Below are 288,358 nucleotides of genomic sequence, written 5' to 3' on the forward strand. Positions count from 1 at the left end.
TGTTTTGTTTCTATAACGTTTTTCTTTTAATCAAAGTTGCCCGGAGGTCACGTGTTCTACTTATAGCAGTACACTCCTAACAACATAACCATTATGAAACTTCCATTCGATCAAATAAACCTCACATACAACAAATAAGCCATTACATGTTTTTGTTGACCAAATTCGACACTTCTGTTGACCTCCATACAAAAACTCCTCGCTTGGTGAGTGGGAAAAAAATCGAAACTCCCCCACCTGCCGGAGAAAACGTATTATTGGTCCAGTTGTCCATGTAGCTTCGCCTCTATTTTCAATGAGTGCTAGCTTTGTAGCTTTGTGACTAAACTCGCTGGATAGGAACATTTATGTATAGTGCATACTGTTATTATCTTATTCAATGATTCATCATTTGTTTGACAACAGTTTCCAAAAATAAAGACTGAACGTCAATTATATGTTTACATACTGGATCCAATGTGTACATCCGGCGTGTTGCTGCCTCTACCGCGCAGACTCGTCTCTGTGTTTCCGTGTTAGCTAGGCTGGCTAACAGTAGCCTAGCTAGCTGGCTGCCGTCAGCGGAGCTTTACAATCGACTCCGACTGGATACATGCAATATCGATGGATACAAATAGATTTTCGACAAGAATTCATTAATGTGCATATGCTTAAACTGTGTACACGTGAATTGTACTGTTGAGAGTGCAGTGACCACACAATCCGTAACATGCGAGCGAGATTAAGAACAAGATATTAGCCAAGTTTGCGTCTTTAACTTAACATCTAGCTAGGAAGTGCACTATCCAATGTATGGTGGCTTTGTTGATCCATTTAGTGTGTTTCGTCCTCGTCTGTATTGAGGGAAAATGAAGAAGTTCAATATTAGAAAAGTGCTGGACGGCTTGGCTGCTTCTTCATTTTCCTCTACATCTCCACAACCGGGAACTAGTCAAAACGATGTGATCCAAGAGACACTACAGTCGGAGCATTTTCAGCTCTGCAAGGTGGGCTACTAACTAGCTAGCTGTTTTTGCTGGGAATCATTGAAGTTTACCAGCGAGCGAGTTAGCAGGAGCTGTGTTGACACATTGACAGCGAGTGATTTGTAAATCATTAGTGTCTTAAGTTATTTGTGTCTATGCTGACATTGCATTGATGCGGTTCTTGTAACTAGCTAGTATAGGGGGTTGCCAGCTATATAATTATAGAATTGCTAGTTGTCAAGATAATCAACTGACTGCCTCTCACAGTCCCAATGTCTGGCATTGCCATTGGCCAAAGCATCAACCCACCAGCTAACTAACGTTAACAAGCAAGGTTATGTCATATGTCTTTAATGTCCTCAACCAACCAGCCATAAATTAAATCTGAATAATCCTCTGGATTATGTCATTAAGTAGCGGACTAAACTGCACTCAAGGAATTTTCTGATTTAATTTCAGTGGAGTTTAGCCTGCTATAATTAAAGTGATAATGTCATCCAGTGTTGGCTAGCTAGCAAGCTACAGCAGCTATCCAATGATCTGACTGTGACAGGGAACACCTGGCTTGTCAAACGGGATAGCTACTTTCCTAGAAATATTTAGCTTTTTTCTTCTGTGGGAAAGAGACTCGTCTAGATATGGATTTAAACTGATCATACATCTTTTGTATTTAGACGAAAACAATTGCCTCTGAAATGTCACACAGTTTCCTGGATACAACAAAACATAACATTACTTGATTGAATGTCTGTAAATTGTTTATCTGGAGGTGATCTAACAGCTAATGCAGAATGTGTTCTTTGGCTCCTTCAGACTGTGCGCCATGGCTTCCCTTACCAACCCTCCTCCATGGCCTTTGACCCTGTGCAGAAGATTCTGGCTGTCGGGACTCAGAGCGGAGCTGTGAGACTGTATCTTTTTTTGTCTTTAAATAGGGAACTCAACAAACAGTATTAGCAATCCCAGTGCAATTAGACCTATCTCTGACATTATTCATTTATGGCCAGTTTCCCAGACAGGGTTAAGCCTTGTCCAGGATTAAAAAGCATGCTCAATGGAGATTCTCTGTTGATAGTTATATGGGACATTATATTGGCTTCAGTGTAAGATCCTCAAGTTCAGCAAATGAGGAAATTGTGGTTATAGAGGATTACCCAGTAGTAGCACATGTTTCTCTGAGTAGCAGAGTCAGGTTCACTATATAGGGAATAGGATGCAGTTTGGGACGCACCCTCAGACTCATTAGTAATATCTCTACCGTGACATGAGCTGTTCGGCTCTGCTCTGCTGCCATATCCTGGGGAGCCAACCTGGCCCAAGTTCCTCCACTGTGCTGCCTGGTGGATGCCGGCCCAGTTCCACCTCGTGGCCTAGGCTATGTGCTTTGAACATCTGGTCCTGCTGTGCATGTCTGTCAGACCGTGTGAGAGCGCACACAGCCAAGCTGCTGGCTACATGCTGCAGGCCAGGCAGGGTCCCGGTCCTCATTGGTGAAACATAAGCCTGGAGAATAAAATAGCTGTTGGATTTGTACAACTCCCTAAAGGCTCAGTCAGTTAAGCTCGGCTTGGGTAAACGTGTTGCTTTGAAGGTCATTCAATGGCATGGCATCAGTTTATATTGTTCTCAGACAGTCTTTTTTTGGCATCATGTCATGCTCTAGTTTAGAAAATGTTCGCTTTGCACAACGCAAAGTAACACAGTCTACTGTATGTCATCAGGAGCATCTCATTGCTCCTTGGGTAGGTCGTTATTGTAAAAGATCATGTGTTCTCAATGACCTTAACTGATTTAAACAAAGCCAATATATGAGCAGCCATTTACCATATGTTTGTTATTTATAGGGATGGGTTGCTCTATTCCTTTGTCAGTCCCAGTCTGTATCCTAGGACCATTGTTTGGTTATAATCCACCTCCTAAAGAACATAAACACACACTCCTCCATGTCTTAGTGGTCTAAAATGGTCTACGTTTGATAGATCTGTCTATACTACCACAGTGTTTTCCTCTATATTTCATGGACATTCCCACTACTTATCTAATAGCTTTATTTCTATGACTCTTGGAGACAGGTAGCCTAGAGGTTAGAGTGTTGGGCCAGCAACCAGAAAGGTTGCGGGTGTCAGTACCCAAACCGACAAGGTGAAAAATCTGTCGACGTGTCCTTGAGCAAGACACTTCACCCTAATTTGCTCCAGGGGAACCTTTACTACTGTGTGTGTATGGAACCTGCAGTAGAAGTCTAATTAAGAAATAAGGCCCAAGGTGGTGTGATACAGTGCATTCAGAAAGTATTCAGATGCCCTTGACTTTTTCCACATTTTGTTACGTTAGCCTTATATTAAAATAGTTTTCCCCCTTTAATCTACACACAGTACCCCATAATGACAAAGCAAAAACAGGTTTATTTATTTTTTGCTAATGTATTACAAATAAAAAAGAAACATTTACATAATTATTCAGACCCTTTACTCAGTACTTTGTTGAAACACCTTTGCCAGTGATTACAGCCTCGAGTCTTCTTGGATATGACGCTACAATCTTGGCACACCTGTATTTGGGGAGTTTCTCCCATTCTTATCTGCAGATCCTCTCAAGCTCTGCCAGGTTGGATGGGAAGCGTTGCTGCACAGCTATTTTCAGGTCTCTCCAGAGATGTTTGATCGGGTTCAAGTCCGGGCTCTGGCTGGGCCACTCAAGGACATTCAGAGACTCGTCCCAAGCCACTCTTGCGTTGTCTTGACTGTGTGCTTAGGGTTGTTGTCCTGTTGGAAGGTGAACCTTCGCCCCAGTCTGAGGTCCTGAGCGCTGTTGCAGGTGCAGGTTTTCATCAAGTATCTCCTCTATTTTGCTCCATTCATCTTTCCCTCTGTTCTGAATCCTCTCCCAGTCCCTGCTGCTGAAATACATTCCCACAGCACGATGCTGCCACCACCATGCTTCACCGTAGGGATGGTGCCAGGTTTCCTCCAGATGTCATACCTGGCATTCAGGCCAAAGAGTTCAATCTTTTTTTTCTCCTGGTCTGAGAGTCCTTTAGGTGCCATTTGGCAAACTCCAAGTGGGCTTTCATGTGCCTTTTACTGAGGAGTGGGTTCTGTCTGGCCACTCTACCATACATGCCTGATTGGTGAAGTGCTGCAGAGATAGCTGTCCTTCTGGAAGGTTCTCCCATCTCCACAGAGGAACTCTGGAGCTCTGTCAGAGTGACCATCGGGTTCTTGGTCACCTGCCTGACCATGGCCCTTCACCCCTGATTGTTCAGTTTGGCCAGCTGGCCAGCTCTAGGAAGAGTCTTGGTGGTTCCAAGCTTCTTCAATTTAAGACTGATCGAGGCCACTGTGTTCTTTGGGACCTTCAATGCTGCAGACATTTTTTAGTCCCCGTCCCCAGATCTGTGCCTCGACACAATCCTGTCTCGGACCTCTACGGACAATTCCTTCCACCTCCTGGCTTGGATTTTTCTCTGACGTGCACTGTCAACTGTGGGACCTTATATCGACAGGTGTGTGCCTTTCCAAATCATGTCCAATCAATTGAATTTACCACAGGTGGACTCCAATCAAGTTGTAGAAACATCTCAAGGATGATCAATGGAAACAGGACGCACCTGATCTCAATTTTAAATCTCATAGGAAAGGGTCTGAATACTTATTTAAATAAGGTATTCGTGAGGTGCTTTATTGCTATTATAAACTGGTTACCAACCTAAATGAAGCACAAAACAGTAATGTTTTGTTATATCCATTATCAGGCAATCAGCATTCAGGGCTCAAACCACCCATTTTATAACACTGTTACCGGTTACAGATTCTGTGGCGTTTGACACTAGTTCCTACTTCACAAATGTCAAATAGCAGAAGAGCAAGTTTTTTGCGTGTTGTGTTCTATTGTAAGCTGTTTGGTTTTCTATTGAAACACATTATTGTTTGTACATTTCCATGTGATTGAGATATGCAGGCTCTTGTCTTATGATTGTCATCATGTTGTCATCTGATATACCCTCTTGATGTTGTGAAATGCTGCAAGGCGAACCACTGTGGTTTACCAATGAGGAAGTGTCTCTTTATCTGTCAGTTGGTGGAATAGCCTTTCTCTCTCTGTGGTGTAGCATGCCTGGGTTAAAATATACTGAACAAAAATATAAACACAACATGTAAAGTGTTGGTTTCATGAGCTGAAAAAAAAAAATCCAAGAAATGTTCCACATGCACAAAAAGCTTCTTTCAAATGTGATGCACAAATGTGTGCCTGACGGGTGTGGCATATCAATAAGCTGACTAAACAGTGCAGTTTTTTCACAGAACACAATGCCACAGATGTCTTAAGTTTGAGGGAGTGTGCAATTAGCATTCTGACTGCAGGAATGTCCACCAGAGCTGTTGCCAGAGAATTTAATGTTTAATGTTAATTTCTCTACCATAAGTTGTCGAATTTGTCAGTACTTCCAAATGGCTTCAACCATGCCAGCTCAGGACCTCCACATCTGGCTTTTTCACCTGGAAAACGGATGAAACTGTGGAAACCGTCTCAGGGAAGCTCATTTGCATGCTCATCGTCCTCACCAGGGTCTTGACCTGACTGCAGTTTGGCGTCGTAACTGAATTCAGTGGGCAAATGCTCACCTTTGCTGGCATGCTGGAGAAGTGTGATCTTCACGGATTAACTCCGTTTTCAACTGTACAGTGACAGTGAGTATGGCGTCGTGTGGGCTAGCGGTTTGCTAATGTCAACGTTGTGAACAGAGTGCGGTGGTGGCGGTGGGGTTATGGTATGGGCAGGCATAAGCTACGGACAACGAACACTATTGTATTTTATTGATGGCAATTTGAATGCACAGAGATACCGTGACGAGATCCTGAGGCCTATTGTTGTGACATTTATCCGCCCCCATCACCTCATGTTTCAGCATGAAAATGCACGGCCCCATGTCGCAAGGATCTGTACACAATTCCTGGAAGCTGAAAGTTCTTCCATGGCCTGCATACTCACTGCCCATTGTGCATATTTGGGATGCTCTGAATCAACGTGTATATCCGCGTGTTCCAGTTCCTGCCAATATCCAGCAACTTTGCACAGCCATTGAAGAGGATTGTGGCATGTTGTCTCACACAACAGCCTGATCAACTCTATACGAAGGAGATGTGCCGTGCTGCATGATGCTGATGGTGGTCACACCAGGTACTGACTGGTTTTCTGTTCTACGCCCTTACCTTTTTTTTGTAAGGTGTCTGACCAACAGATGCATATCTATATTCCCAGTCAAGTGAAATCCATAGATTAGGGCCGAATGAATTTATTTCAATTGACAGATTTCCTTATTTGAACTGTAACTCAGTAAAATCGTAGAAATTGTTCCACGTTGCGTTTTTATATTTTTGTTCAGTGTGCTATTTGAAATGTTAAAAATGCTTTGAGAGCTTGTTCTAGCCTACCTGAAGTGTCAGATGGGTGGGATTTACAGTTTTGGGTCTATGCTATTGGTCTAATTAAGCCAGGCAGACAATTACAGATCAAGTATTTCAACTGTTATCAAATAGTATTGGAACCCAAGTCTGCTACAAAGAACAGTGCCTCTCAACTAGAAAGGAGATGCTGATGCTGTCATAGGAACCACATGTGTCTACTTCACTGCCATTGCACTCATCATCAAGTGACTTTATAGCCCTCTGATCAGATGCTATTGTGATGCCTACAGTGGAGGCTGCCTGGTTAATGGCACTCTGTTGGGCTGTAGTGTAACCCCACCTTAGTTTGTTCAAGGCATTCAGAGGTTGTTTGATTATAGCTGTTGTTAATCCTGTTCAAACAGACATTATTTCAGTGTGTCTGTCCAGATCCAAGCTAACGACACAGTTGCAAGTACAGCGAGTGTACAAAACATTAGGAACATCATCCTTATGCTGCGTTGCACTCCCTTTTGCACGCAGAACAGCCTCAATTCGTTGGTGTTGAAAGCATTCCTCAGGGATGCTGGCCCATGTTGACAGCAATGCTTCCCGTAGTTGTGTCAAGTTGAACTGTTAGTGGAATTGGGGTATTATCATATTGAAAATATCAATTTTGGATGCACATGATTGGCAATGATGTCCTGTGGCACTCAAAACGTTGCTCCACTTTTTATCAAGGGGCCCAATGTCTGCCCTGAAAACAGACCCCACAACACCACCAGCCTGCAATGTTGACACGCACCATGTTGGATGTATGTACTCATGGTTTTCTCCATACCCGAGTCCTCCCATGGGCGTGAAACAGCAGGAACCGGGATTCATGAGACCAGGCAATGTTTTTCCACTTCAGTGTTTTAGTTCCTTAGCCCACCGCAACCACAGTTTCTTTTTTTCTTTTTTTTTCTGAAATAAATGGAACTCTAAGGTCGTCGACTGCCATACCACATTCATGTCAAGGTACGATGAGTTGTGCATTGGGTCTTTGGACACCAATGTTGTGCTGGACTGTCAGTTGACTGACTGGCACTTAAATCCTTTGTCTTGCCCATTCACCCTCCGAATGGCACACGTACACAATCTATTTCTTAATTGTCTCAAGGCTTGGAAATGGTTATTTAACCTGTCTTCCTCCGCTGCATCAACACTGATTTAACAGGTGACATCAATAAGGGATCATCGCTTTCATCTGGATTCACCTGGTCAGTCTATCATACACTCAGTGTATACTGTTCTGTTCTGCCTGCGGCTCTGGAATCCTGACCTGTTCACCGGACGTGCTACCTGTCCCAGACCTGCTGTTTTCAACTCTCTAGAGACAGCAGGAGTGGTAGAGATACTCTTCATGATCGGCTATGAAAAGCCAACTGACATTTACTCCTGAGGTGCTGACTTGCTGCACTCTCGACAACTACTGTGATTATTATTATTTGACCATGCTGGTCATTTATGAACATTTGAACATCTTGGCCATGTTCTGTTATAATCTCCACCTGGCACAGCCAGAAGAGGACTGGCCACCCCTCATAGCCTGGTTCCTCTCTAGGTTTCTTCCTAGGATTTGGCCTTTCTAGGGAGTTTTTCCTAGCCACCGTGCTTCTACACCTGCATTGCTTGCTGTTTGGGGTTTTAGGCTGGGTTTCTGTACAGCACTTTGAGATATCAGCTGATGTACGAAGGGCTATATAAATACATTTTATTTGATATACAGTACCGCAGGCCTTATCTCTGAGCATGTCTGTCGTCTGGTGCTCTTTTCATTTTCACGACCAGGTACATTAAGGAGGCTTTATAACTTATAAATGCCGCCCTAGCTTAGTTAAACATTCTAACCCCATTAGAAACCAACATATAAGCTTGTTTTATCCTTTTGTTTGTAGACAATGTAATTGTAAACAAACTACAGATTGGCCCTTTAAGTATTTTTAAGCCTGACCTAATTTAATCTACAGTCATTTTGAGACTGCTATTGGCTCAATTCCACAGTGAATTATTTCTCACAGGACTGTTCCCATGGTTGCTTGGCAGTTATGTACAGTATATCAGTGGACTTGGGGTCATACGTAGTTTCACAGTGTCAGCAGACAGGAAACATCTGACTTGAATGACCCTACAGCTTGCATCCCAAATGGCACCCTATTCCCTATATAGTGTACTACTTTTGACCAGAGCCCTAGTCACAGGTAGTGCACTAGGGAAGAGTGTGCCATTTGGGACACACGCAGAGAGAGTGAGAGAGCTGAGACGCCATAGTAGCCCTGTGCTGCCTGTCTAATTGGCTTCCATACTGATTGATGCATAGAGTTATGAATAAGTAACACTGTCATGGTCTACTGGTTTTTATTTATAACTCCCTCACTTGTATTTAGTCAGTCATATGAACATATATAGTTGTTGTGTGGAGCGGAGTCAGTCACTGTTGTTTTAAAAGCTAAGGGAGGGAAGCAGCGAGTCTTGACTTTCTCATTCAACTGCTCTTGGGCTCAGGGAAAATGCATCATACAGACCCATTGCTGGAGTTGAATGCAACATGGTCTAAGCATATGAGGATCCCCATGTGCCAGTCGGATACAGTACTACCATGCCTCCCTTTTTAATTACTATATATCTGTATTGTTTTCATCATTGTTTCCTTGAACCCTGCCAGAATGGGTATTTACAGAAAATATTTACACGATGGCTGGTTTGGTATGTGTCTTGCTGGTGACAAATCTAATTTCCCCTGGGGATGTCTATAAACCCAGATGCTGATGATGAATACATGTCCATCTCTCCTGTATGGTCTGTCCCTTGACTGAGCTGTTTAGTTTTGGCCGTGCGGGTGTGGAGTGTTACTGTCAACATGAGAGTGGTGCAGCTGTCATTCAGCTCCAGTTCCTGGTCAACGAGGTGAGTCCTGCTCATAGAGTTGGGTACAGGGCACATCTTTGCCATTTTTGTTCCCCCTCTATCCAACTCGATTGTCCCGCTCCCCGGCAGCACTCCCCAGGGCTCTGTCTCAACAGTGTTTCCTCAATTCCTTGTGTCCTCTCTGCTCTCACCTTCTCAAAACGCATTTGAGAAGGAGGTCCGAGGGACAGAACCTCCCAATGCGTTTTGAGAAGGAATTCGAGGAGAAAGGACATTATGCAATTGAGGAAATGCTACTGATAAAGTCCTGGATTGAATCATTGCCTTATCCCTTCAATCCTAGTTAGTCATCCCTTCAGCCCCATTCCTCTCCCATTATAATCTGTTTTTATCCTGCTCATTAGCATGCACTACAGTCAGTCAGACAGTATGTAACTCGCCTAGTGGTTCTTACCCAATGTTTAAAGGGTAGGTAGCATAAACGTAACCACATTTAACACATGGATTGGTGTCAAAAGTCCCAATGCAAAGTTACAGCTCACTTTTCTATTTTGGGATTTATTACATAAAACCGATCAAAATGTCGGAAAATATTTTTCCAGGTGATTTCAAATAATGTAAACTCCAACAGAAAATAACCAAATGTATCACTTCAAGTTAAACCAAACCGTTTGCGCTCATGACTACCGGTTTCAATTAAATGTTCGGCCAATTTACAAACCAATACTCTTTGAATGTATTGTTACAAATCGACTTCTAAGCTTTCTAGCCAACTAGCCTACTAACGTTAGCCCTAGCAGCCTGCTAACGTTACATTAGCACTGAATGAGTCAGCTAGTTGCTATGAACACCTAGCACACAGCTACATTAAAGTAACAATCATTGGAAATAACGCCTTCTAACCAAATGTTTAAAAATGCTAGCTATATGCAGTTATCTTAGACGGCAAGCCAGCCAGCTAAAAGGAGAACAGATGAGGTACCACCGTTAAACAATTAGAGCAAGCCGGTATGATTTTCTCTTTCGTTTTGAGCCCACGGCAAGAAGGCACGGGTGCCTGCAGTGCTAACAGGTTCCCACTAGATAACACAGCCACAAAGTCTGTGAAGAGCATGAGTTGTGGCTTGCGTTAGCCTGATTGAGTTAGCTGCGGTGCTAGTATACGAACTCGGTAGCACAGAGTAGATCCTCCATATGACGTTGAGAAATAGTGCATTGTGGGTAGTGCCAGAAATAAGTTAATAAATGTCAAAACCCCAAAACATAACTATGTTTGTAGTTATAGGTAACCAGACCGTGACTACAGTTAAGTTACTAAATCTTTGACTACACTGTGTTGTTACTTTGAGTAAAAACGTGTGCTTCCTACCCTTTAATGGACCATGGATCTTTACTAGTGAACACATTGAGTAAACAGTAATGTAGGCTTTGTGGAGGCAAAACTCTGTAATGGGTTCTTTATTGTATGGACATGATATTATCTGACTCAGCCCTACCTCTGACTCAGCCCTGTCCTGTTAGCATGTTTACTGAAGTTGTGTTCAGTAGGCAGGCAAAAACGAAAGAAAATGTCCAAAATGGAGTGAAACGTATACTTGTCGAATAAGAAATACACATTTTTGTCAAACTTTTTGCAACCATGTGCCATTATTGAACATGACCCTGTTGGTTCTTTATTAGATGTGTGGAGGTATTATAACCCCTTCATAACCACTATCAACAGGGGGCGCTAGTCAGTGCCTTAGCTGATGACAGCGTTCATCTGTGGAACCTGAGGCAGAAGCAGCCAGCTATCCTGCACACTCTCAAATTCAACAGGGAGAGGTATGTAGGTATAACATGAACAGTGGTCATATTTGAATAGAGCTAAAGCTGTAGCTACATTCAAGTTGGCTAACTTAGACCCATGAGTCAACATATGAAATATAAATATAAATAGTATTTTCTCTTGTCTTGATTCACCCTCTCTGCGGTTGTGGTTACGTCCAAAATGGCACCCTATTCCCAATATAGTGCACTACGTTTGACCAAGGCCCATCAAAAGTCGTGTGCAATCTAGGGAATAGGGTGCAAAGCTGGGACATACCGTGTGTCCAAAATGACTCCTGCTGCTTGTTGAATCTCTCCCGCTTCTCTGTCTGGCCAATAGCCCCTGAACCTGCTTGATACTATAGTAACCAATTTCCGTCTGCTTTTAGTGATGTCATGTTTTGTTCTAATGAAAGACTTCGCAAGGCCCAGTGTCTGAAATGGCACCGTCTTCATTTTATAGTGCACTACTTTTGACCAAGGCCCATAGGGCAATAGTGTATCATTTCGGACACAGCCAGTCAGTTTCTTGCTACCAAATAGGAATTCATGCTGCTGTCTCTGTATGCAAATATTACTCTGTGTATTTATTATGGACCCTTTTTGTCACATGAAAGTGGTAGGTTCACCTGTCAAGTTCTGTAGATTATTTGATATGTCCCTCGCTAAGATAGGTTATTAGGTCCCCCTTTTTTAATGTGTATATTTTATTGCTTCAGAGAAAGCTATCAGATTGACAGTATTTGACAGGTGAACCGACACATGATGTAGTTATGTTTGTTGAAGTAACTAAGAAATAATATCCTCTTTCTCATTCACCTTTTTACATTATTCCCTTCCATTTTGACAGGATCATGATCAAATAATCATAATTTCTGCATCCCGAAATGGCACCCAATTCCATATATAGTGCACTACTTTTGGCCAGAACATTATGGGCCCTGTTCAAAAGTAGTACACTATATATGGAATAGCATGCCATTTGCGATTCACCTCTTGATTAGTTTTGCCTTTGCCCCTCCAGGATCACGTTTTGTCACCTGCCCTTCCAGAGTAAATGGCTGTACATTGGCACAGAGAAAGGAAACATCCACATTGTCAACGTTGAGTCCTTCACACTCTCAGGCTACGTTATCATGTGGAACAAAGCCATCGAACTGTGAGTTTGTCTGTCTGTATTATGCTGTTATCTGCTTAGGTTTCTATGTCCCAAATGACATCCTATTCCCTATGGGCTCTAATCAAAAATAGTACACTATATAGGAAATATTGGTGCCATTTGGGACACAGCCTGTGTGTTAGTTAGAAGTCTGTCAAAGACTGTGTTTATTCTTTTGCGCCATTTCTGCCGTGTTATTTTAACTTAGACCAAGGGTTTTAAACCAAGGGTCCATGGGCCCTAGGGGCCTTTGGAGGTACTAATATATATATGTGTGTTTCTTTCTAATGATGTCAACTTTATTTTTCAACTCCTAATATTGAGCAAATTACACTCATTGGAGCCAATTACACTCACTGGAGTATCTGACATATGTTTGAAAAAGTACCCGCAAATACTGTAGGCTACCAGTGCGGCAAGTGCTGCTGGTAAGCTTTTTTGACTTGGACATACTTTTTTGCCAACACATGACTAACCTTTGTTTAACCAACAAAACAGATTCTCTTGGAGAAAATGTGCTTGTAGTTACCTTTCTAGCGCATAGGCTGAGTTAAGAGTTTACACGTACTCTTTCAAAATAATGAAAAAAGATCTACCAAATCTCCAAAAGGACTAATTCGAGGCAGAAATTAGTTGGAGCACTCAACAAAAAAATCAGAGAGTAATAACTTTGTTCAGGATGAGTACAGTTGACTGACATTTCGACATCAAGCTGACGTGTTCTTTAGTGTCAAAGTCAGTCACCTGTACTCATCCTGAACAATGGATTAAAGTGAGTTAAAATGTATTATTCTCTGCCTTTTTTCTTGAGTGCTCCAACTCTTTTCTGCCTCAAATAAGTCATTTTGGAAGTTTTTCTTGGTAAACCCTTTTCGTGACTTTTGTCATTGTTGTCGAGCACCCCTCCTTTCCTTTGTTTGGTGAGGTGTGAAAGCCCACCTGAACTCTTATCTCCCAAATCTATTCATTTTAATATGTTGATTGCACCCCTCCTTGCCTTTATCATTCACCTGATGATAAGACACGACATGGTATTTCTTCCCCCCCACTAAAGTACAATGGGGGTCCCTGGGTTTGCCTGGGAGGGGGTTGAAGACCCCTGCCTTAGACTATTAATTTCCTTGACAGCTGGGGAAGTTTGAATGTAAACCCAGAAGAAGAATTTAGTGAGATAAGAATCTTACATTCATTGTTTGAATGAAACGGTCAGTAGAAGCCAAGCATGTTAGGAGTGAGCCTGTTCCCTCCATCTCCCCCTGTTCCTCCTTAGGTCCTCCAAGTCACACCCTGGGCCTGTGGTCCACATCAGTGATAACCCTATGGACGAGGGAAAGGTAGGAACTTTCCAAAGAACATTAATTTATTCATTCCAGAGCTTCACAACATTACTGATGATTTACAACATGCTACTAAAAATCCAATTTTCAAAATGTTTTGTTATTTTGGCAGATTTTGATTGGATTTGAATGTGGGACTGTTGTGTTGTGGGACCTGAAATGCAAAAAAGCTGACTACCGCTACAGTTATGATGAGGTAAGGCATTTTTCTGTGGCTGTTGGTTCCTGTGGGGACTGACTGGGGAGAGGGGGAGTTCCATTTAAATATGAAATGCACAGTGAACAATGTTGTTCATGATTTGTCGTACTACATTATTGATCTTCATTGCTTAAGTTTGTATTGGGGCTTGATGTTGATGCTCAATTCAACGTAATTATTGGAAAGTACCAATGGATATGTAAGACATGTATATTTTTGTGGTTTCTGACTGATTATGTAACAATAGTTTGGAAAAAATAAGATGTTAGAAGATAGCCTTTTCTAAAAGTCATGAGTCATCCACACCACAACATGCTGTTATTATTTCCCTCAAAGTTAATGTACACTAATGAAGCAGCCACTCTGTGTGTTTTCCTCTCTGTGTGTTTTCCTCTCTGTGTGTTTTCCTCTCTGTGTTTATTCCTCTCTGTGTTTATTCCTCTCTCTGTTTATTCCTCTCTCTGTGTTTTCTCTTCTCCTCCAGGCTATCCACTCGGTAGCCTGGCACCACGAGGGCAAACAGTTCACCTGCAGCCACTCAGATGGAACTCTGACTACATGGAACGTACGCGTCCCTGCCAAGCCTACAATCACCATCACACCACACGGTATGTTCTGTTGTACACACAGACATACCACCAAGGGTCTCAATGCACCTTAGGGGGAAACAAAGATGGATGGAAACAGCACAACATAGGGAAGCCGATGTGCGTTAGACCTTTAAACATCCCAGAAACCCTGGACCCACTCTTATTTGCATAGCTCCCCAACAGATCCACAGTTGACACAATCTCTATTGCACTTTTACAATGCACTTTTCCACCTGGACAAATGGAACATCTACGTGAGAATGCTGTTCGTTGACTACAGCTCAGCATTCAACACCATAGTACTCTCCAAGCTCATCACTAAGCTAAGGACCCCGGGACTGAACATTTCCCGCTCAACTGGATCCTGGACTTCCTGACAGGCACTCCCCAGGTGGTGAGGGTAGGCAACAACATATCCGCCACTCTGACCCTCAAAACAGGGGCCCCTCGGGGCTGCGTGCTTAGTTCCCTCCTGTACTCCCTGTTCATCCACGACTGTGTGGCCATGCACGACTCCAACGCCATCATTAAATTTGCCGACGACACAACGGCGGTAGGCCTGATCACCAAAGACAATGAGACTGCCTATAGGGAGGATGTCAGAGACCTGACAGTGTGGTGCCATGACAACAACCTCTCCCTCAACGTGAGCAAGAAAAAGGAGCTGATAGTGGACTACAGGAACAGGAGGGCCGAGCACACTCCCATTCACATCGACGGAGCTGTAGTGGAGCGGGTCAAGAGCTTTAAGTTCCTTGGTGTCCACATCACTAGGGACCTATCATGGTCCAAACTAGAGGTCGACCGATTCTGATTTTTCAACGCTGATACAGATACCGTTTATTGGAGGACCAAAAAAAGCCGATACCGATTAATCGGACAATTTTATTTTTTTTTTTTTTTTGTAATAATGACAATTACAACAATACTGAATGAACACTTATTTTAACTTAATATAATACATAATTAAAAATCAATTTAGCCTCATAAATAAGGAAACATGTTCAATTTGGTTTAAATAATGCAAAAACAAAGTGTTGGAGAAGTAAAAGTGCAATATTTGCCATGTAAAAAAGCTAACGTTTGAGTTCCTTTGCTCAGAACATGAGAACATATGAAAATTGGTGGTTCCTTTCCTATTCCAAGGTAAGAGGTTTTAGGTTGTAGTTAATATAGTATTTATAGGACTATTTCTCTCTATACCATTTGTATTTAATATACCTTTATTTATTGGATGTTCTCATAGGCACTATAGTATTGCCAGTGTAACAGTATAGCTTCCGTCCCTCTCCTCGCCTTAACCTGGGCTCGAACCAGGAACATATCGACAACAGCCACACTCGAAGATGCATTACCCATCGCTCCACAAAAGCCGCGGCCCTTGCAGAGAAAGGGGAATAACTACTCCAAGTCTCAGAGCGAGTGATGTTTGAAACGCTATTAGTGCGCACCCCGCTAACTAGCTAGCCATTTCACAGCGGTTACACCAGCCATTAGGCTGATAGGCTTGAAGTCATAAACAGCGCTGTGCTTGCGAAGAGCTGCTGGCAAAACGCACTAAAGTGCTGTTTGAATGAATGCTTACGAGCCTGCTGCTCCCCATCGCTCATAGTCAGACTGCTTTATCAAATCATAGACTTAGTTATAACACACAAATACGAGCCTTTGGTCATTAATATGGTCAAATCCGGAAACTATCATTTCGAAAACAAAACATTTATTATTTCAGTGAAATACGGAACAATTTGGTGTTTTATCGAACGGGTGGCATCCCTAAGTCTAAATATTCTTGTTACATTGCACAACCTTCAATATTATGTCATAATTACGTAAAATTCTGGCAAATTAGTTCGCAACGAGCCAGGCTGCCCAAACTGTTGCATATACCCTGACTCTGCGTGCAATGAACACAAGAAAAGTGACACAATTTCACCTGGTTAATATTGCCTGCTAACCTAATTTATTTTAGCTAAATATGCAGGTTTAAAAATATATACTTCTGTGTATTGATTTTAAGAAAGGCATTGGTGTTTATGGTTAGGTACAGTCATCCAACGATTGAGCTTTTTTCGCAAATGCGCTTTTGTTAAATCATCCCCCAGCGTTGCATCGATTATATGCAACGCAGGACACGCTAGATAAACTAGTAATATCATCAACCATGTGTAGTTATAACTAGTGATTATGATTGATTGTTTTTTATAAGATTAGTTTAATGCTAGCTAGCATCTTAACTTGGCTTCTACTGCATTCGCGTAACAGGTAGTCTCCTTATGGAGTGCAACGAGAGGCATGTGGTTATAGCGTTGGACTAGTTAACTGTACGGTTGCAAGATTGGATCCCCCGAGCTGACAAGGTGAAAATCTGTTGTTCTGCCCCTGAACTAGCAGGTTACCCCACCATTCCTAGGCCGTCATTGAAAATAAGAATGTGTTCTTAACTGAATTGCCTAGTTAAATAAAGGTATAAAAAATAAACATTTTTTTATTTTTAAATCGGCAAAATCGGCGCCCCAAAAATACAGATTTCCGATTGTTATGAAAACTTGAAACCGGCCCTAATTAATCGGCCATTCCGATTAATCGGTCGACCTCTAGTCCAAACACACCAACACAGTTGTGAAGAGGGCATGATAACGCATATTCCCCCTCAGGAGACTGAAAAGATTTGGCATGGAACGTCAGATCCTCAAAAAGCTCTACAGCTGCACCATCGAGAGTATCCGGCTTCTGATCGCAAGGCCCTATAGAGAGTAGTGTGTATGGCCCAGTACATCACTGGGACCGAGCTTCCTTCCATCCAGGACCTCTATACCAGGCGGTGTCAGAAGGGCCTAAAAAATGTTGACTCGAGCTACCCAAGTCGATGACATGGCAAGTGGTACTGGAGCACCTTATCTGGGACCAAAAGGCTCATTAACAGCTTTTACCCCCAAGCCATAAGACTGCTGAACAGTTAATCAAATGGACTATTTACATTGACCCCCTTATTTTATTCTTATTTGTTGTTATTATTTGCGCTGACTCTCTTGCACAGGCTTGATGTACACTCACTGGACTCTAACCACACTCACACACACACATACACGGACACACACAAAACACACACACATGCATATTGACGCTACACACACACACACACACACACACACACACACATTTACATTCTGTTTATTATCTATGCATAGTCACTTTATTCCTACCTACATGTACATATTACTTCAATTTCCTCGACTAACCCGAACCCCTGCGCATTGACTCGGTACCGGTACTCCTTGTATATAGCCTTGTTAAAATTATTTTGTGTTACTATTTTTCCTTTAGTTTATTTAGGAACTTTTAAAAAATGTTTTAATCTTTGCAATGTTCGTTAAGGGCTTGTAAGTAAGTATTTCACTGTGAGGTCTACACCTGTTGTATTCAGCGCAAGTGACAAATACATTTTTCAGCGCATGTGATGAATACAATTTCATTTGAGCATGCCTAAATTAGTTATGATAGACTACATGTTTATGTGGGCATTGAAATACATGTTTACAAGTTCTATAAATCAGTCTACAGAAAGTAATTTTTTTTGTGTGTGCAAAATGACATCTCAGGTAAGCAGCCCAAGGATGGAAAGAAGCCAGAACCATGTAAACCTATCCTTAAAGTGGAGTACAAAACGACAAGAGCTGGGTGAGTGATTGGTTGTCCTAATAAACAATAATAAATAAAGGCTAGTCCAGGGACCCACACGTTGTCCTGTGACACACTTGAGCATATGATAGGTCTTGTATTATTTATTTAATGTACTTGTTTCTTATCTAGGGACGCCTTTGTGGTCATGTCTGGAGGCCTGTCCTATGACACAGGGTGCAGGAGAGCCTGTCTGACGGTGATGCATGGGAAGAGTACTTCCCTCCTGGAGATGAACTATCCCATCGTAGACTTCCTCACGCTCTGCGAAACACCATATCCAAATGGTGAGTTAGAGTTTTATACTATGGAAGTATATAGCTGTAAAAAAAAAAAATCCTTTTGAAATTGGATAATGATACTTTTTGAGAGCCACCTTATTCCCCATTTTGTTGTGTTACAGCCAGAATTCAAAATGGATTAGATTTTCTTCTCTCACCCATGTACACACAATACCCCATAATGACAAAGGGAAAACTTGTTTTTTTGAAATTTATTGAAATATCTCATTTACTTAAATATTTGCACCCCTGAGACCATACTTTATAGATTACAGCTGTGAGTTTCTAAGAGCTTTCCACACCTGGATTGTGCAACATTTGCCAATTATTTTCCAAATTCTTCAAGCTCTGTCAATTGGTTGTTGATCATTGCTAGACAACCATTTTCAGGTCTTGCCATATATTTTCAAGTAAAATTAAGTCAAAGCTGTAATTCGGCCACTCCGGAACATTCACTTTCTTCTTGGTAAGCAACTCCAGTGTAGATTTGGCCTTGTGTTTTAGGTAATTTTCCTGCTGAAAGGTGAATTCATCTCCCAGTGTCTGGTGGAAAGCTAGTATTTTTCCGTTGCTTAGCTCCATTTTGTTTATTTGTTTTATCCTGAAAAACTCCCCAGTCCTTAACGATTACCCATAACATGATGCAGCCACCACTATGCTTGAAAATATAAGGAGAGGTAATCAGTAACGTGTTGTATTAGATTTGCCCCAAACATAACACTTTTTGTTCAGGACTAAAAGTGAATTGCTTTGCCACTTTTTTCAGTATTACTTTAGTGCCTTGCTGAAAAAAGGAGGCATGTTTTGGAATATTTTTATTCTGTACATGCTTCCTTCTTTTCACTCTGTCAATTAGGTTAGTATTGTGGAGTAACTTCAATGTTGTTGATCCAGCTTCAGTTTTCTCCTATCACAGCCATTAAACTCTGTAACTGTTTTAAAGTCACCATTGGCCTCATGGTGAATTCCCTTCCTCTCCGGCCACTGAGTTATGAAGGATGCCTGTATCTTTGTAGTAACTTCACCATGCTCAAAGGGATATTCATTTTTTTTTACCCATCTACAAATAGGTGCCCATCTTTGTGAGGCATTGATAAACCTCCCTGGTCTTTGTTATTGAATTTGTATTTGAAATTCACTGCTCGACTAAGGGACCTTACAGATAATTGTATGTGTGGGGTGCAAGGATGAGGTAGTCATTCATAAATAATGTTAAACACTATTATTGCGCACACAGTCCATTCAACTTATGTGACTTGTTAAGTGCATTTTTACTCCTAAACTTATTTAGGTTTGCAGTAATAAAGGGGTTAAATACTTATTGACTCGATACATTTCAGCTTTTCATTTTTCATTAATTTGTAAAAAAAAATATATATATTTTAAACATAATTCCACTTTGACATTATGGGGTATTGTGTGTAGGTAGACTTGTGACAAAAAATCTGACATGCCATAACTTGGTATATTTGGAAAGAAGAAATCTGGGAGATTGAGGAAATAACCAGAAGATAGATAGGCGTTACATAGTTCAGAATACACAAGATCAAGCACACACAAAATAACATTTTGTTTTGTTTTTTTATTTTGAAAGTTGTCTTTCATTGACAAGCTATGAGTGAATTATTGATTCCCAGAGCTGGAAACACATCAGATGGCTTCCACAACATGTGAAAAATATACAAAAAAATGGGATTGATAGACCCAACAACTAGAAATGGGCAGATATTTTAGTAAGTGGTGTCAGGTGTGGTCACGGGACGTTTCCAAGTGTCCCTAAACCTCTCCAAAGTGGCATGTCTGTAAGTTAGATAATTCCAGTGCTATTACATATTTGCAATCCCTAAATGCTATTTGTTCAGTATGAAAACACAATTCATACCATATCAACCTCACTCAAACATTGTGGTGGTGTTATGGGGTATCCAGGGTACATTCAAGTGTCCTTTCCACCTCTCCAAAGTGTCCGAATGTGGTAATTGCACTGTTTTTGCACACTGGACGTGCCTAAAAGTTATTGTTCACTATAAAAACTAAATTTCTACAACACCAACTTCTCTCGAACATTGTGGTGGTGTCAGGGTACATACATACAGGGGATATCCAAGTGTTTTTTTTCAACCTCTCCAAAGTGCCTGAACTTTTAGCCTAGGCATATCCAATGTATTGGTCCCACATACAAAACAATATAAAAGCAACAGATATATATATAAAAATGTGTTCTCAAACATATAAACTTGTTTAGACATGTGTCCTTCACTAAAAAAGGTGCAAAAATAGAAATAAGCTGAAGCTATTTACAAATGGGATTCGTGTTGGATTTACATCCCAGGTGTAGGTGATTAGATTTCACTTTCACCGTAGCTTGTGCATGTCGTGATAGTCTTTGAAGCAGTCCCTCTCTGCCAGGAAACAAAAAGCGAACTGCCATTTCAGACAGAAGATCTGGCATCCCCCCTTTTCCCCCTTTTGTGTTTTGTACAATGCTTGCAGTTCTTCCTTTTGTCTTTTGGCATGCGTGTTGGATAGTGGCGTTCACCTTGAGTGGGGGTCTTGTGATGGTTGTGATGTTGCTTTGGGCCCCCAATTCGGCCATTTCCAACACCAGCTGCTCTCGAAGGCCAACTGGGAGAGAGGGCTTTGGCCATCTGCTTGTGGAGAATGAAACCATTTACTGTAGCCAACCCCTCTTATCAGAGGTGTGGACACGAGTCACATGACTTGCAACTCGACTTTGACTTTAATACCAATGACTCGTGACTTGCCTTGGACTTGAGCCTTTTGACTCGACCTGACTTGATACCCTCCCCAAGCCCAAATAGTAAAAATTATCCTATTAAAAAGTGTGCAGTGCATCAACTCTTCATTTAATGGATTACAGTTTGAATCGGACAGCAACCAATCAAATTGTGCCAGCTGAGAAAAAGTTGTGCGTGGCAGTGCAGAGGAACGTCGGCGGGTGAATTCAGATGGAGCCCTTGGAAAGATGATACCTAAAATTATTATTTTCGGATATAAAGATGACGCTGTATCAACAAAAAACAGATTGCAACTTGCAAAACACGCGGGAAGAAAATTAGACTGAGGCGCAACAATTTCCAACTTTGTTCGACATTTGAAGCTGCTCAAAGAACGATAAGTTGTGGCTAATATAGCCGACAGCTATATAATTTCTAACTTTACTAGTGTAGCACGTAGGCTAATGTAACGTTAAATCAATGAGCCTCCACACAGTCACTCAATGCGGGAACGTGATCATTGCACCCAAGATTGAGCTACAACTGGCTAGGCAGTTGGCAGCCTAAATCCTGCCTGCTGTTCCTAAAACCATTGACATATGTTAGCCTACTGTAACCACACAGAGAGTGTGTGTGTAAGGTTGGGAGATTGTGTACAAGCCTACATCGACCCATAGCAATCCTTGATAGTCGATCACTATTGGGGGGGTAAATGTAATATACTAACTATTACTCTTATTAAAAATATTAAATGCTATTACATTTGGTGAAGAGCACATTGTGACTTGTTTAGGACTCGAAACTCAAAGTTTAGGGCTTGAGACTTGACTTGATACTTGACAGTCTTGACTTGAGTGCTAAGACTTGAGACTTACTTGTGACTTGTAAAACAATGACTTGGTCCCACCTCTGCCTCTTATACCACTTCCTGGTCTTGTGGAGGACCTGGTAGTAGCCTATCAGAGCATCAGTTAGATCGACACCCCCCATGCTGGCATTGTAGCCCTTCACAGGAATGGGGACATTCTTCCCTTTTAACCCTCCTTGAGACAAAGTTGTTATTGAATGCCTTATGCTGTGTGGTGAGCATGGTTACTTCCCTAGTGTCCTTCCATTTCACAAAAAGCACCTTGTTCCAATCAAATTCTATTGGTCACATACACGTATTTAGCAGATGTTATTGGGGGTGTAGCGAAATGCATGTGTTTCTAGCTCCAACAGTGTGCCCATATAAGTGGATCCAATCCTTCTAGAAAGCAATTTTTGTCGGCTGAGTTGAAATCCTCGCTGTCCATATCGCTCCCCTGATCCGAGTCTGACTAGTATTTTATTAAAAGCTTCTATGTTGGTATGCTTATTCATAGCTGCCTTCTTTTTAGCTTCCTGTTCGATATTCTTAGTTTCTTTCCCCCTTAAGAAGCCATCTTTTATGCTAAACGATAAAATCTGTTTTACAATGTAATGTAGCGTGCTTAGTGCGGCTTGTCTCTGGGCCAGGTAGCAATAGTTTGCATTATACATAAAAGGTTCTCGGCCTTGCTTTCTCTCACCCAGGTCAACTGCATATCCCTAGAAAATATATCTCATTGGCTACAAGACTATCAAGGTGCCATAGTAGCCAATCCCCTGTGTAATGGATGCCTACGGCGCATAAGCAGCCTGATGTCATGTTTTTAATGAGCAAAAATATGGTCACTCAGTGGACATTCACATTGCCATTAAGTCATACATCATCAGATAACCTGGCAATAGGCTAGATTTGTTCCTACCAACCTAAGGATTAATTTCATACCCGCCATGTATCTATAACGCAAACACAGACCAAATTGAAGCTTACCTTGTAAGATGTTTGGTGAAAGTGTTGTGTAAAATAAACATTTTGACTCTCGGGGCTGGTGGTCAATAACGGTAGGTCACAGACAGCCAAATAAGACATCCTAGTTTTATTTTTTTATTCAACCTTTATAGGCAAGACAATCAAATTCTTATTTTACAAAGACGGCTTACCCCGGCCAAATCCTCTCCTAACCCGGACGACACTGGGCCAATTGTGCGCCGCAATATGGGACTCCCGATCACGGCCGGTTGTAATACAGCCCGGGATCGAACCAGGGTCTGTAGTGACGCCTCTAGCACTGAGATGCAGTGCCTTAGACCGCTGTGCCACTCAGGAGTCCCGGATTTCAGTGTGTATCGACGTATTCTGTGTTTATTTATTTTATGCTTCACAACGCTAACCGGAATGGAGGTAGCAGCCATCTTGAAATGAGGTCTTCGTCTCAGCCTGCCCTTGTACATTCGTATGCCCATATATGATAGTAAGCCACACCAAATATTTTAAGGCACAGATCAATAGCCAAGATATTCAGCATTCCACTGACACCCTGCTTTTGCAGATAAGGGCTTCTGTTCTCATACCAGACTGAACTGAATAAAAACATCTTTACATTTAAGAGGTTAAACAACAAAATGTGGAAAAAGTCAAGGGGTGTGAATAATGTATGTATATTAAACTTCAATATCTAACACTGTGATTAGGATTTCTTTATCAAGACTTTTCTGTCTTTTTCCCCATGGTTTAACTCTTCTTAACATGTTTGAACTTTTTTTTCTGCATCACAGATTTCCAGGATCCTTATGCCGTAGTTGTCCTTTTGGAAAAGGATTTAGTTGTCATCGACCTTAGACAAATTGGGTGAGTTTTGCTGTTACAGTAGGCTACTTGTGTGCTTACTTGCATGTTTACTTATGGTGGCACGATACATGAAACGATGGCCTACTGTTTGCAGACTTGACATATAGTAGGGGGGAGGGGTTAGAATGTAAAGTAATGAAGTAATATTCTTCTTCTAAGTCTTAGTGTCTTACAACCACAGCCTTTTCCCTTTTGATTGACAGATACCCAATATTTGAGAACCCGTACTCTTTGTCGATCCACAAGTCTCCAGTGACGTGTGTAGAATATTTTGCTGACTGCCCTCCTGAACTCATACCTGCACTTTACTCTGTTGGCTCCTGGCAAAAGAGACCGGGTTATAGTAAGAAGGTAATGTATCCCACTTGAAAAGAACATTTGAGAAAATAGGCTTTATCCCACTTAAGAAATGTGTTATGTGCTTACAATTTGTTTTAAATATTGGAATAGGGCTCTCTAGGCTAGGTGGGACGCTACCGCTTCTATCTCAAGGCCATCAGACTGTTAAACAGCCACCACTAACATTGAGTGGCTGCTGCCAACACACTGACTCAACTCCAGCCACTTTAATAATGGGAATTGATGGGAAATGATGTAAAATATATCACTAGCCACTTTAAACAATGCTACCTAATATAATGTTTACATACCCTACATTATTCATCTCATATGTATACGTATATACTGTACTCTATATCATCTACTGCATCCTTATGTAATACATGTATCACTAGCCACTTTAACTATGCCACTTTGTTTACATACTCATCTCATGTGTATATACTGCACTCAATACCATCTACTGTATCTTGCCTATGCCGCTCTGTACCATCACTCATTCATATATCTTTATGTACATATTCTTTATTCCCTTACACTTGTGTCTATAAGGTAGTAGTTTTGGAATTGTTAGCTAGATTACTTGTTGGTTATTACTGCATTGTCGGAACTAGAAGCACAAGCATTTTGCTACACTCGCATTAACATCTGCTAACCATGTGTATGTGACAAATACATTTTATTTGATTTTGACCAACATCCAGTGGAAGTGCAGGGCGCCAAATTCAAACAACAGAAATCTCATAATTAAAATTCCTCGAACATTCAAGTATTATACACCATTTTAAAGATAAACTTCTTGTTAATCCAACCACAGTTTCCGATTCTAAAAAGGCTTTACGCCGAAAGCATACCATGCGATTATGTTAGGTCAGCGCCTAGTCACAAAAAAACATACAGCCATTTTTCAGCCAAAGAGAGGAGTCACAAAAAGCAGAAATAGAGATAAAATGAATCACTAACCTTTGATGATCTTCATCAGATGGCACTCATAGGACTTCATGTTACATAATAAATGTATGTTTTGTTCGATAAAGTTCATATTTTTATCCAAAAATCTCAGTTTACATCGGCGCGTTTATGTTCAGTAATGTTTTGCCTCCAAAACATCTGGTGATTTTGCAGAGAGCCAAATCAATTTACAGAAATACTCATCATAAACATACAAGTGTTACACATAGGATTAAAGATATACTTATCCTTAATGCAACCGCTGTGTCAGATTTCAAAAAAGCTTTACGGCGAAAGCACACCATGCGATAATCTGAGTGCAGCGCTCAGCCACCCAAAACAAGCCATACACATACCCGCCATGTTGTGGAGTCAACAAAACTCAGAAATAGCGTTATTAATATTCACTTACCTTTGATCTTCATCGGAATGCACTCCCAGGAATCCCAGTTCCACAATAAATGTTTGTTTTGTTCGATAAAGTCCACCTTTATATCCAGATACCTCCTTTTTGTTTGCGTGTTTAGTTCACTAATCCAAATGCACAAAGCGCGGGCACTAAGTTCAGACAAAAAGTTTTAAAAAGTTCCATTGAAGTTCGTAGAAACATGTCAAACGATGTTTATAATCTTTTGGATGTTTTTATCATAAATCTTCAATAATATTCCAAAGGAAAGGGAACGGAGCTCGCGCAATAAACAACTCAGCTTTCAGCTGAGCCACTTACTGTGAGTGGTCTTATTTTCTCCCCTTTCACAATAGAAGCCTGAAACAACTTTCTAAAGACTGTTGACATCTAGTGGAAGCATTAGGAAGTGCAATCTGACCCCATTTACACTGTATATTGGATCGGCAATCACTTGAAAAACTACAAACCTCAGATTTCCCACTTCCTGGTTGGATTTTTCTCAGGTTTTCACCTGCTATATGAGTTCTGTTATACTCACAGACATCATTCAAACAGTTTTAGAAACTTCAGAGTGTTTTTCTATCCAAATCTACTAATAATATGCATATCCTAGCTTCTGGGCCTGAGTAGCAGGCATTTTACTCTGGGTACGCTTTTCATCCGGATATGAAAATACTGCCCCCTATCCCAAAGAAGTTAAGAAACGTGTTATGTGCTTACAATTTGTTTTAAATATTGGAATAGGGCTTACATAATTATTTTATATTGGAATAGGGCTTTGACTGTATCTATGTGGTCACAAGGTTATATTTGTGTAGTAAAATGCCTTTTTTGTATTTCCAGGAATGGCCCATAAGTGGTGGTAACTGGGGCCAAGGCACACTAAGCTACCCTGAGATCATCGTCACTGGGTGAGTACCTACCGAACACCTGAAGGCTGAGACAGAAACACAACCATAGAGATCCTATAATTCCCCTCTAAGTAATTCTTTATACGTCTATGTGCACAACACTTACCTAACATAAACTGGATTTCGATTATGTATTTACGGTATCCATTTACAAACAAAACTGTTCTCATTTTCCTTCTTTGCAATGAACAGACATGCTGATGGCTCAATCAAGTTTTGGGATGCTTCTGCAAGTGAGTGGCGTTTCATTTGATTCCTTTGATTATATAATTGGTTGAAATAAGAATACCACAATGGTTTGTCCCTTTTGTAAAAGCAATGGAATACATTTGTGTGTAGTATGTAGGTCATTGCTAATAGTTCAGTACAATATCCCCCTTCCTTTGTTCTAGTAATGCTCCAAGTACTGTACAAGCTGAAGACTGCCAAGGTGTTTGAGAAGGCTCTAAAGGATGGTAAGGAGGAGAAGCCGAGCACGGAGATAGTGGATGAGGATCCCTACGCCATCCAGACCTTGTCGTGGTGCCCAGAGAGCAGGATGCTGTGTGTGGCTGGAGTCTCTGCCCACGTCATCATCTATAGGTTCAGCAAACAGGAAATAACCACTGAGGTGGTGCAGGTAACTGTAGCAACCAGTTTCTCAATATCATACCAATGCAGCGTTTTGAATATAAAGTTGAAGTCGGAAGTTTACATACACTGTCGCCAAATACATTTAAACTCAGTTTTTTCACAATTCCTGACATTTAATCCTAGTAAAAATTCCCTGTCTTAGGTCAGTTGGGATCACCACTTTTATTGTAAGAATGTGAAATGTCTGAATAATAGTAGAGAGAAGGATTTATTTCAGCTTTTCTTTCTTTCATCACATTCCCAGTGGGTCTGAAGTTTACGTACACTCAATTAATATTTGGTAGCATTGCCTTAAATTGTTTAACTTGGGTCAAATGTTTTGGGTAGCCTTCCACAAGCTTCCCACAATAAGTTGGGGGAATTTTGGCCCATTCCTCTTGCTCGCACACGCTTTTTCAGTTCTGCCCACACATTTTCTATAGGATTGAGGTCAGGGCGTTGTGCTGGCCACTCCAATACCTTGACTTTGTTGTCCTTAAGCCTTTTTAAATAAAGCTTTTTTTTTAATCAAACTTTCCCCTTTTCTTTTTTGTATCAGATGGTCCAGCACCATCCTCAATTGCTTTCATTTTTTTGTTCAATTCTCATTTTTAATGGTTAAACTCTAGGTGATGTGATATGATACTACAAAACGCAGGGCCCTCATTATGACTGTAAATAGCTCTGGATAAGAGTGTCTGCTAAATTCCTCAAATACAAAAAAAAGTAACATTTATTAACTCTCAGCTGTTGGAGGTGCGTATGCAGTGTGAGCTGGATGATGTGGATTCTCCAGACACCGCAGGAGAGCATCCTCTCACCCCATCTACCCCAGTGCACTCCTCCTGCCCAACCCAGGAGGGAGAACCCCCTGAGACCCAGCCCTCCACAACTGATGATGGGCCCCGGGATAATGTACCATGCCTCAAGTACGAACCAAACAGTTCATGTTCTTTTCCTGCTTAGCATTGACATTTTCAATTGTAGAATCTCCAATATAGTGTTTTATTACAAAAAGTGCCATCTGTGAAGATAAAATGATAATATGTAGGCTATTTCTATATAAGATTAATGCAGATACAAATGCATGTGAACAATAGGTGGTAGTGTAGATGTGTATCTAGGTACACTACAGTATGCACTTTTAACACCACAAGTCACCTAATCCTGTTGTGATGTTTCCCAGCAGGGTCCGGAGCTCCCCTCTGAAGCAGTCTCCTGGTTACCAGGTGGAGCTGGTCATTCAGCTGGTCTGGGTTAGTGGGGAGCCGCCTCAGCAGATCACCAGCCTGGCTGTCAACTCCTCATACGGACTGTAAGTCTACGTCTGTCTGTCTGTCTGTCTGTGTCAGCACGAACCACTGCACTCTTGATGGTCAAAGTGTACAATAGACACATCCCCTGCAGTTGTATTCATGCAGAGATCATACACAAAGGGAATATACTGTAACTGCATCAAAGGCTTTATTGGTTGCCTTAGGGCACACGTGTCAAACTCATTCCATGAAGGGCTGAGTGTCTGCAGGTTTTCGCTCCTCCCTTTTACTTGATTGATGAATTAAGGTCACTAATTAGTAAGGAACTCCCCACACCTGGTTGCCTGTTTTAATTGAAAAAAAAAAAAAAAAAACTACAATCTGCAGACACTAGGCCCTCCATGGAATGAGTTTGACACCCCTGCCTTAGGGGCTGAAAACCTTTTTGTGTTGTTTATAAAACTGCAGATGACATCAGTTAAATTATCGCATTCTCTTTTCCCTCAGTGTGGTGTTCGGCAACAGCAATGGTCTGGCTGTAGTGGACTACCTTCAGAAGACCCTCGTCCTGAACATGGGCACGTCAGAGCTGTACAGTCCCTCAGACCTCTACCAGAGAAAGCCTCGGTCGCCTCGCAAGAAACCACAGCCGTCTGGAGGTGAGGGGCTCCCTGAATGTTGAGTAGGCTAAGGCATGTTGTATGTTCCCAGAAATGAGACATGGGAGTATATTCAGACAGAAAGTAGAATCAGAAAGACTGCAATATCTTCCTTTTGCGATTTAGTTTTTCATGCAGCAGCAGGGGATAGTAACTTAAGTATGTTCCCTAGAGCCCCCACCTGACGGTGTCATGAAAGGGATTAGTATAGTGATGTCAAGTGAGTTGTTGTCCAGACTGAAAGGTATTGATAGTCAAAGCCAGGGGATCAAATGAGAACACAAGTACTGTATATTCAGTGAGGTCCAAAAGGATTTGGACCGTGGCAATTTCTGTTGTTGTTTTGGCTCTCTACTCCAGCACTTTGAAATAACACAATGGCTGAGGTTAAAGGCCCAGTGCAATCAAAAATTGGTTTTCCTGTGATTTAAATATATTTCCACTCCTATAAGGTTAGAATAATATTGTGGAAATGATAATGCCCTTTTAGTGTAAGAGCTTTTTGAAAAGACTTCCTGAAATTTCAGCCTTTTTTGGTGGGATGGAGTTTTGGCCTGCCTTGTGACATCACCAGGTACATTTGTTTTATAGACCAATAAGAAAGAGTTCCAAACCTCTCTGCCAATAACAGCTAGTTTTCAGTTTTCCCCTCCCCACTCAGGCCCCTCCCAGACATTCCTAGCAGAATCCCTGCTTGAGAAATTGCTCTTTTGTTTGTTTTTGACCATTTTAATTGAAAACAATCACAGTTAGGTACTTACTTGTTACATAAAAATGGCTACATTGGGCCTTTAAAATGTAGACTGTCATATTTTAATTTGAGGTTATTTTCCTCCATATCGGGTGAACCATTTAGAAATTACAGCACTTTCTGTATATAGTCTTTTCATTTTAGAGGACCAAAAGTATTGGGCCAATTTACTTGTGTATTAACTTACTGTAGTGAAAAGTTTAGTATTTGGTCCTATATTCCTAGCACGCAATGACTACATCAAGCTTGTGACTCTACAAACTTGTTGGATGCAATTTGCAGTTTGTTTTGATTGTGCTTCCGATTATTTGGTGCCCAATAGAAATTAATGGTTAATTGTTGTGTAATTTGAGTCACTTTTATTGTAAATAAGAATAGAATTTGTTTTTTAACACTTATATATTAATGTGGATGCTAGTTTGTAGCCAGAAGTTTGATGTAGTCATTGCATGCTAGGAATATCGGACCAAATACTAAACTTCTGACTACTTTAATACACATAATTGAATTTGTACAAATACTTTTGGTTCCCTAAAATGGGCTGGCTATGTAGAAAAAGTGCTGTAACTTCTAAACGGTTCACCCGATATGGATGAAAATAGCCTCAAATTAAAACGACAGTCTGCACTTTAACCTCGTAGTCATTGTATCATTTAAATTCCAAAGTGCTGCAGTACAGAATCAAATCAACAAAACATGTCACTGTTCAAATACTTTTGGGCTTGTCTGTCTATGACTCTTAAAGCCAGTCACTGAGCTGGCTAGAGGTGCAGGCCTCACACTCTTGGCAGCCAGTTTGGCTTCACACCCTAAGTGCTCCATCCCCTGAAGTAGCCATCTCTCTGTCATCACTGGTGGACTGTCCATCTGTTCAGTGGCTCAGTAGAAACTCATAGAAATATGCTCATCATGAGTGGGATCTGTCTGTGCCGCGAAGGTACTGCAGGGGGTCTGCGGAGAGATTAAAAAAAAAAAAAAAAAAAAAAAAAAAAAAATATATATTATATATATACAGTGGGGCAAAAAAGTATTTAGTCAGCCACCAATTGTGCAAGTTCTCCCACTTAAAAAGATGAGAGAGGCCTGTAATTTTCATCATAGGTACACTTCAACTATGACAGACAAAATGAGAAAAAAAAATCCAGAAAATCACATTGTAGGATTTTTAATGAATTTATTTGCAAATTATGGTGGAAAATAAGTATTTGGCAAATAACAAAAGTTTCTCAATACTTTGTTATATACCCTTTGTTGGCAATGACAGAGGTCAAACGTTTTCTGTTAGTCTTCACAAGGTTTTCACACACTGTTGCTGGTATTTTGCCCATTCCTCCATGCAGATCTCCTCTAGAGCAGTGATGTTTTGGGGCTGTTGCTGGGCAACACGGACTTTCAACTCCCTCTAAAGATTTTCTATGGGGTTGAGATCTGGAGACTGGCTAGGCCACTCCAGGACCTTGAAATGCTTCTTACGAAGCCACTCCTTCGTTGCCCCGGCGGTGTGTTTGGGATCATTGTCATGCTGAAAGACCCAGCCACGTTTCATCTTCAATGCCCTTGCTGATGGAAGGAGATTTTCACTCAAAATCTCACGATACATGGCCCCATTCATTCTTTCCTTTACACGGATCAGACGTCCTGGTCCCTTTGCAGAAAAACAGCCCCAAAGCATGATGTTTCCACCCCCATGCTTCACAGTAGGTATGGTGTTCTTTGGATGCAACTCAGCATTCTTTGTCCTCCAAACACAACAAGTTGAGTTTTTACCAAAAAGTTATATTTTGGTTTCATCTGACCATATGACATTCTCCCAATCTTCTTCTGGATCATCCAAATGCTCTCTAGCAAACTTCAGACGGGCCTGGACATGTACTAGCTTAAGCAGGGGGACACGTCTGGCACTGCAGGATTTGAGTCCCTGGCGGCGTAGTGTGTTACTGATGGTAGGCTTTGTTACTTTGGTCCCAGCTCTCTGCAGGTCATTCACTCGGTCCCCCCGTGTGGTTCTGGGATTTTTGCTCACCGTTCTTGTGATCATTTTGACCCCACGGGGTGAGATCTTGGGTGGAGCCCCAGATTGAGGGAGATTGTCAGTGGTCTTGTATGTCTTCCATTTCCTAATAATTGCTACCACAGTTGATTTCTTCAAACCAAGCTGCTTACCTATTGCAGATTCAGTCTTCCCAGCCTGGTGCAGGTCTACAATTTTGTTTCTGGTGTCCTTTGACAGCTCTTTGGTCTTGGTCATAGTGGAGTTTGTAGTGTGACTGTTTGAGGTTGTGGACAGGTGTCTTTTATACTGATAACAAGTTCAAACAGGTGCCATTAATACAGGTAACGAGTGGAGGACAGAGGAGCCTCTTAAAGAAGTTGTTACAGGTCTGTGAGAGCCAGAAATCTTGCTTATTTGTAGGTGACCAAATACTTATTTTCCACCATAATTTTGCAAATAAATTCATAAAAATCCTACAATATGATTTTCTGGGGGGTTTTTCTCTCATTTTTGTCTGTCATAGTTGAAGTGTACCTGTGATGAAAATTACAGGCCTCTCTCATCTTTTTAAGTGGGAGAACTTGCACAATTGGTGGCTGACTAAATACTCTTTTGCCCCACTGTATATATACATCTCTATTTTCTTGTTTTATTACTAACAACAACAGATTCAACAAAGTTTGGCCAAGGGATCCGTGGAATAAGTTTAAAACTTCTAATGCAATAATATTAAAGGTGCTGTATGTCATATTTTTCCATTGTAATTTCAGAAAAATGTATTTTTAAAATATCTACAATAATAGTGTAATGCTAGTGTTTAACAATATTCTTTTCCCCCAAAATGTTTTATTGTGCACACACAAAATTGCATTTAATGGTGCAGCCCTCTTATTGGTCTACAAAAGACACACCATCTCTGTTCCACACCGCCATGAAAGCCATGAGAAAACGAGTGATCAGATGTGGAAATAAAAGTGCAGAAAACAACTTGGCTTCCTATTTAAAAAGAAGATGAATAAAGCTATGAAAGAAAAATACTGTTACTACGCAGTTACTAGTGCAAAAACTAATTGTCAAAATGACATATCCTAAAAAATAATATCCCTATGTAAATATTATTTAAAATAAATTGTATCACTATTTTACGTGTGATAAGGCCACACAGAAGGTCCGAGATAATTACAGACCGTTGTAAAAATCTGAAAGATCCAAAAGGGCCACTAGATGTCTTGTGTTACTAACATTTTAAGATACCAAAATTCTGGTATTGTAGTTTACTCGTGAACTGATAAAGTTTCCAGTAATATACACTCTCTTTGCAACCCTAGTCCTGTCATTCCTCCACTCATGTTCTCTTGCTTTCTCTCTCTCCTCTCCGTTGGTCTCTGTCCTCCTTCCACTCGTGCTCTTCTATATACGTTCATTCATCTTCTGCTCAGTTCGGCTTCAAAGGTTCAGCACTGGATTCAATACTCTGTATTACACATTTATTGACTACAGTCGGATGTAACTTTCAACTTCATTCACAAATCTATTCTAACATCTTGATTGGATTCATATAAAAAATACAATTTACAAATCTATAAATGGTGCCATTGTTTGAAAACAGTCAATTTAATTAGGGATTGCAGATGGGTCATTCCACGAAAAGAGTGCCTTTTGCGTCCCTTTGATATTTTAAGTAGACATTGTGCACCAATATAGCATTTTAAAAGCCTGTTATATTTAACGAAGTGCCCTTCAATATAGACCACATCGTGAATTCAATAAATCTGCAAAATTCTGCGTTTTGATATGTCCCTCTGTGCACTTCTGACTTCTAGGAAGATTTTAACCCACTTAACCCCCATATTTCTCCAAGTTTTATCATCGTTGTAAAGCCCTAGTAATTTTGTTGCTTCGACAAATTCGTTTCTTAAGATTATTATTTATTTAGTGCAATTAGTGATTAATTTACGTCTCTCCCTCACTTTGAGGTCAACCCTGTTACGTGAGGTGAACTCTTGTTTTAATATGGTGAAACTATTCCTTGTTTAAATATTTTCTTCAAAAGAAACATTGAACATCTAATGGCCAAATCACATTGTAAAAGCAGGTGAGCTGGTTCTACACTTGTTTGCCATGTTCTCTTTTGTGGTGAAATACTGAGCGGGTTAAGCATAGCGCGTCAACCCTGTTACCCATAGATAAACAGGCTAGACATATTTTAACAATTTACATTTTGCTGGGGAAGCTTTCATTCAATTGCCACTCGCTGTTGCACATAAGCTTCAATTCCCCCTGTCAAAAAGGGGATTCATGGCTGATTTGAGATGAAATCGTCAACCCTGTTACTTTTTATTTGGCACTTAATAGACACTTACTATAGTATATTTTATTTACTTAACCTCTTGATAGGAAAACATGTTTTTTTGGAAATTGAACATGTGCTACTTATGATTTTTTTTTAAAGAGAGAATGAGGTGAAATCAAACGTTTTGGGACCAAGTTACACTTGGAGCACCAAATTGGTGGATGACCCAGTTGCTAGCCTCTGAGTTCCTTGGATTCTTTCTATTCTTATGTTTTTTTATCAATGTTTTGTCTTAACTTTCTTTACTGTTGTTCTCCCTCTGTTGCTCTCTCTCTCTCTGTCTCTCTGTCTCTCTCTCTCTCTCTCTCTCTCTCTGTCTCTGTCTCTCTCTCTCTCTCTCTCTCTCTCTGTCTCTGTCTCTGTCTCTCTCTCTGTCTCTGTCTCTCTCTCTCTGCTCTCTCTCTCTCTCTCTGTTTCTCTCTCTCTGTTTTCTCTCTCTCTGTTGCTCTCTCTCTCTGTTGCTCTCTCTCTCTGTTGCTCTCTCTCTCTGTTGCTCTCTCTCTCTGTTGCTCTCTTGCTCTCTGTTGCTCTCTCTCTCTGTTGCTCTCTCTTGCTCTCTCTCTCTCTTGCTCTCTCTCTCTCTTGCTCTCTCTCTCGCGCTCTCTCTCTCTTGCTCTCTCTCTCTTGCTCTCTCTCTCTCTCTCTGTCTCTTTCTCTTTCTGTCTCTGTCTCTCTCTCTCTCTGTTGCTCTCTCTGTTGCTCTCTCTGTTGCTCTCTCTGTCTCGCTCTCTCTCTCTGTCTCGCTCTCTCTCTCTGTTGCTCTCTCTCTCTCTGTTGCTCTCTCTCTCTGTTGCTCTCTCTCTGTTGCTCTCTCTCTGTTGCTCTCTCTCTCTCTGTTGCTCTCTCTCTCTCTGTTGCTCTCTCTGTTGCTCTCTCTCTCTGTTGCTCTCTCTCTCTCTTTGGCCTTGTAAAGACAAAGACATTCCACCTGTGACGTCTTGCATGGCCCGCCTTTCTATCTTTTATAAGTCTGTGAAACAGACTTATCGTTCTTCGAACGCCCGTAAGTCATCTCATGTTTATCATACTCGGTTGTCTTCTCCATTTTTTTTCTCTCCGTCTCTCTTTTTCTCTTTGATCTGTTTCAATCGCCTTTTTCAATCACATTTGTTTTCATGCATTCAGACAACTTATTTTAGCTGACACTTATTTAAGTGTATGAATAAGTAGCTTAACTGGACAGCGAATATGATTTTCATACAATAGTCACATGGAGGAATGGGGAAGATATACTGCAATTACTGACAGCCTTAGTCTTAATATCTGTGAGCTCAGTTAAAACTTGCTCCTACCAAAGTTATTTGCCTCAGATATTTCCAAACTATGAACATCTTAAGCTCACTTTGAAGCTAGTTGATGGTCAGCAACAGTCTTCACTGTAGAGAACACGTTGGTCTAAGATATGTCCGTTCTCCACAGCTCAGTGATAACAACACATTGGTCTAAGACATGTCTGTTCTCCACAGCTCAGTGATAACAACACATTGGTCTTTATCATATCTGTTCTCCACAGCTCTCAGTGATAACAACACGTTGGTCTAAGACATGTCTGTTCTCCACAGCTCAGTGAAAACAACACGTTGGTCTAAGACATGTCTATTCTCCACAGCTCTCAGTGATAACAACACGTTGGTCTAACACATGTCTGTTCTCCACAGCTCTGCTGGTCAAAGACATGTCTGTTCTCCACAGCTCTCAGTGATAACAACACGTTGGTCTAAGACATGTCTGTTCTCCACAGATCTCAGTGATAACAACACGTTGGTCTAAGACATGTCTGTTCTCCACAGCTCTCAGTGATAACAACACGTTGGTCTAAGACATGTCTGTTCTCCACAGCTCTGTTGGTCTTAGACATGTCCGTTATCCACAGCTCTCAGTGGTAACAACACGTTGGTCTTAGACATGTCTGTTCTCCACAGCTCAGTGATAACAACACGTTGGTCTTTGTCATTTCTGTTCTCCACAGCTCTCAATGATAACAGCATGTTAGTCTAAGACATGTCTGTTCTCCATAGTTCTCAGTGATAACAACACATTGGTCTTTGACATATCTGTTCTCCACAGCTCTCAATGATAACAACATGTTAGTCTAAGACATGTCTGTTCTCCACAGTTCTCAGTGATAACAACACATTGGTCTAAGACATGTCTGTTCTCCACAGCTCTCAGTGATAACAACACGTTGGTCTTAGACATGTCTGTTCTCCACACCTCTGTTGGTCTAAGACATGTCTGTTCTCCACAGCTCTGTTGGTCTAAGACATGTCTGTTCTCCACAGCTCTCAGTGATAACAACACATGTTGGTCTTAGACATGTCTGTTCTCCACACCTCTGTTGGTCTAAGACATGTCTGTTCTCCACAGCTCTCAGTGATAACAACACGTTGGTCTTAGACATGTCTGTTCTCCACACCTCTGTTGGTCTAAGACATGTCTGTTCTCCACAGCTCTCAGTGATAACAACAATGGAAACAACGCTTTAGAAGAGAAAAGCAACAAATCACCAACGTCAGGTAAAATGTCATTCTCCATTACTGTATAATACAAAACACAATCTATCTTTTACTTGAAGAAGTACAAATGACACATGTTTGACATATCTATTTACTAGCTGCTTTTGGGTATCGACTCAGTTAAGGAGTGTTGAAAGGGTTGATGTCCACTGAAGTGTTGTTGTCGCCGTATACAGTAGGCTCTACGTCACCCACCAATTCAGACGATGAACACAAACAGGAAAGGTTCATACAGAAGGGTACTGTATTACATTGATGAATCAACCACATCTACTGAGCTTCATTCTTCCCGTATGTTCTGGCCACCGGCAATGCAATTTTACATTTGTCTTTTTAAAACACATTTGCAGTGAAGTCCAAAAGCAGACGGTTTTCCAAGACGGTTGCCAATGACTTTGGTAGTGTATGATCCCTGTGTTATAAACTCTACTGCTTTCTCTCTCACCAACTTCGCTGGGCTTCTAACCAAGGCTGTGCCTTAATCCAACGTGCTGATGATGATGATGATGATGATGATGTAGACGATACATGCACTCAATCTGTGGGTTGTTGCCGTCAATCACAAGGTGGCTGATTGTCTGTCGAAGTAATCCGCCGCACTTTGTCAAATGCATGACAGATAAGAGGGGCCTCCACGTTTCTCTCTTAGGATGAAATTGACTCTGCTTTTTGCACTAGAGTAAAATCATTGTAGCACATATTCTCTCTGAAGAGAATAGAATGTCAAATAAAGATCAAACTTTTTACAGAATCACTCAAATCTAAAAGCGATGCAATTTTTCACTGGTTCAAATAAAAGTAGTAATTCTGACTATTAATCTCTTACACATTTTGAACTAATTTGAGGTATTGGGAATGTTCATCAATAACATAATGTAAGTTTTGGTTTGACAAAAATATATAAATATTTATATTACAGGACCTTGGTACTCGATTATTCCCTTGAATGATTTTTCCTCTCTCTCCTTTCCAGTCTTCCTTCCATTGTAACAATAACCAGAATTCAATCTCTTTTTCTTGTCTACCTCTTGCTTTTTTTGACGTTACAGGCTGTGTGTGTGTGTGTGTGTGTGTGTGTGTGTGTAATAATGCTGGGCTCGCGTTGACTGTATAAGAGAGGGTACTTCTCCTCCTAGCCTGGCTGTTCGGCATGATGCACTCAATAACCAGCTGCCTCTGAGGATCAATGCTAATTCTACATTCTCCTCTCACGCTTTTTTGCCAATGAATGGCGGATGACAAATTTGCTGAGAGTGAACAAAACAAGCGTAATTTTATATGGCCAGTTAAAAAAAAAATCCCTTGTAAAGAGGGTATGTTTTTTATTTTATTTATACATTTCTTTTCTTGCAGCCAAGATGTCAAGGAAAATTTGCTCGCCTACAGAGCAAAAGACAGACCTGGGTAAGCCCTTACAACTCTGTGTTGTTTACATTCCCTCGTTGCCTTTTTACTTTTCAGGTGCTGTTTCCATTCCCACTCCTTAAGTACCCCAAACTTTCCTTACATTTTCCATGTTCATAAATGTTGTTTTGTGAGAGTGTAGCCCTAGCCTGGTGGATCCAGCTTCGTTGATAGCTTCGTTTACCATTACAACAGAATCGTGTGCTATCGCACGATCAGGCTTTGGTTCCACCAGGCTAAGCTTAGCCTGACCTGTAAGAAAGACACTACTGTGCAACATTCAAATGCTGTTATCTTGTAAACTGAGACACGTACTCTCTGTTTGCCCTCGTCCTCTCTGTGAGCAGAGAAGAGGGTGCGACGCCAGCGCTCTCTCCCGTATAAGAAGCGCTTTTGTTGTGTGAAGGAGGGCAAGGAGCCCAGGAAGTCTCTCTCCCAACAAAGGACTCTCTCAGTCCCTTACCTCAGTGAGTGGACCAGGCATGTGGTCTGCGTCTGAAATGGCACCCTATTCCCTATATAGTGCACTACTTTTGAGCAGGGCCCACATAGGGCTCAGGTCAAACGTAGTGCACTGTATAGGGAATAGGGTGCCATTGACTTGGGCTGCAGTGGGATAACTGGTACTGGTACTAACCCCCACCTCTTCTGCTAAGGCCTACTGTTAGCTGGTTCTGAACTTTAACACTAACTCTCTCACTGACTGACTTGTTGGTTCCCTTGTTTTGTTTTTGAGGACGTTCTTCAGTTACTGTCTGCATTGTGTTGAAAATCCTTCGTTTCTTGTTTACTTCTCTGAAACACGTGTGTTGAATGCAGCAATGTTTGACACAGAGATGGATAGTGATCACTACTTGGAAATAACCTGTTTTTGCATGGACATTGCCATTGAGGGCTTTCACCATTTTGAAGCAGTCAACTGGGTGAGACTTCCTACGGGTTAAGGAAGGATCACATAATTCCATCCAGGTCACCAGAATGGATGAGCCATTCTACTCTTGAGCAAACATTCTATAACCAGCACGTGGCAGTAAATCACCAACCTTGGCTTCATGTCTGTTTAAACAAGACATTCCAGGTGGCACAGTATGCCACCTGTCAGCCAGCCAGACAGCCAGTTTGTTTACCAACTCCTAGAAGTAGTAGAAGAAAATGGACTACTTCGAGATGGAGATGGCCTCAATGGGGCTGCCCCTGCTCTCACAGGCACCATCATGGTACAGACACAAAGATGAGTCATCTATGTTTTCCCCATGCTATTCAAACTGCCACTCATATTGTAGTAAAGTAATCCCCTTGTCTCCTCAAGTGTGGTACTGCATAAGGTAGTTTTTTGGGGGGGGAACGTTCCACATTGAGAATAGGCTTTCTTTAGGGAAATGGCCAGGGTGTTACTGTAGGTCAATTAGGCACTGAACTTATTTGTCAACATTTTTTGGAAAACACAATAACACGATCTCCGGTAATCTCTCGGTGATGAAAGGCCATGTGGTTTCTCTGGAATTTCCTTTATTTTGTGCTACTGTCGTTGGGTGGGTGTTTCATGTGCTGCTCCTTGTGTGCATTGTGAAGAAATGTGATGTTTTTTTTCTCATTCTCTCTAGCTTGTATGTACCTCTGTGTCCCTGGGTTAATAACCACTCCTATTTTCCTTTTCCTATTCCTACTAAATCAAAGTATCCACTTTCATATTATCCCTCACTTCCCCTCTCTCTCTATTTGTCCTCTGTGGGCCACCATCCAGATGCCAAGGACAGTTTGTTCAGCCGCTCGAGGAGCTCCAGTGTGACCAGTATAGAGCTGGAGTCCCGCGAGGCCATCTCCTCCTTCCACTTCAGTGAGAGTTTCCCCAGGAAGACAGACAGCAGTGGCAGTCCCAGCCTGTGGGTGGGCACTACCCAGGGCACTATTCTGGTTCTGTCCCTAAGCCTGCCACCCACAGGGGACCTGAGGCTTCAGCAACCTGTCAGAGTATCATCTTGTGGTTAGTGTGTTTGCACCCTATTCCATGTAGTGCACTACTTTTGACCGTGGCCCATATGGCAGTCATGGTAAGTTTTAATGACAAGACAATGAATGCTACTCAGGGTCGCCAGTCCAACTTTTCAGGTCTCAGAGAAGGTTAATTAGTCACACGAGCCGGTTTACTGAACCATCTCTGTGGCAGAAGCATTACCACCACCGTCATTGTGGTGGCCGAATCTGGATGTAACCAGAAGGAATAGCTTGCGACCACAAATGTTTCTTTGCGTTAAAGCAGTGGTTCCCATACTGTGGTTTGGGGACAACTAGTGGTGTACAAGGTTACTGCAGATTGTCAGCAAACTATATATATTAACACAAATATATACAGTGCATTTGGAAAGTATTCAGACCCCTTCTTCCACATTTTGTTACATTACGGCCTTATTCCAAAATGGATTCAATTAAACATTTTCCTCGTCAATCTACACACAATACCCATAATGACAAAGGGAAAAAAGGTTTTTTAGAAAGGTTTGCAAATGTATTAAAATAAAAACATACCTTTTATTTACGTAAATGTTCATACTCCTTGCTATGAGACTAGAAACTGAGCTCAGGTGCAACCTGTTTCCATTGATCATCCTTGAGATGATTCTACAACTTTGATTGGAGTCCACCTGTGGTAAATTCAATTGATTGGACATGATTTGGAAAGGCACACACCTGTCTATAAGGTCCCATAGTTGACAGTGCATGTCAGAGCAAAACCCAAGCCATGAGAACGAAGGAATTTTTCGTAGAGCTCCGAGACAGGATTGTGTCGAGTTACAGATCTGGGGAAGGGTACCAAAAAATGTCTGCAGCATTGAAGGTCCCCAAGAACACAGTGGCCTCCGTAATTATTAAATGGAAGAAATCTGGAATCACCAAGACTCTTCCTAGAGCTGGCCGCCCGGCCAAACTGAGCAATCGAGGGAGAAGGGCCTTGGTCAGGAAGGTGACCAAGAACCCGATGGTCACTCTGACAGAGCTCCAGAGTTCCTCTGTGGAGATGCAGCACCCCACCATTCAGGGTCTTTATGGTAGAGTGGCCAGCCCCATTGGAGTTTGACAAAAGGCACCTAAAGAACTCTCAGACCATGAGAAACAAGATTCTCTGTTTTTCAGCGGCAGGGACTGGGAGACTAGTCAGGATCGAGGGAAAGTTGAACGGAGCAAAGTGCCGAGAGATCCTTGATGAAAACCTGCTCCAGAGCGTTCAGGATCTCAGACTGGGTCGACGGTTAACTTTCCAACAGCATACAGCCAAGACAATGCAGGAGTGGCTTCAGGACAAGTCTCTGAATGTCCTCGAGTGGCCCAGCCAGAACCCGGACTTGAACCCGACCGAACATCTCTGGAGAGACCTGAAAATAGCTGTGCAGTGACGCTCCCCTTCCAACCTGACAGAGCTTGAGAGGATCTGCAGGGAAGAATGGGGGAAACTCCCCAAATACAGGTGTGCCAAGCTTGTAGCGTCATACCCAAGAAGACTCGAGGCTGTAATCGCTCCCAACTGTGCTTCAACAAAGTACTGAGTAAAGGGTCTGAATACTTATTTAAATGTGTTTTAATTTTTTTAAATGAATTTATTTAAAAAAAAAACGTTTTTGCATTGTCATTATGGGGTATTGTGTGTAGATTGAGCGGGGGGAAATGTAATACATTTTAGAATAAGGCTGTAACGTAACAAAATATGTAAGAAGTCAAGGGGTCTGAATACTGTACTTTTGGAATATACTGGAATATATTTTTTGCATTTGTTTGTTTGCATTAGAGAAGGAGGGAGAAAATTCCTCAGAGGTCTAACTTGTTTCTGTTTTCCAGGTACTCTGATCAGACTATGGTGCAGCATAGCTCATAAAGCATTATAAATGTGCTTGTAATGCATTATGAATGGAAATATATAACTTGCCTCTCTATCCCAGGTACTCTGGTCAGACTTAAAGGAGGTATCCAGACCATGGCTTTCCTTGACTCCCTTGGGGCGGTCCTCCCCCCTTCCTACGAGCCGTGGTCGGAGCCCAACCCTCCGGACGACGAGGAGGAGAAGGAGAAGGCGAGGCGGCGCAGGCTGGCCTCTCCACCCACCACCCAGGAGGGTCAGGACAGCCAGTATGCTGTGGTGTGTTCAGAGAAACAGGCCAAAGTGGTGGGCCTACCCTCCCAGTCCTGCTTCTTCAAACACAACATCACAGAGAGCTCCTTTGTGCTGAGAGCTGATGTGGTGCAGATGGCTGCTGGACTCTGCCTCGCCTGCTTCTGTGCTAATGGACACATCATGGCTCTGAGGTACTCCTAAAGGCCCAGTCTGTGGCACTGTATGTACTCTGAGGTACTCTTACTGTAACACAGACCTCTGGTGCTGCCTATGACTGATTGTGGCAGATGTTCTGTACTACAATGCCTACTTCAGTGCATTCATACTGTTTGTGTCTCTTGTTCAATCTTTGCCTCTCTCCTTGTCTTTCTCGCTCCTTCTCTTCCTTCCAGTCTACCCAGTCTCAGACCACTCCTGGATGTGAACTACCTTCCCTGACAGACATGAGGATAGCCCGGACCTTCTGCTTCTCCAACCTGGGCCAGGCCATGTACCTCACCTCCCCCACCGAGATACAGAGAATCACATATAGCCAGGAGACCTGCGACAATCTACAGGTACGTGTGTGTGTGTGTGTGTGAGTGACGGAGAGATATCACGTTTTGTGTTTATGGGTATGATAAATACTTTAGTTCTCTTTGACACGTACTGTTACATCGGCATCTTCTCTAGGAAATGATGGGAGAGTTGTTTACACCGATAGAGACACCGGAGGCTCCTAACAGAGGTTTCTTCAAGGGCCTGTTTGGGGGAGGGGCTCAGTCCCTGGATAGAGAAGACCTGTGTGAGTATCATCCCCACAGTACACCTCACCGTTAATATAAAACTGGCTTCTCATTTAACTGTGACTGACATTCTAGAGCATTTTGAGGGCACATCGGATTGATTTGGACATAGATTATGCTGTACAATATGTTTGGCATGTGTTTATTAATGGCACATTCTTATTGGACGTAGAGTTAATGGCATTGCAATGATGAAGCCTGTTTTGTTGGCACACTGGCTCTCTCCTTTTCTCCTCATCAGTTGGTGAGACGGCGGCGGGAAAGGCGTCTCGTAGCCTGGCGCAGCACATTCCTGGGCCCCAGGGCATGGAAGGCATGAAGGGGGCAGCCTCGGGAGTGGTGGGGGACCTGGCCCGTGCCCGGATAGCCCTGGACGAGAGGGGGCAGAAACTGGGCGAGCTGGAGGACAGAACCGCAGCCATGATGGCCAGCGCTGACTCCTTCTCTAAACACGCTCATGATGTAGGGAATATCCACCTGTTCGTCTGTGAGGTGCAAACCTGGTGTCAACTAGTATTTGTTATCTTTCAAATACTTTGAGCGTTTGATTCTGCCTGGAGTGCACGATGGACAGGGTTTTCACTTTCGAGAAACAATGAAGCTCAGCTAAAGTATTTGAAAGAAAATGAATACTACCCGAACCCAGGTTTGATGAGACGCCTGCCAGCGTTGTCAATATATATATATATATATTTAACCTTTTATTTTATGAGTCTCGTACTCTCATCCTCTTCCTTTTTCTCTCTCAGATGATGCTGAAGTACAAAGATAAGAAGTGGTATCAGCTTTGATTGCAGCGAGAGGAGACAGTGGGCCTCAGTTCTCTGCTCACACCTCTTCATCTACAGGAGATGCAGCTCCTCCTCTTCTTCATCTCTCTGCAGGAGGAAGTGTTATCTAACAGACTGATGCCTTCCTCCTAGCAGCACAATAAAACATTCTGCATTACCTCAGTCACCTGGTTACCAATGAAGAGGAGTAGACTAACAGACAGACAGACTTAGAAGGAACAGAGGAGGAAAGTTATTCTGGATGTTTCTATGTCATCTGAAAGAGATTATGTTCATTTCCTTAACACACCACAGGGGAGCCTACATGTATGGGTGCTGCTCCTGTGTTTTATCAGTCATGTTCTCAGCTGCTTTGTTGTCCACGAGGTAAGACAATTCTACTCAAAATGAGCACCGTTAGGTTGCCTGTGATTACCTGTGCAGTGTCCAGGTGAGGTGATGCCTGCTCTTCAGTGTCAACCAATCGCAATGGACCTCTAAGGGGAGTCTCCTGTGTGTGGAGGAAGCTCCATGGAAACCACAGTCAGTGGCGCAAGCTCTCTGCTCTTGAAGTCTCAATATCTATAGCAATGTTGATGAAAGGATGAATCAGTGATTGATTCACCCCCTCTGTGTTTCGTCTCAAGTCATTCCTTTTTTTCCTACTGATTTGTGTTGTCTTTCATGCGAGTCATTATTTGAGACAGTTTATGTTTTTCAGGAGTCCATCCACTCACTTAATTAACCATGAGTTCATTGATAGGTTATATTGATGGTGTGATAGGTTCTTATCTTTTCTCCTACTTACAGTAGGCCTGGTTATACTTAGTATCAGGGTTTGTTTTCCTATCAGATTTGTTTTGAAGCAGGAAGTCATACTATACAGTTCCCATGTTTGTTTACTGAAAGGTAAAAGGTTATGGAGAGTGAGTTATCAGCTGTTGCGTGTGCTGAGTGAAAATATTACAGGCTCTTACTGAACCCACTAGACAAAATTAAGTCTACATTAATATGACCAAAACGTGAAGGATTAGTATGTTGAAAACACTTTGCAGTTCTATCGTACTAATAGAGGTATGGCCTTAGAATGCCGTCAGTACCAGCTTTGTATTTTTGCTCTGGACTCTTGATTGGCTGAGAGATAAGAGTTATGTACAACGGAATAGGGTGAAGTTGCCCCCTAGATGCTGATCTTGGGTCAGTTTAGCGTTTTCCTCACTAATGGTTAGGGGATAGGATTGTGGGAGGGGATTCTAGCTAATCCTAAATCTGTACCTAGGGGATACCGAAAGGCCTACAACTCTTCCTCAACATACTACACAATGTAGTAATATTGCGGTACTGCATACAGGTTGGAGTCTTCTCACAATCCTTTGCGATACTGATTCTAATCGGACAATTTGATTCATACCACTCATGGCTTATTCATTTTAAATCGTTTTTAATGTCTGTTCCATCACAAGGATACAGATATAAGCTAGCTGTCTTTGTATTCGTAGCGTCAGTAGAAGATGTGACCAGGTGTCACTTGATGTGCGGTAAAACATTCTTTGGTCATTATTCTCTGAATCGACCGCTATTTTACAGACAACTCTCTTCCGCCTTTGCTTATCATGACGCGTATATGCTAACCTCTACCTATGTATGTGTATATCTGTGTGTTTGTGAACGTACATATATTCAGATATGTGTATGGGCACATATTTATACTTACAGTATATATTTTTCCTTAATGGTGTTTTTCAGTGTGATTTTCTTTTTAGCCCCGTGCAAGGAGATGCTGCCATTTGAGTTGAGGTAGACGCGTTTATTTTATGTTCTTGATTCCAAATAAGAGACTACAGATTGTTTTCACACCCTCCAAAAGCTGTAAATAAATGAGTAGTGCGACAAGACAACTGGAGACAAATCTGATAGTGTTGGTTCGGGGAAAATGACAGAGTCTGTCCCAAATGGCACCCTATTCAAAAGTAGTGCACTACATAGGGAAAAGGGTTGCCATTTGGGACTCAGTGAGACTGTCTGTCCCAAATTGCACCTTATTCAAAAGTAGTGCACTACATAGGGATAAGGGTTGCCATTTGGGACTCAAGACAGGTCAGCAGCCATTTTATTTTCTGACACCAAAGAGTTGCTTAATTATACACTGTTGTCTGTCCAAACTCCCAACAGTCTGTCTGGATGTGATAACTATAGACCATACTGTTTGGAACATGGTGGAACAGCTTCTCCATGCTTGTCACTCCCTAACCTTGTAACTTGCCACATTACATCATGTACCTGTGTGCAGAAGACCCAGGAAAATAAGATTTTCTTTTGACCGGATGTGTTATTTCTCGTACTACTGAGCTACATATATTGTGGGTGTGTTGTTGTGTGGTTTTGCACTGTTTCGCACCTTGAACCACTTGTTTTGTTTATACTTTTTCTTGTTCAATTCTCTGAGGGACCAAAACATGATGGAAACGTTAACTGTGCCATTTCCCAGTAATATACAGACTTGCTTCACTTTCGGATTTGTTTTCATTGCCAGTTAATGATGTTCTAATAGATTTATATATTTGAAAAAATATTTTAATTTCAATATATTCCATATGAATACTTTTCATATAATTTAAGAAGAATAGAATGGTGCATTTTAAGACGACACATTTTTCTCCAAAACAATGGTTGTACATATTGCCCAATATTCAAACATGAAAATAAACATTTCTGGAGATCTATTAAATGTGTGCATCTCAGAATCTGATAGATCCAGTTTTTGGAAGATTGTCTGTTGAGGGTGATTTCTCTGGATGGGTTCCCAGTATATTTACATCCACTAGAAGCCATTCAGTCAACTGTGTTCTCTTGCACAGGAGGATGCATGAACTTTTAATGTTTACAGACTTGAAAGAACCATGTATTCGATCTACGGTCTATTGCAACCTATCTTGATTGACCACAAATTCATGAAGTTTCTTGTTATCAGAAATATTCATCAGTTGAGCTGAGTGTGGTAAATGTTTGTTTTTCCTCTGGAGTGTGAAAGACTATTTATTTGCTCCTTGAATCTGTGATCCTTGGGACATCCCTACCCCATTTGAAGTTGACATTTTAAAATGGTTGGGTTTAGGGTAGGGATGTCCCAATGATTCCAGATAGCAATAACCATATTTATTTGATGAGATCCATGATTTTGTTTTCCTGTGTTCCCCATACTCCCTTTTCTTACCTAACGGATCAATTGCAACTGAAGAAAATACTGTACACAAACTGCAACCAGGATAGGCCAAAAGGTGTCTCAACCAACCAACTGCCATACTTGTATGGGATAAATAGCTGTGTAGTTACAATTTATTGTACAGTTTTATAAAGCTGTAATTTCACATGGATGGATGTTTGAGTCTGAATTAATCTGCTGCCACAAACGATGTAGCAAGTATGTAGCTATATAGATACTTTTGGCCGTGTAGTGTATGTGGACACCCCTTCAAATTTCAGCCACCGAGACATGCAATCTCCATAGACAAACATTGTCAGTAGAATGGCCCATACTGAAGAGTTCCGTGACTTTCAACGTGGCACTGTCATAGGATACCACCTTTCCAACAAGTTAGTTTGTCTAATTTCTGCACTGCTAGAGATGCCCTGGGCAACTGTAAGTGCTGTTTTTGTGAAGTGGAAACGTCTACGAGCAACAACGGCTCAGACGCAAAGTGGTAGACAACACAAGCTCACAGAATGGGACCGCTGAAGCATGTAAAAATCATCTGTCCTCGGTTGCAACACTCACTACCAAGTTCGAAACTGCCTCCGGAAGAAACATCAGCACAAGAACTGTTCGTCAGGAGCTTCATGAGATGGGTTTCCATCGCCAAGCAGCCGCACACAAGCCTAAGATCACCATGCGCAATGCCAAGTGTTGGCTGGAGCGATGTAAAGCTCACCGCCATTGGAGTTGAATCACCCTTCCAACATCTGGCAGTCCGATTGACGAATCTGGGTTTGGCAGATGCCAGGAAAACGCTACTTTCCCCAATGCATAGTGCCAAAAGTAAAGTTTGGAGGAGGAGGATTAATGGTCTGGGGCTGTTTATCATGGTTCGGGCTAAGCCCCTTAGTTCCAGTGAAGGGAAATCTTAATGCTACAGCATACAATGACATTCTAGATGATTCTGTGCTTCCAACTTTGTGGTAATAGTTTGGGGAAGGCCATTTCCTGTTTCAACATGACAATACCCCCCTGCACAAACAGAGTTCCACACAGAAATGGTTTGTTGAAATCTGTGTGGAAGAACTTGACTGGCCTGCTCAGAGCCCTGACCTCAACCCCATCGAAAACCTTTGGGATGACTTGGAACGCCGACTGCAATCCAGGCCTATTCTCCCAAAATCATTGCTCGACCTCATTAATGCTCTTGTGGCTGAATGAAAGCAAGTCCCCCAGCAAAGTTTCAACATATAGTGGATATTCTTCCCAGAAGAGTAGAGGCTGTTACAGCAGCAAAGGGGGAACCAACTCTATATTAATGCCCATTATTTTGGAATGAGATGTTTGATGAGCCACACACTTTTGGCCATGTAGTGTATTATTGTGTAATTGGAAAACAAATCCTATGAACTCATGTCTCAAGTGGTCTTTGTGGCTGTTAACTGATTGAAAATAAATGCCAAATATTTATGAAAGTTGGAATCAAGTGTTAAACAACATGCACGGCTATAATTGTTGGGTAAGGTAAATCAAAACAAATTATCTATAAGTTGGTTTCAATCAGGTGTGTCATCAGAGCAGGGCTGGAGCGAATGCCTGCACCCATATGCTCATTAAACGTTCTGTGTTTTAAGGGAAGATAAAACGTCTCTTGACAGGAATCATAAATCAGGCGTGGTACAACTCATTAAAAAAAATATATATATTTGTAGCCTACTGATTCACTTCACTCGACAATTATTGCCTTAATGTTGTATAATTGATCCCAACATGCATACAGTACTGCTTGGCAATGATTTACTTATTTTCAATCAGTCAACTACGGTGTGTCGGACAGGGGCCGCTAGAGTACAGATAATTCTCACTGGTCATAAAACCACACAGGCAGGCGCAAAGCGAATGCGTTTTGATTGAATGGAACATTAGAGTCGAAAGCATACTAGACCGAAGAGAAAGTTAAATCGGGAGAGAGAGGATGCATTGAACCATGTGCTACAACACATGTGTTAGTAGCTGTTGATAAGAAGCAGAGCTAAATGAAAACCTTTTTAGCTCACGTGTAGGTTACCGTCTCGGGTCCTCCTGAAGTTTGTAACTATATCGCGACTGAAAACTGCTGCAACGAAACGAACATAAGGTTGAGGAATAGAAACCGACTGATATTCAGCCTGTGTAGACTTACACCTATTGCACAATTCCTTTATTTGTCTTTTGAAACGCATCGTGTTTTGCTTGGATATCATGCCACGCGTTCTCGCCTGCTTGGATTGATTGATAACCACATGCACCTGCTTGGTTGGATTTTTGGAACTTCCACAACATGCAGGCCTATGAAACATTTAGGCAAAAAAAAAATATATATTCTGAATCGTGAATGCACACGTCTTGGTCATTATTGAACACTAGTTGACTTGATTCCTTGGATCTTTCATAACTGGAATCATCTTTGCATGAGCCTGGAACGTTGGACCACTGAAGGCGATGACATAGCGACCGCGGCATATGTTATGTCACAAGGATACCGCGCGCCCCTGAAGTTTACGTTTTGGAGAGAATACTATTTCTAACAGCATATGCATGGCATACATTGCTCATCATATCGGATATCAAAATGATGCGCACGGCCCAAGCCTTGTCTACGAGTGGCTACAGACTATTCAGGTGCCCCAATACTTGGAGGCGTTTGTGGACAATGGCTACGATGATTTGGAAGTTTGTAAACAAATTGGGGACCCCGATCTTGACGCCATAGGGGTACACGCACGGCACCACCGACAAAAAGTACTCAACGCGGTGAAGAAGTTAAGAGAGGAGGACAAGAAAAAAGCTCCCGGTCTTTACTTCACCCTCGAGCCTCTGAACCTCTCTCCCCTGAGCCCCTTGTTGGGCACCAGCACCACGCTCATCACAGATTGCGAGAATGACTTCCAGTGGTCAAGGTCATGGACAGAATCCAATCAGGAGGAGGTTGGAAATGGAGGTCACCAACAATCATCTTGTCCAACAAACCACAATCTAAGTTTAACTGATGATTGTAAAGAGTTGGTGGCCAATCCCAAACTGAAGGTCTTGATCAGGGATAAACTTGTGAAAGATGGAGTCAACCACAATGAGCCGCCATACACCTATAAGGTAGGCTCCTATTTGTCATTCACGATGTTGATTACTATAAGGATTTGTTCAGAGACTGTCACATACAATTACACACTCTTCCCTCTGGGCTTGCTGTGATGAATAGTATGGCCAATTTCTTTGATGGTGCTGTCTACCATCAATTCTGCTCATTCTTCCAGTCAGGATGACTCTCACTTGTTTGAAGTCTGTGACAGGCAGTCGGGGGACTTAAATATGCATATATTTAGAAAATATATTTACTCAAATTATTTTGGTCCTATACGTCTGACTGGACACCTGCTAAAGCAATCTTCCATTGTCCGAGGTAATTTCATTTAAGTCCTACGTTAAAACGTTATGGCCCTGGCTGGGGTAATAAGCTCATATCCTTCAGACTCGGGACAGCTGTCAATGTTACCTAACAGTATTTTACTGTGGGTGGAACTAATGGCTTCCATTGTGGAGGAGTCTGACTCCATAGAGAAATACAATGCCTTCAGGCTTTTTCCACATTTTGTTGTTACAGCCTGAATTTAAAATGGAATAAATAATAAAATCGACATGTTTTTCACTGACCTGCACACAATAACCCAGAATGTCGAAGTGGAATTGTTTTTGAAATGTATACAAATGATTTAACTGAAATGTCTTAAGTCAATAAGTATTCAACCCCTTTGTTATGGCAAGCCTAAATAAGTTCAGGAGTAAAAATGTGCTTAACAAGACACATAAGTAGCATGGGACTCACTCTGTGTGCAATAATAGCGTTTACCATTATTTTTGAATGACTACCTCATCTCTGTACCCCACACATACAATTATCTGTAAGGTCCCTCTGTCGAGCAGTGAATTTCAAATGGATTCAACCACAAAGACCAGGGAGGTTTTCCAATGCCTCGCAAAGAAGGGCACCTATTGGTAGATAGGTAAAAAAATAAAATAGCAGACATTTTATATTTCCATTTGAGAATGGGGAAGTTATTAATTACTCTTTGAATGGTATATCAATAGACCCAGTCACTACAAAGATACAGGTGTCCTTCCTAACTCAGTTGCCGGAGAGCAAGGAACCCTCTCAGGGATTTTACCATGAGGCCAATGGTGACTTTAAAACAGTTACTGAGTTTAATGGCTGTGATAGAAAACTGAGGATGTATCAACGTTGTATTTGCTCCACAATCATAATGTAATTGACAGAGTAAAAAGGAAGCCTGTTCAGAATAAAAAATATTTCAAAACATGCATCCTGTTTGCAATGAGGCACTGAAGTAAAACTGCAAAAAATATATAATAATAAGTGTGATTTCCTGGATCGGTGAGCCAGGCACAGCTGTCCAAAATGTCTCTTCTCCTCCAAAAAGTCGTATTGGAGCTGAGCTGTGTCACAACAGATTAAGAAGGCATGCTTAGACTACAGTCTCAGGCAGCATTCTATAGAATATCGAGAGAACACAGCGCATCAGCTACTTTGTCTTTGTCTTTATCTCCTCTCTGAAAAGATGATATTTGATTTTTTTTAAATATATATATATTTGTTTTTTACTATGGCTCAGAGTTTTCACATTGCAATCTGTATTATGTAACATGTTATAATGCCACCACACGCAAGTAAAATTAAACTCCTTCTAAATCCGACTTGGATAATCAGTATTTTCCAAACTACAGTGCCACTAATAATAACTTGATTATTATCCATATGCATGCAGAACTGTGTAGCTGCTCTGCACGCATTTTAAGACTATGTTGTACTTTTGTGCTCCGGTTCTCTGCTACATGCCCATAATGTTCATGAAAGATTCAGGGGCTACAAACTGCTAAGTGCAGAGAGGCACTTTGTGACTCACTACTGACCTTTTGTATGGAAGCACAGGCAAACAGATTCAGGTTTATCTGACTGAAAATATACTGAACAAAAAATATAAATGCAACATGTGAAGTGTTGGTCCCATGATTCTTGAGCTGAAATGAAAGATCCCAGAAATGTTCTATACGCACAAAAAGCTTATTTCTCAACTTTTGCACACATTTGTTTGCATCCCTGTTCATGATAATTTCCCCTTCCCCACCAGACAGGTGTGGCATATCAAGAAACGGATTAAACGGCATGATCATTACACAGGTGCACCTTGTGCTGGGGACAATAAAAGGCCACTCTAAAATGTGCAGTTTTGTCACAACACAATACCGCAATTGGCACACTGACTGCAGGAATGTCTACCTGAGCTGTTGCCAGAGAATTAAATGTTAATTTCTCTACCATAAGCCATCTGAATGTCGTTTTAGAGAATTTGGCAGTATGTCCAACCGGCCTCACAACCGCAGACCACTTGTGACCAGATCAGGACCTCCACATCCCTTTTGTGGGGAATAACTCATTCTGATTGGCTGGGCCTGGCTCCCCAGTGGCTGGGCCTATGGCCTCCCAGGTCCACCCATGTCTGCGTGCCTGCACAGTCATGTGAAATCCATAGATTAGGGCCTAATGAATTTACTGAACTGTAACTCAGTAAAATTGTTGCATGTTGCGTTTTATATTTTTGTTCAAAACAGTTATTTTTGGTCTATTAGTTGTTTCAAAGCAGCACAGACAGTTTAGTTAGACTAATCATTGGCTGACCTGATCAATTCCGCAGAGGGTTTTATATCAATACATTAAAAGGGAACAAACAGGAAAATAGTGGAGAAATGGAAGGGGCAGAGATGATAGGAACCAGAGGCTATGGCAAAAATATGTTTTCCATTTCTGCCATAATCACAGCATCTGTGGGAATTTGATTATGATACCCTAATTGATTAGATTGAACAGTGGTGTGCTATACGATGTTTGTTTTGACCTACAGTATTTACATTGTTGATATAACCGTTAACTCTGGCATTGTTTGCTCTTTCATATATCTGCTGATGTCAAACTGGCATTTGGAAAAGGACAACCACAGCCAGAGCTTGATCCATGGGCTGTTGATAGTTTTTTGGAATCGAGTCCTTTCAGGTCAGCAGTTTAATTCCATTAAGTTGGATGATGCAGATATAGGCTACAGGCCAGGTAGAATGATCCATGCTTTCTACAACCGGAGGAACCGTAGAATCATTGGAATTGTAGAATTAGGGGCTGAATTCTATGTAAGGGGCTGTATTGGGGATAAAGGGATCAATCAGAACTGTTTTACCAGAGTAATAATTCATGTGATTAGTGTTATTATAGTTATGCATGGTAATAGCGATGTTATTACACAGTGAGAATGGATCTTATTACAAGCCGATCTGACGGCATTATCAAGTATATGCTGCTGGTTTGGAGACTGTCCTAATTTGATCATTGAAAAATGGGTCTGTATGCTGTAATTGCCTAAAACCATGGCCTTGTTTCGATATGTGTTCCATAGCAGCACGGCACGATCAATCCTAACTAACTGAGCCCTTCAGTGTTTTGCCTGCCTGGCTACGTTCGAAATGGCACCCTATTCCCTTTTCTAGTGCACAAATTTTGACCAACGGGGATGGGGGGACGACAATTAATACAATTAGGCCCTCATAAACGACTTAACTACTGCCTGGGGCCTGGAATAGACATTGTGTCTTATAGAAAATGACAAGCATTAGAGGCTATTTAAAGTATAGCTGTAATCTATGTCCACATAATACGATTGCAGCCTCCGGCTCGACTTTCTCACAGTGAAGTTAATCTATGCTGGAATTCTTAGCTACTGTCGGTGTTTCTCTCTTTACTATATTGACAAAGACAATATTTAGAGAAATAAGAACTCATGAGTCATGAAATGTAGCTTGCACAGTTGAGGTTTTAGCAGAACTATATAATGTGGCCTAGTTGGTTGTCTGTTTTTAACTGATTTTTCTTCTTTGTTTCGGCTGGTGTTTTACAAGGATCCAACAAAGTACATCATGAGATTTCTCTGAATTCACGTAGAAAAATGTGCCTTTTGTCATTCTAATGTGAGGCAGCATATGTTAAGTTTTGTCCCACCAGACTCCTGGTGGGACGTGCATATTCCCCCTTTCTCTCTGTTACAACAATGGGGCACATTACCCAAGAACCCCTCTGCTCCACTGGACTGGCAGTCTGACACATTCTTAGAACAGAGTGGCTAACAACAGTTCCACTACCATAGAATTAGAATGAGTTCTATAACTTCTAAAGCCCTGCTCCGGAAGGGTTGGCCTGGTTTGCCCTTCGAGGCTCGCAAGACAAGCAGAACCAGCAGGCTCTTTTGGACAGTCTGGCCCAAGATAAAGCCAAGCTGAATAGGAGCTCAAACGGACAAAGCTCTATAGAAACAGACAGATGTCTCTGTCTTTGTTACAAAAAAATACAGTATTAAATGAACTGTTTGTCTTTCATGCATTCCTTAAAACAATTGACTACTTGTCTATACTATGGTATATGTGAGAGTTAGGCGGTATCCAGATTTCCACAACTTCATACTGTGCCTGCTCCATCCCAGGCTATACACTGGGGTCACTTAGAAATGTCCTTGTTTTTTAAATAAAAGCTTCTTTTTTTTGTCGATTTAAAATAACATCAAATTGATCAGAAATACAGTGTAGACATTGCTAATGTTGTAAATGACTATTGTAGCTTGAAACGGCTGATATTAATAGAATATCTTCAGAGGCGTACAGAGACTTGTTATCAGCAACCATCACTCCTGTGTTCCAATGGAACATTGTGTTAGCTAATCCAAGTTTATAATTTTAAAAGGCTAATTGGTCATTAGACAACCCTTTTGCAATTTTGTTAGCACAGCTGAAAATGGTTGTTCTGATTTAAAGAAGCAATAAAACTGGCCTTTAGATTAGTTGAGTATCTGGTGCATCAGCATTTGTGGGTTCGATTACAGGCTCCAAATGGCCAGAAACAAAGAGCTTTCTTCTGAAACCCTTCAGTCTAGTTTTGTTCTGAGAAATTAAGGCTATTCCATGCGAGAAATTGCCTCTTCACTGCTGATGTTGAGCCTGGTGTTTTGCGGGTACTATTTAATGAAGCTGCCAGTTGAGGACTTGTGAGGCATCTGTTTCTCAAACTAGACACACTAATGTAGTTGTCCTCTTGCTCAGCTGTGCACCGAGGCCTCCCACTCCTCTTTCTATTCTGGTTAGAAACAGTTTGCGCTGTTCTGCGACGGGAGTAGTACACAGCATTGTACCTGAGCTGTTATGGTTACATGTGGTCTGCGGTTGTGAGGCCGGTTGGACGTACTGCCAAATTCCCTACAACGACGTTGGAAGTGGCTTATGGTAGAGAAATTCTGGCAACAGCTCAGGTGGACAATCCTGCAGTCAGCATTTCAATTGCATGCTCCCTCAACTTGAAACGGTGTGGCATTGTGTTGTGTGACAAAACAGCACATTGCAGTGGTCTTTTATTGTCCCCAACACAAGGTGCATCTGTGTAATGATTATGCTGTTGATGTATGGGTTATTTTGGCAAAGGAGAAATGCTCACTAACAGGGATGTAAACATTCATTAACAGAATTTGAGAGAAATACATTTTTTGTACGTATGGAACATTTCTGGAATCTTTTTCAGCTCATGAAACATGGGAGCCACACTTTACATGTTGCATTTATATTTTTGTTCATAGTTTACAATTGTCTGGAAAATTATCTGTCTGTGTGCAGGTCATTAATCTGCATTGATTTGAATCACAGACTAGGACTATTGTAAAACCTGGAAGTGGGTCTTGTGGTCTACAGCACAATAAGCTTCCTGCTGGGTCTCTAATGCAGTAATGTTAAGGAAATGTATAAATAAAGACTTCATCTGTTAAGGCCACGGATACATACATACATTGGTCCCTTCCCTCTGTAAGTAATGTTTTGAATGACAGCGTATGTGTTTTTAAAAGCCCAAATACTTTAAGATCTGTACATTCATGTCTGCTTCAATCCTCTAGAGTGGTTGTCTGGTCAGTCTGTAATCCTCTAGAGTGGTCGTCTGGTCAGTCTGTAACATTGCCTCACTACCCTGCAGACACATCAGTGCAATAAATCTTGATCTTAATGGCCTTGCAGCACAGTGACTGACTGGTATTTAGTATCTCTAGTAGTACTTCACTATCCCTTTACTGACATTAACAGCTATAAATAGACCTACTGTATATAGATTAATGCATATTTCTGTCAGACTAGAGTACACTGAAGGTCAGGTCAACTATATAATGTAGGTCATAGTCAGTGCCCTATGGAAGTCGGGTGAGGTTGTTCAATAGACTACTATCTCAGTCTAAATATAACTTAGCTCAGTCTTGTTAATTGCAATCCACTTTTCTGAATCAGTAGTGAACAATTGAGGGATTAGGGTGCCATTTGAGATGCAGTCCTTGTTTTCTGTTAGTTGTATATTCCTGCTGGCTGCTAAGTCTACCCATAGTTGGCAACTTATTGGCCACCAGCTGTTTAGTCCCAAGGAGCTCTCCCCCTGTCTTCACATCCCCTCCTCCTATAGTTGAGGGTTATAGCCAGGGTGGTCCCAAGGAGCTAGACCCTCCCCTCTTCACATCCTTCTCTTATAGGTGAGGGTCATAGCTAGCCACCCTCTTCACATCCCTCTCTATAGTCTAGTCTCCAAGGCCCAGTCTACAACCAGCTGCCAGCCCCAGTGTGGTTCCAGTGATGGAGCTCTCCTTCTCCCTCTATAGTGAAGGATCACAGCCAGGCCACCGCTGTAATAGTGCATTTGAAGCCTGCTACAATGACCTTGCTTGAGTTCCACAACTGACTTAACTCAAAAAAAAAAAGGGGGGAAAGTGTAAGAGTTCATTATTAATTTATTTAATCATGGAGTCACCATTGAGACCAGTGTCTCTCTTACGAAGGAGCCCTGCATAAACAATTTAATAAAATACATTTAAAAAACAAATACAATATAACACAAGTCAAATACAGCACAACACACATAAATGTACACAAAACAGTCAACAAAAGTGAATATAGTAATATAGAGGGAATTACGTTTTTTTTTTTTCAGTCAGTGGAGCAGAGGGGAACAGCCTCTACTACAGCCTAGAGTCCATACTGCAGATCAAGTACCATTGCTCTTGTGCAGACTGCACTCATTCATTTCCACACATTAGTCTCGTTTTCATTTATTTTATAAGGTATTACATTATTGGTGAGTTTAATATTGGAGTGCATTTTGTTTTATAATGTATAAGAAAAATAGGTGTTTAAGTGGTTAGATGAGTCACGGAAATGTATATGTAGGAAGTAACAAATGTAAATGTTTTACTTGAATTTACATGACACTTCACCCTTTCTATTTGAACCTTATCCAGTGGTCTCTCATCTGTTTCTGTTCAAGCCCCTGGGAAGATGGTGATTTCCAATGTGCAAATTTAATTTGCAGTTCTAAATGAACTTCTGAGTTGTCTTTGCATGCATCCTTCTATGCTTCTCGTTACCCACCCAAGGTGAAATGGAATTATGCTGTTACCGTGTGTGTACTATATTGGTGGAAAAGAAAATTGGGTAAGTAGGAAGTAACCCTGTCACACACAAGACAAGATAATCCGTACCTATGTTTCCTTCCAATTGGCTACATATTCTCATGCGAATATTCTATCATCCGCATAAAGAAGATATGCGAATATTCCCAACAGTGGTGTTTCCGCCAAACTCACTTAGGATAAAAATCAGTGCGTGATGAAATAGTATGGGCAAAATGTACTTTTTTAAATGTAGATGTAAATGTAGTTTTCATTTACTGAATAAATGGGTTTCCAGCGCTTTTTCAACTCTACGGATAGTTTTGTTACATACTGTTACGTTAATAAATAGCAAATGTGCACACTTTGGTCTTAGCACGCGCGCTCTAACCAACAGTTTGCAGATACAGTAGGCTGTGCGGGTATACACGTCTCAAATATTATGGGTGAGAGCGAGAATATTTGTCAAACTGCAGTCAAACGTCGATCATCATAGCAGCAGATTCAGACCCTCGATTTCTATTCGAAAGGAGCATCAAGCTCATCGCCATGCACTTTCACCACCATGTGAAATTCGTTACCCCTTTCATCTGTAGTTTAAAACTGCGTGATTTCCAGAGTCGTAGTGGGAGGACCACACACCATATCATCGTGTGAATCAAAGTTTACTTCAATATGATGGTTATGATAGGCGATCAATATTTGCACATTAAAGGCGTTTCCAGCTACATTTTTTTCCCACGTAATTTTAGGCACAAAAAGATCCCACCGTGTCGAACTAACAAATTATCTGTCGGCATTTCTAAAGTTGTACCGAAACGTACTTTTTCCATCACAGCTGTAGTGAATAATTTTTTGTTGTTGCCAAAAAACACATTGGGGGTATAGGATGTGTCTTACTTTCACGATTCATTCAGGTATATCTGCATGTCTTTGGGTTATGATATTTGTGCGTCTAACTTTCTCACTCATTACTCACAGTATCATCTGTAATCATGGTAACATCCACATAGTGTAGAATGGATTAGAAACACATTACATTCTTATTTACAATAAAAGTGACTCAAATGACACTACATTATTTACCATTCATTTCTATTGGGCACAAAATAATAAAACGTAACAAAACAAACAGCAAATGCATCCAACAATTTTGAAGTTCGCAAGCTTGATCTAGTCATTGCGTGCTATGAATATGAGACAAATACTTAACTTTGTATTACTTTAATACACAAGTCAATTTATCCCAATACTTTTTGTCCCCTAAAATGTGTGTGTGTGTGGGGGGGGAGGCTATTAACAAAGTGGTGTAATTTCTAAATGGTTCACCTGATATGGATGAAAATACCCTCAAATTAAAATGAGTCTGCATTTCAACTTCAGTCATTGTGTCATTTCAAACCCAAAGTGCTGGATTTGAGGTCTTCCTCGACTATTTATTTTTTATTGCCTCTTCACTGTATAACAGGGACAATCCATATTTATGAACAGAACACAAATATTTTTCTGAGGTTTGCCATAGTACATTATATTGAAAACGTGTTTTAATGACTAGATTACTAATCTACTACCTTCCCGGAAAATCCCACCCACAATAAGTAATTGACCCTACCAACTCTGACAAATTTGATTTAATATTAACAGAACAGCACTGCATACATAATGTAATTGTGTTTTGTTCTCAACCACACATTCTGAAAAATCAGGTAGCCTACCTTGACAATCTTGCTTTTAAGATCAGAGAAAATAAAAGTGTTTTACATTTAAGAAATCTGTAGCCTGCAGGATACTATTATTGATTATTTCCCCCCTTTTTATTTAATTTTACCCCCCTTTTCTCCCCAATTTCATGGTATCCAATTGTTAGTATCTATCTTGTCTCATCGCTACAACTCCCGTACGGACTCCGGAGAGACGAAGCTCAAAAGCCATGCGTCCCCCGAAACGCAACCCAACCAAGCCGCACTGCTTCTTAACACAGTGCGCGCATCCAACCCGGAAGCCAACCGCACCAATGTGTCGGAGGAAACACCGTGCACCTGACGACCTTGGTTAGCGTGCACTGCGCCCGGCCCGCCACAGGAGTCGCTGGTGCGCGATGAGACAAGGATATCCCTACCGGCCAAGCCCTCCCTAACCCGGACGATGCTAGGCCAATTGTGCGTCGCCCCACGGACCTCCTGGTCACGGCCGGCTGCGACAGAGCCTGGGCGCGAACCCAGGGTCTCTGGCAGTGCCCTAGACCACTGCGCCACCCGGGAGGCCCTTATTTCACCCTTTTTTTTAATTGCCATTCCGTTTTTAATAGTGGAATTTTGAACAGCCACGTTGAGTAAGCTATATCTGACAGCTAATGGTGAAGAACAAGAATGTTGTTTTATCGAGATACAAATATCCTGGGCTTTTTCATTTGGCGCATACAGACCACTGCATAAAAAGGCACATTTACGGCTTCAACACACTAGTGCACAATTCCAAAAATGTACTGTTTCTGGGAAATTTGTGGGCACGTGTTCGGGCCTTCGTGTCCTATAAATCTCAGATAACGGACCACCTTTGTGTATGGACGTGTAAAATGTCCGGAAACGGTTCAGTAAATCCTGAGAAAGGACCACACGCATCCACCCACTTACCAGAACCCATCTTGAAATTCCAGTGCTTGCCTTTGACGTCAGTTGCAATACATCTCCGTCCATGTCTCTCCCGTAAATGGCTGTGTACTTGCCCAAGGTTGGGCGTACTTATTCGCCTTATTGAATGCTAATGCATGCCTTGGTGGCTGTCACTGGTGTATTGAAAACACAATTATTAAAAGACGGAGTTATAGTGAATTAATGAATTACTTTTAATTATTATCTTCACACCAGGATTCCTTCACCTTTTCAGAAATGTAATTCATGCACCACTATGGTTTTTCCAGCACCTCACAACATCGCTATACTAAAACAATACAAACAATACACTTCTTGAAGGATGACTTTCATTAGAGCAAGAGAAAGTGGGTAATTGCATCTGCATTTAAGCTGAGCAGAGCCTGAAACTAAAGCAACTCCTGCCAGTACTCTGTTGATTCTTTTGAAAACGCTTTAATCTTTTGAATTTTGAATGTTGTGCTTACCTGCTTAAATGTCTTAAAGGGGGGTGGGTGTTCTACCTCATGGAGGAATATGAACAGGCCTATTCAAAGATCAACTAAAGTATTTTCAAAAGACTCCAGCACAATACTGACAGTAGCCATCCAGCTTGGCCCAGAGCGAGTCTCCATTTGGGGTGCTATAGTGTTGGGTTGAAGGGTCCATGGGATACAGGTTTGCCTTGATCGAACCTCCCCAGACATGATCCGTGTGGTGTGGCTCGCAAAGTCGCGTTGGTCCCTCTCCAAGCAGCGCTGTAGTTCTTAAATAAGGGCAATGAGGGAGGACCACACTCCGGAAGTAGGGACGTGACGAACCACACTGATTGACGGTTTTGCAGACCATTATTTTCATCACTCATCAGGTCCACATTAACTGCTCACCAAATGTCTCTCTCATCGTCTGCAAGCACTCTTCATCGTGCATCTAGAACCAATAGAACACAGTAAACAAAGGCATCAGTCTCAAGTAATATATCTTTATCCCACCCACCTCAGATTGAGAGACAGTAAAGGGGAATTCCAACCTTTTGACATTTATCACTTACCTTGATTGTACTTCCCCAAACAGTTTTTCTTATATCTTGTGAAGATTATTGGACTATTGTGAAAACAACATTCAACGACTGTTTTCATTCTACTCTTCTAGACTAAAATGCAGCACCAGTCCAAAGTTTGGACACACCCCTACTCATTCAAGGGTTTTTCTTTCTTTTTACTATTTTCTACATTGCCGAATAATAGTGAAGATATCAAAACTATGAAATAACACCTATGGAATCATGTAGTAGCCAAAAGAGTTAAACAAATCAACATGCATGCTATATTTGAGATTCGTCAAAGTATCCACCCTTGATGACTGCTTTGCACAGTCTTGGTATTCTCTCAACCAGCTTCATGAGGAATGCTTTTCCAACCGTCTTGAAGGAGATCCCACATATTCTGGGCACTTGTTGGCTGGTTTTCCTTCACTCTGCAGTCTAACTCATCCCAAACCATCTCAATTGGGTTGAGGTCGGTGATTGTGGAAACCAGGTCATCTGATGCAGCACTCATTACTCTCCTTCTTGGTCAAATAGCCCTTACACAGCCTGGATGTGTGAGTCATTGTCCTGTTGAAAAACAAATGATAGCCCCACTAAGCGCAACCCATCCTGGTTAAGTGTGCCTTGAAATCTAAATAAATCACTGACAGTGTCACCAGCAAATCACCCCCTACACCATCACACCCCCACCACGATGCTTCAAGGTGGGAACTACACATACAGAGGTCATCTGTTTACCTACTCTGCATCTCATGAAGACATGGCGGTTGGAAACAAAAATCTCACATTTTGACTCATCAGACCAAAGGACAGATTTCCACCGGTCTAATATCCATTGCTTATGTTTCTTCGACCAAGCAAGTCTCCTCTTCTTATTGGTGTCCTTTAGTAGTGGTTTCTTTAAAACAATTCGACTATGAAGGCTTGATTCACACAGTCTCCTCTGAACAGTTGATGTTGATGTCTGTTACTTGAACTCTGAAGCGCTTATTTGGGTTGGAATCTTAGGTGCAGTTAACTCTATCTTATCCTCTGCATCAGAGGTAAGCAACACTGAAGCATGCATGAGAGCACCAGCTGTTCTGGATGACTGTGTGAACGCTCTCAGTAACCGATGTGTGCAAGACCTTGAAACAGGTCAACATTCACAAAGCCGCAGGGCCAGATGGATCACCAGGACGTGTACTCAAAGCATGCGCGGACCAACTGGCAAGTGTCTTCACTGACATTTTCAAACTCTCCCTGACTGAGTCTGTAATACCTACATGTTTCAAGCAGACCACCATAGTCCCTGTGCCCAAGAACACTAAGGTAACCTGCCTAAATGACTACTGACTCGTAGCACTCACGTCTGTAGCCATGAAGTGCTTTGAAAGGCTGATCATGGCTCACATCAACACCATTATCCCAGAAACCCTAGACCCACTCCAATTCACATACCGCCCCAACAGATCCACAGATAGCTCAATCTCACTCCACACTGCCCTTTCCCACCTGGACAAAAGGAACGCCTATGTGAGAATGCTGTTCATTGACTACAGCTCAGCATTCAACATCATAGTGCTCACAAAGCTCATCACTAAGCTAAGGATCCTGTGACTAAACACCACCTTCTGCAACTGGATCCTGGACTTCCTGACGGGCCGCCCCCAAGGGGTAAGGGTAGGCAACAATACATCTGCCACGCTGAATCTCAATGCTGGGGCACCTCAGGGGTGTGTATGTAGTCCCCTCCTGTACTCTCTGTTCACCCAAGACTGCGTGACCAAACGACTTCAACTCCATCATTAAGTTTGCTGACGACACAAGTGCTAGGCCTGATCACCAACAACGATGAGATGGCCTATAGGGATGAGATCAGAGAACTGGCAGTGTGGTGCCAGGACAAGAACCTCTCCCTCAATGTGACCAAGACAAAGGAGCTGATCGTGGACTACAGGAAAAGGTGGGCCGAACAGGCCCCCATTAACATCAACGGGCTTTAGTAGAGGGTGTTGAGAGTTTCAAGTCCCTTGGTGTCCAGATCGTTGGCGACGTGATCATGGTCCAAACTCACCAAGCCAGTCGTGAAGAGGGCACGACAAAACCTTTACCCCCTCAGGAGACTGAAAGGATTTGACATGGGTCCCCAGATCTTCAAAGTTTTACAGCTGCACCATTGAGTGCATCCTGACTGGTCGCATCACCGCCTGGTAATGCAACTGCTCAGCATCTGACCGTAAGGCACTACAGAGGGTAGTGCGTACGGCCCAGTACATCACTGGGGCCAAGCTTCCTGCAATCCAGCTTCTTGCGATTTTCCGCATTGACTGACCTTCATGCCTTAAACCAGTGGTTCAAACTTTTTATAGTCCCGTACTCCTTCAAACATCAACCTCCAGCTGCGTACCCCCTCAAGCACCAGGGTCAGCACACTCTCAAATGTTGTTTTTTGCCATTTATTATAAGCCTGCCACACACATGATACGACACATAAGAATGAGTGTGAGTTCGTCCCAACCTGGCTCATGGGAAGTGACAAAGAGCTCTTATAGGACCAGGGCACAAATAATATAATAATAATTCTGCTCTTTATTTAGCCATCTTACATAAAACCTTAATTCATACATTTTGATTTACAAATAACTCACCACAGGCTAATGAGAAGGGTGTGCTTGAGAGGATGCACATAACTCTGCAATGTTTGGTTGTATTGGTGAGTCTGTCTTAAATCCTTTTCCACACAGTCTGTGCCTGGTATTTAGTTTTCATGCTAGTGAGGGCAGAGAATCCTCTCTTGCATAGGTGCGTTGGAAGGAAATTGCATTTGTCTTAAGAGTGGTTTGCCAAGGCAAGAAACTGAGTGCAGCCCTATCCAGAAATCTGGCAGTGACTTCTGATTTGAGTTATTTTCACAGAACAGATTGTTGCAGTTTCAATGATGCTTTCTTGTTCAGATATCAATACGTGGACTGGAGGCAGGTTGTTTTGTCATCAGTTTCTGGAAAGTACCTGCGTAATTGCGCAACCAACTCACTCAGGTGCTTCGCTATATCACATTTGACATTGTCCGTAAGCTTGAGTTCATTTGTGCACAAAAAAATCATAGAATGATGGAAAGACCTGTGTGTTGTCCTTGATAATGCAGACAGAGAAGAGCTCCAACTTCTTAATCAGCCTCAATTTTGTCCAGCACATTGAATATAGTTGTGGAGAGTCCCTGAGATCCTAGATCCAGATCATTCAGATGAGAAAAAACATCACCCAGATAGGCCAGGCGTGTGAGAAACTCATCATTCAAGGTGTCAGATAAGTGAAAATTATGGTCAGTAAAGAACTTTAAGCTTGTTTCTCAATTTTTTAAAATCGTGTCAGTGCAATTCTGTATATTGTAAAAGCATTTACATGGTCGCTGCCCATTTCATTGCATAGTGCAGAAAATCCACGAGATCAGGGGCCTTGCTTTAACAAAGTTAACTATTTTCCCTGTAGTGTCCAAAACGTCTTTCAAGCTGTCAGGCATTCCTTTGGCAGCAAGAGCCTCTCGGTGGATGCTGCAGTGTACCTAAGTGGCATTGGGAGCAACTGCTTGCATGCGCGTCACCTCTCCACTATGTCTCCCTGTCATGGCTTTTGCGCCAGCAGTACAGATACTAACATGAGCAGCAGCTACGTTTGGCTACGTACGGACCGTTAGTGGAATTCCCGCGAGAGAGTAACGGTTAATGTGATTGGATGTCAATTATTTGACTAAGCTACGTGTATTTGGCATTGTCGTTATTTCGCTGAACACTAATGGTTTAATAAATAAAACATTGTGGTGAAACGAGGCTACTCAGGCGAGGGGGGACACTCACCCGAATGTATAGCCCCATTGGAAAATATAAATGTAAAGAAAACAATGTGAATCACATTTTATTTGGCGTACCCCCGAATACATTGCTCGTACTCCTGTTTGGGAGTACCTGCCTTAAAGTAATGATGGACTGTCATTTATTTGAGCTGTTCTTGCCATAATATGGATTTAGCCTTATTTGGTAAAAGACCATCATCTGAATACCAACCCTACCTTGTCACAACACAACTGATTGGCTCAAATGCATTAAGAAAGAAAGAAATTCCTCAAATTAACTTTAAACAAGGCACACCTGTTAATTGAAAGGCATTCCAGGTGACTACCTCATGAAGCTGGTTGAGAAAATGCCAGGAGTGTGCAAAGCTGTCATAAGGGCAAAGGGTGGCTACTTTGAAGAATCTCAAATATATTTGATTTATTTAACACTTTTTTTTGGTTACTACACGATTCTATATTTTATAGTTTGTCTTCTATTAGTCTACAATGTAGAAAAGAGTAAATAGCCCTTGAATGATTAGGTGTCAACTTTTGACTGGTAATGTATATATATTTTGTAATACAGACTAGCCAATGGATGATTTTCTGGTACGTAAATTGGATTGTAGCTGCTCCGTTTGCTCCAGTGCTTAGGCGCCTTTGTGTATACAGTTGCAAGAAAAAGTATGTGAACCCTTTGGAATTACCTGGATTTCTGCATAAATTGGTTAAACAATGTGATCTGATCTTCTTCCTCTAATTCACAACAATAGACAGGGTGCTTAAACTAATAACACACAAATTATTGTATTTTTCTTGTCTATATTGAATACATAATTTAAACATTCACAGTGTAGGTTGGAAAAGTATGTGAACCCCTAGGTGAATTACTTCTCCAAAAGCTAACTGGAGTCAGCTAACCAGATGAGATTGGAGATGTTAGTTAGAGCTGCTCTGAAATATAAAAAAAACACTCAAAATGTGAGTTTGCTATTCACATGAAGCATGGCCTGATGTGAACCATGCCTCAAAAGATCTCAGAAGACCTACGATTAAGTATTGTTGACTTGCATAAAGCTGGGAAGGGTTACAAAAGTATCTCTAAAAGCCTTGATGTACATCAGTCCACGGTAAGACAAATTGTCTATAAATTGAGGAAGTTCAGCACTGTTGCTATTCTCCCTAGGAGTGGCCGTCCTGCAAAGATGACTGCAAGAGCACAGCGCAGAATGCTCAGTGAGGTTAAGAAGAATCCTAGCGTTTCAGCTAAAGACTTACAGAAATCTCTGGAAGATGCTAACATTTCTGTCGACGATGCGTAAAACACTAAACAAGAATGGTGTTCATGGGAGGACACCATGGAAGAAGCCACTGCTGTCCAAGTCAAACACTGCTGCACGTCTGAAGTTTGCAAAAGAGCAACTGGATGTTCCGCAGCGCTACTGGCAAAATATTCTGTGGACAGATTAAACTGAAGTTGAGTTGTTTGGAAGGAACACACAACACTATGTGTGAAGAAAAAAGGCACAGCACACCAACATCAACCTCATCCCAACTGTAAACTAAGGTGGAGGGAGCATCATGGTTTGGGTTGCATGCTGCCTCAGGGCCTGGACAGCATGCCACCATCGACGGAAAAATGAATTCCCAAGATTATCAAAGCCTTACATTCTCCTGCAAAATGCCATCTGTTTGCCAATTGAAGCTTAACAGAAGTTAGGTGATGCAACAGGACAACAACCCAAAAGACAGAAGTAAATCAATAACAGAATGGCTTGAACAGAAGAAAATGTGCCTTCTGGAGTGGCCCTGACCTCCTGACCTCAACCCGATTTTGAGATGCTGTGGCATGACTTCAAAAGAGCGGTTCACACCAGACATCCCAAGAATATTGTGGAACTGAAACCGTTTTGTAAAGAGGAATGGTCCAAAATTCCTCCTGACCGTTGTGCAGGTCTGATCTGGAACTACAGAGAACTTTTGGTTGAGGTTATTGCTGCCAAAGGATGGTCAACCAGTTATTAAATCCAAGGGTTCACATACTTTCCCCACCCGGAACTGTGAATGTTTACATGGTGTGGTCAATAAATACAAACGTATAATTGTTTGTGACTAGATTAAGCAGGCTATTGTTGTGATTTACATGAAGATCAGATCAAATTGTATGTAGAAGTCTAGGTGTTTCCAAAGGGTTCACATACTTGTTCTTGCCACTGTATTATAATGTAGTATGTTGCATGAGTAACATAGTTCTTATGCTATGCATAGACATTGATTGACCACTCTGATTTCCTTGTTATTTTATCTCTGAAGCTTGACTTTCACTAAATGTATTGAAAGTGTACTCCTGTGTCCTGCTCGTTTATTTGATGTAGTAGAAGTTCAAACCAAACAAAAGTGGCTACGAGATTTAAAGAATATCTAAAAGTACTCTACTAAATGAGCAGGGTGGATGTTTCATCTCCCAAGAGAGGACACGGTCATGAAAAGTGAACTTGTCGACGGAGGTTGTTTTCCCGAGGAGGAGAGCGAACGGATCCGAGCAAGAGGTAAACTCACTAGCAATGAACGTCATGGCCACAATGAGTAAACGAGGAAATTGAGTAATGGCTGGATACATTGGGAAGATGTATGCATTTGATGGCACTACAGAAGATTGGAATATGCACTGTGAATGGATTGAGAAGCCAAACATGATTTGTTTTAAAAGTTGGATCATCTTATCCTTTTGAGGCTTTCAAAGTGTTCTTACACTATGATTTTGAACATTCACAGCAACTAGGGAACATCCATGACAGGCATTATCATCATAGCTTGCTTGCTACATAACTGAGAGCACACACCAAATGTTACTATGACCACTAGTGTAGCCTTGTCAGCAAATGACTGATGTTTGAACACACACATCCCATTTAGTCACTTGTAACTTGCTGTTTGGGCAGTCCAAAACGGATATGAGAAACACAACTGATTTGAGCATCAAGGCCTGCAGTGTGAACCAGGCGTAAGTGTATAATCCCTTCCATCTCTCCCACAACACACAGCCATACTCTACTAACCCATACAACCCACCCCCACAACATACCTTCATACAGTATAAACCCTTCCATCCCATCAAAATACATTCATACAGTATAAACCCTTCTATACCTTCATACAGTATAAACCCTTCTATACCTTCATACAGTATAAACCCTTCTATACCTTCATACAGTATAAACCCTTCTATACCTTCATACAGTATAAACCCTTCTATACCTTCATACAGTATAAACCCTTCTATACCTTCATACAGTATAAACCCTTCTATACCTTCATACAGTATAAACCCTTCTATACCTTCATACAGTATAAACCCTTCCATACCTTCATACAGTATAAACCCTTCCATACCTTCATACAGTATAAACCCTTCCATACCTTCATACAGTATAAACCCTTCCATACCTTCATACAGTATAAACCCTTCCATACCTTCATACAGTATAAACCCTTCCATACCTTCATACAGTATAAACCCATACATTCATACAGTATAAACCCTTCCATCCCATCAACATACATTCATACAGTATAATCCCTTCCATCCCCTCAACATACATTCATACAGTATAATCCCATCAACATACATTCATACAGTATAAACCCTTCCATCCCATCAACATACATTCATACAGTATAAACCCTTCCATCCCATCAACATACATTCATACAGTATAAACCCTTCCATCCCATCAACATACATTCATACAGTATAAACCCTTCCATCCCATCAACATACATTCATACAGTATAAACCCTTCCATCCCATCAACATACATTCATACAGTATAAACCCTTCCATCCCATCAACATACATTCATACAGTATAAACCCTTCCATCCCATCAACATGCATTATAAACCCTTCCATCCCATCTTTTACACATCTCCATTCTCTACCCAGCTGTATCTGGTAGTTGTAGATACTGGCTGAATACTGAATGACTACTGTATGTTACCTCTCACCTCACAGAGACTGTGTATATAAGATGACCCCTCTCAAAGAACTTCTAGGGTACAGGCTGAGCCAATTGGGGCCAGTAGATGTGAATCTGTGTTAGAGATGCTGGGAGTAGTGCTATGGTACCATCTATATCCCCAAGGCTAACAGGGAAGTGCAACTCCAATTATGGAGTTTCAAGTATCTTTCACAACAACTACAAAATGTTAAACGGGGAATCGGTGCCACTGTCCTTCCCACAGCTGTTTTAGAAATGCATCAAGCACTATAATATTGAAGTAAAGATCCTTACCAACTAATATCAATATTTTATATTTGGGTGTGCAAAAATGATTTACCCTCTAAGGTTTTTAAGAAAATATTTGCTTGTCTTTTAATTCCGTTACCTAAAACCCACATACTGTATCTTCAAGATATCTTCCAATTTCACTCCCTCGTGAGAAGTGAGGATAATGCAAGTTCAAAGAAGTAACAAGTAAAGGTAGACCTACCAATTTTAGGTAGTGTTTTTACTGGTAATAATTTTGTTTGATTTAAGTCATTTAAAACGCGTGATTCTGTTACCAAATCTGTAAGAGGATGCCTGCAACTAAATTGGCCACAATGGGAATTAGTAGTCACATAGTAGTCACAAACCACAGCTGGGTCACCTGCTCTGAGTGTTTTTATAAGGATGTTTTTCCATTGCGACTGAATATCCCCCACCCCAGTCAATGTCACCTCTCCTAGCTCTTACCGACCAGCTAACCATGAGCCCCCTTTCTTTCCATTCACTGTAAACAGCATTCTCACCTACTGAGCACTGACCGACACCAGTCATCTCAGTGTCATTCTGTTACTGTGGAATTGCCCATACACAAATAATATTCTCTAAGGAATGTATTGTAGAAAGAGGAAAAAGACAGCGGTGTCTTTTTTTTTTCTCTAGCTAACCGCTGGCAGAAATAGTAAGACAGGTAACACATTTACCCAGCATGAACCAACTGTGCGCACAGTATAGCATGTGGGTGAAAGTGTTTGTTGATTGTGTGCAAGTGGTGGTATATTAACACTTGTTAATCTCTCAAATAAAGATGCACTTAGTGGAGTCTAAGGAAATCCACAGGAAACTGGCTTGCCCAGACTGCCTGCTGTCTGTCTATACTTAAGTCACTCTCTGCTCTGCTCCATTTCAACTCTGCAGTTGATCCATAGCCTTTGAAGTTTTTGGTTTAAACTATACAATAGAGCAAACAGGAAAAGTATATATTCGTCACTGCATGCTTTATATTTCCTTCAAATGTATTTTTTGTCTGGGGGGTAGATAATTATAATTTTACAATAATTAAATTATAATTATTTAAATGGTTTACAATACTTTGACAAAATCATACAAAACTGAACACTCAGGAAACTGAACACTGTCAGTCAAGGAGCATTAACCTACAAATTGCTTAAACATTGCACAGCTGGAAGGACAATTAGGTGTGTGGGTAGGGATGAGTGCATGCTGAGCCAAGTAACCTAACCATGCTATCCGGTCAGTAGGAGAATCATGCAATTGCCATCTTAGAAAACCACTACTGTCTTGGCAAGACATTCAACCTTATCCAAGCAAGTAAGAGCCTTTACTTCACTGCTCCCTCTCTCCACACTCACTCTGGTGTCAAATCGTTTGGTGATTCCCCAGATACTCCAGTACGAGGTAGCATATGGAGGTGGGAAGGGGAAACTTTGCTCTGTCACAGTACGAGGTAGCATATGGAGGTGGGAAGGGGAAACTTTGCTCTGTCACAGTACGAGGTAGATTCTGGAGGTGGGAAGGGGAAACTTTGCTCTGTCACAGTACGAGGTAGCATATGGAGGTGGGAAGGGGAAACTTTGCTCTGTCACAGTACGAGGTAGCATATGGAGGTGGGAACGGGAAACTTTGCTCTGTCACAGTACGAGGTAGCATATGGAGGTGGGAACGGGAAACTTTGCTCTGTCACAGTACGAGGTAGCATATGGAGGTGGGAAGGGGAAACTTTGCTCTGTCCCAGTACGAGGTAGCATATGGAGGTGGGAAGGGGAAACTTTGCTCTGTCACAGTACGAGGTAGCATATGGAGGTGGGAACGGGAAACTTTGCTCTGTCACAGTACGAGGTAGCATATGGAGGTGGGAAGGGGAAACTTTGCTCTGTCCCAGTACGAGGTAGCATATGGAGGTGGGAAGGGGAAACTTTGCTCTGTCCCAGTACGAGGTAGCATATGGAGGTGGGAAGGGGAATCTTTGCTCTGTCCCAGTACCCAGCACAGATGGACAGACTGTTGCAAACAGGATGCCTGTTTTGGAATATTTATTATTTTTAAAGGTTTCCTTTTCACTCTCAATTAGGTTAATATTGCGGAGTAACCACAATGTTGTTGATCCATCCTCCGTTTTATCCTTCCAGCCATTAAACTCTTAACTGTTTTAAAGTCACCATTGGCCTCATGGTCAAATGTCTGAGCGGTTTCATTCCTCTCCGGCAACAGAGTTAGTGACTGGGTGTATTGATACACCATCCAAAGTGTAAATTTATAACTTCATAATGCTGAAAGGGATATTCAATGTATGCTTTTTTTTTACCCATCTACCAATAGGTGCACTTTGAGGCATTGCAAAACCTCCCTGGTCTTTATGGTTGTATCTGTTTGAAATTCACTGATCAACTGAGGGACCTTACAACAATATGTATGTGTGGGGTATAGAGATGAAGTAGTCAATCAAAAATAATGTTAAACACTATTATTGCACACAGAGTCCATGCAACTTATTATGTGACTTGTTGAGCACATTTTTACTCCTGAATGTTTTGTCTTGCCATAACAAAGGGGTTGAATACTTAGACTCAAAACATTTCAGCTTTTCACTTGTAATTAATTTGAACTAATGTTGAAAAACATTAGGCCTGTGTGTGTGTGTGTGTGTGTGTGTGTGTGTGTGTGTGTGTGTGTGTGTGTGTGTGTGTGTGTAGGCCCGTGACAATTTTAATACATTTTAAAATCAGCCTGTAACACAAGAAAATGTGTAAAAAGTCAAGGGGTGTGAGTACTTTCTGAAGGCACTGTATAGGGTAAAGTTGTTCATTTCATGATGAGGACAGCAATCACTTTTGTGAGGTACACTGCATGGTCGAAGCGAGAGGAGAAAAGATCTCTCTCAACTTCCAAATGGCCAAAAAATAGATTTTGAGATGGTGGTGAAATCCAAAATGGTTATATATTCATTGTCATAGCTAATTTGTCAACAATAAATATTAATACATTACTATTTCAAACACTTAATCTGCAAAAATGACAAGTTAATTAGTGGGTGATGGTGATTTCAGAACCAAAGTGGGGGGACAAAAGAACAGGCTCCTTTGACCTCCTAAACTGATAGTGTGGTGGTAGATGCCATGTCTTATTTATGGCTCAGGTTACATGGTTACATGATACATTGAGCTGGAATGAATGGAATATTAATGACAGTCATCCAATATGCTGTAATAGAAATCAGGCCAAGCTCATAAAAATAAAACAGTCCTCCCTCATCTTAAGAATGGTACAGGGACAGACTGATATTCTGCAGAAGGCACAGGGATTGGACTGCTGAGGACTGGGGTAAAGTCATTTTCTCTGAATCCCCTTTCCGATTGTTTGGGGCATCCGGAAAAAAGCTTGTCCGTAGAAGGTGAGCGCTACCATCAGTCCTATGTCATGCCAACAGCAAAGCATCCTGAGACCATTCATGTGTGGGGTTGCTTCTCAGCCAAGGGAGTGGGCTCGCTCACTCACAATTTTGCCTAAGAACACAGCCATAAATAAAGAATGGTACCAACACATCCTCCGAGAGCAACTTCTCCCAACCATCCAAGAACAGTTTGGTGATGAACAATGCCTTTTCCAGCATGATGGAGCAACTAGCCATAAGGCAAAAGTGATAACTAAGTGGCTCGGCGAACAAAACATCAATATTTTGGGTCCATGGCCAGGAAACTCCCCAGACCTTAATCCCATTGAGCACTTGTGGTCAATCCTCAAGAGGCGGGTGAACAAACAAAAACCCACAAATTCTGACAAACTCCAAGCATTGATTATACAAGAATGGGCTGCCATCATTCAGGATGTGGCCCAGAAGTTAATTGACAGCATGCCCGGGCGGATTGCAGAGGTCTTGAAAAAGGGTCAACACTGCAAATATTGACTTTTTGCATCAACTTCATGTAATTGTCAATAAAAGCCTTTGACTGTTATGAAATGCTTGTAATTATACTTCAGTATTCCATAGTAACATCTGACAGAAATATCTAAACACTGAAGCAGCAAACTTTGTGAAAATTAATATTTGTGTCATTCTCAACTTTTGGCCACGACTGTATATAGCCTGGCTAGTGTTATTTTAATTTATATTTTTTACTTAACACTTATTTTTCTTAACTGCATTGTTGGTTAAGGGCTTGTTAGTAAGCATTTCACTAAGGTCTACACCTGTTGTATTTGGCGCATGTGACAAATCAAATTTGATTTGATCATTTGCTTGTATTATTCCTTCTCACATTTACACGCTGTCCTGCTCTTACTTTTACCTCTCACCTTTTCCTTTCGATTGTGGACAATGCAACAGCTGTCTGTGACCAGGCGAAAAAATCTTTCCAGGCCAAACATTCAAACCGTAACCGCTACACACAGCCTACATTGCTGTCACCATGTTAGCTGACATCAGTCAACATAGCTACTAGAACTAATTTGTTAATAAACCCGCTACAATCATGCAATACATTGTACAACAAGCAGTTTAGGAGATACACCGACGGGCCCCGGTGGCAATAAATTAATGAAACTAACAGCTTACTTTGACTTTGAGGAGTTCCAGTGTTGGATAGCCGGCTAGCTAACACAGCATCCCTCTCTGTTTGAGTAGGATAAACTAACCACTAGCTAGGTAAGTGGGGAAAAAATACAAAATATCTTTCTCCATTTTTGAAAAAATGTATTTGTTCAACTGTTTTTCTCATCCTTTGAGTCAACTACTCACCACATTTTATACACTGCAGTGCTAGGTTAGCTGTAGCTCTTGCTTTCAGTACTAGATTCATTTTCTGATCCTTTGATTGGGTCAACATGTCAGTTCATACTGCAAGAGGTCTGATTGGTTGGAGGATGTCCTGTCGAAGTTGTCATAATTACTGTGTAAATCTATGGAAGGGGGTGAGAACCATGAGCCTCCTAGGTTTTGTATTGAAGTCATGTACCCAGTAGAGGACTTAATCTAGCTGACCTCCGGTTACACCATGGTGCTACCCCAGAGAGTGCTGTTGAGGCTACTGTAGACCTTCATTGCAACCATGTGTTTTAATCAATTATTTGATGACGTGAATATATTTAGTGTAGTTTTATCTAAAAATTACATTTTATATTTCACATTTCTTCTGAAATTCACTGAGGAGGATGGTCCTCCCCTTCCTTCTCTGAGGAGCTTTCAATGTTTAATACACGTGAATTTGTCCCAATACTTTTGGTCCCTTAGTCCCCCCATTTTATGTACAAAAAATGTTATAATTTCTAAACAGTTCACCCGATATGGAGGTACCCTCAAAATGAAGCTCAGTCTGCACTTTAACCACTGTCCCAATATTTACAGAGTGCACTGGACATAATTTACATGCAGGAGTCAGCTCGGAGAGGCCCAGCTCATGAGATCCATCACCCGCAGATTTTAATTTCAATTGTAAAATGAATGTGCAACATTTTAATGTATCAAATTGAACCGAATTGCATCGATTCATTCTCTAATAAAATTGAATCGCACCAAATTGTATCTTTATGCATATTGAATCATCTTGAAAGGGAATGATGCACATCCCTAGATAATATTGATGGCTAGTCTCTCTGGTTAGATTCTGAAGCATTGAGTCGTATTCTGAAACCCACTGCACTGCTCCTCTGGTGTGTGACTGATGCATTGTTGGTAGTCATTAGCTCAGCAACACAGCGGGGAGGTGCTGTGGGTTTGAGCTGGCAGACCCCGGGCTCTGGGCCCCGTGCTGTGTCCTTTCATTCCCCTGTCGCCAGGAGGCAGGAGCAGCTATGTGTGACCAGGCTGACACTGGCCTCAATGGACCGTACTACTGGTTGCCTACTGGGCTGAGATGTTAGCGACTTGTCTGGCCTGAACCTGACAGCTGCTGTGGCCAGGGCTGCCTGCCTGGGTTAACCCTAACCCTGCCTGGGGCTTACCTGTTCACCCGCAGTTAAGGGTTGGTACACCCAGGTACTGTAATTAGTCTAGATGAGCAGACAAACTCCATATTGCACAATGAGGCCGACGTGCTGAGACATTGCCCACGTGGTGCCTCCTATACAGGCTGAATCTCCTGTGTGAGGAGACCAACGTCTCTAGCCTCATATATGGGCTAACGGACTCACTTGTCTGAGCGCCTTTAACTCAGGCACCAGCCAGTCTCCTTTTGAGGTAAAGTGAAGTGAAGTGAAGGGAATGTTGGGGTTTATAAATATTCCATGGGCATGTTATGGGTTCAGAGGTTAAACAGGGACTGACTCATCAATGTAGTTTTTGGTGCTACAGTGAAAAGTCCACCCATGAGGATCATCAAACTGGAAGGCTTCTTTCTCACAGGGAATATCCTAAATGTCACAGAAGGAAAAGAGCACTCTTATCATTTCAGCATCAGTCTAAGAGCTTTGATGGTGAAGGTTGGAGCTAACGCTTAATTCTTTCTCCACTCTGGCAATAAAATTGTTTGACTGGATAGACGGCCTTGTTTTTAATTTGCTTTCGCCATGTCATGATTTCAGACCTGAGTTCAAATACTATTTGAAATAATTTTCAATGATTGAGCTTGCCTGGCATAGTGGAACCAATAGAATAGACTAGAATAGAATAGTCGCAATGAGAGATGCGCATGGTAATGTTTGTTTCTTCGGGAGCATGAACCCATCAACGCCAGAAAAAGTGAGGGATTTATTCTGCAAGGGTTATGACAATAACATAAATATGAAAAAGACTTGTCTATTTTTAGATTCTAAAAATAAAATGCATAGATTTTTGCTCTTCTCACAAACGGAAAATGGCTGCGTTCTTGTTAATGTTTTCCTCCTATTTTATTTTTATGAATAAGCTTTATCATATCCCCCATTTGCACAAAATACTTACTTGCCCACTTTCAATGGAATATTTCAACCACTAGCAGAGAGATGCGTACGCAAAACTAAAGTTTGCAGGGAGGTGAGCACATTCTCCAGTTAAGTTACATTTACAGTGCATTTGGAAAGTATTCAGACCCCTTGACTTTTTCCACATGACTTAACAAGCTTTACACCTGTATTTGGGGAGTTTCTCCCATTCGTTTCTGGCTGGGCCACTCCGAGACTTGTCCCGAAGCCACTACGTTGCCTTGGTTGTTGGAAGGTGAACCTTCACCCCAGTCTGAGATCCTGAGCACTCTGGAGCAAGTTTTCATCAAGGATCTCTTTACTTTCTTCCGTTCATCTTTCCCTCGATCCTGACTAGTCACCCAGTCACTGCTGCGGAAAACATCCCCACAGCATGATGCTGCCACCCATGCTTCACCATAAGGATGGTTCCTCCAGACGTGATCCTTGGCGTTGAGAGTTCAGTCTTTGTTTCATCAGACCCGAGAATCTTTTTTCTCATGGACTGAGTCCTTTAGGTGCCTTTTGGTAAACTCCAAGTGAGCTGTCATGTGCTTTTTTACTGAAGAGTGGCTTCCATCTGGCCACTCTACCATAAAGGCCTGATTGGTGGTGTGTTACAGAGATGGTTGTCCTTCTGGAAGGTTCTCCCATCTCCACAGAGGAACTCTGGAGCTCTGTCAGAGTGAACATCGGGTTCTTGGTCACCACCCTGACCAGGGCCCTTCTCCCCCGATTGCTCAGTTTGGCCGGGCGGCCAGCTCTAGGAAGAGTCTTGGTGGTTCCAAACTTCTTTCATTTTTGTATAATGGAGGCCACTGTGTTCTTGGGGACCTTCAATACTGCAGACATTTTTTGGTACCCTTCCCCTGTGCCTCGACACAATCCTGTCTCGGAGCTCTACGGACAATTCCTTCGACCTCATGTCTTGGTTTTTTGCTCTGACATGCTCTGTCAAATGTGAGACCTTATATAGACAGGTCTGTGTGCCTTTCCAAATCATGTCCAATCAATTGAATTTACCACAGGTGAAGCATCTCAAGGATGATCAATGGGAACAGGATGCGCCTGAGCTCAATTTCAAGTCTCATAGCAAAGGGTCTGAATACTTATTTACACAAGGTATTTCTGTTTTTGCTTTTTCATTATGTGGTATTGTGTGTAGATTGATGCAATGTTTTATTTAATCAATTTTAGAATAAGGCTGTATGTAACATAGCAAAATGTAAGGGGTCTGAATACTTATAAATGCCAACTTTGCCCGTGAACTGCCACACGCACATTTTGGGGAATATTGTGTACGTACGCACGGTTTATAAATGAGGCCCCTGAGAACAATGTAGCATTTTTTTGTATTTGTCAGGAGTTCTTTCTACCATGTGTGGCATTGTTAAACATCCATATCGAAATTCTTAATGCGCTTTAAAATCAGTCGGAGAGCAGAGATTCCTTGAACAGCTGATGTTTACTGGAGCATTGTTTGTCATCATGCCCAATGATTCCCATGTAAGTGACTTGCTCTCTCTTTCTCGCGCGCTCTCCTTTTCTCTCTCGCCTCCCCGTCTTTCTTTCCGTCTCTCTCTGTCTTTATTTCAGTCTCTCTCTGACTTTATTTCTGTCGCTCTTTCTTTCCATCTCTGTCTCTTTCCATCTCGCTCCCTTGGCAGGCTGTGTCACCCCCTGGCTGCTCCACATACACCATGTTAATATGCATGGCACAGATGGGAATATAATGTCAATTAGAATATTGTATAATGTATTGGTGTCCCTGGTCTCGGAGTATGTTAGTGGTGTTAAGTGAGAGACAGGTCTGTATAATCCTGTGACCTGTTTTTGACATTTGTGCCTAAAATATTTTATCAGGACACACTTCATTGAAAAATAGTTTTATGAAATGTTGGCCTTTGCATTAATACCTCGGGAAGAAATTTGGAAAACGGACACAGAACATTCTTCTTTCAACAACAACATAAGTCTACCGTGAATAAGAGAGAGCCCTGAAGAGGATAGCAGATCCGTTGACATTTAGCTTTTTAAAGTTTTTAAAGTTCATAAACATTGATTGTCATTTCACTAGATTCAACCATGCAAATGTTAAACAGTTTTTGTACTTCTTTCAAAACTCTCAAAAAGGATGACTTTCTTCATGAGACGATCAATCATTTTCACCCACTATGCTTCATCAGGGGCTACAGGTGATAATGCTTCCTTCTAATAGTATACCTGAACGTATGGGTCATGCATAGGCTACATTCATGGTCCAATATGTTAAAATCAGTGCCTTCAGAAAGTATTCATACCCCTCCACTTATTACGCAATTTCTTACAACCTGAATACAAAATTGATAAAATGTTATGGTTTTTTTTCTTACCCATCTACACACACTACCTCCATAATGACAAAGTGAAAACAACATGTTTTTACAATATTTTTTACAAATGTCTAGCTTTGCAAACCTGGATTCTACAATATCTTTCACATTCTTTGAACAATTCTTCAAGCTCTGTCAAGTTGGTTGTTGATCACTGCTAGACAGCCATTTTCATGTCTCGCCATAGATTTTCAAGCCGATTTATGTGGAAACTGTAGCTAGGCCACTCGGGAACATTCCAATGTTATCTTGGTAACATTGTCCTGCTGGAAGGTGAATTTGTCTCTGTCTGTTGGAAAGTAGACTGAACCAGGTTTTTGTCTTAAGATTTTGCCTGTGTAAACTATCACAGCCATTAAAATAATAATTTCTTCTTATCGGACTTGCCTAGTTAAATAACTAAAACAATTCAACTCTGTTAGTCACCACTGGCCTCGTGAGGAAATCCCTGAGCGTTAGGAAGGACGCCTGTACCTTTTGTAGTGACTTGTTGTATTGATACACCATCCAAAGTGCAATTAGTAACTTCAACATACTCTAAGGGATATTCAATGTCTGCTTTTTACATTTTTACCCATCTACCAATAGGTGTCCTTCTTTTTGAGGCATTTGATAACCTCCCTGGTCTTTCTGGTTGAATCTGTGTTTGAAATTCATTGCTTGAATGAGGGATCTTGCAGATATTTGTAGGCTAAAGAGATGAGGTAGTCATTCAAAAATTATGTTAAGTCACTTACTGCACACTGTGAGTCCATGGAAATTAGTATGTGACTTGGTAAGCACATTTGTACTCCTGAACTTATTTAGGCTTGCCATAACAAAGGGGATGAATACTTATTGACATATGACATTTCAGCATTTCATTTTTTTATTCATTTGTTTAAAATTATATAAGCATAATTACACTTTGAAGTTATGGGGTCTTGTGTGTAGGCCAGTGATACACAATCTCAATTTAATCCATTTAGGGGTGGATGGTGGACTGTGTCAGGTTTAGTACGCCGTGGAGTGTGTGTGTGGTAGATCACAATGATCCCATGAATGAACACAATCCAAACTTGTGCTCTACTACTCGTGCTATACTGTACAAGCAACCAGCTCTTGCTGTTTCAAACATATGGAGTACCATAGAAGAGCCTGTACATTTCCTGTGGCTACTTTTTCCTGAAGTGGCATTCAGTAGGCTGTTTCTAGGTGAAATCCTCTCTATTGTGGTGTTTTTGTGTGTCAGTATGTGTGGATTAGGTGCATATCTTACATCACTGAAGTCATCGGAGTGGAAGAAGGTCCAAATAACACAGCTGTGTCCACTTTCCTCAAATGGGAGTCTCTCCGGTTTTGTGATCATTGTGCCCGAACCTGAGTCTGCTCTCATGTATCTTACCTCATTTGTATCTTCCTTAGGACTCTGTCATCAAGCCTGCCTCACTTATAATTCACTGTATCACAATTCCAGTGGGTCAGAAGTTTACATACACTAAGTTGACTGTGCCTTTAAACAGCTTGGAACATTCCAGAAAATTGTCATGGCTTTAGAATCTTCCGATAGGCTACTTGACATCATTTGAGTCAATTGGAGGTGTACCTGTGGATGTATTACAAGGCCTACCTTCAAACTCTGTGCCTCCTTAGATTTTCCCATGATGTCAAGCAAAGGAAATCAGCCAAGACCTCAGGAAAAAGAATTGTAGACCTCCAAGTCTGGTTCATCCTTGGGTGCAATTTCCAAACACCTGAAGGTACCATGTTCATCTGTACAAACAATAGTACACAAGTATAAACACCATGGGGACCACGCAGCCGTCATACCGCTCAGGAAGGAGACGTTTTCTGTCTCCTTGAGATGAATGTACTTTGGTGCAAATTGATCCCAGAAAAACAAAGGACCTTGTGAAGATGCTGGAGGAAACTGGTACAAAAGTATCTATATCCACAGTAAAACGAGTCCTATATCAACATAACCTGAAAGGCTGCTCAGCAAGGACCGCCACAAAAAAAGCCAGATTACGGTTTGCAACTGCACATGGGGACAAAGATTGTACTTTTTGGAGAAATGTCCTCTGGTCTGATGAAACAAAAATAGAACTGTTTGGCCATAATGACCATTGTTATGTTTGGAGGAAAAAGGGGGAGGCTTGCAAGTCGAATAACACCATCCCGACCGTGAAGCACGGGGGTGGCAGCATCATGATGTGGGGGTGCTTTGCTGCAAGAGGGACTGGTGCACTTCACAAAATAGATGGCATCATGAGTATATGTCGAAGCATCCTTTAAGACATTAGTCAGGAAGTTAAAGCTTTGTCACAAATGGGTCTTCCAAATGGACAATGACCTCGAGCATACTTCGAAAGTTGTGGCAAAATGGCTTCAGGACAGCAAAGTCCAGGTATTGGAGTGACCATCACAAAGCCCTGACCTCAATACTATAGAACATTTGTGGGCAGAACTGAAAAGGCGTGTTCAAGCAAGGAAGCCAACAAACCTGACTCGGTTACACCAGCTCTGTCAGGAGGAATGGGCCAAAAATTACCCAACTTATTGTGGAAGGCTACCCGACACGTTTGACCCAAGTTAAACAATTTAAAGGAAATGCTGCCAAATACTAATTGAGTGTATGTAAACTTCTGACCCACTGGGAATGTGATGAAAGAAATAAAATCTGAAATAAATCATTCTCTTTACTATTATTCTGAAATGTCACATTCTTAAAGTAAAGTGGTGATCCTAACTGACCTAAGACATGGAATGTTTACTAGGATTAAATGTCAGGAATTGTAAAAAACTGAGTTTAAATGTATTTGGCTAAGGTGTATGTACACTTCTGACTTCCACTGTATGTGCATGGTTTTATACTGATCCAATGAACCATTGCATATCTGTTAAAAAGGTATCAAGACGAGAGGTCGACCGTTTATGATTTTAACACAGATACCGATTATTGGTGTGTGTGTGTGTGTGTGTGTGTGTGTGTATAAATTGTAATAATGACAATTAAAACAATACTGAATGAACAATGAACCATTTTAACTTAATGTAATATATAAATAATCTATTTGGTTTCAAATAAATAATGAAACATGTTCAATTTGGTTTAAATAATGCAAAACCACAGTGTTGGAGAAGAAAGTAAAAGTGCAATATGTGCCATGTAAAAAATAAATAAAACAATTAATAAAGAAACTAACATTTAAGTTCCTTGCTCATAACATAGAACATATGAAAGCTGGTGGTTCAATATTCCCAGTTAGGAAATTTTAGGTTGTAGTTATTATAGGAATTATGACCCATCTACTATTTCTCTCCATAACATTTGTATTTCATTTACCTTTGACTATTGGATGTTCTTATATGCACTTTAGTATTGCCAGCCTAATCTCGGGAGTTGATGGGCTTGAAGTCATAAACCACACTGTGCATCAAGCATTGCTAAAAGCTGCTAGCAAACGCAGTAAAGTGCTGTTTGAATGAATGCCTACGAGCCTGCTGCTGCCTACCACCGCTCAGACTGCTCTATCAAGTCATAGACTTAATTAAAATAAACACAGAAATATGAGCCTTTGGTCGTTAACATGGTCAAATCCAGTAACTATAATTTCGAAAACAAAATGTTTAATCTTTCAATGAAATACGGAACCATTTTGTATTTTGTTGAACGGGTGGCAACCCTAAGTCTAAATATTGCTGTTACATTGAAGGTTGTGCAATGTTATGAAGACTTCCCAAATGTTCCTAATTGGTTTATTCATACATTTAAGTTAATAATTGTGCACTCTCCTCAAACAATAGCATGTTATTATTTAACTGTAGTAGCTACTGTAAATTGGACAGTGCAGTTAGTTTAACAAGAATTTAAGCTTTCTGCCAATATCAGATATGTCTATGTCCTGGGAAATTTTCTTGTTACTTACAACCTCATGCTAATCGCATTAGCCTACGTTAGCTCAACCATCCCGCGGGGAGGACACCGATCCTGTAGAGGTTTTAATAGAGGCCCACAGTGGAGGTGTCATAAAACCTAGTGGTCAAATAACCGTGTAAATCTTTTGGACAAGGTAATGAGCTTTTATCAATAACTGGCTCGACTTGCTCTGATTAAAAAATGCTAATTAGCATCAAAGTGGACGACATGCAAAACTACAAATCCCTGCAAGCTCAATTTTAAAACTTTGCACAAGCCAATTCACATAATTGTCAATTTAAGGAAATGTAGCCAATTCGTTACTACATTTAGCTAACATTCGATAGTTCATCCAGAAATTCGTAACTTTGACGTGATTCGCTAGTCTCATCCAGATCATGGTATTTGTAGTTATTTTTGTAGTTAATTTGTGACACAGCTAATGTGCTGAGAACTAGACGGTATGTTTGAAAGGCTCATGGCACCAGAGACAAAAGGACTTTCATTTCAAAACCCCCATCATCACTAAAATAAGTATCATCGAACCGACTGAAGTCAATGAATGTGCACTCGATGCTTTTGGCTGTGCTGTGAAGGAGAATGAGCAAGCATGGAGCTCGTAGTTATTGAAAAGGAGCTCATTCACATTAAGACTGTCTCTCCTCTTTCTGTCTCTCTTTCACAGTCACTCATTCTCTCTTCTGTGGTAGAGTCCTTAACTGTGGTAGAGTCCTAAGTGAAGGCCTGTCTCTTCCCTGTGGGAGATTTATTTTTCAGGAGACGGAACCTAACGCCCCGCTAATGTACTTAAAATGTTCCTACATACCCTTTCTACACACTCCTTTTGACAACTACAAGCTCCCACAGACCTCACTACAGCGCTGGGAACATTGTCTCTTAAGTGTGTGTGTGGTAGTGACGTCGAACGTTCAGGCTGCTGCTCAGACACTGTGGGAGCTCTAGCCTAGAGTGCCCGGTTAAATTGTTTGAGTGCATTTTTAAACTCTAAATTATTAAGTAGAATTAGATGTAATTGTTGCAATAGCTTGTGAGTGGGCAACCTACAACTATCCTAAATTGACATGTTGAATTCTTTTTCCATATTAAATGATTTTATATTGCACACATTTTCCTAATGTGGACACTGTGTTACTACCTTTACACAAGCTTGCATTTTCACCACAGAGTGGAATTACACATACTTTTTTACCTGATTGGTGATGTAAATATAAACATTTAGTCATCAAGATGATACTAAATTGACGCTTTAAACAGATAATTTTGTTTAGTTCCATTGCTTTTATAATACGTTCATGTCTGTCCCAGGACTTAGAAAGCAGTTGTCATTTTCAAACTCAAATGGCACAGATAATTGAGTGCTCTTTGTATAAAAGTCGCTGGTCACAAACAAATAGACAGATTTGAGTCAAGCTACTGTATCACTTCAATGAAAGCATACCCCGTCGCTATATAGAATTACCTGTGAGGTGATAAGTCATAAATGTTGTTGCGTTTCATTTTTTCGTGTTGGCCATCTACTGTAAACATTGTGGCACAAGGAGATTAGTTGATAAATGGCTACTACAGGTTCTCATCAATCGACAGGTACGGTGCCTTAAAGTATTCATACCCCTTGACTTATTCCACATTTTGTTACAGCCTGAATACAAATGTTCATGAATCTACATACAATATCCAATAATGACAAAGTGAAAACATATTTTTAGAAAGTTTAGCAAATTTGTTGAAAATGAAATACTTCTCATTTACTGAAGTATTCACACCCCCGAGTCAGATTTTCTCAAGCTCTTAAATTAGATGGGGAGGGGCGGTGAACAGCAACCTTCAAGTCTTTCCACAGATTTTTACTGGGATTCAAGTCTGGGCTTTGGCTGGGCTACTTAAGGACAGTCACATTCTTGTTCTGAAGCTATTCCAGTGTTGCTTTGGCTGTATGCTTGGGGTCATTGTTCTGGTGAAATGTACATCTCAGTCTAACTTTGTTTGCACTCTGAAGCAGGTTCTTATCAAGGATTTGAAAAAGGAGAGCCTCACACTAGGAGCTCAACGTTTCGACAGACAAGCTGTCTTCATCAGGGTATAATGACAAACACTGTGGGTCACTAGTTTTATATAGTGTCAAAGGACATGGCCGGGTGTGGCCTGATATCATTGGTTAAGATCATAGATACAATTTGGCTGCATAGGCCTACAAACATTTAAAAAGAATAGCAAAATCACAATAAAAAGAATGGCTAAAGATCTAAATATGTTGAGACCGAAGGGAGCAAGGGTCTTTCAAATTAAAGATCCAGGCAGCCTCTCGTTTTATCAATAAATTGTTGAAGTCCCCCAGCTCCTAGGGAGGGTGACATGTTCCATGCCGATGGGACGAAATCGAGTGGTTCGCTTCCAAAAAAGTGGGCCGCAACTGGGTAAGTCGAGTTCCTGCACCTAATGGTGCTACATTGCTCCGAGGTTCGCACTTTTAATTTGCTCTTTGTTTTAACCACGTACGGATAAGTTCAGACACATGCCTTAGTGGAGCACGTGATAACACCTTTTGATCGGTTTCCTTGTTTGAAGGATCTACATTTGTAAGTGCCATTGCATTGAAATCAGTCATTACACTTGTAGTTTCCATTCGGTAGAGGCACAAATAAATATTGTGCAGGGATATTTTGGGGCGATAAATCAGAGTTGACCAAATGAGCTCCGATTTCTGCCCCGTGAGAATACGACCAAGGGAGGGTCCGAAAACACATTACCGATACTGTCATCGGATCTTAGAATGTGCCAATGTTTTAACTATTCCCTTATTTGTTCAGAGCACTTTGAATAGCAGGTAGTTAAAACGCAAGAATGCTTATTTTTGCGAGACTGTCCTTGAAAGAGATCATGTCTAGATTTGTTTTGAATTTTCTCAATGGCAGTATTAATCTGACTTTTTGTACCCCCTCGTTTTTTTTTGTGTCTCAGATATATTTCTGTCAATCTGGATGTTTTTTGCAAATTCTTTTTATTAGACAGAATTGGCTGTAGGCCAAACTGTTTTTCAAGGGAAGTGGGTGACCACTATCAGCCCTCAAACTGTTACGATCCATAGGTTTCCTGTAAAGGTCAGTGTGTAGAACATTATACACACCCAAAATCAGAAGATCAAGGAAACGGATTTGACGTGTGTCAGACTACATAGTAAATCTCAGATGCTCAGAACAAGAGTTAAGAAAAGCATGGAATTCCTGGAGCTGTTTTGAATCACCCCTCCATAGAACAAAAATCGAATCAATGTACCGTTGCCAAATGTTAGGCAAGAAAAAGTTTGAGATGGTTGAAAATGGACTGTTTCTCAATGTAACCCACGTACACATTAGCATAGTTAAGAGCCATAGGGGATCCCATAGCAGTACCCTTCGTCTGAATAAAGAAATCATTTAGAAACATGAAGAAATGTGTGTGTGTGTGTGAGTACTATTTCAGCCAATGTTATAATGCATGCACTGGAAGGTAGTTCATTAGGATCACGTTTGCAGAAGAAAATGTTCCATAGCTTCAATTATGCCTTCGTGTGGAATATTTGTGTATAACTACTCAACGTCATCAAAAGCAACTAACAAGGTATTATCCGGGAGCCGTTCTGCGAGGGGTCTAATGAAGTCAACAAAAGTCGATGAAGGGGCCGTTACTGCATCAATGCCCGCTACAATAGGGCGCCCTGGAGGTTTTGTTTCTTTCGCCTCCAGATCTCAAATGATTTGCCTGTATTTGGTTCCATGAATTGTTCACTCTATCCTTACCAGTCTCGCAGTCCCTGCCCCTGAAAATCATCCCCATAGCATGATGCTTCACGGTAGGTATGGTGTTAGATGGGTGATGAGCCTTTTTCTCAGGACAGGCTTCCATCTGGCCACTTCCATAAAGCCCAGATTGCTGAGGTGCTGTAGATACTATTGTCCTTCTGGCAGGTTCTCCCATCTCAGCCAAGGACCTCTGTAGTTCAGTCAGAGTGGTCATTGGGTTCTTGGTCACCTTCTTACCCGGTTTCTCAGTTTGGTCTGGGTAGTTCCATATTTTCTTCTATTTCCCAGTGATGGAGAGCACTGTGCTCTTGGAAACTTTCAACACTCTTGAAATTGTTTCTATACCCTTTCCCACATATTTCCCATCACAATTCTCTCTCGGAGATCTACGGGACAGTTCCTTGAACTTCATGTTATAGTTTCTGCTCTGACATGCACTGTCAACTGTGTTACCATTATATAGACCGATGGCTTTCTTTCTAAGTCATGTCCAAACAATTGAATTGGCCACAGGTGGACTCCAAGTTGTAGTGACATCTCGAGGACGATCGAAGGAAATTGGATGCATCTGAGCTCAATTTGGAGTGTCGTATCAAAAAGGTGTGAATACTTATTTCAATGAGATATTTCTCTTTCTTTTACAATAAATGTGCAAACATTTCTAAAAACATGTTTTCACTTTCATTATAGGGTATAAGTGTGCGTGTAGATGGTTGAAAATATATATTTAATCCATTTTGAATTCAGGCTGTAACACAACGTGGACTAATTGAAGGGGTATGAATACTTTCTGAAGGCATGTAGTATACTCAAGTACATTGTGGTTTGTCTTTGAGAAGAGTGCAAATGGTACATGTCGCAGAGGGTGTCCTAGTTACATAAATATTGTATGAAAATATATTTGATTGATTTTAATTTGCACAGGCTATTAATTTATGGTAGAACAAGCTAATGAATTCCAGTTTGGAGTGGCCACTTGGTGAGTGTGCTGTTTTTTAAGGTTCTAATTTAGCCAGATTTAAGTAATCTGAAAACAAGTGTGATAGGGATGTGTAGGGAGTCATTTTTATGTTTTGGTCTTCAAAATATCACAATCTATTTCAGCATTTATTATGAATTTGGACATTTTAAAACTGGGGTTTTTGACTCCTGGCTATAAATCAAATATTTGACAAGAGCAAGCAGCAACAGTATAATTTTCAATATACGTTTTAGGAATATAAATGATACTTAAATATATATATATATATTAAACCCGGTTTCTGTTTAATCAGGTGAAAATGTGCTTTGATCGAATGATTTTGATAAAATAAATGTAATAGTGGAAATACGTTTTGTGCCTAGGACTCTTCATATAGATCTTCAGTAGACTGACTCTCAGCCTTCCCATCTCCTTTTTATGTCTGTCCTCCCAAGGACGACATCCTCCACAGCTACACTAAACAAAAAATATAAACCCGACACGGCACAATTTCAAAGATTTTACTCATTTACAGTTCATATAAGGAAATCAGTCAATTTAACTAAATTAATTTAGGCTCTAATCTATGGATGTCACATGACTGGGAATACAGCTGTGGAAGTTCTATGACCAGGTTACGAAAAAAAAAAAAACATTTTTATTCAATATCTAGCATAGGCCTCTGTGTGAGCGACTCACATTTGGCTGGTTTAAACCTGTCAATGTGTGTTCAGTCACTTCAATGCGTAGACACCACCAGTCTCCTGCTATGTTTCCAGCTGGTGTTGGTTGAGATTGTGAGGCTGAACGAAAGATGCAGTAACATGCATTGCATTTCATATTTCCAATAAAATGAGACCGTTTCCAATCTAAATGGATAAGATCCAACTGAGTGACAAAATTTAGGAAAATATAATCTCACCCTGAATAATGCAGAATACTTCAACCAAAAGGATTCACGCAGAAATTATGGGGAAATGAACAATTTAATGGTTGTGAATTCGAAATCTTGCTTTAAGTGCAATCTCCTGTTGCAGGTCGTATTAAACACACTTTTAATAGCTCTAAAATGACAGTAAGGTCTTGATGAGAAATGGTCAATGTCATATTTCAACGTTTGAGGATTCATGAGCAATATCTCTGAGTCTTTGTAGCTAATAGATAAACTATGAAATTATAAAATGGAAAATTGTACACACTGGCCAAATACACTCTGCATCATTTCAGGAAGGTAGAAATCTTTTCACTGGATTGTAATCAGAATGTAGGCCCATTTTTACAACAGAAAAAGGCAACAAATGTACAACATGTTGATTTGTAGGTTTCATTGAATCTTAATGGATGTTTATTTTCTGTTCCATTGGTTTGCAGCCTTATCTAGCATGTTATAACAAGATTGACAGCTTCCCTGTCTCTCCTGGGAGCTCTTTCTTTGCCTCTCCCAAGGTGTGGGTCTAGTGGAGAAGTTAATTCCCACAAATATTAACACGGCAAACCAACGTGTTGTGGATGGGCTGCTGAAATCTCAGGGGACTCGCTGGATTTGTCCCAAATGGGAATAGGGTACCATTTGGGACAGACACCATGCGGGTTGATTACCATTGCATGAAGCCAGATGAAATGATTTCTGCACCTCTGAATTAAACATTGTTTAGGGCCAGGAACAATCCACTGACAGGCTCCTTAACCATACAGATTTCTGTGTGGTTATTTTCTGTGTGTCTCTCGCGCTCTCTGCATGTGCCTCGCTCTCTCTCGTTGAATTTTGAAGGGTGTCTCTTGTCTGTGGAGATATTTTTGGGACATTCTGTCCGCTTGTTAGAAATGCTCTGCGTTTGTTCCACTTATACCCATCTTCTTTTAGAGTTTCATTCAGGCCCTTTTCAACAGTTCTGTTTTATCTGCGATTCTTTTAAAGAAATTATATTTGAAAATAAATGTATTAGCAGCCACCCGCTGTAGGATGTTCTTCCATATAGCAACAGCCTCTATGTGGAGGAGCTCATCAGTGGCTGATATGCATAACGTTATGACAAGGACTAACGTACTTGATTTTTCTGTGTGGTAATGCCTCTTATTGTCTCTTATTGTTTTGTAAACAGTCCATGTCTGTGTGGATGGGAGAAAGGTGATGTTAAGAGAGGGGGAAGGGAAGATGGAGGGGGAGGAGAGAGCGAGGGTGGGGAGATGATGTGATTTCAGATTAGGTCAGAATGAATAAGCACTCTTCAAAATCAGTATGTTGCTGTGACTGAATGACAACGTGTCACAGTGGTCCCTCATCAACCTCAGGCCTCATTTGGGTCAAAATCCACTTAGAGCAGCTAGCCTCTACAGGTTCTCCTGCTCTCTTGTTGGGGGACTGTGCACCTCTCTCTCACACTAAAATGGTTAAGGTGGAAGTCTTCTTGCTCTCAATCTGCGTCTTTCAGTCTTTTCAAGTGTATTTAATAGAAGTCTTAAGACATTCTTGTACCCTTTTACAGACAGACAGAGCTGCTAAGGTAAAGCGACTCCTACCATCGCTAAGGTAAAGCGACTCCTACCATCGCTAAGGTAAAGCGACTCCTACCATCGCTAAGGTAAAGCGACTCCTACCATCGCTAAGGTAAAGCGACTCCTACCATCGCTAAGGTAAAGCGACTCCTACCATCGCTAAGGTAAAGCGACTCCTACCATCGCTAAGGTAAAGCGACTCCTACCATCGCTAAGGTAAAGCGACTCCTACCATCGCTAAGGTACCAAAGCGACTCCTACCATCGCTAAGGTAAAGCGACTCCTACCATCGCTAAGGTAAAGCGACTCCTACCATCGCTAAGGTAAAGCGACTCCTACCATCGCTAAGGTAAAGCGACTCCTACCATCGCTAAGGTACCAAAGCGACTCCTACCATCGCTAAGGTAAAGCGACTCCTACCATCGCTAAGGTAAGGTAAAGCGACTCCTACCATCGCTAAGGTAAAGCGACTACCATCGCTAAGGTAAAGCGACTCCTACCATCGCTAAGGTAAAGCGACTCCTACCATCGCTAAGGTAAAGCGACTCCTACCATCGCTAAGGTAAAGCGACTCCTACCATCGCTAAGGTAAAGCGACTCCTACCATCGCTAAGGTAAAGCGACTCCTACCATCGCTAAGGTAAAGCGACTCCTACCATCGCGACTCCTACCATCGCTAAGGTAAAGCGACTCCTACCATCGCTAAGGTAAAGCGACTCCTACCATCGCTAAGGACTCCTACCAAGCGCTAAGGTAAAGCGACTCCTACCATCGCTAAGGTAAAGCGACTCCTACCATCGCTAAGGTAAAGCGACTCCTACCATCGCTAAGGTAAAGCGACTCCTACCATCGCTAAGGTAAAGCGACTCCTACCATCGCTACCAGGTAAAAGCGACTCCTACCATCGCTAAGGTAAAGCGACTCCTACCCATCGCTAAGGTAAAGCGACTCCTACCATCGCTAAGGTAAAGCGACTCCTACCATCGCTAAGGTAAAAGCGACTCCTACCATCGCTAAGGTAAAGCGACTCCTACCATACCATAAAGCGACTCCTACCATCGCTAAGGTAAAGCGACTCCTACCATCGCTAAGGTAAAGCGACTCCTACCATCGCTAAGGTAACCAGCGAGCTCCTACCACCATCGCTACCAGGTAAAGCGACTCCTACCATCGCTAAGGTAAAGCGACTCCTACCATCGCTAAGGTAAAGCCTACCATCGCTAAGGTAAAGCGACTCCTACCATCGCTAAGGTAAAGCGACTCCTACCATCGCTAAGGTAAAGCGACTCCCTACCATAAAGCGACTCCTACCGCTAAGGTAAAGCGACTCCTACCATCGCTAAGGTAAAGCGACTCCTACCATCGCTAAGGTAAAGCGACTCCTACCATCGCTAAGGTAAAGCGACTCCTACCACCATCGACTCCTACCATCGCTAAGGTAAAGCGACTCCTACCATCGCTAAGGTAAAGCGACTCCTACCATCGCTAAGGTAAAGCGACTCCTACCATCGCTAAGGTAAAGCGACTCCTACCATCGCTAAGGTAAAGCGACTCCTACCATCGCGACTCCTACCATCGCTAAGGTAACCATCGCTAAGGTAAAGCGACTCCTACCATCGCTAAGGTAAAGCGACTCCTACCATCGCTAAGGTAAAGCGACTCCTACCATCGCTAAGGTAAAGCGACTCCTACCATCGCTAAGGTAAAGCGACTCCTACCATCGCTAAGGTAAAGCGACTCCTACCATCGCTAAGGTAAAGCGACTCCTACCATCGCTAAGGGACTCCTACCATCGCTAAGGTAAGCGACTCCTACCATCGCTAAGGTAAAGGACTCCTACCATCGCTAAGCGACTCCTACCATCGCTAAGGTACCAAAGCGACTCCTACCATCGCTAAGGTAAAGCGACTCCTACCATCGCTAAGGTAAAGCTACTCCTACCATCGCTAAGGTAAAGCGACTCCTACCATCGCTAAGGTAAAGCGACTCCTACCATCGCTAAGGTAAAGCGACTCCTACCATCGCTAAGGTAAAGCGACTCCTACCATCGCTAAGGTAAAGCGACTCCTACCAGCCCGGTGCAGATGAAGTCAGGGGAGTTTATGATCATATTCAGGGGGAACTGGCAGACCCAGACAGACAGCATACCTCCGCCTGTCCATCCCCCGGTCCCCTGGTGCACTGAGGTGACACCCTGCGCTGTGTATCCAGGCAGAAAACTGCCCTCTGGCACAAGCTGCCTAGCGTTGCCGTGTGTGTGTGTGTGTGTGTGTGGTGGGGGGTGTAGGCAGCTCGTACCTGCCTCACCCCATCTGCCCCTGCACTATAATCTCTGGCACCGATCTAATGACTGGGTTCCTGGCTACCCTGCCATAGCTCCTGAGTGGCGCAGCGGTCTAAGGCACTGCATCTCAGTGCTAGAGGCGTCACTACAGACACCCTGGTTTGAATCCAGGCTGTTTCCCAACCGGCCATGATTGGGAGTCCCAAAGGGCGGTGCCCAGCGTCGTCCGGTTTTGGCCGGTGTAGGCCATTGTAAATAAGAATTTGTTCTTACCTGACTTGCCTAGTTAAATGAAGGTTCAATAATGTTTTTTTTTTTTTTAAATAGCTTTGATGTACGCTGGAGGTACTGGGGTTAATATTAGAAGACAGACACAGGATTTTCCCACCCTTTGTCTCATACAGTAGGCGTGAGTAGGCTTATATTGGGGCCAGTCACGGAAGGTCAAACAAAGAAATGCATATTTGTTGTGGATATCAAAAATGTTGAATTTAGTCCCTGAGGGGGGAAAGGCATCACACTGTTAATCTCCAGAGTCATGCTGTGGTGGTTTTATTAGTGCAGTAAACTGTTCTATACCTGTAAATCTGACTTTGTTGATTTTACCTGTAGATGTTTATTGATTGTGATTGATGTTTGTTTTAGGAGGATTAAGAGATTCTCACCAGAGGCTGTTGAGATTGGCACCCTTGCCATAAATAGTTGTTTGATCTTATAAATACATTATGCATTGTCATCTTGAATAGTATGCTTTCCTTTAGAATACGTTTTTCAATACATTATTTAGAAAGGCTTCCCACTGATGGCCGACCATTGTTTTCAAGGTAATCTACTCGCATTCACGTACACCGTTTCCGTGGTCGTTGACATCTGCTTTACAGAGACGATAACACTTGCGCACGTGCACTCATTGCGCACTGGAGCAAACGCGAACAGCCACGATTTAAAGTCATCCAGAAGCATATGGCAGACATTGGATGGTCATATAAAATGTTAATACCTTCGGCTATCAGTGATAGAGAAAGAAAATCGGCCTCGAAGACAATTGCTGGAAAAATGATATGGGTAATTTTGGCACAAAGGTGATAACCATGGTGTCTTTTTAGGATTTTTTTTATTGAACTTCTCTATGTGAATTAACCTTTTTGGGCTCAACCAGCTAAACTGCAGTACCAAAAGTACTCTGAGCACAGTGGAACGCGTCCTTCCAAACCAGAACCCTGGCCCCCTGATCTACCCTCAGTTTCCTTCACCCTCTGAAACAAGAAGGGGAGAATCTATGAATGGGCTAGTTGTTGCCTTTTGCTGCCCTCTGCTGGTGGTCAGTGAGACGTTGGGTTGAATGAGCATCACTAAATCTTGCCCCTTTTTTCTGCTGTTTCTAAGTTCATTTTGCACCATACTCATTTAGCGTCAAATATTTCTGGTAGAAAGTCCTCATCCGTGCTTGAATAACATTTTTTGTGGTTAAAACTCGTAAAACAGCAGGAGATTGTTTGGAGGATACATGTGTTCTACACACCAGCCAAGTCACTCCAGATTCAATGCAATGTTCCACATTCGTCCAGGTATTCAATACTAGCCTCTAGGGGCAAAGGTGAGCACTTACCATCAAGTAGGCTCATGGCTTGCTAGTGATGGTTGATGGGTGTAAGCCGTGAGCTCCGTCTCCGAGGATCACGGGTTCAATCTCAGTGCTTGGCACTCTTATTTATTTTTTTACCCAATCCCGAGCCTTAACCCTTACCTTAATCATTTGGAATTAATGCCTTAACTTAGCGGTCGAGTTGTTTCTGTTTTAACCCTATCCAAAAATGTAACCCTTAACCAATCGGAATGAATGCCTACATATCATTTGACCCCCCACTAACACTCAGAGTGGTTTATGTTATCTAGCTGTGAGTCGGTGTGTATGGCAGTGTGCTGTCCTTGCAGCTGGGGCAGCGAGCTCCACCCCGTTCCTTACAGCAGCCACACGCACACAGAGCCACACACGGAGCCCCACCCTCACTGCAGCTCCAGCGTCATTCTGTAGTCGTCCCCTGGCTATATATCATGTGTGCTGGACACTGCTCTTTGAGTTGCATTGTTCTCCCTTGACTGTTCTGAGTGGTGACTCAGTCAAGTTTGAAAAGAGAAAGAGGAGACTGACTGTCGTTCCAGCTGTGTAGCACAACTGGAGAACATAACAAACAGGCTGCCAACTTGTGGTGAGTTTAGAATTTAAGGAGCCCCTTTCTTCTCCCATTACTCTCTCTTTCTCTCAGCTGGGAAATAAGTTTTCTTTTTTTGTTAGGTTTTTGCAGATACAATTGGAAGTCGAGTTTAACGAAGGCTGTTCATTTAGTTTTGGTTTGCCGACGGTATCCTTCTCTCAGAGGATGAAAAGTCATGAAGTTCTTTAATGATGTAAACGTCTTTCGTGGCTGTGAGCTCGCCTTTTTTATTCGCTGAATCTGTGGTTCCTTCCCTTAGTTTCGCCAAGGTGTGTAATGGTGTGTATGACCCTGCTTAAAGACTGTGTTGTGGTATACATGATAGCTATGATGTATGGTATGACCCAGTCCCCTGTGATTAGACTGTGTTGATACATGACACAAAGGGATGTGGAGAATGATACGGTGGACAGAGGGATGTGGTAAAATGTATGCCAAACAAAAAAAACAATGATTGCTAAGTTAAACAAACAATACAAGTCTGTGCACAAGGGTGACTTTGAACCATTTCCACTGAACATTTTTTTTTACAAAAGCACGTTTTCTTTGAACAATGCAGATGCAAAGTTTGGTAACGGAATGACGCGTCAACGGCACAAACCGTCGTTCTGTTTCCAAACTTTGCATCTGCACTGCTCTTCAAGTAAATATTTTTGTAAAATGTTCTGTTGACGTTAAATTTGCCCTTGTGCATAGGTTCATTTTCCATCTAAAAGGACCCATGAGCACCAACATGTGAAGTTCATAGGCGCTTGTCAAATCTGGAGTCAAACGAAAGCTAAGAGTCTGTTTTTTGAGAAATTTAAGGCATACACTACCGGTCAAAAGTTTTAGAACACCTACTGCACTTGTTAAAGGGTTTTTCTTTATTTTTACTATTTTCTACCTTGTAGAATAATAGTGAAGACATCAACACTATGATAACGCATATGGAATCATGTAGTAACCATTTTAAGTTTTAAACAATTCAAAATATATTTCAGATTCTTGAAATAGCCACCCTTTGCCTTGATGACAGATTTGCACACTTTTGGCATTTTCTCAATCAGCTTCATGAGCTGATTCAATTAACAGGTGTGCCTTGTTAAAAGTTAATTTGTGGAATTTCTTTCCTCCTTAATGCGTTTGAGCCAATCAGTTGTGTTGTCACAAGGTAGGGGTGGTATACAGAAGTTAGCCCTATTTTGGTAAAAGACCAAGTCCATATTATGTCAAGAACAGCTCAAATAAGCAGGTGTTCTAAAACTTTTGACCGGTAGTGTGTATATATACATTTGTCAACCATTTGTATATCCTAAATATTAGAGAAATGCAAAGGCTTTTCAAACAGATGAAAAAGGGGTCTTTTTTAGAAAACATCAACCAAAAAAATCTAAAGGTTTTAGAAATTCATCAAGACACAAATGTTGAAGTAAAAGACCCCTGCCAACTAATATCAACACTTATACATTATTAAGTGATTAATATGTGAAATTCTGTTACCAAATTGTTTACAACATTTCAGAAAATCAGTAACAGGATTACTGCAATTGAATTGGCTACAATTCACAGTTGGGTCACCTGCTACAGTCCTCCCTTCCACTGGCATACTGTTACGTTCAACTCATAACTGTTCTTTCTCTTTCTGTCGTCTGGACAACCCCTCCCTTTCTCTCTCTCGTTAAAATATCACCTATCCTGGCTCTTACTGACATCTACCATAACACCTACCCTCAGGACACGAGTCAGGGAAGATCGTTTGTCTTCACAGAGATGTTCCATATCCAATCGTTGTCAGCCGGTAACGTGACACCAACACTCTCCTTTTAACTCCTCTGATCTGACGAGACCCTGTTACAAGGGGCTGCCTCAATTTACTGCTTTGTTATAAAGAGAGTTAGTTTAGAGATGTAAGGAAGCCCTGATGCTATTGTTAAGTAGTTTCTATTGGGATTCCCCCTGTCAGGACATGCACAGGGCATTTGCAACCCATCCTTACTGGCCTACAGTTTGTCTGAGTGTCAGAACAAAGGTGCCATGTTATGGCTTTCCCTCTACTCTCTGACTGACAAGCATCAGACTGTTGTATACTAAACAAAGTATTTAGCATGATCTTGACTGGGAAATATAACCCTGAATGTTACATTCACAAGAGCATAATGTAAGAAGTGAAGACTATCTAGACATTTCTTTGTTTAATACATTTTAGCAGACACTCTTATCCAGAGGGACATACAGTCCAGACATACTGGTCCCCTGTGGGGATCGAACTCACAACCCTGGCATTGCAAGTGCCATTCTCCACTAACAGCCACATGGGACCATATAGTACAGTACCAGTCAAAAGTTTGGACACGCTCATTCAAGGGTTTTTCTTTACTTTTTACTATTTTCTACATTGTAGAATAATAGTGAAGACATCAAAACTATGGCACAACACATATGGAATAAACATATCAAAATATGTTTGAGATTCTTCAAAGTAGCCACCCTTTGCCTTGACAGTTTTGCATACTGTTGGCATTCTCTCAACCAGCTTCATGAGGAATGTTTTTCCAACAGACTTGAAGGAGTTCCCACACATGCTGAGCACTTGATGGCTGCTTTTCCTTCACTCTGCGGTCCAATTTATCTCAATTGAGTTGAGGTCGGGGGATTCTGAAGGCCAGGTCTTCTGATGCAGCATTCCATCACCCTCATTCTTGGTCAAATAGCCCTTACACAGCCTGGAGGTGTGTTGGGTCATTGTCCAGTTGAAAAACAAATGATAGTCCCACTAAGGGCAAAACAGATGGGATGGCGTATCACTGCTGGTTAAGTGTGCCTTGAATTCAAAATAAATCACGACAGTTTCACCAAGCAAAGCACCATCACACCACCTCCGTGCTTCACGGTGGCAACTACACATGCGGAGCTCATCCGTTAACATACTCTGCGTCTCAAATTTGGACTCATCAGACTAAAGGACAGGTTTCCCGACGGCCTATGTCCATTGCTCGTGTTTCTTAGCCCAAGCAAGTCTAGTATCATTGTTATTGTTATTATTATTGGTGTCCTTTACTAGTGGTTTCTTTGCAGCAGTTCGACCATGAAGACCTGATTCACACAGTCTCCTCTGAACAGTTGTTGAGATATGTCTGTTACTTGAACTCTGAATTTATTTGGCCTGCATTTTCTCAGGCGGGTTACTCTATAATAAAGGTATTCTCTACAGCCGAGGTAACTCTGGATTTTCCTTTCCTGTGGTGGTCCTCATGAGAGCCAGTTTCATCGTAGCGCTTGATGGTTTTTGCAACTGCACTTGAATAAACTTTCAAAGTTCTTGGCATTTTCCGCATTGACTGACCTTCATGTCTTAAAGTAATGATGGACTGGCGTTTTATTATTTGAGCTGTTCTTGCCATAATATGGATTTAGCCTTATTTGGTCAAATATCATCTTCTGTATTCCATCCATACCTTGTCACAACACAACTGATTAGCTCAAACGCATTAAGAAGGAAAGAAATTCCACAAATTAACTTTTATCAAGGCACACCTGTTAATTGAAATGCATTCCAGGTGACTACCTCAAGAAGCTTGTTGAGAGAAAGCCAAAGCTGTCATCAAGGCAAAGGGTGGCTAAGTTGAAGAATCTCAAATATAAGATATATTTTGATTTGTTTAACACCTTTTTTTTTGTTGGTTACTACATGATTCCATGTGTTATTTCATGATGTTGATTTCTTCACTATTATTCTACAATGTAGAAACTAGTAAAAATAAAGAACCCTGGCGTGTCAACTTTTGACTGGTACTGTATACTAGCTATGATGTAGGACATGTTGTTTTGAACAGAAACATGCACACCATGCCAAATAAGCACTGGGGGTCATGAGATATAATGTGGTCAGACCACAATGGACTGGTTATAAGAAGCATGCAGTGGCGATCTGTCTGTGATCTAACAGTACTATGCCTCTCACTGGGCCACAGCCTATTCATTCATTCCTCAACTCAACTGTTGAAAAGAAAAGCACTGCGTCCCAAATGGCACCGTATTCCCTATATAGTGTGTTATTTTTGACCCGGAGCCTTATGAGGCATTATAGGGTCCCATTTGGGACGCAGCTGGATTTCAGGCTGTTTCTGACCTCATTGCATCATGTCATTTAAGCAAATCAATGAATGGTTCCCTTTTCTGGACAGTTGAGCCAGTCAGTCACACAGTACCATACCACGAGAAGGAGACAAGTCAGCCTACAGTATTGGTAGTCACAACACAGGACTGTTCGGGAGGGTTTTGAATTATCAAGGTCCTCACGATACAATATTATTACGATACTTAGGTGCCGATATATGTATTGCGATGCTCACAATTCTATATGTATTGCGATTCGATGATCCAGACATATTGCTCACCATATGTCTGCTGCAGAGGTACAAGAGAGCCATGAGAACACATTTTGATCAGTCATGGAAGTAAAAGTGCTGAAAACAAATTGGCTCCCTGTTTAGAAAGATGGAGAAGGGGTTTTGTCAATACAATATATCATCAAAACTAATATAACTTTTTTTTCACCCATCACTGCTGTTTGTGGCAAACTATTAGCATGCGAACCCCTTGAAATTCCCCCCTTTTTTTAAATGAAAAGTAACAGATTAATCTTTTCTGAGTTTAGATCTAAGGTTGTGGTAAAGTGTAGACACATTTGCATACACACAAGGGAGTGGTGTGAGGGATGAATACCCTTTCTAAGTGAATTCATAAGATTTCATAAACAGATTTGAATATTTTCAGATCTATTTATGTCCTCTTTATACTTTATCTAGTTGTAGGGTTGGTAAATTTCAATTCAGGAATTTAAAACCGATTTAATTGGAATGGAATTTCCCCAATCACGTGTTTAAATCACCCCTTAAATGTGTCTGCATGCTTTGTGGTTGGGGTGAATTCCATTTTAACTTTGTCAATTCAGTTGACTGCCTGTGTGTTTGTACTTGAAGCCTGTAGTCTGATGAGACAGTTAGGGCATATAATGGGATAGTGTTTATTTCTCTGTTCTGACTGATGACAGTAATAGCCTCATTCGAGTGCTCACAACAACAACCCCTGTCATGTGATGTATCAGGCTAAAGAGGACATACTGTAGGAACCACAGCAAACTGCATGAAATATTAAATCGAAGAGCATTTTCAGTTTTGAGCTACAGTTTGAATCCGAGTTCGATTTATTTGATACATTCAACGTTTATTGGACAAAAATGATCAAGTTAAATCCATCTATGATTATCACGAAGCATCACTTGTGTGTACCAATCATCATATTACTTTCGCTTTGGTCTTCTAACATACCAGAGTAAACAATAGCCGCTCTAACTGCCATGTGAATAGACTATATTCAGTAGCCTATATCCCCCTAATCTACATTGGATGAGCTCATAAATGCGCTGCTACTCACAATTTTTCAAAGATACAATTTTATATATTTGTCACATGCTTCATAAACAACCGGCGTAGACCGACGGTGAAATGCTTACTTGTGTCCTTTTTCAACAATGCAGAGCTAAAGATTGAAGCAATTATATTTAAAAAATAGTGATCTGAGGAATAAATACACAGTGAATAACAATAACGAATAAAAATAACACAGCTATATACAGAGTACCAGTACAAAGTCGATGTGCAGGGGTATGAGGTAATTGAGGTAGCTATGTACATATAGGTAGGGGTAAAGTGACTAGGCAACAGGATAGATAATAGACTTAGCTGTAGCAGCAACGTATGTGGTGAGTGTGAAAGTGTGTGTGTGGCGTCAGGGTGCACATGTTATGTGCGTGTGAGCATACAGAATGTAGTGAGTGTGTGGGTAGAGTCCTTTTGTGTGTGCATAGTCGGTGCAAGAGAGTTAGTTGGGGAAAAAAGGGTTGATGCAGGTAGTCCAGGTAGCCATTTGATTAGCAGTCTTGTTTAGCGTTCGGAAAGTATTCAGACCACTTACCTTTTTCCACATTTGGTTACTTTAGACTCATTCTAAAATTGATTAAATATTTATTTTCTCATCCATCTGCACACAATACCTCATAATGATGAAGTCAGATTTCTAGAAATGTTTGCAAATGTATTCAAATAAAAACCTTATTTACACAAGTATTCAGACCCTTTATTATGAGACTCGAAATTGAGCTCAGGTCTATCCTGTTTCCATTGATCATCTGCAGCATTGAAGGTCCCCAAGAAAACAATGGCCTCCATCATTCTTAAATGGAAGAAGTTTGGACCACCAAGACTCTTCCTAGAGCTGGCCGCCCAGCCAAATTGGTCAGGGAGGTGACCAAGAACCCATTGGTCACTCTGCCAGAGTTCCTCTGTGGAGATGAGAGAACCTTCCAGAAGGACAACCATCTCTGCAGCACTCTACCAATCAGGCCTTTATGGTAGAGTGGCCAGACGGAAGCCACTCCTCAGTAAAAGGCACATGACAGCCCGCTTGGAGTTTGCCAAAGGGCACCTAAAAGTCTCTGACCATGAGAAACAAGATTCTCTGGTCTGATGTAACCAAGATTGAACTCTTTGGCCTGAATGCCAAGTGTCACGTCTGGGGGAAACACAGCACCATCCCTGCCGTGAAGCATGGTGGCAGCTGTGGGGATGTTTTTCAGCAGCAGGGACTGGGTTACTAGTCAGAATCGAGGGAAAGGGGAACGGAGCAAAGTACAGAGATCCTTGAGGAAAACCTACTCCAATGCATTCAGGATCTCAGACTGGTGCGAAGTTGAACCCGATCTAACATCTCTGGAGAGACCTGAAAAAAGCTGTGCAGCAACGCTCTCCATCCAACCTGACAGAGCTTGGGAGGATCTGCAGAGAAGAATGGGGGGAAACTCCACAAATATTTTATTATTTTAAGAATGTGAAATGTCAGAATAATAGTAGTGATTTATTTAACCTTTTATTTCTTTCATCACATTCCCAGGGGGTCAGAAGTTTACATACACTCAATTAGTATTTGGTAGCATTGCCTTTAAATTGTTTAACTCGGGTCAAACATTTTGGGTATCCTTCCACAAGCTTCCCACAATAAGTTGGGTTAATTTTGGCCCATTCCACCTGACAGAGCTGGTGTAACTGAGTCAGGTTTGTAGGCCTTCTTGCTTGCACACGCTTTATCAGTTCCGCCCACAAATTTTCCATGAGGTCAGGGCTTTGTGGGGGCCACTCCAATACCTTGACTTTGTTGTCCTTAAGCCATTATGCCACAACTTTGGAAGTATGCTTGAGGTCATTGTCCATTTGGAAGACCCATTTGCGCCCAAGCTTTAACTCCCTGACTGATGTTGCTTCAATATATCCACATAATTTTCCGTCTTCATGATTCCATCTATTTTGTGAAGTGCACCAGTCCCTCTTGCAGTAAAGCACTCCCACAACATGATGCTGCCATCCCCGTGCTTCACGGTCGGGATGGTGTTCTTCGGCTTGCAAGCCTCCCCCGTTTTCCTCCAAACATAACGATGGTCATTCTGGTCAAACAGTTCTATTTTTGTTTCATCATACCAGAGGACATTTCTCCCAAAAGTACGATCTTTGTCCCCATGTGCAGTTGCAAACTGCACATTTTTTATGGCATGTTTGGAGCAGTGGTCTCTTCCTTGCTAAGCGGCCTTTCAGGTTATGTCGATATAAGACTCGTTTTACTGTGGATATAGATATAGAACTTTTCTGACTTTTTGAATTTTCTGACTTCTGGGATTGATTTGCACTTTTCACGCCCAAGTACGTTCATCTGTAGGAGACAGAACGCGTCTCCTTCCTGAGTGGTATGATGGCTGCGTGGTCTCATGGTGTTTATACTTGCGTACGATTGTTTGTACAGATGAATGTGGTACCAACCTTCAGACGTTTGGAAATTGCTCCCAAGAATGAACCAGACTTGTGGAGGTCTAAATTTTTTTTTTCTGAGGTCTTGGCTGATTTTCTTTTGACTTACCCATGATGTCAAGCAAACATAGGCACTGAGTTTGAAGGTAGGTCTGGAAATACATCCACAGGTTCACCTCCAATTGACTCAGGATAATTGACATCATTTATCAGAAGCTTCTAAAACCATGGAATTTTCCAAGGTGGTTAAAGGCACAGTCAACTTAGTGTATGTAAACTTCTGACCCAGTGGAACTGTGATAGTGAAATAATTTGTCTGTAAACAATTGTTTGAAAAATTACTTGTCATGCACAAAGTAGATGTCCTAAACGACATGCCAAAACTATAGTTTGTTAACAAAACATTTGTGGAGTGGTTGAAAAACGAGTTTTAATGACTCCAACCTAAGTGTACGTAAACTTCCGACTTCAACTGTATTAAGGGAATAGGGTGCCATTTGGAAGAAGTGGTCGTATCAATATGGGGATATCAAAATGTGATTCAGCAGCATAGTCTCACTCAATGATGCCATCTCCTAGTCCCTGTTATGCAGTGTAAGCGTAAAGATAGAATACAATGCCAATTTGATTACAAAGACATTGACACATTGTTATTACACTGAACAAAAATGTAAACGCAACATGCAACAATTTGTACGATTTTATTGAATCGTAGTTAGTATGGAAAGTCAGTTGAAATAAATTCAACAGGCCCTAATATATGGATTTCACATGACTGGGAATACAAATATGCATCTGTTGGTCACTGGTCACTAGGTGCTATCTGATAAATGCGCATCTTATGCATATTTTCTTCTGTTATAGTGAAGCCATTAAAACTATGAAATATCACACATGGAATCATGTAGTAACCAACAAAGTGTTAAACAAATCTAAATATATTTGAGATTCTTCAAAGTAGCCACCATTTGCCTTGATGACAGCATTGCACACTCTTGGCATTCTCTCAACCAGCTTCATGAGGTAGTCACCTGGAATGCGTTTTAATTCATTAACAGGTGTGCCTTGTTTAAAAGTTATTTGTGGAATTTCTTTCCTTAATACATTTTGAGCTAATCAGTTGTGTTGTCTTAAGGTAGGGGTGGTATACAGAAGATAGACCTATTTGGTAAAATCCCAAGTCCATATTATGGCAAGAACAGCTCAAATAAGGAAAGAGAAACGACAGTCCATTACTTTAAGACATGAAGGTCAGTCAATCCGGAAATGTCAAGAACTTTGAAAGTTTCTTTGAGGTGCAGTTGTGAAAATCATCAAGCGCTATGATGAAACAGGCTCTCACGAGGACCGCTACAGGAAAGAAAGACCCAGAGTTACCTCTGCTGCAGAGGATAAGTTCAAAAGAGTTACCAGTCTCAGAAACTGAGTTCAAGTAACAGACACATCTCAACATCAACTGTTCAGAGGAGACTGCGTGAATCAGGCCTTCATGGTCAAATTGCTGTAAAGAAACCACTACTAAAGGACACCTATAAGAAGAAGAGACTTGCTTGGGCCAAGAAACACGAGCAATGGACATTAGACCGGTGGAAATCTGTCCTTTTGGTCTGATGAGTCAAAATGTGAGATTTTTGGTTCAAACCGCCATGTCTTGGTGAGACGCATAGTATACTACTAAAGGACTGAAAAACAGCTTCTATCTCAAGGCCATCAGACTGTTAAACAGCCACCACTAACATTGAGTGGCTGCTGCCAACACACTGACTCAACTCCAGCCACTTTAATAATGGGAATTGATGGGAAATGATGTAAAATATATCACTAGCCACTTTAAACAATGCTACCTAATATAATGTTTACATACCCTACATTATTCATCTCATATGTATACGTATATACTGTACTCTATATCATCTACTGCATCTTTATATAATACATGTATCACTAGCCACTCTAACTATGCCACTTTGTTTACATACTCATCTCATATGTATATACTGTACTCGATACCATCTACTGTATCTAGCCTATGCCTCTCTGTACCATCACTCATTCATATATCTTTATGTACATATTCTTTATCCCCTTACACTTGTGTGTATAAGACAGTAGTTTTGGAATTGTTAGTTAGATTACTTGTTGGTTATTACTGCATTGTCGGAACTAGAAGCACAAGCATTTCGCTACACTCGCATTAACATCTGCTAACCATGTGTATGTGACAAATAAAATTTGATTTTGATTTGATTTATACACGGATGATCTCCCCATGTGTGGTTCCCACCATAAAGCATGGAGGTGTGATGGTGTGGGGGTGCTTTGCTGGTGACACTGTCAGTGATCTATTTAGAATTCAAGGCACACTTAACAGGATACCACAGGATTCTGTAGCGATATCCCATCTGTTTTGCATTTATTGGGACTATAATTTGTTTTTCAACTGGACAATGGTCCAACACACCTCCAGGCTGTGTAAGGGCTATTTGACCAAGAAGGAGAGTGATGGAGTGCTGCATTAGATTACCTGGCCTCCACAATCACCCGACCTCAACCCAATTGAGATGGTTTGGGATGAGCTGGACTGTAGAGTGAAGGAAAAGCAGCCAACAGGTGCTCAGCATATGTGGGAACTCCTTCAAGACTGTTGGAAAAGCATTCCTCATGAAGCTGGTTGAGAGAATGCCAAGAGTATGCAAAGCTGTCAAGGCAAAGGGTGGATACTTTTAAGAATCTCAAATAACACTACTTGTTTGGTTACTATATGATTACATATGTGTTATTTCATAGTTTTTATGTCTTCACTATTATTCTACAGTGTAGATTAAATTGTTTTTTTCTCATCAATCTGCACACAATACCTCCATAATGACAAAGCAAATATAGATTTCTAGAAATGTTTGCAAATGTATACTTATAAAAACCATCGTTGCTGCACAGCTATTTTCAGGTCTCTCCAGAGATGTTTGATTGGGTTCAAGTCCGGGCTCTGGCTGGGCCACTCAAGTACATTCAGAGACAGAGTGTCCGGAAGACACTCCTGCATTGTCTTGGCTGTGTGCTTAGGGTAGTTGGAAGGTGAAACTTTGCCCCAGGTCCTGAGCACTCCGGAGCAGGTTTTCATCAAGAATCTCTCTGTACTTTGCTCCGTTCATCTTTCCCTCGATCCTGACTAGTCTCCCAGTCCCTGCTGCTGAAAAACATCCCCACAGCATGATGCTGCCACCACCATTCTTCACTGTAGGAATGGTGCCAGTTTTCCTCCAGAAGTGACACTTGGCATTCAGGCCAAAGAGTTCAATCCTGGTTTCACCAGAGAATCTTGTTTCCCATGGTATGAGAGTCTTAGGTGCCAACTTCAAGCGGTTGTCATGTGCCTGTTACTGAGGAGTGGCTTCTGTCTGGCCACTCTAGCATGAAGGCCTGATTGGTGGACTGCTGCAGAGATGGCTGTCCTTCTGGAAGGTTTTTCCATCTCCACGAAGTAACTCTAGAACTCTGTCAGTTTGGCCAGGCTGCCAGCTCTAGGAAGAGTCTTGTGGTTCCAAACTACTTCTATTTTAAGAATGATGGAGGCCTCTGTGTTCAGACCTTCAATACTGTAGCAAGTTTTTGGGACCATTCTCCAGATCTGTGCCTCAACACAATCCTGTCTCGGAGGTCTACGTACAATTCATTTGACCTTGGTTTTTGCTCTGACATGCACTGTCAACTGTGGAACCTTACGTATACTGGTGTATGTGCCTTCCCAAATCATGCCCAATCAAATTGAATTTACCATGGGTGGACTCCAAGTTGTAGAAACATCTAAAGGATGATCAATGGAAACAGGATGCACCTGAGCTTATTTTATAGTCTCATAGCAAAGAGTCTGAATAATTATTGGGGAGAAAAAGGGGGTATAAATATATTTTACCACTTTTTTTTCTCCCCAATTTCGTGATTTATGATCTTTTCTCATCACTGCAACTCCCCAACGTGCTCGAAAGGCAAAGGTCAAGCCAGCTGCGCCAATGTGTTGGAGGAAACACCGTTCAACTAATGACCAAAGTCATCCTAGAGGCGACCGGCTCCCCACAAGGAGTCGCTAGAGCGCGATGAGCCATGTAAAGCCCCCCCTAGCCAAACCCTCCACTAACCCGGACGACGCCGGGCCAATTGTGTGCCGCCCTATGGGACTCCCCTAATGACACAGCCTTGGATTGAACCTCAGGCTGTAGTGACGCCGCAACACTGCGATGCAGTGCCTTAGACCGCTGCATCACTCGTGAGGCCTAGCCTAAATATTTTTGTTTTGTTAACTCCAGGACCTGACTTGTCGGGAGTAGATTGTGAATAAATATATTTTTGTATCTTTCTATTTGTAAAAAACAATCTTTAGCGCATTTTTCAGAGTAAAATGTTATGTAGAACACAAAATTTACAACATATCAAGAATTCCGTCTGGGAAGGTCCGGAGAATATATCTACGGAGGATAACCACACAAAATTTGGTGAATGCAGATGCTTCTGAAGCTGAGAAAAATGAGTTGGTGTTTGGGAAGTCTGACTTTTGGGATGCCAAAAGCCTATTTAGACCCAATCAACATGTCTTCAAAGTAGGTTACTAAATGTAGTCCACTTTTTAACATTCTCTGTGAAATGGGCTTTGAAGTTATGTGGAATTCAATGTAGTGAGCTTTGAAATTATTGATGTTTCCATTTTAAAGTGGTTAAAAGTCATAAAAATGGTGATGACGGTAGTATGGTAAATGAAAGAAAATAAACTCAGCAAAAAAAGAAACGTCCTCTGACTGTCAACTGCGTTTATTTTCAGCAAACTTAACATGTGTAAATATTTTTATGGACATAACAAGATTCAACAATTGAGACATAAACTGAACAAGTTCCACAGACATGTAACTAACAGAAATTGAATAATGTGTCCCTGAACAAAGGGGGGGGGGGTCAAAATCAAAAGTAACAGTCAGTATGGGATTGAGATCCGGGCTCTTCGCTGGCCGTGGCAGAACACTGACATTCCTGTCTTGCAGGAAATCACGCACAGAACTAGCAGTATGGCTGGTGGCATTGTCATGCTAGAGGGTCATGTCAGGAGGAGCCTGCAGCAAGGGTACCACATGAGGGAGGAGGATGTCTTCCCTGTAACGCACAGTGTTGAGATTGCCTGCAATGACAACAAGATCAGTCCGATGATGCTGTGACACCCCAGACCACGACGGACCCTCCACCTCCAAATCGATCCAGCTCCACAGTACAGGCCTCGGTGTAATGCTCATTCCTTCGAAGGTAAACGCGAATCCGACCATCACCCCTGGTGAGACAAAACCACGACTCGTTAGTGAAGAGCACTTTTTGCCAGTTCTGTCTCGTCCAGCAACGGATGGTTAATGCCCATAGGTGACGTTGTTGCCGGTGATGTTTGGTGAGGACCTGCCTTACATCAGGCCTACAAGCCCTCAGTCCAGCCTCTCTCAGCCTATTGTGGACAGTCTGAACACTGATGGAGGGATTGTGCATCTCGGGCAGTTGTTGCTGCCATCCTGTACCTGTCCCGCAGGTGTGATGTTCGGCAGTACCGATCCTGTACAGGTGTTGTTATACGTGGTCTGCCACTGCGAGGATGATCAGCTGTCCGTCCTGTCTCCCTGTAGCGCTGTCTTAGGCATCTCACAGTACGGACATTGCATTTTATTTCCCTGGCCACTTCTGCAGTCCTCATGCCTCCTTGCTGCAGCATGCCTATGGCACTTTCATGGAGATGAGCAGGGACATCCTGGGCATCCTTCTTTTGGTGTTTTTCAGAGTCCGTAGAAAAGCCTCTAGTGTCCTAAGTTTTCATAGCTGTGACTTTACAGCTTACAGACGTAAGCAATTAAAGGGTTTCAACACCGTTCCACAGGTGCATGTTCATTAATTGTTTATGGTTCATTGAACAAGCATGGGAAATGGTGTTTAAACCCTTTACAATGAAGATCTGTGAAGTTATGTGGATTTTTACGAATTATCTTTGAAAGACAGGGTCCTGAAAAAGGGACGTTCATTTTTTTGCTGAGTTTATAACTTTCATTAAGTTGTTTTCATTGTTAGGTTTACTTTTTGAAAATACTAATGTTAATGGAACAAAATATCAAGAAATCAAAAAATTGATAGGTAGATGCATAAATGTAATTTCAGCCTTTGGTGCCTGGCCTTAAATGATTTCAGCCTGGCTCTGTAGGACAGTGAACCGATATCACTATATTATTAATTTTATACATTTATTTTGGGAGATAAATCCTTAGCAATACTTTGAAGACATTTGCAGGAGATGAGTCTGCAAAAGTCCAGACATTTTTTCCCACCTTTTTCTTCAGCCAATACAACAAAGGGCACTAAGGGACACAATAGTCGGAAGTCTCTGCAGAGTCATGTGTAGGCCTGGAGGTCCTGGGTTTCTGTCAAGGAAAAGGCGCTGTTCCTACTGTTCCTGATAATTTATGGTACACTGAGCTGTGTCTATGATACCACAGTGACTCAAGTTGATCCTGTTGACTGTGGTGAGGTCAAAGAGAACTGTAGCTGCGTCACAATGCTTCTCCCCCCTCGCTATGCCTCTGGGGTCACAGCTGAGGAGGTCTAGAGAGTGTAGGGGTCATGGGCAACTGGGGAGAGGCAAGGACAGTAGCTCAAAGAGACACACCATTCGGTCTGGCCCTGGTCACAAACACACTTTGCTGGTTCTCTACCACTGCACATTCCTATGGCTTCCGTAAAAAAAAAACTATGGTCAGTTTACTTGTCTTCTGTTTTTCTGTTGTACTGTATGCACTGAATGTGAGTCTAATGTAATGTGATTGCTTATGCTGACTCTCCGTAACATGCAGATCCTTACTATGTGGTGAGGTAGGACTTCCTCGCTGTTCTTACGGCTATGTCTTCTCTGTTTTAGGATGGCTCGTTGGGAACCTTTGAGGACTTGGCTCAGGAGTACTCAGAGTATTACAGCACTTCTCTCACTGAAGTCCAAGACAGAATGGAGGAGATCTGCAAACGCAAACTTGTACAAGTTGCAGAGTCAGAGATGGTACGATCATATATTACATGTTCAGTGTGATACAGAATACAATGTTTTTTTCCATCTGTGGATACCCACTTTGCACAGACTTCGTTCTAATTAAAATGATGTGGAGGAAGCCTTTAGAAATGTGGTTTTCATTTAAATCCTCTAATATGTGTGTGAGTTTAGGGTGACATCTTACAATTTTGTCCATTTCATTTATCAAGATATTTATGTTTTGAAATGCTGATTGACTCAGATGTTGTCATTCCTTAATTTGCCTCTGTGCGTTTCAGGAAAAGGTTGACTTCGTGCCCACATCACTGCAGCTTCCCTCACAGATCCAGGTGACGGACTCCTATTCTCCCTATTGGTTTTGACCCTATTGTATGTTCACCCTCTGGGAGGAGGGATTTCCTCAGCCCTGGTCCTGCAGACATAAGAGCTGCGATGAACCAGATCACAGCCCTGTCATTATGGCATTATAACATCTTGGTTTTCCTTGATCACAAATTCCCGTTTCACTGTCTGTAATGGAAACTCTGTGGCCTTGTTATTTGTAATGCATACTGTTAATATGTGTCCGGAAATAACATTTTTTTTAAATGCACCCGAGGAATGTGCACTGTAGCCTTTTTGTGGCCAATGAGATGCACATTAAGAGTTCCAAACCAAATGCCTGCCAGTAAGCTAGACTGTGGTTCCTCAAAGTTTGTCAGTTTCCATTGCCTTCCTGCCTGTCTGACTGTCTGCCTGCCTGCCTGCCTGCCTGCCTGTCTGACTGCAGTGTTCTGTTCTCTACAGGATTCGCTAGGGCTGAGCAGCAGTAGCACTGTGTCCACTCCCGAGACAGAGAGAAGGTAAGACCGTAGAGATACTGAAGTAGTCGTCAACGGTATTGTCTCCCCTTTGTGTTTAGTGTACCGTGTGTTATATTGTGACGTCCTCATGCTGTATGTAGTTGAATTGGTGTTGTCGATCAGAGACGTAGGAAAGTCATAGCAGTCCCATACATTGTCTTCATGTCCTAGTGAAATGAGTTATGTCTTTCTATAAATTGACAAACTCCTGGGAGGTATTTTGGCGACTCTACAGAAGTGGTGTAAATTGCTGACCCACCCCAAAGAAACTAAAATGGTTAAGTCTCCAAACGTACTTCATGATCTATGTTCTAATTAATTCCAAGGCAAAAATAAACATGTTTTTTTAATCAATATAGCACAAAGTCATTGTTTTATACACCTATTTATATTGAGGTGGAGGTCCCAACCCTGGATTCCTAAACACAATTCATGATTTTAGATGTACAATGAATTACACTTATTTCAGTAGACCATCTTGAATTGTTATATTATTACATTTGAAAGAAAACTGACCTAATAATTAGTTTTGTATATTTTTAAGCATGTAAAAAAAAAAAATTCAAACATATGCTGTCCTACCTTTTTGATGGCACTACCGAAACACAGCCATTAAAAGACTGCAGAATGAATGTGCCTTAAGCCACACCCATACACATATCACCTGGTGATATACACCCCTCTCCAGCATGGCCACATGGTGAGTAGTCTTATCTGCAAACATTGTGGAGAAAATTTGTGAGTTGCTACATCTTCATGTCTCTTTGAGGTGTCCCCACCGAACATCTAATATTTCAAGAAATATGTCAAGTACGGTTTTGAGACAAAATATATGTTTGCTGGGATGTACATCTGATACATTAAAGCTCGCCAGGCATATGCTCGCTATGGGGATTCATTAAATGGATGCTTCAGGATTTTGGCAATGAAGCTCTTTTTATTTAAGAAACGTGTTGGAAATTCCAAATGGTTTGCATAGTCAACTTACACACAGCACTGACACACACACACTTACCCCACCAGACATGCCACCAGGGGTCTTTTCACAGTCCCCAGGCCCAGAACACATTCAAGGAAACGTACAGTTTTATACAAAGCCATGAGTACATGGAACTCCATTACATATTTTATAGCAAAGTGAACAGCACACCTGGTTTTATAAAATAAAGCAACACTTCACGGCACAGCGCCTCTCCCCCATGTGACCTACTTGTGTGTATGTACTGATGTGTGTTAACTCATAGATGCACGCACACACACACACTACATCTTAATGTTTTTAAATGTATGCAAATGGTCAAGTCTTTTGTCTAATGTATTTTGGTGATATGTCTGACCCCAGTAAGACTAGCTGTCGCTAATGGGGATCCTAATAAATCAAAATCCAATCTCTATCCCCTGAGTCAGATGAACTCGTGGATACCATTTTTATGTCTCTGCGTCCAGTTTGAAGGAAGTTGCTTGTTTTTTAAAATTTTATTAGGCACCTGGGAATTTAACCGCAAAATGTATTTTCATGTGTACCATGTCATTTTTTAAAAATATTTTTTTTATTTCACCTTTATTTCACCAGGTAGGCTAGTTGAGAACAAGTTCTCATTTGCAACTGCGACCTGGCCAAGATAAAGCATAGCAGTGTGAACAGACAACAGAGTTACACATGGAGTAAACAATTAACAAGTCAATAACACAGTAGAAAAAAAAGGGGAGTCTATATACATTGTGTGCAAAAGGCATGAGGAGATAGGCGAATAATTACAATTTTGCAGATTAATAACACTGGAGTGATAAATGATCAGATGGTTATGTACAGGTAGAGATATTGGTGTGCAAAAGAGCAGAAAAGTAAATAAATAAAAACAGTATGGGGATGAGGTAGGTAAAAATGGGTGGGCTATTTACCGATAGACTATGTACAGCTGCAGCGATCGGTTAACTGCTCAGACAGCAGATGTTTGAAGTTGGTGAGGGAGATAAAAATCAAGTCATCACGCACATCCTTTTATCCTCAACAAGATAATTTGATGGAAACACAGCTATGGTGGAAAAATACAAAATTTTTTAATGCAGATTTTTAGAATATTTTCATTAAATCTGTCGCCAATTGGATGGAAACCTAGCTTATGATTGACTCTTGATTGTTAGTCCACTGTATTATTTGACATTTTTCTTTAGCTTAAATGTTCTACATTTAAACACACAGGTAATTATTTATATGTTTGATTCTTTTTTTGAATTATTGAAGGACAGGGACATCCATAAGGTGCCAACATGTCAAAGTACAGCAGACAGTAAGAGAGGACAGAGAGTGTAAAAACAGACCCTGTGCAATATCAAGAATATCTGATGTAGAAATAAATGCTAGAAGGAAGGAAGAGGGAAAGTAAGTCAAATTCTGTGATATATTTATCTGAGAGGGACAAGAGGAGCACGAGGGCAGGAGTGAAAAGGCAGACGCAGACAGAAAGACGTGTCTTTTAATGATGTGAATCACATGTGCCCCATTCGATATGGAAGCATTTAAGTTCAAAATGTATACGCCAGGTCACAACCGAAGAAAAAATGTCACTACCAACGCGCCTAATAGTTTGCCACAAATAAGATGGGAAAAGTGACCATTTTTAAAATCTAACTTGACATAATTAGATGTGTAAGTAATTCAATCAATACGTTTCGGATCCATTCATAAAATCAACATTGAACATTTTACAGGGAAAAATAGAGACAATATTTCTCTAAATGACATTTTAAGGTTTTTAAAGTCAGTTTAAAAGTCCTGTTTTTTACTATTTGGTCAATATTGTATGCTAATAAAATGAATCTGTATTCAAAAATGTATCAAAATTCGCTACTGTGCATGGTTCTCCCTTTATTGCAACTTTTCACTATGTTTCGGTAGTGACACATTTAGTGGGATGTAAGGAAGTCAGGACAAGATTTCACATATGCAATGCAAAGTTTTAGTATTTAACTTCTGTAGAATGACCCTCGTAAGACGGTCATTCCCTTTCATACATTATCCCCATAGGTACTGTCTCAAATGGCAGCCTATTCCCTATTTAGTGCACTTGTTTTGAGGCCCCCAGGGTGCTCTCTGGTCAATAGGGTGCCATTTGGCATGCAGCCCCTAGTCAGTGTGAGGAAATGTTTCATACTTCCTGTCCTGATGACCTCCAGCCACCTTTATGAAGTGTTCCTCTGCTAGTATACCAACAGGAAATGTCCTGTCCTTCCCCCTATTGTGTGTTTGGAGATGGTCATATTGTGAACGCAGGGGAATTGGTGAGAGAAATAAGGGAGGAAAGGAGGAATCTGGGTAATGAGTAATAACATGGTACTATACACTCATTAACACCAGATTTAAGTTTGTTTACTTGGCTAGTTACACCTTTTAGTTTTAGCATTGTCCAGTGCAAACAATGAGAAGAGTAGTAACTCCTGTTAGCATGCTCTAAAAAGTAAGCCCAAATCACCTCAAAGTAACATGACTTTATACAGTATGCTGGTTTTGAGTAGCCACCTCTGAGAATTGGTTCCCTTCATAAACTACCAGAACAAAAGAGCTTTGATTTCTACTAATCTTGCTGAGGGAAAGGTTGTACAGCACTGGGCTTGCTGTGACTTTAGGCAAGGCACCCTCTTGTGGCCACCTGTAGAACTGTGTCGATGGGGAATGATAGTTGTTGCTGATTGCTAGAGACGATCAGCTGATGTCAGAGGAGAGAGATTGGGAGAGAGAGAGTGGTGCGAGACAGAGAGTGAGGAGCCAGGCTGACCGGTAGACACAGAAAGCGCAAGTGTGAGAGAGTTGGAGAGGGAGACAACAGCGATAGAGAGAGAGACAAATATGAGCGCGAGAGGGTAATGTGGAGGCCACGTGAAGCGCTGTAGTGTTGAAGTGAGTGCAGTCAGTAAAACCCAGGCAGTCGGGGTGGTGAAAAGCCTCTATTGTTGTTGAGAGAGCCTCAGTGATCTGACCTCCTGTCTAGCAGACTGACAGCGTGATGTTTTCCCATCTGGACTGACCACTGGGAACGGCCCCCACTAACACTGCACTGTACTGGCCGGGTCCAGTGGCACGAGGGACAGTGCACGTTTGTGAGGGATACGGTAGTGCATATTTGTTAGGGACAGTGCACGCGTCTGTAATTCTTGAACAGGGACAGAGAACTCAGTGGATGAAGGAGTGTTTTGTTTGAAGACTGTACAGTAGGATAGCAGCAGCAGGATACAATGAAGAAAATTGCATTGGAAAACAGGTGATGATGATGATGATGTCTGTGACTGGAGTCTGCATCTTTTTATTTCTTTGATTGTGTTTTTTTTGTTTGTGCCATCTGTCTTGTTTTTGATTCAATCTTGGTTTATTTTTAGGTTGTCCGTGCATAAATCAAGTTCTGAGGATGCGTCAGGGGGTATGTTTTTATTATTTTTTATCATCAGTTCTGTGGTTTGATGGGTCTTGGTCATATATCATGTGATTACTTGACATTTTAAATTGTGTGGAACTACAAACACAACTGTTGTCATTGTGTCTGACTACAAATGTACTACAATAGTACCTCATTTGAAGATTGAACTTGGACAGTTTTGTTTTTATCACAATTGAGACCCAATTTAATGTGTGTTTATATTTTGGAACAACTACATATGCATAACCTAAAAAACCATCTACATATTTTGAAAGTTTGCTAGGGGTAGCCATTGTATGGGGCAGTGTGGTTTTTACCTGTTTTAAACCCTACTGTACCTCCTTGTTTAGGAAAATGGGACGGAAAGAGACTGAAAAACAAGTCATTCTGGCAGAATTTCCGGAAGTCGCAGAAAGGTGTCGTGCGGCAGACTACGAGAGGTATGTTTTTGTTTTGTATACATCCTCCGTCTTTACCCAACATATTTCTGATCACACAAGTCAGGGAACTGCGTCCCATTCTCACTGCAGCTGTTTTTTTTTTATCTCATTTTGTATTTTTACCGTGTTTATTGCACTGAAATGAAGGGAAGACTGGTAAGCGGGAAGTGTATAGGAGAGTGTTGGGACTGGTATCCGATCCCGCACGGCGTGTGCTGGGGGGCGGCGGGAAACATGAATATAAACAAAACGTATTTGCAGATCTCCTGATATACCTGACCAATATTGAAAACTGCTAAAAAAAAATCAGAATACAAAGAAATCTCAGTATTTAACATTTACGTATAAAAAATAATAATAATAATGACAATAGGATCTTGGACTAGTAACCGGAAGGTTGCAAGTTCAAATCCCCGAGCTGACAAGGTACAAATCTGTCGTTCTGCCCCTGAACAGGCAGTTAACCCAGTTAACCCAAGGCCGTCACTGAAAATAAGAATTTGTTCTTAACTGACTTGCCTAGTTAAATAAAGGTATATAAATAATAAGTGACAACAAATATATAAAGATAACTGTATTCCATTACTCATCCATATGAAAGCAGATCTCATTCAATGGAATAATCTTTCCTTAACTCTCACAGGTAGAATAAACCTCTTTTAAAATGGCTTTGCGCCCACAGTTTTTGTATTAATTTTCGGTAATACAAATTACCCCACAAAATACATTCTTTAAAAAAGTATACTCTGTCATAACAGACTTTATATGGGTAAATAAAATTCATAGAATTTAAAAAGGAAAGTTTTACATCTTCCCGAAGTCTAAGGGTGATTTAAACCTTCCAGACTTGAAATTGTATCAACTCGCTACCCAAGGCTTTTACTCACGACATATAGTTAAATGCACTAAAGAGGAGCAATGGGCACATATTGAAGATGTGCATGTTCATCCCCAGAATCTTTTTACGTGTGAAATTTAAATGGATAAAGCAAAGGACATTAACTTCATAGTTAGAAACCCTATAACAATATGGAAGAAAATGAAACGTGTTCTACACGAACCAATATCACTCCCCAAAAACACACCCTTATGGAACAATCCTTGGAGAGCGTTTCGGAATTCACAGATAAATTGGTCCAAATGGAAAACATAAAGCATAGAAATCGTAAATGACTTGGTAACAGGAAATACATTTATTTCCGTGTCGGAATTAAAAAAGGAATTTTGAACTGACCAGTTTCAAATACATGCAACTTAAAAGTTACATATCACGAAATGTCTGAGCAATCTTGAGAGAATCTTATTTGAGTCAGAAAAGGATGTTAATTTGAATAGGTAAGATATACAAAACCTTGCAGAGAGCCTATCCAACTGCCAATCTATTAGAAAATATAAACTATTGGAACCAAGAACTATTTTTGGCATAAAATGGAGGGAAAGTTGGAGCTTATCTAACAAAATTACAGTTAATGAAAATGTACCCTTAATACAGTATAAACTAATGTATAGAATTTATTACACACAATTCACAAATTCTACAGCACAATGGTAGAGTCATGTTTTAAGTGTAAAACTAATAAGACTCAATAATCCATGCTTTCTGGGAATGCTATAAAGTGTGGAAGTTGTGGGCGGAGTATTCCATAACTTACAATCTAAATGTACTTTTAATCTCTGCATACTTCCAGACATGGCATATGGGGGTGTTGTGAGATACCCGATGGGTTGGATGGTTCTCTACTAGACACTCATCTTGAGAAAAGGTTTACTAAAAACCTTAGAATTCAATGAATCCGCCATCATTAACACAATGGAAAAATCAAACGATTCATGATTTAACTATTGAAAGTGCGTGGGCTACGGAGAGAAACAAAATGGTGCCGTTTCAGCCCATGTGGCAAACAATGCAGGCACTAGGGACGGTGTGTGAGCATGTGGGTCTGGGCGGAAGAGATGTCGTCGTTGTTTGCGTTGAAGTTGTTGTTCATATATGTTTGTTGGTATTTGGTGTGTGTGGGGGGGGGGAATAATACATTTTAAATATGATTTTAAAAAATAAATCCGTTTTGAGATGCACCATCTCATTTTCAATAGTGTAAAAAAATATATATTTAAAAAATGCACACGATACTTAGTAACAACAATAATATGGCAACTACTGTCTAATAACAATGAAATAATAATAATAATAATACGTATTTTAAACTTACATTAACAGAAAAGTTGTACAACTACAAATAGGCCTACAACTAACAAAAACAACTGCTGCAACTACTAATACAACTAAGTACCTATAATATACACAGTACATACATATTTACAAATATCTACACATGTTGATGTTTCTATGAGTTACAAACACAGTTTGTTCCTAACATTTGAAAAAGGGGTTTTCTTAAATTCCCTGTGTTCTATTTACCAGGTGAGGACATAGGTTTTGTAGCCAGTGACATCACTATGAGTGATGAAGAGCGCATCCAGCTGATGATGATGGTCAAGGAGAAGATGATAAGCGTGGAGGAGGCCTTGGCAAGGGTATGATGATGTCACGTCCTGTCTTCCTACCGTGTGATGTATTTTCCTCCAGATACTGTACTGGATCTCTTTTCTCAGGATGTACTGTAGGAGTCCTCTGCAATTACTGGATATTGAGCATCTCGGTAGGATTTATAACGAGGGAATACAAGTCTGATTTGATCACGTATTTATTGTGCTTCTTTAGCTCTTATCGTGCCATATTGGATACTTATCGAGTCTCCTTCTCCTCTCTTTTCTCCCCTCTCCTCCTCACAGCTGAAAGAGTTTGAGAGCCAGAGCAGACAGAGCTGCAGCACTGATCTTACAGAATGGCCTGATGCGCCCAGTCCAACCCTGAACGAGTCCTCCAACTGCAATGTAAGTGTCACTAATAACTCATGGATATAAGTGTTGTCACTCTGTATGGATTTGGTGTATACCGTATGCGCTCATCGTTCTGCCATCTAACAAGGCTAGTGAGGTGTTTATGCCCCCCTCTGTCTCTCTCTGTGTGGTGTAACCTGCAACCTGCCCACTCCAGGCCCTTTCCCAACAGGCAGCCCTCTATTCATCCCAGTCAAAGCACCTGCTTAACCCCCTATTGTGTTGCTGTGAGTGGGTAGATTCAGCACTGTGCTGTGTTATGCAGGCCACAGCTCTTTTCTGCATGGTTGGGGTGATTAGGGGGCTCAGGTCCAGCCCACATATTTCAGATTCATCTGGATGGCCTCACTCTGTTTCTCGCTCTGTCATCTCTTCCCACGGCCATTTTCTCTATCCTCCTACTGTCACTTAAAAAAATACAATTCTAAAACCTAATTCCCTGTTTGTAGTGTATCCCCATCAAAACCAAAGTGTTTGCGCTTTTGAGCTTTAAATTGATGCACATTTTCCTGGAGACTTCACTTGTTTTCCTGCTAGTTCTTGGCTCCATGTTGTTGCTACAGCTTCTGACTTCAACTTTATCTTCCAATTATTAGAATATACTTTGAACTATTCTTTATCATTCTTTGAGTTTGCTCAAGAAGAATTTGCAGCTATAGTTCTGTAAATAATAGAGTACTCTCTCAAACATTTTTAATCTTATCTCTTTTTTTTTGCCAAGATGAAACCTGCTCTAGACAGGCAGAATAGGCATTATATTTCATGGTTCAAGATGCTATACGTACTGTGATGTAGCCTGTATGAAAGCCCCTGAATCAGGTGGACATTTTTATCTCACCAAGATGAGATGCTCTGTGACAAGATGAGCCCATGTTGTCAGACGTGTGCTAGGTTATATTTAAGAAATGATAACCATGGTTTCTTTTTCTCATCTGGTTTCTTTCTCACTAACTCTGGTGAGCTGTAGCACATTCAGCATGTCATCATAAGCATATAAAAAGGACGCAGGAAAGCGTCTGATTTGATAGCTGTGGCGTGCTGAACTATTGATCCACTGTGAATAAACGGATGTTTTTTTTTCTGACCACTGTCCCAGGCACTACATATGAGATGGTATTTTGGTCTGACACTTCTAACTACTCTGACCTTTTTTTTTTCATGTAGATGGGGGTATTCCAGCTTGAAAACCTTTAGTTTTCTAGCATAAACCACAGAGTCAAACAGGCCGACCACAGTGCCTATAGTCAAACAGGCCGACCACAGTGCCTATACATAGACTGCAGGTCTACACTCTGGATTGATGCTTTGTTATTTTATATTGAGGTCATATGCTGCATGCAGTCTCTACCTTAACAATAATAGAGCTATGTTCTCATTATGCATTTCTCGGAAAGGGTGAAGAATCGCACTAAGACTAACTTTACCTTATAAACAGGTCAAATAAACATTCAAACGTACATTATTTTCACAGGTTCCATTTTCCTAGTTTTAAGGCTTCAGAGTTCTACTGACTGACTCTTTATCATCCTCACCCACTCATTAACTGGGTCTCCTCTCCTTCCAACCCGGTTTGTCTGTTCATCTTCAGCCAGGTGAGCAGTCGGAGGGTGAACAGGAGGAGTCTGGGACGTTCAGACGGCTCCATAAGCTGGTCGGCTCCACTCGCAGGGTCCGCAAGAAACTCCTCAAGATCGACGAGTCCAAGAAGCCTGAGTCTGACGGTGAGACGGGTCACTGCAGGAGTCTTATGACAAGTGTAGGGTGAAGAATAGGGCAAAACCATAGTGCACCAGATAGGATTTGGACAAGTCTCATTAGGGTCCAGATGTGAAGCTTTAAATAGTCTGTAGTCTATACCCAACAAATTATGTTGTTGTTCTCTAGAGGTCTTCACCTGGCTTGTTTAAAAAAGTCTACTACTACTAATCCAAGTTGAGTTGTCATCCATTACACATCACATTGTCTTGCGATTCCCTTACTCTGCCACAAACCTGTCCTTACTCCTGTCACCTCCCATGTCCCTCCCAGAGTCTCTGAGTATGGTTGGGCCTGTCCCGGGTGATGCCATGTCCTCTCTGTCCCTGTACTCTGGGGTTCAGAAGAAGCAGTCTGGCGGGTGTCACCACGTTGACTCCCTGGCCTCCGCCTTGCGCGACCAGCTGACTCATGACCTTCGAGACTCAGACAGCCTGACCACCTCCCCCTCCTCCTCCTCCTTGGACACCTGCAGCAGCAACACACACACCCGCAGCCTGGATACAGTCTCCAGCACCAGCCAGCGACTGTCCACAGCTTTCAGTAAGACAGGTGAAGGAAGTGTCACAATTTTTTTCAGGAAAATTACCCTTTCTATGAAGATGTGCTGCTATGATGAAATTGAAACCAAGCTTCAATTGCTACTTATATCCCAGTTATTTTTTTATGTGATCTATTTTTGGTTCCAAGTACCCTTCATTTGTTTAAGCAAGATGATCAGAGTTGAGCACGTTCTCTCCTTTTACCTGATGATGAAGGAGGATCCAGCCCAGCCTGTAGCCCAGGGAGATGCCCCAGTGGCGACGTGAGGGCCGGGGGTAGTGGTTCTTCCCTGTCAGAGATGGAGGTTGGTGGTGGAGAGGATGGACCCAGGATGGCCCGGTCAGTCACGGATGGAGAGATCAGGAGAGTAATCGGCCCACTCAGCTACCATGGGGTGAGTAATGTTTGGCCTGATCCCAAATGGCAACCTATTCCCTATATAGTGCACTACCCACATGGCTCTGGTCAAAAGCAGAACACTATATAGGGTATATAGGGTGCCGTTTAGGAATTTGTGTATGCACTGTGTAGTTTCTATATCTTTCGTCGGGGACAGTTTAGCCTGGGTGCCAGTCTGTCTCCCTTGCCAACTCCTTGTGGAATTGTAATGTTTGGCTTGACAATGACAGCAATTGAGTTGGCATGAGCACAAACAAATCTGGGACCAGGCTAGAACCGGTTAGATGTTCACTCAGCCCAAAACAATCGTCACAATGAACCACACTGTCGTATGTGCTTGATTGATTAACCTGTCAATATCTCCATTTGGAAGTGATAGTTTTAAGGTGGTTTATTGATTTCCTCCTTTGTTTCACAGAGAACCTGTAGCTTTGGTGGGTTTGATCTGACCAACCGGTCTCTGCACATGGTCACCGGAGATCAGGACCTCACTGTAAGTAGTTTAACAATCATTTGAATCATTTTTTGTTTTCCAATGCTTTTGTTTCCAGACCTCCCCATACCTCCTACTAATTGTAGAACAAAGATGGGGATGCCAGTGTGAAAGGTGTAGTCAAGTCTCCACAGATGAACCATCGAATCTCTTTGGGCAAGAAAGTGAAGTCCGTGAAAGAAACCATGAGAAAACGCATCTCGAAGAGATACCACTGCGCTCTCTCTGAACAGGTACGTCAGACTCGATGCAAATCGTATGCAAAATGACCCATTGGTCAAACCATACCAATCTAGCTCATGTCCCTGATGGAAATTCGTTGGACTTGGTTCATGACGATTGAGAGATTAAGCTGGAGGGAACGTGTAGTAACCATGTAATAAATCTGTAGTTTGGTCTTCTTGCCTTCCAGTTAAGCCCAGACCCTATGTCCAGCGGGCCCCATTCCCCCCACAGCCACACAGACACCGAGTCACTGGAGAAAATCAAGCTGAAGGCTGGAGGGTCAGTGGAGAGCCTGAGGAGCTCCCTCAGCGGACAGAGCTCCATGAGTAAGTACCACCTGTGTTTGGGGGTAGGTGTGGGGGTCTGTCTGGGTCCACATTTATTTGTCTTGTATGTGGCCTATATTCAGCTTAATTCCAAAGTGAAACTGTTATTTACAGTGACCAGCAGGCAGAGCAGACAACTCTTGCATGTTCATTTTCCATAGATCTCGATGTGGTTTAGATCCTTTTGAATGACCCTCTCATCTCTTGTTGTTTGCAGGTGGTCAGACAGTGGGCACCACAGACTCCTCCAACAGCAACAGAGAGAGTGTGAAGTCTGAGGATGGAGAGGAGGATGAACTTCCCTACAGAGGACCCTTCTGTGGTCGAGCTATGGTGCACACTGACTTCACCCCCAGCCCCTACGACACTGACTCTCTCAAACTGAAGGTAATACACACACACACATATATATATATATATATATATATATATATTATCATTATCCAAATGGACCAATCACAGTGTTTGTCCTTGTTTTGCAGAGAGGTGATGTGATTGACATCATCAGCAAGCCTCCAATGGGGACGTGGATGGGCCTGCTGAACAGTAAGGTGGGAACATTTAAGTTCATCTACGTGGACGTTCTGGCTGAGGAGGAAGACAAACCTAAGCACACCCGACGGAGGAGGAAGGGACGGCAGCCCAAACCCACATCTGTTGAGGAACTCCTGGAACGCATCAACCTCAAAGTAATGACTAGACTAGTACAGTATAAACACAGACAAACTCACACACTCAGCCTCATAGTAACAACCCTACAGTAATTGTAGACACTCACACACTTGAATGCTGTTAATATCCTCCTTTTGTGATGTTTAGAGGTGAAGTCATAAATGTACATACACTTAGGTTGGAGTCATTAAAACTTGTTTTTCAACCACTCCACAAATGTCTTGTTAACAAACTATAATTTTGGCGGTTAGGATATCTATACTTTGTGCATGACACAAGTAATTTTTCAAACAATTGTTTAGACAGATTATTTCACTTGTAATTCACTGTATAACAATTCCAGTGGGTCAGAAGTTTACATACACTGAGTTGACTGTGCCTTTAAACAGCTTGGCTAATTGACATCGTTTGAGTCAATTGGAGGTGTACCTGTGGATGTATTTCAAGACCTACCTTCAAACGCAGTGCCTATTTGCTTGACATCATAGGAAAATCAAAAGAAATCAGCCAAGACCTCAGTAAAAAAATTGTAGACCTCCACAAGTCTAGTTCATCCTTGGGAGCAATTTCCAAATGAAATGCCTGAAGGTACCACGTTCATCTGTACAAACAATAGTATGCAAGTATAAATACCATGGGACCACGCAGCCGTCATACCGCTCAGGAAGGAGACGTGTTCTGTCTCCTAGAGATGAACGTACTTTGGTGCGAAAAGTGGAAATCAATCCCAGAACTACAGCAAAAGGACCTTGTGAAGATGTTGGAGGAAACCGGTACAAAAGTATCTATATCCACAGTAAAACGAGTCCTATATCGACATAACCTGAAAGGCCGCTCAGCTAGGAAGAATCCACGGCTATAAAACAACCATAAAAAAGCCAAACTACAGTTTGCAAATGCACATGGAGACACAGATCATACTTTTTGGGGAAATATCCTCTGGTCTGATGAAACAAAAATAGAACTGTTTGGCCATAATGACCATCGTTATGTTTGGAGGATAAAGGGGAGGCTTGCAAGCCGAAGAACACCATCCCAACCGTGAAGCACGGGGGTGGCAGCATCATGTTGTGGGGGTGCTTTGCTGCAGGAGGGACTGGTGCACTTCACAAAATAGATGGCATCATGAGGCAAGAAAAATGATGTGGATATATTGAAGCAACATCTCAAGACATCAGTCAGGAAGTTAAAGCTTGGCCGCAAATGGGTCTTCCAAATGGACAATGACCCCAAGCATACTTCCAAAGTTGTGGCAAAATAGCCTAAGGACAACACAGTCAAGGTATTGGAGTGGCCATCACAAAGCCCTGACCTCAATCCTATAGAAAATGTGTGGGCAGAACTGAAAAAGCGTGTGCGAGCAAGGAGGCCTTCAAACCTGACTCAGTTACACTAGCTCTGTCAGGAGGAATGGGCCAAAATTCACCCAACTTATTGTGGGAAGCTTGTGGAAGGCTACCCCAAACGTTTGACCCAAGTTAAGCAATTTAAAGGAAATGCTACCAAATAATAATTGAGTGTGTGTAAACTTCTGACCCAATGGGAATGTAATGAAAGAAATAACAGCTGAAAATTCATTCTCTCTACTATTATTCTGACATTTCACATTCTTAAAATAAAGTGGTGATCCTAACTGACCAAAGACAGGGAATTGTTACTAGGATTAAATGTCAGGAATTGTGAAAAACTGAGTTCAAATGTATTCGGCTAAGGTGTATGGTAACTTCCGACTTCAACTATGTGTGTGTTTATATGTACAGTGGGGAGAACAAGTATTTGATACACTGCCGATTTTGCAGGTTGTCCTACTTTACAAAGCATGTAGAGGTCTGTAACAAAAATTGAGAAAATCACTTTGTATGATTTTTAAGTAATTCATTTGCATTTTATTGCATGACATCAGAAAAGCAGAACTTAATATTTGGTACAGAAACCTTTGTTTGCAATTACAGAGATAATACGTTTCCTGTAGTTCTTGACCAGGTTTGCACACACTGCAGCAGGGATTTTGGCCCACTCCTCCATACAGACCTTCTCCAGATCCTTCAGGTTTCGGGGTTGTCGCTGGGCAATATGGACTTTCAGCTCCCTCCAAAGATTTTCTATTGGGTTCAGGTCTGGAGACTGGCTAGGCCACTCCAGGACCTTGAGATGCTTCTTACGGAGCCACTTCTTAGTTGCCCTGGCTATGTGTTTCGGGTCGTTTTCATGCTGGAAGACCCAGCCACGACCCATCTTCAATGCTCTTACTGAGTGAAGGGGATTTTTGTTTTAGATTCTGCCTCTCACAGTTGAATTGTACCTATGATAGAAATTACAGACCTCTACATGCTTTGTAAGTCGGAAAACCTGCAAAATCGTCAGTGTATCAAATACTTGTTCTCCCCACTGTATATGTGTTGACTACGTGACCAAAGCCTTCCCCTATACTTTGCCCCAGGAGCACCTGCCCACTTTCCTCTTCAATGGCTATGAGGACCTGGATACCTTTAAGCTTCTGGAAGAGGAGGATCTAGACGAGCTTGACATCGGAGACCCACAGCACAGGGCTGTGCTGCTCACCGCTGTGGAGCTTCTGCAGGAGTACGACGGTTAGTACACACACTGATAAACACACAGGAACGCACACGCACATAGACACCAGAGGAGGCTGGTGGGAGGAGCTATAAGAGGACGGGCTCGTTGTAATGGCTGGAGTGGAATAAATGGAACGTTTTCAAACATGGAAACCACGTTTGACTCCGTTCCGTTGACGTCCCTCTGCTGGTTTTGTTGTACCCTACAGGTAGCAGCGACCCAGACCGTAGCAGCCAGACAGGGGGTTCTCAGGAGAAGCTGTTACTGGACCGCCGGGGCCTACTGGGGGACTCCCCACGAGACTCTGGCTGCTACGAGAGCAACGAGAATCTGGAGAACGGTAACGACAGCCTGACTCGACTCTGACTTTCCTCTTCTTCATCCTCTTCTTGCTGCCATGGGTCTTCTCCAACCACCTCATTCTCTATCTAAAGGCTTTGGGCTCCTGATTTTGGACTGATTTTGGATCAGTTTTGCCTTTCAGATCTAATGAATACGATTATACAGACAGCAGTGGGACCTGATCCTAGATCAGCACTCTTACGCAGAGCTTTTTGAATACAGGCACTGATCTTCTGACTCTTTATTATTTTTTTTGCAAAAATGTATTTTCCCTTCATTGAAAACGGGGGAGAACTAAACTGATGAGATGGTATCTATCGCTGCCTGTGTAGAAAAGACAGGGAGATGACAGCTAACTCTTTTACACTCAATCAGTAACAATTCTTCTCAGAGACCTGTACTACTGTATGTGTTCTGTGGGGCTGTTTCTAGACCTATACGGGAAGAGTTCTGTCTTAGTATAATGCGTGATGGTGGTTTTGCATTTGCTAAAAATTGGTGACTGTTGAACCAAAGGTGTGACGATAAGCTGTAGTTTAAAAATGAAATACTTGTCAGTATGACCTACATATTTACTGTGAAAGCTTGCTTTATTTGGTAACTAAACCATTCTTATTGTGGTTGTTTGCTTTGGGTTTTAGTCTTTAAAATAATGTATAACATAAAGAATGGTGCTGATTTTTGTAGGCTGTTGTGAATGTCAACAGCCTCTGTGGAGAGTTTGACGTCAAGAGTATTTTCCACACTTGTATATTTCTCTCTAGACTTTTGCTGTTTTTGTGTGTATATTTTTCTAGTTCAGAACCATATGTTGCACAATATTTTATGATGTGCTTAAATACAGACCTGCATTATGCAAATAATTTAAGATTTACTAAATGGTTAAATTATACTTGGCAAAATGGTGATGCAACATTTTTTGTTCAACAATAATTGTGGGTGCATCAAAATGCATAGTTGTGACTGAAACAAACTATTAAAATGTCTAAGATATAAGCTGTGTGTTAGAGTTGAGGAAACCTTAAAATCTGTGTTAAATACAGCTCATTGCAATATTCCCATAGCACTTCTGATGCTAGGAGTAATACTTTCTGGGATATACAGTGGGGAGAACAAGTATTTGATACACTGACAATTTTGCAGGTTTTCCTACTTACAAAGCATGTAGAGGTCTGTAATTTTCATCATAGGTACACTTCAACTGTGAGTGACGGAATCTAAAACAAAAATCCAGAAAATCACATTGTATGATTTTTAAGTAATTAATTTGCATTTTATTGCATGACATAAGTATTCGATACATCCGAAAAGCAGAACTTAATATTTGGTACAGAAACCTTTGTTTGCAATTACAGAGATCATATGTTTCCTGTAGTTCTTGACCAGGTGTGCACACACTGCAGCAGGGATTTTGGCCCACTCCTCCATACAGACCTTCTCCAGATCCTTCAGGTTTCGGGGTTGTCGCTGGGCAATATGGACTTTCAGCTCCCTCCAAAGATTTTCTATTGGGTACAGGTCTGGAGACTGGCTAGGCCACTCCAGGACCTTGAGATGCTTCTTACAGAGCCACTCCTTAGTTGCCCTGGCCGTGTGTTTCGGCCCGTTGTCATGCTGGAAGACCCAGCCACGACCCATCTTCAATGCTCTTACTGAGGGAAGGAGGTTGTTGGCCAAGATCTCGCAATACATGGCCCCATCCATCCTCCCCTCAATACGGTGGAGTCGTCCTGTCCCCTTTGTGGAAAAGCATCCCCAAAGAATGATGTTTCCACCTCCATGCTTCACGGTTGGGATGGTGTTCTTGGGGTTGTACTCATCCTTCTTCTTCCTCCAAACACAGCGAGTGGAGTTTCGACCAAAAAGCTCTATTTTTGTCTCATCAGACCACATAACCTTCCCCATTCCTCCTCTGGATTATCCAGGTCATTGGCAAACTTCAGACGGGCCTGGACATGCGCTGGCTTGAGCAGGGGGACCTTGCGTGCGCTGCAGGATTTTAATCCCTGACGGTGTAGTATGTTACTAATGGTCTTCTTTGAGACTGTGGTCCCAGCTCTCCTCAAGTCATTGACCATGTCCTGCCGTGTAGTTCTGGGCTGATCCCTCATCTTCCTCATGATCATTGATGCCCCACGAGGTGAGATCTTGCATGGAGCCCCAGACCGAGGGTGATTGATCATCATCTTGAACTTCTTCCATTTTCGAATAATTGCGCCAACAGTTGTTGCCTTCTCACCAAGCTGCTTGCCTATTGTCCTGTAGCCCATCCCAGCCTTGTGCAGGTCTACAATTTTATCCCTCATGTCCTTACACAGCTCCCTGGTCTTGGCCATTGTGGAGAGGTTGAAGTCTGTTTGATTGAGTGTGTGGACAGGTGTCTTTTATACAGGTAAAGAATTCAAACAGGTGCAGTTAATACAGGTAATGAGTGGAGAACAGGAGGGCTTCTTAAAGAAAAACTAACAGGTCTGTGAGAGCCGGAATTCATACTGGTTGGTAGGTGATCAAATACTTATGTCATGCAATAAAATGAAAATTAATTACTTAAAAATCATACAATGTGATTTTCTGGATTTTTGTTTTAGAATCCGTCTCTCACAGTTGAAGTGTACCTATGATAACAATTACAGACCTCTACATGCATTGTAAGTCGGAAAACCTGCAAAAAATACTTGTTCTCGCCACTGTATTAGGACAAGTCCCAAATGGCACCTTTTTCCTTTTGACCAAGGCCCATAGTGCACTACATAGGTAATAGGGTGCCCATTGGGACATAACGACAGTCTTTGAGCAGTTCTGAAGTGTGCCACTGTCCGAGTGAGAGCCCGGGAATGGAATAAACTACTCAGTGGTGTACTAGACCGGCCTGTCTACCTGCTTATTTCTGCCTCCTTTCATTTCACTCACCATCAATTCCTACCGGACAACCATTGTATACCGGTCAACTTTCACAATTCAATAAATACTCTTCTTTTTTGATTTTCTGTTTCTCATGTATTTCTATTTTCTACTGGAAAGAGCTTCATATAATAAAGTAAGTAACAAATGATGTGCATTATGCACACACCTGTACCTGTTTGTTTCAGAAGGGAGGGGCAAAAAGACGTCTTCTTCCTTGAGTAGGTCCTCGTCTGGTTTTCAACCCAGTCACCTCCCATCCCCAGAGTCCACCGGCCTCCCCCTCACCCCGACCCACCCCAGCAAGACCACCTTACAGACCAGACCAGAGCACCAGTCCACTACCTTACCATCTCTAGGATCCTCCATGACCAGCTGCAACCTTCTGAGCACAGGCTGGAGCCAGAGCCATCACAGTCACACCCACAGAGCCATGCCACTGAGGAGCTGGAGCTGTGGTAACCTGGGCTTGGCAGGTAAGCCTACTCCCACAGCCCTGGGGCCGCTGAGACCCTGCCTCCCGTTGGGGGAGCTTCACTCAGACCAGGGCCTCCACACCACTGATCTCCACACCCTGGAAGACATGAAGCCAGCTCATACCACCATGTCCAAGGCTAAGGGACAGGGCTACCCTACACAAGAGGAGGCCCTACAGCAGTTGACACACTCTGAAGGATCTTTCCTGCCCTCCCAACCACTGCTCACCTCACCTTGTAGTGTTCTGTCTGATACGTTCGAGTTGGACATGGGAGTTCCCAGGTTAACAGACCTCCTTCCATACACACACCTCAAAATATCTACTCCAGGATGTAGACCCAAGCATCGTTCAGCCAAGCCTTTCCTGTCAAACCCATGTATACCATCGTCACCCCCAGCAATGACCAGTGACGGTGGCAGTGCCTATAAACTCTTCTCTATAGATGGCGCCTCTTTAAAGGATGAAGTTATTACAGAGGCAACAACCCAACCTTGCAGCTCAGACCTAGCAACCCAAACCTGTATCTCGGACTGTGACCTGGCAGACTCTCCTCTCCAGTCTGAAGCTCACAGGACGCAGCCTGCTGGGGGAATGGAAACTATGCCTGTCAGGTCGGTCAACCTGGGACCCCTCCTGGAGGAAAGACTGGCGTCAGAGGGGATAAATCTGACAGCGGAGCCCTTCTCTGACAAGGTACGCCCTCACCACAATTATACAGTACTGGTAGTAGTACTATGGTAGTACTATGCCCATGCAGTACTAAGAAGTACTATGTGGGCTAAGTAGCACTATGTTCACTAAGGATTAAGCAGCAGTACTATGCTCATACATTTCAATGTGTGTTAATGTAAGTACTGTGTTCAATTACATAAGGTATCCACAGTGCTGTCTACATGCAAAAGGGTACACAACACATTCACTGGCTTCCTCACAAATGGCACCCTATTCCCTATATAGTGCACTACGTTTGGCCAGGGCCCAGTAGTGCACTATATAGGGAATAGGGTCTCATTTGGGACGGACCCACAATGTTGCCCCTTTAAGCCCAGTGTTTCACTCATCTCCACCTGCAGTATGGTCGCTATGGAATCCCCCAGTCTCTGGTCCAGAGGTACGCCACTGACCTGAATCAGCCTCTAACAGAGACCATGTATGCCTTGGACCTGCTCAGACTCTCACAGCTCCGCAAGCAGCAGCGCATGGCAGTGAGTGACCTTTTACACTACTGCAGTATTCATTTATTCCTTCTTTAGAACATTTAAATAAGTTCAGGGTAGCATTACCTAATGACTATGCTCTAAATGGCTTTTCCTATCCTCCATACCCCCAGGTGTGTCAAAAGCCACAGACCCTAACGCTTGGACTAACAGCAGTGACTGACAACTGACACGAATATAATTTACTGCAGCTTACCGAGTTTCCTATCAAGGTGTCATATCAAGTCATTTACCTTTTTGATTTTAAACTATTATGAACATTTCTAAGCTATTATGAACATTTCTAAGCTATTATGAACATTTCTAAGCTACCATGTTAATAGTGTACATGAAATACTGTGACTGACTACTGATTTTATTATTTTTTTTCTTCGTTGAAATATTTTATAAGTTTGAGTGCCATTAAAGCAATACAAAACATTTTCTTTCAATGTACCTTTTCTGGAAAGTTAAAATCTATAAAACAATTCGGAGACATCTGAACACGTGTAGTCTTAACAGTCTGTATACTCCCCTTGACCTAAGGGTCAAAAATGACCCGCCTTCACTAAACCCCTAAAATAAAGCAGCTTAATTTAATTTTAAACTTAAATCTATTTTGCATGAAGAAACAACCTGTCATTCATCACAAACTTTGTGAATATCTGGGATTTCCCTCTTCACAATGCAGAAAGACTGCATTTAATCAGTGGACATCACTTGTTTTTATTACAACACACCTGTCATAATTAATTTTTTACTAAAGTAGAGGTTTATTATTATTATTATTATTATTATTGATAAAGGTACTGCATATGTGTGAACATAAACATTTTAGCAAGAGATGGCACTTGTATAGCCTAAGAAAGTAGCAAAAATGTGCAGAAAGTAGTTTTGAATGCATTTTATTGAAGGGAAACAATAGCAGTCTTGAACTTTTTTGGGTTAAAACAATACCAACTGAAATGTCAAGCCCCTGTGCTGTACTATTCTACTGCAGCGATCATTGATTACTTGTCTGAAATATCCTTCTCCCTGAGGGGTTTTGGCTATGTTTAAATGGCATAAGTACTGTTCAGTAGAATCCAGAAATGCATTAATTCAATGTCATTAGTCTTGGTAGCTTCCAAAACATTCAAATGACTTCTAACACCATTTCACAGTAGAGATTAAATTCATAAAATCAATTGCATTTTATATCGAGCCGGCAAAATCTCAATTCTTGCATTAATTTAATTCATGTGCAATGGCAGGTATCACTAATTGTGACCAAAAAGAGGTGCATACCGAGTGAATAGGTCATATTGTTTCATGATTTATCTTTAGCAGAGCATCTGTTAACAGCCTGGTCCTGAAGGGCCTCTGTTAAGAAATCATTCACATTTTATTTCAAGAGCGCTAAATCTCTGCTTTCTATTCATTGAATTCATTGCTTTCTTTTCATTTATAGCAGCAGGTATCACTAATTGTTTTAACAGAAAATGGTGCAGAGTGAGTGATTTTTATATTATTATATCTTGGTACCTGTGGTGCATAACTATGGCCCTGGCGGGCCTCTCATGGAGACACTTCCCGACCAGCACCCATGGCCATAGTTATGGACCACAGGTACCTGTCGGATCCCAGGAGGACAAGCGCTCTCTCCACCTGGACATTCTTCCTACCCTGTCTCAGCCCCACAGATACCCCCAGGACCCTGGCCCTGCTCAAGGACGGCTCTAGCCTGCTTACAGCACTCCAGGATGCCCTGGCGGTCCCTTGGCTCCACCTTCAAGTGCCAGTCGTCCGCCTGCCTACGGTACCAAACAGTCGCACAAAGACATCAACTGTCTTTCCTCCAAAGAGCATACAGATTTAACTTGTAGTGAACATGTGGAAAGTTGTTATAGTTCCTAGTGGTAGAACCTGGGCATCCCCCTTTCTATTTTTATCATCATGTCATTTTGTTTATTTCAGAGTATTCCTCGTCATCATGTGAAGAGCATCTCATTTTATGATGCAATGATGCTTTTTAATAAAGTTGAACTGGACTTGCCTGGTGTGCTGCCTATTGTCACGCTGTGCATCCTTGGGTAGATGTAGAACTGCCCTTCACCATTCCGGATGAAGTGTTGGAGCCAGGGGGCCTGGGCCTTCAAATCGAAGTTTGTCATATACAGCATAGTGTACACAGCACAATGAAATGCTTATTTACAAGCTCTCCTCTCAGGTATAAACACCTTCAGGACCTGTCCCCTAACAGGGTAGACCTGAGAGTCCCCTACTCAAGACTTGGCCCCCAGACTGGGGCAGTTGACAATGACATCATATCCCTGGCTGCTTAGTTCCTGGAGATTTTGTTTACTTTCTGCTTCACAACCAGGCATCCTGCTTTTCTACACCTGAAAGTCACAAAAGACAAAGATTTGTGATTTAAATTCAAAGTCGAAGATTTGGAAACATAGAAAAGCGTGTCATCCATATTCAACTTCATGAAGTCCGTACAGTGCCTTCAGAAAGTATTCACACACCTTTACTTTTTCCACAATTCTTGTCTTACAGCCTGAATTAAAATGTCATTCAATTTTGTTGGTACACCATTTGAGAAAATGTATAGAAAATTAAAAGCGCAGATGTCTTGAGTCAATAACTATTCAACCCCTTTGTTATGGCAAGCCAAAAGAAGTTCATGAGTGAAAATGTGCTTAACAAATTGCATAATAAGTTACATGGACTCATTCCGCGTTCAATAATACCCCATCTCTCTACCACACACATACAATTATCTCTAAGGTCCCGCAATCGAGTAGTGAATTTCAAGAACAGATTCCACTACAAAGAACAGGAAGGTTGTTCAATGCCTCGGGGGAAAAAAGGAAGCCTGTACAGAATTAAACTAAATCCAAAACATGCATCCTGTTTGCAACAAGGCACTTAAGTAATACTGCAAAAAAAACGCTTTGTCCTGAATACAAAGCGTTATGTTTGAGGCAAATCCAACACAGCTCATCATATTTTCAAGTATGTTGATGGCTACATAATGTTATGGCTATGCTTGTCATCGGCAAGTACTAGGGATAAAAAATAAACGTAATACAGGTATAAGCACAGGCACAATCCTGAAGGGAAAATGGCTGTCTAGCAATGATCAACAATCAACTTGACAGAGATTTAAGAATTTATTTAAGAATGGGCAAATATTTTACATTTCAGATGTGCAAAGCTCTTACAGATGTACCCAAAAAAGACTCCGCTTTAATTGCCGCCAAATGTGCTTTATTTTTGCAAAGTATTGACTCAGGGGTGTGAATACTTATGTAAATTTGATTTCTGTATTTAATTTTCCCTACATTTACATTTCTAAAAACACATTTTTACTTTGTCATTATGAGCTATTGTGTGTACATGGGTGAGGGGGGAAAAAAACGTTTTTATCAATTTTTGAATTTCGATGAACATAGCAAAATGTGGAATAAGTGGAGTATGAATACTTTCTGAAGGTGCTGTACAGTAGCCTTTACAATGTTTATGATAGCTGTTAATCGAACACTTGACGACAGTGCAGCATAGAAGTAAAACTATATAACCAATCCACTTTAGGGTTGGGATCATTTTTAACCAGAAGGACTTCCGAATGAATGAATGCATGTCGAGAACTCATTGAACTGGGTTGGACACATTATGTTCTTCGAAATGGCACCTTATTCACAATATATAGTGTACTCTTCTGCACTCTTTTGGCACTGGTCAAAAGTAGTGCACTATATAAGTAATAGGGTGTCATTTTGGACGCACCCATTCCCTCATGGTTGAGTATCATTACCCTGAGCTGAGCAACGCCCAAGCCTCTGATGCTTCTTCTGATTGGGCGATGGCAAGCAGGTGGTCTATCATCTTCTTAAATCGAATCAAATCAAAGATTATTGCTTGAATACACAGATTTGGAGATGTTATCGCAGGTGCAGCAAAATGCTTGTTTCCAACTCCAACAGTGCAGTAATACCTAGCAATAAAAATTAAAAACACAATCCTCAAACATACAGTACCATTCAAAAGTTTGGGGTTACTTAGAAATGTCCTTGTTTTTTAAAGAGAATCACATTTTTTTGTCCATTTAAAACATCAAATTGATCAGAAATACAGTGTAGACATTGTTAATGTTGTAAATGAATATTGTAGCAGGAAACTGCTGATTTTTAATGGAATATCTACAGAGGCCCATTATCAGCAACCATCACTCCTGTGTTCCAATGGCACATTGTATTAGCTAATCCAGGTATATCCTTTTAAAAGGCTAATTGATCATTAGAAAACCCTTTTGCAACTATGTTAGCACTGCTGAAAACTGTTGTTCTGATTAAAGAATCAATAAAACTGGCCTCTTTTAGACTAGTTGAGTATCTGGAAACATCTGTATTTGTGGGTTTGATTACAGGCTCAAAATGGCCAGAAACACTGAAACTCGTCAGTCTAGTCTTGTTCTGAGAAATGAAGGCGCTTCCATGTGAGAAATTGCCAAGAAACTGAAGATCTCATACAACGCTGTGTACTACTCCCTTCACAGAACAGCGCAAACTGGCTCTAACCAGAATAGAAAGAGGAGTGCTCACAACCGAGCAAGAGGACAACTACATTAGTGTCTAGTTTGAGAAACAGACGCCTCACAAGTCCTCAACTGGCAGCTTCATTAAATAGTACCTGCAAAACACCAGTCCCAATGTCAACAGTGAAGAGGCAATTTCTCGCATGGAATAGCCTTGATTTCGCAGAACGAGAATAGACTGACGAGTTTTAGAAGAAAGTTCTTTGTTTCTGGCCATTTTGAGTCTGTAATCGAACCCACAAATGCTGATGCTCAACTAGTCTAAAGAAGGCCAGTTTTATTGCTTCTTTAAATCAGAACAACCATTTTCAGCTGTGCTAACATAATTGCAAAAGTGTTTTCTAATGATCAAATAGTCTTTTAAAATGATAAACTTGGATAAGCTAACACAACGTGCCATTGGAACACAGAAGTGATGGTTGCTTATAATGGGCCTCTGTACACCTATAAAAAGTCTGTCGTTTCGAGCTACAATAGTCATTTACAACATTAACAATGTCTACACTAAATGTATTTGGCTAAGGTGTATGTAAACTTCTGACTTCGACTGTCGTTAGCCTGGTACACCTCTTATAGCATAGCAAAGTTCTCTATCTTATTGTCTGCCCACTTCACATGAAGTGATCAGAAACCAATAAGTAATTGTTTATTTATTAAATGTGCAAAGACCTTTTAGGTTATACATTAATGTGAGTATGATCAAATGAAAATCCATATCAAAACAACAGGTCAGTGTTCCAGACATCCCTATGTTGGCTAAAGGTTAAGGATAAGTGGGTTGGTTAAGGTTGATTTACACAGCAATTAAAATATGCTATTTGTAAAACCACAGCCCCTCCACTTGACTCAATTAAGTGCACAACATTCAAATATTAATTTTAAAGCATGTTAATGTACAGATAAAACACTTTATTTGCCCATAGTCTTATGATCCATAACACAACTTCTCCAGAAAATTGTTAACCTCGCACAGCCTGCAGATAGGTCATCAACTCATGTATTACTCTGTATAATGAACACCCGAATCATTGCATAGAATTGCTGCTCTTTATACGCCTCTGGTGGGACGCTCTGACAGTGCAGGGGGAAAGTCCTGAAAAGAAACCAGAGATCCTATTTTTAGTTTTGAAGCATTTATTTTGTTGATCAAAAAAATCTGTTAAATAACGCTAGGATACTGACCAATGATTTATATGTACATCATTGATACTGGAAGAAAGTCTCACAAGCTTTTTCCAGTTGACCTTTGTCAGACAACAGGCATGACTAGAGTCTGGAGATCGATAAAGATTCGCCTCAACAACATGTGTAATAATCATGTGAAAGAGTCGACCACCGAGGTATAATAATGACTATTTGACTCCCATTAACAAACATTTTCTTGATCCTGGCCACAGATATAACAACACCGTGGATAGATTAATGCAGTGAAAAATTATACCAACCAAAGCTTATAAAGATCGTGGATTCAAACTGCGAGAAACATGAAACACTCGTGAACAACCTCCACATCTCGCGATAATCTGAATAACTGCGAAGAGACGGTAAGGTCCTGAAAGCTTGATATCTTTTTTATAAGGCATTGCAGTGTTTGCAGCAATCATAGAAATGCTGAGAAAGTTTATTCGTCTCTTTATTGAACATTGTTGTTTTGTTTAGATTTTGGGTTCCACTTGCAGTGCATTCATTGTGTATAATGTAGAAAGCTTTTACATGGCGCCCGCCGGTGTTGTGACGCTGTTTTGAAACGATGCAAAAATGTATGCGCACACTTCCCTGTGACTTAGTGACCAGTGATCGCTAAATTGCTCTGTCCTATGGCTCTTCAACAGTTCTTACTAAGGTTTCAAACAGCTGTTGATCGACGAAATATCGCAACAACAAAAAAGAGATAAATATGTTCTATAGTGAGAGCCTGGAGCACTCATTGTTCTGTAGGCTGCAGTAGCAAATTCTGTGTGAAGTCAAGAGCCCTGAAAAGTTGGATGGATGGGCTATAGGTACATTTCAAGCAGTCTCACAATTATGAAGTGTGAATTATAATGATCACGCCACAGCTTTGCGCCAATCAACATATTCCATACAATTTATTGCACTGTATTAGGCCTATTTCTTTCCAATTATGTTTCACTTTGTTGCAGGTGGTGAGTTTTGGTCAGAATCATACTTCACAATCCATCCTCAAGAAAATGTCAGAGAAGACCCTAATCACACCCACCTCTCACACAGCCATTCATTCAACAACACACAAGGACACCATCCTCTGCAAATTTGACAAGCTGAGAAAGCGAGAGCTTCTGTGTGACATCACCCTTATCGTAGAAGATGTGCACTTCAAAGCACATAAGGCCCTGTTGGCCGCCAGCAGTGACTACTTCTCCCTCATGTTCACTGCTGAGGAGCAGATCAGCCAGTCTACCTACAGGCTGGACGGCATGGCGGCGGAGACCTTTGGAGCTGTATTAGAGTTCATCTATAGTGCCCAGGTATCTAGGGGTGGAAATGGGGGTAATGGAAACTGGGTTTCGTGGAGTGAAATTCCAGGGGAAAACGAAAATAATTTTGCATTTTACATCCAGTGGGAAGAAAAGTATGTGATCCCTTTAGAATTACCTGGATTTCTGCATAAATTGGTCATACAATTGGATCTGATCTTCATCTAAGTCTCGACAATAGACAAACACAGTTTGCTTAAACTAATAACACACAAACAATTATAATTTTTCATGTCTTTATTGAACACATTGTGTAACATTTCCCAACCTGCACTGTGAATGTTATGTGAACCCTTTGATTTATTAATAACAGGTTGACCCTCCTTTGGCAATAACCTCAACCCAACGTTTTCTGTAGTTGCGGATCATTTTTCCGTCGATGATAGCATGCTGTTCAGGCCCTGAGGCAGCAATGCAGCCCCAAACCATGATGCTCCCTCCATCATAGTTTACAGTTGGGATGAGGTTTTGATGTTGGTGTGCTGTGCCTTTTTTTCTCCACACATAGTGTTGTGTGTTCCTTCCAAACAACTCAACTTCAGTTTAATCTGTCCACAGAATATTTTGCCAGTAGCGCTGCCGAACATCCAGGTGCTATTTTGTGAACTTCAAACATACAGCAGTGGCTTCTTCCATGGTGCCCTTCCATGATCACCAATCTTGTTTAGTGTTTTACATATCGCACACTCGTGAACAGAGATGTTAGTATGTTCCAGAGATTTCTGTAAGTCTTTAGCTGACACTCTAGGATTCTTCTTCACCTCATTGAGCGTTCTGCGCTGTGCTCGTGCAGTCATCTTTGCAGGACAGCCACGCCTAGGAAGAGTAGCAACAGCTGAAATTTCTCAATTTATAGGCAATTTGTATAATCGTGGACTGACTTTTAGAGATACTTTTGTAACCCTTTCCAGCTTTATACAAGGCAACAAATCTTAATCTTAGGTCTTCTGAGATCTCTTTTGTTTGAGGCATGGCTCACATCAGGCAATGCTTCTTGTGAATAGCAAACTCAAATCTTGTGAGGGTTTTTAATGGGGCAGGGCAGCTCTAACCAAAATCTCCAATTTCGTCTCATTGATTCGACTTCTCCTTTTGGAGAAGTAATTAGCCTAGGGGTTCACATACTTTTTTCAACTTACACTGTGAATGTTTAAATTATGTATTCAATATAGACAAAAAATAATAACACACACATTATTGTATTTTAAGCACACTGAGTTTGTCTATTGTTGTGATGAAGATCAGATCAAATTTTATGTCAAATTTATGCAGAATTCCAGGTAATTCCAAAGGGTTCACATAGTTTTTCTTGCCACTGTAAATGTGCATTTTACATTGAAATCAAGGAGTGTGCTCATTTTGACGTGCACTGAAAATTAAAGGATCTTGCATCCAAGAATGATTTTTCTTCTATTTCTATCCCTCCAGGTATCTGTGGAGGAGAGTGTTACCGAGCAGCTACTAGACCTGGCCAGACTCCTAGAGGTTAGTGACCTTGTGAAAGCTCACGCGGACCATAACCTGAACATTACCTATCCAGGTGTAGAGGGGAGGGGCCTTAGTAACATCACCTGTCCTGGTTTCGAGGTGAGACCGGAAGTGAACACAGACAGCGGAGAAGGTAAAGGACTGGGAGAAGGGACATCGTCAGCGATGCAGCCGAAACGGAAAAGGGGTCGTCCCAGGAAGAATGAAGTGGACATGTCGGTGAAGCCGTTGGAAGAGTCCAATAAACAGGAAGTAAGAAGTGATATCATCAATATCCAGGATGCAGCCAATGAAAAGCAGCAGGTTACAGTCGATGGTGTCACAGTAGACTGTGTAGACCCTGAAGAATGTCTGGTTGAGTCACATGATAAACTGGATTCTCCAATAAGAGACTCTGATGATGCAGACTATGATCCTAGATCAGCCCGTACTAGGCGGCAGAGTAAGAGGAAGATCAGACCGCCGGTGAAATTTAAGGGCTACAGGGTGGGTGACCGGGATGACACTACGTCTGAATGCAGAGAACCAGGGAAGAGGGGCAGGAAGAGAAAATACCCCAACACAGAGGCACGGTGTGAAGACTGTGGGAAAGTGTTCAAAAACCACCTGTTCTTAAAGATACATCAAAGGACTCATACAGGTGAGGCCTGGGACCTCTACTACTTCCAGGATTGTTTTTATTGGCTAATTTCATTTCATTATAGACAGAATTACTAGAACACATTTATTTCTGACAGGTTCCTCACAGGCGAGGCCTGTGACTATATCCCTCCAATTTAGATTAAAGCATATTATTTCATAGGCCTGAGTGAAAATAATGTTTTAAAATGTTCCCACCAGGTGAAAAGCCTTTCAAGTGTTTTGCGTGTGGGAAGAGTTTCACACAGAAGCACACCCTCCTGGTTCACCAGCGGATGCACACTGGAGAGAAACCCTTCGTCTGTACCGTCTGCTCGAAAGCCCTGTCCACCAAACACTCACTAGTGGATCACATGAACTTACACACAGGTTGCCTACTTGACTGACTTCTAGCGAGTGATAATGGTTTAGTGCATTTCTTGGGGTATACAACTTCAATCAAAACGTATATAAATTGTATCCCTTTTCAATTCGGCTTTCATATTCGGAATAACTCAAAAGTACAAGTTTTGCCTTTAATTAATTGTACTTGGACTCTTATTCTCTCTTTTTAAATCCTAGAGGAGAAAACATTCAGCTGTGACAAATGTGAAAAGACGTTCAGCCAGAAGAGACAACTAAAGAGCCATCACAGGGTCCATACGGGTAAATCTTTACCAGAATGTGCGCACTGTCAACGTAGGTTCATGGATGCAGCTCAACTGAAGAAGCACATGAGAACTCACACAGGTAGAGTGAGACGAGGTTTAACTTCTGCAAATTCTAGTGTGTTACTATGTAATAAGTTGTTGCTGTTGCTGATCTCGTGACAGGTGAGAAGCCTTTCACCTGTGAGATCTGTGGAAAGTGTTTTACAGCCAAGAGCACACTGCAGACGCACATCAGGATTCACAGGTGAGATATGACTCATACAAGGTTGAGCTATTCCACCATGTCTTGTCATAGAAAGAATTTATACCAATCCTGAGAGAAAAACATGTTTATTTAATTTATTTTCATACAAAAAATATGATGCAATTTATGTGCATGTGAGGATCACAAACACAAAAGGGGCTTATAACGAATGTGTTCTACACACGAAGACTCCACAACAAACATGAATGAAAATGTGATCCAGTCCACATCCATTTACCAGTGTGAACGTGTTTGTATTTCCAGAGGAGAGAAGCCATATGTCTGCAACGTCTGCAACAAGTCATTCTCTGATGCCAGTGCCAGGCGCCGTCACGTCGCCTCCCATACCGGAAAGAAGCCATTTACCTGCTCCTTTTGCAACCTATCCTTCGCTCGCCTGGACAACTTGAAGACCCACACCAAAACCCACAACAAGGAGAGCGTAGTCACCATCACCACCGAGGAGACCCAGTGCGGGGCTGGGGTGGTGGAAGAGGAGGCTGGGGTCACCACAGGGTCAACGGAGGAGGTAAGAGTTAGGACATTTTTTTTTTTAGTGCCACACCACAATATTACAGTCTTAATTGACAATACAAATGACAGATTTCAAAACCACACTATGGTCCACTCAGAGCTTTGTGACACTGCAGGCAGTCATCGTAGGCAGCCTTCGTGAAGTATGTCATTGATATCAGCTACAACACATGACATCATCTATACACAGGTACGCAGCATCCTACAGCTCCAGCAGTACCAGCTACCTGGTCACCCAGAGCAGGAGATACAGCTGGTTGTGACTGGAGATGTGGATAATCTCAACAACCTCAACTTTGTGCCCAGTCACTGTGGGCATGATCAGGGCATCAGCATTATTACCACAACAGAGGGTGGGGTCTCTGAGGCGGCAGACCAGGCCCACTCCAGACTGACCCTCCTCACTCAGCCGTCAGGACACATGCAAAACGTGGCCTTGGTCACGCAGGTAAAGTGAGCCAATAATGGTCTTTTCCCAAATGGCACCCTATTCCCTATACTGCACTACTATTGACTAGGGCCTGTCGGGAATAGGTTGCCATTTGGGACACAGACAATATATTGTACAGTCCCTTGCTTTTTTGGACACACCAGCCATCAGTACTCAGGTCTGTGTGTGTTGATGTACAGTATGTCTATGTATCTGTATTGTCCTATGCTTGTCCAATGCTGGGTTTCCCCTCTAGGGCTCAATAAAGGGCTAGGACCTTGTCCTTTTGGTTTTTTGAATGGCACGTTAAATCCAAATTATTATTATTATTATTTTTCAATTCAGGGCAGCGTGGACCATCACAACCAGCAGATCCAGACTATCAGCGTGCTGCAGGACGGACACATGACCAACGGGGTTGGGGTCGCAGGGCAGCCTGAACAGATGCATGTCATCACTCTATCCAAGGAGGACATGGAGCACCTTCAGGCTCACCACGGGCCGCCCCAGCCCCTGCACATAGAACCCAGGCCTGGCTCCCTCCCTGGCCCTGGCTCTGTACAGCAGCTCCATGTCATGCACCAGCAGCAGCAGCACCAGACCCTCTCTCAGCTGGCTGTGACCCAGGACCAGAGCACCATACTGGGGCAGATGAGCAGAGAGCAGCAGGGTCAGGCCCAGGCTATCCACATCAACAGCCAGAGCAGCCAGCCCATCTCAATCAGTCAGACCAGTGAACAGATCCCAAGCCACCATATCCAGGGCCAGACCTTCCAGATACAGGCTGGTACTGTCTCCTACCTCTACACCACCAGCCTAGCCCCGCCATAGGCCCTGCACAACTGACTGAAGGACTGGAGAACCAATCTGCCCTAACAGAACTGACTGAATGGGCGGGAACTGTCTCCTAGCTCTACACCACCAGTCTAGCCCAGCCATAGGCTTGATACATGGCCGTAAACGCCGCAAAGGAGTCAACAGCCATGTGTCAGGACCAGCCCAGCCATAGACTGTATGTGCACAGCAGAATTGACTGAGGAACCAGTCTGGCCCAACACAATTGACTTTGCCTTAGTTCACACTCAGGTTGGACAATGGATGTAAAAATGCATTTGTCACAATGGTTGTAAATTGAATTTAGTTAGCTATGCCAGGATATTGAAATGACAGAGGTAGAGAAAATGTGATTCCAACTAGGTTATTCTGTGTGACACTGACATCTTCTGGCTGACGTGATATAAAAGCTCTGAGCCAATAGCTATTCTTTCAGGCTACAATAAAAGGGTTATTTCGAAGCAGATAAAAGCTATTATTTGCATGTCAAGTCACAATGTAAAAAAAAAAAAATGAAATGCATATTTATATTGTGAGGTGGAACAAATGCATTGTTTATATTATGAAGGTAACATACTGCCATTTGTGGTGCTGCAAGAGCAAGGCGAGAGTGGAAAGTATTGATGAGGCGAGGGATATTGTCGGTGTCTGCGTGCTCTTTCGTTAGTTGTGTTTTTATTCATTTATTTCTGGTACCCTCCTACCTGAGAGGAATGAGGCCTGTGTGGTGTTGCACAGTTAAAATTGCAAACCCACATGCTGTAAGTCCTCTGCTCTACCTAAGTGTTTTAATGGGCTGCTGTGGGTAATACTAATACAGAAATAACCGTTGTACATGTATTTTTCTCCTCTTTACTGCTTTAAGGCTTTTTATGCCATTGTTTACCACTTCAGTGTCCTTAAATCTGTGGTTTTGAAGCATATAAAACATTTTGTTTCACTCTATTAAATATCACACAATACTTTACAAGGGTGTCTGTGATGATTCTTATGTTTGCTTGTCCACTATCTCTCCTGGTAAATTAAGTTTTATATGTATAATTCCACAACTTTTTTTTTTTTAAAGGGTAGTTGTCATTTACAGGTAATAGTCTATCCCAAAACGAATGACTGTTTCACATGTACAAAATAATACATTATCTTAGCAAATATTTAAAAAGACAACCTAAAACACTCAGTGGCTGACTCTATATTTAAAAACATTTTTTTAAACAATACATTATATTATAAACCTAAATCAATCACATCCACCATAAAGAAACAGGATGAAAAAAGTGTTTATGTATTTATTTTAGATGCAGCAATTGTTCACGAAGCAATCATTGGCTGATTTGGTGAAGTTGTGGTAGAGCAAAGCTGTTTTCCCCTCCTTCATCCATGGTGCTCGTTCAATGTTGACATTTGGAGAGTCCTGTGAACATCAACTGTCATGAACTTGTCATTCTGAACAGCACCATCTTCCATATTGACAATCTCGACATATTGGCATAATATGAAATCTGATGGGCAACAGCAGCACCCCCATAACCTCCATAGAGTCTAAAGATATGTTCAACAACAACAAAAAATCAGTCAAGCATGTTGCTATGTGTACAATCTGTTATTGACAAAAAGGGAATATTAATCAAATATAAAGAAAACTTTATTGTTCCATGTACAATAGATTGAGGAGTGTTTATTAGGAAAGTGGTGGTGGATTGCATGTGGATGGTAGTCATGGATAATGATGGATGTTTGTCATCCTGCAGTCGGAACGGAAGCATGACCAGGGGCTCAGGTCCTCTGGGAGATGAGACAAAGAAAAGAGGGGGGCTGATAGTGGGAGCATGCCTAAGATCACACATTTCACCAGGGCCCATATTCACAAAGCATCCAATGCTGCTTTTTCGACTAACATCAGTGTTACACTAGTGTATACACCCTTTTGTTATACTAGTGAAATTGTTTCCATAGCTAGGGCTGTGAGGACTTGTGAAGAGCAGAATCAACAGCCTCTGCATAATCAAAACAGTTGCTTCGTGAGAAGAGAAGATAATATTCACAGTTAGCCAATGTTATGTAAATGCCAGCTGAAAAGTACCAGTGGCCTGGCTTTGGCCCCAAGTGAGAGCAGGCCTGCCGGAGCCATGGCCCAGTGGGACACGGGTGCCAGACCGAGTAGACGGAAACAGAAAAGTCTGAGCCTTTTGGGTAAAACACAGAGGTAAATCCTGCAATCAAACGGGCTAAACATCAGTACAGAGACAAAGTGGAGTCGCAATTCAACGGCTCAGACACAAGACAAATGTGGCAGGGTCTACAGACAATCACGGATTACAACGGGAAAACCAGCCATGTCGTGGACACCGACGTCGTGCTTCTGGACAAGCTAAACACCTTTTCCCCCTTTGAGGATAACACAGTGCCACCGACGCCGTCCGCTCCCAAGGACTGTGGGCTCTCGTTCTCTGTGGCCGACTTGAGTAAGACGTTTACGCGTGTTAACACTTGCAAGGCTGCTGCCCCAGACGGTATCCCTAGCCGCGTCCTTAGAGCATGCACAGACCAGCTGGCTGGAGTGTTTACAGACATATTCAATCTCTCCCTATCCTAGTCTGCTGTCCCCACTTGCTTCAAGATGTCCTGTACCCAAGAAAGCAAAGGTAACTGAACTGAATGACTATCGCCCCGTAGCACTCACTTCTGTCATCATGAAGTGTTTTGAGAGGCTAGTTAAGGATCATATCACCTCCATCTTACCTGACACCCTAGACCCACTTCAGTTTGCATACCGCTCCAATAGATCCACAGATCTATCTGCCATTTCACTGTACACTGCCCTATCCCATCTGGACAAGAGGCATACCTATGTAAGAATGCTGTTCATTGACTATAGCTCAGCCTTCAACCCCATAGTACCATCCAAGCTCATCATTAAGCTTGAGGCACTGGGTCTGAACCCAGCACTGTGCAACTGGGTCCTGGACTTCCTGAGGGGCCACCCCCAGGTGGTGAAGGTAGGAAACAACAACTGCACTACACTGATCCTCAACACAGGGGCTCCTCATGGGTGCGTGCTCAGCCCCCTCCTGTACTCCCTGTTCACCCATGACTGCGTGGCCACGCACGCCTCTAACTTAATCATCAAGTTTGCAGACGACACAACAGCCTGATTACCGACAATGACGAGACAGCCTACAGAGTGGAGGTGAGGGCCCTGGAGTGGTGCCAGGAAAATAACCTCTCCCTCAACGTCAACAAAACAAAGGAGCTGATCGTGGACTTAAGAAGACAACAGAGCGAGCATGCCCCTATTCACATCGACGGGACCGCAGTGGAGAAGGTGAAAAGCTTCAAGCTTCTCAGCATAATCATCACTGACAATCTGAAATGGTTCACCCACACAGACAGTGTGGTGAAGAAGGCACAACAGAGCCTCATTAACCTCAGGAGGCTAAAGAAATTTGTCTTAGCCCCTAAGACCCTCACAAACCTTTACAGATATACAATTGAGAGCATCCTATCGGGCTGTATCCCCGCCTGGTACGGCAACTACACTGCCCGCAACCGTAGGGCTCTCCAGAGGGTGGTGCGGTCTGCACAACGCATCACCGGGGGCACACTGCCTGCCCTCCAGGACACCTACAGTCACTGATATCACAGGAAGGCCAAAAAGATCATCAAGGACATCAACCACCCGAGCCACCTCCTCACATTTGCTTTGCTAAAATCACCAGCTACAATAAATGTGGCCTCAGGATATGTGGTTTCCAGTTTGCACAAAGTCCAGTGTAGTTCCTTGAGTGAGGGATGTCTTAGTATCAGCTTGAGGGGGAATATACACAGCTGTGACTATAACTGGAGATAATTCTCTTGGGAGGTAATATTGTCGATTGTGAGGTATTCTAGATCGGGTGAACAAAATGACTTAGTTTCTGGACGTTATCACAATCACACCATGAGTAGTTAATCATAAAACATACACTAACGCCTTTATTCTTCCCAGAGAGTTCAATATTCCTGTCTGGGCGATGTACTGAGAACCCAGCTGGCTGTATGGACGGGGACAGTATATCCGGAGAGAGCTATGATTCCGTGAAACAGAGTATGTTACAGTCCCTGATGTCTCTCTGGAAGGAGATCCTCGCCCTGAGCTCATCTACTTTATTGTCCAGAGACTGAACATTCGCGAGTGAAATATACTCGGAAGTGGTGGATGGAGTGCACACCTCCTGAATCGGACTAGAAGTCCACTCCGAATAACTATTATCCGCTGGCGGCATCTTGGCATCTCTGGGATAAGTTCAATTGCCCTGGGGGGCAAGAACAAAGGATCCAATTCGGGAAAGTCGTATTCCTGGTCGTAAATGCTGGGGAGTTATCGCCGCTCAGATATCCAAAAGTTCTTTCCAGCTGTATGTAATAACACAAAAAAAACGTTCTGGGCTAATAATGTAAGAAATAATACACAAAAAATATATATACTTCAAAGGAGCTAGCAGCAGGACTGCCATGTCTGTCAGCGACAGGCTCTTTCCATTGAATACAGGTGGTTGACTTCAACAACCTTCATCAAATATTTAAAAAAGGATTACAATAATGATTACAATACTAATTTATCTACAAATATAAAGAAATGGTAGGCGGGAGCTAAACAACCTGCCATGAGGCTTTGTGGACAACGACTCCCATTGTTAGGGTCAGTATATGCATCAACTTTGGTTTTACTATGTTTTACTCAGACCAAAATCTGTATGGAGATTCATGAGAGAGGCTCGAATTTGGTCAACAAAAAATGTAATCGGTAATAATTTGATCTAATAGCAGTTTCATAATGTTTAGGTTATTCTGAAGTCACTGATGCACGTGGCATTTTGGCAACTTTGAAAAAACAACTTTATATCTGAGTTGTGCCTGTCGTCATAGAGATAGATAGAGGACTAGATTGATATAACCTTTTTAAGGGACAATGCCATGGTGGGCTTTCACCATTTTTGTTTTGGGAGACTCATTCAGCCTCAATGGCGCTGCCCATGCTGTCACAGATACGACAATAGCACGGATACAAAGATGAGTTCTCTATCTAATCTCTATGTCCTGTTGTTCGCGTATCTGCCCTCTCGTTGGCTAGAATGTTCCCACCTGATCTCCGCCTGCCTTCCATCTTTGAGGACATGTATTTCAATTGTTATTCCGGTCACTTGACAATATAATGTACAGTGGTAGCGCTGTAACTATTTCAGGTTGTGAATACATTTTCCGCATATCTTTAGTAGTATTGACATTCCTTTGTTCTATTAACAAAAGAAGTGCGCTGATTACCAGGAGTGGGGTTCGAACCCACGCGGACATATGTCCATTGGATCTTAAGTCCAACGCCTTAACCACTCGGCCATCCTGGTTGGCGTCGAAATGAGGGCCAATAACAGATCATGGATATCAATATATAGTGAAGAGGTTAATCATTTTCTTGCATGTTACTCGCAAAAATGTAACATTCCAATGTAAAAAAAAACAACAATCTTAATAAAACGGCATTATATGTCGTTGCAGCGGGTGCTACTGTGATTAGCAAAGCAGATAGCTGCTCTGACATTCTATTGTAACGATTTTGCGAGACTACTGTCGATTGACCATAATGACTTCAGGCTGATCAACAGATACAAATCAAACGCTTGACAATGTGTTCTATCAAATCAATACATTTCCTTGATGACGATACGGTATAAATTGGGCAGTCAATTGTACAGTTATTTGAAAGATGTGCTTTGTATTATTTTCCCTTGATGTCTATAGGCAAACATTTCATTGGGGAGAACAGTGTGACCAGAGTAAAAGTATAGATAAATGAACACAAAGTTACTAATGTAAAAGTTAGTCACCCAGTAAAATACTACTTGAATACAAGTCGAAAAGAATTGGTTCTAAATGTATTTAAGTATCAAAAGTAAATGTAATTGCTAAAATATACTTAAGTATCAAAAGTATAAATAATTTCAAATCATATTAAGCAAAGCAGATGGCACAATTTTCTTGTTTTTAAAATGTACAGATTGGTATAGGCACACCAACACTCAGACATAATTGACAAATTATGCACTTGTGTTTAGTAAATCCGTCAGATCAGAGGCAGTCGGGATGACCACGTGCTCTCTTGATAAGTGCCTGCTGCAGCTGCATTGGTATAGGCAAAGCTTGATTGCCCAATGACCGACCATATGCCGCAAACTTCCTGTAGCCTAAGTGATTGACTCACATTCTAAAACATCGGGCACATTGAATAATATTTAATATAATTTAGTGTTCTACCTTCTATACTGTAGGTTGAGGCTCAATTATGTAATACCAACTGACTTGTGGAAGTATGCCTATATAGTTTGCACATCCAATCCTTTCAGATCGACACAGCAGGATCATTAGATATCTTCCGGGAAGGGGCAGTGGTCGATTTAGGATTGGGCGATTGTCAAACAGCGATAGGTACCTCACTTGCTGGTGGGGTTATGGAGCACAGACGTTGAAAGTTAGCCTACATGTCACAGCAATCTGATGAGCATTCTGTGAGTCTGTTTTTGACTCATGCTGGACACTAAAAATAGCAATGGTTTCTTGGATATCTGCATGTGATGTGTTCTATATAATGGAAATATCAAGGTACATTCTTGTTTTCTCAACAATGTAAAAATCCAGTTGAGTCATTTTGAGGTTGCTTTCAGTTGCAATATCAGTCCATGTAGCAATAACAGTTGTCTCCACGAAAAGAACTCAAAAGTATCACAATTATGAGTTTAGAATGAAGCATCATGATCAAGTAATTGTGTACATCAAAAATGGATGCTCAAATGAAACACAAAGGGCCATTCTACAGCATTTGTATTCATTAAAAAAATCACAATATCCTGTCATAAAACACAAGTCATGTAAAATCAAACATTCAATACAGCAGAACGTTATAGGACAAGTGGGAGAAGTAAGCATTTGAACTGCACTCAAGTAAACATTGTTGATTGACTAATCAAGTATTCCTTTAACTGCCAGCCTGGAGCATTGAACAAGTGTTTTCTTTTTACATTAAAAGAAATGGAACACCCCATATCACACAAACATACCACTGAGTGTACAAAACATTAGGAACACCTGCTCTTTCCATGACAGACTGACCAGGTGAATCAGTTGAAAGCTCTGATCCCTTATTGATGCCACCTGTTAAATCCACTTCAATCAGTGTAGATGAAGGGGAGGAGACAGGTTAAAGAAGGATGTTTAAACCTGGAAATATGGATTGTGTATGTATGCCATTCAGATGGTGAATGGGCAAGACAAAATATTGAAGTGCCTTTCAGTTGGAAATGGTAGTAGGTTCAACTCAATATGAAGGTGTTCTTAATATTTTGTACACTCAGTGTACATTGGAACACCCATACTGTACATCTGAAAATATTCAGGATCAAGTACATACTTGTGTAAACAACTGCAAATGGATTAATTCTACTTCTTTAAATATATTGTCATGTCCATGAAAACACTTTTGAGAGGATCTTGACTTGAGATAAAACAATAAAACTATCGGTCTCTATCTGTCTCACTTGTTGCAGCATGGGAAACAGCAACAGAACAACTTCCTACAGGGGTTGTTCTTCTTGTACTTCACCGCCAGCTTGATCTGAGCCTGGGCCTTGCCCACAAAGTCTGTTGTTGCAACTACGTTGGCCTCTATGTTTTCCACCATGGCCCCCTGTTCCTCCACCAGCAGAGCCATCTGGAAGAACAGCTCATGGATGTCCATATAGTGGAAGTATTACTATATCGTTTATGCATCCAATCATTTCAGATCTACACAGCGGGATCATTAGATATATGTGGGGAAGGAGCAGTGAGTGGTGGATTTAGGATTGGGCGATTGTCGAAACAGAGAGATAGGTACCTCACTTGCTGGTGGGTTTATGGAACACAGACGTTGAAAGTTAGCCTTACATGTCACAGCAATCTGATGAGAATTTTCTGAGTCTGTTTTTGACTCACGATGGACACTAAAAAAAGCAATGGACTCTTGGATATCTGCATGTGATGTGCACTATACAATGGAAAAATTGAGGCACATTCTTGTTTTCTTCACAATGTAAAATCCTGTTGAGTCATTTTGAGGTTGCCTTCAGTTGCAATATCAGTCAGTGTAGCAATAACGGTTGCGTCTCCAAGAAAAGAAACTCAAATGTATCACAATTATGCGTTTAGAATGACGCATCATGATTAAGTAATTGTGTACATCAAAAAATAGATGCTCAAATGAAACACAAAGGGCCATTCTACAGCGTTTGTATTAATAAAAATCACAATATCCTGTCATAAAACATAAATAAAATAAAAAATGGACAAATAATCAAACATTCAATACAGCTGAAGGTTAAAGGGAATAGTGGAAGAAGGAAACATTTGAACTGCACTCAAGTAAACATTCTTGATTGACTAATCAAGTATTCTTTTAACTGCCAGCCTGGAGCCCCGAACAAATGTTTTATTTTTACAACATTAAAGAAATGGAACACCCCATATCACACTATGGCATGTTAGCTTCAGCAGTTTGTCATCGAGATACTGGGTCTTCTCTCCTAACGCCAGCTTGGCAAGGGTGTTAATGTACAATAAGAGATAGAAATGGCTGCATGACATACAAAATGGCACCCTCGTTCAAACTGCAGAAATCATTTTAAACATACAATGAGTACACAAAACATTAGGAACCCCTGCTCTTTCCATGACAGGTGAAAGCTATGATCCCTTGTTGATGTCACCTGTTAAATCCACTTATATCAGTGTAGATGAAGGGGAGGAGATGGGTTAAAGAATGATTTTTAAGTCTGGAGGCATGGATTGTAAATGTATGCCATTCAGAGGGTGAATGGGCAAGACAAAATACTGAAGTGCCTTTCAGTTGGTAATGGTAGTAGGTTCAACTCAATATTAAGAAGTTGTTCTTAATATTTTGTACACTCAGTGTACATTGGAACACCCATACTGTACATCTGAAAATATTCAGGATCAAGTGCATACTTGTGTAAACAACTGCAAATTGATTAATTCTACTTCTTTAAATACATTGTCATGGCCATGAAAACACTTTTGAGAGGATCTTGACTTGAGATAAAACAATAACACTAATATCGGTCTGTCTGCCTCACTTGTTGCAGCATGGGAAACAGCAACAGAACAACTTCCTACAGGGGTTGTTCTTCTTGTACTTCACCGCCAGCTTGATCTGAGCCTGGGCCTTGCCCACAAAGTCTGTTGTTGCAACTACGTTGGCCTCTATGTTGTCCACCATGGCCCCCTGTTCCTCCACCAGCAGAGCCATCTGAAAGAACAGCTCATGGATGTCCTTGATCCGACTCTCCAGCTCAACCAGCTCCTTGTGCCGGTTCTCGATCTCCGTAAGCGCTGATCGCGCCGTCCGCCCGTCCGCCAGGAGGTTGTCGGAGAACACGTTCCACTTTCCCGTCTCGACCATCTCCTCAATCTGATCTCCGGTCACCTCCTTGCCCATTATCTTTGCCTGGCGCTGGATCCGGGTCTTGCAGTTCTCCCTCTGGCCCATCTCTGCTTGGTTGTACTCAGACATGGCCTCGTGGAAGGCCCCGGTGAGAGAAACATACTGTGAGCGCACCATGCGGACCAGAGCAGAATGGGCACCATGCTCTTCTTCCAGCTCTTTGTGCTGCATGCTGATCTTCTCCAGCCGTGTGTAGATGCCCTCCCCCCGGGTCTTGATGCCCTTGGCCAGGGCATTGGAGTCTCGTTTGATGGAGCTGATCCTCCGGACAGAGGTGAGGAATCGGGAGTTCTGCTTGCCCAGGCACTTCACATCAACCTGGAGCAGAGCGATCTCCTTCCTGATTGACTGGACCTCTCTGAAGATGCTGTCCATCATGTATTCGCCTTCGAACACCACTGTCTGGTGCTCCAGCTGTTTCTCGTCATCAGTGCCCCGACCCTGACCTCCGTCGTCCATGTCTGAAGAAGCGGGGGCCACCCCCTTCAGGTCAACCAGTCTGTCTCTCATCCTACCTGGAATGGGAGGGAAATATTGAGGGTTACTAAATGATCTCCTTATCATCTCCTCTCTTTCATCCTACTTACTGTATATTGTAGAGCAGAATCCTGCTAGAGCAGTGCAGTTTTCATTCTTTATGGTTATTCAAGAAATTTCAGCTATTGATGACTTTTTCATGCATTAAAGAAGTTAGTGAGCTACATAAACTGTATTAAGTGCAGCATATCTGATTTAAACAGATAACAGCCACAAGCCCTCTTTCTATTAAGTCAATTTAAGGCCATTCTATAAGAGGAAATTAAATTACACCTATTAGCGCTGCAGACATACAGGACTATTAAAGGCCCAGTGCACTACTTTTATGAAGGAAATAAATGCTTCAATGTTTTAATTAATATGTTGGGTTTTTTCAGCACCCCCTACATGTTGCGGCTATGGGCGTTGGTGACTTTATTTTTTATAGACATCAGTTATTACATTCTACTTCATTGACTCATAGGACATCTATAACAAAAGTTACGATTTTAACAACAATCTGATCACTAAAAGACATTGACGATCAAATCTGTTTATTTTACTACCCTTTAACACACCTTGAACCTTTACCAAGCATTTAATTATAGGCTTAGGTTATGACTTATCGTCTCTCTGTAATCTCTTTCATGAGGCTACATGTATTTTACTGTTACGGTAGGCTAGACAAGAGAATGCAATATGACAAGTTTCTTTCTGTGCACCAACTGAACACCATGGCAAATGTGTCAAGCCAAAACACAAGCGCACGTACACACCTACTGTACAGTACCAGTCAATCGTTTGGACACACATACTCATTCAAGGGTTTTTCTTTATTTGTACTGTTTTCTACATTGTAGAATAATAGTGAAGACATCAAAACTATGTGATTCTTGTGACTCTTCAAAGTCTCACACTTTGCCATGATGCCAGCTTTGCACACACTTTGCATTCTCTCAACCAGCTTCATGAGGTGGTCACCTGGAATGCATTTCAATTAAGAGGTGTGCCTTGTTAAAAGTTATTTTGTGGAATTTCTTTCCTTCTTAATGCGTTTGAGCCAATCAGTTGTGTTGTGACAAGGTAGGGTTGGTATACAGAAGATAGCCCTATTTGGTAAAATACCAAGTCCATATTATGGCAATAACAGCTCAAATAAGCAAAGAGAAATGACAGTCCATCATTACTTTAAGGCATGAAGGTCAGTCAAAAACAGAAAATGTCAAGAACTTTGAACATTTCTTCCAGTGCAGTCCAAAAACCATCAAGCGCTATGATGAAACTGGCTCTCATGAGGACCACTACAGGAAAGGAAGACCCAGAGTTACCTCTGCTGCAGAGGATAAGTTTATTAGAGTTAACTGCACCTCAGATTGCAACCCAAATAAAATGCTTCACAGAGTTCAAGTGGTCTGATGAGTCCAACCGCCATGTCTTTGTGAGACGCAGAGTATGTGAACGGATGATCTCAGCATGTGTAATTCCCACTGTGAAGCATGGAGGAGGAGGTGTGATGGTGTGGGGGTACTTTGCTGGTGACACTATCTGTAATTTATTTAGAATTCAAGGCACACTTAATCAGCATGGCTACCACAGTATTCTGCAGCGATACACCATCCCATCTGTTTTGCGCAAAGTGGGACTATCATTTGTTTTTCAACAGGACAATGACCCAAAACACACCTCCAGACCGTGTAAGGTCTATTTGACCAAGAAGAGTGATTGAGTGCTGCATCAGATGACCTGGCCTCCACAATCACCCGACCTCAACCCAATTGAGATGTTTTTTTGATGAGATGGACCGCAGAGTGAAGGAAAAGCAGCCAACAAGTGCTCAGCATATGTGGGAACTCCTTCAAAACGGTTGGAAAAGCATTCCTCATGAAGGTGGTTGAGAGAAAGCCAAGAATGTGCAAAGCTGTCATCAAGGCAAAGGGTGGCTACTTTGAAGAATCTCAAATATAAAATATATTTTGATATGTTTAACACTTTTTTGATTACTACATGATTCCATATTTGTTATTTCAAAGTTTTGATGTCTTCACTATTATTCTAAAATGTAGAAAATAGTAAAATAAACCCTTGAATAAGTAGGTGTGCCCAAACTTTTGACTGGTACTGTATATTGGCGACATTGTTTATTGTAACAGAAAACAGGCGCAACATATTACATTTAAGGAATAATTAACATTCAAATGAAATAAAGCAGCTCAAAATTTCACTCGCCCAACAACCCAAACTCAACTTGATGAGCAAAACGCATCTCATCACAACCTAGCGTACAGTAGGCTCAATTAAATAACAGGACTGAAACAACTCCAAACGTAATCAGAAACATTTACCTGATATCGTGCTCCGTAGACTATCCTATAACACCAAAATCATTCAAACAGAACAGACAAATGCTCGAAGAATCATTTCCCCTTTCTGCCCCGTTTAGTCATCTAGCTGTGTCTGCCAGGAACCAGCCCACCACCTACTTTATTGCGTATATTCATTAGTGCAAACTGTAGCAAATCGTAACAAAAATTTCATATTGGGTAAATTCAGATTGAACCCTCCCGTGTCTGCACGTTTGGTTCCGTTTGGTTCCTATTGAATACACCCATGGCAGGGAGTTCCCCATGGCTGCTCTGACTTTTCTCATCCACAACAACAGTGAAGGTGAAAAAGCGGAAGCAAGGACAACAACCACGTTCCCGTTTTCATATTTTAAACTCTTAAAACATTGTTGACATTAATAATTTATATTGTGGTTGTTTTATGTTTCTGGAAACAGAGTTTTAATCAATGTTGTTGTACATTACACTTCTGGTATATTTGAATGACCATGATAGAACATATTGTGCCTATGGGGCAGATTCCGACCTGAGTTAACCGTGCGTAAATGGAACGCAATTCCCGTTTTATGCACTTTTCTCTCTATGCATATTCTGAATTTGAACATAAGCATGAGAACAGTATGGTATTCTGACCTTGATTTAATTCCATGGTACGAATTAATGGCGAGTCGGCGGGGTTTAGCTCCCCTAAATGCAACAAAAGTCTAAATTTGGCGTGTCTTCACATATAATGCTAATTTAGCCATTCTCATATTTCTTTAAAAAGCAGTGGTAAATATATTTTACAGTGGTCAATATGAAAATAAAATATTCCAATGAAACGAACATCTCTCTGTCATGGTTTTAAAAATATATGTGGGAAAGCTGCCCAGCTGGTAGGCCTAGTGCTGAATGTCAGCCTCAGCTGAGCTCCTTTATGTATATTTGTTTGCCAGGCGACCTTGATAAAAAAGGCCATTATTCCAATGAATTATATTGATTGTATCATCGTTTGCTTTAGTCATTCAGCTGTTTAGCGCGCTCATTGCTACGTTGTTCAGGTGCGCGGGTACTGGTGTTATCCGTGCCATCTGTAGCCAGAAGTAGTAGACCATTTATTTATCTTAATTATTTTCTACCTGTTTTCTTTACTGGATCACCTTTGGTATTTGGTATTTATTGGGATCCACATTAGCCGCTGCAAAAGCATCAGCTACTCTTCCTGGGGTCCTTATGAAACATGACATCATACATAGTACAGAACATTATTAGTCAAGGACTGAAATACATACATTTAAAACGTCACACATAGCCTATATATCAATACATACACACAATATCTAGGTCTAATACATAATACATGGCAAATTACAATAAATAAATATATAAAACGACTGTCTCTTCACAGTCCCCTTTGTGCAGTAAGGTGTTCTTTTAACTGTTTAAACAAAAAACTATTTTTATTCCTACCTTGAGTTATCTGGGGTGGCAAAGAGTCCCATGTAGTCATGGCCCTATTTAATACTGTGCGTTTCCCAGCCTCTGTTCTGGACCTGGGGACTGTGAAGAGACCGCTAGTTGCATGTCTTGTGTTGTACCGATGAGTGTCCAAACTGTTGGCCAACTGCTTGAACAGACACTTCGGTACCGTCAACACACCGATACATCGCACAAAGACCAATAGTGATGCAGTTAATCTCTTCACAACTTTGAGCCAGGAGAGACTGACATGCGTGTTACTGGAGCTTTCCCCCCGTGTACATCTAAGTGCAATATGTGCTGCTTTGTTCTTGACCAACTGCAATATACCTATGTCCCTCTTTGCCGCACATGACCACACAGCTGGGCAGTAATCCAGGTGCGAAAAAACGAGGGCATGTAGTCTGGTCGACTGAGTCTGGTCGACTGAGATGTCAAAAAGGCAGAGCAACGCCCTTTCATGGACAGACATCTTCCCATTTTAGCAACCATTGAGTCTATATGTTTTGACCATGTGATGATGGTCGATAATTTCAATAGACTAGCCTACAGCCTACAGCTAGATAACAATGCGCATCGAATCCATCCAACAAGTATACGTTAATGACAATAAGCCTATGGTTGACTCTTTCGGTTAGAAGCATTCGATTTTGCAATGGCAAAGGCCTATAATTATTTTGGATTTGTGTGCCCGTGAGAACTGTTTCACGACAAAACATAATAAAATGAAACGTATGCATAGTTACACTTACAGTGCATTTTCCCGAGATCTATTATTCGTGCAGGGCTTAAAAATGACAAATAACACTGTCATACATGTCCTTCATGTAAGGAAAGAACGGTAGTGTTTTATGTCACACGATCTGTGAAGACTCCAAACATTAACTCATGAATTATGGACAACTCATGAACTAGGGTGTAGAACATGTTTTGATTCAACTAATGTATTATATTGAATGTAGGCTAGCTATTCGGCGTGTGTTCATGTGTTTAAAATTGCCTTGGCTGAGAGGGTAGGCTTCCGCAGTGGTGTAGGCCTGGAGGAGAGTCAATGCAAGTAAAGGCTGTTCACCCACCTTTTTAAAAAATGCATTAAAAGCACAGGGAGCTGTACTTTTTTCATTCCATTCCATTTATATTTCTTTCTTCAGTCACGTACATGTAGTTGTTCCTGAAGGCCACGAGCATTAGTGGAACATATTAGGCTAATGTTGTGCAATAATTTGGGACATGCAGCCTATTTGAACCATTATGGAACTCAGACCACACGCAGCAGATTAAACCTGGAGCCTGGCGCACGGTTCACAACGACTGGACCGTTGTCATACAGTTACATGATTAGTGAGGGTAGATTAGGTAGATTATGGACTATTGTTCAACGCTTATTGCACACTTTTTTCCACCTTTCAATATTTCATGGATTGACCTTGAATATGACAAATCAATATATTTTGTGCGTAAAGGCTCTCCAAGCCTGTTTTGATTCATGCATACTTTCCTAACACTAAAATTAACCTAAAATCAGAGTATTTTTTAATATACCAGTTGGTGCTGAAACGGAGACGAATATGCATTAGATGGATTTCTTTCATTGGTCCATATATTCTGAACCCGTTCTGTCGATCTATTCTAGTGAGTCAGCCAAAAAAAGTCCAATTATAGGTACTGAAAAAGCTATTGAATGAAAACTAGAGGAGAAAATATATTGGCCAGCAAGTGGGAAGGTTTTCAGAGGTTGAATTAAATGTATTGAGCACACACGAGGGAACCATGCCTCCAAAGCCCGTTAAGCACCTCCATAAGGTAAGTCTGACTACAAAGTACTGAAAAGTGCTTAGGAACGTCGTACATTTCCTAAATCGGAAACGGACCCTACTATACCCGTGCATGGCAGTTGCCCATTTTCAATTAAGGTAGGCCTACTTTTCATGCAAATCAGTGTGATTTCTAGAGCCACTTCCAATTTCTGAATAAGGGCCGTTTGTTTCTTAATTAATGCTTCTGCTATGGGTAGATAGTGTCTTCAGAAAGTATTCATACCCCCTGACTAATTTCACATTTTGTTGTGTTACAGCCTAAATTAAAAAATGTATTAAATTGGGTGTTTTTCTCACCCATCTACACACAATACCCCATACAATATGACAATATGAAAACATGTTTTTTTTAAACGTTAGCAAATGTATTGAAAATTAAATAGATACATATCTTATTTACATAAGTATTCACAGGTTTGACAGTGAAGTCTTTCTGGGTAAGTCTCAAAGTTTGCACACCTGGACTCTACAATATTTGCACATTATTCTTAAAATAATTATTCAAGCTCTGTCAAGTTGGTTGTTGATCATTGCTAGACAGCCATTTTCATGTCTAGTCATAGATTTTCAAGCCGATTTATGTCAAAATTGTAACTAGGCCACTCACGAACATTCAATGTCGTCTTGGTAAGCAACGCCTGTGTATATTTGGCCTTGTGTTTTAGGTTATTGTCCTGCTGAAAGGTCTGTTGGAAAGCAGGATGAACCAGGTTTTCCTCTAGGATTTTTCCTGTGCTTAGCTCTATTCCTTTTCTTTTTATTAAAAAAACTGCCTAGTCCTTGCCAATGATAAACATATCCATAACATGATGCAGCCACCATCATGCTTGAAAATATGAAGCTTTGTACTCAGTGATGTGTTGTGTTGGATTAGATCTAAACATAACACTTTGTATTCAGGACATGAAGTTAATTTATTTGAAACATTTATGGCAATTTTACTTGAGTTTTGTGATATTTCATTCTGTACAAGCTTCCTTATTTTCACTCTATCAATTAGGTTAGTATTGTGGAGTAACTACGATGTTGTTGATCCATCCTCAGTTTTGTCTTTTTTTCACAGCCTTTAAACTCTAACTGTTTTAAAGTCACCATTGGCCTCATGGTGAAATCCCTGAGAGGTTTCTTTTGTCTCCGGCAACTGAGTTAGGAAGGACACCTGTATTTTTGTAGTGACTGGGTGTATTGATACACCATCCAAAGTGTAATTAATAACTTCACCATCCTCAAAGGGTTATTCAATGTCTGTTTTTTTTTACCCATCTACCAATAGGTGCCCTTCTTTGCGAGGCATTGGAAAATCTCATTGGTCTTTGTGGTTGAATCTGTGATTGAAATTCACTGCTCGACTGAGGGACCTTACAGATACTGTAATTGTATGTGTGGGGTACAGAGATGAGTTAGTCATTCAAAGAACATGACAAACACTATTATTGCATAGAGAGTAAGTCCATGCAACTTATTATTTGACTGGATAAGCACATTCTTACTCCTGAACTTATTTAAGCTTGCAATAACAAAAGGATTGCAAACTTATTGACTCAAGAAATGTCCGTTTTTAATTTTTGAAAATGGGTAAACATTTCTAAAAGCATAATTCCACTTTGACAGTATGGGGTATTGTGTGTAGACCAGTGACATACAAACTCAATTTAATCAATTTTAACTTCAGGCTGTAACAACAACATGTGGAAAAAGTACAAGGGTGTGAATACTTTCTGAAATCTGGAGACAGATCATGAGCTGATATTTGGTGCTTTGCAATGGTTTTGTTATAGAATATAATCACTTTATTTTTTCAGAAGGAACCCCTTGTTGTGGCAAGTCAGATAAGATACAGATATATCGTAAACATATAAACATAAGAGCCATACTATTCAAGATAAACATACATCAATTTCCATTTCAATTAAAACAATCAAATGTATTTATAAAGCCCTTCTTACATCAGCTGATGTCACAAAATGCTGTACAGAAACCCAGCCTAAAACCCCAAACAGCAAGCAATGCCGTTGTAGAAGCACAGTCGCTAGGAAAAACTCCCTAGAAAGGCCAGAACCTAGGAAGAAACCTAGAGAGGAACCATGTTATGGCCAGTTCTCTTCTGGCTGTGCTGGGTGGAGATTATAACAGAACATGGCCAAGATGTTCAAATGTTCATAGATGACCAGCAGGGTCAAATAATAATAATCACAGTGGTTGTAGAAGGTGCAACAGGTCAGCACCTCAGGAGTAAATGTCAGTTGGCTTTTCATAGCCGATCATTCAGAGTATCGTTATCACTCCTGCTGTCTCTAGAGAGTTGAAAACAGCAGGTCTGGGACAGGTAGCACGTCCGGTGAACAGGTCAGGGTTCCATAGCCGCAGGCAGATCAGTTGAAACTGGAGCCGCAGTACACCAGGTGGACTAGAGACAGCAAGGAGACATCAGGCCAGGTAATCCTGAGGCAATGTCCTAGGACTCAGGTCCTTCGAGAGAGAGAATGAAAGAAAGAAAGAGAAAGAAAGAAAGAAAGAAAGAGAAAAAGAGAGAGAATTAGAGAGAGCACACTTAAATTCACATAGGACACCGGATAAGACAGGAGAAATACTCCAGATATAACAGACTGATCCTAGTCCCCCGACACATAAACTATTGCAGCATAAATACTGGAGGCTGAGACAGGAGGGGTCGGGAGACACTGTGGCCCCATCCGACTATACCCCCGGACAGGGCCAAACAGGCAGGATATAACCCCACCCACTTTGCCAAAGCACAGCGCCCACACCACTAGAGGGATATCTCCAACCACCAACTTACCATCCTGAGACAAGGCCGAGTATAGCCCACGATGATCTCCCCCATGGCACAACCCAAGGGGGGCGCCAACCCTGACAGGAAGATCACGTCAGTGACTCAACCCACTCAAGTGACGCACCCCTCCTAGGGATGGCATGGAAGAGCACAAGTAAGCCAATGACTCAGCCCCTGTAATAGGGTTTGAGGCAGATAATCCCAGAGGAGAGAGGGGAATAGTCCAGGCAGAGATAGCAAGGGCAGTTCGTTGCTCCAGTGCCTTTCCGTTCACCTTCACACTCCTGGGCCAGACTACACTCAATCATTGGACCTACTGAAGAGATGAGTCTTCAATAAAAACTCATCTTCTCTAGGGTAGGGGGCAGCATTTTCACTTTTGGATGAAAAGCATGCCCAGAGTAAGCTGCCTCCTACTCAGTCCCAGATGCTAATATATGCATATTATTAATAGTATTGGATAGAAAACACTCGGAAGTTTCTAAAACTGTTTGAATGATGTCAGTGAGTATAACAGAACTGATATGGCAGGCAAAAACCTGAGAAAAAATCGAACCAGGAAGTGGGAAATCTGAGGTTTGTAGTTTTTCAACTCTTGGCCTATCGAATACACAGTGTCTATGGGGTCATATTGCACTTCCTAAGGCTTCCACTAGATGTCAACAGTCTTTAGAACCTTGTTTGATGCCTCTACTGTGAAGTGGGGGGAATGAGAGGGGAATGAGTCAGAGGTCTGCCAGAGAGCCACGAGCTCAGACTCGCGCGTTAACGTAATAGTTAGCTCTGTTCCATTGCAATTCTACAGACAAAGGAATTCTCCGGTTGGAACATTATTGAAGATTTATGTTAAAAATATCCTAAAGATTGATTCTATACATATTTTTGTACATGTTTCTACGGACTGTAACGGAATTTTTTGACTTTTCGTCTGCTGCTAGTGACCGCGCGTCATGAGTTTGGATTGTGTATTGAACGCGCTAACAAAAAGGAGGTATTTGGACATTATGGGATTTCTGTTGTTTTGAATTTGGCGCCCTGCAGTTTCACTGGCTGTTGACGAGGTGGGACGCTAACGTCCCACGTACCGTAGAGAGGTTAAAGGTTGAGACCAAGTCTGCGTCTCTCACATGGATAGGCAGACCATTCCATAAAAATGGAGCTCTATAGGAGAAAGCCCTGCCTCCAGCTGTTTGCTTAGAAATTATAGGGACATTAAGGAGGCCTGCGTCTTGTGACCGTAGCATACATGTAGGTATGTACCACTGGACCAAATTGGAAAGATAGGTAGGAGCAAGCCCATGTACTGCTTTGTAGGTTAGCAGTAAAACCTTGAAATCTGGCACTGGAGTAATATGATTAATAAAAAGTGGTTCTAGTCAAGATTCTAGCAGCTGTGTTTAGCACTAACTGAAGTTTATTTATTGCTTTTTCCGGGTAGCCGGAAAGTAGAGCATTGCAGTACTCTAACCTAGAAATAACAAAAGCATGGATTCATTTTTCGGCATCGTTTTTGGAAAGAAAGTTTCTGATTTTTGCAATGTTACGTAGATGAAAAAAAAGCTATCCTTGAAACAGACTTGATATGTTCGTCAAAAGAGAGATTAGGGTCCAGTGTAACGCCGAGGTCTTTCACAGTTTTATTTGAGACGACTGTACAACCATCAAGATTAATTGTCAGATTCAACAGAAGTTCTCTTTGTTTCTTGGGACCTAGAACTAGCATCTCTGTTTTGTCCGAGTTTAAAAGTAGAACATTTTCAGCCATCCACTTCCCGTCTGAAACACAGGCTTCCAGGGAGGGCAATTTTGGGGCTTGACCATGTTTCATCGAAATGTACAGCTGTGTGTCGTCCGCATAGCAGTGAAAGTTAACAATATGTTTCCGAATGACATCACCAAGAGGTAAAATATATAGTGAAAACAATAGTGGCCTCGAGGAACACCTAAATGTACAGTTCATTTGTCAGAGGACAAACCATCCACAGAGACAAACTGATATCTTTAAAAGCCGTACTGATGCCGGTACAAAACTGTTAGTCCTTCTCTTGGTTTTAAGAGTTAAAGACCTGAGTCTGCACCCTGATGGCAGTATTGCATACTGGTTGTTCAACGGATGTGCTAGATCCCAAATTATTTATTACCCCTCTTGTATGTGTGGTATTAGTAAATGTCTCAGGGGCACCTTTTGGCTTCTCCCTTTAATCTTACCACTGGTATTCCACAAGGTATTCTGACTTGCCCATGTGATGGAGCCAAACCAGGAAACTAAACTAAATGTTATGACAGACGCAATAAAACATCTGTAAAATGACTGTAAAACAAATGGATTATTAACAATGATTGACATTTTGATAACACTTGCCTACAGTTGGCTCCAAAGTTTAGCTTATTGTAAACTATTGTGCAAAGGTACTTATTCTCATCCACCTGTTCAATGCTCTGGTCACCGATGTTGATTGCCTTTGGAGCTGATGTTTCCTTCCTAAAATCTATGGCAAGGTCTTTGATCTTGGTGGCATTCAGCTCACAGAACACACCTGACAAGTCCTTGTGACAGGACTGTGGCTTTGTTTTTTTTGTTTTTTAAAATTATTTTACCAGGTAAGTTGACTGAGAACACATTCTCATTAACAGCAACGACCTAGGGAATAGTTACAGGGGAGAGGAGGGGGATGAATGAGACAATTGTAATCTGGGGATGATTAGGTGACCTTTACTGCTATTACTGTTATTAGGTGACTGTTTACTGCTATTCATTTTAAAACCCTATCAACATCTGCTTCCTCTATTACCAAATCAGCTTCCCATTGTGCTAATGATAAGAGTTCACACAGCAGCTCATCCTTCTCAGTACTAAAGTCCAGATTATCAAACCTAGAATAGAAAGAGTTCAAACTCTCTGCAAACTCAATGCAATGTTCTTTTGATTGAAAGTGTCATTTGGTTGGTAGTCCAGAGAGTTTTTAGGCCCTTCTATGCATCCCTCATACAGTATTTCCCTCCTGGCAATGGTTATCCATCGTTACCTGGCCTTATTGCAGGCCAACCTCCCAGTCCCACTGCTTTCTTTTAAAAAAATCATATTATTTACATTAATATCAAGATAATGAATGTATCACATACACAATGTATCAGATGATATATACAATCATTTGCAACATGGAAAGCAGCAACAGCACAGTTTCTTGATGGGATTGTTCTTGTCATATCTTTTGGCTTTGTTCAGTTGAACCCTGGCACCCGCGATAGGTGCCTCCGTCTTTTGTACGTTGGTCTCGATGTTGTTGAGCACCGCTCCCTGTTCCTCTGTCAGCACAGCCACATCCAGAAACAGCTCTTGAACCCCCTGGATCCTCTTCTCCAGGTCAAGCAGCTCTTTGTGTCTACTAGCGATCTGCGTCAGTGCCGACTGGGCCGTCCCATCAGCCAGGGCGTTGAAGATATTCAACTGCTGCCCGCTCTCCATCATCTCCTCAACCTCCTCAGACGTGACGTCTCTGCCCACAATCGCCATCTGTCTCTGGATCAGTTTCTTACAGTTCTCCCTGTGTCCCAGCTCTGTCTCGTTGTAGTCGAACATCACTTCCCTGAAGGTGGTGCTCAGGTTGGTGTACTGCGTCCGGGCGATGCGTACCACGTGGTCAGTGCTACCTCGCTGAACCTCCAGCTTCCTGGTCTCCCTGTTCATCCTGTGTAGCCTCTGCAACACAGCCCCTCCTCTGACCTTGATGTCTGTTGCAATGTTGTTGGCGTCCCTGATCACATCACTGGTGTCGTCCATAAATGTGTTGTTCAAGGCGTGGTAGTTCTGGTCCCGGAGCTGGGCATGGTCTTCCTGGATCTGTTGGATCTCCTGCCGAACATTTTGGGCCTCCTGGAGGATGCTGTTCAGCTCAGGGTCGTTGTCAGGCGCCACTGTTGCACGGTTCCTGCCCGAATGGGCAGACAGGTCATCTATGTCCAGGTCCACATTGGTGAAGGCCTCATTGGTGTAACCTCCTCCTCCTCCAGGCTCGTCCAACGCATCCTGAAGTTGGCCAAATCTGTCTTTCATCTGGAGAGAGAGAGAGAGAGAGAGAGAGAGAGAGAGAGAGAGAGTCAGTGCTAACCAGTGACCCAGCCACCATACCATACCACCAGGCTACCCATCTCCTACCTGTGTTGTCCCTCCTGCCTTGCTGGATTCCAATGGCCCATTCAGGCTTAGGAAATCTATTTATTTGTCACACATTAAGATTGAAGCACTTCTCAGTAGTTGGTATTTCGACTTACTGTACAAGGGGCTTTCAGGTGTGGCTCCATTGCGCACACTGAATACATTTAAAACTTCTTTGGGATCAGTGTCCCTTCCACGGGACGGTTGAGCTAACGTAGGCTAATGCGATTAGCATGAGGTTGTAATTTCACCTCCTGCATATGAGGACATATTTAAGGAACTCAGTCAGGGTCTCAACTTGCTTTTGAGAGTTAGAATAGTAGAATACACAAGGGGAAATTTCAAAACTTAATTAGTTGTGCATCAGCAGTCTTCCTAGTGTTATATGTCACTCACTGACCAGTCACTCAATTATCCCATGTCAGTTAAAACATTTTAGATTGGTAAATTAGTCTAGTTAGTCTATCCAGTCTATCCGAAATACCTGTCATGTTGACCAGCTTTTCAGTTGCTGAAATATGACTGGTTTCACATTCGTCCCCAGCGATCATAAAGTGAAATAGATCTAAATCAATTGTCATTTATATTTACAATTCCCTCAACTAAATGGAAAGCTTATTTACCTAGGTCTTATCAATAGATCTTATCGATGTATAAATTCCAGTGCATTGAGATCGGTGTTATTTCGAAAGGAAAAAAACGAAGTAAATGTTTTTCCACTTGGAACCGATATGCTCAAACATATTCATGGTTTCCTCGCATGTAAATGTGGTGGAATTATGAGGGAATTAAGTGAAAGCAGAGATGAAGAGGCGAAGCGCGAGCGCGAGGCGTAGTGCGAGAGCAGTGAGAGCAGCGAGAGGCGACACCCCCGTGACAATATGTCAATGCGAGAAGCAAACCTGTGCACATGCACAGATACTGTGTGTGACTGTGTGAATATCTGTGGTGCTGCTGCTCATGGAAAAGTATTTTTGCTGAGTCTACCTTTAAGTTAAATGTCAAAATACGCAATACGTGTAGAGAGAAAAGTGAAAGAAAATGTGAATTAAGTTAAATTCATGCGGGCATAACTCGGGTCTGAATTCCCCCCATCGGGCATAACTCGGATCTGAATTCCCCCCATACTGCCTATTTTCCTACATGCTCTGCCTGTGGTCTTGAATCCCATGATTGGCTGGTGTTTTATCCTGTTTTGCCCTCGCCCTTTCCTGTCCTTTACCTGCTTATTTACCCACTGATATCTGAGATGTTCAACCAGTTCATCCCATTCATGTTTTAGTTCTTAAAATCAAAATGTCATGCAACTAAACTCACCAAACAAGTTTGTTCTTAATGCAAAGATCTGGTAATAAAAATCATTTTTAAAAGCATACTTGAGCGTGTCTTTTTTTACATGGAAAACTGTTTGTTTTTGATTGAATGAGAGTGACTTGGCAAATTAACCCAATCGTTTACCAAAATCTTTGACAAAAAAATGTTGCTCTTACCCACTATGAGCATGAGAAGTACCTTAAACAAGACACAAGATAAGCTATTTGTCAAAGATTATTATCACATGCCTTTTCACACAATAGGATAATATGTAGAGAGTGGAAGGAAAGAGATCACATGTAATCATTGAATAAAAGCAACGATTGCGCTCATTTAACTCGAGGACACAATAGTCATAATATTCCAAATCTACATATTTCAATCAGAATGAGATTGGTTTGGTTACCCTTCCAATATGATGAATGTTGGTCGTCCAAATATGTTACATTCTCTTTTACTCGAAAGTGACCTCAAGAACACAGAAAACGCAGGTGGTGACTAAATATGTCCAATGATGAAAGTGGATGGAACAGGTGAAGTTATTCTGAACTGTAAAGCCACTGTCGCTTATTGGCCAAGGTTAAGTTCTTACAACATTCCAGTCACGTCACAGTCCAATGTCACATGGGCCTATGGAATGTCTGGAAGCTATTGTTTTTAAAAACAACATGTCTATTACAGGACGTGTAGTGCCCTTTTGAAACCAGTCTGCCCGTATCACCCTGATTTCAACTGGATCTCAATAAACATAGGACTTGTGTCCAAAACAGTGCTTTATAGACCTATTCCAGAAGGCCTCAAGTCAATAGCACTTTACCTGACCCTGAAAACAAATATGTCTTCCTGTAATACCACGATTGTACATAGCATGTTTAAAAAAAATACTATTTTCATTAAAACACATACAAATGCTTTGCTATGGGGTTGTGGCAGGTAGACTGCATAGGGATGATTACCCAAACAACTATGGCAAATCATGTAGCCTACACTAGGCCAAATATGCACAAGATAACACCTACAAAGTTCACGTCACTGTACACTCACAATGCACACCAAAATAATGTGAGAAATAAGAAGGAAGTATTCTAGATATTTAATCTACCAAGTGGGTGTAGTCGTCAGAGGAAGTGAAACGCTAATGTGAGACAAGATCACCAAAGTGTTACTGTCAGGGCTACATCCCATCCTCCTCTTTACTAAAACCACAGTCATACTGTATACATGCTGAACTGCTGGATTATGTCTCATACCTACAAATAAAATGTTACGTTACTCAATATGATAAATCGTGTTGAGGTTCAACCAATGATATATATATATATATATATAGTGCCATGAAAAAGTATTTGCCCCCTTTCAAATTTTCCATACTTTTGCATATTTTTAATACTGAATGTTATCCGATCTTCAACCAAAACCTAATATTAGATAAAGGGAACCCGAGTGAACAAATAACACAATAATTACATACTTATTTCATAAACAAGGTTATGCAACACCCAATGCCCCTGTGTGAAAATGTAATTGCCCCCTTACACTCAATAACTGGTTGTGCCAACTTTAGCTGCAAGGACTCCAACCAAACACTTCCTGTAGTTGTTGATCAGTTTCTCACATCGCTGTGGAGGAATTTTGGCCAACTCTTCCATGCAGAACTGCTGTAACTCAGCAACATTTGTGGGTTGTCAAGCATGAACTGCTCGTTTCAAGTCCTGCCACATCTCAATTGGGATTAGGTCTGGACTTTGAATAGGCCATTCCAAAACTTCAAAAGTGTTTTTGGCCATTTTTATGTAGACTTGTGTGTTTTGGATAATTGTGTTGCTGCATGACCCAGCTGCGCTTCAGTTTTAGCTCACAGATGGATGGCCTGACATTCTCCTGTAGAATTATCTGATACAGAGCAGAATTCATGGTTCCTTCAATTAAGGCAAGTCATCCAGGTCCTGAGACAGCAAAGTATCCCCAAAAACCATTGGAATGACGTTCTTACTGTGGAATGTCGTCCAAAAAGTTACACTTTTGAATCATCTGTCCATTGAACATTCTTCCAAGAGTCTTGATGATCATCCAGGTGCTTTTTGGCAAACTTCAGTCAACTTTTTGGATAACATGGGTCCCATTATACCTGTGCCAAAGCTACAAAAGTGCAAAATTAGATCATCTGAAATAACTACGTAAAATAATAAAGTGAGAGAGTTGTGTGGAGCTTTCCTCTCTTTCCCTCCTCGAATAACTGCAGAACTGTCTTTGGCTCTCCAGAGGATGATGCAGGCTGCCCAACGCATTACCGGGGGCAAACTACCCGCCCTCCAGGACACCTACAGCACCCGATGTCACAGGAAGGCCAAAAACATCATCAAGGACATCAACCACTCGAGCCACTGCCTGTTCACCCCGCTATCATCCAGAAGGCGAGGTCACCACAGGTGCATCAAAGCTGGGACCGAGAGACTGAAAAATAGCTATTATTTCAAGGCCATCAGACTGCTAAACAGCTATCACTATCACATTAGAGGCTGCTGCCTATAGGCATAAACTAGAAATCACTGGCCACTTTAAGGAATGGAACACTAGTCACTTAATAATGTTTGCATATCTGGCATTACTCATCTAATATGTGTATATACTGTATTCTATACTATTCTACAGTATCTTAGCCACTTAATGTTTACATCTGGCATTACTCATCTCATGTGTATATACTGTTTTCTATACAATTCTACGGTATCTCATTCCCTTAATAATGCTTACATATCTTGCATTACTCATCTCATATGTATATACTGTTTTTCTATATCAAATCAAATCAAATCAAATTTATTTATATAGCCCTTCGTACATCAGCTGATATCTCAAAGTGCTGTACAGAAACCCAGCCTAAAACCCCAAACAGCAAGCAATGCAGGTGTAGAAGCACGGTGGCTAGGAAAAACTCCCTAGAAAGGCCAAAACCTAGGAAGAAACCTAGAGAGGAACCAGGCTATGTGGGGTGGCCAGTCCTCTTCTGGCTGTGGGGGGTGGAGATTATAACAGAACATGGCCAAGATGTTCAAATGTTCATAAATGACCAGCATGGTCGAATAATAATAAGGCAGAACAGTTGAAACTGGAGCAGCAGCACAGTCAGGTGGAAGTTGAAACTGGAGCAGCAGCATGGCCAGGTGGACTGGGGACAGCAAGGAGTCATCATGTCAGGTAGTCCTGGGGCATGGTCCTAGGGCTCAGGTCAGTTGAAACTGGAACAGCAGCATGGCCAGGTGGACTGGGGACAGCAAGGAGTCATCATGTCAGGTAGTCCTGGGGCATGGTCCTAGGGCTCAGGTCCTCCGAGAGAGAGAAAGAAAGAGAGAAGGAGAGAATTAGAGAACGCACACTTAGATTCACACAGGACACCGAATAGCACAGGAGAAGTACTCCAGATATAACAAACTGACCCCAGCCCCCGACACATAAACTACTGCAGCATAAATACTGAAGGCTGAGACAGGAGGGGTCAGGAGACACTGTGGCCCCATCCGAGGACACCCCGGACAGGGCCAAACAGGAAGGATATAACCCCACCCACTTTGCCAAAGCACAGCCCCCACACCACTAGAGGGATATCTTCAACCACCAACTTACCATCCTGAGACAAGGCTGAGTATAGCCCACAAAGATCTCCGCCACGGCACAACCCAAGGGGGGGGCGCCAACCCAGACAGGATGACCACAACAGTGAATAAACCCACTCAGGTGACGCAACCCCTCCAGGGACGGCATGAGAGAGCCCCAGTAAGCCAGTGACTCAGCCCCTGTAATAGGGTTAGAGGCAGAGAATCCCAGTGGAAAGAGGGGAACCGGCCAGGCAGAGACAGCAAGGGCGGTTCGTTGCTCCAGAGCCTTTCCGTTCACCTTCCCACTCCTGGGCCAGACTACACTCAATCATATGACCCACTGAAGAGATGAGTCTTCAGTAAAGACTTAAAGGTTGAGACCGAGTTTGCGTCTCTGACATGGGTAGGCAGACCGTTCCATAAAAATGGAGCTCTATAGGAGAAAGCCCTGCCTCCAGCTGTTTGCTTAGAAATTCTAGGGACAATTAGGAGGCCTGCGTCTTGTGACCGTAGCGTACGTGTAGGTATGTACGGCAGGACCAAATCAGAGAGATAGGTAGGAGCAAGCCCATGTAAATGCTTTGTAGGTTAGCAGTAAAACCTTGAAATCAGCCCTTGCTTTGACAGGAAGCCAGCGTAGAGAGGCTAGCACTGGAGTAATATGATCAAATTTTTTGGTTCTAGTCAGGATTCTAGCAGCCGTATTTAGCACTAACTGAAGTTTATTTAGTGCTTTATCCGGGTAGCCGGAAAATAGAGCATTGCAGTAGTCTAACCTAGAAGTGACAAAAGCATGGATTAATTTTTCTGCATCATTTTTGGACAGAAAGTTTCAGATTTTTGCAATGTTATGTAGATGGAAAAAAGCTGTCCTCGAAATGGTCTTGATATGTTCTTCAAAAGAGAGATCAGGGTCCAGAGTAACGCCGAGGTCCTTCACAGTTTTATTTGAGACGACTGTACAACCATTAAGATTAATTGTCAGATTCAACAGAAGATCTCTTTGTTTCTTGGGACCTAGAACAAGCATCTCTGTTTTGTCCGAGTTTAATAGTAGAAAGTTTGCAGCCATCCACTTCCTTATGTCTGAAACACATGCTTCTAGCGAGGGCAATTTTGGGGCTTCACCATGTTTCATTGAAATGTACAGCTGTGTGTCATCCGCATAGCAGTGAAAGTTTACATTATGTTTTCGAATAACATCCCCAAGAGGTAAAATATATAGTGAAAACAATAGTGGTCCTAAAACGGAACCTTGAGGAACACCGAAATTTACAGTTGATTTGTCAGAGGACAAACCATTCACAGAGACAAACTGATATCTTTCCGACAGATAAGATCTAAACCAGGCCAGAACATGTCCGTGTAGACCAATTTGGGTTTCCAATCTCTCCAAAAGAATGTGGTGATCGATGGTATCAAAAGCAGCACTAAGGTCTAGGAGCACGAGGACAGATGCAGAGCCTCGGTCCGATGCCATTAAAATGTCATTTACCACCTTCACAAGTGCCGTCTCAGTGCTATGATGGGGTCTAAAACCAGACTGAAGCATTTCGTATACATTGTTTGTCTTCAGGAAGGCAGTGAGTTGCTGAGCAACAGCCTTCTCTAAAATTTTTGAGAGGAATGGAAGATTCGATATAGGCCGATAGTTTTTTATATTTTCTGGGTCAAGGTTTGGCTTTTTCAAGAGAGGCTTTATTACTGCCACTTTTAGTGAGTTTGGTACACATCCAGTGGATAGAGAGCCGTTTATTATGTTCAACATAGGAGGGCCAAGCACAGGAAGCAGCTCTTTCAGTAGTTTAGTTGGAATAGGGTCCAGTATGCAGCTTGAAGGTTTAGAGGCCATGATTATTTTCATCATTGTGTCAAGAGATATAGTACTAAAACACTTGAGCGTCTCTCTTGATCCTAGGTCCTGGCAGAGTTGTGCAGACTCAGGACAACTGAGGTTTGGAGGAATACGCAGGTTTAAAGAGGAGTCCGTAATTTGCTTTCTAATAATCATAATCTTTTCCTCAAAGAAGTTCATGAATTTATCACTACTAAAGTGAAAGTCATCCTCTCTTGGGGAATGCTGCTTTTTAGTTAGCTTTGCGACAGTATCAAAAAGGAATTTCGGATTGTTCTTATTTTCCTCAATTAAGTTAGAAAAATAGGATGATCGAGCAGCAGTAAGGGCTGCTGCTACTATTCTACTGTATCTTAGTCTGTTCTGCTCTTGCCATCGCTCGTCCATATGTATATAGTCTTAATTCATTCCTACTTAGATTTGTGTGTATTGGGTATATGCTGTGTCATTTGTTAGATATTACTGCACTGTCAGAGCTAGAAGCACAAGCATTTCGCTACACCTGCAATAACATCTGCTAATCACGTGTATGTGACCAATAAAATTTTATTTGAACTTTATGTGGAATTCCTGGTCTACGGCAGCGTTTGGAACTGTCGATCAATGTTAAGCTTGGGACTTAAGCTTAATATTGTTGTCATGTATCGCCCACCTGGTGCCCTTAGAGACTTCCTCAATGAGATTAAAACTTTGATAAGATCATTTCCTGACGATGGCTCACTGCTCTTCGCATTGGGTGACTTCAACCTCCCGGTGGTTGCCTTTGATTCATTTCTTTCCAACTCTTTCTTTCCCCTCCTCGCCTCTTTTGACCTCACCCTTTCCCAGTCCCCTCCCACTTTCACAGTCCCCTCCCACTCACAAGGCATACACTTGGCATCATCTTTGCTAGAGGCTGTTCGCCTACTAATCTCACAACAACCCCCTTCCAGGTCTCTGATCACTACTTTGTTTCCTTTTCTGTATCCCTTTTCTCCAACCCTAGCCACTCGGCCCCTACCCAGATGGTCATGCGCTGTCACAATCTTCACTCTCTCTCTCTCCCACTACTCTCTCCTCTTCTATCCTATCATCTGCCACTTCTGCTAAATCCTTCTCCCTCCTCTCTCCTGGTTCTGCCTTTTCGACCCAACTATCTTCCATTTCCGCATCCTATGAGTCGCACTGTCCCCTTTCCTGCTGGCCAACTCGGCCCTCCCCTTTTGCTCCGTGGCTAAGTGACTCATTGCAAGCTTACAGAACAGGGCTGCAAAAATAGAGGAAAACTAACCCTCCAGAGGACCTATCATAATTTCACTCCCTACTCTCCACCTTCTCATCCTTTTTATCCGCAGCTAAAGCCACATTCTATCACAATAGATTTCAAGCTTTTCCCTCTACCCCTAGGAAACTCTTTTCCACCTTCTCCGCCCTCCTTAATCTTCCACCCCCTCCCACTTCATCCTCCCTCTCTGCGAACGACTTTGTCAACCACTTTGAAAAGAAGGTTGACGACATCCGCTCCTCATTCACTCAGCCTATTTAGTCCACTGGTCCCACTCACACAGAACTACCCTACGCCTTGACCGCTTTCTCATTTCTCTCACCATGTTGAAATCCTGTGACTAGTGAGGTCCGGACAACCGACAACCTGCCTGCTCTACCCAATCCCCTCCTCCAGATCATCTTTGGAGACCTTCTCCCATTCCTCATCAACTCATCCCTGACCACTGGCTGTGTCCCCTACACTACAAAATTTACCAAGTTGCTCCCCTCCTCAAGAAACCAACACTCAACCCCTCTGACATCAAAAACTACAGACCGTTATCCCTTCTTTATTTTCTTTACAAAACACTTGAGGGTGCTGTCTCTGATCAGCTCTCTCACTATCTTTCTCAGAATTAACTTCTTGACCCGAACCCTTCTTGACCCTAAACCTTCTTGACCCTTCTTGACCCTAGTCAGGTTTCAATATGGGTCACTCAACCGAGACTGAGTCTCTCTCCTCTGTTCTCATCCTCCTAGATCTATCCGCTACCTTCGATACCGTGAAACATCAGATCCTCCTCTCCACCATCTCAGGGCTGTGCATCTCAGACTCTTGGATTGCATCCTACCTGCCAGGCAGCTCCTACCAGGTGATGTGGAGATGATACTGGTGTCCCGCAGCGATCTGTCCTAGACCCTCTTCTCTCTATACACCAAGTCACTCGGCTCCGTCATATCCTCACATGGTATCTCCCATCATTGCTATGCGGCTGACACAACTACTTTTTTCCTTCCCCCATTCGGACACCCAGGTGGCAACGCACATCTTTGAGTGACTGGCAGATATATCAGCTTGGATGCCCGCTCCAAGACCGCTCCATCATGGTTGACAACTCCACCCATAGTGCAAGCAACCTTGGCTTGACTTTGGACAACACCCTGTTGTTCTTTGCAAACATCAAAGCAGTGACTCGTTCCTTGCAGGTTCAGGATCTACAACATCCGAAGAGTACAATCCTAACTCACACAGGTAGCGGCGCAGGTCCTAATCCAGGCACATGTCATAACCCCGTCTGGACTTCTGTAACTCGCTGTTGGCTGGGCTACCCGCTTGTGCCATTAAACCCCTGCAACTTATCCAGAATGCTGCAACCCGCTTGGTGTTCAACTGTCCCAAGTTCACCCATGTCACCCCACCCCTCAGCGTAATAAAATATGCACATTTTATCCACCAAACGGACTTCTTGTAGATAAAAATGAGTGCGTGATGACGTAGTGCACACAAAATGTACTTTTTTGCTTAAGTTTTCATGTACCGGATAAAAATAGAATGTTTAATGTGTCACAAAAACTGTTCTTGGCTGATTTATTTTTATTTTCCCACGATGTCAAGCAAAGAGGCACTGAGTTTGAAGGTAGGCCTTGAAATACATCCACTGGTACCCCTCCAATTGACACAAATTATGTCAATTAGCCTATCAGAAGCTTCTGAAGCCATGACATAATTTTCTAGAATTCTCCAAGCTATTTAAAGGCAGAGTCAACTTAGTGTGTGTAAACCTCTGACCAGATGGAATTGAGATACAGTGAAATAATCTGTCTGTGAACAGTTGTTGGAAAAGCATTACATAGCAAATGTGCCTACCCTTGTCTTGACACATGTGCTCAAGGTAACAGCTTGCAGATAGAGCGCGGGTAGGCTAGTCTACATGATGAGATCATGGATAAGAGCGAAAATGTATTTATTTGTCAAAAGAGCCATCAAGCATCGATCATCATGTCACCAGAATAAGACCGTCAACATTTATTGGAAAGGAGCATATCAAGCTCATACCATTCATTTTCACCACCCTGTGAAGTTCATAACATATTTAGTCTGTAGCCTGACTTAAACTGCATGGTTTCCGGTGTCATACAGGGAGGACCACACAGCATGTCATTGTGTGACTCCATGTTTACTTTTGATATAATGGTTTTTATATAAATATTTGTGCGCATAAAGGTGTTCCCATCTCCATTTCTCACCGAATACATTTTACAGACACAAACATTGAACAAACAAATTATTTGTCAGCATTTATAAAATTGTACCGAAACTTCCTGTTTCTATCACAGCTGTCATAATGTTTTTATATGGTTTGACTTTAAAACTGAGAATGGAAAGTCCAGTGGAGGCTGATGGGAGGAGTTATAGCAGAACGGGCTCATTGTACTGGCTGGAATGGAATAAATGGAACACAGTTTCCCTATGTTTGATGTGTTTGATATCGTTCCATTGATTCCACTCCAGCCATTACAATGAGCCCGTTCTCCTATAGCTCCTCCTACCAGCCTCCTCTGATGGAAACGTGGTTTATGACTCTGTGATATGTGGTCGCCCCACCAACTATCTTAAGATGAATGCACTAACTGTAAGTCGCTCTGGATAGGAGCGTCTGCTTAAATGACTCAAATGTAAATGTACATTCATCCAAAACACCGAGATAGTTGTTGTGGATACTGTAAGCTGTTCAACACCCCAAATGGGTCCGTAAACTCAGGCCGGTATATTCCATCTGATTGCACTTTGTTGACAATGCACCTTCGAAAGGCAATGTTCCCGCGTTTACGGAAACTAAATCTGAAATACAGGCTGTCCAGCTTGCTTGCTTTCTGATGGGAGGGGTGGAAATCTGAGGTTTGTCCTTAAAAACATGATCCGAAGTCATAATTTCAGGCAGCGCTGGTAGGGATATTTGAAGACCAAGCAAAAGCTGATTTTAGCGTAATGCGGTTGGTTATGGCATTCATTTTGACAGAGGAAACTCAGCATATGCACCTGTGATGCACACAGCCCAAATGGCATGGAACAAGATGTGCTTTTGGTGCCTGTATACTTGGTGCCTGTATATTTGGTGCCTGTTTTTTTCTCCATTTCGTTTTATTTGATTAAAAACCAAGCATTGACTTCCTACCTCTCAATGAAAGCTGTTTTCTTCTTGTCCTGCCCAATGTAATCAAGTAGGCTACACGTGTCCATGCCCATCATGAAACAAGAGATGAGAACCTCAACAAATACCAGTGAACTTCATATTTAAATGTAATTTCCTATCCTTACCCTAGGCCTACTTTAATGAAGGCTGGTTCAACAGCAATGTATCATGTGTTTTTTATCCTGGCAATTTTATGATTTCATTATATTTTATATTTATTTATTGTAGTTGGAAAAAAACAACAGATTGCTTGGTTTTCGTTGAATTTGATTAAAACCAAACTTATTAGAATGACTCATTGTACTGGTTTTATGGTGGGTACATCCGTGGCATGCATGCAATGCAACTTTTGGAGAAGTGTGAATGCGATCTGTGATATGGTTCCAGTATGTACAGTATAAAAAAACATTATATTTGGGAACAGTATACGGGTGAGTGGACATCCTCTCTTTCTCTTTATATAGGATCTTTGTCCAGCTACTGTGAAAATGTGTGTAAAACCCTCCACAGTCTGCGTTGTTTAATAGTTTAATAATTATATGTCAACGGAAAGCAATAATTTTTGTGGACCATTCACAGTTGAGTTCAACACTGATCAGCTATTATTTTATACTTTTTTTTATCAAGGGAGGCCAAATGCAAGCTGGCTTTCTTTCGGATGCTTTCTCTGGTGAGAAGCATTGAACCTCTTGCAAATTGAAGGAACATTATACAACACTATTGTGTTTCATAATTATATACAATTGAAGTCGGAAGTTTGCATACACTTATGTTGGAGTCATTAAAACTAGTTTTTCAACCACTCCACAAATTCGTGTTAACAAACTATAGTTTCGGCAAGTCGGTTAGGACATCCGACTTACTTTGTGCATGACAAAAGTAATTTTTCCAACAATTGTTTACAGACAGATTATTTCACTTATAATTCACTGTAACACAATTCCAGCGGGTCAGAAGTTTACATACACTAAGTTGATTGTGCCTTTACACAGCTTGGAAAATTCCCAAAAATATGTCATGGCTTTAGAAGCTTCTGATAGGCTAATTGACATCATTTGAGTCAATTGGAGGTGTACCTGTGATGCCCTCCTGCATGCTTCAGCGTTGCTTGCCTCAAAGCGAGCTTAGAAGTTATTTAGCTCGTCTGGTAGGCTCATTGGACAGGACACCGCTGTGCTTCCCTTTGTGGTCCGTAATAGTTTGCAAGCCCTGCCACATCCGACGAGTGTTGTCGCCGGTGTAGTACAATTCAATCTTAGTCCTATATTGACAGTATGCCTGTTTGATGGTTCGTCGGAGTGAATATCGGGATTTCTTATAAGCGTTAGGGTTAGAGTCCTGATCCTTGAAAGCGGCAGCTCTAACTCAGTGTGGATGTTGCCTGTAATCCATGGCTTCTGTTTGGGGTATTTACGTACGGTTACTGTGGTGATGACGTCATCGATGCACTTATTGATGAAGCCAGTGACTGATGTGGTTTATTCCTCAATGCCATTGGAAGAATACCGGAATATATTCCAGTCTGTGTTAGCAAAACAGTCCTGTAGCTTAGCATCTGCATCATCTGACCACTTCCTTATTGAGCGAGTCACTGGTACTTCCTGCTTTAGTTTTGCCTGTAAGCAGGAATCAGGAGGATAGAGATATGGTCAGATTTGCCAAATGGAGTGCGAGTGAGAGTTTTGTATGCGTCTCTGTGTATGGAGTAAAGGTGATCAAGAGTTTGTTTTCCCTCTGGTTGCACAATTAACATGCTGTTATAAATTAGGTAAAACAGATTTAAGTTTGCCTGCATTAAAGAAGTCCCTGGCCACTGGGAGCGCCACCTTTGGATGAGAATTTTCTTGTTTTCTTATGGCCTTATACAGCTCGTTGAGTGCCGTCTTAGTGCCAGTATCGGTTTGTGGTGGTAAATAAACAGCTCCGAAAAATATAGATGAAAACTCTCTTGGTAAATACTGTGGTCTACAGCTTATCATGAGATACTTTACCTTGGGCGAGCAAAACTTTGATATTAGATTTCGTGCACCAGCTGTTATTTACAAATAGACACAGACTGCCACCCCTCGTCTTACCGGAAGCAGCTGTTCTATCTTGCTGATGATCATTGCAAGACAGTCATTTTGAAGTATTGCCATAGATTTTCAAGCCAATTTAAGTCCAACTGTAACCAAGCCTCTCAGGAACATTAAACGTTGTCTTGGTAACCAACTCCAGTGTATATTTGGCCTTGTGTTTTAGGTTATTGCCCTGCTGAAAGGTGAATTTTTCTCACAGTGTCTGTTGAAATGCAGACTGAACCTGGTTTTACTATAGAATTTTGCTTGCTCTATTCCATTTATTTTTATCCTAAAAAACTCCCTAGTCTTTGCCGATTACAATCATACCCATAACATGATGCAGCCACCACCATGCTTGAAAATATGAAGAGAGGTACTCAGTGATGTGTTGTGTTGAATTTGCCCCAAACAACACTTTGTATTCGGGACAAAAAGTTAATTGCTTTGCCACATTTTTTAAAGAACAGGATGCATGTACAGGCTTCCTTCTATTCAGTCTGTCATTTAGGATAGTATTTTGGAGTAACTACACATTTTTTTTACCCCTTTTTCTCCCCAATTTCGTGATCTGTCTCATCACTGCAACTCCCCAACGGGCTCGGGAGAGGCGAAGGTCAGGTCATGCGTCCTCCGAAACATGATCCACCAAGTCGCGCTTCTTAACACCTGCTCGCTTATCCTGGAAGCCAGCTGCACCAATGTGTCAGAGGAAACAAAGTGTAAATTAATAACTTCTCCATGCTCAAAGGGATATTCAATGTCTGCTTTTTTTTTACCCAGCTACCAATAGGTGCCCTTTGAAAAACTTCCCTGGTCCTTGTGGTTGAATCTGTGTTTGAAATTCCCTCCTCGACTGAGGGACCTTACAGATAATTGCATGAGTCCATGCAACTTAGTGAGTCCATGCAACTTATGTGACTTGTTAAGCACATTTTTACTCCTGAACTTATTTAGGCTTGCCATAACAAAGAGGTTGAATACTTATTGACTCAAGACATTTCAGCTTTCACTTTTAATTAATTTGTAAATATTTCTAAAAACATAATTCCACTTTGACATTATGGGGTATTGTGTGTAGGCCAGTGACAGTAACACAAAATCTCAATTTAACCCATTTTAAATTCAGGCTGTAACACAGCAAAGTGTGGAAAAAGTAAAGAGTGTGAATAGTTTCTGAAGGCACCGTACATTTATTTAGCAACGCTCGCACACGCAACATGGCCGGTGAGGTTTGCACGTAAATCAATTAAAACTTTATTTAAAGTGCATTTAAAGTTTGATTTGATTTAGTCAAATTCTTTAACTTAGATTTTGGGTTGAGATGGAAACTTGAATCCAACATATCAATTATTAATTCTAATTAAAGCCAGACAGTGGCACAAGATGGAACTATTGAAGCATAAGATAAATCTCCTCCAAATGTTGCATTTATAACAGTATAGCTTCCATCCCTCTCTTTGCCCCTACCTGGGCTCAAACCAGGGACCTTCTGCACACATAGACAACAGTCACCCTTGAAGCATCGTTACACATTGCTCCACAAAAGCCACGGCCCTTGCAGAGCAAGGGGAACAACTACTTCAAGGTCTCAGAGCGAGTGACGTCACCGATTGAAACGCTATTAGCGAGCACCCTGCTAACTAGCTAGCCATTTCACACTGGTTACACGTTGACAGTCTAAGCCCAAGCCCTGTCTAAGCTGGGGTAGAGGGTTCTACTAAGCTATATGGAATTGTTTTAAGGTTATACGAAGGATAATTCTGCTATTTGATTTTGAATATTTATATTTTGCCTTACTGCTATTAGCCCATACAAACATATTGAATAACAGAGTCACTACATGGAACAACAGATAAAACCCCATAAAAAATCTAAAGGAAGTTTGTTCTGGAGTGTCTGTCATACTGTATATCTGAGAGATATAAGAAAGATCAGGAATTTATTGTGTATATTATGTATTTAACCCCTTATTTTTGGCACTGAACAGTCTCCGTTATATACTTCCATTAATTTTTTCAACCGGTACCAGGGGACCTTCAGACAAGTCTTGTGAGGCCTGTGGACATGTTAATTAGAGTCTCACTTTTCCACAGAGGGGTCATATTAGTGTGTAGCCCAAACCGTTCGGCCAATAGAGACAGAAGTTGGCACTGACTTCAGACTAGTTCCAAGACGCTTGTGGGGGGACCTTCAGACAAGTCTGGTGAGGCCTGTGTACGTGTTCGTGAGAGTTTCACCTTTCCATATGGGTTAAAACAGTTTGTACAGTCATGGACAAAAGTTTTGAGATAGACACAAATATTAATTTCCACCAAGTTTGCTGCTTCAGTGTCTTTAGATATTTTTGTCAGATGTTACTATGGCATACTGAAGTATAATTACAAGCAAGTGTCAAAGGCTTTTATTGACAATTACATGAAGTTGATGAAAAGAGTCAATATTTGCAGTGTTGACCCTTCTTTTTGAAGATCTCTGCAATCCGCCCTGGCATGCTGTCAATTAACTTCTGGGCCACATCCTGACTGATGGCAGCCCATTCTTGCATAATCAATGCTTGGAGTCTGTCAGAATTTGTGGGTTTTTGCTTGTCCACCAGCCTCTTGAGGATTGACCACAAGTTCTCAATGGGATTAAGGTCTGGGGAGTTTCCTGGCCATGGACCCAAAATGTTGATGTTTTGTTCCCCGAGCCACTTAGTTATCACTTTTGCCTTATGGCAAGTTGCTCCATCATGCTGGAAAAGGCATTGTTCGTCACCAAACTGTTCCTGGATGGTTGGGAGAAGTTGCTCTCGGAGGATGTGTTGGTGCCATTCTTTATTCATGGCTGTGTTCTTAGGCAAACTTGAGAGTGAGCCCACTCCCTTGGCTGAGAAGCAACCCCACACATGAATGGTCTCAGGATGCTTTACTGTTGGCATGACACAGGACTGATGGTAGTGCTCACCTTGTCTTCTCCGGACAAGCTTTTTTCCGAATGCCCCAAACAATCAGAAAGGGGATTCATCAGAGAAAATGACTTCACCCAGTCCTTAGCAGTCCAATCCCTGTACCTTTTGCAGAATATCAGTCTGTCCCTGATGTTTTTCCTGGAGAGAAGTGGCTTCTTTGCTGCCCTTCTTGAATACCAGACCATCCTCCAAAAGTCTTCACCTCACTGTGCGCACAGATGCACTCACACCTGCCTGCTGCCATTCCTGAGCAAGCTCTGTACTGGTGGTGCCCCGATCCCACAGCTGATTCAACTTTAGGAGATGGTCCTGGCACTTGCTGGACTTTCTTGGGTGAAGCCTTCTTCACAACAATTGAACCGCTCTCCTTGAAGTTCTTGATGATCCGATAAATGGTTGATTTAGGTGAAATCTTACTGGCAGCAATATCCTTGCCTGTGAAGCCCTTTTTGTGCAAAGCAATGATGACGGCACATGTTTCCTTTGCAGGTAACCATGGTTGACTGAGGAAGAACAATGATTCCAAGCACCACCCTCCTTTTGAAGCTTCCAGTCTGTTATTCGAACTCAATCAGCATGACAGAGTGATCTCCAGCCTTGTCCTCATTAACACTCACACCTGTGTTAACGAGAGAACCATTCACATGATGTCAGCTGGTCCTTATGTGGCAGGGTTGAATTGCAGTGGAAATGTTTTTTGGTGATTCAGTTCATTTGCATGGCAAAGAGGGACTTTGCAATTAATTGCAATTCATCTGATCACTCTTAATAACATTCTGGAGTATATGCAAAGTGCCATCATACAAACTGAGCCAGCAGACTTTGTGAAAATTAATATTTGTGTCATTCTCAAAACTTTTGACCACGACTGTAGGCTAAACATTTTGGACGCAACAGAAAATGTTGTGAGAAGAACGAATTTCTTGATGTCTCATGTTCTGACAAACACCACTCTAGCTCTGACAGCATATGTGGAAGTGCGACATCGTAGGATGCGTTGGAATGAGACTCATCCAATGCAAAAAAACAGATATAACTAGCTTAAACTGACAGATTGTTATGGGGATTTTTTTATTATGCTAATTTGATTTATGCGTTAAAATTATATGAAGTAAAAATATATATCTCCAAAGTTATTTAAAAAAAATATATATATGAAGAAAAAATAAATATCCCAAAAGTTGTGCACGGGGCCTTTACTAGCCCTGTATTAGCTGACCGATATTGCCGTCTGTAGCGCGGGCAAATGAATTCCTTTTCAGCTCCCATACCCAATGGCTTTTGCTGCTGTTTTCATTTGGGGGTGGGGGGATATTCTGTGCCATTGAAGTCGGTATCTGTTCACACAGTACCGGACAGGACCGGGAGCCGCTACAGTTCTGTTCATGTGGTCGACTGAATCTGCGCAGCAGCGGGAGGATAGCCGCAAGTGCGACGACGAGGAAGCAAAAGCAGATGAGGAGAGTGCGAACAACCTACAGGATGGCGAGACTCCAGATGCCAAGGTAAAACTAAATAGCAGATTGATGAATTGATAACTAACCCAACAGGAAACACATTTCTATATCTACAGCATCATCAAGGGGATGTTGTCCTTAAATAGCTGAAGTGAAATTTAGGGAACGTTTTAAATATGGACAGAGGAGTGCATAAACAATCACCACACTGTTACAGTAATTATACATGTATCTTATTACGTCTTCTTATCAAATGGTAGGCTTTTATTCGACTATGTTAATAGAATAACCTGTGTATGTCTCCTGACATTCAAGTGAAAGGCTTATATGGCCAATTAAAGCCTCACAATAAGAGACGATGTTTCTCAACTGTCTGTGAAGTGTTGTTTTTGTCGGGCTGCAGAGATAAGGTTGGTCATTCAGTTGATTGAAGTGAGCACCAGTGCCAGATACCGACCCCATTTATCAACAATACATTTGATACAGTATCTATTTTCACTGCTTCACAAAGTATTCCACTTCATTCCCAAGTATTTAAATGAATGAAATGGCACTGGAAATAGGCTAGGTATAAAATCAAAGGGTTACATTTTCACTACTGGAAATTGTCCAACTATTATCTTTCCAGGATATATATTAGCCATATGTATGAGAAGACGTTTTACAATCGGAAATGATACAATATTTCTGATGTAAAACATGTCAAATGGCCACCGGAATATTGCATTGACCCCCACCCCCCATTTGTTTGTACACTGCTGCTACTCGCTGTTTATTATCTATGCATCGTCACTTCATCCCTACCTACATGTACAAATTAATTAACTAACCCGCACACTGACTCGGTACTGGTACCCCCTGTATATAGCCTCGTCAATGTTATGTTATTGTGCTACTTTTCTTTTTTTACTTTAGTTTATTTGGTAAATATTTTCTTAACTCTTCTTGAACTGCACTGTTGGTTAAGGGCTTGTAAGTAAGCATTTCATGGAAAGGTCTACACTTCTAGTATTCGGCGCATGTGACAAATAAAGTTTGATTTGATGTTCTCTTTTTAGTCATAGTTATGGCCTGATACCAGTGGCGTGCAGTGGGCCTGGGGGCTGGGCCTTCAGTGAGGTCCTACACAGTCCCACCCGAATTAATCCACCTCTTATTACCATCATTATGATGCCATGGCTCTAGACACTATACATTTAGACAGAAACGCAGTATAAAACCAGGCGTTGCGTCACCTTGAAATTTAAATTTTTATTCATAGAATTCCAGGGGAAGAGTACAACACCTTTTCATTGTGCAGCTCCCGTTGCCCTGCGCACTTGTTTGTTGAGCTGTAGATCCACTCGGGTGTCCCCAAAAGTTTGTCTAGCCTTTTAATCATTATATGCGTTATTGTTTTTACCATCGAGAACCACTTTGGAAACAATTGTTTTAATTAATACTTTCAAGTGATATCCTCTGGGTCCACATTGAACATTTTGTGTTATATGTCTGTTACCCAAAATAAATTCAATTCAAAGCAATGGGACTCCCTACATTTTTCTCAGAGTACTACCAATCCCACAAGGTATGACTCCAAACACCCAGAAAAGGCTACTCTCCTCGATGTTATCCTCACAAATAATCCTGATCGGTACCAATCTGGTCTTTTCTGTATTGACCGTAGTGATCACTGTTTTACAGCCCGTGTTCATAATGGCTGCTCAGTGAAATGACCTGTCCTGATTTGTCATAGACGCTTGCAAAAAAACTTTAATGAGCAAGCCTTCCTTCATGAACTGGCCTCTGTGAAATTGTATAGAATCAGCTCTGTCGAAGACGCTTGGACTTTATTTTTTAAATATTTTCAGTGGTATTGTTAACAAACACATCCCCATAGCGAAAATAAGAATTCAACAGGTTCCGCCCCTGGTTCGACCGTGATCTTGCCGAGTTACTCCACCTCAAGAATTGCATTAGGCGAAAGGCTCGGAACTCGCATACTCAGGCTGGCTCTCGTTCAGGCAAATGAGAAATAAGTGCACTCAGGCTATCCGGAAGGCCAAAGTTAGTTACTTTAAGGAGCAGTTTGCTCTCTGTGTGTCTAACACCAAGAAGTTCTGGAAAACGGTGAAAGATCTGGAGAATAAACCCTCCTCCTCACAGCTGCCCATGTCCCTTAATGTTGATGATGTGGTTGTTACTGACAAGAAGCACATGGCTGAGCTCTTTAATCACCACTTCATTAAGTCAGGATTCCTATTTGACTCAACCATGCCTCTTAGACCGTCCAACATTTCCTCAGGGGAAATGGGAACCCCTTCTAATGCGACTAGCCCCGATGCTCCTCCCTGTTTTTCCCCTGCCCTGCTACAAAGTTTCTCCCTGCAGGCGGTCACTGGGTCCGAGGTGCTAAAGGAGCTCCCTAAACTTGGGTCAGGTGGTTTAGACCCTTTCTTGTTTGTACCATGTTTTGTGCTAGTACCGTGTTGTTCTGCTGCCATGTTGTGTTGCTACCATGCTGTGTTGTCATGTGTTGCTGCCTTGCTATGTTGTTGTCTTAGGTCTCACTATATGTAGCGTTGTCTCTCTTGTCGTGATGTGTGTTTTATTCTATATATGTCTTTTATCTTGAATCCCAGCACCCGTCCACGCAAGAGGCCTTTTGGTAGGCCGTCATTGTAAATAAGAATTTGTTCTTAACTGACTTGCCTAGTTAAATAAAAGGTTAAATAAAAATAAATAAAATACAAACAAAGCCCTGTATTTTCTTCGTAGGCTCTCTCTAATAACTTGGAGTTTATATAATTCTCACAATACAATCTCATAGCAAATTTTTCAGATTTATCCCACATGAAAATTACAATAGTTTATTTATGTATGAATACTGTAGTATTACTAATGTTACAAAACTGCTGTGTTTTTGTAAACATTACTGTAGTATTTACTAGTGTTTTTTTGCAGATAAAACTGTAAAAAGGCCTATTTACTATAGCATTCTACAGTATACTACAAAATGCTATAGTAAGTACTACACATGATCGAGGGATACTACAGTGTGTAGTATATTATAAACTGGGAGGATCGAGCCCTGAATGCTGATTGGCTGACTAACAGCTGTGGTATATCAGACCGTATACTGTACCAAGGGTATGACAAAACATTTATTTTTACTGCTCTATTTATGTTGCTAACCAGTTTATAATAGCAATAAGGTACCTTGGGAGTTTGTGGTATATGGCCAATATACCACGGCTAAGGGCTGTATCCAGACACTCCGCTTTGAGTCGTGCAAAAGAACAGCCCTTAGCCGTGGTATATTAGCCATATATCACACCTTGTGCCTTATTGCTTAAGTATACTACAGTTTACTACAAAATTCTATAGTAAGTACTGCAATATTCTAAAGTAAACTGTAATATTCTTTCATGTGAGATTAGGCTATATATTTCATAGGCATGGTCAAAGGGCAATACATCTACAGCTCTGTAAGGGACCTGACTGTTCATATTCAATTACACATTGTGTCCGTCCTTTTTGACACTTCTCTGCGAGTCAATGTTTGGCTTTTGATTGTGTGTTGCTATTATTATGCTGCCTCTTAGTCAGGTCTTCCCTGAGAATAATATGTCATCCTCAATGGGACTAACCTTAAAGAGATACCATCTTCTTGTGTAATTGGAGGGTCCATTCATTATTTGCACTATCATGGTCCATGTTTGACTTTTCAGTTGTTGGAGACCATAGAATAGAATACCAGAATACCAGTGGAAAATGCTACTAGTGGAATGGTGACCTTCCACTCATAGATGTATCTAAGGGTATCCACTTAATTCAATCAGTATAGCCCAAGTTCAGGGCTATAGTGCGATTGAAGTTTAAAGACAATGTTGCCACGTTTGCGGAGACTGCATTCACGGTAAACGCTGACTGTATTCACGGTAAACGCTGCATAAGTCGGCTCAATCGGTAATTACCTTTACATTTCAACTGAGCTATAGTGCTGAACTTTGGCGATACGGATTGAATCTAGCCCTAAATTAAGTGTGTGACCCTATAGAGAGAGAGAGAGAGAGAGAGATAGAATTTCACCTTGTCTGCACTCTTTATAAAGCATTGATTATCTTTGCACTGTAAGACACGATGAGCTCAGCTGTGGGTGAGCAGGAAGTCTGTTAGCTGTGTCTGAGGACTCAAATTCTTCATTAAATACTTAGGTTACACATCATAATAACTTTCCAGATTAAGCCATTATACATGCTTTTAACATGTGTAGATGCTTACAAAAGCTTCACAAATGTTGACAAATAATTACTTTTTTTGTTGTTGTTTATAAATAGATAATAGATAGAGAATTACATTGAATAGATTCATTCATTAAAAGCTTATTCATGATCATTTATTACCAAATGTTACCACTTGATTACCAATTTAGATATTCAAGGGATTAAAAAGAAACAACTACAATGGCTTTGTTGCTGAGGGTTTGTGTGTGTGTGTGTGTGTGTGTGTGTGTGTGAGCTGTTTTAAAGGACCACTCCACAGCAGGGATGGATAGAATCATGAGTCAGCAGCAGCTATGGTTCAGCCAACTGAGTCAAGTGTCTCTACATGGATGCTACCCAATTGGCACCCTATTTAGTTGTTGCCATTTAGGACAGACATCAAAACAGGGAAAGTACATGTGGGTTGTTGAGTCCGTCACTAAAAGTCACAAGAATTTGTCACACCGTAAAAGCGATGTAATGACACAAGGAACCATTGTGCAATGTTTATTTTGCACCTTGTCTCATGCATATTGGTCCAAAAAACTGTGTAGAAAACATTGAACATTATCACGTTATAGAAATAAATGAAGACATGTACCTTGCTGTGTGTTTTTGGTCAGCATTTTTCTTGCAATGTTATTAGAGATGAACTATCTTCAGAGTAATGACTCGAGACATCGGTTATAAGGCGAAAGCTTTTTTTTTTTATTGACAAAACTTAACATTTTACCACTTTAGATTCTACAAAACAATAAAAGCAAGTTGCTAGCACAAGCCACGCTAATCACTTGTCTGTCGGGTTCTTAAGTGGACCACCAGTGAAAACATTGACATGTTTAAGATGAGACAGAGGCCCTTTTGCCATTGTTCTTTGTTGTCTAGTAGTCACAGAATGACGAGCATCATTGGTGTCTCCTTGTAATACATTTCAACCCAGCACAAACACTACTGTTAATCATTTGTGCCTGAGATTCCTTTTTAGTAACCCAAGTTCTACAAATCTTCCAAGCTTATTTGTCTGAGGTGGCAAATTCTCAGATTCTTTGCATGTAAAATGATCATAACTTCATAGAGGACGTCCTGGTTCCTGATAAGTTGAAAGCAATAAATAACATTACGGGATAACATGACTCATGCACTAGTACTACTATTGCAGTCTTAAAAGCTGTCCCCCTTTCTCCCAGAGGGAAATGTGATTCTGAAAAAAAGTGCATTTACATGTATTTAATCCTTACAAAAGTCTATTGGCACATCCGTGCGTCAATCTAATTAACATAATACAAACATTCCCATAAAGAAATTAAGCTGGAGATATCATCTGCCTATGTTGGCCTTCCGCATCTGCAGTGGAAGGTGGCCGAAATACAGCTGTGTTTGTCAGACCATGAGACATTCCAAAAATTGGCCTACAAACTTTTATGTTATTACTCTCACGAACTTGATGGTGTTCTCCATTTTGCTCTATGACCCCCATTAGTGTCATGTCTGAAGGTAACCCATACACACGAATGAAAGTAAGTAGGTAGTTTTGTGCCAACAAAAATAAGGGCTTAAATATATATTTAAAAAAATATATATCTCCTAGATATAGGACAGACACTTCAAAACACTTATTCATTATTATAAATTGTTTTACTGTCTTTTTTGCCATTTATGAATGTGTTATTCAATGCATTTATATGGGCTAAATTCAATATTTTATATTTAAAAAAAGTATATATATACATATATATATATATAAATAAGTTACCTGAAAGAGATCCTAAAATTAAAAATCAAATAGCTAAATGATCCTTGTTATCTTACAACAATTCCATATGCTAGTTTAGTACCCGCCCCACCCCACCCCAGAGGTCAAGTTATGTTGTATGTATGTGTATATATATATATATATATATATATATTATCTCATAATGTTCCCTTCTCCGTTTTAGTTACTCCAAAAGAATGGACAGATCTCCGGGCTGAGTGAAAAAGCAGCGGGCAAGATTGAGGAGGTCAACGGACTGTGTGAAGACAGGGTCGTTGCAGACGGTGAGTCATCACAGTGTGGACGAGAGTTCATTTGTGTGTGTATGAGAAAGGATTTACTTTTGGTTTCTTTGAAAAAGAGTTCCGTTGTTTCCTCAAGTTCTTGCAATGTTACGATCATGGTGAACACTTCACATTAAGCTATATATGTGGTTGTAAAGAGTTTATTTGTAGTTTATAATTCTAGGTTATTTGTATGAATCAGGCAATTTAACAGTTTTGGGTAATGCATATTTGTTTTTTCATTGCAGTTGGTGAGACAAATTCAGTTATCATTTCTCAGAATAAGGACATTCCGGAGACGATAGAGAGAGAAGATACCACCTCTGGAAAACGTGATGGGAAGGAATCACCAGATGCAGACGATGAGGCATCAACAAATGAGACTGAAACAGAAGTTAAATTAAATGAAGTCAATGAACGTTTAAAAAAATTCTTCAGTTCAATTGGTTTATAATTTACATTGAAAAAAGACTGACACAACACAAGAAGAAGTGAGCCCTAAGAAAGTAGATGGTGAAGCAAGAACTCCTGAGGATATCAAGGACACAAAAGAGACCACTATAGATAATGCTGAGGAGAATACCGAGCAGATCTGAATGATGATACAATAAAATAAATTGTTAGCGATACACTAAAAGAGCTTATAGATGATACACTAGAAAAACTGGTTGACGAAATACTAAAAGAGCCTGCTGATGATATACCAGATGAGCCTACTGATGATACACAAAAAGAGCTTCTAGATGATACACTAGAAGAAGCGCATATCGACGATGCACCGAATGAGGTTGAGCAACCTGAGCAACCTGCTGATGATTGTACCTCTTGCCATATGATGACAGACCTCACATTTGTGATATTTTCTCTATAAAACCACCAAGGAACATACCTCAGAAATGATAGAACCTAAGGAGGAAGTCACACCTGAAGAAGTGGCAAAAGTAGAGAGAGAGGCAGAGGCACCAGCCCCACTGGTTCCGGTAGTTGACGAAATGTCTCCATTGAAACATTTTTTCCTGACAGGAAAAATACACAAGCAGGTTAATCAAGAACCCACAAAAGAATACAAGGTGGAACCTAAGGATGAAGTCAAGGAAGAACCTACGGAAGAACCCAAGACCGAATCCAAGGATGAACCCAAAGAGGAACCAAAGGAAGAAGTCAATGAGAAATCTAAGGACAAAGTCAAGGAGAAAGTAGAGGAGGAAGTCTTCCCAACCGAAGAGACAGAGGCACCAGCACCAACCATTCTGGATGTTGAAGAACAAATTATATCCCCAATTAAGAAGTTTTTCACTACTGGAATCTTTGCTGGTTTAAAGAAAAAGAAAAAGCTTATAGAAGAGGAAAAGCCCGAATATGCGACCGTTGAGAAGGAACAGGAACTGCAAAGCATTGAAAAACAGGAGGACATAAACACAGCAGAGGAAGCTGGACTTGAACAAGAACAAACAAAAGAGGAGATCAGTCCAGGTGTTGAGGGGGAACAAAATGCGAAAGAACTTCAATTTGAAATTGCAGCCACAATGTTAGCCGGAGTAACAGATTCCCTAATGGCTGAGGCATCCAATGTCCCCGAACTCATTAAGAGTAATGTCCCTAAAAGTAGTGGAAACAGAGAGGATGTTCTTGAAGAGCAGACAGCTACTAATATATTACAGACAATTATCTCAAATGAAGCTGAACTTCTTAGTTCAGGAAGTTCAGTCCAGGATATTCTTGAAGACCTGTGTCCTTCTTGGAGTTTCGTAACCGTTATAACAAATAAAGTTGAAACAAATGAAGCCAAACTTCTTAGCTCTCAAAACAAAGTTAAAACACAGGAAAGTCTTGAAGAGCAGTCTCATTCTTGGGGATTTGTCACAGTCACAGAGGATGTTCCTGAAGAGGAGCCAGCTCCTGTGGTATTACTGACAGTTACCTCAAATGAGGCTAAACTTCTTAACTCTCAAGAGAAAGCTAAAACCAGTCCAGTCCAGGATATTATTGACAAGCAGTCTTCTTATTGGGGATTCCACACAGTTATCTCAAATGAAGCTGAACTTCTTAGCTCACAAGAGAAAGCTAAAAATCAAGGAAGTCCACTGAGGAAGCTCTTGTCTGGGGCTGGTTTGAAGAAGCTTACTAGGAAGAGGAGAGGTAGTAAACCAGACAAGTTGACTGGATCTGGTGAGCATGTAGCTGAGGATCTACTGTCATCCACAGATTCAGTGGAGTACCAGAAAGGAGTAAGTACTGCCTCTCTGCCAGAAGAATTATCAGCAGAGCAGGTAAATGTGTCTGCTCAGGCTGGGTTGAGCCACGAATCAGATGATGTAACCTCTGACAGCGAAAGGAAGAAGGATGGTACCTGGACTTCCTTCAAAAAACGAATGACGCCCAAAAGACATCTCAAAAGATCCTCTGAGAGTGAGGATGAGTCAGCACTTGTAGGCTTACATGAGGAGCCAAAGCAAAGTGAAGGGGAACAGGTACTAGAACATATCACAGAAGAGCCCCAAAAAAAGGTTGATATATCTGTTTCTTGGGAGGCTTTCCTATGTGGATCTGCAAAGAGGAGGGGCAGAAAAACATCGGACTCAGAGGAGCAAGCACCCATGAATGAAGGTAAAATACTAAGTGAACCAGGAAACACTGCAGCGTCGCCATTGGACAGTTCTCAGGAGAGAGGTTATGAACATTTTACCTCTTCCCCTGAGCAAGTTGGAAGTCCCTTGGGGAGTGAAGGGGTGTCTACATGGAAATACCTTAAAAGGCTGATCACCTCAAAAACAAAGGCAAAAACCGAGGAGGCCGTCAAAGTTAACTCACCAGAGCAGATGCAATCTGGCATCGAAATCACCAAAGAGAAGTCTTCTTTTTCTCTAAAGAAACTCATCCCTGGACGCAAAAAGGGAAAGCATGGAGAAAAGCAGGAACCAATCTCTTCTGACAAGGCAGATATGGGTGTTGGATCGGACGATGAGGAGGACTCTGAAACGCCAGCAGTGGTCCCCATGTCAGAGTTTGATGCAGAAGAGCTAGGAGAGAAACACAACATATCAACTGAGGCTGTTATAGAAACTCTATTACACATAACAGAAGAAGAAACCCAGCCAGACGTCTCTAGCACTTTCACCGAATCGACCATACCCAAAGACACCCTGCCCACTGAAGTAGAGAAGGCTCAAGCCAAATATACTGTGGAACAGTTGGCCCCATCAACATCCCCCACTGCTATGGAAAACTTTGAGGACCTTATGGAATTCATAAGTAAACATCAGCAACTCAGTGATATACCTGAAGAAGTGTCTACTCCTGAAGAAGCCACTCAAGACGATACCATAGCCGAGGACCTAATAGAGTTGACATCTGAAGCAGTCACTGCCCCAGAACCTCTAGATGAAGAAACAACAGAAATGGTTTCAGCAGTGTCACAGCTGACAGATGAGTCCCCCAAAACATCAGGCAGCACAACACCTGTCCCAATAGAATACGAGTTAAAGGATACAGAGTTACTTCTGCATGAGACTGTTGATACCATTAGCAGAACCCAAACTCTCTCATTGGTAAATAGAAAAGGCCCACATCTGGAAGGTATTTCAGTTTCTCCACAAATATTACACTCACCAAAAGAGAAGGAAGCAACAGTTTTGATAGCTCATAAAAAATCAGATGCAGTTGAAATCTGCACAGGTGAAGAGTCTCAACAAATTGATCTTGTTGATAAAAGCCCAGTGACTCCTATGGTAGAGTGTCCATCTGAGGTCACTGAGGACACTGAAGAGTCTGATGCTGCAAGAATCACTACAGATGATTTACACAAAGCTGAAGATGAATCAATTATAATCATGCGCATAGAAACTGAAAAGGACCCACAAACAGAATTGGTAAATGAGTTAGAAGAGGCAAGACCAGAACTTGTATCCTACATTAATTCAGAAGAAGGTGTAGCTCAGGTTGACGAAAAGGTGGTAGCAGAAGAAACTCCACAGCCTGATACAGAGAGTCTGGATGTATCAGTCACAGACAAACTTATCTCCATACAACCTCTCACAGAGTTCACTCTTGAAGAAGAGAAAGCGGAATTCCTGGATGTTGCGGAGGATGCTGCAGACAATGAGAATGCACCAGTTATAGAAACAATCACATGTGAGGTTCAAGATGTCACAGCTGCAATGCATAACGTTTCAATGTCGAAACCATCTGACGTTCTGGAATGTTTGATTGCCATAGTGACACCTGAAGTAGAATACCCAGAGAAAAGGGATCCTGTGGGTTCTCTAAGACCACTTGAAGAAGCAAGACCAGTACTTGTCACCACCGTTAATTCAGAAGAAGCTCAGGTTGAAGGAAAAGATGTTCTGAAAACTTTGATTGCTGTAGTGTTACCTGAAGTAGAATCCCCAGAGAAGAAAAATCCTTTGGGTGCTCTAAGACCACTCATATGCTCTGCTATGGTTCAGACACTAAAGGTAGAGGACATGGTTGTGATGAAGAATGTGCCTTCAGCACAGTTTGTTGATGGCCATGTGATCCAAGTACAAGTGACGGATGCAGAGCTAAAGTCAGCTGAAGAAATTGTTGAGATAGTGCTTGAAGTGGGCTCATCTGATGCAAATGATCACAAGATTCTATTACAACAGGTGAACGCTGAGATTGAATCAGATGAAGCAAATCTTAAGACAACCCGTGAGGTGGGCTCAACTGATGATCACGAGATTATAGTACAAGTGGCGGATGCAGCGTTAAAGTCTGCTCAAGTAATTGTTGATAAAGGGCTTGAAATGGACTCAACCAATGTCACTGATCATGAGATCCAATTAAAAGGGTTGGATGTAGAGATTGAATCAGCTGAAACAATTGTTGATACAGTTCTTGAGGTTGTCTTAACTGATGTCAAGGGTCATGAGATCCAGGTACAAGTAACAGATGCAAATGCTGAGAAGGGTTCAGCTGAAGCTATTGTGGAGACAGCACTTGAGGTGGTTTCCTCAACCGATATTATAGAGGTCATAGACGTTTGTGACAAAATGGAGGACGAAGGAGAGGGTGAGAATGCCACTGAGAAGATTGAGGACGACATGTTTGAAGAGGCCAGCAGTATTATAACTCAGGAAATTGTCCAACATGTGCAGCAGAACTCATCAGAAGACCCCAATGTTGTACCACAATCAAGTGAAAAGGCTGAAGTTGAATTATCGAGTGAAGCAGAAGTTTCGAAATCACCAGAGAATACACCAGCGGTCGCAGTTATAGAGAGTCAAGGACATCCACATGTAACTGCACAGGTGCAAAAGACAATTCATTTATTTGAAAACTACTTCGATCTTAATACTCAGGGAAATGCACAAGAACCTTCAGAAAAAGAAACGGAGCCCTCGATTGCTCTCGAAGTTGATATAGTATGTGAGGATAGAAAAACTCCTGAGGCATTTGTAGAGCCCACTTCTGAATTCAACAGCATACCTGACGACACAGTTCCCACTACATTTGCAGAGTCTTGTTCACAGGCAGATGTGCAAGATGTTTTTGGAACAGAGGCTGAATTCATGATTTATTCTGAAGTAGATCAAGCCATTGATGTTTCTGACTCTACTAGCGGGCATGAGAAGGAACTAGTGGGAATGGTAGTAGAATCAGCAAAGGAATCAGTGGAGTCGTTTGAAAACAGACTATCTATTGAATCCCATGTCCATATCCATCTCCACATTAAACCCAGAGATACTGGAGTTGTGTCCACGGGATTAGAGTCACCACCGCGTGCTATTTGGCCACCTCCAAGTACTACTGCAGAAGTTGCAGTGAATACTGACAGCCTTCTAACAGAATCAATAGAATATGAAAGTACTATTGCAAAAAGTTCTGTGAATACTGACTGCGTTCTAACAGAATCAATGGAAAGTGCTCAACTTTGTGAAGTCAGTCAAATTGAACAAACCAGTGCCACTGCACCTCATGTGCCACTGCATACCCCACCTGCAACAGTGCTGTACACCCTAAACCCTGAAACAGAACAGGTAATGACCAATGCAGTAGGGTCTAACCCACACATAGAGGAAGATAATGACCTAGAACTGTGGCTGGATGCTGAGGAAGATATTGGCACAGTAAAATCCAATATCTTGGAGGTTCTAAGCAAAAAAACAGATAGAGGAGTAGAGAAGACAATGCAGGACAGTGGTGATATATTTGATATTGCACTTGAGCCTCAAAGCTTTCTGTCCGGAGGTGATACCTAATAAGACTGCAGCCATTCCACCAAACTGATGTATCATGAACTGGTAAGTCAGTCCTTTACATTTCTTGTTATTCTACTTAGTATTTAAGTACTTGAAGAAGTACACAAATATAATGTCTCCTGAACTTGTCTCCTTGAACCTTCTTCTCTTAGGTTTAACGAGCTAAAGGAGTGCTGGACTACCAAAGAACAACCTGAAAGAGAAGATCGAAGTCCGCACATGAAGGATGACCCACCACAACGGAGCTAATGGAGGCATTCTTCGGATCGTTGAATACATTAATGTTAGTTTCAATGTTATTATATCAAAGTTTAACTGTATGTGTAAATTACTTCTACTTATTTAAATACAATTTGTGTTCCTTTACAAGGAACCATGTCATCTTTTCAGAACTTGGTACAATAATGTATATTATATAATATTTATGTTAAAATGTTTGAAAATGTTTGTCCTTTTACAGAGTATATTTATCTGAGTTTAGTTTTCTTTAGCGTTAATGTAATTTGTGGGTTGAACAGAAGCCTTCCATTTATCAACATATCAACACTTACATTCAACACAGGACATACGTACCCCACTGCTCACCAAAACAATGCAAAGACAAACTGTGATTAGATATACAGGTATGTAGATTTGTTTGCGTTGTTACTGTGTTATCACTGTCTTCTGTCAGACACTAAATGTTTGCTCGACTCAGCACATACCAGTAATACAACATTTGCTCTAGTCATTTGTAGTGACTAGAATTTGTATCACATTTATCATCATTCCTATGAATATTGCCATCCATCTTGATTATCTCAGAATTATATTTGAATTGCCAAGTTTTCAAACTATGCACTGCAATGGTTAGTTGACACAGACCAAAATACTAATACAAAATGTGTATTTTATCACGAGTTACGTGATGTATCGGTCACAGACAAACTTGTCAACAGAACTATATTTGTGTATTCATTTTTTTTGCCTGTGAATATACATGGAGTATACAAAACATTAAGAACATGACAGACTGACCAGGTGAATCCAGGTGAAAGCTATGACCCCTTATTGATGTAATTTGTTAGATCCACTTCAAATTCAGTGTAGATGGGCAGAGTGGGGGGGTTAAAGAAGGATTTTTAAGCCTTGAGACAATTGAGACATGGACAAAATATTTAAAGATGCAATGCAGAAATCGCTCTGCCATTTCCTGCTTGATAAAATTCTAATAGTTTGCTTAATTTAAGTTTATGTGACAAAACAAGCAAGTATAGTGTAGAGAATCATTGTACCATCTAAAATATATTTTCCATAATCAAACATTGTATTTTCAGCTGTTTGAAGCTGGTGTACAAAACTGAAAGTAAAAGACAAAAAAACGAAACTTAAGAATGGGAGGCAGAGAAATAGTGCACATGTAACAGATCTACCACTTCTTTGACTTTCTTTCAATGACAAATCTATAACACACATTTCTATATGAATTTGGCCAGGTAGTGAAAAAAGTGACATAATGCAGCTTTAAGTGCCTTTGAATGGGGTATAGTAGTAGGTGCCAGGTGCACCGGTTTAAATGTGTGTCAAGAACTGCAACGCTGCTGGGTTTTTCACGCTCAACAGTTTCCCATGTGTATCAAGAATGCTCCACCACACAAAGGACATCTAGCCAACTTGAAACAACTGTGGGAAGCTTTGGAGTCAACATGGTCCAGCATCCCTGTGGGATGCCTTGCCTTGACACCTTGTCGAGTCCTTGCCCTGACAAATTGAGGCTGTTCTGAGGGCAAAAGGGGGTGCAACTCAATATTGAGGTGTTCCTAATGTTTTGTACACTCAGTGTATATATAGTTATTAGTTATATATAGTTATATGCAGTGTATATATAGTTATTGTGTATATAGTTATTAGTTAATATTACACTTGAAGATAAAGAGGAATATATATATATATATATTCCTCTTTATCTTCAAGTGTAATATTAACTAATAACTAAATGTAAAACATAAAATAGTTGCATGAACACTTTTATATTTCAAAGCTGTGAATGAAATAAATGAAAACTATTTAGATCCGGCTTGAAGGACCACTCTGAGCCTCTCGGGGCATTTCTTACAGATGAGTTAAGGTTCTGTCACTATGTTTCTACCTATACTAAATACAGCAAGACGTGATGACAATACGCGAGTTCGTTCAGTCTACTTTATCTTATGAAATCAAACACAACAGACTTACTAAAAGGAGATAACATTTGACATGGTAAGACCACAGACAATTAGCATCTTCTAAATGACCTGCAGTGCCAGGCAATAGGCTCAGCTTCTTCCAGACAAGTCACTGGGTTGATGAGATATCGGATTGTTTGGTTGAATTATTAGTTTGCCAGAATGAAGAAATACACTGAAATGTATGTCTGCAAATATATAAATACGTACAGTGAATCAATACATATAGGCAATTTAAAGTTTCAACTCAAAATATAAACACAATCATATAAAGCCCCCAAAAACATGCATATATTACTGATGGGGATGTAATGACTCACCGATACGCATCAGTTCCTTATTCAAATGTTTAAAATGGGACTGCGTCGGTCCATGGACCACAAACCATCCAAATGTAGCATGCATCGGTCAGAAAATCGATTCAAAAGTGACGAATCGCACATTCACAATTCTTTCTACCTTCCCGAAAAGACCTCATACTTGTGGCAACTGATGCGAACCAAGCATGTAACTGTGTTGACAGTCATTGATCTACAAATCATTTTGATTGTTGAATAACCCTAGGGAATATTATTTTATTTTTTTTATACAAAAAAACACATAGGTTAAATAAATAAAATAGATACATCCATTAGGCATCTCCCAGTCCTCTAATCTGATTGGTGGACAGCATCACCTTGTTCTCCTTTGGGGTCGGCTGATTGGTTCTGGATGGTTGTTTGGCCTTAGGGCCTTGAGGAAGTTTCTTCCCACTTCCAGGCATGGTCACTGGTTTAATAGGGGCCGTTGAATAGAGCCTCCTCTGTATACTGACACCCAACTGTCTGGTGGAGGTGGAATGACCAATGATAGCTGATAGCGACACAACACCGGTGCTGAAACACAGTGACACATTACGAAACATCTCGCTTCCTGTCTCCTCTGATAAGTCCTCTGATGCTGTTGGGAGTGTGTGTGTTTGAATGACAGGTCCTATGATGAACATATAGATAGAATAGAGTTCTAGGTGGAGTCACATGCAGACGGACAGGGACCGACAGATTGACAGGGGTGAAGCCATAGGAACATGTCCTACTCCTCAAAGGCTGCTGTATCCTCAGACGGCACAACAGTGTCCGGAGCATGTTATCTGCATGGAGGGACTGTACACAGGAATGCAAAGAGAAGAGAAAACATAAGCATTCTGCCTAGCTAAATCAATAAATGTGAAATATTGAATAATGATGGGAACAACTATGGGTTTTATTATATTCAAAAGGACCCCATTATAAAACCTTTACATATAGAAATGCATTTTGGCAATGTACTGTACATTAATATGGCTAGCTATACTGCAGGGCAGGAAGATTGACCTTGGGTGAATAGCATTGAATGGGAATGCATGCAATAGCTAGCTAAATAGATTACAATAAACGTTCTGGGCAACATTAGCTATGGTCAGAGATCACTATATTGTGGCTGTTCATGAACCTCACAATAAAGCACGAGAGTATCACTATCCCAAATCAAACCTTCCATGATGTAGCTAAGGTTCGTGCACTAGCACGTGCAAGGTACTATAGCTAAATAGCGAGCTTCAAATGAATGAGGATGTAACCAGACAGAAGGGGTTTTAGTTATACATTTCTTTGATGCAATATTAACGTTAGCTAACCTAAAGAAGCTAACCTAAAGAAAATAACTCACCAAATCAGGCTTTGCAAACAAGAATATGTTTCAATGGCTGTCATGTTAAAAATAACTACAGTATCTACGTTAAGTCACACTAGATCCGCATAACAGTTTGAGGTTTGAACGCAAGCTTGTTGTGCATAAAGTTTCATTTGAACAGCTACCGTATTTTCTGGTTGCAGTGACGCGACGTAGTGTCATCCTGAAGCAAGGGATCCTGAACAACAGTACCCCCTGTGGTGAAACGAGAGACAATGTTTTCTGTTGCCTGGAGACTCCTGGAAACAAGCACTGTATAGCACTTGGTTGAAATCCCAACACAAAACTCTCACCTATATCTATTCTATTTATAAGGCGACCTACAGATAACACAGAGAAATAAAATGGAAAGTATTGATACCGCAACAGAAGGCAGACAACTGGATAAGGTAAAATAGAAATGTCATGAATAGAGCTGACCTTATTCTACATGTCAGGGAAGCATGTTTGTTCTACACTTAAAGGACATTTTTTGTTGTTGCTGCAAACGTCACCGCAAATCGCAGTGTTTGACAATCACTGTTGTTAAAAAAAAAAAGATGTTATCTGGTATAACTTTTTTACCTTATATTTTTTTTAAATAAAAAAACGTAATTTGCCGTTTTCACATATACACAGGTAATGAAAATTAGGTTGTAAAGTAAATTAGGTTGTAAAGTTGTCCTTTAAAAATTAGGTTGTAAAGTTGTCCTTTTAACATAACATAGTTATAATTGGTTTAAATTTACCCACTTTTTCTCCCTAATTTCGTGATATTCAATTGCGATCTTGTCTTATCGCTGCAACTCCCCAACAGGCTTTGGGAGAGGTGAAGTTTCTTCCGAAACATGACCCGCCAAACTGTGTCCCTTAACACCCGCCCGATTAACCCGGAATCCAGCTGCACCAATATTTCGGAAGAAAGTTCAACTGACAACCAAAGTCAGCCTGCAGGCACCCGGCCTGCCACAAGGAGTCGCTAGAGCGCGATGAGCCACGTAAAGCCCCCCCGGCCAAACCTTACCCTAACCCGGATGAAGCTGGGCCAATTGTGCACCGCCCTATGGGTCTCACGGTCATGGCCAGTTGTGATACAGCCTGGGATCCTCTGCCTTAGACCGCTGCGCCACTCGGAGACTACTAACATAACATATTTAACTTGTTCCACAACATTGTGCCCTGCTTAATGTGTCCCCAGGTGGAGCCCTGCCTTGAGAGGGATAGACTGAGGATGAGGGTCTCTGTGTTAGAGGAGAGTGTGAGGTCCTACGAGGTAGAGTGTAAAGCCAGCAGAGAGACGGTGATGAGACTGGTGGCAGAGGTGGCCCGGGAGAGGAGGAACACAGCAGGCAGTGCAGAGGCTCTCGATCTGCTCAGACTGGTATGTATCCATATGTGCATCCTTTTAAAACACATACGCTTTTCACTTTGTGTTGATACGAGCTGTACTTTGCTGGCTCTGATATATATTTTCCAGGGCAGTACAGCCTGGAATTGGCTTTTCTCAGTAGTGTACTACTGTCATCTTTGTTGTGTATAAGCATCAATTAATGTGTTAAATCTTTATACATGCATTATGTACAGTAAATGGTTATTTGTTGCAATTTTGCATTTCCTTATCAAAATATGTCTTCCAGGATTTAGATAGTGCCTTGCTGACCAAGAGGAGCACAGATATGGAGAACCAGAGTTTAGCAGAGAGGCTGGAGGCCAATCAACGTGTGGTTGAGGCAGCCAAGCAAGAGGCAGGGTGCCTGGAGAGGCAGATCCAGGAGCTGGAAGGGAAACTCCAGACCAGCCAGGGGAAAAACCAGGCTACAAAGGTAGGATTGCAATATTCCCAGGTTTTCCCAGAAATCCAGTTTGAAGGATTCTAGAAATTTTGAGACCCCATTCACAGGGGAGACTGCAGGCCCTCCTGGGGGAGGTAGGGGCCCTTCTGCAGCTGGGTCTCTCCATGCCAACCGAGGAGGAAATACTACAGAGACTCGGGGACCTCTGCACCAGGCAGGAACGTATGAAAGCGGTAAGTAGGGTTTTTTCTGTTCTTATACTGCTACATTGTTATTACATCAGGTGACAGTTTCAATAGGCAAGAATATAATATACTGATAGATAATCAATCAGGATTTTCAATCATTTTATACCTGGAGATACAATGTTTGAACGATAGCCTAAAGTGGGTGTGCATTGCAATAACCTTGAGTAGTTATTCTTTATCAGTAGTTGTGTTTTTAAGTTTTGGCCGCCAATATTTCCTGTCAGATTACGGAGGAGATGGAGAGGAGGCTGTCCCAGGTCCGTGAGGATGTGTCCAGGCAGACAGAGCTCCACCACAGTGCCCTGCAGAGAGCCCAGCTGGCTGAGCAACAGGTCACAGACCTCAGCGACAGGCTGCAGGGTTTGGAAGCTGAGCTGATGACTTCAGACGTGCACCGAGATGGGCTGAGTCATGACAGACAGCTTGTGAGTGAGCACACTGGCAACCATGTAGAGTGTGCAGTAGGTGAACATCACACATTTCTCCACTGGTGCTGCCCCCCCCCCCAAAATGATAACAGTATTTATAACTAATGTTAGACACAGTATATAGAACATATAACTACGGTAGGAAATAACACTGTTGATACCTCCATGCTATAGTACGCTATAGTAAATAATCCCTCAGCACCCAATCCCCCTCCTCAAAAAATATCTAAACAACTACACCCTTGCCTTTCGTGAACCAACTCCTTTTTCCTACTAGCATTGGCTTTTCTGATAGCTACTTTATTGAGGAAAAATTGACTTACTATAACTGAGTTGTGGTTGTCCCACCTAGCTATCTTAAGATGAATGCACTAACTGTAAGATGCTCTGGATAAAAGCGTTTGCTAAAAGACGAAAATGTAAATGTAAAACGTACACTGGGTGTACGAAACAATTACGAAAACCTGCTCTTTCCATGACATAGACTGACCAGGTGAATCCAGGTGAAAGCTATGATCCCTTATTGATGTCATTAGTTAAATCCACTTCAAAATCAGTCCCCGGGTCCAGAACAAATGCAAGGAAACATACAGTATTATACAGAGCCATGAGTGGATGGAACTCAGCAAACCTGGTTAAAAAAAAACCTAATAAAGCGACACTTCACGGCACAACGCCTCTCCCCCATGTGACCTACTTGTTGTGTGTATGTACTAACGTGTGTTAACTGATAGATGCAGACACACACTACATGTTAATGTTTAGAAACGGATGTCAATTCTAAAGTTTTTTTTTGTTGTTGGTAAAGCCTTTTTCGTTATGTGTCGGGCCCCGTCACTAAGACTAGCTGACGCTAGTGGGGAGCCTAATAATTCAAAGCAAATCAGTGTAGGTGAAGGGGAGGAGACAGGTTGAAGAGGGATTTTGAAGTCTTTGAGGCAATGGAGACATGGATTGTGTATATGTGCCATTCAAAGGGTGAATGGGCAAGGCAAAAGTGCCTCATAAACTCAGTTTATAGAGTGCGGTAATAGAGCACGGGAGCAGCATACTATGTGTGGGAGCTTTTCTTTTTTTATGACCAAATCTGGAAAGGGACCTTAATAGGACCAGGACCACGACCATCCTCGTACTAAAATCATAATGGTACATTTACTGTAAATGGATTTGGATGTTTCTAGAATAGCAGAGATATTACTGCCTTGGCCTGTATTCACAAAGTGTCCCCAGAGTAGGAGTACTCATCTAAGAACAGGCATCTAAGGACTCTTATTCGTTATGACCACCCGTACGTAAAATGTATGCATGTATGACTAAGTCTCTTTGGATAAAAGCGTCTACTAAATGGCATATATTATTTAAAAGGCTAAATTGCAGCACTCCAACTCCGAGACACTATGTAAATATGGGCCTTGTGTTTTCCCATGTAGTATGAGCAGTTCCTGGAACAGTTGTCAGAGAGGATGAAAGTAGACTGTATCGCCACTGACCTGGGCTACGACATGAGACTTCAGCTCATTCTGTCTCGGGCAGAGCAACTTGTCAAACTAGAAGGGACGGCTTTGGTGGAGAGCAAGACCCTGGCCCACAACCAACAGCGAAAGGTACACAAAATGAAACTAGTAGCTACTGAACCAACAACTTAAGAGTGTACATATCATTTGTTTATAGTCAGAGGGTTGTTTGCACACCGTACATCGTTGTATACATTGTCACACCTTACATCGTTATATAAAACAAAACTCATGCACACTGGTATTTTTGTATGATCCGCATTCCACAATGTACAGTATTTAATGGATCGCACGCCAACATTTATGTCAATCTAGTTACTATCATTATTGTTTCATCTACTAGTATCATTGTATGTTGTGCTTAAACACCTGTTTACCATGTTTACCGTATACCATGTTACCTGCAGTTGAAGATTCAGAAGGAGCGGTTGGAGAGTAAGGAGCTCCACATGGAGCTGTTGAGGAGGAAGGTGTCTGAGCTAGAGGAGGAAAAGAGAAGTCGCTCAGCCCTGGCCATGCAGCGAGACGACGCCAATGTGACCGCCCGGAAGATGCAGGTAGCCTAGAGGTTAGAGGGGTGGGCTAGTAGCCAGAAGGTTGCTGGTTCAAGCCCCAGGCACGGGCGTAAAAAGTGGAAACTGAACCGGCAACTGAAGGGCTGCTGGTCTGTGATCCCAGGTACTAGCTCCTGCCATTGTGCCCTTTAGCATGGCACTTACCCCCTAAAACTGAACCCCTAAAGGTTAAGACAGAAGCCACATTTCTGTTTCTTACTAAACTGACGATAAAGTATGTATTCTACTGTATCTAAAGAATCTATTCTATCTTAAGTATCTATTCTATCCTAAAGAAGAAGGTGGAGCGACTACAGGAGGAACTAGGATCCAGTAAGGTCTCCATCACAGAGCTCAAGGCCCAGCTGTCACACACCAACGAGCTGAAGGTAGAGGGCAGGACAGCTCAGGCCCACACATCCTCTAGAGGCAGAGTCATATAACTTCATTTCCTGGCGACTTCCTGTAGCTACAAGATTGCATATTGAGCTTGAATAAAAGTTGGTTATTAAAACCCCTAAGCACTGTCTTATATGTAAATTGGGAATAATTGTTTAAAGACTATACTTTCTAATGTTATGTTGTTGTTAAGTAACATGATCAAAATACATTCATGTCCAATTTGGAATGATGTGTCGAAGCTCAAAGTCCTGGAGCAGAGTCAGACCAATGTGGAGCAGAGTAAGAGACTGGAGGACCTGGAGAAGGGCAAGGCCAAGGTGGAGAAGAAGTTCAGCACAGCCAGGACAGACCTACAGAGCCAGGAGCATCTGGCCAGGGAGGCCCAGCAGCAGTTGACCAGCCTTAGACAGACCCTGGCTCAGCTCACTGACAGAGAGAGAGAGGTGGGGAGGATGGATGGATACATAGTCGTATTAACATGCACATACGCACGCACGCACGCACACACACACACATAATATAATTTGATTGAGGAGTACAGAAAAAGACCATCCGAAACCTGACTGGAGGTATGTTTACTCTGTTGTTTCAGTTGGTAGACTTCCGTATGGTGGTCTCTCAGATGTTAGGTCTGGATGTCTCAGCCCTGGCCCTTCCAAACTATGAGATCATCAAATCTCTGGAGAGCCTGCTTCACCCCCACCATCACCCCCACCATGACCTCCACCACCACTCCCTGGCCCTGTCCTGGCCCTGTCCTACCCACTACCAGAACCACCATCTCCTACAGCTCCAGGACCGAGATACCTCTGGGTCTGTCACATCCCGCTCAGTTTTCTCTCAGAGGTCCACTGGCCCCGAGGCTCTCCTGTGAACGAAGCGTACATCTGCTCATCCTGAGGACTCTGCTCAGGACAGGCACCTGTATGATATGAATGATTTATTTAAATGATCAAAATGTATTCATTTGAGATGCACCATATATATTTTTGCCCATTGAAATTGGATTTGACACAGTTTATGTCGTATCCAAAGTCAGATCCACTTACTGTCAAGTCAATAGCACTGAATCAGCCATTTTGAATAAAAGACACAATCAAAATGAGAATTTGGCATTCAATATTTGTGATTTAGGCTCAGATATACATTATAGATATACATTTATATTATGTACAGAACATGTTAAGTAATCCTGGACTGTTATACATGTAATACTGAACGCACAGAGCCATAGAAAATATACAGTTGTTTTATAATTCGTTATAGTTTTGATTAATAGTAAGTAGATCATTTCCATATTTTCAATTAGAAAAATAACAACAAAATGTGTTCAGTACATTATTTCCATACAGTTCATATTTTTAAAGGTTTCTTATACAGTCAAACAGTTTCGAGCAAAGAACTCACATTATTTCATTTGTTTTACATACACACTCAAAACACAATTCAGATTAAATAGATTCTTACACACACAGTATAGTTCATATTTTTAAAAAATCAACTATTCAACACGTATCAAGTAAAAGCATAAGTAAAATCAAAGATTATAACTGCATGCCAAAATACATGTAAAAAATAAATGCAATGAAAGTCATCTTAAAATGTTAGGGTTAGCCCTAACAGGCAAATTCACAGGTTACATGTTCTGTATTGAACTAGGTGTCAAATGGCAGCTGTGTTTCAACCCAACAGTTCCAGCATCCAGTTGATATCCACTGACAGCAGTCAGAAACATTTTTGGTTCTTACATGTGCTGCTCCAAAAAAATGCTTTTCCCGTCTATACATGACAGACAACTAAAAGATGACATGAGTGATTCTATCAGCTACAAAAGATAAGTTAAGACAGCTGCTGTACTCCATCCACACAAAGAAGACACGTCCAAAGATCAGTTTGAGATTTGGGTTCCTATGTTTCTTGCTTATGGGGAGCCGAATGACGGCATTGCTTATCTGTCTATTCTTCATGGAAGCTGCAAGGTAGTGGAGCATTGAAACAGTTCCAATACAATTAAAAACCCCAGACTGTGATGATGTTCAAAAACCTCAACTGTCCTCCTCAGGTTCGTCTCCATGCCAGGGCCAGGCTGGAATATACCGGAAGTAATCTCGCTCGGCACCCAGAACCAAATGTTTGGTCTGTCATGATAGACTACACAGGAGGGGGCCCGTTGGTGTATTTGAGCATGGGGTAGAAGGAACGGGCAAAGTTATTGGACTGGCTGCAGCTGAAATCCCCCTCGTACATTGGCACCAGGCAGGCCATGCCCACCAGCAGCAGGAGGAGGAGCAACTGGAGGGGCACCGCCACGCACAGGACGCGGTACAGGAATGACGATGGTATCACCTCGGCCTCAGAAGGGGAGGAAGCGGACCCAGCGACGTTGGGAGACCTGATTAAACACGATTCGGGGAGCACACAACAACACCAAGCCAAGTAGATTTAGGTTATGACACCTGTAGAGCTACGGATCTGCATCCAGACCACACATCCATCCAAGTATACCTTATGTACTGTACTTAGATTCAATAGAATCAAAAAATAAATGAATAAACTATTTACTTAAAAGATATAAACTATCCCAAATGATCTTGAGGAACTACGGTATGGCAGTTCTCGAACAAAAATTACGATGATGAACTGTGTATCTCCACAAACATGATCGAATAACCAAACGATATCTGTGATCAATACACTGACTGAGTCATTTGAATATCACTTGACACTTGAAATATGTGGAGCTGACATTCCTTTCTAAAGGATGCGAGGTGTTAGGATGCGTGACAAAAAGTAGCAGTTGAACATTTAGATAGTCCTACAAGGGTCTCACTGATGAGTTTATATCCTGTTAAAAAAGCATGCCAAGACAGGAGCATAGCAGCATAAAGCAGTCTGTTTTAAAGGGGGTAGCTGTAGCTCTGCTCTTTTTTTAGCATTAGTCAGCAGCAGAAGCATCGTAATACAGCCTCATCTGACTGTGAAAAACATTGGCTGCTGTCAAACTGAGAGGAATCATAATCAGTCAACGCAGGAAGTAAACTGAAAACTGAAAAGCAATGAGGACTTCCTGAATTGATCCCAGCTCTGACCGGAACACTAAATCGCTACTAAATACGTTAAATAACCTGTTTGGTTAATGCACAAGGGATGTAAAAGTAACAAAACACCAGCCGAGAAGAGTTACAGTACAGTGACTTTGCGGCAATGTGATACCTGATGTTGATCTGTTTTACATAGCTCTGAGGTCTATTTTATAACTGTGAAATTAGCTTACTCTAAAATGATTACTAACAATATGTGTGTAGATAACACTGATGTCTGTTTTACCCTCAGGTTTGACCGTCTAGACTCTAGACTGTGACCAAAATGCCCCCCCATCCCCCTCCCCCTCCTAACACTTCACAAATGGAGACCTGAGAGGTGAGACCCAGAGATGGCAGATTGAGGGGAACGAGGGGGAGATGGTGGATTAGTTATGTGAAATAGAAGAGATGTCACACACAAGAGAAATAAAGAGAAAGGAATAGAGAGATAGACTTGCTGCCATCACATTGTTCATTGCAGACACTTGCTGGCTTGGCAATTCAAAAGAAAAACTGTGTGTGCCCATCAGCAGTAGAAAAGGAGCGTTAAGGGCCCTGTATTAGAGAAACAGTTTACAGTATGTTAAGCACTCAAGGTGCATTCTTGGTAGCGCAGTTAATCAAGCAGCCGAGGACATTGGCGGCGAAGAGGCTTGCAAGTCTCATTATATTTTGCGGAACTGTAGTGTAAAGGATTTGTGGGATATAACCACCACCTACTGTAAACCCCTAGCCTCTACATAGTATCTAGAATGGTAGAAGATGATGGAATTCATTTAATCATTAACCTTTAATGAACCTTTGGTAGTAAGTAAAATAAAATAAAAACAGCACTCAGGGTTTTCTATCCCTGTATCGTTCATTTTTGTTGTCGTTGCACTGTAGCGTTGCCCTGTACTGTATGTGTGCAGTGCAGCACAACGGACTGCGGTTTCAGAACAGGTGTAACATGTTCCACGAGTTCCATTATCTTCTGGGTGTTCTAGAAACCAGGAGAAAGGTACCTGTGTGGTCTGTGTGGACTGCTCACAGAGGGTCCAGAGGTCTGCTGGGACAGACTACATTTGCCCCGTTGCTGTTTGCAATGAACAGGGGGGGGGGGTAAAAGAAAGAAAGTATGTTTCAGTCCAGGCAAATCAAGAACAAAGCTACCGATGAAAAGGAACTACCCAAAATGAAAGATTAGAAAGGCAGCAACAAAATCAGATGTGTGAAGGAAGGTGACAACAAGAGAGATAATTCAATGGAAAACAAGGAAACTGGCTTTTTTTCAAAGTACACAGCTACTTTGAACCGCTACAGCTGAATGGCCATGCTGTTATTTTGAACAACGTGAATTCATACGCTGCTGAAGCACGACTTGTACTATGTCCTATATTATAGGATGAATGACTTGTTATGTGGGAGACACAAGATATACATGTACTGTATCTTAAAATCATTGAGATCAATTATCGGGATTGACTTTAAAAAAAAAAAACAGGTCATTTACTTCAGAGAAAAACAAAAAGGAATTGGAGAATTGGATTGATAAAAACCAAGCAGGATTAAATGTTCTACTTTGTGTTTTCAGCAGTATCAAAGAGCCAGTATTCCTTGAGCACTACACTACAGGGACCTACAACTACAGAACACTAAATAATGGAAGAAAAAAACAAGAAAGAGTCAGTCCGGTAGAAGTAGAAGTTTAGGGGGCAGAATTTGGGACGTAAAGACATGTTGACTTCAAATGTTCAAATTTGGGTAGACATTGAAGTCAAGTCAATCAAGAAGAGAAGGGGAAAATAAAAAAGGGGGGAAAGAAAAAATAATTAAAAAAAGAGAGGGAATAGCCATGTCTCCAAAACTCTGGTGGGTTTGGCTCGGGAAAAGAAGACATGCAAGGTGTGAAGGTGTGGAAACAGGATCAGAGTGTGGTGGGAAAAGTATATCAGTCGGTGTACAGATCAGAGGTGAGAAGGAGAGGTGCTGGGATGGTGGGAGGGAGTGACTCTGCATGGGCTTAAACTGGAGAAAACTGAGCGTTGCATTCGGGGGGCACAAGTGATGCACTGTCTGGGCCTTTCGGGGAGTACCAAACACTTTCCTTCTGGTAGAGCACCATGTTGCGCAAGGGGGACTACTATACGTTACCGATCGACGGCGACTTGGCGTGCTCCTGCCCGACACCGGGCTGATGGAACCAGAGGTGGTGTCCAGCTCATCAGCCGACGACCATGAAGACAGATCCTGAGAGGAGAGAGAGAGACAGGACCGAAGGAAGAGAAAGAGAGTAAGGGGACGGACAGACAGACAGAAAGGCAGAGAGAGAGACACACACACACACACACAGGGAGGGAGGGACCGAGCATGAGAAATTGTGTTAGATACAGTAAAGAAAGGCTCCAAATTTTTCTCCTGTACTATTTATTATTGTGTAATTTGTGTACTGCATGGAGGTGCATTCAATTGCTCTATTTAATTGTGCAGTACAAGCGCTGCTTTTCTGACCTGTTGGCTACTAGTGATGTTCAGAATCCTCTCCAGCTCTCTGAGGTCTCTGGTCACCTCCTTGAAGAGAAGTTTGAGGCGGTTCCCGATGACGTGCACCTTCTCTTTGGCCTCCAGACAGTCGCAGCCCTCGCTGTTGACCAGCAGCTGCAAGGACATGTCCTGTAGGGACGACACTTTCCTCTGGGAGTCCAGCAACTCACCACGGATTTGCTGTAGAAGGAGAGGAGTGGAGATAAAATGGTGGCTCAGGCTCACTATCATAGTGCAAGGAGTCAGTGATTCACAGAATATGGTTTTTGCATATTTAACATTGACTACATTGCAGTCCGACTGCGCAGAATCTCTGATCTATAAATGACCTTGCATTCCAAACAACTAATCATAAAGGAATCAATATTAGAGATTCTGCATCAAACGGATCCCTAAAAAACAGTTTAACTAGCCTCTCGTCACAAACATGATTTGGTTCTGAGTTTCAGGATTACACATCAACATAAGGCTTCTCTACCGACCATGAGTGTTTTGTGGTGATCATGGAGGGTGTCGCTGTCCCGGATGGGGTCAATGGGAACGATCTCGTTCCTCCTGCGGTCAATGTTCTCCAGCCACAGTAGCAGGCCGTGACTCATCTCATGGAAGTCCTACAGGAGACGAGATGTGAATACAAATGCAAAGACGATGGAGTATTCAGCACTCCACGCCACCTTCTATCAAAAGTCATGGCTTCTACCAAAAGTAACATATTTCACATGTCTAACTAATGATAAACCTTGATTTTGATGTCCAGGACACCGAGACTGTCTCAGTTGTCAAACATGCAAACAATATCTGTCCAGTTTTGGATCTTTGATTAAGTCAACAGTAGCCTGGTCTACTTCTTAATCTTCATCATGGAAATGCTACCAAAAATAATTTACTGAAATTTGTTTCAAATGACGTGAGTCACCCACGATTCACCAAACAACATTTTTAAAAAGAGGGGGAGCAAAGTACTTGGAGCATATGTTTTCATTTCAGTCTCCTCCATCTCCACTGACCGAAGTTAATTACTAGGATTTTTTTTATATGGGTAATTTTAAATTAACAGCTGTACAGAAAGCCAATTTACAGAGGAGGAATTTCTTGATGCAATTAAAGCCTTTAAATCAGGGAAAACTCAAGCACTTGAGGTATATCAGACATTTTTTTTTATGTACTCAGAGGACTGCTTTTAGCATGTTTTAACCACTCCAGATACTCAACAACAAGAGACAGAATCATTAGATCACTTGTTTTGGTACTGCCCATATGTAGCTTGTTTTTGGTTGGGGGTTCAGGGATGGCTGAAGAATAACAACATTTACCTGGCGCTCAACTCTGCAAATAGCACTGCTGATTTGAAAAGTCATAGTTAATCGATCCATAATATAATACTCTTAGCAAAACACTTGTATCTTTAATTTACAATCTGTAGAAACTATGAGAATAGAAAGGTTGGGGACTTTTGTGAAACATCACAGCACAGTTGAAAAATACATGGCTACGAGAAATCATAAAAATGTATGGTATTCAGAGATAGATGGGAGGGGTTAAGGGGAGCTGAAGGGTGGGACATAAAAAATAAACACAAATACATTTTAAAAGACAAACGTAAAATATACTGTGTCCGTAAAATGTATGTAGTATATATAAGCTGGAAGTAGAAGCCTAAGTATTGTTATCCATTAGTTTACTCCAAATAAGGGAGGGATGATAGGGTTAAGTGAAAATAATTAAGAAGGAAAATATATACATATTATTTATATTTCCCCCAAAATACTGTATATGGGGGACTACAAATGATGCAGACAATTACATTGATAGAAGCCACTATCTACAAGCAATATAAAAGCTGATCTACCCCCTAAAAGAAAAACAAACCAAAAAAACTGTAGCCTGGTCCTAGATCTGTTTGTGCTGTCTTGCAAATTCCTCAACGGCCATTTGAGTTAGCAAGACAGCACAGATCTGGGACCAAGCTAGGTGGATAGACAGCTGGACACCTACGTGACACTGCATGAGGGCATTCTGTAGTGCTGCCCTCCACTCCCCCAGAGAGGTGCCAAGTCTGTCCCAGCGGTTGTTCATCTCTTTCAACCTGGCCTGCAGGTCCTGGCATTCCACTGTGACAGACTGGACAAAATCTGCACTGCACAGGTTAATGGACAGCACAATGGCCTTACGCTTGTCAACAGCCTTCTGCAGCTCCTGTAGAAAGACATTATGGAAAGAGATGATTGGAGATGGTGTATAATATCAGCATAGAGTCTTTAAAAAAAACGTAACTTGTGAGAATTAGGGTTGCAAAATTTCAGAAACTTTCCCTAAGAGCCCAGGTTTTTAAGAAATCCCATTTGGAGGATTCCCGATAACTAAGAGGGAATAAGCAAGGAGGGAATCCTCCAACTGGGAACCATACAACTGAAAAACCCAGGAACTTTGGGAAGGCCTTGCAAACCTTGCAAGCTTTCTAATCTTAGTGAGGATGCTAAACACACATTTCAGGACTCAGAGAGCAAAAAGCCAAAGATCACCTTGAGTTTCTTGATGCGCATCTCCATGGTCTGGATGTCGGTGCTGAGGTCCAGGCTCCGCTGCTGCTCTAGCTCCGCCGCAGCCTGCTCCAGCCACACCCACACGGCATTGAGGTCAGAGTTGAACTGCTGCCACTGCTGAAGGTTCTGCTTCAGACGCATCTCTTTACTGAGGGCCTGGGCCTGCAGCAACTCCCAACGTTCTATCACACCTACACCACAGGGGTGGAAGAAAGGGGTATTATAATATATAAACAACGTTATACAATATAGCTATACTATATTTATCCATCTCTTTACTGAGGGCCTGGGATGGGGCAGCAACTCCCAGTGTTCCATCACACCTACACCGCAGCGGGAAGGAAGGAGTATTTTATTATTTATTTGGTAATGGGATATATACGTAGTTATTTATTATATCTATGTCTATCTATCTCTTTACTCAGGGCCTGAGACTGCAGTAACTATCCTACAGTACAGTACAGTATAGGAGGAAGGAAAGAAAGGGTATGAAATGATTAATTTGGTAATGGGATATATGTGTAGTTTATCTATTATTTTATGTCTATGGCTAGTTATATATTCAAGCATTTGAGGTTCGATAGAACTTACAGCCCAGTACAGCCCAAAGAAATGTGTATTCTTCTGCCCCAAAGGAAGAATCTGCCTTAAAACGTCTGACTTTGTACTTCTTTACCTACTTCTCTCATTGAGCCTACTGGCGCATAAGGCAAAGACAAGGCAGCAAACACACAACCACCACACAATGCTATGTCATCGTTGACTACAAGTTCTGGGCATCAACGTACCATTGCTACTTTACATCTAAAGACCTCTCCATTACTGACTATGTTAAGCCTGATTTACAGTGCCTTCACAAATTATTGATACTCCTGGACTTATTCCACATTTTGTTGTGTTAAAGCATGAATTCAAAATTGATTTTTTTTTAAAGAATCTCATCCATCTACACACAACACCCCATAATCACAAAGTGAAAACATGTTTTTAGAAATGTTTGCACATTTACTGAAAATGAATGATTATCTTCTTTCTGGGTAAGTCTCTAAGAGCTTAACACACCTGGATTGTGCATTTGCCCATTATTATTTTCAAAATTCAGTAACTTGGCTACTCAGGAACATTAACGGCATTCTTGGTAAGCAACGCCAGTGTATATTTGGCCTTGTATTTTAGGCTATTGTCCTGCTGAAAGGTCAATTCATCTCCCAGTGGTTGATGGAAAGCAGAGGAGCAGGTTTTCCTATAGGATTTTGCCTGTGCTTAGCGAAATTCTGTTTATTTTTTATCCTGAAAAACTCCCTAGTCCTTAACAATTACAAGCATACCCATAACATGATGCAGCCACCACTATGCTTGAAATAATGGAGAGTGGTACCCAGTGATGTGTTGTATTGGATTTGCCCCAAACATAACACTTTGTATTTAGGACAAAAAGTGAATTGCTTTACCACATTTTTTGCAGTATTACTTTAGTGCCTTCTTGCAAATCGGATGCATGTTTTGGAATATTTTTTATTCTGTACAGGTTTACTTCTTTTCACCCTGTTAATTAGGTTAGTATTGTGGAGTAACTACAATGTTGTTGATCCATCCTCAGTTTTCTCTTATCACAGCCATTAAAATCACCATTGGTCTGGTGAAATCACTGAGCGGTTTCCTTCCTCTCCAGCAACTGAGTTCAGAAGGACAAATGTATCTTTGTAGTGACTGGGTATATTGATACACCATTCAAAGTGTAATTAATAACTTTTTTACCCATCAACCAATAAGTGCCCTTCATTGTGAGGCATTGTAAAACCACCCTGGTCTTTGTGTTTTAATCTGTGTTTGAAACTCACTGCTCTAATAAGGAACCTTACAGATAATTTTGTGTGGGGTACACAGACGAGGTAGTCATTCAAAAAGCATGTTAAACACTATTATTGCACACAGAGTGAGTCCATGCAACTTATTTTGTAACTTGTTGAGCAAATTTGTACTTCTGAACTTATTTAGGCGTGCCATAACAAAGGGGTTGAATACTTTGACTCAAGACATTTCAGCTTTGAATATTTAAGGAATGGCAGGATATACCTTTTTCATTGCCAAGATTAACAAATTTAGGCATGCCATGCCAGCAACAAATGCTGACACTACACATCAAAGTAAACTGATCAAATTATGAAAGACAAGCATTGTAATTTTTAAATCCGTAAAGTGAGTGCGGAAGAGGTGAAAGAAAATATTGTTGTCTATCAACAATGATAAGCCACCCGGGTCTAACAACTTGGATGGAAAATTCCTGAGGATAATAGCAGACAATATTGCCACATCTTCAAACTAAGCCTACTAGAAAGTGTGTGCCCTCTTCTACCCAATAATTTACTGACCAATAGCTGTTTCCAATCCTTAGTAAACGTTTGGAAAAAATGGTGTTTGACCAGATACAATGCTATTTTACTGTAAACAAATTTACAAGAGACTTTCAGCACGCTTATAGGGAAGGACAACAAGCACGGCACTTACACAAATGACTGATGATTGGCTGAGAGAAATTGACGATAAAAATATTGTGGGAGCTATTTTGTTAGACTTCAGTGTGGCTTTTGACATTATCGATCAAAGTCTACTGGTGGAAAAATGTATGCGTTATGGCTGTACACCCCTTGCTATATTGTGGATAAAGAGTTACCTGTCTAACAGAACATAGAGGGTGTTCTTTAATGGAAGCCTCTCCAACATAATCCAGGTAGAATCATGAATTCCCCAGGGCAGCTGTCTAGGCCCCTTACTTTTTCAATATTTACTAATGACATGCTAATGACATTTGAGTAAAGCCAGTGTGTCTATGTATGCATATGACTCAACACTACACTACACAACGTCAGCTACTACAGCAAGTGAAATCACTTCAACACTTAACAAAGAGATGCAGTTAGTTTCAGAATGGGTGGCAAGGAATAAGTTAGTCCTAAATATTTCAAATATATCAATTTGGGACAAATAATTCACTAAACCCTAAACCTCAACTAAATCTTGTCATAAATCATGTGGAAATTGAGCAAGTTGAGGTGACTAAACTGCTTGGAGTAACCCTGATTTGTAAACTGTGATGGTCAAAACATGTTGATACAACAGTAGCTAATATGGGGAGAAGTCCGTCCATAATAAAGCACTGCTCAGCCTTCTTAAAAACACTATCAACAAGGCAGGTCCTACATGCCCTAGTTTTGTAGCACCTGGACTACTGTTCAGTCGTGTGGTCAGGTGCCACAAAGAGGGACCTCGGAAAATTACAATTGCTCAGAACAGGGCAGCACGATTGGCCCTTAAAATGTGTACACAGAGAGCTAACATTAACAATATGCATGTAAATGGAGGAGAGATTGACTTCATCACTAGTTGTTTTTATAAGAAGTGTTGACATGATGAATGCACTGAGGTGTCTGTTTAAACTACCAGCACACAGCGTGGACACCCATGCATACCCCACAAGACTGGCAAAGCACAAACAATACTTAAAAATATATAAACAATATAATTATATAGACAAACTCAAAATACCAACATGTGAAAAATACTGTACTTTATTAATGTTTCAATGGAACCCACCAAAATCATTTATTGATTTAATTAAAAATCAATGTTCTCCAAATCAAGGTTTCACAATTAATGGCACCCTTAAATATTATTGTAAATAAATAACATCTACCAAAATTAAACCAGGAATTACATTCCACTTATTGAAGTTTATCTAAGTGTTAAGGAACTATATTGAGCCATTACATCACTTCCTTTTTCACTAGGGTATAAAAATGAGGTAACACACATGCAATATCCCTTTGTCATCCAACACCATGAAGAAAAGAAAAGAACTGGCAGTTAAAAAGAGACAGATGGTCGTAGACCTTCATAAATCTGGTAATGGCTACAAGAAGATCCACAAACGATTGAATATACCACTGAGCACTGTCGGGGCAATTATTAAAACATTAAAAAGATATGGAACAGTTGAAAACCTCACGGGTATAGGACGCAAATGCATTTTGCCCCCCAGGATAGGGAGGAGGATCGTGAGAGAAGCAATAAAATCCCCAAGAATCACTGTGAAAGAATTGCAGGCCTTGGTGGCGTCTTGGGGTCACCAGGTTTAAAAAAGCACCATCAGATGCCACCTTCACAACCACAGGCTCTTTGGAAGGGTTGCCAGAAGAAAGCCCTTAATGACCACAAGACACAGATGCAAACGCTTGGAGTTTGCCAAACATAATTTAAATTATGATTGGAAGAAGGTGCTCTGGTCAGATAAGACCAAAATTGAAAGTTGGTCAGATACAGCATCGACATGTTTGGCAATGAAACAGAGAAGCATACAAGGAGAGGCACCTCATACCTACGGTGAAATATGGTGGTGGGTCAGTGATGTTTTGGGGCTGTTTTAATTCCAGAGGCCCAGGGGCACTGGTTAAGATTAAGGGCATAATGAATTCCACCAATTATCAGGCAATTTTGTCTGACAATCTGGTTGCCTCTGCCGGAAGGCTGGGACTTGGCCGTATGTGGACTTTCCAACAAGACAATGACCCAAAACAGACCTCAAGATCCACACAGAAATGGTTCTGTGACAACAAAATCAATGTTCTGCCATGGCCATCTCAGTCGCCGGACCTCAATCCAATCGAAAACCTGTGGGCTGAGTTGAAGAGGGCAGTTGATAAGCGCAAACCCAAGAATGTGAAGGATCTTGAAAGGATCTACATAGAGAAATGGTCCAAAATCCCTCCAAATGTGTTCCTTAACCTTGTCAAACATTACAGGAAAAGACTCCATGCTGTTATCATTGCCAGAGGTGGTGGCACTAAGTACTAAATGAGGAGTGCCAATAATTATGAAACCTTGATTTTGGTGAAATGTATTTTGTATTAAATAATTGTATGATTGTGGTGGGTTCCATTGAAACATTAATAAAGTACAGTATTTCTCACATGTTGGTATTTTGAGTTTATCGCTATAATTATATTGTTTATATTTTTTAAAGTATTGTTTGTGCATTGCCAGTCAGGCTGGCCAGTAATTTTGGAGCCACTGTATGTGGTAGTAGAGTAGAGGCCTGGGGAAGCACACTTGGTGTGTTGTGAAAAGTGTTATGAAATGTAATGTCATGTAATATTTAACATTGTATATAACTGCCTTATTGTTGCTGGGGTCCTTAATAAATACAAATACAAACATTTATTTGTAAAAATATTGAAAAACATAATTCCACTTCGACATTTTAGGGTACATTTAATCAATTTTAAATGCAGGCTGTAACACAATAAAATGAGGAAAAAGTCAAGGGGTGTGAAAACTTTGAAGGCACTGTATACAGTACAGTATCAACATCTGAAAGCCAAACGTTACCTGTTGTTTGTGAATCACCACCAATGGGGTCAGCGAGTCCTGAGGCCTTGTCCTCCTCCCCCTTCAGCTCGTAGCCCACCCTCTTCACCGTGTCTATACTACCACGACACTCGCCCAACAGACGCATCTACACAACATGACAGGACAGGCAGCGGATGGAAAGCATGTCACTGAGATGTTCACATCATGTAATCCCGCTGAGTAGATACTTATTTTACAAACCACATGATTTGTGTAGATAAAGACACAATGTTTCCCAAAGACCTTCCATTGAGACATACAGTACAAGTCAAAAGTTTGGACACAAACTCATTCAAGGGTTTTTCTTTATTTTAACTATGTTCTACATTGTAGATTAATAGTGAAGACTTCAAAACTATGAAATAACACATATGGAATCATCTAGTAACCAAACAAGTGTTAAACAAATAAAAATATAATTGATATTTTAGATTATTCAAAGGAGCCACCCTTTGCCTTGATGACAGCTTTGCACACTCTTGGCATTCTCTCAACCAGCTTCATCTGGAATGCTTATCCAACAGTCTTGAAGAGTTCCCACATATGATGAGCACTTGTTGGCTGCTTTTCCTTCACTCTGCAGTCCAACTCATCCCAAACCATCTCAATTGGGCTGCGGTCGGGTGATTATGGAGGCCAGCTCATCTGATGCAGCACTCCATCACGCTCCTTCTTGGTCAAATAGCCCTTACACAGCCTGGAGGTGTGTTGGGTCAATGTCCTGTTGAAAAATAAATGATAGTCCCACTGATCGCAAACCAGATGGGATGGCGTATCGCTGCAGAATGCTGTGGTAGCCATGCTGGTTAAGTGTGTGAATTCTAAATACATCACGACAGTGTCATCAGCAAAGCACCCCCACATCATCACACCTCCTCCATTCTTCACGGTGGGAACTACACATGCGGTTGGAACCAAAAATCTCAAGTTTGGACTCATCAGACCAAAGGACAGATTTCCACCGGTCTAATGTCCATTCCTCGTGTTTCTTGGCCCAAGCAAGTCTTTTTTTCTCATGTGTGTCCTTTAGTAAACTCATCAAAAAAAGAAATGTCCTCTCACTGTCAACTGCGTTTACTTTCAGCAAACTTAACATGTGTAAATATTGGTATGAACATAACAAGATTCAACAACTGAGACATAAACTGAACAAGTTCAGTCCCTGAACAAAGGGGAGGGGGGGCAAAATCAAAAGTAACAATCAGTGCATTAAGTACTGCAGTGCATCTCCTCCTCATGGACTGCACCAGATTTGCCAGTTCTTGCTGTGTGATGTTACCCCACTCTTCCACCAAGGCACCTGCAAGTTCCCGGACATTACTGGGGGGAATGGCCCTAGCCCTCACCCTCCGATCCAACAGGTCTCAGACGTGCTCAATGGGATTGAGATCTGGGCTCTTTGCTGGCCATGGCAGAACACTGACATTTCTGTCTTGCAGGAAATCACGCACAGAACGAGCAGTATGGCTGGTGGCATTGTCATGATGGAGGGTCATGTCAGGATGAGTCTACAGGAAGGGTACCACATGAGGCGCGAGGATGTCTTCCCTGTAACGCACAGCGTTGAGATTGCATGCAATGACAACAAGCTCAGTCCGATGATGCTGTGACACACCGCCCCAGACCATGAGGGACCGTCCACCTCCAAATTGATCCCGCTCCAGAGTACAGGCCTCGGTGTAACGCTCATTTATTCGACAATAAACGCGAATCCGACCATGACCCCTGGTGAGACAAAACTGAAACTCGTCAGTGAAAAGCACTTTTTGCCAGTCCTGTCTGGTCTAGCGACAGTGGGTTTGAGCCCATAGTCGACGTTGTTGTTGGTGGTGTCTGGTGAGTACCTGCCTTACAACAGGACTACAAGCCCTCAGTCCAGCCTCTCTCAGCCTATTGCAGATAGTCTGAGCACCGATGGAGGGATTGTGCATTCCTGGTGTAACTCGGGCAGTTGTTGCCATCCTGTACATGTCCCGCAGGTGTGATGTTTAGATGTACCGATCCTGTGCAGGTGTTGTTACACGTGGTCTGCCACTGCGAGGACGATCAGATGTCCGTCCTGTCTCCCTGTAGCGCTGTCTTAGGCGTCTCACTGAATGGACATTGCAATTTATTGCCCTGGCCACATCTGCAGTCCTCATGCCTCCTTGCAGCATGCCTAAGCCATGTTCATGCAGATGAGCAGGGACCCTGGGCATCTTTCTTTTGGTGTTTTTCAGAATCAGTAGAAAAGCCTCTTTAGTGTCCTAATTTGATCATGAAGGCCAAATTCACGCAATCTCCTCTGAATAGTTGATGTTGAGATGTGTCTGTTACTTGAACTCTGTGAAGCATTTATTTGGGCTGGAACTTCTGAGGATGGTAACTCCAATGAACGTATCCTCTGCTGCACTGTGGCGGTCCTCATTATAGCCAGTTTCATCACAGCACTTGATGGTTTTTGTGACTGCACTTGAAGAAACTTTCAAAGTTCTTGACATTTTCTGTTATTGACTGACCCTCATGTCTTAAAGTAATGATGGACTGTCGTTTCTCTTTGCTTATTTGAGCTGTTCTTGCCATAATATGGACTTGGTCTTTTACCAAGTAGGGTTGTCTTCTGTATCCCCCCCCCCTTTTAACAAGGCCTACCTGTTAAATAAAATGCATTCCTGGTGACTACCCCATGAAGCTTGTTGAGAGAATGCTAAGAGTGTGCAAAGCTGTCATCAAGGCAATGGGTGGCTACTTTGAAGAATCTCAAAATATAAAATATATTTTGATTTGTTTAACACTTTTTTGGTTACTACATGATTCCATATGTGTTATTTCATAGTTGTGATGTCTTCACCATTATTTTACAATTAAGAAAATAGTAAAAATAAAGAAAAACCCTGGATTGAGTAGGTGGGTCCAAACTTTTGGCTGGTACTGTAACTCACAGAACGGTGATAAGGGTCTCTTATCAGACATACCAATAACATTCATGGAATAGTTTAAATCGTAACTTCATGTTTACAAACCCTGAGAGCCAAATTGGCTGCAGAATACTTAGGTGTCTAGTCTAGTGAATGAGACCAGTATATTAACCAGTGAATGAGACCAGCAGTACTCACATATCCCATGTATGAAGCGTCCAGCTCGGGGCCAGTCGGGGTGCGGCTGCGGATTATGTTCTCTGTCTGTTGCAGGTGGAACCGGCTTGTGTCCAGAACCTTGTCCAACTGTAGGATGTGAGTCTCCAGGGTACCTCCCTCTCCTGAGGATGGGAAGATGAGATGGAATACAGTTAGATAAAGGCTTTGATTTTATGTTCAAGGGCCGGTTTCTTAGACCTAGATTAAGCCTACTCCTGTTGGATTTAAAAGCACGTGCAATGTAGATTATTCAGGAGTTTTTTAATTTTTAAATTTTATTTAAGCTTTATTTAACTAGGCAGGTCAGTTAAGAACAAATTCTTATTTACAATGACGGCCAAACCCGGATGACGCTGGGCCAACTGTGTGCCGACCTATGGGACTCCCAATCACAACCGGATGTGATACAGCCTGGATTCGTTTAAAGGAACATTCCACCAGAAAATCTAGTTTTCAAGATATGTAACTTTCAAAATACATGAAAATAATATGAAAGTTACATATCTTGAAATCTAGATTGCTGACAAGCAAAATATTTTGGGACTATGTCAACAATGGATTAATGAAACAAAAACCAAAATGTAGTTTTTAGGTGGAGTTTTCCTTTAATCTGTCTTAATCTATGCCCGAAAAACCGCCCCTAAATGTTTTCTTCAAACAGACATAGAAATCCATCCAATACATTGTAAGATATCATTAATAGTGAGTGTTATCCATTCAGTGGTAAATTAGAAGACAAGGGACAAAGGACATTTGTAACACAAAAAACAACAACATCTCCCCAACAGTGCACAACAACATGCACCTTTTGAAACACACAGGATGCCAACCACAAATTAGCTTGAGGTTAGCTACAGTAGCCTATGTGCTGCAAAATGTAATGTAAAAAAATACAAATTGTTAGGAAGTGGTGCTGTTGGTTAACAGTAATTGCTGTTATGCTTCAGTGTGCGAGTAAGAAAACCAAACCAAACTACTAGCAGGCAGTAAGTAGGCTGTTAGTGTTATTTTTCCACACTACGGCATCTTGCCTACCATCCAAGGACCTCAGGGTTTGTTCAGTTAGTTTAACAAAGGCCTCAGGGCTCTCTGGGATCACTACATCTGGAAGAAACATATACATACACACATTTCTTACAATTAACAAGGCTGAATATGAGTGTGCTTTAACAGCCACTGTACAATACTGTATCTCTCCACTGTGATGTCTCCACTCTCTCTGAGATCGAGGCTATCTTAAGTTGTGAGGGGTGTGTTATCCTTAGTATCTGACAGTACGGGTGTGAGGGGTGTAGACTAGACTGACCTGACAGAGCAGAGGCAGAAGTTGATCCCTGGTAGCTCCCCTCATCTCCGTGCTCCCCCTGCTCAGACGCCAGGCCCAGGGCCCTGCTGGCGCTCTCCAGCCCCCGGCTCAGGTCGTAATCGTGGTCCCACTCCAGGGGAATGGAGTCCACACTGGCTGGGGTGTCCCTGCCCGAGCGCTCAGCCCCAGTCCGCAGAGGGGCAGCCAGGGAAGCAGAGTGGCTTAGGGAGGGTAGAGGGGACATCAGGCAGTCTCCCAGACGCTCACTCCAGGGAATGCTGGACAGGTCCCCAGGTTCGTCTAGTTCAAACTCCCGGTCCGAGAATGACACGTCGTACTCGTCACCTGTTAGCTGGAGGAAGAGGAGTGGGAGGTACACTTATGAGACAGTCAACAAAGACAATGACAGGTTCCAGGAATCAAGACATGGCATAATTTGGTAAAATGGCCACAGGAGAGAATGTGCTCAACTCTATCCTCTTTTTTTTTTTTTACTATGAAAGGGTGCTAGAAGCCAAGTCACCCAACATTAAAATCGAACCAAGGGGGCCAGTAGATGTCATCCCTAGGCTTACCGGTAGGCGTATGAGCTTCTTGTAGTAGCGCTCCACACGTCCGAACACCTCCTGGCAGTATCTCTGCAGCTCTTCCAGCTCCTCCTCTATAACAGCAGCATCCAGAGGCTCACTCTTCTCTAGCAGCACCTCACCCTGGTGGAAGATGTGCTCAATCTTCCCAGTGGTCAGAGAGATTTCCTGCTGGAACGCCTGGTAGACAATCAATCAATCAATCAATCAAATGTACTTCATTTTACATCAGAGGTTGTCAAAAAGTGGAAGAGAAGCAGAGACCAACCAGGTAAGGTTGAGTTCACAACCACCAGGTGTGAAACTTATTAGCAAAAATGATGACTTGTTCTCCCGAGTGGCGTAGCGGTCTAAGGCACTGATTCTCAGTGCTAGAGGCGTCACTACAGACCCTGGTTTGATTCCAGGCTGCATCACAACCGGCCGTGATTGTGAGTTCCATAGGGCGGCGCACAATTGGCCCAGCGTCGTCCGGGTTAGGTTTTGGCCGGAGTAGGCCGTCATTGTAAATAAGAATTTGTTCTTAACAGACTTGCCTAGTTAAATAAAGTTTAATAAAAAAGTGACCAGTAGCATGTACCTGGGCAGCCCCAAGGTGTGAGGTATTGTGGGCATTCTTACCCTGAGCTGTTTGATCTTGGCCTGGATATCACACTCTGAGAAGTGCTCTATGTTGGTGAGCTGCAGGTCCATCTCCGTGAGCCACACCAGGATGCTGTCTCTGGCCGTCTCAAACTCCTCACGCTGACTGATAAAGTGCTGGAGAAATAATGAAGGGATGCTTTAGGATACACATTTCTCGCAGAGTTTCTTTTTTTCTAACAATGAATTGCAATTTTGGGCAGACACTCCTCATGATTTCTTTCTGTGAGCACTTTGGATATTTAGGAGTGTAGAATTGGACTATACACAAGACTTTATGTTGTGTTACAGTTGTTCAACAAGGATGGACGCCACTCTGTACCTTGAGTCTGCGGAGGATGGAGGCCACCCTCTTCTGCAGGTTGTCCCAGCGCTGGTTCCCGTCGTGGGCCATCTCCCGGAGGTGACAGGAGGAGTCGGTGCGGTTCTCCCTGGCCAGACGGCGGTACTGCTTATTGATCAGCTCCAGCTGGGTCAGACTCTCATGGACCTGACGTTGGAATGCCTACAGGACAACATATAATTCAAATATATATATTAATCAACCCACACATTTAGTATTGATCAAGGAAATGTTGATTAATCATGCAGTTGACAATTTAGTTGATCAATTGATAATTTAGTATCAATCAGAGACAAGTTAGTCCATCCATGAGTTTTGTCTAGATATGTACTGTAGAGGTACTGTCTTCTGAATATGAGATACATGGGGAGAGAATATAGTGGTTTACAGCATATCAAATAAGGTGGTCTGTAATAGCTGTACTGTACCTCAAACTTCTTTAGTTCTTCCTTGGCCACAGTGTAGAGCACGCCTGAAGAGTTGGGCAGAGCAGCAGTCTTCTCTGAGGTCACAAGCCACTCCTCAAAACGTGCAAAGTCCTCTAAGAACTTCTGCCATAAACGCCATGTCTCTTCAATCCTTAGAAATGAAAACGATATGGACTATTTTAAGTTATGGTGACAGCCTACATCATAAGCAATCAAATAGACTAACCAACCCTAGAGTTACATCACCTCACTTTGCTTGATGATACTCTTGAAATAAATAAAAAATGGCACTACTGTAGAAACAACTGCGACAACTGTATCTAAAAGTAGTAGCCCTTTCCTGCAGTCAAATGACCAAATCACCCTCTAGTGACCTCAAGGGTGGAATGTTACCAATATTTTTCATATTTTCATAATTAATAAACATATATATATTTGTACATTTCTATGTGAAACGGTTTGAACATACATACTCATTAAAGGATTTTTCTTTATTTGTACTATTTTCTACATTGTAGAATAATAGTGAAGACATCAGAACAATGAAATAACACATATGGAATCATGTAGTCCCCAAAAAAGTGTTAAAGAAATCTAAATATATTTTAGAAATATATTTCATATCTTCAAAGTAGCCACCCTTTGCCTTGATTACAGCTTTGCTCAGACTTGGCATTCTCCTCATGAGGTAGTGACCAGGAATGCATTTCAATTAACAGGTGTGCCTTGTTAAAAGTTAATTTGTTGAATTTCTTTCCTTCTTAATGTGTTTGAGCCAATCAGTTGTGTTGTGACAAGGTAGGGTTGGTATACAGAAGATAGCCCAATTTGGTAAAAGACCAAATCCATATTATGGCAAGAACAGCTCAAATAAGCAAAGAGAAACGACAGTCCATCATTACCTGAAGACATGAAGGTCAGTCAATACGGAAAATATCAAGAACTTTGAAAGTTTCTTCAAAGTGCAGTAGCATAAACCATCAAACGCTATGATGAAACTGGCTCTCATGAAGACGGCCACAGGAAAGGAAGACCCAGAGTTACGTCTGCTGCAGAGGATAAGTTCATAAGAGTTACCAGCCTCAGAAACTGAGTTCAAGTAACAGACACATCTCAACATCAACTGTTCAGAGGAGACTGCGTGAATCAGGCCTTCATCGGTCAAATTGCTGTAAAGAAACCACTACTAAAGGACACCTATAAGAAGAAGAGACTTGCTTGGGCCAACAAACACCAGCAATGGACATTAGACCGGTGGAAATCTGTCCTTTGGTTTGATGAGTTCAAATTTGAGATTTTTGATTCCAACCGCCGTGTCTTTGTGAGACGCAGAGTAGGTGAAAGGATGATTTCCGCATGTGTGGTTCACATAGTGAAGCATGGGAGGAGGAGGTGTGATGGTGTTGGGGTGCTTTGCTGGTGACAATGTCTGTGATTTATTTAGAATTCAAGGCACACTTAACCAGCATTGCTACCACAGCATTCTGCAGCGACACGCCATCCCGTCTGGTTTGCGCTTCGTGGGACTATAATTTGTTTTTCAACAGGACAATGACACAACACACACCCTGGCTGTGTAAGGCCTATTTGACCAAGAAGGAGAGTGATGGAGTGCTGCATCAGATGACCCGGCCTCCACAATCACCCGACAGCAACCCATGTCAGATGGTTTGGGATGAGTTGGAACGCAGAGTGAAGGAAAAGCAGCCAACAAGTGCTGATCATATGTGGGAACTCCTTCAAGACTGTTGGAAAAACATTCCAGGTGAAGCTGGTTGAGAGAATGCCAACAGTGTGCAAAGCTGTCATCAAGGCAAAGGGTGGCTACTTTGAAGAATCTCCAATATAAAATATATTTTGATTTGTTTAACCAGTTGGATTTAGGGGGCGCTATTTTAATTTTTGGATGAAAAACGTTCCCGTTTTAAACAAGATATTTTGTCACGAAAAGTTCCTCGACTATGCATATAATTGACAGCTTTGGAAAGAAGACACTCTGACGTTTCCAAAACTGCAAAGATATTGTCTGTGAGTGCCACAGAACTGATGTTACAGGCGAAACCCAGATAAAAATCCAACCAGGAAGTGCCGCATTTTTTGAAACCGCCTCATGCCAATGACTCCTTATATGGCTGTGAATGAGCTACGAATGAGCTTATGTTTTCCACGTTTTCCCCAAGGTGTCTACAGCATTGTGACGTCTTTTTAAGCATTTCCCTTGAAGAATGGCTGTAAGGGACCATATATGGCATGTGGTCACATGGTGTCTCCCGCAGAAAACCTTGCGGAAAATACTGAGGTAGCCATTTTTCCAATCGCTTCTTATGAGAAACCAACTGCCTCGACGGATATATTATCGAATATATTTGTTAAAAACACCTTGAGGATGGATCCTAAACAACGTTTGCCGTGTTTCTGTCGATATTATGGAGCAAATTTTGAAAAAGGTTTGGCGTTATAGTTGTAGCATTTTAGGGTCGATTTCTCAGCCAAGCATGATGAACAAACGGGAGCTATTTCGCCTACAAAAATAATATTTTTGGAAAAAAGGAACATTTGCTATCTAACTGTGAGTCTCCTGAGTGAAAGCATCTGAAGTTCTTCAAAGGTAAATGATTTAATTTGGTTGCTTTTCTTATTTTCGTGAAAATGTTGCCTGCTGCCAGCAGAGCCTAGCATAGCATTATGCCATGATAAACTTACACAAATGCTTGTCTAGCGTTGGCTGTTACGCATATTTTGAAAATCTGAGATGACAGTGTTGTTAACAAAAGGCTAAGCTTGTGTTTGAATATATTTATTTCATTTCATTTGCGATTTTCATGAATAGGAAAAGTTTCTAGGGGTATTTATGTCCGTTGCGTTATGCTAATGCGTTTGAGGCTATGATTACGCTTCCGGATACGGGTTTGCTCGTCGCAAAAGGTTAACACTTTTTTGGTTACTACATGATTCCATATGTGTTATTTCATAGTTTTGAAGTCTTCACGATTATTCTACAATGTAGAACATAGTTAAAATAAAGAATAACCTTGAATGAGTAGATTTGACTGGTACTGTATATAATGGTACTGTATATAAAGTGTAATATTGGGATGCAAACTCAAAACTCCACATCTGACATGATATGTGTCTTTTTTTTGTGTTTATGTTTTATTTTTTACTTTCACTTGTACCCCTTTTTCTGCCCATTTGGTAGTTACAGTCTTGTTCCATCGCTGCAACTCCCCTACGGACTTGGGAGAGGCGAAGGTCGAGAGCCATGCATCTTCCGAAACACGACACTGCCAAGCTGCACTGCTTCTTGACACACTGCTCGCTTAACCTGGAAGCCAGCTGCACCAATGTGTCAGAGGAAACACGGTCCAACTTGCAACCGGAGTCAGCTTTCAGGCACCCGGCCCGCCACAAGGAGTCGCTAGAGCGCGATGGGACAAGGAAATTCCGGCCGGCTAAATGTCCCCTAACCTGGACAACGCTGGGCCAATTGTGCACCGCCTCATGGGTCTCCGGGTCACGTCCGGCTGTGACACAGCCTGGGATCGAACGTGGGCCTGTAGTGACGCTTGTCACTACAAGCCCAGTGACACTTGGAAGGCCCTGTGTATTATTTTTTTAAAGCCCATAACCATGTGTGTGAGGTGTATACTTTTGTTTCAAAGTAGATCGGTTTAAGACTACCAAGAAAACACACTGTGCGACCCTGATTTAGCCCACTGCAGTAAAAGGTTAAGTTAAATTGCGTAGGTCTTACTTGAGCCTTCTCTCCATGGACAAGGCACAGATGCTCCTCCATCGGCGGTCCAGGCTGCGAGTGGCCTGCTGGATAGATTCACACTCTGTGTCCGTGGCACAAGCGTCACAGTCGTGCAACAGCACCTCACACAGGTTCAACACAGACGCCACACCCGTACTGTGCTTCTCAATGTCACGCTGAAGCTCCTGGATAGATGGAGAGAAAGATGGAAGGATGTTATGGTACGCTATGTTAGAGAAATAGGGTGGGATCTTTTCAGAACCAAGAAACCTGCTAAGATTTTTCAATAAGCCCTTCTCTATTGTATTGTCTGTAAGCCTGTCTGCTAGGAACTAAAAAGGATCTATAAAATTTCAACATAAGCAACCATCATTGATTATGTACAGTATCTATATTAATAGCTATACCAATCGGTGTAAACTACAGTGTGCTTTCAAAGTACTCACAGCCCACTGATGCGGTAGCCTGGTGGTGCCAGATCTGTTAATGCCATCTTGCCAACTGCTATGACAACGACTACAGGAGTCTACAAGACAGCACAAACAGATCTGGGACCACCGAGCTGACGGGATATTTACCTGCTGCAGGTCCAGCTTCCTCTGTATCTCCTGGGAATCACAGGTGTCATAGACGATGGGTCTGGATAGCTCAGTCTCTATGTGGGCCAGCCAGGACCGCAGACTACTCATGTTCTTATCCAGCTGCTGCACTGCCACCAGAGTCTCCCTCAGCTTCTTCACTCTATAGCAACCGGATACATGATGCTTGTTTTAGAAAAACATACATAACACAGCAGATTCCTAGTAAAGAAGCACCTAAAAACAATTAACACAGTCATTAAACCACTTCTTTCCACTCAATGTTTTTATTTTATTCAAGCTATATTTTACTAGGAAGTCCCTTTGTGGTTAAATTGTGCTAAGTACAGTACTGTACACTGGGCCAGCCAGAGAGTTTCTGAAAGTCAAGAAGGCTGCATCAAAGCAAATATTAACGCCAATGGCGTGTGTAAACAAATGTGTGTATACTCCTAACCCACAGCAGTATAGCATATCCATGTAATTCCTATCCCACACACCCGGCCATAGTATATACAGTGCATTCGGAAAGTATTCAGACCACTTCCCTTTTTTACACATTTTATTTTATTTCATTCTAAAATTGATTTTCCTCATCAATCTACACACAATACGACAAAGCGAAAACAGAAATACCTTATTTACATAAGTATTCAGACCATTTGCTATGAGACTCTGTCTGCAGCAATCAAGGTCCCCAAGAACACAGTGGCCTCCATCATTCTTAAATGGAAGAAGTTTGGAACCACCAAGACTCTTTCTAGAGCTGGCCGCCCTGCCAAACTGAACAATCAGGGGAGAAGGGCCTTGGTCAGGGAGGTGACCATGAACCCAATGGTCACTCCGACAGCGCTCCAGAGATTCTCTGTGGAGATGGGAGAACCTTCCAGAAGGACAACCATCTCTGTAACACTCCACCAATCAGGCCTTTATGGTAGAGTGGCCAGACAGAAGCCACTCCTCAGTAAAAGGCACATGACAAAACGCTTGGAGTTTTCAAAAAGGTACCTAAATGACTCTCAGACCATGAGAAACAAGATTCTCTGGCTTGATGAAACCAAGAGTGAACTCTTTGGCCTAAATGCCAAGCGTCACGTCTGGAGGAAACCTGACACCATCCCTAAGGTGAGCATAGTGGTGGCAGCATCATGCGGTGGGGATGTTTTTCAGCAGCAGGGCCTGGGAGACTAGTCAGGATCGAGGGCAAGAGGAATGGAGAAAAGATCCTTGATGAAAACCTGCTCCAGAGCGCTCAGGACCTCAGACTGGGGCGAAGGTTCAACTTCCAACAGGACAACAACCCTAAGCACACAGCCAAGACAACGCAGGAGTGGCTTTAGGACAAGTCCCTAAATGTCTTTGAGTGGCCCAGCCAGAGCCTGGACTTAAACCCGATCGAACATCTCTGGAGAGACTTGAAAATAGCTGTGCAGCGACGCTCCCCATCCAACCTGACAGAGCTTGAGGATCTGCAGAGAAGAATGGGAGAGACTACCCAAATACAGGTGCGCCAAGCTTATAGCGTCATACCCAAGAAGACTCAAGGCTGTAATCACTGCCAATGGTGCTTCAACAATGTTCTGAGTAAAGGGTCCGAATACTTATGTAAATGTAATATCAGTTTTTTTATTTTTAATAAATTTGCTATCATTTCTAATAACCTGTTTTTGCTTTGTCATTAATCAATTTTAGAATAAGGCTGTAACGTAACAAAATGTGGAAAAAGTCAAGTGGTCTGAATACTTTCCGAATGCACTCCTTACCTGGCTCCGATGAGGTCCAGCAGGTGTTGCCAGCGCTCTCCCACCTTGCTGAGTTTGTGTTCTATCTCAGAGGCCTTGGTCTCGTGGCTGGCCCTGGCCAGGCGCTCACCCATCTTGTGCAGCTGCAGCTTGTTCTCCTTAGCCACCGCTATCTCCTCCTGGTAGTCCTGGGAGAGGGATTAAAAACCGTCATCAGACCATGTAAAAGGGAGAATAGTGTAACAGTTTGGACTGAAACATTATTCAAAGAGGAATCAACTTCTACAAGAATTTCTCATTGAAGCAATTCAGAGTAGAGAAGACCATTTCAATGGGATATTTGTCTAATTAATCAAACTCGAATGAAAAGACAAGGTCTGGTATCGGTTGGTGTTTACCTTGCGTAGCTTCTCGATCATCTCCTCGATGCTGATGTCTCCATTCTGGGACACCTTGCTCTCCATGTCGGTAAGCCAGTCACACAGCTCCTTGTTCTTCTCGTTAAACACGGCCCACTCATTCAGCTTCTCACTCACCTGCTTCTGCCGAAGGGATAGCTATGGAGAGAGAGAGAGACAGCAAGACAGATACACAGGTGTTGTAAATACATATACTCATTTGAAATTAATTCACCATGGTAAGGATAATAGCTAGTTGCACAGAGAAATGAAAATGTTTATATACAAAAAGAAACATACACAACAAGCAGTACTAGGCAATATCCATAGATTTAGCAGAACATTAATGAAGAGGTAGCAGTGATGTAGAGGTGTTACCTAATGTAATGCATCTAACGCTAGCACTGTGTGACTTCCTGTCACTTTGTGGTCTATATTCACAAACAACACCGGATGTAGTTTGAAGGGGAAACATCCTGTACTGTTTTGCATTAAAGTTCTCTCTATCTCAAGTCTAGTTATACTAAACACTACGCTTCCAGCTTTATGAAATCACCAGAGATATGTTTCACAAAGGCGATAAAGAATACTGCAGAACCACTATTCAATCATAGTCTGCTGCAGATCTTTCTGCACGAGTCGGCAATCAGTGCAAGCCTGCAAGATTCAACCCTGTTCCCATAACTATGCGTACATAGTGCGGCCATGGCCTATCATGGAGCTTCAGCACCACCATTTGGCACCACATGTCATTACAACTTAAAATGACAGCTCTAGTCTCTCTTGCTGGACTGATGACACACCTATTGAGTCAGACACACAGAGGCCATGGGAAGAGACTGCTTCTCCTCACAGCAACATATTCAACAGCCATACAGTACCTGGTGACAGATCTCCTCCCACTGGCGGTGCAGAAGCTCTATACGTTCCTGTAGAACAGACAGGTCCTCAGCACTGATGTAGCTAGACAGGGACTCCCTCAGCACCGTCAGGTGGGCTAGGTCTTCTGTCCAGCCGTCAAACGTGTTCTCCAAGTCCTGGTCACAGGAGAGAGAACGTTATCATCTGCTTTAAGCAGCCAAGACTATGTTTAGCTGAATATTTTTTAAAGACATCACGGGTCAATTTGAAATGGCACCGTATGCCATACATGGTGCACTCCATTTGTGTACCATTTAGGACACAGTTCATGATAGGACTAAGCCCACCTACAGATCATTTCTCTGGACATTATGTGAGCCTGCCTGTATTCAGTGTTGAACATAGTATAATAATTGTATGGTCGTTCCACGAAAAGAGTGCCTTTGATATTTTAAGTAGACATTTTGCACCAATATTGCATTTTAAAAGCCTGTTGCAATAAATGATTCAGCATTTTGACATTTGGTATTTGGTATTTTATTAGGATCCCCATTTAGCTGTTGCAAAAACAGCAGCTACTCTTCCTGGGGTCCACACAAAACATGAAACATCATACAGAATGACATAATACAGAACATCATTAGACAAGAACAGCTCAAGGACATAACTACATCATGTAGCCTACATATCAATGCATATACACACATTATCTAGGTCAAATAGGGGAGAGGGGTTGTGCCGCGAGGTGTTGCTTTATCTGTTTTTTGAAACCAGGTTTGCTGTTTATTTGAGCAATATGAGATGGAAGGAAGTTCCAAGTTCCATCTTTATAATAGTGTAAAGTGGCATGTGAAAGTATTCACCCCCCTTGGCATTTTTCCTATTTTGTTGCCTTATAACCTGGAATTAAAATAGATTTTTGGGGAGTTTGTATCACTTGATTTACACAACATGCCTACCACTTTGAAGATGCAAAATATTTTTTATTGTGAAACAAACAAGAAATAAGACACAAAAAAACAGAAAACTTGAGCGTGAATAACTATTCACCCCCTCAAAGTCAATATTTTGTACATCCACCTTTCACAGCAATTACAGCTGCAAGTCTCTTGGGGTATGTCTCTATAAGCTTGGCACATCTAGCCACTGGGATTTTTGCTCATTCTTCAAGGTAAAACAGCTCCAGCTCCTTCAAGTTGGATAGGTTCCGCTGGTGTACAGCAATCTTTAAGTCATACGACAGATTCGCAATTGGATTGAGGTCTGGGCTTTGACTAGGCTATTCCAAGACATTTAAACGTTTCCCCTTAAACCACTAGGGTGTTGCATTAGCAGTATTAGGATCATTGTCCTGCTGGAAGGTGAACCTCCGTCCCTGTCTCAAATTTCAGGAAGACTGAAACAGGTTTCCCTCAAGAATTTCCCTGTATTGAGCGCCATCCATCATTCCTTCAATCCTGACTAGTTTCCCAATTCCTGCCGATGAAAAAAATCCCCACCACATGATGCTGCTACCACCATGCTTCACTGTGGGGATGCTGTTCTCGGGGTGATGAGAGGTGGGTTTGTGCTAGACATAGCGTTTTCCTTGATGGCCAAAAAGCTACATTTTAGTCTCATCTGACCAGAGAACCTTCTTACATATGTTTGGGGAGTCTCCCAAAAGCCTTTTGCTTATTTTTTCTTTAAGCAATGGCTTTTTCTGGCCACTCTTCCGTAAAGCCCAGCTCTGTGGAGTGTATGGCTTAAAGTGGTCCTATTGACAGATACTCCAATCTCCGCTGTGGAGCTTTGCAACTCCTTCAGGGTTATCTTTGGTCTCTTTGTTGCCTCTCTGATTAATACCTTCCTTGCCTGGTCCATGGGTTTTGGTGAGCGGCCCTCTCTTGGCAGGTTTGTTATGATGCCATATTGTTTACATTTTTTAATAATGGATTTAATGGTGCTCCGTGGGATGTTCAAAGTTTCAGATATTTTTTTATAACCCAACCCTGATCTGTGCTTCTCCACAACGTTGTCCCTGACATGTTTGGAGAGCTCCTTGGTCATCATGGTGCCGCTTGCTTGGTGGTGCCCCTTGCTTAGTGGTGTTGCAGACTCTGGGGCCTTTCATAACATTCATTCATTTTTTTATTTTATTTTTTAAAACAAGTTATTTTTTTCATTTCAATTCACCAATTTGGACTATTTTGTAAATGTCCATAACATTAAATCCAAATAAAAATAAATTTAAATTACAGGTTGTAATGCAACAAAATAGAAAAAATGCCAAGGGGATGAATACTTTTCAAATCAAATCAAATCAAATTTTATTTGTCACATACACATGGTTAGCAGATGTTATTGCGAGTGTAGCGAAATGCTTGTGCTTCTAGTTCCGACAATGCAGTAATAACGAACAAGTAATCTAACTAACAATTCCAAAAAAACTACTGTCTTATACACAGTGTAAGGGGATAAGGAATATGTACATAAGGATATATGAATGAGTGATGGTACAGAGCAGCATAGGCAAGATACAGTAGATGATATCGAGTACAGTATATACATATGAGATGAGTATGTAAACCAAGTGGCATAGTTAAAGTGGCTAGTGATACATGTGTTACATAAGGATGCAGTCGATGATATAGAGTACAGTATCTACGTATGCATATGAGATGAATAATGTAGGGTAAGTAACATTATATAAGGTAGCATTGTTTAAAGTGGCTAGTGATATATTTACATCATTTCCCATCAATTCCCATTATTAAAGTGGCTGGAGTAGAGTCAGTGTCATTGACAGTGTGTTGGCAGTAGCCACTCAATGTTAGTGGTGGCTGTTTAACAGTCTGATGGCCTTGAGATAGAAGCTGTTTTTCAGTCTCTCGGTCCCAGCTTTGATGCACCTGTACTGACCTCGCCTTCTGGATGACAGCGGGGTGAACAGGCAGTGGCTCGGGTGGTTGATGTCCTTGATGATCTTTATGGCCTTCCTGTAGCATCGGGTGGTGTAGGTGTCCTGGAGGGCAGGTAGTTTGCCCCCGGTGATGCGTTGTGCAGACCTCACTACCCTCTGGAGAGCCTTACGGTTGAGGGCGGTGCAGTTGCCATACCAGGCGGTGATACAGCCCGCCAGGATGCTCTCGATTGTGCATCTGTAGAAGTTTGTGAGTGCTTTTGGTGACAAGCCGAATTTCTTCAGCCTCCTGAGGTTGAAGAGGCGCTGCTGCGCCTTCCTCACGATGCTGTCTGTGTGAGTGGACCAATTCAGTTTGTCTGTGATGTGTATGCTGAGGAACTTAAAACTTGCTACCCTCTCCACTACTGTTCCATCGATGTGGATGGGGGGGTGTTCCCTCTGCTGTTTCCTGAAGTCCACAATCATCTCCTTAGTTTTGTTGACGTTGAGTGTGAGGTTATTTTCCTGACACCACACTCCGAGGGCCCTCACCTCCTCCCTGTAGGCCGTCTCGTCGTTGTTGGTAATCAAGCCTACCACTGTTGTGTCGTCCGCAAACTTGATGATTGAGTTGGAGGCGTGCATGGCCACGCAGTCGTGGGTGAACAGGGAGTACAGGAGAGGGCTCAGAACGCACCCTTGTGGGGCCCCAGTGTTGAGGATCAGCGGGGAGGAGATGTTGTTGCCTACCCTCACCACCTGGGGGCGGCCCGTCAGGAAGTCCAGAACCCAGTTGCACAGGGCGGGGTCGAGACCCAGGGTCTCGAGCTTGATGACGAGCTTGGAGGGTACTATGGTGTTGAATGCCGAGCTGTAGTCGATGAACAGCATTCTCACATAGTGAGAATACTTTTGCAAGGCACTGTACGTTTTCTTGAATTTGTTCGGGATTTGGGGACTGTGAAAAGACCCCTGGTGGCATGCCTGGTGGGATAAGTGTGTGTGTCAGAGCTGTGTGTAAGTTGACTATGCAAACAATTTGGGACTTTCTTGAAAAGGCAGCTCCAAATGCAGGTGTTTCAGCCTAGCTCAGTGCTTTCTGTGGTGGTGGGGCAGCCAGCGGAAAATATGGAGCGTAGGGGTTGGTAATGTTCTCTTGTTGCGCCGTGATTGTCTCCGTGTCCTGTCACTCATGGGTACACTACGTCACTGCCAAATCTAATAGTAGAGCTCAAATTCAAGCACTTCCAAACCACTCATTGATTGTAGACTTGATTCATGATGATGACTGCTAGCTAAGATTTTGAAAGTATGATGTTGACATGATCAGTCCAATCAAAGCAACTGTAGATATAACGTGACTTGACGTAATTTTATCTGTGGCCAATGACCTTGAGCCTTTTTGGATGGGCACTTCTAATGTAACTATGCTGCCATAGTTACATTAGAAGTGCCCATCCAAAAATCCAGAATCCAGAATTTCAATCCAGACTTTGATGATAAAATTTGTCCGCGCCACCTTCCTGTTCAAGTGAGCACAGCACAACAAGGTGAGTACGAAAATGTATTGTATGTTGCTGCATAAATTATGTTATATGCCAGGGAGATTTTATACTAGCTAAGAAAGTAATACTAAGTGTATGTTGTGTAGTAAGCTGTTATTAGCCCATGTGCCTCACCCTAATAATTTTCCCCTCTTAATTTCGCCTACTGTTCTGACCTGGTGGTACAAATGTAGCCTATAACCTGTTTCAGAGAAATGTAATCATCGAATATTGTAAGAGTTTTCATTGTCTGCTTATATGCCCCCTTTATTTATCATACGGTTCTGACTTCGTGTACTGGGAGTACACTGTAAGAACGGCCCATGTTCTGAATTCTGTTTCTGTACACTTCAAAAGTGCTGAACAAATAGTTATATTGACTACGTCCGTCCTAGCTTGCTCATTAATGTCTTGATCGAAATAACGGATTGCCTCTTATCTACCTTATGCCATAGTTTGTACATCTCAATTGTCAGCAGAAACCACATTTGTTTAACCAAGTCAGCCATATCAGGTATGTTTTTTAAAAGGCAGTAAATGAGGCTGAATGAACTGTTTCGCTGTCCGACAAGGCTACGCTGATAGCCAGGTGGAACAGTGGTAAGGTGTTGGGACTGCTGTTGGGACAGCTTCATGTAGGCCCTAACATTTTGTGGGCACCGTTTGTCACCGTTATAGTGCAATTAATATATTATTTAGTGTTGTGGCTTTGCTGGCATGCATCCCCCCAATTTTGGGGGGTTTGCCCCACCAAGATTTACATGCTAAAATCGCCACTGCCTGTTACTCATAGATAGACAGGCTAGAAATGTTTTAACAATAAAAATGTTTTTGTGAAGATTGCATTCAATTGCCATTTCCTGTTGCACAACAACAAGCTTCCATTCCTCCTGTCAAAAGGGGATTTATGTTTGTCAATCGTCAACCCTGCTACTTTATTTGGCACTTACTGAAGTCATTTTTTTATGAAGTTGAACATATGCTCTTTATGACAGAATGTAAAAATATTTTTTTTAAATTAGGACGATATACTTCTCAAAAGACACCGAATTGGTGGAACAACCCAGTAATACAATCCAACCTGGATCATGAAACGCAATGCCATGTAATGACCTGGCTATTATGTTCATCACATCCTTAGTGAGTCAGTACTGCAGACCAGCTCCCGGCATTGGTGTGGGGAATGTTGGAGAAATGTTGTAATTAGATCAGACCCATAAAGGTGCCAAGTAAGTTTGTCTATTTTCTCTCTGCCACCGCACGGCAAGCGGTACTGGAGCGCCAAGTCTAAATCCAAGAGGCTTCTAAACAGCTTCTACCCCCAAACCATAAGACTCCTGAACATCTAGCCAAATGGCTACCCAGACTATTTGCATTGCCCCACCCCCCTCTCCACTTCTTTACACCACTGCTACTCTCTGTTGTTATCTATGCATAGTCACTTTAATAACTTTACCTACATGTACATGCTACCTCAACTAACCGGTGCCCCCGCATATTGACTCTATATCGGTACCACCCTGTATATAGTCTCGCTATTATTATTTTACTGCTGCTCTTTAATTACTTGTTACTTTTATCTCTTATTCTTTCTGTATTTCTTTGAAACTGCATTGTTGGTTAGGGGCTCGTAAGTAAGCATTTCACTGTAAGGTCTACCTACACCTCTTGTATTCGGCACATGTGACTAATAAAATGTTATTTGATTATAATTACATCAGTTAAATATACCTCCAAAACAAGGTGTTCTAAAGCCTCTAAAGTCATTATTTTCAAGAATAAAACCCACTGTCCAATGAGAGTTATCTGAACATAACTGTCCAGAGAAATGTGAGGACAATGTCTAAAGGTCCAATACCCAAGACGAACATTCAAAATATGCATGAAGGAAACATCTGTGAAATCATATCACCTACACGGGATTGAAAAAGCTGTCTGTTATTGTACTGTGCTGGTTCACATACCCCTTACTTTTAAAGATGCTGTACTTCTCTATCACACAATATTCTCCAACCTATCAAATCAAAGCACACTGGTGATATGTGGTTTTAGTACACCTGTCCAAGAGCACCGGACTCAGGCTTACCTTGCAGCGCATCTGTTCAGCCTGCAGGTCCTCGTGGTGATCAGGGAGGGGCTGAGAGAGCTGCCGTTTAAACGCCCTCAGCTTCTCCAGAGAACCCTCTATGCCTCTCTCACATCTCTCCCAGTCCTGTGGACAACAAGCATATCCACACAAAGTGTCAGTACTTAAACATCCTCTGTTAACATCGTAGTATAAAATATGTCCTCAATCAATCAATCATTCAGGACAATAAGAATGCCTATAATTGCAGTAGAAGTGAATAATCTCCTTGCAGTTAAAAGGTAAACCTCCAAAAAGGTAAAGTTAAAGGTACTGTGTGTTTAATGTTACAGTTGGGTGCAGTGTACCTTTATCAGGTTGGCCAGCTCTCTCCTCTGTTCCTCCAGGCAGATGTTGGCGTGTCTCCAGCGGTCCTGGATGCCTGTGAGCTCTCCCTGCAGAGACACCTCCACCCTGCTGTCTGCAGACAGGAGAAGCTGCTTCCCAGCCTCCACCGTCAGGATGTAGCTGCCCTGCTGCCGCTGTAGGACCTTCTCTTTCAGCTGGAGGAACACAGAGACACAGGACAGTTAGAACGTAACCCTGACCCTAACCCTCCACTTATAGGATGTAGCCACTACAGAACCTTGATGCCACTACAGAACCTTGATGCCTGACCCTTACCCTAACTCTAACCCTTACCAATGGCTCTATGGTGATAGCAAACAATAAAGGTGATAGATGTCAGCCCTGCCTTGTTCTTTGGGAATAAGTACAATACTGTTATCCATGAAATATGTCTCCATCTCCAAAGCCATATTTTTGCAGGGTGAAAAAAGCTAGTCCCATTCAGCACAGTCATATTGATGAGAATGAGTTGTGGTATAAATAGTCACACGTTTTAATATTACCAAGAAGCAGGTAGCTAGGGTCATGAGGTCATCAGAGTGAGTTGAGCCTACAGTACCTGAACTGCGTCCAGCATGGATCTGGCCTGCTGCAGGGGTACGGGCGCCCCAACCTGTAGGGCCTCGGCAGGGTGTGAAACATCCCCCAGCCATTTCCTCAGCTTCTCTGCCATCTCCCTGTAGCGCTGCCACTGGCGGACTAGGCTGTCGATGATACCCCGCCTCTGTTGGGTGCGACGCACCACACCCTGCCACTGGTTACTCAACAGTGCCAACTTCAGGTTGAATTCATCCCTGCGTGAGACAGAGGACATTTACAGTAAGATACGGAAAGATTAGATGGATATACCGTAGAGGAGTCATACAAATCTGACAAAAATGACCATGTTTCTACCAAGGCACTCATCTATAGCTTTGTGAATGATAAGAGACAAGTGTACGTCAAGTTTATTTAAAGTGCATGATATGGGTATCATGATACAGTTGAAATCGGAAGTTTACATACACTTAGTCATTAAAGTCATTAGAGTCACTAAAACTCGTTTTTCAACCACTCCACAAATTTCTTGTTAACAAACTATTGTTTTGGCAAGACGGTTAGGACATCTACTTTGTGCATGACACAAGTAGATTTTCCAACAATTGTTTACAGACAGATTATTTAACTTATAATTCACTGTATCACAATTCCAGTGGGTCAGAAGTTTACATACACTAAGTTGACTGTGCCTTTAAACAGCTTGGAAAATTCCAGAAAATGATGTCATGGCTTTAGAAGCTTCTGATAGGCTAATTCACATAATTTGAGTCAATTGGAGGTGTACCTGTGAATGTATTTCAAGGCCTACCTTCAAATTCAGTGCCTCTTTGCTTGACATCATGGGAAAATCAAAAGAAATCAGCCAAGACCTCAGAAAAGAAATGTAGACCCCACAAGTCTGGTATATCCTTGGGAGTAAATTCCAAACGCCTCAAGGCACCACGTTCATCTGTACAAACAATAGTACGCAAGTATAAACACCATGGACCACGCAGCCGTCATACCGCTCAGGAAAGAGATGCGTTCTGTCTCCTAGAGATGAACGTACTTTGGTGCGAAAAGTGCAAATCAATCCCAGAACAACGGCAAAGGACCTTGTGAAGATGCACAGGTACAAAAGTATCTATATCCACAGTAAAACAAGTCCTATATCAACATTGCTCCAAACCGTCCATAAAAAAGACAGACTATGGATTGCAACTGCACATGGTGACAAAGATCGTACTTTTGGAGAAATGTCCTCTGGTCTGATGAAACAAAAATAGAACTGTTTGGCCATAATGACCATCGTTATGTTTGGAGGAAAAAGGGGGAGGCTTGCAAGCCGAAGAACACGATCCCAACCGTGAAGCACTGGGGTGGCAGCATCATGTTGTGGGGGTGCTTTGCTGCAGGAGGGACTGATGCATTTCACAAAATAGATGGCTCATGAGGATGGAAAATTATGTGGATATATTGAAGCAACATCTCAAGACATCAGTCAGGAAGTTAAAGCTTGGTCACAAATGGACAATGACCCCAAGCATACTTCCAAAGTTGTGGCAAAATGGCTTAAGGACAACAAAGTCAAGGTATTGGAGTGGCCATCACAAAGCCCTGACCTCAATCCCATAGAACATTTGTGGGCAGAACTGAAAAAGCGTGTGCGAGCAATGAGGCCTACAAACCTGACTCAGTTACACCAGCTCTGTGTAACGTTCTGACCTTAGTTCCTTTATTATGTCTGTGTGTTAGTTTGGTCAGGGCGTGAGTTGGGGTGGGTAGTCTATGTTCTTTTTTCTATGTTGTATTTCTGTGTTTGGCCTGGTATGGTTCTCAATCAGAGGCAGCTGTCGATTGTTGTCTCTGATTGAGGATCATACTTAGGTAGCCTGTTTTCCCCATTTTGGTTGTGGGTGATCATTTTCTGTGTCTGTGTTTTCCACACAGAACTGTTTCGTTTTCATTTTGTGTAGTGTTCAGTTTTGATAAAAAATATGACAAACACTTACCACGCTGCGTATTGGTCCGATCCTTTTATAGATTCACCCACCACAACCGGCCCAAGCAGCGTGGTAACCAGGAGCAGAGGGTTATGGACTCCTGGACATGGGAGGAGATTTTGGACGGAAAGGGACCCTGGGCACAGACTGGGGAATATCACAGCCCCAGGGAAGAGCTGGAGGCAGCCAAAGCCGAGCGGCGGCATTATGAGGAGTTGACACGGCTGGCAAGGAAGCCCGAGAGCCCCAAACATTTCTTGGGGGAAGACCTGAGCCAACTCCCCGTGCTTACCGTGGAGAGAGGTGGACCAGGCAGGCACCGTGTTATGCCGTGAGGCGCAGGTATAGCCTGGTGCGCTTACATCGCAGCTCCTCGTATCGGTCGGGCTAGAGTGGGCATCGAGCCAGGAGCTATGGAGCCGGCTCAGCGCATCTGCTCGCCAATGCGTCTCTCGGCCCGGGTTATATGGCACCAGCCCTATGCACGGTGTCCCTGGTTCGCCACCACAGCCCAGTGTGGTCTGTTCCACCCCGCTGCACTTGCTGGGCTACGGGGAGTTTCCAGCCAGGACAGGTTGTGCAGGCTCGGTGCTCGAGACCTCCAGTGCGCCTCCATGATCCGGTCCATCCGGTGGCAGCCCCACACACCAGGCTGTCTCTCCGTCTCCTCCCTCCAGGTGCTCCCTCCTGTCCAGCACTTCCAGAGTCTCCCTCCTGTCCAGCGTTGCCGGAGCCGTCCGTCAGTCAGGAGCTACCGGAGCCGCCCGTCTGTCCTGAACTGCCGGAGCCGCCCATCTGTCCTGAGCTGCCGGAGCCGCCCGTCAGTCAGGAGCTGTCCGTCAGTCAGGAGCTGCCCGTCAGTCAGGAGCTGCCGGAGCCGCCCTTCATTACGGCGCTGCCGGAGTTGCCCTTCACTACGGCGCTGCCAGAGTTGCCCTTCACTACGGCGCTGCCAGAGTTGCCTTCATTACGGCGCTGCCGGAGTCGCCCTTCATTACGGCGCTGCTGGAGTCGCCCTTCACTACGGCGCTGCCAGAGTCGCCCTTCACTACGGCGCTGCCAGAGTTGCCCTTCACTACGGCGCCGCCGGAGTCTCCCGCCTTTGTGTAGTGTTCAGTTTTGATTAAAAATATGACGAACACTTACCACGCTGCATATTGGTCTGATCCTTCCTTACTCCTCCTCAGAAGAGGAGGACGGAAACCGTTACACTCTGTCAGGAGGAATGGGCCAAAATTCACCCAACGTATTGTGGGAAGCTTGTGGAATGCTACCCCAAACGTTTGACCCAAGTTAAACAATTTAAAGGCAATGCTACCAAATACGTATTGAGTGTATGTAAACTTCTGACCCACTGGGAATGTGATGAAAGAAATAAAATATGAAATAAATCATTCTCTCTACTATTATTCTGACATTCCACATACTTAAAATAAAGTGGTGATCCTAACTGACCTAAGACAGGGAATTTTTACTCTGATTAAATGTCAGGAATTGTGAATAAATAAATGTATTTGGCTAAGGTGTATGTAAACTTCCGACTTCAACTGTGTGTGTGTGTGTGTGTATCAACACACTTTACATACGTTTGCAGTGTACTGTACCTGTCATCCACCTGTCCCTGCTCCAGCATCCTCTGGCCATCACTGATTATGGAGTGAAGGATCTGCTGACGACTGAACATCTCAGCTTGGAATAGCTGCGGAGAAAACACATTCAGATCTGGTTAAGGAGAAGTATATCTTTAATTCTGTGAATAACACTTGTATCGTATATCAATGTTTTTTATGAGTATTTCTGTAAATTGATGTGGCTCTGTGCAAATTCACGGGATGTTTTGGAGGCAAAGCCAAATGTAAACTGAGGTTTTTGGATATAAATATGAACTTGATCGAACAAAACATACATGTATTGTGTAACATGTTCTCCCGGGAGTGTCATCTGATGAAGATCATTAAAGGTTAGTGATTAATTTTCTCTCTATTTCTGCTTTTTTGTGACTCCTTTCTTTGGATGGAAAATCACTGTATGCTTTCTGTGACTAGTTGCTGACCTAACATAATGATATGTTCTGCTTTCGCCGAAAAGCTTTTTTGAAATCGGACACTGTGGTTGGATTAACAAGAATCCCGCTAGCGGAACCCCGTTCTTAGACAGGTTAACTGCATCTTAGAAAGCGACATTGCAGTAATTATTGCACTATAGCAGTCCTGATGACTATGGAATCCAGACGTCCCAAATCCCAGCATGCAAAGCTGGATGAAATTATGGCATCACAACCAGAACTGTTTCAGAACTAGTTGTAATATGGATTGAAGTCACTATAACAAGTTTTTCCAGCTGGGTTCACTACTAGGTTCTATTCCAGCAGGACTCCTCCAGTACCTCGTGTGCTCTCTGTTGCTCCATCAGACTCTGGTAGTTCCCAGATATCCCCACGGCTAGCTTCTCCTCCGTCTGTACCAGGAACTCCATCCACGTCTCACACTTCTCCAGGAACGTCTGCTGCTGCAGCAGGAACGACTGCAGTTTACTGAGGAGAGACAAAGAACCAATAATATCAGACCCAAAAACCTTCAGTCAATGAAATAATTATGGGCCCGATACAGAGTTTAGATAAGTGGCCCCAACTCAAGACTTTCTCTTAAATAATTTATTGACGTAGATGGGAGACGTGCGAAAATTCTAGTTAAGCACACATATCTCAAGTCAGAATTAAGCACCCAATGTCATTTAATATTTCACAAATTTACCTTAATCTCTTTGAAAAAACGTCAGTCTTTGAAATTATTTCATGAACTTCAGTTTTCAACCTTACCTGAATCTCTCGGTGGTTTGGGCATTGGCTGAGGACCAGCTCCGGTTAAGGTTCTGCATGCGTTTGATCTCGGTGTCGTTAAGAGGAAGCCGATAGCCCAGCTCATTCAGACGTTCCAGGTCAGGGGCCATGCTACTAAATCTCAGAATCTTTCTCTGCAGGGGGAACAAGAGCAACTAGTAGTGAGTTTCAGTGAATTTTACTCACCTCAGGACAATGGCTTTTTCTAATTGTCTAATAAACTGTTGGTAGAGCATGGCACGTGTAACGCCACGGTAGTGGGTTTGATTCCCGGGACCACCCATACATAAAATGAATGCATGCATGACTAAGTCGCTTTGGATAGAAGTGTCTGCTAAAAGGCATATATTGTCTAAGAATTGTTTCCTTTCCTTTATCGATATAATCTAAAATAAAGGACCATGTAAAAGACCAGCCTAAAGAGCTTCCATATTGTTTTCACCCGTCAAGTCTTCTCCAATGAGCATACACGAGGAGAAGAAAGGAGCAAAGGATTGAGTTTTTGACCTTTTTTTATAGTTGGATCACAGTCATATAGCCAAATCACGGTGCTGACTTACCTTGAGTTCCTCCATGCGGTCCTGGATGATGGACAGGTCAGAAGAACCGTTGGGATCTTGGACCTTCAGAGCCTCCTCGGCCTCCACCATCCAGCGCCCCAACGAATCCAGCTGCTCACTGAAGGTCTCATAGTCCTGGACTCCCATCTGGAGATTGGAGGACAAGAGATGTATTTATTTATACATGCAAAATTCATCCAGAGTCCCATTGAAATGTAAATACATTTTTTCAAGGCCAAGAGGAATGAACCAATGGCTATTGAAGCAACTGAAAATTACATTCTTTGGAAGATCTCAGAAGCATGAGGTTACACTAACTTCTGAACGTGGTAAAATCTTGTTTTGTTGGGTAAATCTGGTCCCATATTCCCCTGTACCTGTAGTGTAATGAGCTGCCTGCTGAGGGCCTGCTCCACGGTGGCAAGGCGCTGGGTTAGAGAGAGGTGGTCTGACTGGACGGCGGACGCTGCAGACGTTTCCACCTGTTGCTTCAGCTGATCTCCCAGCTCCTGGAGAACCTGTAGAGATGCCTGCACTGGAACCTGAGCCCGCAGCAACTCCTGGAGAGACACCACCATACACCAACACACATGAGTGTAACAGAACACAAATCATCTATTATCACAAAGCAATATGACCAAATGTCATTTTGTTTTCAGACAAGGATCATTGTTGACTGAAAGCTTAGGACATTAAACCCTGAAACTAGCATCTGATTCAAGTGTGCCAACACTTCTTTCCATAATAGACCATATAGGCAAAAAGGCTTTTGAAGGTAGAAGACAGTTCATGAATACTGAGTCCTATGCGTATGTAAAAGGATCAATCCAACACTGTCCCTGTTCCAACTCACACTGCAGTCTTGAATCCAGGTGGACACCTCCTCGTCTGCGATATCCTTGCTGCAGGCAGTCTCCAATAGCTGGCCAGCCTGCTCCTCCTGCAGCTGGATGCTGGAGCAGCTCTGTTCATACAGCTCTTTGTAGTGCTGCCACAGCTGTAACAGGGCTTTACTGCTCCTCAGACGCTCAGAGATCTCCTCCAGCAGACTGCTCCACCTAGACACAACATACATAGATGATGAACATCTTGGATCAATGGTTCCTGGATCAATAACATAATATTGTTGTTGGATCAACTGATGAACACCGGTGGTTCTCACCCATTCATGGAAGATAAGCCCCCGTGGAGGTCATAAAGTCATCCAAATAAACAAACAAACCTAGCGTTGACATCCTTCAGGGTATTGTTGAGGCAGTCGGACACAGACTGGTGGCACTCCTTCAGCAGCTGGTGTGTCACAGAGCCAAACTTCCTCAGACTGCTCTCCTGCTTCTCCAAGTCCTTCTGTAGGTTCTACACAAAACAAGTCAAACATATTAGGCCAAATTCCTCCCGAAGTGTGCACTTCTCCACAACCCCTCAAATACGTAGAAGTATTGGATATCATCTCTACCATATTTCTTAAACCAATCCAATGTGTTTAAATCCTTGAGGGGGATGGAACTAGTACACCCACACTTTAGGAATAAAGGCTACTGTGTAGGTTTAACCAGTCATTAAATAAAACAGGGTGGGGGGAAAAACACATTTCTAAAAGCCTGAGATGCATGTTCGTCCTAGAATTACCTGTAGACTCTCCACCTGTAGCTGTACAGCCTCCAGGGAGCCGGTGAGGAGGCGGAAGCGAGACACAGAGTACCTCCCCTCCATCAGGTAGCCGTTCATCTCCTCTGAAGACAGCTTGTACAGACTCCACTGGTCCAGCACTGACACAAGGCTGATCTTCAACTGCCCAATCTGGGGCGGAGCAGAGATGGAGAAGAACAATGTGTTTAGTTGTGTTTAGTACTTTTCTGCAATGGGGGATCGTCATAGTGGCTGAATGAGTGTGAGGTAGTTAAAATGGGGCAGTTGCAGAGTATGCAGTAATAGGCGACTATGGGGTACTTATAGTGGGTCAGATCTATTATCACTCTCATATACTCTTATATAACGCAGAGACAAAGCACACATTATTTACACTCTATAGAGAATTAATAGAGGATGAGGGAGAGAGATATATAGAGTGAAATTAACAGAAGATAAGATAGCTCTGCCTACAAGGTGATCTAGGTTAGCCCAGGTGTGATTGACAGCTTGGAGCGTCTCCATGACAACAGCACAGGCCTCGTCTGTTTTGTTCTGGATGAGGGCACAGGCCTGCTCCTCCACGCGCTCCACCTCACCCTCCTTCTCCTTCACCACCTCCTCCATCTCCTGCAGGAGCAGTGGAAAGAGAGAGCAGTCAGGTTTAAGATCAACGTCAAGATCATGAACCTGATCAAGATTCTTCATTGAATAAAAGCCAAACAATTGAAACCCAAAGGCCTACAGAGTATAATATACACAGTGTAAAATAATGATGTGATTTATATAATAAATCAATACAAAGTGTAGACAGCGGGTACTCCTACCCGGCAGTCTTTGAGGGCGTTCTGTACGGAGGTTAGGTCCTCTATCCTGTGTTTCCTCTTCAGCCTCTCCTCCTGAGTGAGCAGCCAGGTCTTCAGGCCCTGTATGTTGTTCTCATAGTCCAACCAGTCCTCCAGCAGAGTCTCCAGGAACTGGACCTAACCACACAACACAGCAGGGCACATACTCAATACGTTGTACTGAGACAATGAAATAATCCCTCTGATCAAAACTAGTCTCTACACTCGTGGAAAAAAGGGTTTCCAAAAGGATTCTTCGGCTGTCCCGATGGGCCTTTTTGGTTCCAGGAAGAACCCTGAAAGTTGAGGTTGAACGTGGTTTGTTTTCTCTCTCTCACCCTCTCCGTGATGAGTCCCTGTAGTAGCTGCCAGCGTCGGTTCATGACTCCAAGCCTCTCCGCAAAGTCTGTCTTGTCGCTGCGCCTGCTTTCCACATCCGGACCGCTGATCTGGAGCACAGACTGGTTCACAAAGTCCACCGTCAGCTGCTTACAGATCACATCTATTCTGAAGCCCTGGGGAAGTAGAAAGAAGGAGAGCGAAAGAGAGAGAGATATAAGGCAAAAGAGAAGGACAAAAAGAAGATCACTTTATTGTCTAACAAACATTTGTATTCTGCGTTATCTTTTAGAGTGAGAGAGTCATTCATTATTTACGATGGGTTGTGAGAATGTACAGAAGGTGCTCCATTAAGACAAAAAATACTTGAAATATATATGGAATATTTGAGTCTTAGTAACCAGGTTTCCATCTAAGCTTTGTATGCGAGTAAAGTGCATGTAATGACAGGCCTGATGGAAACAGAACATTTTTCTGTAAACTTTCCAAATGTCGACAAAACAAGGTGGGCTCTTTTTGTGTCGGTAAAGTGAATTATGCAAGAAATGTCGGTGGAAAAGCTTATGAGCAAATATTTATATAATAATCATATCGAAAAATTTATTTGGAGTCACGCGATGACGTGTGGTCCTTCCACTACGACTCGGGAAAGCGTGCCGTTTATTAGGCTACAGATTAAATAAATTACGAAGGACTTCACAGGGTGGTGAAAGTGCAAGGTTGATGCTTGATGCTCCTTTTCAATACATATTGAGTGTCTTAATCTGGTGACATGATGATCGACGCTTGGCTGCCGTTTGACAACTAAAAAATCTTGCTCTTTTGTCCATAATAATCTCATCATGTAGGCCAGTGGTTCCCAAACTGTGGATCATTTATTTTTTTGGCTTTCAACTAACTTTTGAAAGTTGTAATTAGTAGACAGCACAAGGTGAAATTTCGAAATTGGGTAGTGCATCATCAGTATTCATCTTGTCATGTCTGTCATTGCGTACCTTAGAGAGCAATTTATAACTTGTTAGAAATGTCCAGATCAACTAGCCCAAGTCAGCTAACCTTTTTAGCTACATGTGGGATTTTTAGCCCATAGATTTGTAGTAATGTTCGAGTCACTCAAACGTCACATGACTAAGACATTAGACATGTCAAAATGTTGTGGCAGACGGCAGGGAGAGGTGAGGGGAGTGGTTGTTGAGGGGAGATATCTGGCAGCCCGCTGGCTCCACCCTCGAGCCTTATATGGACTTCCTGTCCCAACAAGGCAAGGCTGTCATTCGTTAAGCCAGGGAGTGCTTGGGGATAATGGAAGAAGCAGCCTGCACAAAGGGGCAGAGTAGGAGAGAGCCAAGTACGTTATGAAGAGTGGGAAAAGAGAGCGCAATGTCAGTGAGATTTCCCATTGTGACCTGGACTGTTGGACTACCTCCCTTGTGTACTGGACCGGATTGGCTGAGGACCCGAGTGTGAGGATTACCCCTGGAAAATGGAACGGACAACAAGAACGGCTTGTGGACTGTGAGGTGATTAGTGAATTCCCCCTTCTTCCCCAGTGTACCAAAATCCATAATAAACTGATTTGCATGTATTTGTGCTACTGGTGCATGTTTTGTTATTGAACTTGGTGACGTGGAAACCCCACACCATTAAGCCTGCTACATATGGTGGAGAATGCGGGCAACCCAAACCAAGCTCTATAACTAAACAGACACAGGGCACAATGGAAGCATTGGTGAGACAGCTGGTGGAGGCATACATAGCACAGCAGGCTATGCATCGGGAGCTGCTGGAGGAACAGCATCAGCAGACCGCTCTCCTGCGAGCTGAACTCAGCCAGCTGACAGGCGCCCAGGTCAGCATAGCAGCAGGCGCAGCAGTCTCGTCCCAAACCTAGTAGGTTTATATTGAAGCTGATGACGTCAAGGCTTACCTACAAGCCTTCTAATGGACGGTGGCTAGGGAGAAATGACCCCATGAGCAATGGGCCAGCCTGCGAGCACCCTTCCTATCAGGCGCGGCACAGAAGACCTATCAGGATCTGAGGGTTGACCAGGCGACACATTACGAGGTGCGGAAAAATGAGACCCTGCACCGGTATGGTTACACCCTGATTAACAGGGCATAAAGATTCCATGATTGGGCGTATGATATTACAGCATCCCCCGATCACAAATGCATGATCTAATTAGGCTGGCCAAGAGCTGGCTAACTGCTAAACCCATGACGCTCATGACAAACGAAAGTGGTCATAGAAACATTTTACGCTCTCTCCTGTTCTAAGCTAAAGGTTTAGCCAGCCAAGCTAACCCACAGAGTGCAGATCAGCCGGTGGAACTGATGGAAGGACAACAGGTGGCTTTGGAGGTCCTGTGCAGCGGACAACCACGGAAGGCGGAACCTTCCACTCGCCTGAAGGAGCCAGAAGATGGGGGGGACCAACAGCCAACTCCCTGTGACGACGGCCCTTCCTGGACAGCAAGAAGTACTACGAGTGTGGGGAGCAGGGACACATCGCCTGGAACTTCCCAGACCGAGATGTACCGATGCCGTTGGCCTCCGACAGTGAGGTAGCCACCGGGCATTCCAGCGGCTTACTGATGGCATGCTGGGCTGAGAAGAGTGGTACTTCCTCACTCCGGTAAGAGCCAACGGAAAGGACATCACAGCACTTTTGGACTCCAGGAGTATGGTGACCCTGTTTCGACCTGACTTCGCCCAGTCCCAGAACCCGACTAACACCGTGGCCATCACGTGCATACACGGTGAGACCAAGGACTACCCTACCACACTCTTCCACTTACAGACCACAAAGGTACAACACACGGGAACAGTGGGAGTCGTCCCAAACTTGCCTGTACCAGTCCTTATCGAAAGGGATTTCACAACGTTCCACAAACTGTGGACTAGTATGTCCGGAGATGTGGGGAACCGAGGGAACCAGAAGGGAGGAGGAATTCAGAGAGGTGGGAGGGACACCAGAAGGAGGGATGCCCGGATGTGTGGATTCCAGGAAGTGGACCGATCCCCTCGCGGATCGGTCCACTTTAAGAAGCCAGACTGGAGGGAGAGGTGGCGAGTCTGGAAGAGATGTTCCCAATGGACCACGAGGTGGCACCAGAGCCCGCCTCTCGAGTGGGCTGGTTCGGCACGGCCCAACTGGAGGATCCCAACTTGGCCAGCGCTCTCCAGCAGGTGACCGTAGTGGACGGAAAGCCCGTGGAGGAGTAAGTCAAATAACCTACCCCCATTTTGCTATAAAGAAAGGGTTGCTATATCAGGTTGTGAAGAAGAATGATGAATGTCTGGCGTTGTTGTTGGTACCCTGTCCCTTTGTACCATGTGTCCTGCAGCTGGCGCACTCCCACCTTCTTGGGGCTCACCTAGGGGTGGGAAAGACCTTAGACAGAATCAAGGAACGATTTTACTGGCCAGGGGTGAAGAAAGCAGTGGAAGAATACTGCTGCGGTTGCCCGGGGTGCCAGCAGGTGGCTCGAAAATCCCATTTTTGCAGTCCCTTAATTCCGCTAATTCCCTTAAGGATCGCAATGGACCTGCTGGGACCTCTACCCAAGAGCATCCGAGGGCACCAATACATTCTGGTGATTCTGGATTATGCCACCAGGTACCCAGAAGCCATTCCCGTGCGCACCATGGCCACCAAGGGAATCGCACATGAGTTGGTCATGCTGTTCTCCCGAGTAGGCATTCTCAACAAGATATTGATTGACCAGGGCACCCCGATTATGTCACGAATCATGAAGGATCTATGCAAGCTACTGAAAATAACCCAGTTGCGCACCTCACTGTATCATCAGACTGATGGATTGGTGGTAAGATCCAATCAAAACCTGTAGAAGATGACAAAGAAGGCGATGGAGGCTTTGGAAAGAATTGGGACCAGCTGCTACCCTACCTGATGTTCTCGATCCGAGAAGTGCCCCAAGCTTCAACAGGATTCTCTCCCTTCGAACTCCTGTACGGGAGACGACCCAGAGGACTGCTGGACGTGGCTAAAGAAGCCTGGGAACAGCAACCGTCGCCCCATTGAACCTTGGTGCAGCACGTGGGAGAAATGAGAGATCGGATGGCAACCCTGTGGCCCCTGGTACGGAAACACATGCTGGAGGCCCAGGAGGCCCAAGCGAGGGGGTACTTAAGAGGGGCACAACGAAGGGACTTTCAGCCAGGAGACAAAGTGTTGGTGTTGGTCCCCACCTCAGAATGTAAGTTTTTGAGAAGTGCCTAAGAAGTCATTGAGAAGGTGGATGAAGTCAACTATAGGGTCAGACAGCCGGGATGTAGGCATCTGACCCAGATTTACCATGTGAATCTGCTTAAGAAATAGAATGCACGTGATATACTCTATTTTCCCAAAGAAGGCTACCACAGAGACCGAGCCAGCAGAGGTTCCAATGGGGGAGCAGCTGAGCCAAGCCCAGAAGCAGGAGCTGAGGGAGTTGGTCGGCCGAAACCAGGATGTGTTCTCCAGTGAACCAGGACACACCGATTTGGTAAAGCACCGCATCATCACTGAACCCGGGAAAAAGGTGAAGTTGAGACCCTACCGCATACCGGAAGCAAGGAGAGAAGCTGTCAGGACTGAGGAAAAACGATGTTGGAAGCTGACATAATCAAAGACTCGAACAGTGAGTGGTGCAGCCCCATAGTGCTGGTGCCGAAATCAGATGGCACCATCCGATTCTGTAATGATTTTAGGAAGGTAAGTGAAATCTCAAAGTTCAACGCCTAACCCATGCCCCGAATTGATTAATTAATCGAACGGCATGCTCAACCTCACAAAGGGTTATTGACAGGTGCCCTTAGCTCCCGAGGTACGGGAGAAAACTGCGGTCTGTTCCATTACAAGAAGCTGCCCTTTGGACTGCACTTGGCCCCGGACACCTTCCAGAGGTTGATGGACCAGGTTCTCCGACCCTCATTGGAAGTACGCGGCGGCATACATCAACGATATTGTGATCCATGGGAGTGAGTGGGAGACACATCTAAACCAGGTGAGTTCAGTAGTGCAGGCCTTACGGGATGCGGGGCTAACAGTGAACCCAAAGAAATGTCATCTCGGCCTGCGGGAGGCTGAGTACCTGGGGTACACGATCGGGAGGGGATGTGTCAAACCCCAGGTGAAGAAAGTGGAGGTGATTCGGGACGGTCCCTGCCCCCTCACCAAGAAGCAGGTACGCATGTTTGTGGTGTTGACTAGTTACTACCAGAGATTTATTCCCCACTTTGTCTCCCTAGACAGCCTCCTGACAGATCTGACCAGGAGACGTCTGCCCGCCCAGGTGAAGTGGACTGAGGAGACAGAAAGCCTTCCACGACCTAAAGGGAGCACTGTGTTTTGGACCCGTGCTGGTGACACCGGACTTCTCCAAACCACTGGTGGTACAGACCGATGTGTCCAAAACAGGAGTGGGTGCCGTCCTATCACAGCTACAAGAAGGTGAGGAACACCCAGTCATGTACATTTTTTAATATATTTTTAAAATTATTTTACCCCCCTTTTCTCCCCAATTTCGTGGTATCCAATTGGTAGTACTTTCTGTCTTGTCTCATCGCTGCAACTCCCGATTGGACTCGGGAGAGGTGAAGGTCGAGAGCCATGCGTCCTCCCAAACACTACCCAACTAAGCCGCACTGAGTCTTGACACAACGCACATCCAACCCGGAAGCCAGCCGCACCAATGTGTCGGAGGAAACACCGTGCACCTAGCGACCTGGTCAGCGTGCACTGCGCCCAGCCCTCCACAGGAGTCACTAGTGCGCGATGAGACAAGGATATCCGGCCAAACCCTCCCTAACCCGGACGACGCTGGGCCAATTGTGCGTCGCTCCATGGGCCTCCCGGTTGCGGCCAGCTGTGACAGAGCCTGGGCTCGAACCCAGAATCTCTGGTGGCACAGCTAGCACTGCGATGCAGTGCCTTAGACCACTGCGCCACCTGGGAGGCGCCCAGCCATCGACATTAGCCGGAAGCTGTTGCCGCGGGAACAAAGATATTCCACTGTGGAGAAAGAATGTCTAGCGATCAAGTGGGAGCTGGAAACGCTGAAGTATTACTTATTGGGATGGCACTTCACCCTCGTAACAGGCCACGCACCACAGGTTTGGATGTCACGGTGTAAGGACAGCAACGCCCGGGTCACCCGCTGGTTACAGCCCTGTCGTCCACAGATCAGGTGCAGCCTTTGGAAATGCAGATGCCCTCTCCAGGAGGGATGCTCTAGGGAGCTAAGGGGGGGGGGGGGGCAAGGCTGTCATTCGTTAAGCCAGGGAGTGCTTGGGGATAAAGGAGGAAGCAGCCTGCACAAAGGGGCAGAGTAGGAGAGAGCCAAGTGCTTTATGAAGAGTGGGAAAAGAGAGCAATATCAGTGAGATTACCCATTGTGACTTGGACTGACAGACTACCTCCCTCGTGTACTGGTCCGGATGGGCTGAGGACCCGAGTGTGAGAATTACCCCTGGAAAATGGAATGGACAACAAGAATGGCTTGTTGACTGTGAGGTGATTAGAGCCTGGTGAATTCCCCCTTCTTCTCCAGTGTACCAAAATCCCTAATAAACTCCTCATTTGCATTTATTTGTGCTACTGGTGCATGTTTTGTTATTGAACTTGGTGACGTGGAAACCCCACATGCTTAGGCCTGCTAGAATGTATAGAATTGTAAGAAAATTAGCTTTAAAACTGCTAAATGTTCTATCCCCCAACAAGAGGGATGTGAACAATTTTTGTCAAGAACAGTGATTGTGCCCATAGTAAATAGGGCACGGGATGTTCCCCAATGCTGGGAGGGGGGCCTGAGTGAAAACATTTGGGAACCCCTGATGTAGGTTAAACTGGCGACGTAGCCAACAATTCGCTAGAGCCTTTCTCTATACTGTTGGCTAGAGCACACGTGCCAATACCAGAGCGGGCAAACTTGCTATCTAAAACAGTTTTGTGAGAACCATCAGTAGAGTTGAAAATGCAACGGAAACCCATTTAACTTGTATTGTTATTTCGAGTACATGGGAATTTAACCGCAAAAGGTATTTTTGTGTGCACTATGTCATCACGCACAGACTTATCTTCAAGTCAATTTGACAGAAACATCTCTGGTGGGAAAATGTGCATATTGTTTTTTTTTATATTAGCAGGAAAATCTCTTGCCAATTGGATGGAAACCTATTTAGTGTTTTGTTCCCTACCTTATACTTCTGTAAATAGTCCTGGATGACAGTCGACCCCACTGCTCCCTTCAGGTTCTCCTCGTCCTCCTTGATCACAATCTCCATCAGAGACATCCAGTTGACCAGCTCAGAGATGGCGTGGCGAGAGGCCAGCTTCTCCATTTGAAGCTGAGGAAAAGAAACGGGCCAATGTATGAAACGTATGCAAAAGGGAGAAAAATAGCCTACTAGCCTGGATCCAAACTGAATTGCTCTGTTTTTACTTTTTGATTCCAGCCTGGCATTCCTAAATAAGGGAAAAGGAGAGCTTCTTTGCATACAAAAATAGTAAAAAATAGACATTCCTCTAATAGATAGAACTTCTATACACAACATGGTCGAGAAAATAAGGTGTTGCTTGATCTAACTACTGTATGAGAGTGAAGCAGAAGAGTAGGAGTCAATCACTAATCCTATTTGCACAGACCAGATAAGCCGGTTTCCGGCAGTACCTAAACTGCATCCCAAATGGAAGCCTATTCCCTTCATAGGGTGCAAAGTTTGACCAGGGCCCATAGAGCTCTAGTCAAAAGTAGTGCACTATGTAGTGGAATAGGTTGCTGTGCCTTGTCTCTCGTGAGAAACAGTTACCGTAAACCACTGTTACTAAATCGAGTAGCTGGACAGTGTTCACGCAAGATTTGGTTTTGGGTTCAGAGGTCAGACAGTACCTGGTGTAGCTTCTCTTGTACCATTGGGATGCGTGTGAGTAGTTGGGTCCACTGTGAGTCCACGCGGGCCAAGTCAGAACGCAGGGCTGCGGTGTCAACCCTCTTCAGCCTCATGAGCTGGTTGCCCTCTGTCATCACAGAGCACTTCAGAGACGAATGAGTCTCCACCTCCTTACAGAACTCCTGTGAACAGAGAACGGTATAACAGTCAGTTTCACATGGAATATAACTAGCATGTGTATACAGCTGGCAGATTTTAAGTTCCGGATAAGGGTTCTCTAACTCCTTATGCCTAAACTTAACGCTTACCCCAACCCTAACCCTACCCTTAACCCCTATATGATATCACCCAGTCTTTTGACATGTTGACTCACCAGGAAGGCAGAGAGATGATTCCTGATGGCCTCCATCTCCTGTGGAACCAAGTCTGCCTGTGTGTTCCAGATTTCCAGACGTTCTAGAGCAGACTGCTGCCAGCCATTTAGCTCTGCATACTCCTTCTGGTACCTGGACATCAAATGGGGAGGAACCGGTTGAGTGGGTGCTATTCAAACTCTCCAAAATATCCACTTACATATAGTACAGACCTGGGTTCAAGTAGTGTTTTATTTTTTTTCAAATAATTTGAGTTTCTGTTTGAGACCTTCCTTAAGTGACAGAAGGATGGGGTTGGGACTATTTAATTGATCCCAATGTGCCAGGCAAGCTCAATGAAGCGCAGCTAAAGTATTCTAAAAAAATATCACATACAGTGCACTTTAAATAACATTATATAGTCATCCCTGACCTGGTCCAGTGTTTGAGAATGGCCTCTAGTCTTTGCAGCTCCTTGTTGACCTTGGTAGCGTTGCTTAGCCAGTGTTCCCCCAGCATTGTGAGCTGATTCTCCAGGCCAGGAGAGCACACAGACAGCAGCAACCTCTTCCCCTCCTCCAGGACCTGGTACAGCTTGTGCTGGTGCTCTGTCAGTCTATCCATCAGACTCTATGGTGAGGAGATTAGGTAAACCAAGACGATGAGAGGGGGGCATACAGTGGTGTAGATACTTGTACTTAAATTACTTAAGTAAAAATACGTTAAAGTACTACTTAAGTAATTTTTTGGGGTATCTGTACTGTACTTTAGTGTTTATATTTTGACAACTTTTACTTTACTACCTTCCTAAAGAAAATAATGTACTTTTTACTCCATACATTTTCCCTGACACCCAAAAGTACTCGTTACATTTTGAATGCTTAGCAGGACAGGAAAATTGTCTAATTTACACACTTATCAAGAGAACATCCCTGGTCATCCCAACTGCCTCTGATCTGGCAGACTCACTAAACACAAATGTTTCATTTGTAAATGTAGTCTGCGTATTGGAGTGTGCCCCTTGCTATCTGTCAATAAAAACAGAAAATTGTGCCATCTGGTTTGCTTAATATAAGGAACTTGAAATGGTTTATAATTTTACTTTTGATACTTTAGTACATTTAAAACCAAATACTTTTAGACAAGTAGTATTTTACTGGGTGACTTTTACTTTACCTTTACCTATTAAGGAATCTTCAAGTAGGACAATTAAGTACTTTTCCCACCGCTGCATAAATACATATCAAATGTATGCTTGGTAGCATTTTATTTGACTGTACTATTTACCAGGTAGTTTACCTGGTATTCATTAGGAACATCATGATAAAGATTATGGCGGTGCTGTGTATGATGCTATTAGAAGGTAGTATAAGATATGGCAAAAGTAACACACAGTATACATGCAAGTGCCATTGGTTTTCTGTTATGGTTGCATGCCATTGTACAGAGGGATGATAGTGGCATACCGTACCTGACACAGTGAGCTCCTCTCAGTGAGCTTCTCCTCAGTCTCCTCCACTAGGCCCACTGTGGGGATGCTACCCTCCACTGCCTCCAGCTGTCTACACAGAGCCTGGTAGTCCTGCACCAGACGGCTCCAAGTCTAAAAACACACAGATAACTCATGAAAAAGTAACAATTCAGCTATACTCGGGTTGCAGATATAACCTTTTCAGACTATCGTGCCGACCCCAGCTGTACTGTGCTGGCTCGGAAATTGCCTTTTCACATTGTCCTTTCCAGCATGGTTCCAGCAAGTCTGGTGGATACGTAACCAGGCCAGCCCAGTACAGTACAGCTTGGCACTAGTGTGAAAAGGGTATTTGACTGATTGATAAGTATGATAGCAGTTTGTTTTGTGGTCGTCTCTGACCTCCAGTATGTACTCCAGTTCCACTCCTCTCCTGTGGGCCTGTTTGAGCACTCCCTGGGCCTGGGCCAGAGTCTCCTCCAGACTCTGGTTCTCCCTGGGAACCACCAGCCCACTGATCTTCCTGAAGAATGTCTCTGTCAGGATCATATGGGACTCCAGACCCTGGAAGAACTCCTGGAGAGAGAAGCCAGAGATGGTATAATGTTGAGATATGCCACTCAAGTGAACCCCCCCCCAAGTCTTCCCTTGTAGCGGACTTTAAATCATCATTGAGCGATATACTCTTGAATTGCCTTTTGACAATATACTTACTATGAATATAATTCTTTGTACTATCCAAAATTGCTGTAAATCTGTGAGACTTATATGTAAGGTTAAAGTCTACCTTGTGCTTGTCCAGGAGGATCTGTACTTCCTCCACAGAGCTGGCGATGACCCTCTGGTCGGCAGCCATCTTGTCTTGAGCGGTGTCCACCAGGTCCGCCAGATCCTGTAGAGCCCTCTCATACTGGCCTTTCAGAGCCATGTTCTGGTTCAGGCCGCTACGTCGTGACCCCACCGTCATCACCAGCTCCTCGTAGGTATCCTGGAGGAAGAGGAGGAGGAGAGAGGACAGAGAAGCAGAAGAAGAACACCTCCAGATATGATACGATTCACCAATGCTTAAGCAGTGTTAAAGCAGTGTCTGTGGGTGTCTGTGTGTAAGAACTGTCTGTAAGAAGAGTTCAGATACCTGTAGCGTTAGCAGTTCGTTGGTGGAGATCTGGTCTGCCTGTAGCTCTGCTCCTTTGGTTTTGAGCTGGGTAATCCTCCGCTCAAACTCTCTCAAACTCTCCTCAGCCTCAGCAATGACCTGCAGGAGAGAGCCCAATGCTGGTTAGCATCTTAGACATCCAGATCAAATCAATTTGTATTTGTCAAATGCACCGAATACAACAGGTGTAGACCTTACCGTGAAATGTTTACTTTACAAGCCCTTAACCAACACTGCAGTTCAAGAAATAGTTATGAAAATATTTCCTCAATAATCTAAAGTAAAACATGTAATAACAAACACATTAAAATTACATAACAATAATGAGGCTATATACAGGGGATACCGGTACCGAGTCAATCTGTGGGTGTACAAGTTAGTCAAGGTCATTTGTACATGTAGGTAGGGCTAAAGTGACTATGCATAGATAATAAACAGCGAGTAGCAGCAGTGTAGAAACAAAGGGAAGAGGGGGTCAATGTAAATAGTCCGGATGGCCATTTGATTAATTGTTCAGCAGTCTTAAGGAGCATTTTGGACTTAGACTTGGCGCTCCGGTACTGCTTGCTGTGCGGTAGCAGAGAGAACAGTCTATGACTTGGGTGACTGAAGTCTTTGACTATTTTTGGGGTCTTTCTCTGACACCGCCTAATATATAGGTCCTGGATGGCAGGAAGCTTGGCCCCAGTGATGAATTGGGCCATACGCACTACACTCTGTAGTGCCTTACGGTCAGATGGGGAGCAGTTGCCATACCAGGCGGTGAAGCAGCTTGTCAGAATGCTCTCGATGGTGCAGCTGTATAACTTTGAGGATCTGGGGACCCATGCCAAATCTTTTCAGTCTCCCGAGGGGGAAAAGGTGTTGTTGTGCCCTCTTCACGACTGTCTTAGTGTGTTTGGACCATGATAGTTTAATGCACTTATTGATGAAGCCGATGACTGAGGTGGTATACCCCTCAATGCCATTGGATGAATCCCAGAACAGAATTCCAGTCTGTGCTAGCAAAACAGTCCTGTATAGCGTAGCATTCGCGTCATCTGACCACTTCCGTATTGAGCGAGTCACTGGTACTTCCTGCTTTAGTTTTTGCTTGTAAACCGGAATCAGGAGGATAGAATTAGATTTGCCAATTGGAGGGTGAGGGAGAGCTTTGTATGCGTCTCTGTGTGTGGAGTAAAGGTGGTCTGGAGTTTTTTTCCCTCTGGTTGCACATGTGACATGCTGGTAGAAAGGAAAAACAGATTTAAATTTGCCTGGATTAAAGTCCCCAGCCACTAGGAGCGCCGCTTCAGGATGAGCATTTTCTTCTTTGCTTATGGCTTTATACATCTAGTTGAGAGCGGTCTTAGTGCCAACATCGGTTTGTGGTGGTAAATTAATGGCTACGAATAATATAGATGAGAACTCTCTTGGTAGATAGTGTGGTCTACAGCTGATCATGAGGTACTCTACACCTCAGGAGAGCAATACCTTGAGATTTCTTTAATGTTAGACATTGCTCACCAGAAATGATTGACAAATTCATTTTGGTTATCTTTTATAAGGTCGGTTAAGAAGGAAGTGCCATGTACTCGTGGACTGCCATCACAGATCTTACCTCAAGTTGTTTGGAGGCTGCTCTGTCCGTGGCTCCCGCCAACTTCTGAAGAATCTGGCACTTGGTGTCGGTTAGATCAGTGAGGAGAAGCTGTGACTCCGTCTGCATAAACCAATACAAGATAAAACTCAATGCATAACTGCAAGCTTTTTAGTCCAAGAAGAGTGGATTCCGAAATGGCTCATATGGGGACACGTACACCACATACTCAGTAGCCTAGAGAAATAAAGCATAGAGATTACACCACATAGCCTGACCTGGTAGGCAGTGAGTTCCTCCATCCTGGTCCTCATGTGTTCACAGCGTCGCCCCAGGGCAGAGTCCATAGTCCCTAGCCTCTCTGTCAGACAGTCCAGTGTGTCCTCTAGCAGGGCCTGGTCCTCCCCACACAGCCCTGTAGGTTGGCTCAGGAGACCCCGACTGTGGCTCACCTCCCCATTCACCTCACTGACATCCTTCCCTAAGGCCTGGAGGAAACAGAGATGACAAAGTCACCAAACATGCACGGTACCAGGTGATACACAGGAATGGAGGAAGGCTTGGAAGGAGTCTTTTTTTTGCTCCCTCCCCCTTCCCCTTGGCCCTAACTCCATGTTTGCAGATATCTCCGGTGGAAGCAATACGGTGGAAGCTCCACCACTGCAGCACTTATCAGATCCTTCAGATCTGCAAACATCGAAGGGCAAGGGGAGTGATTGCAGGACCAGAGGACTGTTTCTGAAGACCATGATCACATTTTGAGATGATATAACACTAGGAGAGCAGACGTTGTGTGCTTTACACAAAGGGATGTTACTATTCAGGTGTTGCAGTGGCCTACCTCCTGGTTTTGTAGCTGTGTCTCAGCGTTCTCGGCCAGCAGGGCAGCACCAGAGAAGAGGGTGTTCTCTACATCATCCAGCCAGGAGGAGGTAGCTGACACGGCTTGGTAGAGCTGCTGCTCCATTGGCATCACCTGGCCCTCAGAGGCCCTAGTCTGAGATACCAGGGTTAGCGTCAATTCCATTTCAATACAGTCAATCAAGGACGTGAGCTCAAATTTCGTTTGAATTCCATCAATTTAAGAAGTAAACTGAAATTCCCATTACAATTCAGTCAATTCAGATGAAATGGAATTGGCCCCATCCCTGATAGATACAGTGCATAGTTGTCTTGTATATTTCCATGCATAAACATAATTTAACAGCCGAAAACAAGGACAACCTACAGTACAATAACAGGGTGGGATGTTATAGTGTTGTTATAACCTACCTGAGAAGACATCTCCTCCATTGTCTGGCTGAAACCATTATATAACGTCTTCAGTGAAGACTTGTCCTCTGTTTTATCTGTCTCTCCTTTAAACAGGGTCCCAGAGGTGGTCACTCTGGCCGTTCTGGAGTAAACCTGGAACAGAGTATGACCACTGTCACTGTCAGACGAGGTCCCTGTACTGTACCTCAGAGCAGGGCTGGCCCTAGCCTTTTGGGGGCCCTGAGCGATTTGGTTTGGGAGTAGAAAAACATTTTAGTGGCCTCCTCTTGAAGGCGGAGAGAAAAATGCAAAAGTTTAAGTTAATTTACTGCAATTCTACACATTTTGGCATGGGGCAAAGAGAACATTTTTGCAATTTTATAACAAATAAATAGCTCCCGAGTGGTGCAGCGGTCTAAGGCACTGTATCTCAGGGCAAGAGGCATCACTACAGTCCCATAAACTTTGATTTGATTTGAGGTTCGAATCCAGGCTGTATCACATCCGGCCGTGATTGGGAGTCCCATAGGGCGGTGCACAACTGGCCCATCGTCATCCGGGTTTGGCCCAGGTAGGCCGTCATTGTAAATAAGAATTTGTCCTTAGCTGACTTGCCTAGTTTTACCATGGGACAGAGATTTTTTTTCTCAGTTTTAAAGCTAATTTCCTGCAATTCTACATATTTCTCCATGACTTATGCCATGTTAATATGATATCTGAGTGAGAGTGACTAGCAAAATCAATGTGGGCCCCTGTCACGCCTACTCCCGCTCCCCCTCCCCAGTGCTCGACGTCACCGGTCTACTAACCACCCGTCCTGGCAACCATCGTTATGCAGACCTGCTCCCCATCATTACGCACACCTGGACTTCATTATCCCTTTGATTACCTTCCCTTTATTTTACCCCTCAGTAGCCTCAGTCATCAGGCAGTATTGGTTTGTTTTCATTCACATTCTGCAGTCTTCTCATGTTTGGTTTATCTGCATTTATCATTATTAAACTCACCTTCTGCACCTGCTTCCTGACTCCCGACGTATACATAACTGCCCCCTGGAGGTCAGGGCCCCTGAGCACGTGCCCTGCGTCAGTATTTGGCCATGATTACTACAAGTTTAGATAGCTGGCTAAACTAACTTGCTAACTCTCTGTCATGGCTAATTGAGTGACTATCAGTGACTGACATAACAGAAAAACTGCTGATGCACAACCAAAAATAACTGGTTGTAATCTGGTTTTGGCCGCTGGGATAGGTGTTGACGGTGGGGTCAGTACCGGTTGCTTGTTGTCTTGCTCCAGGGTTTTCTGTAGGAGCTGGAGTTTGGTACTGAGCTCTTTCCTCAGGCTCTCCCACCTCTGTCTCATCTGCTGCTGGGCAGCCCGGGTCTCTCTCTCCTGCAGGAGCTCCGGAGAGAAGGGCTCTGTCATACTGCAGACAAAAGAATAGACGGAATATGATATAACATAAAAACATTACACAGAGGATAAGGCCTATTGGCCTCTGGTAATTCAAAATAAACTGTCAGAACCCTGTGCTGTTGTGTTAAAGTGGATTCACGTTACTACTTTGTAATAAAGCATCACAAAGTAAAGCATCACAAAGGCAGAGCCTTTCATGGCCATACCTGACATACCATACCTGACACTGCTGGGTGAGGCCTGCTGGATCAGGATCTCCTCGCCTCTACTGGCTACTGACTGGAGCAGCTTCTTCTGCTCTGCTAGCTGCTCCTCCAGCTCCTAAACAACAAGGCACAAACATGACCACTCTTAACAGCAATGACTTCTCTTTGAATGGATGAATGCATGAATGAATGAAGGAAGTAAGGAAGGAAGGAAGGAAGGAAGGAAGGACGGAAAGAAGGAATGAAGGAAGGAACAAATGAACAAACACACAAACAACCAAACAAAACAAAGATCCTGCACTGGCATGGCAGCAGTAGTGCGATGGTGTGTTTGAGAGTGACTACCCTACCCTCTGTCTCTGGAGGCTGTCCTGGTGATGTTGTGAGCGTGTGGTACGGGCCTGGGCCAGCCAGTCCTGTACACTGGGCCCCGGAGACAGGCTAGAGTCAGACTCATTGTTCTCCTGGTCCTGCAGGAAGCCCTTGGTGAAGGACACAAGCAGAGAGAGGGTTACTTATGGAAACAATAGTGAGAAAAATGACAAGAGAAATGGTTATTCATGTAAGGATTCGTTTGATTCACATCTTGACAACAAGACCGAACAACCATCAAGGCTGGTGAGGATTACAAGTCATTTGATTATAAGTCAATTCCTTATTTAGATTTTTAAACCTCAAACAATAGAGTGGTTGAAATAATTCAAGCAAATTTTTATGCAATCCAGTTCACCCAATCATATCCCTGCACACATCAGCCACAATAAAGAATAGTAGATGACAAACAGGGACCATGTCAAAGACAGAAGACATTACATTAAAGGCTCAGAACAGACATTACATGTACATGCTTCCTCAATGGGCCTTTCAGCTCCTGAAAAGCATCCCATGCTAGAGTGGCCTGCAGGACAAACAAGGTGAAGGCATAGGCTTTAGCGCTGTGGTCTAACATGATCCAAGAGACCTGGACTTGAACACAGTCGGTCACATAAGCGACCAGGCACCTCAGTAAACACTGTCTGCAGTCAAATTGAAATAATTATTCTAAAGAGGACTCAGTTTCAGACGCGGAGATGACTGTAGCAGTAGCCAGGTCCCAGATCTACCAGGCTACTAGTACATTCCTCTCCGCAGATAAATCCGGCAGCACCTTTTACTGTAGTAGTAAGCTACAGGGCAGGTATCCAGAAGCAGCCTGACTCACCTGAATGTTGATGTGTTTGTTCTGCAGCATCTTCTGCAGCTCCAGCAGACTTCCCTTCAGCGTCCGCAGCTTCCTGGCCAGCTGCTCAGCGTCCTCCCTCATGTCCATCCGCGTCTCCTGCCTCCCCTCCAGCAACAGACTCTCGCTCCGCATGGTCAGCTCCGACAGGGCCACCACCTTCTGCTCAATCTCCTGCAGCATGTTCTGGAGCAGCAGGAGGAGAGAGGCCATCTCAAACATGGTGCTGGATACCAGGCAGGCCCTGCCCGCAAGGCAGCTTCAGTCAACGGGGCCTCCAGTCCCAGGGTCAGTATAGACCCCTTCAGAAGACCAAGCAGCAGGTCTCTGTAGGTACTGTCCTGCTCTCATTGTAGGTCCACCTCCCTACCAACACCCTCGCCTCCAGCACAGCCCAACACACCAACACTAATCCTTCACGTCGCATGCTCAAGATCAAAAATATAGATTCACCAAGTGGCCTGGACTGTTGTAGACCCTTGTAATGAAAAGATCCAAAGCTACCACAGATGTCCCATAGTAAATGCTTCCTCAAAGATCCGTGCACAAAGGAGATTCCTCCATATATAGACCCATATCCTGTGTGTATGTGTATCGGTAAGTTGAACAGGTTTCAACTCCCCGCTTCCCTCCTCTCCTCAGTTGGTATTCCTACTTGGATATTCTAGCAGGCTGATCCAGCTCCACCACCAACACCAACACCAATCCCTGCAGTCGGAATCTATTAATCTAGCAAATAAGGCCTCCCACCTGAAGACACGGCCCCATGCAGTCACACAGAAGACATCTGCATAATCTGCTTAACTAGACTAGTGTTACAGACGCTTAGGAACCTTACCAAGCCTCTGAAGGCAGCCCTGCCCTCTAACACTGCTGCTAATACTCTTGTTTACTGCTGCCAGGTTCCTACCCCTCCCGGGTGGATCCATATGTGGCAGGCAGGATCAAAAAGGGGAGTTATAGTGGTATTTAATAATTGGATGTTAAATGAGCAGTTGTGTAAAAGGGGAAAACGCATGTGACTCACGGAGGAGCTTTTACATAAAGGGTCTCTGTCTGCGTTCGTGCATATGGGCGTCTGTGCGTATGTGTGTGCGTGGGCGTGAGTAACCGCCAGTAGGGGGTACTCTGTTCTAACCTGGCAGTCTATGAGCTGCTCCTCCATGTCCTCCTCATCCTCCTTAACGCTAGGCTGGAGGAAGGTTGTGAGTGCAGAGCGGGTGCTGAGCAGCCAGTGGTCCATCTGGTCAGCCTGGTCGAGGTAGTGTTGTAAGGCCTGCTCTTGACGCTGCTCCTCTAGATGGTCAGTCGCACGTTCCTGGACAGGGAATCACAAGACACCACATGAAGTAAGGCCAGACACAGCTTGTTGTCATGTTCGTGAACCTCTTGACCCCTCAACAAACATGTTTTTAATGGCCCTCTCGTGATGAGCCTGACCTAAGACACTCAAATACAGCTAAATGAAATTAAGAAGTGGAAGTGCACCTATCCGAACAAAAATATAAAAGAGAGAGAGAAAAGGTATTGGGAGCATCACTGTACCTCCAGAAGCTGTCGTTTCCCTGTGGCCTTCATATGTATGGTGGCCATCCTCTCAGCCAGGACAGTGAGGGTGGACTGCATGGCTAGCCGGTCGGCCATGTCCGAGTCCACAGCATCAGTACCCAGCTCCTCTGAGAAGCTGGTCTGCAGCTTGTCTATATCCTCCTGCAGACTCTGGATCTCCTCACCCATGGCCTGGTAGAGGGAATAACAGTATTTAGTTATGATGGGAAGACATTGAGTCATGAGTATACTGAGATGTTACACAGGATTTCTGCCTCGAGCAGGAATGTTTGTTTTTTGAGCATTTCGAGATGTCAAATAGGATTACTGCCTTGTGGAAATTGGTATCTTGAGCATAGCGGAATGTTACATAAGACTTCCCTAAGCAATACTGATTCTCCCTTACCTGATGGGCTTCCATATGACTGTCTGTGCTCCTGTCAGCCTCCAGTGGCTCGTTGAGTTTGGCCTCTAAGGACTCCATCTTAGAGGAAATAGACTGGAGAGAACCCTGGTAGCGCTGCTGCTTCTCCAACGCTTCGTACAGAGTCCTCTGCTTCTCACTGATCTGTAAATGGAAGGATAGGAACTAGGTAGCAGGCAGACCTTGGCCCAAAAGAATGGTACTTCACAGTTTATTTGTAAATACACTTCCCTAAATAACCGATTAAATGTTTAATCGATATGCATTGAGTACCACATTCTTCAAGGTCTCCCAGGAGCGTTGCAGGTCATCGAAGTTGGCCACAGATTCAAATGTCGGGTCATATAGCTCCTGTATGGGGGCTCTGGTGAGGGTGGCTCGTCCCAGTCCCATCTGAAAGAAAACACGAGCAACAAATACAGAGAAGCATCACAATGTTACTCGGTGTATAGGTAGATACACAATAAGGTAAGTGGTCAGGACCTGGTTGCATAAAACACCTTAAATGAATTTCCCCCCTTATCTATTCCCTTAAAGTTTCCTTAACTTTAAGTCAGTTGCACAAAATATTTTAAGGAGAATTCCCCCCTTAAATTAGGTGAAAAAGTTAAGGGTGCCCATGAGGTCCATTAACTGCAATGTAAATAGCATTGGTGGAGTTGAATGTTGCTTTCATCTGCTCTGGGTTCCAAAAGAAAAGCATCAACCGGCTAGCTACTTACTTTAGCTAGCTAAACAATGGAAAGTGCACAATCCATGGCTACTGAGCTAGCTGGCTAGTTAGCTATGTCCTCTGTAAACTAGCTTGACGTGCTAGAAAGTAATATAAAGTTCGGAAAGAAATGTGCTACAAGAAACGGGATTTTATTATCTTCTGGAGCAATTTGGTTATCCTGTCTTGATTGTAGAAGTTCTATGTTGCTATCTCAAAAAATAAAAAAATAAAAGCAATCTCTTTGATGAGAAGTTGTCAGTGAATCAGGCCGTCTCCACGGTAACCAGATACTCTTTCAGCCATACCGGCCTTCAAACTACTGTAAGACCCCTTAACATATGCCCTTACCTAAGGAAATATTTGAGGGGCTCTATGCAACGCCCTTAAACATTCCTTAAGGTAAACCCTTAAGGGAAACACCTAAGATGTTTTATGCAACTGGGCCCAGGCCCTTAATGGAGAAGTACAGAAGCCTTGCTATGCATTAATCTGTGCTAATGCAATGCATTTAATTTGAGGCATACAGGATGACAGGATATGGAGATGTATCTCATATCTCATGGTCTGCAGCTAGAGTAGAGCGAGAGCGAGAGAGAGAGAGAGAGAGAGAGAGAGAGAGAGAGAAAGAGCTCAGTAGGTGATGCCCGAGTGTGAGTGATGGGAGAGGGAGTGCAACAGACCTGGGAGTGAGTGATGGGAGAGGGGGAGCGACAGACAGGAGGAGAGGAGATCTCACTGTTGGTGCCCTCCTCCCCAGACTCCTCCGTGACAGGGGACAGGAGGGTGTGACAGCGGCCAGCTGTCATCTGATCACACCATAGGATCAGAGTTAGACAGAACAGACAGACAGAGCATCCAGGTTTTAATCAGAAAACACATGCAGAGAAGATTGTGTGAATTTGTTAAAAGTCCACCACAGAGAGTGGAGTCTTTCAGACAGACATCATGCTAGCTCGAGATTTGATAAAGGGTCACAGGATTAACAGAGGAGTGATTTGCCTGAGTTAGTTAATAAACCAAAAAAAAAACATGCTGTACAATTAGTAAACTCGTATCGTTTACCACATCGATAAGCTCGATTGGGGAGGGGAGTTGGCCTCTCACCATGACTACAGAGGGTTTGTGTGTGTCTCCATCCAGGTCCTCCTCAGTAAGCCCCGCCCCCTCCGTGTCACTCACAGTGAGCAGCATGGTGGCGTGCTTGGCCTTCACAGCAAGCATCTTACACTTAGAGTTCAGACTGGCTATCTGTTCCTGGTAACCCTTGATCTTCTGGGCCAGGTCCTGTTAGAAACATCCCGATCACGGTCAGTGGTTATGGTGACAACAGGGGAACAAAGCATCCATATAGTCCTAACATTTTACAGCTTAACTAGTGTCCTTTTTGTCGTTGTTGTTTTTTTGCTTTGGGTACTTAGTTGTTCCTACCAGCACCTGGACCTAGAGGTTTTCACAATTCTGCATTCCTTTCCATTGGTAATGCTACAGTATGTAGAAGTACCTCATGGTGTAGGATCTGAGCCTGCAGCTCCTGGATGTTGCTGGTGGGAATGGGTCGGTCCTGGATGACTCTGTGGGCATCCTCTATCAGCCCCTGGAGGTGCCTCACCTCCTGCTCATACTGCTCATACTGCACAACAGCCTCCTACAGAAGGGACAAGAAATCAAGGAATGTTGATACTGGTGCACAATGTAGGAGGTCAACTGCTCTTGGCTTGCAGGTGTGGCCAACCGGATTCAAACCGTGACTTTCTGTGTTCCTCAAAACCTAGCCATTAGCTCAGGGGAACTAACACAAGTCTTCAGTCACAGGCAATCGAATGAATTATTCATGATTGTGCTGTGGCCTCCCTACCTGTAGAATGTTGCACTGCTGTATTGCGACATGCTGCAGCTGGCTGGCCTCCTGCTGTAGGCCCAGTGCCGTGCGACAGATAGCCAGGCCAGGCATCACCTCCTCTGGGACGCGCAGGGCGCTCTGACACAGCTGCACCGCCTGCACCTGCTGCTTGAAGCCCTCCATCTCCGACAGAAGACGCTAGGAAAACAGACAGGAGGGAACGTCACATTCTCCGCAGCAGCAGCAGCAGCAGCAGCAGCAGAAGAAGGAGTAGTTACCTGTCTCTGGGCCAGTTGTTCCTTGAGACTCTGTCGGGCCAACTCAGGAGAGGTCAGTGTAACTTGGACCTGTTCCAGAGCAACATGTAGGGTCTTCACCTCGTACTCCAGACGCTCCATACTCTGAGAGGACGACACAGGACACACACACAGGTTTATCTCAGAACCCAGAATCAAATCTTCTGAGGGCTAGCTGGCTAGCTAATCAAGTCATGCTAACCGTCTGTCACTACACACAGGTCAATCAATCAAATATATTTGTACGTACAGGTGAGAATAACACTGAGATGCTAAAAGCTATTTGACCGTCTGAGACTAACAACAATGCTAGAGTGAAAACAGATGCTAGGCTAAAATGCAAGGTCAGCGCATACAGTATGTCTGAGTCAGTACCTTGGCTGCGTCCTGTAGGCTCTGCAGTCGTGTCCTGATGGTCTGCTGGAGCTCCTCGGTGTTGCGGCTGAGCTCACACACCTGCTGGGACATGTTCTCCGTCTGCAGCACCTCAGATAGCAGATCCACCTTCTCTCCCATGGCCTGCAGGTCCCCATGGAGCTCCCGGGACTCACGCAGCACAGACTGATGGGACGGGGAGGGGAGGGGGAAAGCACAACACAGGCAATGAATGGAATAAGAAGACACTGTTTTTGAAAAAAAAAAAGGGCCAACCAGTGATGGATGGACCCTAAGAGGTGCCGGTAAATAAGAAAAGAAGTAACATCCTGGAGGGATAATGATAGGAGACAGGAGAACAGAACACATGTTTATTTCCTTACACACAGAAACACCACCAGTATTGTTGAAGATGGTACAGTGGAAGTGAACAGTGAGAGTTTCATACAGTCTCTATCAGCATTTCAATCCGGTAACTCTACATGTGTTTATTCATGTCTCCACCCACCTGGTACATCCTTATTTGCTCCTGCAGATGAGGGGAGGAGTTCCAGATGATGTTGGCCCTCACCAGGCCCTTGGCTTTCTCCGACCACCTCACTATGAAGTCCAGCATCTCACTGTACTCCTCTAGATGGGCATCGGCCTAGACAGGTGAGATAACAGAGAGGAATTGAGGAACCAGGGAACAACAGCAGGGAAATCCATACTTTAATGACACTGACAATGTATGGGTAATGTACGTTTATGGTATAAATAGCACCTTTTACAATTAAAAGTCAAATGGCCCCATATAAACATTTTGGGCTGGGCAACACAGTACATTAATGCCACCTCTTCAGTGTAACAACAACATTGTTAAAACAACAACAGTGTAACAACAAGACTTCTCATGTATATTGTGTTTTCCCCCCTCAAAACATTTATACAATTGGTTCCTAACCTTTTTGAGCCAAATGGTTCTACACTCGGCCAGTCGGGCAGTGTGGTGGTGGATGTCTCCTAACTTGTCTATGGCATCGCTCAGCTGTTTGGCCAAGACGGGGTTCCGTCTGCCGAACTCATGGACCGCAGCATCCAGCTCTGAGAGAGTCCGACGACAGCTCTCCAGGTCATTACAAAGACACTGAGGAGAGGAGAGAAACTCTGGGTTAAACGGACTGACCAAGATAGCAGCTCTGGGTGCTCATTCACTTTTGTATGTATTTCAGTTTACTTCCTGAATTGATTGAATTGACAAGAAATTGACCCCAAACCCTTATTCAGAGTCATATGCATGAGCATCTTCAGCTCCCGCTCACCTTGGTCTCGTCTTTAGCGTGTTCGACATCACTGGCTTTGTCTTTGAGTCTGGTGGAGATGGCTTTCATCTTCTCCGACACGTCATGGATCCTGGAACTGAAGTCCTCCTTGATGTCTCTCGTCTTCTGAATCTCTCTCTCTTTGGATAGAACCTTAAGAAATTCAGAAGAGAAACGTACAAACTTAACCCTGTAATAACTTCTCTATTTCTTAGCATTTACATTAGTAAAAGATACAGTAGTTGACGTAGTAGACCGGACACAGATTAAGCCTAAGCAATTTTAATCGAGATTCTCCATTGAACATGCTTTTTAGTTCATGGCTAGGCTTAATCTGTGTCCAGGAAACTGGCCCAGTGAGAAATAGCAAGCGCTAGATAGTCCGGTACCTGGTCCTCGATGGCCCCCAGTGCAAGCGACACCTCAGCCAGCTGCATGGAGATCTCTGAGGGCAGGATGGTGTACAGGTCCAGATACTTGCTCTGCTGCTGCTCAGCTATCTTATCCAAATGCTGACGGTACCCGATCACATCACTGTGCACCACCTGTACAATACATAAGAGAAACATGGTCATGCACATGTACCAAGACTCAAAAACAAGCCACTCACATAACAATTCTTTAATTTACGCCATAGCTAGCCTTGATCCCAGCCTGAGACTACGTCTTAGCACACAGTAGTACTTGATACAACAATTGAGTAAATGCATAAAGGAATTTTGCATTTGCAAAAATGGCAAAAAAGGATGTGATCATGTGTTAGATTGTGTTTACTCAATCTCTAGTTCCATAGGGTTCGTCAGCGGCTTACCTCCAGCTCCTGTAGCAGAGCATCTATATCTGGGGTAGGGTTGAGAAGCAGCTCCCTGGTCTCCTGGATCCAGGCTTTGACCACACTCAGGTTCTTCTCCACCTCCTCTCTATCCCTCAGCTCCATCCCAGCCTGGCTACGCTTGGTACGCGCCTGCTGCAGCAGACTGGTGGAGAGACATAAAACCACTCAGCTCCATTATTCTGTTCCTAAGATATTTGAACTGTTTTTGAACTGGAGCATTGGGAAATACAGAAGACACTTTTTCACTTGTAACTAAATGGACAATTATCTCTCTTATTCTGTTCAATGCAAACAACAACTGATCTAATTCCTGAGTTGCCAATCCATCTGTTATGCAAATGCTAAACATAGGCTCGATTGCCAGACTCATGGAGCTCCACAGCGGCTGTGGGAAGAGACCACGCAAAACCTAACAATCTTGATCTGCACCTTTCCATGCGGTCTTGTACAGCTCTGATCTCCTTGAGACTGGGCAGTTCGTCCTGTTCGGAGGTGGGGGATGGTGAGGGGACCTCCACGTCATGGAGCAGGCTGAGGGCGTACTGACGCAGCAGGGTGAGGGAGGACAGCTCCCTCTCCATGTCCTGGATCAGCAGCTCATGCTGGTCCAACACAGACTGCAAGGTAGCCTTGGAGGCCTTCTCCACAGCACAGTCTATCACACGGCTCTGAAGCTCGTCCACCATGTTCCTCAGCTTCACCATCTGAAAGGAACACAGGTGGGGGAAATCTAGACAGTGCGCTGAACCTGTAATGACTTGTTTATAAAGCATCATTGTTAGCTTCTACTATGGAGTAGTGTACACTCTTTAGAGAAGACTTTACGGCAGACAGCAACAAAGGGCATAAGGGGAACAAATAAATAATCCAGCAAGTGCTGATAGTATACTGTTTAGAACCCTTTCAGTCAGTATACTGCACAACGGACAGCTATGAGGATTGCACTCTTGTCCCCCTAACTGTGTTGTACCTCGTACCTCCTTAGGGAACAGGAGTTATATTCATGGACTTAGGTTGATATTATGGTCTTCTCCACTGTTTATTCGCGAACCCATGTTTCTGTGTAGCCTACTATACCTTCTCCCTGAAGGTCCTCCACTCCTGGGCCGTGTCCTCTAGGACCCTCTCCTGCCCTCGTGCTACGCTGCGTAACCGGGTCCAGCGCTGCCACACCGTGGTCATGGAGCGGCTGATGGTGGCCTTGCTGGCGTCACTACCCACCAGCTCCAGCTGGGATGCCTGCTCCTCCAGCCCGGTCAGCTTCTCCTGGAACCCATTCACCATCGACACCAGGGACTGGCAGGGAGGGAGGAGAGGAGGAAATATACACACAAGAGAAGAGTCGCGGTCCGGTCGCATATTATGGGTGTTCATAAATAAAGTCTAATCATTACTTCTTTGTGCTTTGATTACTAAAGATGAATGTACAATGACGCCATCATGTGGCTAATTATGCGGCCATGAGCAAAATGTATCAAGTAATGTAAAAGTCAAAACAGAAGAAAATCTTTATTTTCCCATGGTTACCCTATGACTCCTGAGCTTCTCCTCTGCCTCCAGAAAGGTGGCAGCCTTGGCGGTGGAGAACTCAGTCAGCTTCTTCTCTGCCTCGTTCATCAGTTCAATCACTGTCTGCCTCGTCTCCTGGTAGGACTTCCACTGGGCAACACAGCTAGGGACAACACAGGACAGTCAATTTAATTCAATTCCATTCCAACTTTATTGTACCAGTAAGGAAATGCATGGTGCAGCCAAGTATTTACAGAATCATTTTAAGCATTAAGGCCAAGGAGATGTGGTATATGGGCAATATACCACGGCTAGACCACGGCTGGGGGCTGTTCTTATGCATGACACAATAAAGCCATTGGCTGTGCTATATTGTCCATATACCACAAACCCTGAGGTACCTTTTTGCTATTATAAAACTGGTTAGAATATAATAGCAATAACAGTAAAAAGCTACTTTTTTGTCATACACGTAATACATGGTCTGATATACCACGGCTTTCAGCCAACAAGCATTCAGGGCTCAAACCATCCAGTTTATAAAACACAATATGCACTTCATTGTGTTGGAGGGAAGCATGTGTTGAAGGGGATTTAATGTCTTAGTTTCAATTGAGTAACAACGTCACGATGACGGCGATCACTTTAAGACAATCCAATCAGTTCTGTCTGTGTTATATTAACACTAAATTGCCCATCTCTGCACCAAGGTCTCTCTCTCTGTATTCAACACTTGTAAAACCATATTGTCCATGCACAAATGGTTTTAAGTCGCTTTGGATGAAAGTGTCCACTAAATGGCATATATTATATGTCCATATGTTGATTACAATTTACAATTATCCTTTACTTCCTGTACCTGATCAGGACGTCCTGATGACACTGCAGCTGATCTCGGACCTCCACTCCTCTCTGCTGAGCAGACTCCACACTCAGCCTAAGCTGCTCCTTGGCTGAAGGGTTAACCAGGTTCTCCAGCTGGGGGGGCAGAGCCTCCAACTCCTGCAGGTGGCCCAAGAACTCCTACCACGAGGCACAGGGAGAGAACATGGTAAAGGGAGAAAAGAAAATGTTGTTATTGAAAAAAGGCACACCAAAAAAAATCACTCTTGAATATAAGTTGCAATTGAAGCTTTGTTTCAGTTTGCTTTACCTCTTAGCAACATGTCCTAATAGACCACACTTTATTTAGTCCTGACAAAGGCCCAGTTTGTCAAAAACGTCCTATTAAACTAAACACTTTGGGAGCGTTATAACATTGCGCGGATTCATTTTTTGCTCTACATTATCCACCCGGACAAGTTATTGGAGCACCCACCTGCTCCGAGGCCATGATGTCCTCCTGCTGGCGTAGACATTCCTCATAGTTCTCTACGTCCACCCCCAAGCTGGCTAGTTGTAGGAAGGCCACTGCATCCTCCAGCCACTCACACGCTGACTGCATCCGGAAGTGGTACTTCTGACACAACGCTAAGGCCTGCTCCAGGGTGATCTGGAGAACAGACAGGGAAGGGAAATGGTGAGTATGTGAAGCTAACAATACTAATAGATGTCAACAAACAGGCTATGTTATTGTCACTATTACTCCCTCACAGCGTACAAAAATTCCAGAAACGTTCGCAAAGTTCCCAGATGAAATCCTTCAACTGAGATTTTATAAACACCTAGGAGATTTGGGAAGTGTCGTTGAAGTTTCCAGATTTTTGCAACCCCACTCCCTTATATTATAATACATTGAGACAATATGATATCACTTCACCTGTTTGGAGCTCAGAGCCTGTTGTACATCAGCCTGTAGTTTGGCCATCTCCTCCAGGCTCAAGTCAACATGGGCTGGGACCAGCTCATTGGCGCTGGTGTACTTCTGTTTCTCCCTGCTGCTCAGGGCAGCCACGATCCTCAGCCTGGACTGGACCTCTTCCTGCATAATCTGCTGCTTCCTGATCTCCTCCTGGACCTTCTCTACCCTCACGTCCACCACCACAGCACAGTCCAGCTCATCCCTGATTTGCTGCAGCCAGTCCAGGGTCCGCTTCACCTCCGTCTCAAAGTCTTTACTCTGGACAAACCTATTCTCACACTCCACTATCAGCTCCCCTACAGCAGACTGCAGGGACTGCAGCTCCTCCTGCCACAAGACCACCTGTTCTCTGGAGGCCTCGTGGGCAGCCTGGTCCAGCTGAGGAGCCAGGTTGTCCATCTGCTCCATGAGTCTAGAAAGATGAGAGCTGGCGCCCTGGAGACTCCCGGCCAGGGCGTGGTAATTCTTCAGCCTCTCCTCCGCCGACTGAGTCTCTGCGTTGACCTTGACCAGCTGTTCTTTGGTAGCCTTCAGCTCTGAGTCTACCTGCATGGCCATGGCCTTGTGGTCCTCGAAGGACTCCAGCGTGTCGTCGAGGTGCTCCACCCGCTGTTCGATGAGCCTCTTGAGCCCATTGTAGAGGCTCACCAGCTGGGTCATCTCTTCAGGCCGCCAGGGTTGACCGGTGCTTCGGAATCCTTCTTTCTTCTGGTTTAGTTCACTGACAGCCAGACCAAGGTTTGTCAGATCAACCTGAAGAGCTTTGTAATCGTTCTGTAAACTGACAACCTCCTCTGTCTGTAGACCGACAGGCTGAGTCCCCAAGTTATGGAACTGCTCCTCAAGCTCCTTCAACGCATTATGTGTTACATCTATGAAGGAGGCATACTCCTTTCTGGATAGAATGGCCTGTTCAATCTTCTCCTGTTTCTCTTTGGCCAGAGCCAGTATGCTATTGTATTGCTGTGGGAGAGCATTGAGTTTCTCGTCCAAGTAACAGTGGTCCACTTCATTCAGAGTGGGAAGGATCTCCTGACCAGCTCTCTGGACGATCAGTAGGAGGTTTTCATATTCCATCGCCTGCTCTACTATCTGCTGGTACTTCAACAGCTGCACGTTCAGCTCCAAGTCGCCATTCATGAGGTTAATCTCAGGGAAGGTCACTATGTCTGCCTGTTTCAACCACTGACATGTCTTCTCCAGGTCTGCCTTGAAGTACTTTCTGGAGACAAGCACCTTTTCCAGCTCCTGCAGCCTCTGGCCACACTTCTGCAGGGCCTTCTCAAAGATGTTCTGCAGCTCCTGCAGCTTGGTGAGCATCTCAACCTTCTCGTCCTCGGTGGCATCCCTCATCAGGTCTCTGCCTTGGGACCACAGGGAGGTCAGCTCGCTCTGGTAGGCCTTTAGGCTGCTCTGGATGTTCCTGCAGGTTCGTACCTGCTTGGCCAGGTCGTCAGGTAGCAGGGCGATGTACTCCTCTGCCTGGGCCTTCTTCTCATTCTGCTGAACCCAGGTGATGGACTGGTTGACAGCCTGCAGGAACTGTGTTCTCTCTGTGAAGGCCTTGCTGAGGTGCTTCCTCCTCTGGGCCACCTTTATTTTATTTACACAATATAGACATGTAAAAACGATAATAGCATGAAAACAGTATAAGCATAAGTTAAACAGGCATGTGCAAGTGTCAGAAACCCAAATAGTCTTTTATTTTATTTTTAAACACACAAAAAAACACCCACCTTCACACTAAGTGACTCCACCTCAGCCTGGGTGTCTGAGATGAGCTGCTGCAGGCGCTGGCGCTCGTTGAGCCCCAGGTGAGCCAGGACGCGGTCAGCGTCGGTCATGGCCTGGGCCAGAAGCAGCTGCTTAGCCTCCAGTTCACTGCAGATGCTGAGGTGGTCAAACAGGAAGCTTTGGGACAACTCTGGAGGAGGACTCATCTTCATGGCTTCAGACAGGGCAGGCTGCTGCTCCTCGGCCCACTCCCTGGCCTCCCTCAGACGGGCCTCCACCTGATTAGAATAAAATATATACTTAATTGCCCATAGGTTAGACCAGAAATGTGTCTTCTGCCTTTCCCAACACTCCCCTCACCCCCACACACACACACCTGGGCCATGTCCTCCAAGGTCAGCACCGAGTCCTGGATCTTCCTGTCGATGAGGCTCTGTAGCTGGGCCCAACGCTGCTCGAAGTGGCTGATTTGCTCTTTGACCAGCTCTTTATCGTCAAGATTCAGATGGTAGATAACTTTCTGCCTCTGGTCCTTCAGGTCCTCCAGAGTTCCCTTCTGGTCTCTGAGAGCCACAGAAAGTTTTTTCAACGCCTCCAAGTGCTCAGATGAACTTTCAGCATCAGTCCTTGGAGAGAAAAAGAATATATTCAATGACTAGATTTCACAATAACAATTTTTCAAAGCGAACACACATTCTAGTGATGAAGAAGTATTTGAGACCCATTGTCATGGTTTTTAGAATGTTGGTACAGCTCCCGAACTCTTAAGCCATGTTACCACTGTCATGGCAACTGTGATTATTCAGCTATTCCACATAGAGTCAGTCGTCTATGTGCTCTGGAGACTGATCCCACATCAATATACTTTTGCTATGAAAGGGACCGCTCACTCACTAGCAACCCACATAGCAACAAGACTGGCTGGGATTTGGCCATACAGAACCAAATATATTTTAAGTTGTTGCTTTTTTGTGATTGTTATCAATACATAAAGTAATCACTTTAATAATGTATTGTGATACTATTACAGGTGGAATCAGAGCAAAGTTATTGCAATACACCCATATTGCATACACTTCTAGTTCCCATCCTGTAGTAACTCAGTTGTATGTTTCAGATAGATAGATGATCCTACCTGGCCAGGTTGTCCCACTCCTTGGACACCTGCTCAAACAGTGCCTCCATGGCTGTGATGCAGTCGTGGTACTCCTGAGTCCTCTGCAGGTCCTCCTGCCTCTGATCCTGCAGCCTGTTAGCCTGGTGACACAGCTCCAGCCAGGAGTGGCTCAGACGCCCTACTTCCCCATGCTCCGGGCTGGCCTGGCCCTCAGTCAGACGATTCACACTCTCTGTCATCCTGGTTAGGGTGGCTTGTTTACTCTGCAGCTGATTGCTAAACTCCTGTTGGAGAGAGTAGAGAAACATTAATTGGATTGGATTTGATCAATGTGCATGTTTTGTCTCATGCTGTGTTAGTGGTTTGTATGTGAGCAATATCCTAAATCGGTGAAACTGATATTGACAATTACACATTTTCATCTAAATTAAGATTTTTATTTATTAATCTGGCTGATCAGAGAAGTATTTTTAAAGAAGGTAGGGAAGATGGGAGTGCAACCTGGACTCGGGGGTAGACGTAACATAGTAAACAAAAATCAGGGTCACTCAAATTAGAATGATATGTTACGTTTGGTATGTAATGTGGATGTCCATCATCCATTTTGTATGAAATGTTACGAATTGCAATTCGAATGATACGTTACGAATTACAATTTGTTGAGGCTAACATTAACTAGGTGGCTAACGTTATCTAGGCTAGGGGTTAGGGTTAGGGGTTAAGGTTAGGAGTTAGGTTAAAAGGTTATGGTTAGGGTTAGGGGAAAGGTTAGCTAACATGCTAAGCAGTTGCAAAGTATCTCAAAAGTAGTAAATAGTTGCAAAGTTGCTAATTAGTTCAACTGCTAAAGTTTTCCGTCATGAGATTCGAACAAGCAACCTATGGGTTGCTAGACGTTCACATTATACGCCGACCAACCACCCTCCTTTTGTTTTTACCTTAAGTAACCTTCGGTCTTATGTAAACATACCAAATGTAACATATCATACGTTTTGACCATAGGATCTCTACCTTGGCCTGGGTGAGCATGTTGTGGGCGATCTTGGTCTCGAGCTCAGCTGGTCTTCTGGAGAGACTGAGCAGCTGCTGCTCCATGTCCTGGAACAGACCAGACAGCTCCTGCTTCTGCTCCTTTATCTCCTTCCAGCCCTCCGACAGCCCCTGGGAGCTAGACATCCTCTCCTCGATCTGTACAGTACACGGTACAGTGTACAACAACATGAAGTATACAGCAGAGCGCACAACAACATGAAGTCAAAGTATTGAACATGGGATTGTTTAATTGTGATACTTTATGTACATCTGCTTTATGATGCCTTTATTGGTTGTTGTATGTCTATTTACAGGCCTACATATTTTCCCTGAACTCTCACGCCCTGAACTAATGTTGTTTTTATTGTGAGAGATTGTGAGAGTAAGGTGTATGTATTACATATGGCAAATACTTGAAACTCTTGGTGAAAACCCTGTTGTCAATATGGTAAGGATGATGTGATGATGACCAGAAGTGAATGTACGGTAAGACCAGCCCACACACCGTGTGTTTGACCCGCTGGACCTCAGCAACAGTGACTCTCACAGCATCATCAGATAGGTCACACACAGAACACACCAGGTCCAGGTACGTACTGGCCTGCTCCTGTAGAGCCCTGTAGTGCTTCACCTGTACAGGTAATATACAAACAAATGTAATCAGCTTGATAAAACATTTTCATTTGTTAATGTCCCCTATTTACCCAGGTTTTCCCATTGAAGCAGAGCCTTGTATTTTCAAATGACCACGAATCTCCAAAATCCTATGGCATAACATTGCCATGAAAAAAACATTATTGTGTCATTTGATTCTCATTCTCTGCCTATAAAAGAGCAGGGAGCAGTCAGTCAGGAACCTGTTTGAGGGCCTCCTGCAGGCCAGAGGGAGGTTGACAATGCAGCCGGAGGTCCTCATGGACAGTGGAGAGCCAGGTCTGGCACTGCTGCAAAGTGTCCTGGTGACTGACATGTTTCTGCAGCTCCCTGTCAAGACTTTGGTACACCTGATGAAGCAGACACAGACACACAGAGACAAGTGAAGAGATGGAGCCGGTAAGTGAGTAGAGTAGTGTAGCGTAGAGCAGATCAGAGTAGAGTATAGTAGATTAGAGTAGAGCAGAACAGAGCAGACCAACGTAGGGTAGCTTAGAGTAGAGTGTTACTATAGTACTCACACGCTGTGCGGTGCTGCAGATGGCTGAGTAACTGTCTCTGGTGCCCTGCTGGTGAGCCTGGACCTGCTGGCTGATCTTAGCCTGGACCTGGTCTGTAGTACAGTTGGACATCAGGTCATCTCCCTTCTCCTTCAGACTGGTCAGGCGCTCCTCGAAGCTAGCTATCTCCTCCATGATTGCCTGAGAAGAAATGTGACAGACAAAGGTTATGATTATAAACCCCAAACTTCTAAATTGCCATTTTAGAATGCTGGTTTAGAACTTCAGAAGCACAATTCCATTATCACGCAAACAGGTGTTATTGCATAATTTCATTCTCATGGATTCTCATACAGTTCCAATCCATAACTTAATGAATCTACTCACCTTGTGCCGAGCTAGTTGCTGTGTGGCCGTCTCCATGCTGCAAGTCTGCATGGAGTCTGAGGTGACCAGCCTACTGGACATCTGAAGGAGCCACTTCTCCACCTCCTGAAGATCACTGCTGTAGCCCTCATGCTCCTTCACCAACTCCATCAGAGTCTGAACCTGGCCCTGTAAATAGTACAGGATTACTTTTTTTTTTTTTTTTACCTTATAGACAAAGCTACAGTGGCTGTCTCAGCCACCACATCAACCAGGTAGGACAATGACATATTTTGGTTACATGCTTTAGGTAGCTAGCTAGTCTGTCACAAGAGACTAGACAACCACAAACCAAGGAAGCTCTCTAATACTTTAAAAGTGAATCATGTGTACTGTAGTAGAACACCTACCCTGGCTGCAGTGCAGAGGTCCTGGTAGTCTGTCTGTAGTCTGCTCATGTTGTCCCTGATGGTAGAGTCGCGGACCGAATCCAGCAGAGCCTCTCCTTTCTCAACCACAGACCTCACTGCTGACTCGTGAGACTGCACTGTCTGCTGGATCGTCTATGTACGAGGAAAAACATCCTTTGAATGTCTATAATGAATCAGTTGTTGATGATATGTCTATTTTTACAAGGCACACATAGATACAGTTGAAGTCAGAAGTTTACATACACCTTAGACAAATACGTTTAAACTCAGTTTTTTTTTACAATTCCTGACATTTAATCCCAGTAAAAATTCTCTGTCTTAGGTCAGTTAGGATCACCACTTTATTTTAAGAATGTGAAATGTCAGAATAATAGTAGAGAGAATTATTTCTTTCAGCTTTTATTTCTTTCATCACATTCTCAGTGGGTCAGAAGTTTACATACACTCAATTAGTATTTGGTAGCATTGCCTTTAAATTGTTGAACTTGGGTCAAACGTTTCGGGTAGCCTTCCACAAGCTTCCCACAATAAGTTGGGTGAATTTTGTCCCATTCCTCCTGACAGGGCTGGTGTAACTGAGTCAGGTTTGTAGGCCTCCTTGCTCGCACATGGTTTTTCAGTTCTGCCCACAAATGTTCTATAGGACTGAGGTCAGGGCTTTGTGATGGCCAGTCCAATACCTTGACTTTGTTGTCCTTAACTTCTTGGATATAGGGGGCGCTCTTTTAATTTATGGATAAAAAAACGTGCCCGTTTTAAGCGCAATATTTTGTCACGAAAAGATGCTCGACTAATGCATATAATTGGCAGCTTTGGAAAGAAAACACTCTAAGGTTTCCAAAACCGCAAAGATATTATCTGTGAGTGCCACAGAACTCATGCTACAGGCGAAACCAAGATGAGACTTCAACCAGGAAATGGGCAGAATTTTTGAAGCTCTGTTTCCCATTGTCTCCTTATATGGCTGTGAATGCGCCGGGAATGAGCCTGCCCTTTCTATCGTTTCTCCAAGGTGTCTGCAGCATTGTGACGTATTTGTAGGCATATCATTGGAAGATTGGCCATAAGAGACTACATTTACCAGGGGTCCGCCCGGTGTCCTTTGTCTAAATTGGTGCGTAATCTACAAGCTGCACACAGTCATCCAGTGATTGAGAGGAGAGAGGAGGCTTTCAACGAACGATATATCATGAAGAGATATGTGAAAAACACCTTGAGGATTGATTCTAAACAACGTTTACCATGTCGATATTATGGAGTTAATTTGGAAAAAAGTTCGGCGTTTTGAAGACTGAATTTTCAGGTTTTTTTGGTAGCCAAACGTGACGCACCAAACGGAGCAATTTCTCCTAAACAAATAATCTTTCAGGAAAAACTGAGCATTTGCTATCTAACTGAGAGTCTCCTCATTGAAAACATCTGAAGTTCTTCAAAGGTAATGATTTTATTTGAATGATTCTGGTTTTTGTGAAAATGTTGCCTGCTGATGCTAACACTAAATGCTACATATTTTGCTAAGAGCTGCAAAAGGCTAGCTGTTACACAAATGCTTGTTTTGCTATGGTTGAGAAGCATATTTTGAAAATCTAAGATGACAGTGTTGTTTCTGGTTTTTAACAAAATGCTGATGCACTAAAATGCTTGTTTTGCTGTTACACAAATGCTTGTTTTGCTATGGTTGAGAAGCATATTTTGAAAATCTAAGATGACAGTGTTGTTAACAAAAGGCTAAGCTTGAGAGCTAGCATATTAATTTCATTTCATTTGCGATTTTCATGAATGGTAATGAGCTTGAGGTTGTATTCACGATCCCGGATCTGGGATGGCTCGACGCAAGAAGTTAAGCCATTTTTCCACAACTTTGGAAGTATGCTTGAGGTCCTTGTCCATTTGGAAGACCCATTTGCGACCAAGCTGTCTTGAGATGTTGCTTCAATATATCCACATAATTTATCTTGCCTCATGATGCCTTCTATTTTGTGAAGTGCACCAGTCCCTCCTGCAGCAAAGCACCCCCACAACATGATGCTGCCACCCCCGTACGGTTGGGATGGTGTTCTTCGGGTTGCAAGCCTCCCCCTTTTTCCTCCAAACATAACGATGGTCATTATGGCTAAATAGTTGTATTTTTGTTTCATCAGACCAGAGGACATTTCTCCAAAAAGTACGATATTTGTCCCCATGTGCAGTTACAAACCGTAGTCTGGCGTTTTTATGGCAGTTTTGGAGCAGTGGCTTCTTCCTTGCTGAGCGAGCGGCCTTTCAGGTTACGTCGATATAGGACTTGTTTAACTGTGGATATAGATACTTTTGTACCTGTTTCCTCCAGCATCTTCACAAGGTCATTTGCTGTTGTTCTGGGATTGATTTGCACTTTTGACGGCTGCGTGGTTCCATGGTTTGTACAGATGAACGTGGTACCTTCAGGCGTTTGGAAATTGCTCCCAAGGAAGAACCAGACTTGTGGAGATCTACAATTTCTTTTCTGAGGTCTTGGCTGATTTATTTTGATATTCCCATGATTTCAAGCAAAGAGGCACTGAGTTTGAAGGTCGGCCTTGAAATACATCCACAGGTACACCTCCAATTGACTCAAATGATGTCAATTAGCCTTTCAGAAGCTTCTAAAGCCATGACATCATTTTGGGGGGTTTTCCAAGCTGTTTAAAGGCAGAGTCAACTTAGTGTATGTAAACTTCTGACCCACTGTAATTGTGATACAGTGAATTATAAGTGAAATAATCTGTCTGTAAACAATTTTTGGAAAAATGACTTGTGTCATGCACAAAGTAGATGTCCTAACTGACTTGCCAAAACTATAGTTTGTTAACAAGAAATTTGTGGAGTGGTTGAAAAACAAGTTTTAATGACTCCAACCTAAGTGTATGTAAACTTCCGACTTCAACTGTAGATAGATCTGTTCATACCTTGTATTTGGCTAACTGGGCCTTCTTCTGATAGAGCTCAGCTTTGGGTTCAACAGGCATCCCTAGCAGAGCCTTGGTCTCTGTGAGCCACTGAGCCTGGGCCTTGTACTTGTCCAGGAAGTCTTTGGAAAGGGAGATGCATTTCTCCAGCGAGCTGTGTTCAGTGCGTAGCCCAACCATAAGGCCCTCTAGCTGGGAGAGATGGGCGTCCACCTCCTCCCTCAGCTGGTCTGCCTCTGGTTCCTCCAGGAAGGCCATGGCTCGCTCCGTCTTCTCACGCATCGTCCTCAGGAAGCTGTGGCCCTGCTCCATGTCACCCTGCAGAGCCTAGAGGACAGACACACATATACATAGAAAGAAAGCAGAAACCATTATGCCTGGGACCATAACGTTCTTAGAGGATGAAGCAAAGCAAAGGGAGTTAAAGCCTTGGGAGTGTCACTGCAATGCTAAAACACACTAGGTCCGCACTCACAAGTAGTTCAAAAGAGCTTACTTTTGCTACGCTAACAGTTGTTGTCTACCAACTAAGTCACTTGAGGCATGGCTTCCATTTAGCTGAAGCTCAGACTGTAGTCTCTCTTATGCCAGGCTCAAGGCAGTGGCTGTAAGAGGAGACTATAACTGTACCTCCAGTTTCTTCTTCTTCCTCTCCATGGTAACACGGTCCACTACATCGATGCTGATGGCCACGGTGCTGAAGTTGTTCTTGGCAGAGCTCAGCCAATCAGAGAAGGTACTGAACACACTCTGGGCCTCCTCTATGCAATACACCTCCTCCTGCAGCAGCTTGATGCTCTCCTACGTCATCAACACAGACATTTTAGGAAAAAGTTTCAGAGCTTTGTGAGTGCAAAGTGTTGCTGAGCAGAAGGTCCCAGGTCCATGCCCAGGTCAGGACAGGGATGAAATCTACTGTGTTACATGTGGTTGTATGCGTAAGGTGTGTGTGTGCATCTTTAAGTGTTCCATACCAGTAGGTGCAGTAGCAGGGCGTGGTAGCGGGCGGTGAGCTGGGTAGCTCTGGTGCTGACCCGGCTGCTGATGTGTGTCTCGTCCAACACTTGCTGGGCTAGAACACTCAGACCCTCCACCTCCTCCTGGTACACCAGCACTTCCTCCTGACAACCCTATATACAGAGAGACACATATAAATATGGCATATCATTTATTGAAACACAAGGGCACTGAAGGAGGAAGATGCGGAGGAGGAGGATGAGGAGGAGGAGAAGGCTACATGCTACCCCTTACTGCATAACGCACACAGACAAGACTGTGTAACTACTAATATAACAATAATCAACATCACCATTGATGTCACTTAGTGTTTCACAGCAATCTACTCTACTCTGAACCACTGCTGACCTTAATTAGTTGCAGCTGAGCGTCCTTGGTGGCGCGGTCTGACCTCCGATGGCTTCGTAGTTGACCTTTGCTCTCCATGCTCTTCAGCCAGCTGTCCAGACGCTGAAACTTCTGCTCCATCTGGCGGAGCTTGGCCAGGGCACTGTTGAGCTGGCCCCTGGTGTCTCCCAGCCTCCCCTGGTACAACCGCCAGTCTTGCTGCACAGTCTCCAGGACCCGGTCCTCGATCTGAGGGACCCCCCATGGCACAACTTGGTCTCTACTGTCTAGCAGAGTGTTGAGCAGGGCCTGGCCCTCCGTGCACTGGAGTTGCAGCTCCTGGGAATGAATGCAGAGAGACAGCTGTCATTATTTACACTGGCCATTACGAAATATTACTGGACATTCCAGCGCCATTATACTATACATCTTGTGCCAACAGGCAAAGATAGGCATTTTTCCCAATGCTGAACAACATCTGACTAACCCATTGAACTGCTTGCTATCAATACTATCTGATGTTGTTTCCATGTTCAGGTAAAAAGACAAATAATGTCCCGTTTGGAACACTGGCAAGTAAAGAGCATAATGTATAAGTTTGGACACACCTACTCATTAACGGGTTTTTCTTTTTTTAAACTATTTTCTAGATTGTAGAACAATAGTGAAGACATCAAAACTATGAAATAACACATACAGAATCATGTAGTAACTAAAAGCATGTTAAACAAATAAAAGTATATTTTATATTTGAGATTCTTCAAAGTAGCCACCCTTTGCCTTGATGACAGCTTTGCACACTCTTGGCATTCTCTCAACCAGCTTCATGAGATAGTCACCTGGAATGCATTTCATTATACCTACAGCCTTACTTCACACATGCCACGGTCTCTGCATACAATATAGCTGATTACACGCATGCACCACTCAATCTGATCGCACGCACAAACTACCTCACTTTGTTGCTCACATGCCCTTGTCCACCACCCTGTTCTCATAATCCTCCGCCTCGACCAGCCTAAATCCTAGCCAAGCCATAATAATCACCACATTTGATGAGAAATCTTCCTCGCTTGGTGACGTGGCAGGCATCTGTAGGCTACATGTCAATTGGTGATCAATTAAATATTTTTTTTAAATGAAGAAAAAGGATGTCAGCCTTTCCCGGCCTTAGCCGTGGTCGGCATATCTAATATATGCTCATACCCCGCTCTCACTTTTTGTATGCCACTATTGTATCAAATACACCGGATTTAGAGCCTCAGTTTTCCCGCCCTATCTCACACATGCAGCCCCTCAGACAGGCTAATACCAAAGCCAGAAAATAATAAGTGTAATATAGATGATAATAATAATTATACAATTATCACTAATACTATACATACTCACTGCTACTACTATAGGAAGAAAAATGTATAAAGCCTCAAATGAAGCAGAAATTGCAGTATTGATACAATGAGGGGTGTAGAGAATAGTGGCAAAATACAACAGTCAAATTCTAGAACAGCAGCATAGAATTCCTGCACAGTGTGCAAAAATTACTCTCACTGTAAGTGCTGTTGTTAATATTTAGAATCTACACGTCAGAAAGGTTAATGTGTTTGAGCCAATCAGTTATGTTGTGACAAGGTAGGGGTGGTATACAAAAGATAGCCCTATTTGGTAAAAGACCAAGTCCATGTTATGGCACAAACAGCTCAAATAAGCAAAGAGAAATGACATCATTACTTGAAGACATGAAGGTCAGTCAATGCGGAAAATTTCAAGAACTTTGAACGTTTCTTCAAGTGCAGTCGCAAAACCCATCAAGTGCTGTGATGAAACTGGCTCTCGTGAAGATTGCCACAGGAAAAGAAGACCCAGAGTTACCACTTCTGCAGAGGATACGTTTATTAGAGTTAACTGCACCTCAGATTGAGGCCAAATAAATGCTTCACAGAGTTCAAGTCAACATCAACTGTTCAGAGGAGACGGCGTGATTCAGGCCTTCATGGTCGAATTGCTGCAAAGAAACCAAGACTAAAGGACACCAATAAGAAGAAGAGACTTGAAAGAAGAAACACGAGCAATGGACATTAGACCGGTGGAAATCTGTCCTTTGTTCTGATGAGTCCAAATGTGAGATTTTTGGTTCCAGCTGCCGGGTCTTTGTGAGACGCAGAGTAGGTGAACGGATGATCTCTGCATGTGTGGTTCCTACCGTGAAGCATGGAGGAGGAGGTGTGATGGTGCTTTGCAGGTGACACTGTTTGTGATTTATTTAGAATTCAAGGCACACTTAACCAGCATGGCTACCAACCCATCCCATTTGGTTTGCGCTTAGTGGAAATATAATTTGTTTTCGAACAGGACAATGACCCAAAACACACCCCCAGGCTGTGTAAAGGCTATTTGACCAAGAAGGAGAGTGATGGACTGCTGCATCAGATGACCTGGCCTCCACAATCACCCGACCTCAACCCAATTGAGATGGTTTGGGATGAGTTGGACCACAGAGCGAAGGAAAAGCAACTAACAAGTGCTCAGCATATGTGGGAACTCCTTCAAGACTGTTGGAAAAACATTCCTCATTAATCTGGTTGAGAGAATCCCAAAAGTGTGCAAAGCTGCAGGGCAAAGGGTGGCAACTTTGATGAATCAAAAAAATAAACATGGATTTGTTTAACACTTTTTTGGTTACTACATGATACGTGTAATATAGATGATAATAATAATTATACAATTATCAATAATACGTGCACATGACATGTCTTTTATCACCATTATTATTTACACTGGCACCGGACATGATTCCTTATTTTCCTTCATAATGTCCTTAAATAAATCTTCAAAATGTTCTTAAAGGTGATGTTTTGGTGCCTTTAGGGCAATTCATAAAGCTGATTGAGGACCTTATTCCTGATGAATATGTTTTTTTGACCGTGCTTTGCTTTCTGCTAGCATTTTGTATTTATATTGATGTGTGTATTTTCTGTAATTCATGTAATTCAGGTCTCAGTATGACTCCCTGATAAAATAAAGGTTAAATTTAAAAAATCACATTTCCCATCAACTGTCAATAATAATGAGTAGTATAGCTGAACGTGGGTCCCTTGGCTTTACCCAGGTTGGTAGTTTTGTCTCTCATCTCGGAGAGTGAGAGAAATGGGAAAAGCCACTTTTCTTTGGCTATGTATCTGGAGGTAGCAGTATGTTCTTGTTCTGACCTGTAGTTTCTGAAGCGTCTCCTCCAGGGTTTCCACATCTCCCTCTAGCTGTGTGTAGCAGCCCAGCTTCTCCTGCTCCTGCTCCAGCCACGCCTCAAACACATGCAGGCCTCTCTGGTACTCCTGGTGGGCCTGCACAAGCTCCTCTGCTTTCCCCATCGTACTCTGACAACACAATAACAATGACGTGCATTACAGACATGCAACTACTACTATTTTTGTTCATGCTAATGCATAGTAGGAACAACATAAGTCTGGCACTCTATATACGCCAAGGTACTCTATATACCTTGGCGTTGTCCTTGACGGTGTTGTATCGTTCCTGCAGGTCCTGGAGCTCTAGCTGTGTGACGTAATGTTCGGCCATGTTGGCTCCCTTCATAGTGATGGTGTCCAGCAGACTGCTGTGGCTCAGCACCTCCTCATAGAGAAGCTAAAACAAACACAACATAGCTCAGGGTTAATGTGTATGTTTCTACTGTAATTAAACCACAGCATGATACAGGGTTAGGTTACTCCTTGTTAAAACCAAACATATAGGAGACTGGCATTTTGAAACTTTTTAAGGCAGAGGCACCCGACAAGGATGTCTTCTTTCACCGTTATAATTTGCACTGTCTGAAGCTGAAACAAACAATGGCATTTCACAGGGTTAAGGTTCTGTAACGATCGTCTTCGGGAGAAAGTGAGGACGACCAAGGTGCAGCGTGGTAAGTGTTCATGTCTTTTTTTAATAAACAAACTGAACACTGGAACAAAACAAAACTAAATGAAACAGTATTGTGTGGCCCAAACACTCACACGGAAACAAACACCCACAAACCAAAAGTGAAACCCAGGCTACCTAAGTATGATTCTCAATCAGGGACAACAATTGACAGCCGCCTCTGATTGAGAACCATACTAGGCCGAACTCAAAAACCAACATAGAAAAACAAACAGACTGCCCACCTCAACTCACGCCCTGACCATACTAAAACAAAGACAAAAACAAAGGAACTAAGGTCAGAACGTGACAGGTCCTACCTCTTGATAAAACTAAAGATGTTTGAGAAGCACTTTGTGACCAATCATTACCAAGGTCACATTACCCAAATGTTTTTATAAGACAGAGGCATGTCTTTTTTACCATTATTATTTTCACTGGCACCAGACATGAGTCCCTCTTTTTCATGAGTCCCTCTCCATTTTCCATCAACTGTCAATAATAATGAGTACTATAGACGACGGTGGGTACCTTGGCTTTACCCAGGTTGGCAGTTTTGTCTCTCATCTCGGAGAACTGTTTGTCTGTTGTGTCCAGGCTCTCCTCAACATGCTCCACCCAGCCCACAAACTGAAGCACATCCTCCTGGTAGCTGGTCCACTGGGAAAGGGCTCCCTCCAACTGACTGTGAGGGGAATAGAGTGCAGTAAACATAAATATATCAGCTAATCGTCACTAAAGTTACTTGTACACTACCCAAATGTTAAAAATAAAACAAAACATTCAATTTGGTCAGATGTTATCATAACCCAGTAAGTATTCTACTAAGGCAGTACACAAGAAAGAAAAGCTATACCTTTTGCAATGGATGGAGGTGGAAAGCAGGGCATCCCAGGAGTCTTTGAGTTCCTGGATGTGCTTGCAGACTACTGGTACTCCCTCTACTGAGGTGTTCCTCTGGACAGACTCTCCCCTGGTGACCAGCATCTTCAGCTGGATCTCCTTCTCCTGGCGTGCTGTCAGCAAAGCCTGGGAGAATGACATTAAGGGTCAGTCCATGTATAACATAGTGAGGTCTCACGAAGGCAGGAGCAATGCTAACTTAGCTACCTGTTACATACTGGAGATTTACAACAGCTTCTACTCTGTAATCCAAGTCTGATTCTATTTTAGTTTAGCTTTGTTGAATTTATTTTATTTGATCTAGCTTAGCTTATCTTAGCTTTGTTTAATTCAGTTTATCTTAGCATAGTATAGTTTACTTAGTTTAGTTTAGCTTAGTGTAGCTTGGTGTAGGTCAGAGGTGGT

The 288,358-nt window shown here is 42.5% G+C and overlaps 8 protein-coding genes, 1 non-coding gene and 1 pseudogene across 22 annotated transcripts in view; 5 read left to right on the plus strand and 5 right to left on the minus strand.

Moving 5' to 3' along the window:
* The first annotated feature begins 502 nt into the window (after positions 1 to 502).
* stxbp5b (syntaxin binding protein 5b (tomosyn)) lies at positions 503 to 46,290 on the plus strand. The gene is given in 30 exon segments (XM_024436909.2): positions 503 to 986; positions 1,779 to 1,876; positions 9,220 to 9,301; positions 10,986 to 11,086; positions 12,096 to 12,230; positions 13,501 to 13,564; positions 13,680 to 13,763; positions 14,251 to 14,374; positions 17,956 to 18,034; positions 18,167 to 18,321; positions 23,676 to 23,748; positions 23,952 to 24,099; positions 26,291 to 26,358; positions 26,551 to 26,591; positions 26,751 to 26,977; positions 27,718 to 27,899; positions 28,160 to 28,285; positions 28,734 to 28,885; positions 36,433 to 36,498; positions 36,675 to 36,737; positions 36,849 to 36,896; positions 37,852 to 37,902; positions 38,250 to 38,369; positions 39,647 to 39,886; positions 41,835 to 42,198; positions 42,400 to 42,440; positions 42,443 to 42,564; positions 42,680 to 42,791; positions 43,034 to 43,254; positions 43,542 to 46,290. Coding segments are annotated over 30 exon segments (3,567 nt in total). The 5' UTR covers positions 503 to 848; the 3' UTR covers positions 43,584 to 46,290.
* Positions 46,291 to 48,627: 2,337 nt separating this feature from the next.
* LOC112261518 (SAM and SH3 domain-containing protein 1) lies at positions 48,628 to 129,823 on the plus strand. 5 transcript variants are annotated; one of them, XM_042329835.1, is made up of 21 exons: positions 48,628 to 49,887; positions 108,755 to 108,889; positions 109,159 to 109,209; positions 109,667 to 109,722; positions 114,097 to 114,137; positions 114,485 to 114,574; positions 116,997 to 117,109; positions 117,368 to 117,469; positions 119,064 to 119,196; positions 119,504 to 119,782; positions 119,989 to 120,167; positions 120,591 to 120,665; positions 120,752 to 120,898; positions 121,078 to 121,216; positions 121,434 to 121,603; positions 121,699 to 121,905; positions 124,329 to 124,479; positions 124,674 to 124,805; positions 127,897 to 128,879; positions 129,260 to 129,391; positions 129,517 to 129,823. In XM_042329835.1, the coding sequence occupies exons 1-21, from the start codon at positions 49,333 to 49,335 to the stop codon at positions 129,571 to 129,573; spliced, it is 3,927 nt and encodes a 1,308-aa protein (XP_042185769.1). In that variant the 5' UTR covers positions 48,628 to 49,332; the 3' UTR covers positions 129,574 to 129,823. The 5 variants fall into 5 exon arrangements, with proteins under 5 accessions (XP_042185769.1, XP_042185770.1, XP_042185771.1 ...); XM_042329836.1 differs by having other exon boundaries at positions 127,900 to 128,879; XM_042329837.1 differs by having other exon boundaries at positions 119,504 to 119,773.
* Positions 129,824 to 130,871: 1,048 nt separating this feature from the next.
* Positions 130,872 to 133,255, minus strand: LOC112262435 (annotated as a pseudogene).
* Positions 133,256 to 135,422: 2,167 nt separating this feature from the next.
* zbtb24 (zinc finger and BTB domain containing 24) lies at positions 135,423 to 142,245 on the plus strand. Of its 3 annotated transcripts, none has more exons than XM_024436918.2 (9): positions 135,423 to 135,508; positions 136,106 to 136,450; positions 137,888 to 138,587; positions 138,788 to 138,955; positions 139,148 to 139,315; positions 139,399 to 139,480; positions 139,745 to 140,009; positions 140,205 to 140,462; positions 140,790 to 142,245. In XM_024436918.2, the coding sequence occupies exons 2-9, from the start codon at positions 136,154 to 136,156 to the stop codon at positions 141,273 to 141,275; spliced, it is 2,424 nt and encodes an 807-aa protein (XP_024292686.1). In that variant the 5' UTR covers positions 135,423 to 135,508; positions 136,106 to 136,153; the 3' UTR covers positions 141,276 to 142,245. The 3 variants fall into 3 exon arrangements, with proteins under 3 accessions (XP_024292686.1, XP_024292687.1, XP_024292685.1); XM_024436919.1 differs by lacking the exon at positions 135,423 to 135,508 and adding an exon at positions 135,515 to 135,964; XM_024436917.1 differs by lacking the exon at positions 135,423 to 135,508 and having other exon boundaries at positions 135,515 to 136,450.
* Positions 142,246 to 146,576: 4,331 nt separating this feature from the next.
* Positions 146,577 to 146,659, minus strand: trnal-uaa. Its single transcript has one exon. It is a non-coding gene; the product is annotated as a tRNA-Leu (tRNA).
* Positions 146,660 to 149,557: 2,898 nt separating this feature from the next.
* Positions 149,558 to 153,816, minus strand: LOC112261520 (syntaxin-11). The gene is made up of 2 exons (XM_024436920.2): positions 153,663 to 153,816; positions 149,558 to 151,319 (listed from the first exon to the last, which is right to left on the minus strand). Exon 2 carries the CDS (start codon positions 151,312 to 151,314, stop codon positions 150,433 to 150,435), a length of 882 nt encoding a protein of 293 aa, XP_024292688.1. The 5' UTR covers positions 151,315 to 151,319; positions 153,663 to 153,816; the 3' UTR covers positions 149,558 to 150,432.
* A 5,385-nt stretch (positions 153,817 to 159,201) lies between these two features.
* On the minus strand, positions 159,202 to 165,770 carry LOC112261522 (syntaxin-11). 3 transcript variants are annotated; one of them, XR_006084536.1, is made up of 3 exons: positions 165,608 to 165,770; positions 162,159 to 163,785; positions 159,202 to 159,406 (listed from the first exon to the last, which is right to left on the minus strand). XR_006084536.1 is itself a non-coding variant. In XM_024436922.2 (3 exons), exon 2 carries the CDS (start codon positions 163,783 to 163,785, stop codon positions 162,880 to 162,882), a length of 906 nt encoding a protein of 301 aa, XP_024292690.1. In that variant the 5' UTR covers positions 165,608 to 165,770; the 3' UTR covers positions 159,204 to 159,406; positions 162,855 to 162,879. The 3 variants fall into 3 exon arrangements, 2 of the variants coding, with proteins under 2 accessions (XP_024292690.1, XP_024292689.1); XM_024436922.2 differs by having other exon boundaries at positions 159,204 to 159,406; positions 162,855 to 163,785; XM_024436921.2 differs by lacking the exon at positions 159,202 to 159,406 and having other exon boundaries at positions 161,586 to 163,785.
* A 15,667-nt stretch (positions 165,771 to 181,437) lies between these two features.
* LOC112261523 (A-kinase anchor protein 12) lies at positions 181,438 to 194,507 on the plus strand. The gene is made up of 4 exons (XM_024436923.2): positions 181,438 to 181,606; positions 187,740 to 187,839; positions 188,088 to 194,102; positions 194,213 to 194,507. Exon 3 carries the CDS (start codon positions 188,736 to 188,738, stop codon positions 194,058 to 194,060), a length of 5,325 nt encoding a protein of 1,774 aa, XP_024292691.1. The 5' UTR covers positions 181,438 to 181,606; positions 187,740 to 187,839; positions 188,088 to 188,735; the 3' UTR covers positions 194,061 to 194,102; positions 194,213 to 194,507.
* A 3,682-nt stretch (positions 194,508 to 198,189) lies between these two features.
* On the plus strand, positions 198,190 to 203,994 carry ccdc170 (coiled-coil domain containing 170). Of its 2 annotated transcripts, none has more exons than XM_024436928.2 (10): positions 198,190 to 198,363; positions 199,152 to 199,334; positions 199,591 to 199,776; positions 199,854 to 199,979; positions 200,219 to 200,419; positions 201,853 to 202,026; positions 202,344 to 202,493; positions 202,790 to 202,879; positions 203,132 to 203,335; positions 203,485 to 203,994. In XM_024436928.2, the coding sequence occupies exons 1-10, from the start codon at positions 198,319 to 198,321 to the stop codon at positions 203,764 to 203,766; spliced, it is 1,641 nt and encodes a 546-aa protein (XP_024292696.1). In that variant the 5' UTR covers positions 198,190 to 198,318; the 3' UTR covers positions 203,767 to 203,994. The 2 variants fall into 2 exon arrangements, with proteins under 2 accessions (XP_024292696.1, XP_024292695.1); XM_024436927.2 differs by having other exon boundaries at positions 198,191 to 198,363; positions 202,787 to 202,879.
* syne1b (spectrin repeat containing, nuclear envelope 1b) overlaps positions 203,995 to 288,358 on the minus strand; it is a 142,230-nt gene continuing 57,866 nt past the window's right edge. The window contains exons 63-150 of one of the 5 annotated variants that reach the window (XM_042329845.1): positions 287,907 to 288,079; positions 287,582 to 287,735; positions 286,634 to 286,777; positions 286,345 to 286,509; positions 283,160 to 283,477; positions 282,769 to 282,924; positions 282,425 to 282,595; positions 281,795 to 282,121; positions 278,847 to 278,999; positions 278,458 to 278,625; positions 278,092 to 278,271; positions 277,774 to 277,920; positions 277,422 to 277,547; positions 276,896 to 277,072; positions 275,903 to 276,168; positions 275,144 to 275,393; positions 274,770 to 275,045; positions 272,992 to 274,626; positions 272,551 to 272,724; positions 272,092 to 272,255; positions 271,251 to 271,395; positions 270,801 to 271,019; positions 270,153 to 270,427; positions 269,700 to 269,865; positions 269,278 to 269,433; positions 268,889 to 269,041; positions 268,531 to 268,713; positions 268,096 to 268,233; positions 267,588 to 267,773; positions 267,195 to 267,317; positions 266,932 to 267,114; positions 266,578 to 266,721; positions 266,181 to 266,360; positions 265,757 to 265,882; positions 264,635 to 264,754; positions 264,344 to 264,505; positions 263,935 to 264,129; positions 263,528 to 263,707; positions 262,372 to 262,575; positions 261,521 to 261,652; positions 261,185 to 261,285; positions 260,821 to 260,974; positions 259,565 to 259,699; positions 259,134 to 259,289; positions 258,571 to 258,780; positions 258,314 to 258,415; positions 256,693 to 256,812; positions 256,345 to 256,545; positions 255,960 to 256,133; positions 255,558 to 255,689; positions 254,520 to 254,716; positions 254,107 to 254,239; positions 253,733 to 253,915; positions 253,041 to 253,190; positions 245,840 to 246,016; positions 245,484 to 245,639; positions 245,131 to 245,286; positions 244,657 to 244,827; positions 244,250 to 244,383; positions 243,881 to 244,085; positions 243,405 to 243,587; positions 243,028 to 243,174; positions 242,447 to 242,601; positions 242,014 to 242,161; positions 241,233 to 241,327; positions 237,666 to 237,900; positions 237,067 to 237,261; positions 236,720 to 236,845; positions 230,226 to 230,381; positions 229,345 to 229,503; positions 228,968 to 229,134; positions 227,205 to 227,367; positions 226,624 to 226,811; positions 222,870 to 223,020; positions 222,421 to 222,603; positions 222,078 to 222,215; positions 221,445 to 221,636; positions 220,870 to 221,221; positions 220,599 to 220,667; positions 219,543 to 219,685; positions 216,427 to 216,553; positions 211,021 to 211,232; positions 210,494 to 210,694; positions 208,981 to 209,109; positions 208,466 to 208,678; positions 208,109 to 208,204; positions 206,980 to 207,050; positions 203,995 to 205,284 (exon numbers count right to left, since the gene is read on the minus strand). In XM_042329845.1, coding sequence (XP_042185779.1) covers positions 205,044 to 205,284; positions 206,980 to 207,050; positions 208,109 to 208,204; positions 208,466 to 208,678; positions 208,981 to 209,109; positions 210,494 to 210,694; positions 211,021 to 211,232; positions 216,427 to 216,553; positions 219,543 to 219,685; positions 220,599 to 220,667; positions 220,870 to 221,221; positions 221,445 to 221,636; positions 222,078 to 222,215; positions 222,421 to 222,603; positions 222,870 to 223,020; positions 226,624 to 226,811; positions 227,205 to 227,367; positions 228,968 to 229,134; positions 229,345 to 229,503; positions 230,226 to 230,381; positions 236,720 to 236,845; positions 237,067 to 237,261; positions 237,666 to 237,900; positions 241,233 to 241,327; positions 242,014 to 242,161; positions 242,447 to 242,601; positions 243,028 to 243,174; positions 243,405 to 243,587; positions 243,881 to 244,085; positions 244,250 to 244,383; positions 244,657 to 244,827; positions 245,131 to 245,286; positions 245,484 to 245,639; positions 245,840 to 246,016; positions 253,041 to 253,190; positions 253,733 to 253,915; positions 254,107 to 254,239; positions 254,520 to 254,716; positions 255,558 to 255,689; positions 255,960 to 256,133; positions 256,345 to 256,545; positions 256,693 to 256,812; positions 258,314 to 258,415; positions 258,571 to 258,780; positions 259,134 to 259,289; positions 259,565 to 259,699; positions 260,821 to 260,974; positions 261,185 to 261,285; positions 261,521 to 261,652; positions 262,372 to 262,575; positions 263,528 to 263,707; positions 263,935 to 264,129; positions 264,344 to 264,505; positions 264,635 to 264,754; positions 265,757 to 265,882; positions 266,181 to 266,360; positions 266,578 to 266,721; positions 266,932 to 267,114; positions 267,195 to 267,317; positions 267,588 to 267,773; positions 268,096 to 268,233; positions 268,531 to 268,713; positions 268,889 to 269,041; positions 269,278 to 269,433; positions 269,700 to 269,865; positions 270,153 to 270,427; positions 270,801 to 271,019; positions 271,251 to 271,395; positions 272,092 to 272,255; positions 272,551 to 272,724; positions 272,992 to 274,626; positions 274,770 to 275,045; positions 275,144 to 275,393; positions 275,903 to 276,168; positions 276,896 to 277,072; positions 277,422 to 277,547; positions 277,774 to 277,920; positions 278,092 to 278,271; positions 278,458 to 278,625; positions 278,847 to 278,999; positions 281,795 to 282,121; positions 282,425 to 282,595; positions 282,769 to 282,924; positions 283,160 to 283,477; positions 286,345 to 286,509; positions 286,634 to 286,777; positions 287,582 to 287,735; positions 287,907 to 288,079 — 16,476 coding nt within the window. In that variant the 3' untranslated portion in view covers positions 203,995 to 205,043. The other 4 variants (XM_042329843.1, XM_042329844.1, XM_042329842.1 and 1 more) reach the window with 4 other exon arrangements.

Source organism: Oncorhynchus tshawytscha, linkage group LG11 (assembly GCF_018296145.1).
Source record: "Oncorhynchus tshawytscha isolate Ot180627B linkage group LG11, Otsh_v2.0, whole genome shotgun sequence".
In the NCBI taxonomy this organism is placed as follows: Eukaryota; Metazoa; Chordata; class Actinopteri; order Salmoniformes; family Salmonidae; genus Oncorhynchus; species Oncorhynchus tshawytscha.

Coding starts and splice junctions, on each gene's coding strand:
- LOC112261518 (XM_042329835.1), top strand. CDS start 49,333: ATGGCATACATTGCTCATCATATCGGATATCAAAATGATGCGCACGGC. Junction 120,666..120,751: donor CCGGAGATCAGGACCTCACT/GTAAGTAGTTTA, acceptor TACTAATTGTAG/AACAAAGATGGGGATGCCAG. Junction 124,480..124,673: donor GCTTCTGCAGGAGTACGACG/GTTAGTACACAC, acceptor TGTACCCTACAG/GTAGCAGCGACCCAGACCGT.
- zbtb24 (XM_024436917.1), top strand. CDS start 136,007: ATGATCACGCCACAGCTTTGCGCCAATCAACATATTCCATACAATTTA. Junction 136,451..137,887: donor AGTTCATCTATAGTGCCCAG/GTATCTAGGGGT, acceptor CTATCCCTCCAG/GTATCTGTGGAGGAGAGTGT. Junction 138,956..139,147: donor TCACATGAACTTACACACAG/GTTGCCTACTTG, acceptor TTTAAATCCTAG/AGGAGAAAACATTCAGCTGT.
- LOC112261520 (XM_024436920.2), bottom strand. CDS start 151,314: ATGAGAGACAGACTGGTTGACCTGAAGGGGGTGGCCCCCGCTTCTTCA.
- LOC112261522 (XM_024436922.2), bottom strand. CDS start 163,785: ATGAAAGACAGATTTGGCCAACTTCAGGATGCGTTGGACGAGCCTGGA.
- LOC112261523 (XM_024436923.2), top strand. CDS start 188,736: ATGATAGAACCTAAGGAGGAAGTCACACCTGAAGAAGTGGCAAAAGTA.
- ccdc170 (XM_024436927.2), top strand. CDS start 198,319: ATGGAAAGTATTGATACCGCAACAGAAGGCAGACAACTGGATAAG. Junction 199,777..199,853: donor GGAAAAACCAGGCTACAAAG/GTAGGATTGCAA, acceptor CCCCATTCACAG/GGGAGACTGCAGGCCCTCCT. Junction 202,880..203,131: donor CACACACCAACGAGCTGAAG/GTAGAGGGCAGG, acceptor GATGTGTCGAAG/CTCAAAGTCCTGGAGCAGAG.